The sequence below is a fragment of the Pogona vitticeps genome, chromosome 12 (genome assembly GCF_051106095.1).
Source record: "Pogona vitticeps strain Pit_001003342236 chromosome 12, PviZW2.1, whole genome shotgun sequence".
Lineage (NCBI taxonomy): Eukaryota > Metazoa > Chordata > Lepidosauria > Squamata > Agamidae > Pogona > Pogona vitticeps.
Window position 1 is genome coordinate 13,452,995 of NC_135794.1, and position 288,358 is coordinate 13,741,352.

The following is a 288,358-nucleotide window of genomic DNA, read 5'->3' on the forward strand; positions in this document are numbered from 1 at the left end:
TGGTCGGATTCCAAAGGATCTCCTATATGGAGAATTAGTGCAGGGAAATCGCCCCAGAGGGAGACCACAGCTGCGATACAAGGACATCTGCAAGCGGGATCTGAAGGCCTTAGGAATAGACCTCAACAGATGGGAAACTCTGACATCTGATCGTTCAGCCTGGAGGCAGGCAGTACATCACGGCCTCTCCCAATTTGAAGAGACCCTTGTCCAGCAGGCTGAGGCAAAGAGGAAGTCACAAAGGAAGCAAAACCAGGGAGCTGGACAGGGGACAGATTGGATTTGTCTCCAGTGTGGAAGGGATTGTCACTCTCGAATTGGCCTCCTCAGCCACACTAGACGCTGTTCCAAGTCCTCCATACAGAGCACGATACCATAGTCTTTCGAGACTGAAGGATGCCTACTGGGCCCAGAAGAAAACAGGAGTGTAGGCCAAAGTTTACGATATATGTATATTTAGTCAGTATACATCGGAAATCAAACCAGGGAGAGTAGAGGGGTTAACGAGGCTGGAGTCTCTGACTCCAAAGGGGGGAGGGTTTAGCTTAGTAGAGGGTTTAGCTAGTTTTTTCTTTTCTTTTTGTATTTTTCTTTTGTTTATTACTCTCTTTTTTGTCTTTTTTATTGCTGTTTTTTTGAATGATGGAATTTTAAATTAAAAAAATGAAAAAACGGGCACAAGCTACGTGTCGTGTTGCTGCCACCAGTTGATTACATCAACATTATGTATTATTAATAATAGAGGTCCAGGGCATGTGTCATTTTAAATAGAACCAAATAGAAGTTGTTTATTATTACAAGTGATGAAGGTACAATCAATGTCTTTAACTCTTAACAAAACATCCTACTTCACCCACTCTCAACCGCCAACCCTCTCTCTATCCACCCCAAACTCCAAAACCACCAATCCTCCAAAAATAAAGCTCCCAATCTAAACTCCTCCTGCAGAGACTCTTATATCTTTTGACTCCGCCTCTCCAGCACTCTCATTGGTCCATGCAGATAGCACATTAATATTCATGACCTGGGCAGATGCCACACCAAGGAACCAACAAAAATTGTTAGGGGCCTCCCCCTTGGCCTCCCATGGTGAACTCCCATGGCAAACTCCCTGTTTGCTCTCCTGTTTGTGAGCTCAGGTCACAAGCTCCCTGGGTCTGCCTTTACCTTTATTTGTCAACTCTGCTCTGTCCAGAGTCAAGAATCAAAATTATTGCATTGCTCTTTTAAAAAGGAATCAAATTGCCCATTGTCCATTGAAATATCCCTCCATCCCTCTTTCTTTCTGGCTGTCTTAGAAATATAATTTGGCGACTGGTGGAATGAGCCAATCAGAGAGCCTAGATCAGGCTGGACCTCCAGTCTGTCTGTCTTTATTTGTACATGGACCAGATTGGGAGGAAAATGCACATCCCTGTCTCACACTGCCTTACATCCCATTTCTGGATCGAAGGAAAGAGGAACCAAAATTGTGTTTTATATGCCAAACAGAGGAAGAGGTTAGGTTCTGTGCATCCATTGAAGCATGTGAACAGTCAATGCCATTTTTATATTTCATTTATTTTTCCATCCAGCTTCAAATAAAGTGAAATGTGGAAGTGGCTTGTAACCTCCGAAAATGATCTTGGGGCTGAGATGGAATGTTATTTTTCCCTCAAAACATGTTTAGCCTTCAACAAAATTCCCCCTTTACCCTGCGTGACTTTATGAGCACCACCAGCCTGACACATTTGCACAGGGAGCAGGCATCAAGATTTCAGGGCTTTGCCTCTAGCTTCCCTTTAGGATTTTGCCATATGGGGAGCTTTCAGAGGATTAAACTGGCAAACAGCATGAATCTTTGTTTATAAAGGCAAGTCCCTTTATAAAAGGATGAATTCCTTCATATGGGCAAATGGGGGTAGTCAAAGCACAACAAGGCAGGAAGCTTCCACAAGAGACAAAACTATTGCCATAGTTACAATCATATGTAGGATGTCTCCTCCCCACCTTGGAGGAACTGTACAGGTCCTGCTGTCTTTAAAAAGCACTAAATATTATAAAGGACACCTCCCACCCTGGACACTCTTTGCTTGAACTACTGCCATCAGGAAGATGATATAGATCTATAAAAACAAGGACAAATAGATTTCAAAACAGTTTTTATCCAAGGGCAATGACTTTGCTAAATTCAGTTAAGATTTAATCTGACTTTATTGTAGGGTTGCATGTGAATGCATTTTGTTACTGTTGTATTATGTTGGGATTTTGTAAGGAGTTTACACAGAGTTTTATCTGAATGAGTGATGCACAGTCTAGAGAGCACTCTGGTGATTTCGTTGGACATGCAATGACAATAAAGTGTTATTCTATTATTCTATTCTATAATGTACAGCACAGAGGATTTTATGGGAACTTTCCCTAAGAGAGAGCAATTCTATTTTATTAATGGAATACTCAACTCAATATATTTGCGAAGGCTTTCACGGCCGGGATCTAATGGCTGTTCTGGGTTTTTCGGGCTCTTTGGCCGTGTTCTGAAGGTTGTTCTTCCTAACGGTTCACCAGTCTCTGTGGCCGGCATCTTCAGAGGACAGCAACATCTGAAGGCTGTTCATTGTTCTGAGACTGTGACCAACCCTCAGTATCGAGGTAGCCAGTCCAGCCAGCCCTCCACTCTATCCCTGCTGGTGTTGAATGCCAGGTCTGTATCTAATAAGACCCAGGTGATTTACGACCTTATCCTGGAGGAAGATGCAGACCTGGCATGCATAACCGAAACTTGGATTGGCGGAGAGGGGGGTCCTCCCCTAGCATATGTCTGCCCCCCCAGTTATGCCGTCCAGCACCAGGGTAGACTAGAGGGGTGGGGGGAGTAGCCATTATATATAAAAACCACCTAGAGGTTGCTAGGCACTCTGTGGTGGTAAAGCCGGGTCTGGAGGCCTCCACATGTCAGTTGGGGCCAGGGATGGTATTGGGATCTTGCTGGGTTACCGTGCTTTTTTGTCTCCGCACTTTTTTGTCTCCGCGGCACTGTTGAGATCCCTGAAGCTACTGGTTTTGGGTGATTTCAACGTGCACGCGGTGGTAGAGACTTCTGGGCCAGCTCTTGAGTTCCTGGAAACCATGGCTTCCTTGAACATGTCCCAGCATGTCAACAGTCCCACCCACATGGGTCACACGCTTGACCTCGTTTTTTCCACCACTTGGAGTGTGGTCCGATGGTGACTGACCTCGAGTCGGTCCCCTTGTCATGGTCGGATCACCACCTAATAAAATGCACCCTCATAATGGCTCTCCCCCCTTGCAGGGAGCAGGGACCTATTTCTGTGGTCCGCCCTCGGAGGCTATTGGATCCTGTTGGATTCCAGGATGCCATGAGAGGTGTTACGGCTGACCTGGCTGGCGCTCCTGTCGAGGCTCTGGTTGACGTCTGGTTCACTGCTGCCACCAGGGCTGCAGACACGATTGCACCTAAACGCCCTCTCCACTGCAGAGCTCGGCCAGCGCCTTGGTTCAACCGGGGCCTACGAGCGATGAAGCAGCTTAGGAGAAGGCTAGAGCGCAAGTGGAGGAAGAACCCGACGGATTACATTTGGATCACTGTCAGGGTCGCGACTAACCTCTACCTAACTAAGGTAAAGGCTGCTGCTCGAGCATACTTCACTAACTGGATAAGCGAAGCGTCCAACCAGCAGGCGGAGTTATTCCGTATAGTACGTGACCTATCCGGAATTGGTCTGAGTGATGGGCCTCCCCCTAGTTTTTCACTGGACCAATTTGCAGCATTTTAAAAATCTAAAGTGGAGGCCATCCACCGGGAACTGTCTCGTTTTTTAAACACAGTGAGTTGAGCAGCGCTCCATCTTGCCCGGTGATCCTCAATCACTTTCAGCCTGTGACGCCGGATACTGTGGACAAAGTGCTTGATTGCTGTCGTGCCACCACCTCCTCCCTTGACCCTTGTCCAGCCTGGCTAATCAAAGCAGCCAGGCCCGTAACAACAGAATGGGCCACAGCGATAATTAATGGGTCTTTCCTTGAGGGCAGGGTTCCTCCTGCCCTCAAGGAGACACTCATTAGGCCCATAAGAAAGAAACCTAGTTTGGCGGCGGACGAAATTGGCAATTATAGGCCCATCGCCAATGTTTCTTTCATGAGCAAAGTGGTGGAGAGGGTGGTGGCTGACCAGCTTCAGGCACTTTTGGATGAAACAGATGCTGTGGATCCATTTCAGTCGGGCTTCAGGCCACGCCATGGTACAGAAATGGCATTGGTCGCCCTGTACGATGACCTGTTGAGAGAGGCTGACAGGGGTAAAATATCTCTGTTGGTCCTTCTCGACATCTCGGTGGCCTTTGATACCGTCAACCATGGTATCTTCCTGGGGTGGCTTGGCGCTTGCCTGGCTCCGTTCTTTCTTGGAGGACCGACCCCAGAGAGTACAGCTTGGGGAGAGTATCTCAGCCTTGTGGAGCCTCAATTGTGGGGTCCCACAGGGGTCGATTATCTCCCCAATGCTGTTTAACATCTATATGAGGCCACTGGGTGGGGTCATCAGGGGGTGTGGGGCATCGTGTCATCAGTATGTTGATGACACACAGCTCTACATCTCCTTTCCACCAACTGTAGGTGATGCCATTCTGTCCCTTCAGCGCTGCCTGGGGGCTGTACTGCAATGGATGCAGGAAAATGGGCTGAGACTGAACCCGGACAAGACTGAGAGTGGGTACCCCCACCATCGGAGGTTTGGGGGACTCCCTCTTGTTTGGGGGGTGACCCTTGCCGCAAACGGCGGGGTCCATAGCCAGAGGATCCATCTGGACCCGGGGCTCACCATTGAGTGTCAGGTTGCGTCGGTTGTCCGCACCGCCTTTTTCCACCTCTGGCGTATAGCCAGGCTGTGCCCTATCTCGATGTGGGGGCGCTCACCACCTTGGTCCATGCGCTCGTAATCTCAAGATTAGACCACTGTAACGCACTCTACGTTGGGCTACCTTTGAAGTTGATGCGGAAATTCCAAGTGGTGCAGAATGCGGCGGCCAGACTCCTTGGCAGAGCGAGAAAATTCGATCATATTTCCCCTATTTTAGCCACACTGCATTGGCTGCCCATTCGGTTCCACGTTGACTTTAAAGTTCTGATGCTTATGTATAAAGCCCTAAACAGTTTAGGACCTCGATACCTGGCGGAACGCTTACTCCCACCTAGTTCTACCCATGTCACACAGTGTCAGGAGGACAGGCTGAGGAGCCTGATGCCAAGGGAGGCCCGGAAGGAAAAAACAAGGAACCAGGCCTTCTCAGCGGTGGCTCCTCACCTCTGGAATAATCTGCCTCCAGAGATTCGCACTGCACCCTCGTTGGGTATTTTAAAAAACCAATTAAAAACTTGGATGTATAGGCAGGCCTTCCCCTCCAGTTAATTTCTGACCTCTCTTCCTTTTTCTCTTTATTTGATTTATTTTGTATTTTTCCCATCTTGCAGAATCATTTAATTAATTATTTGTTATAAATCCCTCTTAAATTTGTTATGTTTTTATGTTGTAAGCCACCTAGAGTGGTCAAAATGACTAGATAGGTGGGGTATAAATACAATAAATAAATAAATAAATAAAATGAATAAATTGTGATCTTTTCTTATGTCCCTCCTCCCTCCATTTTTAATCAAAAAAGAAAACACTTCATAACTGCCTGAAGAAAAGGAGTTTTGATGTGTTTTTTTAGATTCCAAACCAAACCCTATTCAAAAGAGAAAAGAAAAAAATGGATCTTGATCACAGCAAGGCATTCTTTGGGAAGCTTCCAGAATTAACATTTGAATTTCTATCTATGGAAACAGAAGGCATTAATGGCCAATAATCGTGAACATAAATCAGATTACTAGATCATTGGTTAAGGGTGCACCAGTCATTGTACAGATCTAAAAATTTCTTTACAAATCTAGATGAAAGATCCATTGGAAATATTCAAATTGTTAATGGTGACTCCACAAAAATTGGAGGGAAAGGGACTTGAATTTTGATATGTGAACTTCCTGTTAAAATGCGAGACTGCTATAAATTATACAAATATTAAGACAAATCCACATGATACAACCAACACAAAGCAGGTGTGTACACTGTATCACAAAAAGGTGTTAGACCCTCATTCCTGCCAAGGACCGAGGGGAAAAAAGCACCAGGATGCTGGATCTAATACATAGTGAGGCCACTCAATATTCCTTCACTAGGACATAATACATAATATTTGTGCTGATTTCTTTAGGCACTGTGTCAACTAGCTGCTGAAGGAGAAGAATGAGACACATTATATGCTGAAGACATACAGTATTTGGCCATGGTGAGCAACAAATTTGAAAGAAAACCCAAGGGACTTTAGACAGATAATGATGATGAGTACCTTTCACACCACACACAAGTTTTCCTAGAGGAACAAGACATTTTGTACAAGAGTACTGCTCCACACACTCCTGAGCAGAATGGAATAGCTGAAAGAAAGCTGAGGTCTCTTTTTGAGATGAGGAGATGCAAACATGTCGATGCAAAACTGCCCATCAAATTTTGGGATGATGCAATCATGATAGCAATGTGTCTTCAGAACAGATTGCTCACCGAAGGCATCATGAAAACAATGACAGAGTAACAAACACAGAACAAAGCAGAGTTCTTGGAAGCCTGGCATATGCTGATGTATTAAAAACAGAAAAGGCACAAATGGGGCTCTAGAACTGAAGAGACTGTTTTGCTTGGCTATGCTCTTGGCAGTGAAGGATTACAAAATAATGAACTTAAAAACACATAAAGTCAGTGTAAGACATGTAGTTCATTCTGATGAACAAAAGAAAGCTGATAAAAGAGGAACAGAAGACCAGTATGTTGGACCTCTCCTAGATGAAGCTGTGCTGAGCTAAGTCAGATATGAAGCAGGAAGGCAATGACACTCATACTAAGATTAGTACACCAAGAGAAGGGTACACAAATGAAGATATCAAGGCTGTTGAACTGGGGGAGATAACTCAAGATGCTCATTGAGACCCAAGAAAGGTGTACTGCCTCCTTCTCTGTTATACTTCGCAAGATTATTGCAGACATATTTATTTATTTATTTATTTATTTATTTATTTATTTATTTATTTATTTATTTATTTATTTATTTATTTATTATTGCATTTATACCCTGCCTATCTAGTTGAACGACCACTCTAGGCGGCTTCCAACATATATAACAACATATAAAATATAACTGCAAGATAAACAAGACACTAACTTGGGAGGAGATTGAGCAGATAGGAAGAGTCGGACACAACTTAATGACTAAACAACAAACTATTTTATGTAAAGAACTGAAGCACTAGATTAGCTCTTTGTGTTTTTTTAGCAGTCAGTCAGCATTTCTCTGCGTGTTCGCGTGCACACTCAGACACGTGTGCATGTGCATATGGATGTGGAGAAGTATGATTTGCTTCTCAAGAGGGAAAGACAGGACACTAGAAACATTTTTGCCAGCTACAGAGACCTTGAGCAGGACCTTGGCTGGAAATGAAGACGCTTCTGGGGCTTTAAGATTCTTTTTTGTTGTTCCTTTTCCTACTAGGACAATTGAAATCTGTCCGAATGAGGAATTTAACAAGTGTTCTTCCTGTTTGTAGTATGGGATTGCAAGCTATTGCCAGACTTTTAAATGCTGAAAGAGTTTAATGGTTCTCAGTCCATTAATCCTTACATCTAGTGAATAAATAGAAAGTGGGTATCTATTTTTCCAGAACTGCAATATCAGTTTTCAGCCACTGTTAAAGCAGGTGGGCAAACTGCAGCCCATAGGGGCCACATACAACCCACAAGACAGTTCTCACTCACTCTGGCCAGTCTGATTTATCTGCCCCCCCCAATGGCTTACCCACCCACCCCATCAAAAGAAGTGAATTTGATGCTAATAGAAACCTCCATTAACATTAAAAAAGTTAAAAGAGTACCCTACAGTAGTTATCTTTTGCAAAGAGCCATTTTTCAAAAGCCAAAATGGCCTTCTGATTACATCCTTGTCATTTGGGGGGGGGGGTGTCTGTCTTTCCCTCCTGGATGGAGGACCAGAAAATTGGCCTCTGTCCTGCTGAAGTTGCCTACCCTGATCTAAAGTAATAGGGATAACTTCACAAGGAAGTTCCAAAACCAAAAAATTAAAAGAACCATCCACAAGAAATTGAAGGAGAGGCAACATCAACATGAAATGGGACAATGAGAGCTGGGAACAAGGAACAAGGCAAACCAGATGAAGAGGTTGTTCTCAGTGCTGCACTGGTATTTGGAATTTCTATTAATTTAAAATGTGAGTGATTTCCCTTCCCTAGTGTCATGAGTGCAACTGAAGACCTGGAACCAGAAGGGTTAACTGAGGCTGAGGAGAATGCTGAGCAATCAGAAACACCTGAATCGCCTCCAGATTCTCCTTCCCCAGCAGACAAGCTTTGGGCCAGGCTTCAGGGAAGACTTATGGCAAAAAGGTCAGAGGATCGCTCAAAGGCTGTGCACAGAAACATCCGTTCAACTAGCCCTGAGTATTGACAGGATGGAAAGGTTTCCAGCAGCTCAAGGGGCTGTTTTAATATAAAAACAGCTCCTAGTCAGCTAGAATTCTGTGGAAGCAACAAGTCAAAACCTCTGACTTGCATCCACGCTCCTACAACCTTGAACCATGTTTCCTGACTCTGGACTTGGACTACATTGTGTGTTTGACCTTGGACTCTGACCTTGACTATGTTCTGTGAGTTGGTTTGGTAATTGGACATCAGCTTTGCATTCCTAGTATTCCTGACTTTGGACTGGCTTATCGGACCTCGGCTGTTTTAACCTCTGGGAACATGACAGATTACTTCCACCCCCACACTTTTCCCCAACATTGAGGGAAAAGCAAGCGAAGACTCAGGTCTGCTGAATGCTGTGCTTGCTCAAGTGCAATTTCTCACCCAGACAGTGGCACAGCTTCAGCAGCACCAGCTACAATTCCAAGCCAACGCTACTTCTCAGGCTAAGTGTCCTGTGCTTCCCCCCGAGAAATTTGAAGGAAGTGTGGAGGAGTTTCCAGCATTCTTGGCACAGTGTAAGCTGTATATTGAGCTGCGCACCAGAGACTTTCCCACAGACAAAACCAAGGTATGCTTTATAATCAGTCTACTCAAGGGACAGGCAGCTAAATGGGCTACTCCTCTACTCCTTGCTCCTTCACCCCTGTTAACTAATTACCAGGGTTTTCTGGAACATATCTCAGCTGCGTTTACGAACTCCTTGCAAGCTGCTACTGCTAACAGAAAGATTCGGGCCCTGAAACAGGGAAAGGCTTCAGTCTCCCAGTATTCTACTGAGTTTAGACTCTTGGCTCAAGATTTACGCTGGAATGAGGCAGCTCTTATGGACCAATATATGGAACGGTTAGCTGATGGGATCCTGGATGAGCTGGCACGTGTAGATCGACCCAACACGGTGCAAGAACTAATCACTCTATGCTTACGCATTGATGGCCGCCTGGAGAGCCGACGCTTAGCACAGGGCAGTTCCCGCCTCCTGCAGTCACCCTTGACAGCCCCCAATACCTGACCAGAGGATTCTAAACCTATGTAATTGGGAGCAGTTCGGCCCCGCCTCAGCCCTGAGGAAAAAACATGACGCCGCTCCCAGAATTTCTGTCTGTACTGTAGGGGAGCAGGATACTTTGCTTCTGGCTGTTTAGTTAAGCGGCGTAACCTCGGCTCTGTGAAACCATTGCCAGTAAAAGAATTGCCCCATGTCTGAATGGACCCTCAGATGTGGGGCACTTAGCTGGGTCTCCTGAACCATACCTTAACATCCCGGGACCATTCCTTGTCTCAGTTAAACTCTGCCTGCCGGATGGACGTTGTTTGTTTGTTCATGCCATGGTTGACTCTGGGGCAGATCGCTGTTTCATCGACACAACTTTCGTGAAACAGCACCAGATCCATGTACAAGATAAAGAGACTCCGACCCTAGTGGAATCCATAGACGGGCGTCTCCTCCGCTCCGGTCCTGTGACCCAGGAAACCCAACCATTCATCCTCCAGGTTCAACACCATCAGGAGCAACTACAGTTCAACATCACCCACATGCCCCGTTTTCCACTTATTTTGGGACTTTCCTGGCTCCGAACCCATAACCCCCTAATGGACTGGACCCGAGGAGAGTTAAGTTTAAGGGACCTGTGTCCGCATCTGGGTCCACCAGCTACCTTGGCCGCAGCAGGATCAACAAACAAGTCCGTAATACCCTTGGATTATAAGGACTTTGCTGATGTCTTCGAGGAGGAGGGGGCTGACCAACTACCTCCACACCGACCCTGTGACTGTGCTATTAATTTGGTGCCTGGGGCACCCCTTCCTGGGGCACCCCATGTCGGAACCTGAACTCGAAGCCTTGAGGGCCTTTCTTGATAAAAATCTGAAACGGGGATTCATCTGGCCATCCATGTCGCCTCTGTCTGCACCTGTCATCTTTGTTAAAAAGAAGGGTGGGGAGCTCCACCCCTGCAATGATTACAGAGCCTTGAACAAGATAACTATTAGAGACCGCTACCCTCTACCATTGATCAGCAAACTTCTGGATCACCTTAAAGGGGCATAAATTTACACCAAGTTGGATCTCCGTGGCGCCTATAATTTGGTGCAAATTCGTGCTGGCAATGAGTGGAAGACGGCTTTTGGAACACGTTATGGCCAGCATGAATATCTGGTCATGCCTTTCAAATTAACCAACGCTCCAATGGTGTTCCAGCGGTTCATGAATGTCATCTTTTGGGACTTGCTCGATCGCTTTGTAATCATTTACCTGGACGACATTCTGATTTATTCCCGAGACCCCGCTCGGCATACGGAACATGTTTGCCAGGTTTTACAATGGTTATGAGAATATCGACTCTACGCCAAGCTGGAAAAATGTGAATTTAACCTGCAAGAAGTTGAGTTCCTGGGTCACATTGTATCTCCCCAAGGGATCCAGATGGACCCAAAGAAGATTGAGATGGTATTAAACTGGCAGAAACCTCGGAATCGTAAGAACGTACAACGGTTTTTCGGCTTTGGGAATTATTACCGTCAGTTCATCCCATCTTACGCAGATGTAACCACGCCACTGACCCGCCTCCTCCAGCCCAAAGATCCGTTTCTTTCTACTCCGGAGGCAGACCATGCCTTTACCACACTAAAAACCCACTTTACCACTGGGCCCATCCTACGCTATCCGGATCCCCGGCTAGCGTTTACCGTAGAAACAGATGCCTCCAGTATCACCCTGGGTGCAATACTGTCCCAGCGGGAGGACCTCTCACAACCACTGCAGCCCTGTGCGTTACACTCCCGGCAATTACACCATCTGGGAGTGGGAACTTTTGGCCATCAAAGATGCTTTTGAGGTTTGGAGGCATTACCTCGAAGGGGCCCATCATCCAGTCCATGTTTTAACAGATCGTCGAAACCTGGAACACTTACAAACAGCCCAACGTCTTAACCAACACCAAATCCGATGGAGTCTCTTTTTCTCCCAGTTCGACTTCCGTATCACCTATGTCCCACATACCCATAATCAGAAAGCTGATGCCTTGTCCCGCAAACCAAAATACACTGTTCCAACCTCTGAAGAACCTCCAATCACACCTATCCTGCCTCCTTCAGTCTTTGCAGCCGTAACCACTCACTCCTCCCTGGCTGAAGAGATTCGAGCCAGTCAAGCTTAAGATCCCTGGGCCAAGCAACATCTGCAGGAACTTCAAGAGGGCTCGGACAATGACTTTACCAACCAGCAGGGCCTCCTATTACATCATGGACACTTATATATCCCTTGGGGCCCCTCCAAACCAATGTCCTCCATATGACTCATGATTCCCCTCCTGCAGGACATTTTGGTCAGTACAAAACTCTGCACTTGCTCACACAGGAGTTTTGGTGGCCCCAGGTTCAAGCTGATGTTGCCCGATATGTTGGTTCCTGTGAGGTTTGTCATCGAGCCAAGGACATACCAGCCAAACCTTCACGTCTGCCACAACCATTACCTGTACCAGCCGGCCCTTGGAACACAGTATCTTTGGATTTTATCACAGATCTCCTGCAGTCACAAGGGTATACCTCTGTCTTAGTAATAGTGGACCTGTTTACTAAGATGGCTCATTTTGTCCCATGTTCCAAACCTCCCATAGCCCCTGACACCGCCCAACTCTACCTCCATCATGTTTTCCGTCTACATGGGCTCCCGACACACCTAATTTCTGATCGTTGTTCCCAGTTCACTTCCCGGTTCTGGCAAGCAGTTTGGGTACCCAGGTGCACTTGTCGTCGGCATATCACCCCCAAACAGATGCACAGACTGAGCGTACCAATGCCACTCTAGAACAATATCTCCGCTGCTACACCTGTTACCAGCAAGATAACTGGGCTACCCTGTTACCCCTGGCAGAATTTGTTTACAATAACACTGTACACACATCTATAGAACAGACACCATTTGAAGCCAACTATGGGTACCATCCTCGCTTTTTCCCGACTACTCTACCATCAACCATGGTTGCTGCTGCCGATGCCCATATATGCAAGTTGCAGACCCTCCAAGACTTACTCCGAGAGCACCCTCAGCAGGCTAAAGAAGCTTGTAAGACAGTGGCCAACTGAAAGCGACAATAAGGACCACCTCTGAAACCAGGAGATCAGGTCTGGCTTTCCACCCGTTACCTCCGCCGACCTGGCCAATCCCGTAAGTTGGACCCTCGGTTTGTAGGACCCTATGTAATCCTGGAACAAATCAACCCTGTTGCCTTCCGGCTACAACTTCCAGATACTCTCCGTATCCACCCAGTTTTCCATCGATCTCTCCTTGTTCCTGTCTCAGCACCAGACCCTGCCCGACCTTCGCCCCCAGCTCCACCTCCACCTATTCTGATTGATATTGAGGAAGAATATGAGGTCCGTCAGATCCTAGACTCCCTAATCCACTGAGGAGGTCTTCAGTATTTTGTGGATTGGGAAGGTTACGGTCCTGAGGATCGATCGTGGGAACCCGCCAGTAATCTACACGCCCCTGATTTGATATGGCAGTTCCATGCTACCTATCCCGATCGACCCGGCCCATCTGAAGGGGGGAGCCCTGGGGAGGGGGACAGTGTCATGAGTGCAGCTGAAGACCTGGAACCAGAAGGGTTGGCTGAGGAGAATGCTGAGCAATCAGAAACACCTGAATCGCCTCCAGATTCTCCTTCCCCAGCAGACAAGCTTTGGGCCAGGCTTCGGGGAAGACTTATGGCAAAAAGGTCAGAGGATCGCTCAAAGGCTGTGCACAGAAACATCCGTTCAACTAGCCCTGAGTATTGACAGGATGGAAAGGTTTCCAGCAGCTCAAGGGCCTGTTTTACTATAAAAACAGCTCTTAGTCAGCTAGAATTCCATGGAAGCAACAAGTCAAAACCTCTGACTTGCATCCACACTCCTACAACCTTGAACCGTGTTTCCTGAACTCCTGACTCTGGACTCGGACTTTGGACTATGTTGTGTGTTTGACCTTGGACTCTGACCTTGGACTACGTTGTGTGTTTGACTCTGGACTCTGACCTTGGACTATGTTCTGTGAGTTGGTTTGGTAATTGGATATCGTCTTTGCATTCCAAGTATTCCTGACTTTGGACTGGCTTATTGGACCTCGGCTGTTGTAACTCCCGGGAACGTGACACCTAGCAGCAGTGACCCATGTTGTCTTAGCCATTAGTCTTCTTCTTTGATTAAAATGTGAAAAATTGTATGTATAGCATGTTAAAATAATTAAGGGAGATACAATAAAAATAGCCCTGAAATTAAAGTACTTTTAAAATTGAGGCTTGAACAGCAGTTTGCTGTGGTCATTGTAAAACAATTAGCCAATTTTCCAGCTGAACAAAATCACAGTATCATAACAATCCTAATAGGTGAACACATTTTACAGATAGTAACAATGCATAAACAAAGGAAGCAGGACTTCTAATATAAACTCTTTATAATTTCAATAACTTGGAGCTACAGTGTTCTGGTGTTCCAGGCCCTGGTGCAACAAGGCTTTATTCCTCCAAGCTTTTCAAAAATTTTACTCAAACTATTTATATTATTTATTTATTTATTTATTTATTTATTTATTTGTTATTCCTCCCATTTAGACCAAAGTCTACTCTGGGTGGCTAACAACAATATTAATTTTTTTAAAAAATATATTTAAATAAAATAAAACAATGTCATTATCCTCATAATGACAGATTGCCAGATTCTAAATTACAAACCCATGGAGAACAATAGAATTTCCCATTGAAAATATGTTGTTTGTAGTTGGGGAAGGTGTGAACATCTGAGAGAATATCCCTTCTTCTGGCTTGTTTCCCTTTTTTGAGCCCCCTCTTTCTGATGTATAGATGTCTTCAGAAGAGGACTTGAGTAACACTGATCTTTTGACTACTGAAATAGTATAGAAACCAGCAATTGGGCAAAAAAGGGGGGGGATACTTTGATGTTGTCACAGATCCATTCATGTATATAAAAAGAGCAACCCTAACTTGGTATTAAAAAAAAATTTCAGAGCTGGCTTCCAGCTATTCAGATAGGCTGTTAGCTTTACTGGAGATCACAGTGGTAGGTGCCATTCCCAAAAAGAAGAATCATAGCAACAACTATGTTTTTGAGAAGAAGGAGGAAGAGACTATGGTACTGAGTGAAGTATAGAGGATGTGGAGCAGCATCTAGTGTGGCTGAGAAGGCCAGTTGAAGAGTGACAATCCCTTCCACACGGAAGGCAAATACAATCTGTCCCGTGTCCAGCTCCCTGATTTTGCTTCAACACTGTATGCAAAGCAGGAGTGTCCTCTCCAGAGCATGAAGCCTGGGTAAAATAATATGGAGGATAGGCTGTTACCCAAGCAGCAAATCCCCCCTATCCACATTACTGAAATAGTCCAATGGAAAGGCAAGAGCCAATACAATTGGTTCCAGCAATGTCGCAGGAGTTGGCAGAACAACACATGCTGCCTTCGGGACTCCAGCTCCGGATTTTGCCTCTAGGTTAACTCCTGAAGCCTTCTCTGTGAGTGGATACAGCCACAAGGCAGTGGAGGTTTGGAATTGGAGTTTTCCTTCTCCTATATGGGCTCCCTTCCAAGGCTGACGAGCCACACCTACAAATAATAGCAATCTACATTTCAATAAGCTGTAACCTAGAAAAGGTAAGTGTGGGTCCACCTATTTTTCTATCTGTTTATTGTCTCCTTACCCAATCTGTTTCAGGTTATATGGCGGTACTCAATTTCCAACACCCACAAACCCAGTGCCACTCTACAGTGTCTTGCAATGCTCAACCAAAGCAGCCACAAAATATATTGGTTGAAATCCTAATCCACAGCTCCAGATTAAAGGCAAATCATTTTTACAGTTTGTTTCAGGGTGCCCAGTGTGACTCAGCTAAGTGCATGCTGAAATCACCAAAGAAAGACTTCAATAGTGGCAATTTGCTGCTGCTGCTGTCATTCCCATAGCACATGCTGAGGTACACCACAGGATTTCAGCCATTATTCCCAAAAAGATATTATTTCAGGAGGAGAATCCTTTGTATCCACTACTCCCTTAAGGAAAATGGGGCTCTACCCTACCACAGGCTTAGATTAGTCCTGTGTTGCTCAGTCCTCCTCATCTTCTTACAGAAGATGTAAGATGTTCAGGGCCCTTCTCATTAATTCCCAGCCTCAGATTCAGTGCAAGTGGGTGGGTAGAGAGGGAACAGGAAGATAAACATAATTAAACCATTTGCTTAGCATAAAAGGTAGTGGCAAATGTAGGTGTGTAGCTAGAGTTTGGAGATATATTTTTCTCTTTACCTGAATTGTGGACTGAATAAATGGGGTGGGATGAAGCCTGAGCGAGTGCCTTCATGTCTCTCTCATGCGTAACTGTATATGAGACACAGAATGTCTGTTTGACATGTTTCTGTATGAATACCTTATTTTGTCCCTGACTCTGTTTTGTTACTCCTGGATCCACCCAGCATCCTCTACCCAGTCAGCTGTGCCTTCTGCCAAGTCAGCCACAAGCATCAGCCACCACAACCTGCAGCATCTCAGTCCCTTTCAAGTCTAATATTCCTTGGTGACAGAAATTTACCTTAAAAGTACAGTCTTTACCTGACACATGCTAAAAATACCAAGGGAAACAAAATGTACCAAGGATTAAAAAAAAAGTTACTCCCTTGGGGAAAAGAAAGTCCTTCCAGAGTGGAAGACAGCTTGCCATCATTGTGAGGCTGGAGGCTTTGCAAGAAACCTGGCCAGGAGCAGCGTTGAGATAGTTTGCATCAAGCTTAGTTATGCAGTTAATTTTTCCTCTGCAGCTTCACTAATGAGCACCATGTGGACTCTCAAGTCATTCCATGAATTTCTCTCTCACTTGGAAGCAGAGTCTGTTACCAGTTTGGCAGGCCTTGTACCATTGTCAGACAGATTTTGGCAAAAGAAATGCCATTTGTTCCCTCAAGCCCGTAGTGTCCTTGCCAGACTTCCAGCCTTACTTTGTGATTTGTCTGGATTTATCAATCTCTTAGGAATTCTCCAGTTCATATGAAAGATCCCCCCCCCCAAAAAAAAGACTGGGTGAATTGCTTAGGAATCTTGGCAGACTTCAAATGTTAATACTTGGAAACAATATTATATAGATTATTCTCTTCTTTCCACTGGAACAGGTTCACAGTGAAGATGTTTCAAAGGAAGCCAAGTCTTCAGCTGTGGTTTCTGCAAAAAATGTTTATTATGAATGCACAAGTACAAATGCTAAGCCGAATCCTTTGCAGGTGGCTTGACCAAACTGAAAATGGATCTCATGTCTCAAAAATAGATCTGGTAAAGGTATTTCTAGTATTTGTCATGAAATTTAGCAAGGTATTGATTTCATGGCTGAATATGGAGAGGGCTCTGGAAGGTTTGGTGAAAAAAATCCATTATGGAAAAACATCTCCTGCCAGGGATTTGCTTCAGTTATTGCAAAGGCAGCTGGTGAGTCAGAAACACAGGATAATTTTTTCAGCAACAACTGAAAAATGGTCTTACTCCCTCTTTATTCTCCACTTCATTTTAGAAGTATTGACTGCTGGGCAAATATTAGCCTGGAATCTGGAGCAGAGATCCCTGCCCACATCCGTTTCCTTGAAAGCTTACCAGAGAAAGAAGAATAACAATGGTGGTTGAGCCACAAGTGGCCCTCCAATATGTGAGATGTAAGATTCTCATCTTCTTTTCCTGAGTCAGCTACTGTCATTTTGTTTCTCTATATCTTTCACAATCATCCTTCAAGGTTCTGAGGGTGCAGCTGCTCTATTATATGCTTACAACAGTCCTGCAAGACAGGTGAGAAAGATGATTCTGTGTAGATTGGCATGCATACCTCCCCAAACCAAGTCCACACTGATTGACATTACCTGGAGTGCAGATGTTAATAAGAGAATCATAAAATGCTAGCATTGTGGCACTGGGGACCCCAAGTCCAATAAAGTCCAATCTCAGCCAAAATGGGAAGCCACAACTAAAGCACCCTTGCCAGATTATCCTCCAGCCTTTAAGTGCATCCAATGAAAGAGAGCCCATTACCTCATAAAATAGGCCATTCTATTATTGAACAGCTCTTACAGTCAGAAAAATATTCCTAATGTTTAGCTGAAATATCCATCCTTGTCATTTTAAACCATCTCTCTGGACCCTTCCCTCTTGAGCTGCAGAAAACAAGCTTGCTTTATCCACCTTCAGCCATTTGAAGATGACTATCATAACTCTAGAGATGGGGACAAAGCACCAAAATGGTACTTCATCTTGGTTTGTGGGTCATTGTGAATTGCCCCTAAGTGACCCGATGAACAACTAATTGAATTGTCATTTGTCAGGTCCTTTTTTTCTTTTTCTTTCTTTTTTTTTTGGCTTTCCAAAGGATCAAAATGTACCTGCAGCTGGGGGATTGCTTTGATCCCTTTTCCCCTCCTCTTGCTATGCCCTGCAGGGTATAGCAAGATGAGGGAAAGCAGGGATCAAAGCGATCCTGCAGTGCTTTGATCCAGCCCCTTCCTCTTGCTATTCCCCATGGGGCATAGCAAGAGAAAGGAAAGCAAGGATCAAAGCGATTGTGCAGCCGCAGCTGGGGGATTGCTTTGATCCCTGTAAGGATCACCTTGTTTTGGTTCAGGTAGAAGATTATTGGCATGTACCAGTGAGAGATGTTGGGAGGTGGAGCCAGAGAAACTAGAAGGGAGGGGTGAGTGAGAGTCTAGTGAGTTCAGTCAGAGACAGAGTTTTGGAGGGGAAGGAGTTTGGGAGTTTGAGGCAGAGAGAGTGTTTAAGGAGTGATTAGTCAGAGTGTGATCTGTATTAATTAAGATAGAAGAGGGTAAAGTAAAATACTGAAGCTTTGTGTAACTTTAAGAATGTGCTTAAGAACTATTCCTAAAACAACTTGTAATCAATAAACCTGTTTTTCTTAAAAAGTTCAGTACTGAATGAACATCAGTCTTTCCCAGGAAATATAGTTTGATAAAGAGATCAACTGGTGGCAGCGTGTTAAAGCTCTGTGTTTGGTGAAACAAACAGGGGCCACAGCGTAAACGGGGATCCCTTTGATCCCTTCCCTCTTCTTCTTATGCCGCATGGGCATAGGAGTAGGTGGAAAGGGGAACCAAGCCCATCACCCAGCCCCGGGGGTGGGATTCCCTTCAGAAAGGCTTTAGCAAGCCCCCCCGAAGGGAAAACCCCCTCTCTGCTTATGCCCCTGAGGAACAGCTGATCTGCAAGGGCATAAGCAGATAGGGGACGAATATAAAAGGGTTATTTAACCTATATCCTGATTCATTTTTTGTATTCGTTCCCATGTCTACTTATCTCTTCTCAGTTCTCTCCTCCAAGTTAAATATACTCATTTCTCTCACAGTGCTTGGTTTCCAGATACTTTACCCTATAGAAAAGTTTCAGCTTGCTAATTTCCTTCCTATCCAGGACTAGATTTATCCTTCCAGATGAGGTCTGATCAGGTGAAGCTTTCCGTATCGCTTTACAAAGTAAAGCTTTAGCCAGATTCTATATATCAACCTGCTGCTGTAGTCATGCTACTCTGTAACACATTATTTTGTGGCATGAGGCAGTTTCTTATGTTTATTTGATTGGCCATAGCTCGGTGGTATAGCCCACCTTTTGCCTGCCGAAGATCATGGCCATCTTCAGATACACTGGGGAAAAACACAAAAGTCTGAAACCATTGTGTGTGTGTGGGGGGGAGCTGCCAGATACTGTAGGTAACAGGGAGCTAGATTGACTAATGTTCTGACTAGTTATTTGACAGCTTTCTGAATCATAATGCACAAAAGCAATTAAAAGGAGGCAGAAACAATAGATAAATGTAGAGCAGGAAAAATAATGTGAAAAAAATCAAAATATAATAGTGCAAAAATCACAGGAAGCTCCTGGGGTACAAAACTGAAAAACCTTGACACTGTTCTATAGAAGACAGTATTACCTTAGACACCACAGAAAAAGGCAGGATTTATAGAACAGCTTTCCAGATGATTTTGGAAACTGGGAAGGTTTTATAATGCAAGGAGTGGGGCTTGTGCAGACTCCAAATCTATTTGCAACTACTCTCATATTTGCAACCACTCTTTGCAACTACCCTCATTACTGATGAGGGATATTTTTGGTGAGGAAAAAAAACTGTGGGTCAAAGTGGAAATCTAGGGAAATTCATTTCTAGAAATGGTTCCCTTAAGTGGCAAAAAAATATTTAAAAACCATATTGAAAGGAGAAACGTGTTGTCATCTGCATTATCTCTGGGACATCAATGGTGGCTTCCATTACATGCCCGATTTTGCAGTTACAGAGGGGATCATACTGCTGGGGAAGCAAATGTTGTAAAGTAGGAAACACATTTTTCAGGACATTTGCTTGAGCCCTGTGATCGGCTTTTCAAACAGGGTACCTTGTTCAAAAACAGAAAGAACAAATCCAGGAAATGATCTCTAGTCAGTTCCGGTTTTGTTGTGGGGCAGTGATGTGACTTGCACAGGGTCCAGAACAAAATCAGCCTCCGGGCTCTATCACTTACCCTTGTAAAGGTCAAGGTGTACTTTAAAGATTTTTAAAGAGATTTAGCACTATATTAATATGTGGAGGGATATCCCCACCAAGCCCTTTCCAGAGCCCTTTCTTCAAGGTGGGGAAACCACTGAAAGCCATCCTATTCTGTGGACTTAATCCACTGAAGCTTCAGAGCTGGGGTTATCTCTCTCCAGTAGAAGCTGCCACCATTGCCTGATGAGTCAGAGCACAGAGCGCTCTTAACATGCTCAGAAGCATTTCAGGTAGTCAACGGTCAATATTTGGCCAAACTTACAGGATTTAGTTAACCTGTTGTTCTCTGAAAAAGTCTCCACACCAAAAGGTCTAAGCTAAAAGATTTACTAAAGAAAACAGACATCAAAAGATCAGAGACTCCAGGCTTGTGACTCTGATGTTATATCTGGCAGATCCAGAGGTGGTTTGGCTACAAAACAACAAGACAAGGTACACAAATAGGCTTCAGTCAGTGAACATCAAGCAAGATGATGACACAGAGAAAATAATAAAACTATTACCCTATACGTTACCCTTTGGATCCTTCCTTATAGGCCATGGTTATTTCACTGGGACTAAAAGTATGTCTCCTCCTCTCACATTTCTCCTTCTCTTCCCATCTCATTCTCACTCCTGCTCCTAACTTCAGAGATTAACCTTTTAACTTTCTCTGACATCTTTGTTCTTCATGCATCAGAGATTTTCAAGTGTGAATTCAGGAAGTGCAGGTTTGGGATACAGATCCTTTGAATCATTAAAGTGTTGTTAGCTCCCTCAGGCCATCAAACCAGCCTAACTTCATCCACTGACCCTTTAAGATTACCGTATCACAAAGATGGAAGCATCAGAGTAGCAAACCTGGAGTCTCTTTGGGATTTCCGTTTCTTTCTCACAGGAAAACGAAAGCCAATTCAAGCCACTATCATTTATGCAAGAAACCAAAATTATATCAAAGTGTTCACCTACATCTCATGATATCCTTCTTGTGAAAGAGTAGATGCCAGTGACATGTTTGGGAAAAAGGAAATAGAGGGTAAAGCTGCACTGTTGTCCTATTGGCAGGATCTCTACAGGCAATGGCTGGCCATTGTATAATGAAAATGCTGGCATAGACATACCTTTGGTCTGATCCAGCAACACTTTTCTTATGATTGTATGGAATTAAACCAAGAAAGGTGGCATGTGTTTCAGGAAGTCTGCTCTGTTTAGCAATGTTTTGAAAAAGTTGAATTTTGCTGGATGTGTTTGCAGCCCCAGCTGGATTTGTTTGTAGCAATTTTATACTAATCAATTGTTCCAGCAGTCCAGTATGTAAATAATTAAAATGTGTCATTATGTCTCCCTTCCTAAAGAAGAGTCCAATTCGCACATTAGGATAAGCTGGGCAAATGCTCTCTTCCTCACCACCATTGCCAACTGAACAACTAGTGCAAAGCTAACAGAAGGTTTCTAAATGGTGGGCTTGAATCTTCAAGAAGAGTTTGCAATCCTGTTTTCTGGTCTCCATTTCTATGAGCCAAGAGCACTTTCAATTTCTTGGCCCACATCCAATCTTTCACTGATTTCAAACTCTAGTTCGGAAGCTTCATGGCTTTCCCATCTGTCAAACAGATACAGAAAGAGAGGGAGAGGGAAAGGAAGAGCTGTCATCATTGCAGATGACATTACATTGCAACCCTCTGCATGATCCCTCTAAAGAGTTTTATTCATATGAACACAAGGGAGAAAGAGAAAACCTCACAGGGTGCTCTAAGCCAAAGTCCCTAGTGCTGAGCATGAAGACTGAAGCTTAGCATCAAGCTTCGAAACCTAAACCCTCAGGAACCCTCAGGAATAAGAACCACCATATCCTGATGTCCCCAATTTCCATCCCTGGACACAGCACAGAAGAACCCTGCAAGTGTTGGGTTTTTACTGGATGGCATGCTTAACTTATAGTCGATGGTCCTTTTCTAACAACTAGTGTCTCTTTTTAGTGCTGTCCAACTCTGTGTTGGCAAACTAACTTTCCTGCTTAGTATTTCTACAGCAATAGGAATAATGTGGTTGTGAGATACAAAAGCTTACCTGTAGCTGTTCTGTATTTACTATTATTTGGGAAAGATTCGTTGTTTTCCTTATTTTTCAGGAAATGTTTTTGCATGGGGAGGCATCTTGAAAGCCCAATGGCTCCAGAATCTCAACTATCTTTTGTTTCTGATTTAGTAAATATGACACATCTGCTTCCCCTTCAGTTTTAATGCCCAAATAATTTGTTGCATCCCCTAACTTTCTGATTTCTACCTTTGTTACGATGGTGTACAATCTCTTGGTACTCCTGTTCCCTCTTAGTAGCTATAGCTAAGTCATCTCCATATCTAAGGATACAGGTTAAATGTCTATTCCTGCTCCTGGTACTCAAACACTGATCTGCATCACCTTGCTTGAAGTCTTGTTGCAAGAACATATCCAATTTCACATTCCAGATTTAAGCAGCTTGCTTCAGTCCATACAGGACTTTCTTTAGTTTGCATATAAAATTAGGATACTTCTGGTTGATGAAACCTAGTGGTGCTCCTTATGCAGCTCCTCTGCAATCTCTCCATGTAGAAATACAATCTTGATATCTAGGTGCTTCACTTCTCTCTTCCTAGAGGCTGCCACACTCGGGATCATTCTTATTATGCTGTGCTTGACAACAGGAATAAAGCTTTCATTGAAGTCTTCTCATATTTCTGTAGAAACCCTTTTGCAACTACTCTTGCCTGTGGCATTCCTCTTCTCCATTTGCACCTTGTTCTAGCTTGAATACCCACTTACATCCAATTGCTTTCTTACCTGGTGGTACCTGAGTCAGTATCTATATCTAATTCTTGTGCAGTGCTTCTGTCTCTTCCTTTGCAACTTTTCTCCATCTGCCAACATCAGCTACCAACATCTCCTCAATCTCCCCCCAGGCTATTGGTTAGTTTCTCTGCAATGACCTTGCAATGTAGTACAGGCAAGGATGCAGTACACTTTTGTTGGGTTGCAATAAATATCTGGTGGCTGACACTGGAGCATCTTGCGACGCAGATGCCTCATTCAGAACAATAGCCTTGACATCTTCATCTGTGTCCTGTTCTCTTCGTGCCCCGCTCTCAGCTCATGTATCATTGCCTTCCTCCTTTGTATATGGTTCAGGTTGTGGAGGGATTAGCACAGGTTCATACCTTTTTTGTTTTAGTATAGAAGGATATGTCAGGCTTCCAGAAAAAAAATGGCAACCACTTTGAAAAATTATAGAGCTCGAAAAACATCTAGAAGTTCAGTCATGGCAACTGGTTGACTGTTAATGACCCATTACAATGGGTGGAGAAGGACTGCAGAGGTCCTTTGTCCATCTAACATGCCTATTCAGACCAGGGGGGAGTTAAACCAACATGGAGGATATATCAGGGATCTCCTACAGTACTTGGATGAATAGTGAAACGTTTCAACCTAATAAGAAAGAGGTCCAGTTGCCAGATATAGCCTGAAAAATACGTCTTAGATATCTGCCTGTGGCTGTGGTAACACCAGAAAAATGTTTCTGTGTTTGACCCTTTTGGGGGGTTCATATGATGCATGGCCATTACAATTTCTTTTGTTCCCCTTCTGTGCTACCTCAGCATCAAATCTAGCCTGCTGGGAGGCTACTATTATATTTGTTCCATGTTTCATCACACAGTACAACTGGCATTCCATATAGTGTGTCCTACAAAACCGATTCATTTCCTTTACATCTGATGTGCAGTCCCACCATCACCACTGGCTGTCATTCGATTATATATATTTTTCCAAACAGGAATGATGGCACATTGGTATACTTCCGTCAAAGGGGCTGTGTGTCCTCCACCATTGAGATTACCCATTACAGCACAAAAAGAAGAAAAAATGCACCAGATCAGTACATGGCCACCAAGGCCCATTTGAAAGAAACCTAATTTGGCAGTGGATGAAATTGGTAATTATAGGCCCATTGCCAATGTTTCTTTCTTAAGTAAAGTGGTTGAGAGGGTGGTGGCTGACCAACTCCAGGCACTCCTGGAGGAAACGGATGCCCATGATCCATTCCAGTTGGGCTTCAGGCCACGGCATGGTACGGAAACAGCATTGGTTGCCCTGCAGGATAACCTCCTGAGGGAGGCTGACAGGGGCAATATGTCCTTGTTGGTCGTTCTCATTATCTCAGCGGCCTTTGATACCATCAACCACAGTATCCTCCTGGGGTGGCTCTCCGAGCTGGGGATCGGTGGCCTCACTTTGGCATGGCTCTGTTCCTTCTTTGGGGACTGTTGCCAGAGAGTGCAGCTTGGTGAGATGACTTCTACCCCATGGATCCTCAGTTGTGGGGTTCCACAGGGGTCAATCATCTCGCCAAAGCTATTTAATATCTACATGAGGCCGCTGGGTGAGGTCATCCAGAGTTGTGGGGCTTGGTGTCATCAGTACGCTGATGACACCCAGCTCTACCTCTCCTTTTCTCCAACTGCAGTGGATGCTGTTCCGTCCTTTGCTGCTTGGGGACTGTTCTGGGATGGATGAGGGCAAATGGACTGAGGCTGAATCCGGACAAGACAGAAATCTTGCCTGTGGGCAGCCCTGGCATCAGAGGGTTGGGAAACTCTCTTTCCTTTGGGGGAGTGACTCTTCCCATGAAGAATGAGGTTCACAGCTTGAGCATCTTCTGGAGCCAGATCTCACAATGGAAACTCTGGTGACATCTGTGGTCCAGGCAGCCCATTTCCATCCTCGGAGGGTTACCCAGCTGCATCCCTATATAGACGTGCGGGCACTCACAACTTTGATTCATACACTTGTAATCTCAAGAATAGACTACTGCAGTGGTCTCTATGTGGGGCTACCCTTGAGGTTGATGTGGAGACTACAACTGGTTCGGTGGCCAGATTAATAACTGGGGTGAAGAAATTTTAGCACATTTCCCCCATTCTGGCTGCCCTTCATTGGCTACCAGTTCGTTTCTGCATCGACCTCAAGGTTATGATGTTAACATTCAAAGCCCTAAATGGTTTAGGACCTCAGTACCTAGGCAGAACACCTGCTCCCAGCCAGATCTGTCCGTAACACCCATTCTTCACAGGCAGGGTGGTTAAGGGCCTTGACCCCAAAGGACACCTGGAGGGAAAGAACAAGAAGCTGGGCCTTCTTGGTGGTCGTCCCCGGCCTGTCTGCCCATGGAGATACACCTGGCACCCACATTGGATGGGTTTAAACAAGCATTGAAAACTTGGCTCTTCCATCAGGCTTTCCCTGAGCATTAAGTTCCTGATATCTCTGCTTCCCTTTTATCATCCTTTTTGCCATCCTTTCATCATCCTTTGTTCCATCTTTATAGCCATCTGTTTTAATTTATCCTCCTAGTTATTGTATTCTGTTGAATATATTATTTTATTGTTATTGTGTTTTAGTATTGTGTTGTTTGTCTTGTTGTTGCTAGCTGCCCGGAGTGACCTGGCTGCCAGATGGTGCAAGGTATAAAGCTAATAAATAAAATAAAAATAATAATATACGAGGGCATTTTGCCAATACACCGATGTACCCGCCCCAAAAAAATTATAAAAGGGGGGAAGGGGGGGCAGAGAAACACAGAAAAGAGGAAGGGATATGCCTCGCTGCAAGGGTGTAGATGAACATATAGCATCTAATTTAGCTAAAAAATGCAGAACAGTCAAAAAAGTATCACAGAATATATGTCATGTGACCGCAATGTGCGGAATCAGAAGATGCAAGTAAAGAGGGGGGGGGGAATTTATCTAGTGTGACCATGGCCTCCCTCCATCAGTCTTATGTTCCCTAGAGTAGTCCATCCCTTTACCTCATCACACCAGAAGCAGCATGCAAGGATGCAAAAACTCCAACAGGTTGATAGTACTGAGAGCACTGAAGGCTAAAGTAAAATCCTTTGATGTAGGAAGTGGAGGGTGAAGAAGGGGTCTACATGCCCCATGTGTTTAGACATCAGTGTAAAGGAGTGCAGTGGTTATCTGAGTAGTTGCAGGGACAGATCCATCAACATGAGTTCTGTGTACAACTTTAAAATGACAATCCAGTTGGAGAAGTTTCAAGAGTGTCACAAGAAGCCACTGGTAATGGTGCGGCTAAAAATATTACAAACAAACAAACAAACAAACAAATAAAAATAAGTTGCAACAAGGGCCAATAGGATGGCACCCCTTCTGTCCTCCTCCCAATAGAGGAGGATGGCACTCCTGTCCTCCCTCCCATCAAGCAGTGAAAACACAGGCATTTCACCTCAAAAACAGAGCCAGAACTATGCCTGGGAAAGAGCCATCAGTTTCATCAGAATTCCTTGGTGTTGACACCACTAGGAGAATCTTCACCCCTCTGAGGCACTGACTGCACTAGACACAATGCCAAGAAGATGGTTTTCTTATATGCTTAATTTGGAGATTTAGGATGTAAAGACAATAAAGTGCCTTTGGAGTTGAATGTTTGTCCCAATAACCTTTTTAGAATTCTTTCACCCGAAGAATGACACGGAGCACAAAGAAGCCCTATTTTGAACAGAGATAAATGTAGCTGTCATCCCCTAAAAGACTATTGGGGAGTTGAGGAAATACTGCAGGAGGAGTGTAGGTGTTTTCACAATCTCTGACAATCTCAATCCATTACACTTTCAGAGAATGCATAAGAATGCTTACACTTCTGCACAGAATGAGTTGATCCAATTGTGGGGGGATGCCTACTCTTTCTCTAGGTTCAGAGTAAGTCCGAGAGCTTCCTAGGGCTGGAAGAAATGCCATGCTTTTATGTGATGGGTCTTCTTTTCCCTTTCCTGTGACATTTGAAAGGTGCAGGGGACAGGGGTGGTAAGATTTAACAAGCAACACAAATCTCCCAAATGTAGAACTGTACACTATTTTTCCTAGAAAAACACATCCAGTGAAGCTTAAGGGCTAAACTGGTCATAGCGCGTGCTTCACAATTAAAAGGCAGGAAAACATTTACTTCCAAAGACGCATCCATCAAGTTGCTGTATGGAACAATGAACTTGCTAATGAAGCCCATGTATTGAGGCCAATGATTGACTGAAAATTAAAAGAAAGTTAACTTTGAGTTTGCAGGGCTGAGAAACCTGGTGCTAGGGTAAACAAATTTGAAGTCTTGAAGAAGATAATTCCTAATAATGGGCTCACTATAATGTCTGTTTGATACTTAAACTCAAGAGCATCTAACAATTGTAAATGTTGTGTAATTAGAATGACTTTTATAGAGCTCTAGACAAATTTACTTTGTGAACCTTGGCTTGAGGGTCTTTTTAAAAAAAACTTCTAAATTTGTTGCAAACATCTGCAAGGAGGGGAAGGGTGTTTCACTTTTCAGGACAGTCCCTTCAAGGGTGCTGGTAATTTGCTACTTGCTTGGTCCTCTCTCTCTCCACTCCTTTGCTCTTTCTGCACCTCCTACATTGAATTCCCTCCCACTTCCTTTCAAGGAGCTGCTTCTGTCAGGGAGCTGGGAAAAGCTTGTGGACTAAGTACGAAGCTTTCTCAGAGTTGGGCTACCACTCTGTCTTGGTGCCTTTAGCGGATGGTTTGGATAAAGTACCATCGGAAACCTTCAAGACTCAAATGGACTTCTACATAGGGCTGGTTGTAACCTGGGCTCTCAGCCTCCTCCCAGGTAAGTTTGTGCCTGTCTCTGGAGCATCAGCTGAATATTGCAAAAGCAGAACAAAGCAGCTTGGAGCTGGCTGGGTAGCAGGAGCTGTGGCCAGGGCATGGGCAGGGCTGAAGGAGGGGGAGCAATATAAGGGAGGGAGAAAGTGCTGATATCAGCAATAAAATGTGATTGCTATGTTTTTCATTTATATAGTGAGTGATGTATCTGTAATGTTTATTGTTTTCTAAAAACGGGGAACTTTGCAAACATTTGGAAAAAAAGAAGTAGAGAAGGAATAAAGTTCTGTGTTATCTCAATCCTTGACTCTGAACATGTGGATTCTGTTTTAAACCTTCCAGTTTGTTGTCGTTTATGCTTTTTTTTGACACAAAAGGAGCAAAGTGAAGAATTTCTTAATGGAGCTTTGTTTGATGCCCTCCTCCCATCTTCTGGATCTCTCTCTTTGCTAAAAGGACGAGAAAGTGTACATAGATTTTTTCCCCCTGTCCATCACAACTTTGCAACAGCTGCATTTTTAGGTGCTCATTCTGTTTTTCTAAGATTCAGCCTGGCTCTCACATATGGTTTGATGCGTGGCTGAAGATGGCGTATTGAGTTACAGAGGAAGAGGGGGAAAGAGTGGAATTTCAACTTATTATTGGCCGCATTCCTGCAAATTTAAACTCTGCTGCTGGAAGTAGACCTTTTTCCTACATTTATGTTTGACATCCTTCTGTGCTCAGTTTTAACTCAGAAACAGAGAAACTGCCTCAAAGATTTTAGAACAAAAGGAAAACTTTTCCCGATCTTGAATAGAATACTGACAAACTAAGATGATGTATTAGGAGAATTTCCAATCCAGGAATATGTCTTGCAAAGGTACTAATTTGTCCTTTTCCCAAAATATGAAAACCCAAAGGTAGAAAAAGCAAGGTAAATTATGGTTTGGGAATGGAACTAGTATGTTCCTTACACATGGACAAAATTGCTGTCTTTTGCCTGCAGCTAAACTGAGCACAGCAATGAATTGTTCCTTTTTGTCCTGGGGTGGCACTTCTGTTATGATTTTTCACTGTTTGGAAACATGCAGCAATCATAATTGTATCATGTTGTGCATTCATATATGTGTAACGTGATACAGTTATGATTGCTGTATGCTATGTATCTGTACATCTGTTTGCTCCTTAATGCAAGCTTAAAATCCTGTAAGGATCAACTTACTATATGTACGTGGATTTTTATACAGTATATTCATTTATCATTATTTAGAATGTTGATATCATAGCTGTCCTGGGGACTGAACAAAGAGCTGAATCTGGTGGATAGCAGAAAGTCACATAAGAACAGTGTGGACCAAATGGGAATGTAATGGGAAGCAGATTGTCTTGTCATACAGGATGCTATACAGAATGCATCAACAGAAGTATAGTCTCCAAATCCCATGAGATACTAGTCTCCCTGTATTCAGCACTAGGTAGGTCTAATCTTGAATACTGTGTCCAATTCTGGACACCTCACTTTAAGAAGGATGCCAACAAAGTTTGGACCAAGTTTGGAGGAGGGCAACAAGGATGATCAGGGGGCTGGACACAATCCCTATGAAGAAAGACTGAAATGACTGTGGATGTTTAGCCTTGAGAAAAGAAGACAGAGGGGAGTTATGATAGCACTTTTTAAATATTTGAAAGGTAGTCATCATACAAAGGAGTGGCAGGATCTGTTCTCGATTATCCCAGAGTGTAGGTCATGTAATAATCGGTTCAAGTTACAGGAACGTCTTAACTGTTAGAGCAGTACAAAAATGGAACCAATTACTTCAGGAGGTGGTGAGGGCTCCAGTGCTGGAGACATTCAAGAGAAAATTGGACAACCATCTGTGAGATCTCCTTTGCATTGATCCTGAATTGAGCAGGGGGTTGGACTTGATGGTCTTATAGGCCCCTTCCAACTCAATTATTCTGTGATTCTATATGACCAGACTTTCACCTCTACTATTCTATGATCAGGTCCTGAACATACTGAAATGTCACCTAATCAGATCTCTTGCGATGAAGACAGGCAAGATAACTGAGTCCCAAATACTCTTTTGTACAGGGCTTTTATTCCTGCCATAATCTAGAAGACCCAATTCCAGAATTTCACTGTTTAGGGAAATATATATTAAATGAATAGCATAAATCTCCACCTAGATTTGTGGAACACAGCTATGTAGGAAACTGCAGTGTCTTCCTTTCCCCCAAAAAACACACAATGAAACAACCATGTAAAATGGAGTAAATTTTGCCATGCATACATGCCATCTCTAAGGCTGCACTTGTAGTAATGGTCAGAGAACAATAATTTATATGCATATTTATAACTTTGTGAGTGCATTATCTAGAAATGTCAAACAGAACTGAATGAACTGTTATAGAGTAACCATGCTGCAATGTTTTATTCTTCAAAAGACACTTATCATATACTGAGCTGGATGGTTTGCCTGACAATGAGATACATGGAATGGTACAACCTCTCTACAGCAAAACATGCAGCAGCACTCAGCAGACACCCGTGTTTCCCACATAGCTGCTCTAGGCCAGCCCCCTGTCTACTGATCCCCACCCTCCCAGTGATCTCTTCCTGTATTGCATTTCACCTGCCAAGCATCTCATTTTTAACTGCATCTCTGTGTATATAATCTCCATTACAAGTTTCCTAGTAAACCATGAGAAACTGCTTTCTGTCACCCTTCAATTTTTTAAAAAAAAAAGTGAGTGGGAATCAGTCATGAGAGATAGCAAGAAATTCTACCAGGCACTCTCTAAAAACAAAACAAAAAATGCTTAGAATACAAACTCCAGATACAAATTAATGAAATAAAATCAGCCATTCAAGTCTTGGGATTAAAGTAGTTGGTGGAGTACCTCGATTTTTTTCCTGTCCATTGTTTTGGAATTTTCTGGTAGCCAGAAAAATGGGTAATGCTGAAAAATGTATAAATAACAACAAACTCTCATTTAAAATGTGTTACTTTAGACACATATTGCAGAGATGACAAGAAAGGCTGAATACATTCAAGGGAGGAAAGGAAATCTGGAGGAAAACTGAAAACTGTCATTATATTATATATGAATAGCTGTTCTGCATTTAATCTGAGGTGAAATATAATAAAGTACATTGATAAATTGATGATGGCTTGATGAGTTGAGGTATAGTATTTGCCTTTTAAAGCAGTAGAAGATATTTTATATAATAGCTTGTACCTCTGGCATCCACATTCTTGTATTTCTCATCACCATGTGTGAAAGCTAGACAGTTAAGAAAGTTGAAAGGAAAAAGATTGATTCATTTGAAATATGGTGCTGGATGAGAACTTTGCAGATACCCTGAACTGCCAGAAAGACCCCCCAAAAATAATAATCAAATTGAGCCTGAACTATTTCTGGAGGCAAAAAAATGTTGAAACTGAGGCTGTCCTACTTTAGGCAAATCATGAGAAAGCAGGATTCTCTGGACAAGAATGCTGGGAAAGGTGGAAGGCAGCAAGAAAACAGAAAGACCAAATACAAGATGGACTGACCCTCTAAAACAGTGGTCCCCAACCTTGGGCCTCCGGATGTTCTTGGCCTACAACTCCCAGAAGCCTTCACCACCACCTCTGCTGGCCAGGATTTCTGGGAGTTGAAGTCCAAGAACATCTGGAGGCCCAAGGTTGGGGACCACCACTCTAAAAAATCCCACAGGCTTGAATTCACAAGAACTGAGCAAGGCTGTTGAGGCTAAGATGTTTAGAAATCATTCATTCATGGGGTTGCCCTTAAGTCAGAAGTGACTAGATGGCCCATAATAACCTTTGGCGTTGAACATAGTTCAAACAGACATCACAAGAAACTGGAAGTAAGTGCTTTGCTTATCCTCTCTTTCCAGTGTGGGGTGGCTTGGAACCAATCCCCCATAGATACCGCAGTCCAACTGTATTTCTATATGTTGGGACCATTTTTTATGAAACTGTATCAATACATTAACAATCATTATCATCTGCCATCAAGTCAATTCTGACTTGTGCCCCCCCCCCCAATTTTTCAGAGTGTAGGCAGACAGTACTCAGAAGTGGCTTATATATTTCTCTTAGCAGCTACTTTATATTGGTGATATTTTAAATGTACTTTGTATTTGATTGATCATGTTAATTGTAAACTATGTGTGCTAAAATAACACTGTGGACTCAGGAGACATGGATATGAATTGCACCAGACATGGAAACTAACTAGAGAGTAGCAGTGGTAAAGCACTGCTTGAACATCTTACATACCTTCAAAATGCTATTAGAGGCATCAAAAAAGCAGCTTGAAGGCATATTAACACACCCAAAAAAATTAATAGTGCTTTTTGGGGGTTACACTAATATACTTGCACCCCAGAGGTCTCTTGGTCCTAATATAAGATCATGCAGTATTCACATCTATTTAACTTGAGCATTTTGAGACAGTTAGAAACAAGCTGCTGCAATGACAGCAGAAAACATCTATTTTCAGTATAACCATGACTGTCCAATATGTCAACATAACCCCTACAGAATTTCCATTGGCTTGCCTAACATATAAACTTTGAAACTGCTGATGTCTGTATTCATAGTCTGTAATTTTGTACATCACTTTCTACCATTTAATTAGTTCTTCAACAACAGCCTAACGATTAGGTTGTTCAGGAGTTGCTGCTATGGTGACTTGTATAAATACTTTAAGTTCCAACAATTATGCAGATATTAGCTGAAAGAGACTAGTGACATCCCTTTCATAAGCTTATTAATTTGCTTTTTAATTTTAAGCATTTCATACAGAAGGGAGGCTTCCTCTGGCCTAGAAGACATGCGGGTGGATTAATCTCAGGATACAAATTATGAATGTACACAGTTTGATTTATTTATTTATTTATTTGTCTGTCTGCTGCCTTTCTGTCTGTTTATTTATATCCCACCTAACTAGTAGCTAGGTTACTACACTGGCCAACTAACACAAGGACACATAGTCATAAACAATAACGATAATGATGAAAACAATAAAACAACAGTGAAAAATTAATAATAGGCTGGTGGCAAAAGGAATACATTTTTGTTGTTCTTTGGTCATTAAGTCATGTCCCACTCTTCGTGACCCCATTGACCAGAGCACGCCAGGCCCTCCTGTCTTCCACTGCCTCCCGGAGTTGTATCAAATTCATGTTGGTAGCGTCGATGACATTGTCCAACCACCTCATCCTCTGTCGTCCCCTTCTCCTCCTCTTGCCTTCACACTTTTCCAACACCAGGGGTTTTTCCTGGGAGTCTTCTCTTCTCATGAGATGGCTGAAGTATTGGAGCCTCAGGATCTGTCCTTCCAGTGAGCACTCAAGGAATACATAAGATGACTTAATAAGGGACAAACTATTGAAAGGCTTATAAATATAAGCGCTCATCAGAAATAGGCTTATGTGGTTTCCTGGAATGCAGACAGTCCCCCACTCTTCCTAAACACAAAAACACTACATACTGAATGCTAAGATCACACATCACTCAGTTCAGACAGAGGAAATATAAGAATACTCTTATTTGAACACATTCTTCAGATGCTGCTCTATCTTAAATCAGACTGCTGACCTTACAGCATTGCCTCATCTACATTGGTGGGCAGCTATATCCCTCCAGGGTGCCATGCCAGAGTCTTGCCCAGCCTAGAGAACCTGGGACTGAACCATCAGTCTTCTACAGTGGACCCTCGACTTACAGACGGCTCGACTTACAGACTTTTCGAGTTACAGACTTCTCTGGCTGCAAAATTTAGATTCGACTTGCAGCCAGAGAATCGACTTACAGACCAAAACAACCCAAAATGGAATAAAAATAGAATAAAAACCACTGGTTATGGGATTAATTGGTTTTCAGTGCATTGTAGGTCAATGGAGATTCGACTTACAGACTTTTCGACTTGCAGCCACCATTCCAATACGGATTAATTCCTTAAGTAGAGGGTCCATTGTACCAGTAAAGCATGCATTCATGCTACCACTGAGCTATGGCCTTCCCTTGGAGGGCAGTTGCCTTGCCCTTTAGCTACTTTCATGCTGGTCAAAATGCAGATGATAAGTAGTTTCAGAAAAATAAGTGGTGGGGTGGGGAGCCAGCTTGGGTCCAAGTGGCAGCAGCAAATTCAGTTCAAGCTTTATCCATTCCTGTTTCTCAGCCAAATCCTTTCTGCTTTGACAAAGACCAGGCTCTGCTTTAGACTCCTTTATTTCCACTCTACTGTAAAAACTACAATGAGAAATAGTAGGAACCAACAAATCCAACATTCCTCTGCATCTATTTGTCCAGTGCTTAAGGATAATTGGACAAGATGGGGGAAGGGGAAGAATTATGTTTCTCTTTTCCAAAACCACATCTAAAATACATTTTAAAAATAAAAATAAATCACTACCACAACCATTTGTTTCAAAGTAATAATTAGATAAATTACATTATGCATTACATTTTCAAAATGTGTTTCACAAAAATATCACTATTGTATCCTTCCTGAAAAAGGAAACACATTAAAATTAGAGTCATTATTTTCAAGCTCTGCCTTTTGGAGGGGCCATGGCTCAGTACTAGAGCACATGTTTTGCATCCAGATTAAATTCTCAGAATCTTTCCCAAGGTCCTAGAGAGCTGCTGCTAAATGTTGACAGTACTGAACTTGATGGATCAAGGTTCTGACTGAAAATGAGGGAGCTTCCTGTGTTCATCATTCAGATATCACTAGGGCTTGAGCTGATAAATGAAACTAATGGACTAGCTAACTGAATAAGTTGCTATTTTTCCCTACCAGTACCAGATATCTCAGCTTTATCTCCATATTTGCAAAATGATTATAACAATGGAAGTAAGCTCTCATAAGTGTTCTCATAATGGGTATTAAGGATATATCATACCAGAAGTGCTTTTGTCCAGTTTCAGCAAGTGAACCAGCTTTGCATGTTCATTATAAAATCTGGTAATCTCTAGTAATTAGTCACAACATAGTCAAATCACTACAAAGTGCTGAAAACCACTTGAAACTTTACATGTTTCAGGATGCTATCACTAAAATCTTGGCTAGGGCATTTGAAGCTTTTATTATATTAACTGCTAGTTTGCTTATTAGAGTGCGCATTGTTACCTTGCAAGCCTTTTTAAACAAACCTACTTATTTGTTTTTGTTTATTTTATTAGATTTATACCTCCACCCATCTAGACAGGCCTGTCTCCTCATGTAAATCTGCCTGTGCTTTAAGATCCAGTTTAAATGCTCCACTTGTGTGAGCTGTGCTTTGTCAGGGATTATGTGGCACTGCTTGAGAAGGTTTTACCTGCCCTATATGTGGACTCTTTTCCCGAAGATATTTAATTTCTTGAGCAAGCTTTTGATTCTCTTGTTTGATCTAATCCAGGCTTGTCCAACCTGCGGCCCAAGGGACGAATGCGGCCCAGGTCAGCTCATAATGCGGCCCAGTGCAATTTTTTATTTTAAAAGAAATTCCAACGTTTCAAATTACACTGCCGGCACTTGCAGCTGGAATGGGGCTGGGGCACGTCACAATGGTAGGGGGGGAGAGAGGGAAGGAAGGAAGGAGCGGGAGGGGAGGGGAGGGGGTGACTGCATTGTGCCATCCCTGTCAATAGGTGAACGCCCTCCCGGCCCCATAAAGCCACCGGAGTCAAAGCTGGCAGCCTCTGCTGTCTGAGATCGCAGCTGCCGGTAAGCGCGATTGGAGCGGGGCTACGGAGGACGGCTAGAGCTGCCCCCCCCATGAGGCCCAAACCAAATTTATGTGTGGCCCAAACCAAAATTTCATCTTCTAATGTGGCCCAGGGAAGATGAAAGTTTGGACACCCCTGATCTAATTTAATGGAAGCCAGCTTAATGTCTTTACATTCTTGCAGTTTGATACTACTTTATGCTGGCAACTATGTTTTAAGAAGTGTATTATTTTTACACTTTAATGTGAACAGCTCTGAGCAATTTCTTTCTGGAAAGAAACGATATATTATAAATTTCATGTGAAATTTAAAAAGCTAGGCTATTTTGAATATTGCATAACATTAAATATGTCATCGTCCTTTAGTCGTTCAGTCGTGTCCGACTCTTCGTGAACCCATGGACCAGAGCACACCGGGCCCTCCTGTCTTCCACTGCCTCCCGGAGTTCTGTCAAATTCATGTTGGTAGCTTCGATGACACTGTCCAACCACCTCATCATCTGTCGTCCCCTTCTCCTCTTGCCGTCACACTTTCCCAACATCAAGGTCTTTTCCAAGGAGTCTTCTCTTCTCATGAGATGGCCAAAGTATTGGAGCCTCAGCTTCAGGATCTGTCCTTCCAGGGAGCACTCAGGGTTGATTTCCTTTAGAATTGATAGGTTTGTTCTCCTTGCAGTCCAGGGGACTCTCAAGTGTCTTCTCCAGCACTACAATTCAAAAGCATCAATTCTTCAGCGGTCAGGTTTCTTTATGATCCAGCTCTCACTTCCATACATCACTACAGGGAAAACCATAGCTTTGACTATGCGGACTTTTATTGGCAAGGTGATGTCTCTGTTTTTTAGGATGCTGTCAAGATTTGTCATCGCTTTCCTCCCAAGAAGCAGGCATCTTTTAATTTCGGGGCTGCTGTCTCCATCTGCAGTGATCATGGAACCCAAGAAAGTAAAATCTGTCACTGCCTCCATATCTTCCCCTTCTATTTGCCAGGAGGTGATGGGAAGAGTGGCCATGATCTTAGTTTTTTTGATGCTCAGCTTCAGACCGTTTTTTTTTTTTTTTGCACTCTCCTCTTTCACCCTCATTACAAGGTTCCTTAATTCCTCCTCACTTTCTGCAATCAGAGTGGTATCATCTGCATATCGGAGGTTGTTGATATTTCTTCCAACAATCTTAATTCCGGTTTGGGATTCCTCCAGTCCAGCCTTTCGCATGATGTATTCTGCATATAAGTTGAATAAGCAGGGGAACAATATACAGCTTTTTCGTACTCCTTTCCCAATTTTGAACCAATCAGTTGTTCCATATCCAATTCTAACTGTTGCTTCCTGTCCCACGTATAGGTTTCTCAGGAGATAGATAAGGTGGTGAGGCACTCCCGTTTCTTTAAGGACTTGCCATAGTTTGTTGTGGTCCACACAGTCAAAGGCTTTTGCATAGTCAATGAAGCAGAAGTAAGATACTTTTCTGGAACTCTCTGGCTTTCTCTATAATCCAGCGCATGTTAGCAATTTGATCTCTAGATCCTCTGGCCCTTTGGAATCCAGCTTGTACTTCTGGGAGTTCACGGTCCACATACTGCTGAAGCCTACCTTGTAGGATTTTGAGCATAACCTTACTAGCATGGGAAATGAGTGCAATTGTACGGTAGTTGGAGCATTCTTTGGCACTGCCGTTCTTTGGGATTGGGATGTAGACTGATCTTTTCCAATCCTCTGGCCACTGCTGAGTTTTCCAAACTTGCTGGCATATTGAGTGTAGCACCTTAACAGCATCATCTTTTAAGATTTTAAATGCAGTGGTACCTCGACTTACGAACATCCCTACTTGCGAACGATTCGAGTTACGAGCAGCTTCATTCGCAAAAAGTTACTTTGACCTGCGAACGGAGCCTCAACTTACAAACCAAAAAGAAAAAGAAAAAGAAAAAGAACCTTTCCTGCCCCTTTTTTAACCTAAGTTTACCTTAGGTCAAAAGAAGAGGAAAAATAAAAAAATTCAACCCCTAGTGGTAGAGTACAGATTAACTGACTTTGCATTAGTTCCTATGGGAACTAATGCCTCTACCTACGAACAGCATATGGTTTCCAACATGCGAACGAAAACCAGCAGATACAGATTAAATGGCTTTCAATGCATTCCTATGGAAAAATTTGCCTCCACTTATGGACTTTTCAACATACGAATGCCATTCCAATATGGATTAAGTTCGTAAGTCAAGGTACCATTGTAGTTCCACAGGAATGCCATCACCTCCACTGGCCTTGTTGTTAGCCATGCTTTCTAAGGCCCACTTGGCTTTACTCTCCAGGACGTCTGGATCAAGGTTAGCAACCACACTCTCTGGGTTGCCCAGGACATCCAGATCTTTCTAGTATAATTCCTCTGTGTATTCTTGCCATCTCTTCTTGATGTCTTCTGCTTCTGATAAGTCCCTACAATTTTTGTGCTTTATAATGTCCATCTTTGCACAAAATGTTCCTTTAATATCTCCAGTTTTCTTGAACAGATTTCTGGTTTTTTTCCCCTTTCTATTCTTTTCCTCTGTTTCTTTGCACTGTTCATTTAAGAAGGCTCTCTTGTCTCTCCTTGCTATTCTTTGGAAACCTGCATTCAATTTTCTGTAACTTTCCCTATCTCCCTTGTATTTTGTTTCCCTTCTCTTCTCTGCCATTTGTAAGGGCTCGTTGGACAGCCATTTTGCTTTCTTGCATTCTTGCACCATCCTTGATGGTGCTTCCCCCCATTTTGCTTCCAATTCAACCAAAAATCTGTGCTGTGATTCTCAAATATGCTTCTTTTTTAACATTGTGCGAAATCCAACATCCACATTAAATAGAAAAAACCAATGAATGTTTCCTCTTAGTGACAACCTTCTACAATCAATTGTAACTCACGCTGGGTTATTCTATCTCCTCTCCTGATCAGACAAAACTCAGGTAACATTGTAGAAAATAGTGAGCCAGTATTCCATCAGAGAAGATGACTGGGTGAAAACTAATTGCATGGTACCAGTTCCCTCAGGTTCAAGTTGTAACAACACTACATCATGATTCTGCTTTTCCATCACTTTGATTTGACCAATAACTCCTGTAGCCACTGAAGCAGCAAGCCAGATCTATGTACTTCAGGTTTGATAACTGAGTACTTACCAACCCCCCCAATCCTGTACATAGAAAGTGAATATATTGGAGGAATTGTGCTGACATAGACTTGCTCATGATATGCTTGTTTTCCCTTGGTAGGGATTTTGATATTGAATGAGTTATATTCCATCATAGAAAGCTCCCACTGCATCTTGAACAGTCACAGCCGAAGTACAAGAAATTAAGGGTTTGTGGGTAAAACCATTGTCCATTTCATCTGTCTCAGATCGGCTGGAAACTGTCTCAAGGGTTCTTTAGGCTTCTAGTTTGAATCTGCAAGTTGCAGAGTTTTCAGGGCAAAAAAGAAAACAGCTTGTCACACAGCAAAAAGGGTAGAAAATTGGAAGCGGTGTCTCACAATATTCCATTATTCTGTTACTTATGTCCTGAATATATTTCTATAACCATATAATGCAATGGCAATTTTTGGTAGGTTGTTGTTTAGTTGTTGTTTAGTCATTAAGTCGTGTCCGACTCTTCATGACCCCATGGACCACAGCTCACCAGGCCCTCCCTGTCTTCCACTGCCTCCCAGAGTTGGCTCAAATTCATGATGGTTGCTTCAATGACACCATCCAACCATCTCGCCCTCTGTCGTCCCCTTCTCCTTTTGTAGGAGAAAGAGTTATTCTGTTTCATTCTCTTGTTCATGTTTCTGCCTTCAAAAGAAGGTGGGGAGGAGAATCTAGGCAACTACAGTCACAGCAGATGAAGAGAAATGAAAAAGATATGCCTCTTTGAAAATTAATCTGTCAGTTAAAAAAGAAAGAGCTAGTATCTAGACTGCAGGACCTAGCAAGGGGAAATCTACTATGAAGCTATTTCATGTGTCAGGGAACCAAGAGTAGCAGACTGCACCACCATAGCAACTAGCAGCACCAGCATCATGGAAAGGCCCTTGTTCCCTCTCTTCCTCAGCATTTTGCATCAAAAAAGTAATGAAACAAACAAACAAACAAAAAAGGAATGTTAACACATTATTTCTACACTCCAGTTCTACAAGCTAAATATGAATACATCAGATATAATGATAAATACCATGCTTTTGTCAGACTACAACTGGCATTAGTATTGTATCTAATTCTGGGTGCCACCATTTCAGAAGTACATCAACAAAACTAGGATGTCTGAGCACTTTTTTTGTAAGATATTGGAGTATAAATTAAATTAAATTAATTTTTTAAAAAAATGTATGCAGGCATAGCTGTAGATAACAAAATATTTGGTATCCAGCTGGTTCAGTTTGTAAAATGGGAGAATTTGACTACACATCTGGAAGATTAGTATGGGCTGCTTGGTTTACTAGTCATTACCTAGTCATTTACTAGTCATTACCTTCTTTTGTGAACAGAGAAAAAAGGGTGATTGCTTTCCTGTAATTTATGCTCTTCAGGCGGCCATACATGCACTCACCCAAACTGTTCTGTTTCTCCACTGTTGCAGTTTTTCAAATGATATTTTGGTGCTTTCATGGTTGAGCAGAGGGAACTGGTATTTCCCCTTCCTTGCAGATGTCCTCTCTCTCCCCCCACCATTTAATTTACCCTTCATATTATCATGAAGGCTCCTGGCCAACTTTATTTATTTATTTATTTATTTATTTATTTATTTATTTATTTGTTTGTTTGTTTGTTTGTTTGTTTGTTTGTTTGTTTGTTTGTTTGTTTGTTTGTTTGTTTGTTTATTTATTTATTTATTTATTTATTTATTTATTTATTTATTTATTTATTTATTTATTTATTTATTTATTTATTTATTTATTTATTTGATTTATATCCTGCCCATCTGGTATATTCTACCACTCTGGGCGGCTCAACTGATCAAATCCATGAATTTTATATGACTAAAAGTTGCATATAAATGAATTTGCATGCAAAGTTGCATATAAAAGTTACATAGAAAGAAAGCAAAACAGCAGACTTCCTCCTATTATAATCATATAGTGAATCTGCAAATTATATAGAATTTGCAGATTCACGTTAATCATCATCATCATGCATTGTCAAGGCAATTCTGACTTATGGTGACACCTTTTCAGGGTTTTCTAGATAGAGAGTACTCAGAAGTGGTTGACCCTTCCCTTCTTCTGAGGCCACCCTGGGACTCTGGAGATTGTCCAAGGCCACACAGGCTGGCTTTACTCACATGAGGCACAGGAGGAAATGAACTCCTTCTCCCTACAAGAATGGAAATGCCTCTTTGCAAATGGTAATCTCTGTTCACATATTTCACAAGTACTTTTTATTAATGATTACAATTTTAACTGTCAAAGAAAAAAACTTATCCTTCTGGCAGGGAAAACCATTGAATGAGATCATGGAACATGGTGTTGGCTATGCAAAACGCATTGGCAAAGCAGCTACCATGTTCTCTAGACTCACAAAGAGAGTATGGCTTAATAAAAAGCTGATGGCATATACCAAGATCCAGGTCTATAGAGCCTGTGTCCTGAGCATACTCCTGTACTGCAGTGAGTCCTGCACCCTTTGTGCACGGCAGGAGAGGAAGCTGACCAGTTTCCATATGCATTGCCTCCAACGTATTTTTGGTATCACCTGGCAGGACAAAGTTCCAAATAGAGTAGTCCTAGAATGAGCTGGAATTTTCAGCATGTATACATTACTGAAATAGCGATGTCTACGTTAGCTTGGGTACACCGTGAGAATGGCTGATGGTCGGATTCCAAAGGATCTCCTGTATAGAGAATTAGTGCAGAGAAATCGCCACAGAGGGAGACCACAGCTGCAATACAAGGATATCTGTAAGCGGGATCTGAAGGCCTTAGGAATGGACCTCAACAGATTGGAAACCTTGACACCTGAGCATTCAGCCTGGAGGCAGGCGGTGCATCATGGCCTCTCCCCTTTTGAAGAGATACTTGTACAGCAGGCTGGGGCAAAGAGGAAGTCCCGAAAGCAGCAAAAGCAGGGAGCTGGATAGGGGACAGATTGTATTTGTCTTCAATGCGGAAGGGATTGTCACTCTCGAATTGGCCTTCTCAGCCACACTAGACGCTGTTCCAAGTCCTCTATTCAGAGCACATTACCATACTCTCGAGACTGAAGGATGTCTAATCTAACAATTTCAAGATGTCTGTTCTCAGATTAATCATGGGACCTTTTTAATCAACTGCAAGCCTTCAGATTATTAATCTAATCAATCTGTCAATTAAGCACTGCACTTCTACCTCCCCAAATCTTTTGGCCACAAATACGTAAGGCTCCAAACAGACATCAAAGATTGCCTTTAGTTTGAGCTGAAAGCCATTTAGTCTTACAGAGGAGTGATTAAGCCAATCTTCGGAGGCTTCAAAGGAATCCCATGCTTAAATATTAAGGAAAAGAAAGCTAATTTCTACACTCCCAGGTGTGAGAGGAGCTCCTACTATGACACTAGATACGGTCTCTAGTTAAGGACTTTCCCCTTCAAATAACTGCCTGCCACTAACCTCTTTTTCAGGCCTGAGATGGACTTTAAAAAAAGAAAAAAAACCCAACTCCCATGGAAGTAAAATTTGAAACTGGAGTCAGAAAATGTATAATTAAATATATTTATTGTATTAATTGTATTTGTACTTATTTGCCAGATCAGAAAGGATGCCCTGGTCATTTCCCCACACAGCTGAATTCTGTTTATATGTTTTTCTTAGGATTTTGTGACACCTTCAACATTGACACAAAGAAACCACGAATTATACCAGGGTCTAAGGAAGCATATTTTGGCTATACAGTTCAACAGCATGAAATCAATGGGAAGAAATGGTAAATTTATACCTCTTTGTTCCTGTACTGAATGTACAAATTATGATGTTATTTCCTATGTTCATGGTAAAAACATATGTTTAATTATGTCATACTGTTCCAGAGCAGAACCTAATATATGTTCTGTTTCGTTATGAGATAATATGAAATGAACAACTGAAATGTGAAATGCTAAAATAGCAATCTTGTACCTGCTCGCATGAGAATAAGTCCCACTAACCTGTAGTGTATTTACTTTTGAGTAGACATTTACAGGACTGAATATAAATGTTGCTCACAGGATGTAAGATTCCTAAAGATGAAAAAGAAAAAAAACCTGTTCAGTTTGTAATGAGTTAAAAATAGGTTGCCTTTAAAGGAATTGTGTGGAATGGCAGGAGGAAGGGACTCTTGCCCCACATGACTAGGTTTGATCAAAACTGGACCAAAATGATCAAGCAAAATTGGACAACTCTCATATAGTCGAGCACAGACACAGCAATAAACAGTTGGAAGTGTGCTAAATAATCAAGCACTCTCCCACAAATAACTAAATATAATAATAAAATTATGTTAGTTTTATTCTTATCAATTTTGTAATATTTCATTCAATATTTTGTAAGTGTATTCATAGTAATCGCATTGTAAGCAAGAGCCAGCTAAAGTTACTTTGGCATCCCACCAACATTTGACCCTTTTCTAGGCAGTGAAAATACAGTACAGCAATATAACTAATAAGTAGCTAGCCATTTTTGCTATTTCCAGACACGGAAATGTTAACATTATAAATGTCCCAGTCTTATATTAAGAATGTTAACGTTACTGTTACTCCTACTATTACCCAGTACTATTATTAATATGATTTCTGAGCATTGATGGTGCATGGGAACATACCAAAAGGTCAAGCCTAAACATTAGCAATCAAGTCCTAAAAATTTGTGGGACTTGATTGCTAATGACTTGATTGAAATGACATGTTTGCAACATCACTGATTTTTGCATTTCATGAAGCAAATTAGCAGCTATTGGCAATTGTTTTAAATTGGTAACTAAAGATTTTGGAACTGCAGTTATTGAAATTAGTATAGGGAAGAGGATGACCTGATTTTCCTTCCATATTCTTTTAATTTCTTACTTTGCAAGTTTCGTACTTTATGTACTTTTGAGGTTGCTTGTTGATGAAACTTCAGTTTCTATAAGGTATGTTTTTCTTTATATTTTGTCCAAAAATATAATATCTAGCTTATCAAAAACAGCTGTTTTATCCATGATAACTTCCTTATCCCTCTACAATATTTTCTAAACTTGGAGATAGCTGGAATTTATAATAAGCAGGAACAAATATGAGTAATCCATAAGATTTAGCCAACTTCTAAAATGTGATTTTTGGAACTTGGCTATGTCTGCACATATAATCCATTGATGCTAGTTTAGTACATTTAGCTATGATATCATAAATTATTTCTTTGGATTCATCGGAGAGCCTACACAGATCAGTTGCACCTTGCTTTATAATTATTTTCTATAAAGGTCTAGTGTAAAAAACTTGATATTGGATTGTGCATGAAAATTCCTCAATTTGAGCATGAAGCTGGCCTAATCTTAACCACAAGTTTATGATTCAGACAGTAGCAGGGGTGATGCCCATATAATTGTTTCTCAAGTGATGCATTCCTGCGCTGTGGATCTATCATTAGTTCAGGTTCATTCTAATTTGCAAGTTGTAGTAATGTTAGTCCTTCATCATTTTCAGTAACTATTTGGTGAAGTGGAGCTACACTCCCATGGAAGTAGTTTCAAAGTCTTACTAATTGACCCATACAGAGATTCTAGAGATTGGTAAACCTTCACACACGCATGATCTGTGGCAAATATGGCACTCTTTACATGCCTTTGGATGATGGCACCAGTATTTTGACAGGAGGACTCAGGTTTTCCTATTTAAATCATGAAGATCACACTGTATAGTCAATCCACCATCCAAAAGAATGTGTTAATACCAGGGCTGCCGAGGTATTCACAGAAAATATTTTTCCTTCTTGGATAACAACTTAGTTCCTTGTGGTATATATTAACATTTTCGCAGATGCCTAGATATTTATAGGTTTTCTGCTCCTGTAAATATTGAATAAACTGCCCACTAGTGAACTGATATTTCTGCTCCCTGAAAATTTGCCCCGTTTCATTTATCAACACCAAAGTTCATTTTGAAAGCTGTTCTGTAAGAATTACATGTAAGATACTGTTTAATTTATTGGGAGAGCTTGTAACAATTTAATATTATCCATATACATTAAAGGTGAAACATTAAGCTCATTTCTCTGGTAATTAGGTTTGTAGCCTTTAGTGTTTTCACTGAGTTGTCTAGACAAGGGATTTAAGGCCAGGCAGAACCACAAAAGGCGTAAAGAATCACCCTGAAAAATATATCTCTAATAAGTATACAGTGGTGCCTCAACTTACGACCGTCCCTACTTATGACCATTTCAAGTTACGACCAGCTCTGGCCGCAAAATTTTGCTTCAACTTGCGGCTGGAGCTTCCACTTAGAACCAGGAAAAGGTAGGGAAAGTGGTGGGAAATTCAAATGTACTAACCATTGGTGGCGAAGAGGCTGCTTCTTTGTAGCTCTTTTGTCCCAATGGTTAGGGAAAGGGATGCAGCGGCGAGGGGAGGGCCTGGCAAGCAGCTCCTGGAGCTGTGCCGGAACAGGAGGTGGTGTCGGGCACCCGTGGCGGGTGAGGCACCTGCTGTTCAGGGACCCAGCAGCAGCGGCGGCATTGGCCCCATGGAGGGCGTCGAAGAACACCACTGCCACTGCTACTGCTGGGTCCCTGAGCAGCAGGTGGCTCGCCTGCCATGGGTGCCTGACGCCACCTCCTACTCTGGCACCGGCTCCAGTGGCTGCTCGCCGGGGCAGCCGCGTCGGGCCTCGGTGCTCCTTGCCTCTTCTCGGTGCGAGGGCGGAGGGGGTCTCAATCCCAACTCCTGGAGACGCCGCCGAAGAAAGCCTGCTAAGGTAAGATGCTGCTTTTTGCTTTTTAAAAACTGTTCTGGGTGGGTTTTGCAGGGTTGTCTTGGGCTGGGGGGGTTATGTTTCTGTGCTGTGTTGTTTGTTTTTAGGTGATTTTTTAATTTTTTTTCAAGTTCCAGCGTGGGACTTGCTCTGTTTATTTTTTGGTTGTGTGGTTTTTTGTGTTTTTTTGTTTGTTTGATTTTTGCAGCTCCAGCGCATTCCTATGGGCCTTGCAGTGTTTTATTTTAATTTTAATTTTGGGTTGTTGTGTTTTTTTTGGCCAGAACCGATTAATCACGTTCCCATGCATTCCTATGGGAATGCATGCTTTGACCTACGACCATTTTGAGTTAAGTCCATCTTCTGCAATGGATTATGGTCATAAATTGAGGCACCACTGTATTATTAAAGCGATTTCTGCACCTTAATTTTGTCACCAATTTTGTCATGAGTTTATACAGAAAAGCAATAATTCTACTATCAGATTTGTAGAGCCTCAGAATTTCAAGAAGCCATGAATGGGGCACACAATCAAATGCCTTTTGGTACTCAATATAAGTAACTGATACATTTCTGGAGTTTCTTTGTTCCTAATTCAGTATGAAAGGATCAATAGTGAGCAGTTCCTTGCAACCATATGATACCTTAATACAGCTCTTCTGGTGGTCTAGTAGGATATGGTTGCATTTAAGAAATAATAAATATTTTGAGAAATAATTGATGTAAATTTCTCCTGCTTTGGAAAAAATGCTTCTGGCTCATTCAGAATATAACTCTCTGCAAATTCCATTTGGTGTTCTTCACATATTGTACATCAATAACCAGGTGCTTTTGTATTATGCTTTGTTTCAGTTGGTTGAGATAGTCAGTTGAGCATACTGTAAAATTCTAAGCTTTATTTAGCTGTAGTGCTTCAAACTTGATGTCAAGCTTTTAAAAACAGATTCTAGGCACACCCTTCCTAAGACTACACCCTCCCTCTTCTACCATGGTGAAAAGCAATGGTTTCTCCAGTTTGGCCTTGAGGATCTTTTACATTTCAATCCAGTCTTAATTGGCAGGCACTTTTCCTTTCCTTCTTCACTTGTGTGTTACATGATCTTAATGGATTCAGAGGTGGTGGCCACCAAGCAGTAAACTGCTAAGTGAATCTAATAAATATAATTCTTTTCATATAAGCAATTATGTAAATTCTAATCTAGATTTGAAATTCTGTTATAAACATATCTGTTAGTTATTTTAGGGAGAAAATCTGTGGCTTGTGATGATTTCACATCAGATTTCACAAGGTAGAAATTTCTTTCATTTCCTTCTCCTTTAAGCATAGGTTGCACCAACTCCAACTGGCCTCCACCTTACCCCTCAGGTGCAGCTCATCAGCCTCCTCCTCTTTCCTCCAACCTCAATACTCACTCCTTCTCTCCACAGACTACCTGGTTACTGGATTCTCCATGAAGTCTGCTGGAGGGTGTAGGTCTCAGGTAGAAACCCACCAGGGACAGCCAGAGTACTCCCCTCACAAAGCTGCATTTAGCTTTTGCCTCTGTCGTGGCCCTTCTAGGTCTCGACAGTCATTAACACTATAGAACAGGTGTACAATCTCATTACTGTATCTTCTTTCATCATGTATTACACTTAGCTGTTTTCTATTCCTTGTGCTTAAATGATCTTCTTCAGAACTCCTGGCTCTAACGGCAAACGTTGGCTTGGATCGTGGTATCCTCAGTAGGCAGTCCTCCCCCAGGACACAAAAGATTATAGTGAGCTCTTCTACAGCTTTCCCACATGTCTTTCTCTCATTTGGTAAAGTGCAACAAACTGCCCCATTCTTCCCTTTCTTCCTCCTTTAAGAATTCCTTATTTCAGAGGGAAGGCACCACAGCAGAGAAAGCTTGGTTCCTAGTGTTGGCTTTTTTGGCCTCCTTGGATATTACAATTCTTAACATCAAGGACTGCAAGGAGCATGTGGGATGGGCAACTATTTTGTGTGTGAGAGATTTCCCCAGATAATAAGGTCCTAAACCATTAAAGGCTTTGTAAGTTAAAATCGGCACCTTTAATTGAGCATGGAAATTAACAGGAGCCAATGAAGATGTGCCAAGACTGAGGATATTAACCAGAGATAATACACTTACAACCTCCCTGGACAAAGGCTCTGAAACAGTATTGCTTGTTACTTATCTTCTTATCTACTGGTACCTGTAATCAGTTTGTCTGCTACGTTTTAGACTTGGTGAAGTTTCAGTACTGACTTCAAGGCCAGCCTTATGTAGAAAGAATTACAGTAGTCTATTTTTGAAGCTGGGCTGAGGGTGAAGGCCAGGTATGTTTGCTGAGGTTTTTTTTTCTGGGCTTTCTTTTCGTCTCCTCACCACATGGCCTGGGGGTGGGGCCTATGGGGTGGGACTTTCTGCTTTAAAAGAGCGTGTCTCAAATTCTATCTCTGGCCTTAATATGGTAAATAGGAAAGCCAATTAGATTTGCATAAGCCTGGGAGGCAGGAAAGTTTAAAGGGTCTGATCATACTTTCGCACTATTGAAGAGCAGGCCGGGTAGGTGGGGCTCATCAGCCTGGGAAGGCAGCCCATCTAGGAGAAGGGAAACTCCGATTTCAAACCTCCACTGCCTTGTGGCTATATCCACTCATGGAAAAGGCTGCAGGAGTTAACCTAGAGGCAAAATCTGGAGCTGGAGTCCCGAAGGCAGCTCATGTCATTCTGCCAACTCCTGCGACGTTGCTGGAACCAGTTGTATTGGCTCTTGCCTTTCCATTGGACCATTTCAGCAATGTGGAGAGGGGGGATCTGCTGCTTGGGTAACAGCTTATCCTCCATATTACTTTACCCAGGCTTCATGCTCTGGAGAGGACACTCCTCAATTCAGAGCATGTTACCATAGTCTCTTGAGACTGAAGGATGCCTATATATTTTTGAAATTACTAATGCATAAACCACTGTTGCTAGGCATTTCCTATCCAGGTAGGGATAAAGCTGGGCAATCAGACAAAGTTAATAAAATGTACTCTTGGCCACAGCAGGTATTTGGGCCTTCACAGAAAAAGCTGGTTCCAATAGTACCTCCAAAACTGTGAATTCTTCAAGGGAGTATAATTCCATTGAGGTCTGGTAAATCTTCCTCTAACTGTTCCAATTATCTTCTCAACAGTAGGATATCTGTCTTATCTGGATTCAGTTTTAGTTTATTGGCCCTCTTTCAGTCCATTCAATAATATGTCAGGCAACACTCAAGGATCCACACAATATCTCCTGAGATGAAGAGAAGGAGAGGCAGAGCTGTGCATCATCTGCATACTGATGACAACAAACTCCAAATCTCCATATGACTTCTCCCAGCAGCTTTATATAGATATCAAAACATCTATATTTTTGAGGAGAAGGCAGATCCTTTAGGACCAAGTACTAGAAGTCCCAAGAGGTGGACAACACCTTCCCAAGTACAGTGGGGTCTTGACTTAAGAACGGCTTGAGTTAAGAACATTTTGACTTAAGAACCACTCTCATAGGAAAATATTGACTTGACTTACATACTTAGATTTGAGTTAAGAACTGAAAAAAACCATGTGGGAGGCAGGGAAAGTGCAAAATGTGAACTTTCAGTTAACTGTTGGCCAGTGAAAAGGGTGCCTGTCTGCTTCCTCACTCCTCCCAGCATTTAGAGAGTGGATTGGGAGACAGTCTTCAGACTGCCTGGTACTGGACTGCCTGGACTGTATTTTCCCTGCCTTCCCTGAACCTTTCTTGACCTAAGAAAAAAAGAAACAAAATATCCCCCTCTAGTGGTCGAAGGCGGAATAGCAGCTTCCCATTAGTTTCTATGGACGGAAAAGCGCAGATACGGATCAAATGGTTTTCAATGCATTCCTATGGGAAATGCAGATTTGACCTGAGAACTTTTTGACTTGAGAACTGCCTTCCAATACGGATTAAGTTCTCAAGTCAAGACCCCACTGTAGTGTTGTCTAGGATCACACCTCAAGGAAAAGCTAGAACCACTGAAGAACTAAGCCCTCAAGTCCCAAAATCATTAGGCACCCCAGAAAGATACTCTGGTCAATGGTATCAAAGGCCACAGAAAGATCCAGGAGGACCAGCATATCGACAGTCCCTCAGGAGATCATCTTGCAAGGCAGCCAATGCCATTTCAATTCCATGGTGCAATCTGAACCTTGACTGAAGGATCTGTTTTCTCCAAGAACACCTGCAGCTGGTCAGCCACCACCCTCTCAATCAATTTTACAGGAATGGAATATTGGCAGCACGCCTATAGTTGTTAAGATAATCCATTGCTAATTTGGATTTCTTCAGAATGGGTTTCCTTCAAATGAGCAGGTAAGTAACCCTCCTTGCACTGCAATGCATTAACGAGGAGAGTATCCCATTCTATAATCATTTCCACCCTGATTTTAAGTGCCATAATGGGCAAGGACCTATCCTTCTTCATAACTGCTTCATCTCCCTTAACTTCTTTGTAAACCATGGAGAAGGCTGGGCTCTGTGTTGAAGATGGGTTTAGGGATCATTATGTCTACAGCTCAAACCACCTTTGAGTACTAGTGAGTTTCACGTGTATCTGTGGTTTGCTGCAGCTCTGTACACAATGTACAAGGGTGCCTCCTTGAGGCCTTTGTCCCACCCCCTTGTATGTTGCATATAGGGTTTCCTCATAGCCCCAGTTTCAGGCATGGAACCTATCTCCCATGGATACAGAGGTCCTAAATTTTTATCTGGAACATAGTAAGAGGTAGCTACGGACGAGGCAGCTTTTAAACATATTTTCTTTCATTCGAACATCTAAAAACAAATATAGCAAAATAAAATAAGAAGCTAACCATTTTTTCTTTACCTCAAACCAGAGAAGAAAAGAGAAAAGGAAAATGGTATTGTGAAGCCACTATGACTCACGCTGGTTAAAATATGAATCACTAGACAAACAAGTCTGCTATACTACAAAACCAACAGACGTATGTTGTGCCACCAAAAATGCAAGAGCATGATGATTGTGGTGCCCAACATCAGTCCGGACTGCTAGATGCGAAATTGGCGGAAGGCAGACACAGTGGGGAGGGGGAAGCAAAGAGGAAAACCACACTTGGTGCTGGGAGGGAAAGCAGATGCCTTGCCACTGAATGGCAACCTGCAAAGAGTCCAGAGCGCCAGCAAGAGAGGCAAGGGAAGGAAAAACAAATAGAGGAGAGAAGCGGAGTAGCTGCTGGGAGAAATGCTGCCGAGCTGTACAGGAAAGATTGGGGCGAAAATAGCTTTTCCTCTTCCTGGCATCCTGCCACATATCCAAAGAGGAATTTAAGTTGCATTGTTTCAGGTTTCTGTTTTTTCTCAAAATATACTTTTTCAGACCTGATATATGTGTATCAAATAAAAGGATTTGCTGTCTTTGTGAACCCCATGAAAAGACCCAGACCACACTCATAACAGCTGTCCTCCACTAGGTTTGAGAAACTAGCAAATACAGACTTGCACATCACTCTTTTAAAAGTCGTGGAGCCTAGAAGGTTGTCTCCCCTTTGGATGCACTGGAGCTTTGATTACATTTGCCTTCCTCATAACTACAGAACCCAGGAATCCACAGGAATTATCAGAGTTTAAGTGATATCAAACTGCTATACCTGGGTACATTTGCAAGTGCCTTACTATCAGCATTTGGGGAAGGAGGATCCTTCTCTTATTCAAGACTCTCAAAATCTGTTTTAGGAGGCATTCTTAGAATTTACAGTGCCACTTCAGTAAACTGAATTTCCAGCAACCATTAATGCTTTTGTTCAGCCAGGGTACCACCTGCCCCACCACATGGCCATCTCTAGAATGTGCCATTTTGTTTAAAGACTTTTAACTCGTCTCTTGTACATATTTAAGGACATATTAATACTGACCAAATGTAGAGATAATGTGTGAGTACAGTGATACTTTCTCTGTTTCTCTTATTTGAAGAAAGAAGCTGCAGGGGCATCCTGTTTTGGATGGGGCCTGCATTATGGTGGTGGAAAGTAAGCTTAATTGTGGGGATTCCCTAATAGAAATAATCCCTTCCTCTGAAGCTGCTGTTATACAGTAACAAAAGTTATGCAATTAATGCAGAGAAATATTGTGGCAGAGTAAATCTGCATTCTATAGGGCAATTCTAAAAATGGGGGCAAAATTGTAACCTTTAAGCAGGGCTTCAGAGTAGCGGATAGTCTGATTTTGCTCTGTGCCAAATTTGGGGAAGTTTGAGTTAAGGGTTTTAAAGTTATAATTTTTTTAAGTAAAACTGTTCCCCATCCCCTTCAGAAACAGGTGACCCTAAAATAGATCATATACATTGAAAAGTCCAATCTTGCTTATTTTTTGGGGGGGAGCAGTTGGTTGAGTCCACCCACTTTTTTAATTTGGAAAGAATCCAGCCTGTAGAGCATGAAACCCTGGTCCTCAAAATAAAATAAAATAAAAACTTTCAAAAGGGAAAAATGGTGATTTCTTACCATGCATGTAAGAGGCTTGACAACAAGAGTGCTGCAAAACAGATACATTGTCAGCTTTGTAGATGGGAAAGGAGATATTTGGAGAGCTTAGGGCAATCAAAGATAGCAGAAATAGAGTCAACAGATTTCCTTTAAAGAATAGTATTTAAAAAAAACAACAGACATGCTTTTAAAAAAGTAATGGAATGACAGTCCTCCAGAAAGGGGACATTTTGCCATGTATCTCAAGGGAAATAGCATACAATTTTGTAAGGCATATTCAAAGCATTTCTGCATTACCAAAGCACAGAACAGTTGTGTTTTGTCCCAGCCCTGACTACTTTCGGTAAATATTCTCTCAGGATTTTTGAGATCAGGCTCCCGACACAAGTTTTCAAAGAGGAAATCAGCTCCAGGTCCAGGGGCAATCTCAACTTCTGAGCCTTATCAATTAGGATGCTATCAAAAATTTAACACCTTCTTGACCAAAAAGGAATTCATGCTTCAGAGAAACTCCATATCTGGTTGCAAAAATATTTTAAATTATTTTTAAAAAAAGAATAGAGAACAACTATTCGAAAGTTCACTTATGTAAGCATTGAAATTACTGGTTTTTACTTTGTAGCTGGGGAGTCTTCGAATCACAGAATAATTGAATTGAGATGATCAAGGACAGATACATTCCCTCCTCTGTATGACTAGTTTTCAAGTACTGTATTTGAAATGTGTTACCATAACCATATCTCCCCTCAGTCTTCCTTTCTCAAGGCTAAACATGCCTAATTCTTTCACTCTTTCCTCATAGGGTTTGGTTTTCAGTCCTCTGATTATCCTTGTTGCCTTCCTCAGAACTTGCTCCTGTTTGTTTGCATCCTTCTTAAAGTGTGTTGTCGAAAACTGGACACAGTACTCAAGATGAGGCCTAACCAGTGCTGAATGGAGGGGAAATAGCACCTCACAGAATTTAGACACTAGACTTCTATTAATGCATCCTAAAATAGCATTTGTATTTTTTGCAGCCACATCACACTGTTGGCTCATGTTCAGCTTGTGATCTACAACAATTCCATGATCCTTTTCGCTAATAGCTTTACTGGGCCAAGTTTTCCCCATCTTGTAACTTTACATTTGGGTTTTCCCCCATATGTGTAGAACTTTGCACTTTTCTCTGTTAAATTTCATCCTGCTGTTTTTAGCCCTATGCTCACGCCTATTGAGATATTTTAAAATTTTGTTCCTGTCTTCCAGGGCATTACCTACTGCACCGTGTCATCCATAAATTTGATAAGTATTCCATGCACTCCCTCATTTAAGTCATTAATAAAAATCTTGAAGAGCACCAGGTCTAAAACTGAACCATTTGTTACTTCCTCCCAATTTGAGAATGAGCCACTGATAAGAACTCTCCGAGTATGACTCTGTAACTAACTATCATTTGTACCATTCAGCCCACTCCTAATTAGCTAGTTAATCAGAATATCATTGGACACTTTCTCAAAAGCTTTGCTGAAATTAAGTTATATCTGCAACATTCCTGTAATCTACCAGGAAGGATACCCAATCAAAATATAAGATAAAATTAGTTTGGCAGGATTTGTTCTTGAGAAATTCATGTTGGCTTCCAGTTATTACTGCATTGTTTTCAAGTCAATGTTTGCAGAATTTTGGTGTCTATATCCTGTCATAGTCTCAACCATTCCATCCATCCTGTCATTATACTGTTGGTTGGTAATTTTTAAAATATCTCTAAAGATGTTGTCCCCTTCATGGATTGCTGTCTTGTCATGGTGAAGGGGCTTGAGTAACTCAGAGAAGCTATGGGCTATGCCGTGCAGGGACACCCAAGACATAGTGGAGAGTGCCCACTAAACGCAATCCACCTGGAATAGGAAATGGCAATGCCACTTCAGTATCTTTGCCAAGAACGCCCCATGATCAGAAACAAAAGGCTAAAAGATGGGCCCCTCAGGTTGAAAGGCGTCCAACTGAGGAAGAGCGGAGGACAAGTACAATTAGCTCCAGAGCTAATGAAGTGGTTATGCCAAAGCCAAAAGGACGCTCAGCTGTGGACGTGCCTGGAAGTGAAAGGAAAGTCCAATGCTGCAAAGAAAAATACTGCATAGGAACCTGGAATGTAAGATCTATGAACCTTGGGAAGCTGGAGGTGGTCAAACAGGAAATGGCAAGAATAAACATTGACATCCTGGGCATCAGTGAACTAAAATGGACAGGAATGGGTGAATTCAGCTCAGATGATTATCATATCTACTATTGTGGGCAAGAATCCCATAGGAGGAATGGAGTGGCCCTCATAGTCAACAAAAGAGTGGGAAAAGCTGTAATGGGATGCAATCTCAAAAATGATAGAATGATGTCAATACGAATCCAAGGCAGACCTTTCAACATCACAATAATCCAAGTTTATGCACCAACCACCCTTGCTGAGGAGACTGAAATTGAACAATTTTATGAAGATTTACAACACCTTCTAGAACTGACACCAAAGAAAGATGTTCTTTTCATTCTAGGGGACTGAAATGCTAAAGTAGGGAGCCAAGAGATAAAAGGAACAACAGGGAAGTTTGGCCTTAGAGTTCAGAACGAAGCAGGGCAAAGAGAACAAGCTGGTCATCACAAACACTCTTTTCCAACAACACAAGAGGTGACTCTATACATGGAAATCACCAGATGGGCAATATCGAAATCAGATTGATTATATTCTCTGCAGCCAAAGATGGAGAAGCTCTATACAGTCAGCAAAAACAAGACCTGGAGCTGACTGCAGCTCTGATCATCAGCTTCTCATAGCAAAATTCAAGCTTAAAGTGAAGAGAGTAGGAAAAACCACTGGACTACTCAGGTATAATCTAAACCAAATCCCTTATGAATACACAGAGGAAGTAAAGAACAGATTTAAGGAACTCGATTTGGTGGACAGAGTGCATGAAGAACTTTGGATAGAGGCTCATAACATTGTACAGGAGGCAGCAACAAAAACCATCCCAAAGAAAAGGAAAGGCAAGAAAGCAAAGTGGCTGTCCAACGAGGCCTTACAAATAGCAGAGAGGAGAAGGGAAACAAAATGCAAGGGAGATAGGGAAAGCTACAGAGAATTGAATGCAGACTTCCAAAGAATAGCAGGGAGAGACGAGGGCCTTCTTCAATGAACAATGCAAGGAAATAGAGGAAAATAACAGAAAAGCAAAAACCAGAGATCTGTTCAGGAAAATTGGAGATATTAGAGGAACATTTTGTGCAAAGATGAACATGATAAAGGACAAAAATGGGAGGGACCTAACAGAAGCAGAAGACATCAAGAATAGGTGGCAAGAATACACACAGGAATTACATCAGAAAGATTTGGATATCCTGGACAACCCAGACAATATAGTTGCTGACCTTGAGCCAGGCATCCTGGAGAGTGAAGTCAAGTGGGCCTTAGAAAGCCTGGCTAACAACAAGGCCAGTGGAGGTGATGACATTCCAGTTGAACTATTTAAAATCTTAAAAGACGATGCTGCTAAGATGCTACATTCAATATGCCAGCAAGTTTGGAAAACTCAGCAGTGGCCAGAGGATTGGAAAAGATCAGTCTACATCCCAATCCCAAAGAAAGGCAGTGCCAAAGAATGCTCCAACTACTGTACAATTGCACTCATTTCCCACGCTAGCAAGGTTATGCTCAAAATCCTACAAGGTAGGCTTCAGCAGTATGTGGACCGAGAACTCCCAGAAGTACAAGCTGGATTCTGAAGGGGCAGAGGATCTAGAGATCAAATTGCTAACATGTGCTGGATTAGGGAAAAAGCCAGAGAGTTCCAGAAAAATATCTACTTCTTCTTCATTGACTATGCAAAAGTCTTTGACTGTGTGGACCACAACAAACTATGGCAAGTCCTTAAAGAAATGGGAGTGCCTCACCACCTTGTCTATCTCCTGAGAAACCTATATGTGGGACAGGAAGCAACAGTTAGAACTGGATATGGAACAACTGATTGGTTCAAAATTGGGAAAGGAGTACTACAAGGCTGTATATTGTCAACTTATATGCAGAATACATCATGTGAAAGGCTGGACTGGAGGAATCCCAAGCCGGAATCAAGACTGCCGGAAGAAATATCAACAACCTCCGATATGCAGATGACACCATTCTGATGGCAGAAAGTGAGGAGGAATTAAAGAACCTTGTAATGAGGGTGAAAGAGGAGAGTGCAAAAAACGGCCTGAAACTCAACATCAAAAAAACTAAGATCATGGCCACTGGTTCCATCACCTCCTGGGAAATTGAAGGGGAAGATATGGAGGCAGTGACAGATTTCACTTTCGTGGGCTCCATGATCACTGCAGATGGAGACAGCAGCCATGAAATTAAAAGACGCCTGCTTCTTGGGAGGAAAGTGATGGCAAACCTTGACAGCATCTTAAAGAGCAGAGATATCACCTTGCCAACAAAAGTCCGCATAGTCAAAGCTATGGTTTTTCCTGTCGTGACATATGGAAGTGAGAGCTGGACCATAAAGAAAGCAGACCGCCGAAGAATTGATGCCTTTGAGTTGTGATGCTGGAGGAGGCTTTTGAGAGTCCCCTGGACTGCAAGGAGAACAAACCTATCCATTCTAAAGGAAATCAAGCCTGAGTGCTCACTGGAAGGACAGATCCTGAAGCTGAGGCTGAAGTACTTTGGCCATCTCATGAGAAGAGAAGACTCCTTGGAAAAGACCTTGATGTTAGGAATGTGTGATGGCAAGAGGAGAAGGGGATGACAGAGGATGAGACGGCTGGACAGTGTTTGCGAAGCAGCCAACATGAAATTGACACAACTCCGGGAGGCAGTGGAAGACAGGAGGGCCTGGCGTGCTCTGGTCCATGGGGTCACGAAGAGTCGGACATGACTAAACGACTAAACAAACGAAAGATGTTGTGCGCCATCAAGTCACTTCTGATGTGTGGTGACTATATGAGTTAATGACCTCCAAAATGTCATATTATTAACATCTCTGGTCAGATCTTGCAAATCTATAGCATCTTATGTTAGACTGTTCTCTCTTCCTACTCTCCTAGCTGTATTGTCTTTTCCATTAAGTTTTGCTCATGTCTTGCAAACTATGGATTTCTTTATTAAGACAATCTGTCTCATGTAAGGTCTTCCACTTTTCCTACTGCCTCCCCTCACTTTTCCTAAAAATATTGTCTTTTCCAGTCAGTTCTGTATTCTCATTATATGTGCATGATTGAGTAGCTCCAGATTATTCATTTTTGCTCTAGTGAGAGTTCAGACTTGACTTGGTGGACTTATCTGCCTTTCTGGTTGTCTGTGGCATCATTTTTAAAGTGTGGCTCTCCTCCAATACCACATTTCAAATGAGTCAAACATTTCCCCTGCCTTTCTTGGTTGTCTTTCTTTTACTTGGTATGGACGATTTTGACCTCAGTTTCTAGTGATAGCCTTTGCTAATACCACACCTACCCTTTTTGAATATAAAAAAGCAGAGGGATATCTTTTGGAAAGCATGTACACAACATGTTTGTAGAGCTTTTGGTTTCAATATCACTTTTCTTCCTCAGATTGCCCATCCCAAGAAAAGGGTTTGCTTCAATTAATTTCAAAGCTAAAATAGAAAGTTTATATCAGAAATGGTATAATGGAAATGGTTTATACCAGAAAAAGACAGGGAGGTGGCAGCACTGTGAGTTAAACCCCAGAAGCCTCTGTGCTGCAAGGTTGGAAGACCAGCAGTCGTATGATCAAATCCACGTGATGGAGTGAGCTCCCGCCAACCTAGCAGCTCAAAAGTATGTAAAAATGTGAGTAGGAAAATAAGTACCATCACAGTGGGAAGGTAACAGTGTTCCTTGTTTAGTCACGCTGACCATGTAACCATGGAAACTGTCTAAGGACAAACGCTGGCTCTACGGCTTAGAAACGGGGATGAGCACCGCCCCCTAGAGTTGGACACAAGTGGACTAAATGTCAAGGGGAACCTTTACCTTACAGAAATAGTAATAGAAATAGTGTACATCTACTTTAGTTATATATATTATTGCAGTAATAATGTGCTTTCCATAACATCAAATCCACAAACAACCTTCCAAGATCACCATGTTCAATGAAAAAAAGGGGGGGAAAGGGAAACAAGTGTTTTTGCACCTTCAAAACTAACATTTATTTATGTCAACATAAACTTTGGTAGATTATAATCCACTTCCTCCAACCCATGCGCATGTGCTTGCATGTGCAGGAAGATCTGATTGAGCTGGGTTTTTCTTCCATTTTGAACTTCCAGAGCAGACAGCCAAATGTCTAAGGACAAACGCTGGCTCTACGGCTTAGAAACGGGGATGGAGGAGGGGGTATCAAGTGTAATGGTGGCAGTGGAAAGCCTGAAAGGAATTAATTCAGATTATCAGTTACCACGTTCCAAGAAAGACGGAAAACGATTTATGTCCTTCTAAAATGCAGCCAGCATATGAGATCATCTTTTGCCTTCATTGTCTTTCCAGCTCAGCAATTTAACCTCATTCTTTCCTAATGTAGAAAAAACGTCTCCTTTCTTCCTTTAAAATAAGCACATGTTTTGGCTTCCTTTTCCTTTCATGATGAGCAGTCACTGACTATCAGTATAACAAAGTTGCATCAGACAATGTAGCTTGGCTATTCTTTTAATATTTTTTAAGCTTAACCACTGAAATATTCTGAAATTTATTAGCAGATGGATTGACTATTGAAACATGAGTATTGAATTCAAGTTGCATGCATATTGGGAACTTAAATTATTTCTGTACATTTTGCAAGTTTCTGTACAGATCTCTTGACAGAGATCCTAAACCAGGTCTGTACTGGGTTTAATCTAATCTAAGGCACAGAGAAAGGAAAAGGAATGTCCAGGTCTACTCTGAGATTCCTACCTTCTGCCCTGTGGTTGAAGTGAGTGCATGAAAGAATCCAGAAGTTTACCATAGTTCTAACAGGGCAGTAGCATATTGTGCCCTTGTCAGAATCCAAAATGTAAGAGGAAGCAGAGATCCTGACTTGTAGGATTCCTAGGCTGGTTCTCCGAGATTCCAGAGACAAAACCTAGCAGGCCTTTGCAATGTCATTGGCAGACCTTGGAATGTTAGACTTGAAGTTTTATTTCTCAGTGTTAAATGTTAGAAATTGAATAATTAATGTGTTTATGCTAATTACTATTACACTGGTGCCTCAACTTACGACCATCCTGACTTACGACCAATTCGAGTTACGACCAGCATTAGCCGCAAAATTTTGCTTTGACTTGCAACCGGAGCTTTGAGTTACGACCAGAAAAAGGTGGGGGAAAGGGAGGGAAATTTAAATTGCTAACCGTTGGTTGGCAAAGAGGCTGCTTCTTTGTAGCTCTTTTGCCTCAATGGTTAGAGTGTGTGCATTTGCAGAGAGGCTTTGGATTGCCTGGTGCTGCTTTCTGCTTCTGAGGGAGTACATACAGGGTTTTGCAGCGTGGGTTTGGACTGGGGGGGGTATGTTTCTATCCTGTGATTTTTTTTATTTTTGGTTTTTGGTGATACTTCTTTCAGCCCCAGCGCAGTGTTGCTTTCTTTTTTGGTCTGGTTTTTTTTTTTCCCAGCCCAAACACGTTCTGATGGGGCTTGCAGTGTTGTTGGTTTTTTTTGGGGGGGGGGTTTGTTTTGTTTTGTTGGTGATTTTTTCCCCCGCCGAAACGGATTAATGGGGTTTCAATGCATTCCTATGGGAAATGTGCTTCGACTTACAACCAATTCGAGTTACAACCATCTTCTGGAATGGATTACGTTTATAAGTCGAGGCACCACTGTAATTCACAGCTTTGATCATTAGTTCTAAAAGGAACAGTGCTATTTTCAATGTTCCTTCCATCATTGTTGTCCCTAATGGTAGACTTACATCCTCTAGAAGTGTTCCTTTGTTGTTTCTAGATTGTTTCCCCCAATTTATAATATTTTTTCCATTTTTTCCAACAATCCACAAATCCTATAGTGTAAGCCATCAACAATAGCTAATAGGATCTAACATGTGAAAAGACTGCTTTTCATAGAACTACATCAGTCCACTCTCAGAGAAACACCAATGTACAATCAACAGTGCTGGCTGTACAGAAAGCAAAGAGCCAATAAGCCTTTATTACTTTCACACCGTCTTCCACAATCAAATCTAAAAGACATTACGAAAAGTAGAGTGAATGAGCATTGCTGAAAATCCCAGTTTGCTCTCGTCCATGGCTGTTTTATTTATTTTTGTTCATTTGTTTAATTTCTATGCTACCATTAAAAAGAACATACGTCTGGCATCCAGGTGGAACTGAACCTTGCCTAGCTTAGTTAAAAACCTGCCTAACTGTTGCTGAAAGGATAAAAGGCAGAAGGCCAGCTTAACCTCCTGAGGAAGAGCATCCCACACCTTGGGAGCCACCACAGAGAAGGCCCTGCCTTGGGTCCCCATCAAACTCTCTTGTGATGGCAATGGAACCGAGCAGGGACTCCTCTGAAGATCTTTAAAAAAACTTCAAACAATACTTGATAACAAAAATAAAAAAATACATCTTTGGGAATATATATTTATGTATATCTTCATCAATACATTTTATCTTAATTTATATAATGTGCCCCGTCTCTTTCCAAAAATAAAATGATTTTTATGTTGGGGTATAAATAAACACTTGTTTAGTAAATATGTGTTAAGCATTCCAGATCCCATTAAAACTGTTTTCTCTCTATAATCCTTTTCTGATTTGCAAGTTAATTTATCATTAATAGCTAGATTCTACATCTCATTATACCATTATTCCAAACTCAATTATTATTTTTCCAATTCCTCGCAAATATCAGTTTTGCTACTGTTAACATAATAATAGTTCCATTTTTCCTCTGCCTAATTGACTGCTTCAAAATATGTTTAACAGTGCTATAATTAGACTTCTTCTGTCCCTAGGCATCTTTCAGTCTCAAGAGACTATGGTAACGTGCTCTGAATAGAGGTCTTGGAACAGCATTTAGTGTGGCTGACAAGGCCAGTTCGAGAGTGACCATCCCTTTCACACTGAAGACAAATACAATCTGTACCCTGTCCAGAATTCTTTAATCTAATTGAAAACAACAATCAACTCCTTCTGTCTGTCTTCACATGTCCACTACATACATGTGTCTCTTTATTTCTTACATTTCCAGCAGATGGTATCTCTCTATTCATTATATTTAATTTTGTTGATGTTAAATACCATCTCCATATTACTTTATGACAATTTTTTGTTTGCCCTGATATCTTTTTCATTACTGTTTTGTCACATCTTTTTCCATACATTCTCATTGATTTCTTTATTTAGGTATATCTCTTTGCCATATCTCTTTTAAAGCTATTGTTTTATATCCATCCTCTGCTACTATCTGATATGTTATACATTATCCCTTTTCTTTTGATTATTATCTTCCATCTCTTCCCTCTTTTCAATAATTTATTCAAATGTAGTCATCTCCCTACATTCTCCTCCCTTCCCCCCATTCCTTAGTCCAATTATCTGTCTGACATTCAACCAAGTAATTCCTTCTTCTCCTACTGTTTTTTTAATTAGCTCTATATTATACATCTTCTTAATCCAACCATTCACTTTTATAGTTTTCTGTTCTGACAAAACATTATTTAATTTTTTTTCTTAAGGTTATTTGGGAAACTGCATAATTCTACCATGTGTCAATGGGGAAATCTTTCAACTCAATATTCTCCTGTACTTCTCCCAACATTGGAACATGCTTCTTAAAAATTGGTTATCTACATTTTTAATAATTTCTTTTAAATTTTGGTTGTTGCGGGTTTTTCGGGCTCTTTGGCCGTGTTCTGAAGGTTGTTCTTCCTAACGTTTTGCCAGTCTCTGTGGCCGGCATCTTCAGAGGACAGCATCTTTCAAATTTTCTTTAATAAACAGATTTTCCATATTTTCCTTAATCCTGTAAAACTCTGAATCATTCCACAGCTATATAATATAATTTAATATCAGGTATACCCCGTCAGGAGAAGGGGACGACAGAGGATGAGATGGTTGGACAGTGTCATCGAAGCAACCAACATAAATTTGACACAACTCCGGGAGGCAGTGGAAGATAGCCTGGCGTGCTCTGGTCCATGGCGTCACAAAGAGTCGGACATGACTAAACAACAACGACGATACCTAAATCTCCATTCTTTTGAGGAAGATACTACAATTTTTTTTATCTTTGCTCTTTCATTTTCATTACAATACATATTAATCAAATTCTACAGTTCTTTTAATTTCTTATCACCTATCTGTATAGGTAACACCCAAAATTTTTAAAAAGAGTATGTTATAGAAATCAAAACGGATGAAACTAAGGCATGTGTCACTGTAGCCAAATTGGGCAACATAAGGGATGAGTGTAAATGATGCACCACCTTTGACAGTGGAAAGTCACTCTTCGCCACAGTTGAAATCTGGACACCCAGACTCAGGGATGAGTCCAGGAGCACACTCAAGCTGTGATCCTACGCTTTCAGGGGCTCCATCTAGCACATGTTGCATCCCTGTTCCCTCATCTGCCTTTTGAGTGTCCAGGATTTCAATTGCCTTTCAATTTACTTTTGTCTTGTTTGTATTAAGCTTCAATTTTCTCATCCAGCCAGGCACCAGGCTTAAACAAAGATAGCTTCCTTAGATTTAAGTGGAAAAGAAGAGAAAGTGTTGGATTCCATCGGTGCATTGATGACACCCAATAAAGCAATTCCAAGGATAATCTCTCCCAGTGGTTTCATGTGTATATAAAATAGCCTGGTGAACATAACTGAACCTTGAAGGACACCATAGATCAATAGCCAGGGCATTATAGAGAAGTTCCACAGCACCAACGTCTGGGCTCGCACATTCAAGGAGTACAAATACTGTAAAACAGTACATTTAAGTCCCATTCTAGAGAGATCATCCAGAAGGATAACATGGTTGATGCTATCAAAGGCCACTGAGAAGTCCAGCAACCAAAAGGGACACACTCCCCCTGCCTATTTTCCAGTGTATGTCATCCACCAAGACAATCAAAGCTGTCTCTGTCCCATAACTGAGCCTGAAGACAGACTGAAAATAGACCTAGTTATGTCACTTCATCCAGGATTTCTTAGAGCTGAGAAGCCACCACACACTCCAGCAGCTTGCCTGAGTATGGAATATTAAAGAATGGCTGATAGTTGTTCAATATGGTGGAATACAAGGAGGACCTCTTTGCTAATGGTCTTATGACTTACCTTGAAGCAAGGACACATTCACCATTTTTCTTACCCATTTGGCCAGTCCTCTTCTAGCTGCTTTTATAAGCCAGGAAGGTCAAGGATCCATCAGACATGTGGTAGCATTTCCAAGGATCCTGCCCACATGAGGCTGCACCAATTGAAACATATCCATTATTACTGGACAAGAAGGGGCTAAAGTTGCATCCATAGAACCGGCATCAACTACAGCATCCAAATAAGGATGGATCAAAGTAATGTTGCTTGTAAGGTGCTACAGAAATTTCTCACAGTGGGTCACTTAGCGGTCAACATCTTGTTCTTGTTAGACCTCTGACTGCTCAAAATAACTGCTGAATGACTCTGTGCAGATGCAGTTGAAGCAGAGAAGGTTATTTTCTACAGTCATTGACATGGAATAGGCCTTTAAATGAGCTCTAGCCTGTTGGATTCACTCTGAGTTCTCTGCCATCGTCACTCTAAGCTCTGTCCCACTTTTTTTTATTGTCACCAGTTCTTTGGGTAAATGGGGGTATCATTTGCTCTATTTTATGGGAAGAGTGGTCATGCCCTGACCATCTCTTCAGCCAGAACTTTGATAGGGCCATCTTCCAAAACAACAGGCAACACTCCAAGTCATTAGGCAGCCATTTGGATCTATTCACATCCTGGTGTGGACTATCCTAATAATTCCCCCCCAACTGCAGATGTTGTGAGCTCCAGTAAATCTAAAACTGCTAGGTAACAAAGCAAGACGGATATCCAGAAGTAACCTACTATAAGACAGACCCAGAAGAGAAAATTACTTAACACTACGAGATGCTTTCAGTACAGCTAATAACCTGGAAGACAGCACTAGGAGCACTAAGCTGAAATCAACAGAATGAAATTTAAAAGGGATAAGTGCAAAGTACTGCACATCAGAAAAAGAAACAGATAGTTACAAGACAGGGGATACTGGCTCAGCAATACTACAAGTGACAAAGATCTTGGAATTGGCATAGATCACAAGCTGTATATGAACCAACAGTGTGATGTGGCTACAAAAAAGGCAAATGCTATTTTAGGCTGCATTAACAGTGTCAGGGTTCAGTAGAAAAGGCACCAGGACCCAGTCCAGAGCGAGACCACAGAAACAAGTTAGAAACAACCCCATGTTAACCAGGTAATTCCCATGATTAGTGGGAAGTGGGGTGCACTGATCAGATTGAATGAAGTCCATTTCTGGTGAGTAGAGCTCACAAGCATCCCCAAGGTTCTGTTTCTTGCATCACCAGACCTGATGCAAGGAGGGTACTGTTCAGACCCTCCACTGGACAGGGACCAGCTTGGGCTGGCAGGGGATCTGAAACATTTTTGCAAACTCAATGTCCATGAAGTTAGATGAAGCCCTTCAAGGATAGCCCCCTGTTGTAGCAATAATTGTACTGGTATCACAAAGTGTGGGGGTGAAGGCTCAGCTCCCAGTAGGCTACCCCTAAAACCACTGGGAGGAGACGTTTCCCACTGGTCAAACCTGGGCAAGTGGCAGCGTAGTGGCCTTGAATACCACAGTAAAGGCAAAGCCCCTGGTCGTGATGGTGCTGCTTCTCAGCAGGGGTTAAACAATGATGAGATCCATCCACCTGGATAGGCTCTGGGGGTGAGGAAGTCCCGACCACAGCATGATGGCAGCTGTTCTCAAACCGAGAGTCGCAGTGCTCATGTTCTCACTCAACCAATGGAGTATCTATGTTAATACAGAGGGAAATGAATCCATTCAAGGTGGTAGGCTCAGCAAAATGGGTTAGCTCATCCTTAAGAGCAGCATTCAAGCCAGCCTGGAAATGGAAACACTGTGCCGCTTCATTCCAGGTAGTATTAGCTGCAAGGCAACAAAGTCAGCTGCATAGTCATCTGCAGCCCTGTCTTAGTGACTGCATTGCCAACTCTACTGACTGCTGCCAGTTAGTGTCCGCAAACATCTGCTCAAGAGCCTGTAAAAACACAGTCAGACCTCCAAATGAGGTGTGGTCTGATTCCAGCAGAGGAGACACACAGGCTAATGCTGGGCCTGACAGTAAACTGACCATCAAAGGTGTTGCTTTGTTCACTAGGGTAGGCTTCAGGATACATACAAAAAAGAAGCCAGCATTGGTTAATGAACCCCCTTAACTCCTTACAATCCCCTGAAAAATGGGTTGGCAAAGGGGATGCTGGAGCCCAGACTGGCGGTGAAGGTGCTGACACATTCTGAAATGTAGCAACCTGGGAACACAGGACCAGGAGCTCAGCTTATAGAGCCTGGATGACATGGCTTACATCTGTGGACATGATGACCAAGTCAGGGTGCAAGAGGCCTCAGCAAACTGTCAGGGTTCAGTAGAAAAAGCACCAGGACCCAGTCCAGAAACAAGTTAGAAATAACCCCACAGTCCAAGCAGAGACCAACCAGCTAGGGTTTTGAGTCCAGTAGAAGGATTATGCAAATCATGGTCAGACAGTCCAGGAGTTGAAGCCAGGAGGAACAGTATCAAGGCAGCAGGGTCCAGGGATGCAAGGAGAGGCAAGGCAGGAACAAGGTAAACAGACAAGGCAGGAACAACCAGGCAAGGTAGACAAGTGAGGGAGGAATAACAACACAGCACAGCTAGAGACCTTTGTTGCTGAGGCAAAAGTCTCTAGGGAAAGCTTGTTCTCATAAAGCCCAGGCCTGATATTGCACAGGTGGCACTCCTGAGGAGCTGGACAACAGCTGCAGGGAAACAACCCAGTCCTGCAATCTGTAAAGCAGTTCTCTCTAGAGAGATACAGCCAATCCTGCATGCACTAAGATTGCATGGTTCCGGCATGGCCCCAGTCCTGACAAACGGCACTTTAGTTCAAATCCCATGAGGTGCTAGCTCCTCTCTATTCAGCATTGGTTAGGCCTCATCTTGAGTATTGTGTTTAGTTCTGAACACCTCACTTCAAGAAGGATGCTGATAAACTGGAGCAAGCTCAGAGGAGGGCAACAAGGATGATCAGGGGACTGGATGCCAAGCCCTATGATGAAAGACTGAAAGAACAGGGCATGTTTAGCCTTGAAAAAAGAAGACTCATGGGTGATATGATAGCACTTTTCAAATATTTGAAAGACTGTCATACAAAGGAGGGGAAGGATCTGTTCTCAGTTATCCCAGAGTGCAGGACACGCAACAATGGGCTCAAGTTAAAGGAAGCCAGATTTCAGTTGAATATCAGGAAAAACGTCCTAGCTATTAGAGCAGTATGATAGTGGAACCAGTTACCACGAGAGTTGGTGAGTGTTCCAATGCAGGAGGCATTCAAGAGAAACTTCGGCAATCACCTGGCAGATATCCTTTGATTTGTATTTCTGCATCAAGCTGGGGTTTCGATTTCGACCTTATAGGCCCCTTCCAACATCACTATTCTATCATTCCATTATCTCAATGGACTCAATATTAGCAAAGCATTTTAGAGCACTACCAAATGTAAATACTACAATAATTGTATAATATGGTATTATGTATCTCCGAGCTATGTTTCCATCCTTACTAAATCCATCTTAAAAGCTTCAAAGAGTTACTTTTATTCATTAAAATGTTCTTGCTGTCATCTATTGTCTGGGGTAATTCACCCACCATTTTGTTGCTGTTTACAAAATGTCATAGAAAGGAACTGAATATCAAACAGGGGGTTTAAAAGTCATTTTGTTGTTTAGTCGTTCAGTCGTGTCCGACTCTTCTTGACCCCATGGACCAGAGCACGCCAGGCCCTCCTGTCTTCCACTGCCTCCCGGAGTTGGATCAAATTCATGTTGGTAGCTTCAATGACCCTGTCCAACCATCTCATCCTCTGTCGTCCCCTTCTCCTCTTGCCTTCACACTTTCCTAACATCAGGGTCTTTTCCAGGGAGTCTTCTCATGAGATGGCCAAAGTATTGGAGTCTCAGCTTCAGGATCTGTCCTTCCAGGGAGCACTCAGGGTTGATTTCCTTTAGAATGGATAAGTTTGTTCTCTTTGCAGTCCAGAGGACTCTCAAGAGCCTCCTCCAGCACCACAATTCAAAAGCATCAGTTCTTTGGCAGTCAGCTTTCTTTATGATCCAGCTCTCACTTCCATATATAACTAAAGGAAAAACCATAGCTTTGACTATTTGAACTTTTGTGACAAGGTGATGTCTCTGCTTTTTAAGATGCTGTCAAGGTTTGTCATCGCTTGCCTCCCAAGAAGCAGGTGTCTTTTAATTTTGGGGCTGCTGTCACCATCTGCAGTGATCATGGAGCCCAAGAAAGTGAAATCTGTCACTACCTCCATATCTTCCCCTTCTATTTCCCAGGAGGTGATGGGACCAGTGGCCATGATCCTAGTTTTTTTGATATTGACCTTCGGACCATTTTTTTACACTCTCCTCTTTCACCCTCATTACAAGGTTCCTTAATTCCTCCTCACTTTCTGCCATCAGAGTGGTATTATCTGCATATCGGAGGTTGTTGATATTTCTTCCGGCAATCTTAATTCCGGTTTGGGATTCTTCCAATCCAGCCTTTCGCATTATATATTCTGCATATAAGTTAAATAAGCAGGGGGACAATATATAACCTTGTCATACTCCTTTCCCAATTTTGAACCAATCAGTGTTTCCATATCCAGTTCTAACTGTTGCTTCCTGTCCCACATATAGGTTTCTCAGGCGATAGATAAGGTGGTCAGGCACTCCCATTTATTTAAGAACTTGCCATAGTTTGCTGTGGTCCACACAGTCAAAGGCTTTTGTGTAGTCAATGAAGCAGATGCTTTTCTGGAACTCTCTGGCTTTCTCCATAATCCAGCGCATGTTAGCAATTTGGTCTCTAGTTCCTCTGCCCCTTTGGAATCCCGCTTGTACTTTTGGGAGTTCACGGTCCACATACTGCTGAAGCCTACCTTTGAGGATTTTGAGCATAACCTTCCTAGCGTGGGAAATGAGTGCAATTCTACAGTAGTTGGAGCATTCTTTGGCACTGCCCTTCTTTGGGATTGGGATGTAGACTGATCTTTTCCAATCCTCTGGCCACTGCTGAGTTTTCCAAACTTGCTGGCATATTGAGTCTAGCACCCTAACAGTGTCATCTTTTAAGATTTTAAATAATTCAACTAGAATGCCATCACCACCACTGGCTTTGTTGTTAGCCAGGCTTTTTAAGGCCCACTTGACTTCACTTTCCAGGATTTCTGGCTCAAGGTGAGCAACAACACTATCTGAATTGTCCGGGATATCCAAATTTTTCTGGTATATTTTCTCTGTGTATTCTTGCCACCTCTTCTTGATGTCTTTTGCTTCTGTGAGGTCTCTCCCATTTTTGCCCTTTATCATGTTCATCTTTGCACAAAATGTTTCTTTAACATGTCCAATTTTCTTGAACAGATCTCTGGTTTTTCCTTTTCTATTCTTTTCCTCTATTTCTTTGCATTGTTCATTTAAGAAGGCCCTCTTGTCTCTCCTTGCTATTCTTTGGAAGTCTGCATTCAATTTTCTGTAACTTTCCCTATCTCCCTCACATTTTGTTTCCCTTCTCTGCTATTTGTAAGTCCTCGTTGGACAGCCACTTTGCTTTCTTGCCTTTCCTTTTCTTTGGGATGGTTTTTGTTGCTGCCTCCTGTACAATGTTACGAGCCTCTATCCAAAGTTCTTCAGGCATTCTGTCCACCAAATTGAGTTCCTTAAATCTGTTCTTCACTTCCACTGTGTATTCATAAGGCACTTGGTTTAGATTATACCTGACTAGCGCAGTGGTTTTTCCTACTCTCTTCACTTTAAGATTGAATTTTTCTATGAGAAGCTGATGATCAGAGCCACAATCAGCTCCAGGTCTTGTTTTTGCTGACTGTATAGAGCTTCTCCATCTTTGGCTGCAGAGAATATAATCAATCTGATTATGGTATTGACCATCTGATGATTTCCTTGTGTAGAGTCTCCTCTTGTGTTGTTGGAAAAGAGTGTTTGTGATGACCAGCTTGTTCTCTTGACAAAACTCTATTAGCCTTTGCCCTGCTTCATTTTGAACTCCAAGGGCAAACTTTCCTGTTGTTCCTTTTATCTCTTGACTCCCTACTTTAGCATTCCAACCCCCTAGAATGAGAAGAACATCTTTCTTTGGTGTCAGTTCTAGAAGGTGTTGTAAGTCTTCATAGAATTGGTCAGTTTCAGTCTCCTTAGCATTGGTGGTTGGTGCATAAACCTGGATTATTATGATGTTGAAAGGTCTGCCTTGGATTCGTATTGACATCATTCTATCATTTTTGAGATTATATCCCATTACAGCTTTTCCCACTCTTTTGTTGACTATGAGGGCTACTCCATTCTACGGGCTTCTTGCCCACAATAGTAGATATGGTAATCATCTGAATTGAATTCGTCCATTCCTGTCCATTTTAGTTCACTGACGCCCAGGATGTCAATCTTTATTCTTGCCATCTCCTCTTTGACCACATCCAGCTTCCCAAGGTTCATAGATCTTACATTCCAGGTTCCTATGCAGTATTTTTCTTTGCAGCATCGGACTTTTCTTTCACTTCCAGGCACGTCCACAGCTAAGCATCCTTTCGGCTTTGGCCCAACCACTTCATTAGCTCTGGAGCTACTTGTACTTGTCCTCCACTCTTCCTCAGTAGCATGTTGGATTCCTTCCAACCTGAGGGGCTCATCTGCCATTGTCATATCTTTTAGCCTTTTGTTTCTGTTCATGGGGTATTCTTGGCAAAGATACTGGAGTGGCATTGCCAATTCCTACCCCAGGTGGATTGCGTTTAGTCGGAACTCTCCAGTATGACCTGTCCGTCTTGGGTGATCCTGCACGGCATAGCCCATAGCTTCTCTGAATTACTCAAGCCCCTTCGCCATGACAAGGCAGCAATCCATGAAGGAGTTAAAAGTCATTACCAGATGTAATGGCCAGTCTCCAGAGTATAATTAGCAATCATGTTGTTTCTGTTATTATAATTCTATCCCAGGGATTCCCACATCCTTTTACAATACAATGTTTTATTGGAAACAATCTGTTTATCAAACAGAAGTTATTATCAAGTTGTGAAATAATACACTGAGTCACACAATTTACAACTTACTAATTAACCAGCCACTGTCTCTGTATCTTGACGCTATGTATAAATGTATATTAAAAAAATTTTATCTCTTATGTCTGATGAAGCAGATTTTGATGTATTTGCGAAGAGCACAGAGTGCTGTCCTCTGAAGATGCCTGTCACAGAGACCGGTGAAATGTTAGGAATAACAACCTTCAGAACACGGCCAAAGAGCCCGAAAAACCCTCAACAACCAGAAGCAGATTTTATCCACAAAAGCTCACAATACAATATAACAATCTTTTAAGGTGCCAAAGTGTTTTTTTCCTGATATTCAATCAGATTTTGACTTATTGTAACCTAAGCCCACTAATATACATCTTGCCTTCGGAAATTATTAAGACTAAATTCTGTTTTTCCTCTGTGTGACAAGTGTTTAAAGAGTGCTATCATATCTTCCCTCAGTCTTCTTTTCTCACAACTAAAAATGCCCAGTTATTTCAGCCTTTCCTCATAGGGCTTGGATTCCAGTCCCCTGACCATCCTTGTTTCAATGGCTTCCCTGTGTAGTCTAACATAATGATTGCTGGTGTTGTCCAGTACTTCTGTGTTTTGAAATAGGATTTCATGTCCAGCTTGTTTCAGGGCATGTTCAACCCTGAATATGCAGTTGTGGCCAGGTATATTTTTGGACCACAAAATGCAGCATCCACACCAGAATCAAAGAACCTGAGAGACACTGCAGACTAAAACAACCAGAAGAATCAGCTGTAGCTAAACTTGCCCTGAAACAAGCTGGACATGAAATCCTATTTCGAAACACAGAAGTACTGGACAACACCAGCAACCATTATGTTAGACTGAACAGGGAAGCCATTGAAATCCACAAACACCAGCAGAGCTTCAACAAAAAGAAGAAAGACTAAAACTCAACAGAGCCTGAGTCCCAGCACTGAAAAATACAGCCTGCAAAAGGTCAACGAACTCTACCCAGCCACAAGGACCAGTGATCACTACACAGAAAAGACTAGCTAATGACACCCATCAACCACAGTGACAGAGTTTCTCTCCCCCCCTTATCACAACAATAATTAGGCATCCTTCAGTCTCGAAAGACTATGGTAACGTGCTCTGTATGGAGGACTTGGAACAGCATCTAGAGTGGCTGAGGAGGCCGATTCGAGAGCGACAATCCCTTCCACACTGAAGACAAATACAATCTGTCCCCTGTCTAGCTCCCTGATTTTGCTGCTTTTGTGACTTCTTCTTTGCCTCAGCCTGCTGAGCAAGGGTCTCTTCAAATTGGGAGAGGCCATGATGCAACGCCTGCCTCCAGGCTGAATGCTCAGATGTCAGGGCTTCCAATCTGTTGAGGTCCATTCATAAGGCCTTCAGATCCCGCTTGCAGATGTCCTTGTATTACAGCTGTGGTCTCCCTCTGGGGCGATTTCCCTGCACTAATTCTCCATACAAGAGATCCTTTGGAATCCAACCATCAGCCATTCTCATGACGTGCCCAAGCCAACGTAGACGTCTCTGTTTCAGTAATGTATACATGCTAAAAATTCCAGCTCATTCTAGGACTACTCTATTTGGAACTTTGTCCTGCCAGGTGATACCAAAAATCTGTCAGAGGCAACTCATATGGAAGGTGTTCAGCTTCCTCTCCTGCACAAAGGGTGCAGGACTCACTGCAGTACAGGAGTGTGCTCAGGACACAGGCTCTATAGACCTGGATCTTGGTATCTGTCTGTCAGCTTCTTATTGAGCCATACTCTTTGTGAGTCTAGAGAACATGGTAGCCAATGCATTTATCCAGCTCAACATCTAGAGAGAGTGTCAGAGATTGTTGAGCCAAGGTACACAAAGTCATGAACAACTTCCAATTCTTGTGTGGAGATGTTAATAGAGGGAGGTGAGTCCATGCCCTGGCCCATGACTTGTGTTTTCTTCAGGCTGATTGTTAGTCCAAAGTCTTTGCAGGCCTTGCTAAAACGATTCATGAGTTGTTGGAGGTCTTCAGCAGAGTGGGCAACAATGACTGCATCATCTGCAAAAAGGAAGTCCAGTATGCACTTCAGTTGTACTTTGGTCCTCGCTCTCAATATAGATAGATTAAAGAGCTTTCCGTCTGATCTAGTCCGGAGAGTGACACCTTCTGTTGCAGTTCCAAAGGCATGCTTCAGCATGACAGCAAAAAAGATCCCAAAAAGGGTTGGTGCGAGAACACAGCTTCGGATGTCAAAGGGGTCTGATGTTGAGCCATCAAAAACTACAGTGCCTTTCATTCCCTCATGGAAGGACCTGATGATCTTAAGGAGATGAGGTGGACATCCAATCTTGGGAAGTACTTTTTAAAAGGCCATCCCTGCTAACCAAATCAAAGGCCTTTGTGGGATCTATGAAGGCCACAAAGAGTGGCTGTTGTTATTCCCTGCATTTCTCCTGCAACTGTCTGAGGGAGAATACCATGTCAGTGGTGGATCTATTAGCTCGAAATCCACAGTGATTCTGGATAGACTCTGTCTGCAAGCACCTGGAGCCTCTTCAGCACAACACGGGCAAGCAGCTTCCCTACAATGCTAAGAAGCCACTGTACTTCTTGCAGTCACCCCTGTCTCCTTTGTTCTTGTAAAATATGACGATGTTTGCATCCTTCATGTCCTGTGGTACTCCACCTTCCCTCCAGCAGAGACAAAAGACTTCATACAGTTCAGTGGTGATGATCTCTTTACAGCACTTCAGCACTTCAACAGGGATGTTATCCGTTCCAGGTGCCTTGCCAGAGGTGAGAGAATCCAAGACCGCTTTTATTTCTGCTAAGGTTGGTTTGCTGTCCAGCTCTTCCAAGACAGGCAGGCACTCAATGTTATTTAATGCTTCTTCAGTTACTACATTCTCTCTGGAATATAGCTCAGAGTAATGCTGTACCCAGCGTGCCATCTGCTGTGCTTGGTCCTGGATGATCACACCTGTAGCAGACTTCAAGGGAGTGGATTTCTTCTGTATTGGACCTAAAGCCTGCTTGATACTGTCATACATTCCTTTGATGTTATCTGTGTCTGCTGCTATCTGTATCTGAGAGCAGAACTGAAGCCAATAATCGTTGGAGCATCTCCTGGCAGCCTTTTGGACTTGGCTACGAGCAGCTCGAAGAGTTTGCAAGTTGTACTTGCTAGGACAGGCTTTTTATGCTGCTAGAGCTCTCCTCTTATCCTCAATGGCTGGCATCAGCTCCTCCAAATGGGCTTTGAACCAGTCATCCATCTTTTTGGTCTTCTTGCCAAATGTGGACAAGGCGGTGTTATACACAGTGTTCTTGAAATGTTCCCATCATTCAGGTGCATTTACATTAGCCAGACCTGGAAGGGTTTCCTCAAGCGCTTGAGCAAATTCCTTCACTTTTCTTTGATCGCGAGTCTTGCTGATGTCAATACGTGGTCTTCCTTCCTTTTTCATGTGATACAATCTCTTTGTTTGCGGTTTTACTCTACTATACACCAGGGAGTGATCAGTATCGCAATCAGCACTATGGTAACTGTGTGTGATCTACTACTAGGAAGGTTAGAACATCTAGTGAGAATCAAATTGAGCTGATGCCAATGCTTGGATCTTGGACGTCTCCAGGAAACTTTGTGTTGAAGCTTCATATTAAAGAATGTGTTGCTGACACAAAGACCATCGTAATAGCAAAACTCCAGCAAGCATTGGCCATTTTCATTCATCTTTCCAATGCCAAAACAGCCTAGACAAGTGGGCCAAGAATTGTGATCAGCACCAACTCTAGCGTTAAAGTCTCTGAGAATAATCAGTGCCTCTCTTTCAGGGACTTTTTTGATAGTAGCTGCCAGATCGTCATAAAATTTGTCTTTCACTTCTGCAGTGGATGACAGTGTTGGTGCATATGCACTAATCAGGGTTACTGGTCCTGCTGATGAGTGGAGCTGCAGAGACAGGATTCTTTCACTCCCCACAGTAGGTGGAACAATGCATCTCACAAGAGTATTTCTGACTGCAAAGCCAACACCATATTCCCTGGTCTCATTCAATGGTTTTCCCTGCCAGAAGAATGAGAAGTTTTTTTCTTTGACAAATCCCAAGTCTGGCAATCTCATCTCTTGCAGGGCAAAAATGTCCATCTGCAGTCTACTCAGTTCCATGTCTTGCGCACATCGTCTATTTCTTGCAGGTCGTCAGGAAAGCCGTAGTCAGAAAAGCCAGGGGTCATTGACCGTATATTCCAGGTGCCCAGCTTTAGGGCAGAAGTTTTCTTACGATTGTTGCATGGTGCATGGTTATTGATCTGCTTGTCAGGTTTCACCCTAAACCTCACGCACCCCGTGAAGTTAACAGACTGTGGCAAGGTAGCACCTTACTGGCTGGGGGCTGCCCAGCTTAAGGCAGACGGTAACTACCTGGTGAGGTGCAATGACCTCTCCCACCATCAGAAGTAGCCCCTGGCGTCATGCTCTACGCCAATCGAGCAAAGACTTATAACCGGTAACTGCTACTTCCCATGTTGTTTCGACGCTGTTTGCGAAGCTGGAGTGTCCTCTCCAGAGCACAAAGCCTGGGTAAAATAACATGGAGGATAGGCTGTTACCCAAGCAGCAAATCCCCCCTATCCACATCGCTGAAATAGTCCAGTTGTATTGGCAAGAGCCAATACAACTGGTTCCAGCGACATCGCAGGAGTTGCCAGAATGACACGAACTGCCTCCGGGACTCTGGCTCCGGATTTTGCCTCGAGGTTAACTCCTGAAGCCTTTTCAATAAGTGAATATAGCCACAAGGAGTGGAGGTTTGAAATTGGAGTTTTCCTTCTCCTAAATGGGCTGCCTTCCAGGGCTGATGAGCCCCACCTACCCGGCCTGCTCTCTAATAGTGTGAAATTTATTTTATTTATTTATTTATTGGATTTTTACCCCGCCCCTCTAGACCATGTCAACTCGGGGCAGCTTACAAAATAAAACGGATCAGTATAACAAATATATATTATCATAAAAATTACAATTGCAGTTTCAATTAGAACAATTAATTTAAGGAAGGATTACCAGGATGGAATAACATAAGAAAGGAAAAATAAGAGAGACTTAGTTGACTGGAGGGAAGGCCTGCTTGAATAACCAAGTTTTTAACTGGCTTTTAAAAACACCCAGCAAGGGTGCCAGCCATATTTCTGTTGGAAGGGTATTCCACAGCCAAGGGGCCACCGCCGAGAAGGCCCGGTTTCTTGTTTTTTTCTTCTGGGCCTCTCTCGGCGTCAGACCCCTCAGCCGCCCCTGCTGGCTATGTCGGGTGATTCGGGTAGATCTGGGTGGGAGAAGACGGTCTGCCAAATATTGAGGTCCCAAACTGTTTAGGGCTTTATAAGTGATCACTGGCACTTTGAACGTGGAAACGGATGGGCAACCAGTGCAAAGCAGCCAGAGTGGGGAAGATATGCTGGTGTTTTCTCACCCCACTAAAGAGCCTGGCTGCTGCATTCTGGACCATCTGGAGTTTCCGCATGAGCATCAAAGGCAGCCCCACGTAGAGTGCATTACAATGGTCTAATCTCGAGATTACGAGCGCATGGACTAGAGTAGTGAGGGCCCCCCGATCAAGATATGGTCGCAGCTGGGCAATCTACCATAGATGAAAATAGGCGGAGCGGACCACAGACGCCACCTGGGTTTCCATGGTAAGCGCCGGGTCCAGATGTATCCCCAAGCTGCGGACCTCACTCTTTGTGGCAAGGGTTGTCCCTCCAAAGGAGAGGGAGTCACCTATGCTGCTGACGGAAGGGCCACCCACCCTCAAGACCTCCGTCTTGTCCGGGTTCAGCCTCAATCCATTTGACTGCATCCATTCCAGTACAGTTTCCAGGCAGCGCTGGAAGGACCGGATGGCATCCACTGGAGTTGGTGTAAAGGAGATGTAGAGCTGTGTGTCATCAGCGTACTGATGACACAATGCCCCACACCCCCGATGTCCCTGCCCAGCGGCCTCATATAGATGTTAAACAGCATTGGGGAGATGATCAACCCCTTTTGGACCCCGCAATTGAGGCTCCATGGGGCCGAGACATTCTCCCCAAGCTGTACTCTCTGGGGGCGGTCCTCCAGGAAGGAGCGGAGCCAGGCAACTGCCAGGCCACCAACTCCCAACTTGGAGAGCCTCCTCAGGATGATACCGTGGTCAACGGTATGAAAGGCGGCTGAGATGTCGAGGAGGACCAATAAGGACATATTGCCCCCATCGGCCTCCCTAAACAGGTCATCCAATAGTGCGACCAGTGCCTATAATTGCCAATTTCGTCCGCCGCCAAATTTGGTTTCTTCCTAATGGGCCTAATGAGTGTCTCCTTGAGGGCGAGGGGGACCTTGCCCTCCTGGAGAGACCCATTAATTATTGCAGTCGCCCATTCAGTTATTACGGGCCTGGCTGCTTTGATTAGCCAGGCCGGGCAAGGGTCGAGAGAAGAGTGGTAGCCCGATGTATGATCTGACCTTTAAAAGTATACTCCCCCCAGGTGTATGCAATGCTGATTGGCTTTCCTATTTGCCAAATTAGGGTAAAAATAAGATTAGAGAATTTCACACACCATTAGACACGCTCTCCTGCTCATCCCCCTTTAAAGCTGAAATTCTGCCCTCCCTCAGGCGGTTCCTATTTACCATATTAGGATCGGAGATAGAATCAGAGTATTTGAGAAAGGCCCACAAAACAAACACCTCAGCAAAATGCCCGTGTAAACATACCTGGCCTTCTTCCCCAGCCAAAACCTCCTAGGGAAATGGGCCCAGGTTCCCGGCACACCCTAATTCAAAGCAGCCCCCTTGGGCCATGTGAAGAAGGCCCACAAAACAAACTCCTCAGCAAAATCACAACAATGCACCCATAACAAAAAACATCCTGATCACCATAATCACCCAATCTCCTGAAAAGGACAAAAAGCTGATCCCATAGCTACAAATACTCAACTATCCCACACACTACACCAGAACACAGACAGAGTTCTGTCCTCTGAAGATGCCAGCCACAGAGACTGGCAAAATGTTAGGAAGAAAAACCTTTGGAACACAGCCAGACAGCCCAAAAAACCTACAGTAACCATCAGATCCCGGCCGTAAAAGCCTTCATATAATGAGAATACATATAATGAGATGTTCCTTGACTATTTTTATTATAACTTTGTTATACTTGAATTAGATTATTCATATGGTTTTTAGAATGCTCTTTTAAAGTTTGTGGTTGTTGCTGTTTAGTCATTTAGTCGTGTCCGACTCTTCAGGACCCCATGGACCAGAGCACGCCAGGCCCTCCTGTCTTCCTTTTAAAGTTAGTTGGTATAATAGTACATATGTTTCCTCATCTCTTTATCTTGCCTTTTGCATGTTTTGCTTTGTGATTGATTACTAGAAGGTAAACAGGGCTTACTTTGGAAGTGTCATTGTGGAGGCAGGTGTCTCTTGGAATTTCCCATTGTAGGGGAGGGGGGGACAAACAGGCTCAAGAGAAGAAAATACTCATTAACTTGACCCCTAGCTTCCTTTAATTAGAATTATCAAGAAGTTGGAGCCTTCTGCATAAAAGCATATTGGTTTCCCAGAGTGTTGTAAATTATGGATAAAATCCTTGGTACTCACCCAAACTCCTCCCAGCCATACCCTGCAACCTTATTCCAGCTCAAAGATAATTGTTTCACACTGTGCATGACAGGTGTAAATTGGGCAGCACTCCAGCCTTGAGCCTATCCACTCGAGCGTGTTTCTCCTGTTAAAGAGATGGTTTCATTGTCCATTCATTTGGATGAGTTTAACGGATCCATATGATGTTCCTGAAGTCTCAGATAAATCTTTCCTCTATGCCTCCCATTCCAGGATTATTTTTCTTCACTCCCCCCCCACCCCCCCGCCTTGCAGCCTTGATCCTTTCAAAGAAAGAAGGGGGTATATTTCTCTAGTTTGACTGCAGCATTGGTTGTGGGCACCAGCCCAAGGGCTTATCTCATTGCAGTTGCCTCTCCTCTGTCATTTCCACTGAGCCTGAGTTTCCTTTTGACTGGTGAGTCTACACCAGGAAAAGAAACAGGCTCCTTAGTGTTTTTTTTTCCTTTCCTCTCCTTAAGTCCCCAGGTCACATGTATTCACCTAAGTGCTGACTTAGCCACCATGGAGGATCATCTTATTATAAAAGCCAGTCTTATTGCTGATTTTACCCTCAAACAGTTTGCAACTGCCAATTTTTCATCTCTGAAAATGACAGATCTTCACCAGAGCAAAGCAGATGGTGAAAAAATCAATCTATTTTGATCCACACAAGACCAAGAGAACATGGCCTCTGATTAGTTTTTATGCATTGGACTAATTCTGGCGAAATTACCAGTGCTGCTTTACAAAAATGCCAGTATTGTTAAAACAATTATCCTAATTTTAAAAACCTTTATCTCCTGCTTCTACTATTTGGAGCTCTCCCATATACCTCACCTTCTCAGGAAAGAGGAAAGCATTTCTTCAGATGACATGCAGGAGGTCTTCTTAAAAGGGAGTAGAAGAAAGGAGTAGAAAACAAAGGACAAGAGCTTGGGGAGTAACATGCAGATAATCAGAAGTTGTTTTTTTCTGTCCTTCATTTCTGCTATTTATCTATCATCTCAAGGAAAACAGACGTATGATATTAACTGCAGAGAGGAATAGAGGCAGTGTGTGTATATCAAACATACCATATTGGGAGGTGTACTGTATTTTCCTGAAGCATGTATTAAAGAGAGTCTGCCAGCTGATCTTAGTGACTTCTACTGTTTCTACAAGGAAACAAATGCAACAAGCAGTGAAATGTTGATTAGGTCTCTAAAGGATATGAGACTGGCTAGAAAAGTGAAGAAACTGAGGGTATACATGTATTTTCATCAACCTTCCTCATGCCAAAGATCACCACTTTGGTAAGAAAGGCAGGTTATTGAAAAGTAGTAGGTACCTATTTAGTGGATTTTGTTGGTAAACCTTAATTTCATGAATAAAGGCCTAGAATCAACATCACAATATATTAGATAGATACAGTGGTGCCTCGCTTAACGAGCGCTTCATTCAATGATGAATCAGCATAGTGCCGTTTTTGCGATCGCATTGCGATGTTTTTAATGGGAAAATATCGCTTTGCGACAATCGGTAAGCTGTTACACTTACCAATTTTCACATAGCGATGATTTTCCAACAGCTGATCGGTGGTTCCAAAATGGCCACCGGGTAAAAAAAATGGCCACCCGCTGTGTTTTCGCCCAGATTCCTCGCTTACCAGGCAGCGAAAATGGCCACCATATGGAGGATTTTTGCTTAAAGGTGCGTTTTTTGCCCATAGGAACAAATTAAACGGGTTTTAATGCATTCCTATGAGCTTTTTATTTTTGCATAGTGACGAAATCGCTTTGCAGCAATTTTTGCTGCACGGATTATCGTCGCTATGCGGGGCACCACTGCATATATAAATCAAATACACTTTGTAACTGAAAGAAGCAGATAGGGAAGCTGTATTTTCTCTGACAAAATACATTAATTCTTAATATCAGAAATGAACAAGAATTGCTAATATACAAACATCTGGTGTTCAAGCTGGATCTAGAAAAGAAAGAGGCATTAGAGATCACATTGCTAATACACATTAGCTATGGAGTGTACTAAAAAATCAGAAAAAACTTATTATGTTTTATAGGTTACAGCAAAGTCTGTAACTGTGTGGATGAAAAGTAAAAGAAATAGGTGTGTCTGAACATTAGATTATCCTGGTGTATAACCTATACTCTGGTCAGGAGGTGAATGTTAGAACAGAATACAGAGAAACAGAATGGTTCCAGACAGACAAAGGTATCAGACAAGGGTGTATTTTATCTCCTTGTCTGTTCAGTCTGTAGCCAGAATATACCATACAGAAATCTGGATTGGATTCAGATGAAGGAGAAGAGAAAAATAATGGAAGGGATATATGTTGGAATGGGAACCAGTTTTGATGGGAGAGACTTTGGGTGAATGTCAATCACTTTTGGAAAGCAATTGTTTCCTTTCTACCCCAGTGTCTATATCCCACTTTTCTACCTCAGCCAGTATCAGTCAGGGTCTGTCAGTCTACAATGTCAGTTTTAGAAATGAGTCTGTGAGCATGTCACTTTTAGCAATTTGTCTTTTGGTGTTTAGAAATGTTAGAAATAGGTTAGCCATGTTAGTATTTACATAACCAGTATGCTTAGTGAACCACATAATGAAGCCAGCAAGTGTAGACACCATAATAAATAGCCAGTTGACATGTTTTTTTATTATTCTGAAAAAAGTAAACAGAAACATTTTTGCATTCTCGAAGGCTTTCACAGCCAGGATCTGATGGTTGTTGTGGGTCTTTCAAGCTCTTTGATCATGTTCTGAAGGTTGTTCTTCCTAACATTTCGCCAGTCCTCTGAAGATGCCGGCCACAGAGACTGGCGAAATGTCAGGAAGAAAAACCTTCAGAACACGGCCAAAGAACCCGAAAAATCCACAATAACCATCAGAAACATTTTTGTTCTTTCTAAATAGTCTCTGACTATTTACATTGAGACTGTATTCCAGTTAAACTGAAGGAAATCTGAATAAAAACTAACTTTACTATAAGGGAAGATGTGTCAGAGTGAGACTTGTAATCTAAAATACTAATAGGCTATGTGGGTCTCTGTCTGGACTGCTGCATAGCTGTGGAAACCTGTTTTTTATTATTGTTTATTATTAATTTTTATTGTTTTTATTAGTACCAATAATTTAAGACATGGAGGTGACACCAAATTTCTAGCAGAAAGCAGCAATGATTTGAAATGACTCCTGATGAAGGTAAAGGAAGAAAGTGCAAAAGCAGGACTGCAGCTGTGTATAATTATGTAACTTTAATGATGACAATGAATAAATTGAAACCAAAGATTTTCTATATACGAGTTCAGTCCTCCTCTAAATGGAGACTGCAGTCAAAAACATCAGAAGACAACCGAGACAGACCAAAGACCTTGAGCAGATTCCACTGCCCAAATGGCCCCTCCTGACTAATGAATTAAATCAGATACAGGTTAAAAAAGAGGATGTTTTAAATCTAATTGATAAATTGAAGATCAATAAGTTACCAGACCCAGATGGCATCCACCATCTGTTCCAATGTAGTTTAAAGCCCTCCTGATGAAGTTCCTCATGCTGCGGGCAAACACATTCTTCCCAGTCCTTGCTGGGTGCAAGCCATCTCTTGCTAGCAGTCTTTCTTCCAGGAAGCTTAGTCTGTCTGTGGTCCCAAAAACCAAATCCCTCTCATTGACACCACCTTCGTAGCTAGTCATTCACCCAGAGGATCTTCCTTTCTCTTTTGATTCCTCTTCTGAGCACCGATAGGACGGATGAAAAAACTATCTGGGCCCAGATATGAACTGATGCCTTTTATCTGTACATGTAGTGGGTTAGTGTTTTTTTGTTGGTCAGGCTACACCCCTCCCTTTCCTTACCAACACTCTTGTTTAGCTTCTTGGGATATCAAAATAAGCTGGATTCTGCTTTTCAATTTTTTAAAAAGGGGCTTTTTTTACCATAACTCTAAGGTGAAAAAAAAACAACTGGAAAGCATTGCTAGGAAAACTTGAACATCTGAAATCGGTGGATAAATAAAACAAGGAAGGAAGATTGGAGAGACAGACATAGGCAGGGAGAGGGTGGAGAAAATAAGCAAAAGGGGAAACCTCAGGGATCAGTTCCAGATGTGTGTGGACAGGAGGTATCAGAAGGAACCTCTGCATCCAGGGCATCCAGCAACAAATACCTTCCACATATGTTAATGCCAGTATAAGGACAATCTGTTCAAAACTGCAACAAAAACACCAGAACAATCCAAAGCAACTCCAGAATGACAAACAAAAGCATGGCAGGATAGCTGGGCCCAGCCACCTTTTGTGGCAATGTTACGCATAGGATCAGATCTCCAGCAAGAGAGATGGGTATTCTGCCCTATCCTGGGTATGACGCCTCCCCTTTTAGGTGTGTTGGGGGAAGCATTGAGTGAGAAACTGATAACGGACATGGCCAGCTTGGGAGGGCTGCCATAGTTCCCCACAGGTGGAGCAAGCAGTCCCTCTCTATCCTGGTGGATTTGCACCCAGGGAGAGAAGCATCCCCCTTGATGGAACAACTATCTTGGTTACCGAGTAATGGACTGCAGCAGTTCAGATCAGATGACAGGCAGGGCACCTGACCTAGGAATCTGCTGCTTTTGCTGTGCCAATATGCTGCCACAGCCATTCCAAGCAGTGGCCTTTTTTATGTCCACTAATAACCTTTTCAATACATATGTTGATGTTGATAATGTGTGTCTGTGTATTAGTGGAGTACATGGGGCCAAGAGGGCGTCCTGACCGCTCTTGACTGTGCCTGCAAGAAGCAGCAATTTGCTACAGATTGCAGAGGAAAGATATTTTCTTATTTTTATTTCTCTACAATGCTTTTCAGCAACTTCTGACTAGTTTTGACCCATAAAATGCTTCTTTAGATCTTGTGCTACTCCCACCCTTTAAATAACCTAGTTGGGCTTAGTGGCTGCGGTGGAATCTGAAAAGAGGCACAATCCTTCCAGGAGCTGTTAGTCACCACATGAGCTCAGAGAAGCTGGCAGCAAACCAGCATATACTTTATGGGTAATAATAACACTCCAGGAAGAGGCATGACGTTCTCTGTCTTACTGTAATGTAAAAGGAAGAAAAGGACTCGGGAGAGGCAGCATCTCATCTGCTCTGAAAATTTACAGCAATAATAGGGCTGACCTGGAGAAGCCGGCTGTGGCTCTTTGGTGGTCTGGCTAGTAACTGGATACACCAGTGGCGATGGGAATTGGGGAAGAGGGAAGAATGAGGTGGAATGGGATGGGCTTAGCTACACCATTTTCATCTTTCGAATCTTCTTTGATGTTCAGCTCTTAAGTGGAATTTCTACCCTAGCTGTACGTTCAACAAAACCACATTGTAAGAATTCCTTCTGAAACTGTATCACTGCAGTTGGAGTGGGCTGCATAATTATAGTTTTCAGTGTGTCTCCATGATACAATATGCAAAAAGAATGCACACATCAAACAGACACACTAGCCTTGTCAATCCACTTATATTTCCAATATTCTGTGAGTTTATTTTGTAAGCATTCTTTACGGTAATTCAGCATCACACTTACACGACAGAAACATATTGTATAATGTAACTTAAAAATATTTTAATTGTACACTTGAATTCGAAATATTCCTGCATTTTGGCTGTCTTTTCTGGAACTGTAGTCCAAAAAAATAAACTTTTCTCATATCTGGGAAGAAATACTGATATGTATAAATAATGTATTGTGGTGAATTTACATTATGATAGATTTTCCATTGTAATTAATGCAAACAGTTAGGGAAAAGTCCACAGAGAAATTCTTTCACATTTTCCTATATTTGCTTAGAATTGTTGCTTCCCTGAATTAGTAGTCTATTGCGATTCTATCCCTCTCGCCAGGTGCCCTGTCCTACAGTTTGCTGGATTTCAGTGTGTATATCTGAAAATGGGTGCCTGGAATATAATAGGGATCCTGTTGGCGTACTGTCCACCCTGCTGCTCAACAGTCTCCCATCCTGAGCTGAGGGAGTTGGTATTGGAGGTGATGTTGGAGTCCTCTAGGCTTGTACTACTGGAGGACTTCAAGGTCCATGCCGAGACCAACTTATTAGGAGTGGCCCAAGACTTCATGTCCTCCATGACAACCATAGGTCTATCCCAAGTGGTATCTGACCCCACAATTATTGCAGGGCACACCCTGGATCTTCTATTCTATGCTGGGCAGGATGATGGTGATCTGGGTGTGGAGGAGTTCTCTGTAGTTCAGTTGTCATAGTCCTGGAGAAATTTACACTGACTGAAAACTCTTAACCTCTGCCGGGGTCCACCCCAGAAGACTAATGAATCCAATTGGTTTTCTGATGACTCTTGGGGAATTTCCTGTTGCCTTGGTGGGCGATCCTGTCAAAGCACTGGCTGACCTCTGGAATGGTGAAATGGCCAGGGCTGTCGACGCAATCATTCCTCAGTATCCCCTCTCATGAGGTAGAGCCAGGCAACCCCCCTGGTTTATCAGGCAGTAATGAAACAAGTGAGATGGAGAACAGAATGATGATGGCGGAAAAGATGGAGTGAATCCAACTGAACACAAGCTACAGCTCATTCAGCTGGTGCAGCCTGATGATGTGGACAGGATTCCTGGAGAGGTGAATGCCACCACATATGTGCTGGACCCTTGCCCTTCCTGACTCATAAAAGCAGCCAGAGGGAGAATGACTGAGTGGGTACAGGGAGTGGTAAATGCCTCCTTGCAGCAGGGCAGGATCCCAGCATGCTTAAAGGAGGCAGGAAACTGGGCAGAGGGGGTGTGTCCCTGTTGGTTCTGCTGGACTTCTCAGTGGATTTTGATCATGGTATCCTTCTGAGCTGTCTTTCTGGGATGGGACTTGGAGGTACTGTTTTACAATGACTTCAATCCTTCCTGGAAGGGTGAACTCAGAAGATCGTGCTGGAGACTCCTGTTCGATACCCTGACCATTGGTCTGTGTCATCCCCCAGGGCTCTGCTTTTCCCCCCAACTCACTTTTAATCTCTACATAAAACTGCTGGGAGAGGTTGTCTGGAGTTTGGGGGTTCAGTGTCACCAGTATGTGGCTGATATCTCTCCTTTCCATCTAATTCCAAGGAACTGTCTTGATTCTAAGCCAGTGCCTGATACTAGTAACGGGCTGGATAAAAGTACACAAATTGAAACTTAATCCAGTCAAGACAGAGGTGCTCCTGATCAATTAGAAGGCAGATGAAGGAACAGGGAAACCACCTGTGCTTGGTGGGATTACACTCCCCCTGGAAACTTGGGTTCTCAGCTTGAGAGTGCTTCTGGATTCATCTCTGAGCCTGGATGTTCTGGTTTCAGGAATGTTTTTGTACAGCTAAAACTGGTGTGCCAGTTGTGCCCATTCCTTGACAGGTTTTATTTACTGTAGCTACAGGGACACAAGCCTTATTTACATCCCACTTGGATTACTATAATGGGCTCTGTGTAGGTCTGCCTCTGAAGATGGCTCGGAAACTTCAGCTGGTGCAAAATTCAGCAGCCAGACTATTGACTGGGGCCAGTTATAGGGAGCATATATAACACATATAACAACAGTTACACTAGTTACCAGTCTGTTTCTGGGCCCAGTTCAATCTTCTGCTCATTACCTACAAAACCCTATACAACTAGGGTCCAGCTATCTGAAGGACCGTATCTCCCCCTATGAGTCTTCTCAGCATTTAAGATCATCAGGGGAGGTCCTCCTATCGGTCCCATTGCCAGCGCAGGCACACCTGATGGGGACACGCAAGAGAGCCTTCTCTGGGGCAGCTCCCAGGTTACAGAATGTTCTCTCCTTTTATCCTTCCGCCAACAGCTAAAGACCCATCTCTTCAGGCAGGCTTTTAACAGTCATGATTGAATCCCTGAATGCCTTCTTAGAGTCAGACAGTTTTTAATGTTCATGTCCTTTTAATTATTCAATTGTATTTTAATTAGCATATTAATTTATTTATTTTTAATTTATAATTTATTATGTTTTAACTCTATTCTTTTTAATATTGTGAGCCGCCATGGGAGAAAACCAACATATCAAAAAATTAATTTAAAACACTAATATACATTGAAATACTCACTGTGTATTACACATTGAAATACTGTGTATACAAATTGTCATGACCCAGTTTCCTGTGAGGGAGAACTTGGTCAGTCGGACAGAGAGTAATTGGAAATCTGAGTACGCCTCTGAAGCTGGGTGAGTCCTGGTGACCTCAGCCAGGGCGTACAACAAACTCCTTCTTACAAGTCTGCTCTAAAAAGATACTTGCTGACCCTTAAGAAAGCTCAGCAGGAGGTTACACTTCAGCTTTGTAGTCCTAAGATCTATCTGGCTCAATTAGGTAGGTCTTACGTAAGCTTAAGGTGGCCTTGCTTCCCCCTCAGAGTATAGCTAAGACAGCTTCACTGTTCAAGAGACCAAAAAAAATTATAATTGATCTTTTTATTGAAAAAATATAGATTTACAGAATAAAGTCAGTTTGATGCAAAAGCATAGCAAGTATGCATTTTCAAGGCTTGTTACAAATTACAATTAAGGCAAATAATTCCCTTTTAGTTGCAATAGCTCTAAAAATCTCTAAAAGCTTCCTTAGGGTAGGCAAATGGCTTAAAGCCCCCCTTCCCTTCTTCCTTAACTCTACCCAGTCCTTTTCCTACATGGGGCAACAGGCAAAAAGACCTAGAAAAATCTATGGTTCCATCCAAAAAGGAAAAATAGGAACAAGATGGAACACTGCACATGGCAAAATTTCCTTTTTCTGTCTTCTTGGCTCCTCCTGTCTTCTTGATCTCCCACGCTGTTATCCAATCACGGTGTAAGGTGATAGAAGCTGTCCCCTCCTTCTCTTCTCCCGAGAAACAGGTGTTGTTTTTCTCAGTCTATTGTCTTCTCCGCCATTCTTATCTTGTATTGGCTTGTACAGGCCTAGAAGAAAAACATTCCCACAGCCCTCTGGAAATACATTCCCATCATGCAAAATCATGCATACATAGAACCAATATGGAATCCATTTTACATTGTTCACAACTACATATCCCATCTTCAGTACATGATTTAATCCACATATTCTGATCCATGACACAAATTATATGCTTTAAAAAAATAATGAAAATGTTCTGTTTAAAGCCCACTGTGGGTTATATATTTTGTGGGAAGAGGAAAATATTCCCAGATTTTCTGTGCTCTCTTCCTAAAGTCACAGAAAATAGACTGTCACTTTTGAAATAGGAGCTTCAAGACCACTCCTTCTGTTTGGTTCAGAACTTCACAAGGTTCTTGCAAAAACTAAACAGCTGTTTTCAAGTTTGTTTTCATTTGTCAGAGACAAACAGTCTTGACATACCCATAGCTATTCCAGTGTGGAAATTCCAAAGAACTTGGCATTGTCTCCTCATTTTGGGATTTCTAATGATTTCAGCCAATACTTGCTGAAGGCTATAGTTTTCATCATGATCTCACCAAATAGGGAGTGCTTTGTTGGGCTGGCTTCAATAATGAAGACAAAACCAGGTTTTCCATTACTGGGTCTCCAACACCAATCAATCCATGTAGCGTTTTAAATTCTGTAATAGACATGGATGTTGTAATTTTGCAAAAAAAATTGTGAGCAGCTTCCTACTGTTGAACCTCACAAAACAACAACAGAGACTGCCTGTCCTGATGCACCCATTTTATAGATCAGTATTTTTCTTTAAAAATCACATAGAGATATCAAACAAAAAATTACATGCCAAGAAGTGGATTAAGAAATGCTGCTTATAAGATGCTCTATAATTAAAAATATCCCTTCCAATTCCCGAAGACACAAACATAGAGAACATATCTTTAAATTCCACTTGTGTCAAATTTGGATGATATGAAAAAGCCAGAAAATGCTAATCATTACTCAGGAATCAAAACAAGATTACCTCGTGTTAAATGACAAAAAGAATATCTTTGTGTCTCTCCCATTAAGAGACAAACTTTTTAAAAGCTACAGAAAAGGTATGATGTCCCACTGAAATATACCCTACTCTGGAAAAATCTACATGGGGGCCCAGATGTATGTTCTTCTCCTGAAAGGAAGTTCAATTTCTTGCTTTTCAAATTGCAACTGAAATTGCTCATGTGACCACTTGTCATGGGACCCATGACCAGGGCCATATAGAGCATAGAGAAGGAGTGTTCATATTCATATACGAATACCCCTCCCAAAGGTAGAGATAATAAGGATCCTGCCCCTTGGGGCCAGACCGACCACTCACAATTCTGCTGCTGCTGCAGGCTCCATGTTCCCTTCCTATCACTCACGGTGGATTAGCCACTCCTGGCAGGAGGTGAGATGACGGGCTTCTCTGCCAGGTCAAAGAGTGGCTAGTCCACCACAAGCTCCGGAGTGATAGGAAGGGAGCCCGAAGCCCATGGCAGCAGTGGAATGGTGATTGGATGGTTTGGCCCGAGGTGGGTGGACCCTCATTATCTCCACCTATGGGAAGGTATTTGTATTCGTATATGAATACCCCCATCTCTTGAGCTTAATATAGGCCTGGGCCAGATGGGAAACGTAGGCCCCATTTCAAGCTGTACTTTTCAAGAAATTAAACAATTTATTCTTAGAAGTATACAATCCAAGAAACCCGAAGCCTCACTCCTTCTTCTTTTATAGTCATTTGTAGCATGGTTTGCGGCTATATACAACTAAGGATGCCTCACTGTCTTCTTCTTCTCATTATAGTTATTTTCAGCACCATAAGATACACCACTTTATATAGCCTGAGGGTGAATCACATCAATTCAGGGCACATTACCCATAATTCCAGTGACTGGAGTTTCAAACATGTTAAGACAAAGTTCAATTGTGACTAACTTCATTCAGTTTCTTAAGTGAAACTCACACAACTTTCCCAGACCTTTAAACACAACCACAAAACAATTCGCTACAAAAACTACAAAAATAAAGAAAAAGCAACAAATCATGTAGGCGATAATAGGGGAACTGCCATCTGGGATACAGCATCGTTAACACAATTCTTACGATGTTAAAACTAATTGTAAGGGTTTCAGGAATTATCCATGCCAGCTGCAATCCCATATCCAAACCATAAAGAAATAACATGTACTGATACATCATTCCTTAACTAGATCACATTAATTACAAAATGATTTCTACAGAATGATTTATAAAAAGGGGGATGGCAAGCAATTTTATTGAAGATGTATGTAATACTAAGACAATATTAAAGGATGGTACTGTAATGAGAAGCACTAAATATTATTCTGTATTGGGAATTTCAGATCAGAAATTAGCATCACTTCATATTAGAAATGCTTTACATGTTTTTCTTTGGGAAAATTCATGAATAACATAAGAAAAATGAAGTAACATCACTGTTGATGTTCAAAATAGTTATACCATTCCACCATTCTTGCACCATTGTGGTCCAAAGGTATGACTTAATTTGTTTCAGAACACTAAAGCTCTTCTTACTAGATACCATAGTTGCTAGTAATAACAGAAAAATGTACAATGCATCTATGATATTTGGGAAAACATTGCTCAATCTCAACATCTGACCATAATTTTTTTTGTGACACAACATCAAGTTTCAAATTCACATCAAAAATATTTTAAGAACAAGTTCTTAACATTCTGGATGTCAATTGAAATTTGACTCTAGAATCACAGTGGAATGACTAGCTTTTTGTGACAGCTTGTTCTCATCTAACTTTTTAGAGTGCCACAAAAAATCAGTAAGTCCATAAATGTCCCTTAGTGCAGAAAAACAATGTGAAAGGCCATCTGTAATAAAGTCAATTATACTATAGAACACATTGACCCTGAAATAATTTCCAGCATCTTTTTCAGTAGGGTTTCTTGGGTATCCTGGTCCCTTGTGAGCAGCAAAACTATTTGGCACACCAATTTTGACTGACTCATGCCGTGCTTCTTCAAGTACATCATCTCATTTCTCTCTCAGTTTCAGGATATCTGCCCATAGTTGATCAATGTTGTCCCTTTCCACATCTGTTACTAAGCTGACCTCATAGATCATTGTGAGAACATTAATCCAAATGGCTGGCATCAGTGCAAATTCAAAGGTATCCAAGTATTTTTGATACCCCAAAGATCAGACTTGCACTCTATTTTTTAAGTAGTAACTTCTGTCAGCTCTGCCAGAGCATTTCTAACACTATCCAAATACAGTACAGTGCAATTGGTCTAAAACAGTCAATTCTCGCTGACCACCACATCTTTGACATAATGTGCAGTGAGACAGCAAGAAGTTCTTTCAGTATCTCCCATTGCTGGGGACTTCAACTGAAGATATGGAACATTTTCTATATGATTCGAAAGAATGTTATAGCAGTTATAATTGATAAACATAATCAAAGGCAGAAACCCCCAAACAGACATCAATGGCAGCAGTAATAACAGCATGGTGTTCACCACGTGGGAACAATCAATTATTATGGGCTACTGGTTTCCAATATAATTTTACACATTCCAATCATAAAGGAAAATGTGCTGAAACATTCAAATAAACCAAAGCCAAAGGAACATACATTCATTTACTCTTGGTTCAGGTATTGCAAGCACAGATTAACGCACTGTCAATTATTTAGCAACAGGTTTTTTTAACGCTTACATTACTTAACAAAAAGATGACTGGCAAAGGCACATGGCTAACAGATCAATTGCTGGATTGCAGATGCAATTCAAATTTATTTTTTATGTTGCAGTGCTCAGATGTCAAGGTTTCCCACCTGATGGGATTCATTCCTGAGGCCTTCAGATCCCACTTGCAGATGTCCTTGTATCACAGCTGTGGTCTCCCTCTGGGGCACTTTCCCTGCACTAATTCTCCATACAGGAGATCTTTTGGAATCCATCAGCCATTCTCACGACATGCCCAAGCCAATGCAGACGTTGCTGTTTCAATAAAATATGCATGCTAAAAATTCCAGCTCATTCTAGGACTACTCTATTTGGAACTTTCTCCCGCCAGGTGATACCAAAAATGCGTCAGAGACAACTCATATGGAAGGTGTTCAGCTTCCTCTCCTGCCGGGCACAAAGTGTCCAGGACTCACTGCAGTACAGGAGTGTGCTCAGGACACAGGCTCTATAGACCTGGACCTTGGTATATGTCGTCAGCGTCTTACTGAGCCATACTCTCTTTGTGAGTCTAGAGAACATGGTAGCTGCTTTGCCAATGCGTTTATTGAGCTCGACATCTAGGGAGAGAGTGTCAGAGAGCGTTGAGCCAAGGTACACAAAGTCATGAACAACCTCCAATTCTTGTCTGGAGATGGCAATAGAGGGAGGTGAGTCCACACCCTGGCCCATGACTGGCAGACATCCTTTGATTTGTGTTCCTGCATGGAGCTGGGAGTTGGACTTGATGGCCTTATATGCCCCTTCCAACTTCACTATTCTATGATTCTGTGATACTATGCTCATGGCACTGAATGTCTTTTTTTTTTTTTTTTTTTTTAAAGGAGAGCCTGATGAGTAAGTGAGATCAGGGATCACCTTAACTTGCCTTTGCCTAATAGTATAATAGTTGGAATGAGTTACAATTCTATGAGATGTTTATCTGTAAAACCATAGCAGCTGCTGAGGAGAGTCAGCGCTGTTCCTAGCTCCTAGTGGAACAAAGTGTGAGCCCAACATCCCTGTCCCCACTGAGGAGTGTGGTTTTCTAACTCCTCGCAAGCCAATGTGTGCCTACTCACCTGCAGTTCACATGTGGACTGGGGTGGAGAGGCAGGTGATGCCCTATTGCAGGGGTCCCCAACCCCTGGTCCAGGGCCTGCTGCCGGTCTGTGGCCTTTGCAGGACCGGGCCGCAGAGACAGATCTCCCTCCCACCCACCGCATGCACTCCCCCCACGCATGCCCACATGCACGGACGGCCGACCTACTCGCACGCATGAGTGCCCCGCCCACCCACACATACGCACAAGTGTGCCCCGCTCACCCGTGAGCATGTCACACCCACCCACAAGCATGCCCCACCCACCCATGAGTGGGGGGTGCCCCCCACCTGTGCACAGACCCCACCCCAAAAAAACCTGTCTGCAGTTTGGGAAAGGTTGGAGGCCACTGGTCTAGAGGGATTGCAGGTGAGCACAAGAGCAGCAGAATTTAAGGAGGAAACAGAATCCAAACTAGAGGACTGCTGGGTGGATGCTTTTGAGGTACTCAATGTCCAGGAGATGACCATGATAGCAGGACACTCCAAGGAAGCCTGAGAGACAATTTATCACCGTGATCCAGACTCCAGTCATTGGGTGGAGTTTTGTGTTCCTGCCCAGGTACGCCAGAATGAGACAAGGCAACAAGAGGCAAGGCATTGAAGGGATCAACACTGGGCATACACTGCGAAAAGCAACCCAGGGCCACGCTTTCTCAGTGCAAAGGAGTCCGCTGGGCCTACCAGCTACCCCACCTCCTCCTCCTCCGCCACCATTGGCAAGACGAGACCCCCTGGGTCTGGCTCAACTTTGGGCACACCTCAAAGGGAGGTGCACTGAGCTGCAGCTGCACCCCCACCCTCGGAGGATTATCCTGGGTCTGGCTAGGTAGGTGCCGAAGCTATCCCAGTGCAAGGAAGTTTGCAAGCTTGCATTCAGCATCCTTGCTGTAACATCCCGTGCCTGGGCGCACTTGAGGGATGTGTTGGAGATGATGGAGGAGGTTGGATTTCACCCTCCCTGGCCCTAAAAGACTGGGACGTGATCATTCGTGAGAATGTTAAAACTCCATGGCACCCTTAAAGAGACAGTTTCCGTTAAACGCTGAGTAGGCAATATTTTTGTTCCTGCTACAGAGTTTTGTTGGCTCAGAACTGACTGTTTCAATGGAAAAATGTTTCTATACTCCTTTGTTTTCCATGAATCGTTACATAAATTTATCACAGAGTTAGTTTCTATTATCTGCATTTATTTGCTTATATTTTATCTGTATTAATCTTCTTTCAAATATTAATATTTATTGCTAAAGGATGCCCCTTAACTCTCTTGGAGTAGGCCCCTTCAAAATTGTAGGCCCATGTAAGGTATGTCCGAGGTTTGGGCTGTCATAGCTGATGAGAGGGAATCCAGTGGCCCCCTTTCAAGTTCCAACTCCAAGGCTTCCTCATCTCTTAATTCTCTGAGTAGAGCCACTACCCACTTCATCAAAACCTAAAATAATTATTTCAAAAGCAAAACGGGGAAATGATTTCCAGTAGCTTGGGCCAAGAATAGTGAAGCACTTGTACTTAGCTTTTGAACACTCTGCAAGAGACAGAAATCCTCCAACCTACAAGTGGATTGTTTCTCAAGGGTTAACTTTATTAGAGGCAAAACAAGTAAAACATTGTCAGAGGAGCTAAGCAGTAGAGTTACACAGACTGCTTTCACCATCTGCTGCGCAAGGCACAAACTAACAACAGGCAATCTACAGAATGCAGTTATCTTAATCTCACTCGATTCCCTATCTGCCTCTGCCTGACTCAGCCTGGGATCTTCCTGCTTACTTGGGTAGTGCATGTTGATTCTCCAGGCTGAGAATCTTTCTCTGTAGTTGTCACATCTCTTTGACTTCAGGAAGGCAAGAGATGGCCACATTCGCATTCTACTCAACTGCCCAATGCCCTTTGTTTATTCCACTTCAAAAAGCTTTTTGATCTGTGTGTAGGCATCCTTCAGTCTCAAGAGACTATGGTAACATGCAGGTTGTGCCTCTGATTCTGCCTATGCCACTCATTACAGTGGGGGTTTGTACTGTCTTCTGAAAAATGTATACTGTGGGCATCCTTCTGTTGAGGTTCCAAAAGTGTGCTTTTGGTCTAAGCACTCCCATTATTACTATGTCCCTCTAAGGTAGAAGTGAGCTGGTTTTGTGTGTATTTGCGTGTGAAGAGGGAAAAGGCCAACTTGTGAATCATTTCCTTCCCTTTCCTGCACCAAATGGGGTTTCTAACAAGTCCATGGTGCAGCTTCAAACGCAGAAAACACAAAGGTGTTTTGAAATGTGTTCCTGGCCATTTCTCAAAAAACTCTTTCAAAAGGTATGACTTTTTGATAACTTAACTGATGATTTTTATTATGTTTCTGTCATCCTGACCATGGGGTTCCCCCCCTCATATCTTTACAGCTCATGCCACTTCCAGCCTGTCCATGAATACCAGTAGAACATCTGCCATTTTTTATTTCATTCTTAAAGTGTACTGGCGCATAGTTGCTTGCTTAGATGCCCTATCACAGTTTTTCCCAACCAGGGGGGGTCTCAACCCTCAAGAGGGTCCAAAAGTTTTCTGGGGGGGGGTTCACAGTTCACCTTATATGTGTTGTAGCCCTTGTTGAATTATTTCTTCCTTGACCTTTCAGAGCAGATATTAAAGTTAGCATGTTTGTGAATGTATGAGAAACAGGACCTTTGGGGAAGAAAGAAGCCTGTACTTTCTGAGAAGGGATGACTTTACCTTATTGCAGATGCCTTTTTATGCAAGCCTGGATAGGCAGGCTCACAGGTTACTTGGTGGAAAAGGGTTGTGACTTGAAAAAGGCTGGTTTAACTAAATATGAGAGTGAATGGCATAGACTTGGGGGTAGGGAAAACTGTATTTGAATCAAGTTTAGGATGTTTGCAATCAATGTATAAAAAAATTATGCACATGGAAGCACAGATTTTTTACATTTTTGCTTGGGAAGCATTTTTTGTTGTTGTTCTTGGAAAGCGAAGTATTCTACTCAGCTGTGAGCAGGTCATTTATTTTAAATGGCTTGTTAAATTTATTCTTAATCATTTTGGCATATGACTGCCTCTGTTGGTGTAAAATGTGTCTATAGGGTTTGCCACTCACTGGCATGCTGTCCATGCTCCCTCTCCTTCTCCACCCTATGTGTGTGTTTTACAAGCCTAGAAGTGCCAATTTGGTCAAAATGTCGCTCCATTACACCTTCGCCTTCTCCGCCCACTTTTGTATGTGTTTTGTCTGTCTATCTGTCTGTCTCCATGTGTGTGTTGCGCTGCAAGGAAACCTCTATTTTAAAATTTCTGTTCCTATGCCATTCTATGCTAGTGCTATGCCAGATTTCAAGAAATAAAAAATAATAATTAAAAACAAAAACAATACTGCAACAGCAGCTGGTGGCTCTGAGAGGCAGCCAGTGCAAGGTTGGGTGGGCAGGTGCAGGACAAAGCCTACATTTGTTCTAAAACCCCATGTACCCTCCTCAAACAATATACAACACAGTTTGAAAAAGAATTTAAAGTTTTCCCAAGCAGATGCACTCACAGACCCAAAAATCATATGACTACCATGTGACTTTAAATCAGATCCAAAACTCACCCAATTTATTTCATTAGTGCAACTGTGTTCTCAAATCAGCTGTGCTAAAGTCCAGAGTGTCCATTATATTATTCTGAACTTCCTTTTCAATCCCCAGGATATGGTCATTTTGCCCAAATGTTCTCCTGTTTGTATCTCACTGATTAGTTCTTCCCTGTAACTAGATCCAGGACAGCTGGTCTTCTTGCCGATTCTTCCACCTTCTGGAAGAAGAAGTTGTCAGCAAGACACATGAGGGATTTGTTGGACCTTAAAGTCTTAGCAGAGCTGGACTTCATACAGCTATCAAGTCTCTCATTATTACTATGTTCCTCTTCTCTGAATATTTGGTAATTTGATCTAGGGTGGCCTTATCTGGATCTTCAGTTCAGTTAGGAGGCCTGTAACAGTTATGCACTCTTACTTGCTTCCTCCTTTTTAGACAAAGGCTATCCACCAGTACTGCATGCTTCATCTTGTGGATTTTCTCACAACAGTACACATCTTTTACACATAGTACCACTCCTCCTGCTTCATCTATTCCTTATGAATAAGTTTCATAAGTTCCAGAGTGGAAGCATACACCGGAATCACTGCTTTCCACTCCTAAGCCACATCTCATCAAGTTTTGGTAATGACTTTTAAATCATATTTGCCCTTCTTTTGCTAAAAGTTCATTTTCATTTTGTTTGTTCTCCATGCTTTGTGCACTGTTAAAGAGGCACCTGAAGGAAAAGGTCTTTTCTCTGCTGCTTCATTATAGCTCTATTCCCTCTGTTTGTAGGTCACTGTTCCACTATCCCAGTTTCTCATGAATCAGTGACACTCTCATTCCTAGTTTTTATCTCCTTGTACTCTAGAATATCACCCTCACTGTGTTTGATTTAAAGTCCTGACCATGGCTTTGAGCAAATATGTTCTTCCCTACCCCTGTAAGGTACAACCCATTGCTTGCAAGGAGTCTTCTTCACACTCCAGGTAGCCATATCTTCTATACGTAGACACAGCAGTCCTGCTCTCCCCCTCTGAAATTCCCACACTGAATGCCTATATTTAGACTCTGTAGTCTCAAGCTCCTAACTGTGAGTAGAGTTTATACTACTGTATACAGAAGACAAACAGGGTCGTCTAGAATCAGATTTATACCTAGCCAGACAGTAGCAAAGGCAGATAGGAAATGAAACCAGAATGCCTTTTCTCTATAAAGATATACATTTATGTGCCATTGGAGCCCACCCAGTAGGGAAAGAGTTCAGCTGAAAGACTTGGCCTGTTGGAAACTTAATTCTTCTGTAGGATTTTGCTCACTGGTCTTTCTGCCAGAGTTTTCCTCAAGAGTTATCCTCCTATTTTTTGAGAGGTCTCTTCCAATGAGTCTGTTCCTATAGTAAAGTATTTTGTCTGGCGTCTTTTCTTTTCTTTTCTTTTCTTTTCTTTTCTTTTCTTTTTTCTTTTCCTTGTAACCCACTCATCTAGTGACAAGCCACTACTCTGGGTGGCTATAACAAATTAACATAAATGGACAAATAGAATTAAAACAATAAACAAAAACAAGAACCCCTCCTCTCAAAACTTCCTCTCTCAAAGGCATCACTTAATCTCAAAATGGCAAAACTAAAACAACTGAATCTGGCATTAGGCAATTAACCAACACCATAAAGCTGCCACAACATTCCCTCATAAATAACATTAAGGAGGGGTAAGATTTCCAAAGGCTCAGGTAAACAGTCAGGCTTTAATTTGCTTCCCGAAGTTCATTTATTTATTTATTTATTTATTTGCTCAATATATACCCCATCCATCTAGACCAAATTGTCCACTCTGGGTGGCATTACAAAATTTAAAAAAAAACAATAGCACCAATAAACATGCAAGAATCCAAGATGTAAGAAAATGTAAATATTAAGATACAGTAGGAGGGAAAGCCTGCCTAAATAGTCATGTTTTAAGTTTGCTGGAGGGGACCAGATGCACCTCCACTGGAACGGCATTCCAAGGCTCCTCTCTTCACCCTGTGGTGGTGTGTTAACTGGGCAATTGTTTTGCTTCATTCTCTGTTTCAAGTATTCAGATGTCTGTCTTCTTCTGGGGTTTCGCATCCTGGGCTTCCAAGAGTGCAGGAACTGCAGGATTTGGCAATACTTTGCCTGTCAGATTTAAGGGGTTCTTTTGGAGGACTCATCCAGTAGAACCACTACATTATGCCAATGTAGTGGGGGTTCCATCATGTATTGTCTTTCAGTGACATGACTGAAGTATAGACTGTACTGTTTTGCTGCACTCTTATATTCTCACTTATCTGGGAGAAAATCCTATTAAGCACATTGACCCTTATCCTGGAGTAAGATTTGTTTTGTTTTTTATTTTAATTCACTAATAGAGCTGTATCCAATACAATAATTAAGCCAGTAAATAAGAAAATCATGAGAAAATTAAAACAAAATAGGATTGATAACCTTAAGTCAGTCCAGGTGGTAGTTTTAGTTAAATTAATTTTGCACCATGGCAAAATGTTTTCCTTTATCCGTGAGACCATAGTCAAACATTTTCCAGGTGTAAGCTTTCTTCTGCTCTCTGTCCAAATGCTTGACATTCTGCTCTTGTCTAACTGCATCTTCGTCACTGCTCTCAGGGCGGATTCTTTGTTCCTGCAGGTCTTAAACTCCATAAGGCTAAGACACTTGCACAACTGCTATTTGGTTCGGTTTGGGGGCCACCTAGTTCACATTTTGCACCCCAAGAAAGAGTACAATCTAAATATTTATGAACCATCCTTCAGGTTCCCAGATGTGTCTCAAGTGCAAGGATACAGGTCTCTGAAGTATACATATATACATGGCTAAAGGGACATAACAACTCCCAAGGCCTTCTGCCCTTGATTTTCTATGATAATTTCCAGTCCAACTGGGTAAAGGCTGCTCCAGAACCATTTGATGGAAATCAGTCTATCTCCACAAGTGCTTCTGTCGTACCAAATAAATGAGGCAAGGAAATTAGTCAAACAAAGAATTGAGGATATAGAACAACAAGCTGATTTTGCTAGTGTACAGAATCTGATGTTAAGGGCCTACATTAAGAACCCCATGGAACCAGCAGACTATCTATCACTCTTAGAAGTGAGAGGATTTAGAAGAGCTTTCATGCTAGCAAGATGCTCGGCCCTTCCGTCGGCCGTCCTCGAAGAGAAGTAGAGGAACGTGCCTCATGCAGAAAGGTTTTGCTCCTGTTCGCTAGGGGTGGTAGAAACTATGCAACACATGTTTTTTTAACCTGTTCCCACTATGAGATTGCACATAATCAGATTATTTCTCCACTGATTAAAAAAATCCCAGAAGAAAGTAGACTCCAGTTTCTTCTCTCAGATAAAGACCCTAAGATTACCTATCACGTTGCAAGTTTTTGCATGGTGATACTTAGATTCCAGAAATCAAAGTGTAGATAAATTTTAGATGTGTAGATTTTAAATGGATTTAAATTGCCAATTTTAAATGGATTTAAATTGTAAGATTTTAAATGGATTTTAATTCTATTATGTTTTTATGCTGGAAAGGTTGAAACTGTAATTGTTTTTGTTTAATTGGTCTAAGGACTGTAATAAAATATGTATGTATGTAATTGCATCTGGAATAAATTAATTGCTCCAAAGCTATACTGGAGATTAAGTGTTCCATTGAATGCAAAAAAAATGTTCTGATCCTCTGTTGCTCCTTTTCCCATTTTTTCTAAAAAATACAATTTTTTCCTCCTGATGTCTTTCACATTAATCAAAATTATGTTTTTGGAAATAGGATCCCTAAAAAAATATGCAACTGTATCACTGCTTACTTCTGTACTAACTTTCTTATTTAAATAGGCAGCTGATCAAATGTGAAATTGAAAAGCCAACAAATGTGGTAGACTTGAACGATGGGCTGATGACATTCAGGAACCATGTTTTTCCTGGCTTAACTTTTCACACCCTTTCTTGGAACCTTGCAACAATATATATCCTTGTTCCTCTCCTTCTTTCACAAGCAGAGAGATGCACCAGAAAGATCAACAATCACAATACAGTAATGAGCAGACGGGAATATATCATCAGAGAGACCATTCCTCCAGTAGGAAGTCAAAGGGCACAAGACCTCAAAGTTCTGGAAGTTCTAGACACACATTCTGGAAGTTCTAGACACACATACCCAAAGAGAACTTTCCAAAGCTCTGCATAGGACATTAGCATCAGCCAAAAGAGGAAACCAGCAGGTAGTTACGTGCAAGCAAGGAAGATGGATCTGGGCTAAAAAGGTGGATGTGAGGTCTATAAAGACTGATGGTTGCTGACTAGATTCTAACTCTGGCTCTTTGATCTGCTCGTTCACTGAAGCACCAACTTCTGTGGTTTTCCATGCTGACTCTTGGCTTCCGTCTGTTTCCCCATCCATAGACACCAGGCTGAGAGTTGGATCCCATTATCACTAGAGACAGGTCTAGTAAGTTTGAATTCATTTTTTAAAAAAGGCATCTACATAACATATAAGAAAACTCAGTTTATTCCCCCTGGACTTGTGTTTTGTTGTTTAGGAGGGTGTTATTTTAACTCCTGTGCCAGTGACCATTTATTTTAATTCCGATAAAGCTCACAGTTTTATGAATTGACATGCCCAGCGTGCACTCCTCTGCCTCAGGCAACTTTGTTTGCCAGCCTGCTGCAAGTGAGACTTCCCTGTTTCCTCCTGGAAGGAGGTGGTGGCGGCAGCAACATTGATCTCCTGCCACCTCTTTCCCCTTCCCATCCTTTATTTCTCTAGGAGCTTGTTAGAACCCAGGAGCAGAGGGGAGGCATTTTATTTCTTTATTTCTTATCTTCCTCTGCCTCTCGTTTCTATCCTTCCTTGCCTTATTCACCCCCCACGTTTCTTCACCATACAGCCTTTTGTGGAACAAAGTTTAAGATGGGCAGAGAGAATGCAGGAAAAACTAATGGGGCTGCTTGGGAAACCAGGCAGCTGACAGCAACCTCTCTCTCTCTCTCTCTCTCTCTCTCTCTCTCTCTCTCTGTGTGTGTGTGTGTGTGTGTGTGTGTGTGTGTGTGTGAGAGAGAGAGAGAGAGAGAGAGAGAGAGTCCAATCTTGAAGAGGCAAATGGGATTTTTCTGTAGGATCATCTCTAAAACACTCTGAATCATAGGCACCATCTATTCCCACTGTTTTGGACAGTGGCTTGGGAATGATCCCATTTTGCACCACTGCAAAGACATGGACCCTTAATTTCTGTGATATGTTCTGTGGGTACAAATGGGACTTATGATTTGGGGGCAGATCCAGTGTTTGAATCACATGGTTTCATGAGGATCCAGGCTTGGATCAGTGTTTTTGCACCACCGCAAAGCCATGCACCTTCATTTCCATGGTGTATTCTGTCGGCACAAATGGGACTTATGATTTGAAAGTGTTCTCAGGTAGATCCCATGCGAAAGTCATGTGGATTCATGAGGAACTATGCTTGGATCCCATTTTCTCTCCCTCTCCCTTTCCCACTCCTCACCACAGCAACAGAGGTGAGTGGCCAGACGGGGGGCAAGTAGGTGGACACAGGAGAAAGCCTGAAATGTAACGATTCCAAATGTCCATGTAACCCTATCAACCAAGATACAACACACCTTAAAAGTGGATTAAATTTTTTCCAGGAATATGCACACACTGACCTAAATACCATGTGACTACCACATGATTTCTAAATCTATTCCATTTAGAACACAGCTTATCGTGAGGCTGGATGTAAATGTAAACATGCCATGAGAAACACGGAGGCTGGGATTTTGCTATGCGTTTATATGGTTGAATATGAGAAGTAAAAGAGGGGTTACACCATGATCCTTGGAAACAGAAATGTTTCTGCCATAAACCCTAAAACTTAAATAAATATAAAAAATGGCTGCAGCTCTTACAGTGGGGAGAGACTGCTTTAGAATGCCATTGATTCTGAGTGAAATGAACCAGTCTTTCTTCAACTGCAAAACTAGAATGGTTTCTGTTCTAGGCCCATTCAATGTAGTGGCTGGAAAAATAGCTGGACCCAGCACAGCTGGTTCGGTTTAATGCTAGATACAGGTATTTTAAGAAATAATAAATAATGTTCTTGAAAAGCTTTAAACAATAGTGTTTCAATTGTCTTATGCACAATAGAAAATAACTGTATAAAATCAAACACTCTGAGGGCTCTATATAGCAAATGAGTGTTTAAAAGGAAAATCTTTATTGAAAGATTTGTTTAGAAGATAAAGAACAATCAAAAGATATATTTTTTATCAGCAGTTCATACTCCAAGGGAAAATGTGGACATCTTTGGCAGTCTCAAATTTCTAACAAAGCATCCACATCATTTATATATTTTATTTTATTGTTTATTAGAAAATGTATCTGGCTTCTCATGAGTTTAAGGAGCCAATTGTGTGAAACATTGAGCAATGTTACACAGGTGACAAGACTGGACACATTGTACCCACCTTGTCCCCATAGCCATTGGGAACTCCTTAGTGTGCATGGTTTCAAGAGGAGATGCACCTTCAGATACTTTGGCTTTTTGGAACCCATTATGGCTTTTTCGAAGGGGCAGAGGAACTAGAGACCAAATTGCTAACATGTGCTGGATTATGGAGAAAGTCAGAGAGTTCCAGAAAAACATCTACTTCTGCTTCATTGACTATGCAAAAGCCTTTGACTGTGTGGACCACAGCAAACTATGGCAAGTCCTTAAAGAAATGGGAGTGCCTGACCACCTAATCTATCTCCTGAGAAACCTCTACGTGGGACAGGAAGCAACAGTTAGAACTGGATATGGAACAACTGATTGGTTCAAAATTGGGAAAGGAGTACGACAAGGCTGTATATTGTCCCCCTGCTTATTCAACTTATATGCAGTATACATCATGCGAAAGGCCAGAGTGAAGGAATCCCAAGCCGGAATCAAAATTGCCAGAAGAAGTATCAACAACCTCCGATGTGCAGATGATACCACTCTGATGGCAGAAAGTGAGGAGGAATTAAAGAAAGGGTGAAAGAGGAGAGTGCAAAAAATGGTATGAAGTTCAACATTAAAAAAAGTAAGATCATGGCCACTGGTCCCATCACCTCTTGGCAAATAGAAGGGGAAGATATGGAGGCAGTGACAGATTTTACTTTCTTGGGCTCCATGATCACTGCAGATGGTGACAGCAACCACAAAATTAAAAGACTCCTGCTTCTTGGGAGGAAACAATGACAAACCTCAGCAGCATCTTAAAAAGCAGAGACATCACCTTGCCAACAAAAGTCCACATAGTCAAAGCTATGGTTTTTCCTGTAGTGATGTAGGGAAGTGAGAGCTGGTCCATAAAGAAAGCTGACTGCCGAAGAATTGATGCTTTTGAATTGTGGTGCTGGAGGAGGCTTTTGAGAGTCCCCTGGACTGCAAGGAGAACAAACCTATCCATTCTAAAGGAAATCAAGCCTGAGTGCTCACTGGAAGGACAGGTCCTGAAGCTGAGGCTCCAATACTGTGGCCATCTCATGAGAAGAGAAGACTCCCTGGAAAAGACCCTGATGTTGGGAAAGTGTGAAGGAAAGAGGAGAAGGGGATGACGGAGGATGAGATGGTTAGACAGTGTCATCGAAGCTACCAACATGAATTTGACCCAACTCCAGGAGGCATTGGAAGACAGGAGGGCCTGCCGTGCTCTGGTCCATGGGGTTACAAAGAGTTGGACATGACTAAACGACTAAACAACAATGGCTAAAAGTGGCTATCGGTTGTCATGTAAGCCAGCTGGCAGTGGTTCTGGACTGGTATGAAATAATCACGCAATCACACCAACATTGGAAGTAAAAACAGACCACAAGTTAATTGGCAACTGCTGCCAATAGTACTGGCACTAGCATGGAATATGGAAAATATCAGCTGACCCCTCTGCTGAGTGATGGTGCAATAGGGCTAGCCACGTTGGTGTCTGCCTATGTGGCCCCTTCCAGCATCCCTAGAGAGGTGGTGGCCATCACATCATCCCTGCCCACCTTCATCACTGAGTCACAAACAACTGCACATTGAGTGGGGAGGGGCTGTTGCTTATCAGAGCAAACCTGCTGAAGTTCAGTTGCTGTGAGGTTTTCATGAACTGCTTCCAAGACTGTTGCTGAGACCAGTCATAGGACTATGGGAAACAATGCAGCTTCTGAGAAATAAATTAAAGAGCCAGAAAAACCCACAACAGCCAATTAAAGGTCTCCTTGGCTGAAGACAACTACATACAGATAGTTGTGTAACAGGAAGCAGTAGCAGGGAGAGAAAGTTGCTGGGAGATAAGCTAGTTTGTGAGCCAAAGGCAGATGGGAGACACTGAATATCAGATTTTTTTTTATATGAAAGAATTTCTCAAATCTATGTCTAAAGTTATAGCAATTAGTCTTGTCTGGCAGTATTTTGGATTAGCTAGAAATCCTGGAAAAGAAAAAAGCACATGAGAACTTATTCACAGAAGGAACCACAAAGTATTAGGTAAACTGTGGGTGAGTTAATAATTGGCTTGAAAATATCCACACATGTGGTGAGTTAATTGTTCACTCTAGTTCAAAACTGGGGTTCAAAATATGGTGGCAAAAGTCAGAGCACTCACAACTCCAATCAACTGTGCAGAAGTCAATTATAACCAGTTCTACTGTTGAAAAATGGTTGCTTCCATGAACCATACTTGTGGCCTAGCATGAACTGGGTAAACTGTACTACCGGAGTGACTCAGGCCCCAGATGGGGAAACAGGCAGGAGACTGCAGGGGAAACTACTTCAAAGTAGCCCTCTGCGCAAAATATGCTAAGGAAGGAAGGAAGAAAACACATCAAATATGTCTGCTAGGAATCATAGTCCAATAGTCACACATGCGTATTCCACTCCTTCCTGACAGAGACATTCACTCTGGGACATGAGGAGATTGATACACATCAACATTCTGTGGCTACCTCTACCATTTTAATTACCTTTCTAGAGAAGCCAACATTTTGCCTGCCCAATTCCAAAGACATGATTCCAAAGCTATATAAAGCATCCAGCAATGAGTCATGCATGCTCAATGCTATGAACGAAACCAAAACTCACAACAGACCTGACAATGAATGTCAGTAAAATCCTAAAATGAATGGAAGCCACATTTCCTGTCCTTCTTAGACAATGACACATCATTTTCCTTTGGGTTGGACTTTAGATTATAAATGAGATGTGGTGATTGAGCCCTCATGGAAACTTGGCAGTTATGGAAATATTTTCGCAGTTCTTGTAAAGATGGATATAGGAACAATCACTGTTACTTGCTATCAAGTCTCTCACTCTTATCCACCGCACCATACTAGGTTCTAAACAATAGAGTTACTCCCTTCAAAAGAAACTGAAACAAACGAAAACAAAAATAAGAAAAATGTTGCTGTGCACATCCCTAGTTATGAGAATTCACCAGTTCACTAAATTTCTTTTTTCTGTGTTGCCCGAGTAGCAAGTGAGGAGAGGCTGATGAATCTTGTTGCTGTTGTTGTTATGTCTGGTATTCCCTCCCCAAACCGCCAAGTAGAAAACACTCCACTATAAATCTTTTCATAAAATTATGCATTTTTCATGTAGGCTTTCCAGAATGTAGTAGCTATTAATTTCCCAGTATAAGTTTTTTTTAAAGTTTCCTATGCCAATAAAGGTTACCGAATTGAATAAGAGTAGCAAGCAACAGATGGTATGCTCCCTGACTTGTATGTGACTAGGCAAATCCTGTTTCTATTTGGCCACTAAGCCTCATAGTCCTAATGTGTCATAGATTGTTCCTGGGCAGGTTGTTTTGTGGCAGAAAGGAGGGGGGGATCTAATTGGGCTCTCTATATTCCAATCTAACTTGAAATCCTCATCAGAAATGCAGGGGATTTTCCACTCTAATCCACTGTTTGGCAATTTTGCATCCAAGAAATTACAGTAAGTGATATTGTCTCCTGCCCTCCATTGTAATATTTTATTTTCATAACAACAGATATAGTTAGGTCCTGGACTCCTGTTGGGCTTTGATTCAAGTGATTTGAAAATATTATCTCTTCCAAACAGGAAGCAACAAAGACTTCTTTATAATTCTCAAAAACTGTGAGGAGCTACTAGACTCAAACAAACTTTGCTGTCATGCTCCATGTTTGTGTTGGAGTTTTTACAGCCTCACATGATGCCTGTAGTTTGTTTGGCTGGGAAGGTCCTTTCTGGACTGAGGTGACTGTCAGTCTGTCCAGCACTAACCAATCATTCCTCCCCACCTCTGAATTCTGAGAGAGAGAGACCCGCCTCTCTGCTGAGTGTTCTCTTTTCTCTCTCTTTAGTATGTTGGAATCAGAGTTGTTAGTTTGTAGTTAATGTGACCTTAAGTACCAGTTAATGAGAAAGGGGTGAACTATTTGGGTAACTTGAAGCTATTATCCTCTGTGAGTCTGTATTTCTACTGCATAGCAAAAATGGAATTTTTATCTGGAATTCAAAACTCTGCAAGTTTTGTGTTGGAAAAAGAGTCTCCTTTCTGTTTCTGAAGTGATTGCAAATGTTTTTGTAGCATGATGATACCTTAAAAGTGAGTCATCATTAAGAAAATGTTGGAATGAAATATATTGTATTTCTTTATTTAGAAAATTGTACGCTTTGGGTATACTCAGTGTGGTCTAGTGAACAGGGTGATGGACTAAGACTAGGAGGCCTGGGTTCCAATCCCCATTTGACTCTGGAAACTCATTGGGGATGTGGAAGTGGTAAAGCTACTCCTTAAACGTTTCACTTGCCTTGAAAGCCCTATTTTGGTCATTATAAGTTAGTTCCACTTGGCTGCACAAACTAAGAACAATAGATTTCGTCCACAACTGAAATATTCAGCTCGAAGACCCAGGTGCCCCTTCAGTCACCTTTTGTACATGAAATATTTCTGTGCATCTTTTTCTTTGCCTCAGATTTCAAAGTATTTTCCATGAGTCCACACAGTTTACTGGAAAAGTCCATGTGCAATATTTCTTTGACTGTAGCCCTGTCACTCAAAGGGGACTTTAGTAGACTAGACAGAGCAGTGGTTTCATTTGATATAGCATAGCTCCTTATAAGGTGATGCCCTAATATCTCACAGACTGGAAAATTAGCCAGTCATTCTTCTTGCCGGTATTCTTTCCAGAACTTGCATTTTGTGCTTTTCTCCAACGGGAACACTAAATCTTCATCTAGGATGCTACCCCTAACATCCAGATCCTACTTTCACATTCCACAGTTTTCCTATGCAGCTTTGTAGCTCATGCCAACCACATCAACCAACTTTTCCTGCTATGCTTTCTTCCTATCTCCACTTTCACAGGATCCCGCTCCAGCCTTACATTATAGCTTAATTTTACAGCATACTGTTATGATATTTTGGAGGCTAAATTCTATCTACATACTTCAATAATTCCCACCTTCTAAAGAAAGTCTGTTTGTATGTTGACAAGAGTAGCATTCACAAATGGCTATTAAAAGGCACAAGCAGATGGATATGTATAGATGGATATAAATCTATTCCTCCAGGTTGGTGGTAGGAGCTCCTTATGAGACCAGTGGACACCAGAAGACTGGAGATGTCTACAAGTGTTCGGTGAATGGGGAAGCCAACAGCACCTGTTCTAAGCTCAATCTTGGTAAGTCTACTGGATACAAGGCACTGTGAGCTTCTTTGTGTGCCCCCAGGCACTAATTTGTTCATGTGCAAAACTCCCAGTAACATACCTGAGTCTCACATACTGGATTTATGTCTATTTCCTGTTCTTAATGGTATTTATGAGGATGCAACTTTTTTGCTAAAAAGTCTGGCTCATTTTTAAAAATGCTTAGGAGTGACCCATCTACAGAACTTGGAAAGTTACTTTTAAAAACTAGATTGTTACAGTTATAGTTCCCACCCCTCAAAGTAGACATTTATTATTTTGCAGTTTTAAAAGTGACACTTCATTTTTCAAAAATATCCAAAGCCAGTTAATCTGAGTATCCGATTGTTGCACAAATGCTGTACAGTGGGGTCTTGACTTAAGAACTTAATCCGTATTGGAAGGCGGTTCTCAAGTCAAAAAGTTCTCAGGTCAAATCTGCATTTCCCATAGGAATGCAATGAAAACCATTTGATCCGTATCTGCTCTTTTCCATCCATAGAAACTAATGGGAAGCTGCTATTCTGCCTTCGACCACTAGAGGGGGATATTTTGTTTCTTTTTTTCTTAGGTCAAGAAAGGTTCAGGGAAGGCAGGGAAAATACAGTCCAGGCAGTACAGTACCAGGCAGTCCGAAGACTGTCTCCCAATCCACTCTCTAAACGCTGGGAGGAGTGAGGAAGCAGACAGGCACCCTTTTCACTGGCCAACAGTTAACTAAAAGTTCAAATTTTGCATTTTCCCTGCCTCCCACGTGGTTTTTTTTTCAGTTCTTAACTCAAATCTAAGTGTGTAAGTCAAGTCAATATTTTCCTATGAGAGTGGTTCTTAAGTCAAAATGTTCTTAACTTGAGCCGTTCTTAAGTCAAGACCCCACTGTATAGCATAATCTCTACCATATCTGTGGCCTCTTTCTGCAGTATACCTAACTACAATATTCTTTCCTAAGGACGAGTAACTCTATCCAATGTGTCAGAGCGCAAGGATAATATGCGTCTTGGTTTGAGTTTGACGACAAACCCCAAAGACAACAGCTTTCTGGTAAGAAATTATTTACATGTAGATAGCTTCCCTGTTGGCTGGATAGCTCCGTGAGTTAGGCATCTAGATATGGAGCCAAAGTTTGGGAATTCAGTTGCTCACTGAGCATCCCAGAAGAGCTAGCCAGAAGAAGGGAATGGTAAACATCAGTTCTGTATATATATAGAAACCCCCAGTAAGAGTTGCTGTAATTCAGAGTTGACTTGACAGTAAATCGTTATTATTAACTTCTCTTTACATGTAAACTTGTGGATACTTTTTGGGACTGATAGTCTTTGATGGTTTCAGGCCTAGGATCCACTTTTAATTCTTATCTATGCCACAGTGCCCTTTTTTTGCCTTTTATTTCCATTGTCTCTTTTCTTTCTTTCTTTTTCTTTCTTTCTCCTTCTATTTCCCCCCGTGCACTTCTTGCTCTTTTTTCCATAACTTAAATAACTGTAAAATAAAGTTTAAAACGTGTGGACAACATGTGGCTCTTAACCTGGAAAAACCTACCAATACTTCCCTATCACCCCGCTAATCATACTGTACTGATGATTTTGTCGCCCCATGCATCATGGAGGTGGGGGGTTTCTGCCTTCATCTCCTCTAATGCTGCTACCAAATGTCAGTTGCAAAATCATTGGCAGCAACAGGAAACCTGGAGAGATGCAAGTGGAGGGGTGCACTAGATCACTGGTTCTTAATCTTGGGTTACTCAGGAGTTTTGGACTGCAACTCCCAGAAGCCTTCACCACCAACTGTGCTGGCTGGGGTTTCTGGGAGTTGCAGTTCAAAAACATCTGAGTAACAAAGGTTAAGAACCACTGCACTAGATGAACCTTGCTGTGAGAGTGGTTTAAATACGACCAGTACCTTTTCCCTACTGCAATCTGTTTGTTGTTTTGCTCTTGTGAGATGCTACTTTCTTACAGTGTCTTTCCTTGCCTCCCTGTCAAGTGACTGTGCTACAAATGTGACACTTCCTGTGACAGTGATGATCAACCTTTCTATACAGTAGTTCTCTTTTGTACGACTAATCATTTCCCCACTTCTGGACCTGGATGAAACATCTGGAAGAGACTTCTACCATGCAGTGCGGCTGAATGCCCCAGAAAGCAATTACACTGGTACTCCTGGTGTTCCATTCCTTCCCTCCTTCCCATAGGCTTGCAGCCCCCTCTGGTCTCATGAGTGCGGAAGTTCTTACTACACCACAGGAATGTGCTCCAGGGTGAACTCCAACTTCAGATTCTCCAAGACTGTGGCTCCAGCTCTCCAGAGTATGTGAAACAGGCTGTTACGTCTCACCCTCTTCTCTCTTTCTCATTGGAGATTTGCTCAGGAAAACAAACTAGAAAAGAGTGCTTAAAAGGAGGTTTGAAACAGTAGGAAAGGGAATCAGCTGTCCATGTAATGGCAATCCTGTGCAGTTAAAACATCAACAGTAGTGGCAAAAGAAGCACCTTTCCCTTCAGACTGCAAGATATGTCTTTTTTCCTATGTTCTCCTGCCCATAAGGGAGCAATCTCACTGGCAATAAGAACCACAGTTAAATAGATTTGTGCGTTATTTAAATCAATGTATATATTTCCATACCCACAATGCACAGATGAAATTGATTTATATGTGCTACAAGGCAAGTTTTTTTCCAGCTGTCCAACAGGGGCTTTTTAAAATACCTTGCTTCTAAATCAATTCAGTTTTGTAGACGTGAACGCTGCTGTCGTTTTAACTTGTGCCTATGTGGATTACGGATAGCAGAGACACTGCTGATTTTCCTTTAAATTTTTTCCCCTTTATTCTTTCCTAAAATGTTTATTGCTGCATCACTTCATTAATACATTCAGCATTACAACTACCTACCCCATTCTCACCATTTGGCCAATGAAAGATCTGACAGAGCAGCAAAAGACTGGCAGGTACACAGCCGGGACAGAGCTTGGTGCAAACACAACTTGTGGGCTTCTCCCTCCCCCAAGAAGCAGCATCCAGGAGAGTGAAGCAGGAACTGAGGCTCCCCCATCAGCTCCCTTTCTGCTGAACCCCCTGGAAGCCTTCTTTCCTCCAGTTCCCATATTTCTGTCATAACTGACTGGAGTCACCTCTGAAGTGTTTTCCCATTTCTAGTGACTATTGTGAGAACAGATGGCCCCTCCTGAACTGTCAATTCAGCAATGTGTTACTTTTAATAATATATTAAATCAAAATCTTTTAAAACAGTGTGCTTCTAAAAAAGAAAGGAAATGTGTTGATTTAAATGTACCCCCAACCCCCAAAACCAGTTTTAATTACCAGAAGAAGAAAAAAATGGATTTTGTTTCAGTCAATAGTGAACATGGCTACTGATTTTTATACGATGTGACTCGAAGCTGACATAAAAAAGGTGGGAAAGGAACTGATTCAAGCCAGTGGGACCACACCCTTAGGGAGTGAAATGAAATAAAACAAATTTTTCAACGGCCTCTCTCTTTCTGCCCCCTTTCTATTTCATGGGCTTACACATGTTGCAAAGGCCCAGCTGAATGCCCTGAGCAGCTGCATGTGATACCTTGCCCTTAGAGGAGCACATGTCCATATGTTTCTTTGCTAGACCAGAGAGTCTCCTCGGTGTAGGTGTAAGCAAACTATGCAAGCATGCTCTCATTCTGCTCAGAGTCACGTCATGTTGCAACAGTGATCTCAGGAGCCAACTCACATCTCACAACATACCAAATAAGACAGGCCAAGACTTCTCAAATGACTTCACTGTCTCTGCAATTGTAGGAACCCTGCCTTCTAAGAGTCACGGCTACTGTCATTGCTGAGGGAAGTGAATTGTGACTTCTAACCTTTCAAAGCTGTGGCTCATAATTGGGTGGCCTTAAGCCTCTAGCACTATGCAACTTAGTTGTGAATAGCATGGCTTAGCACAGACACTGCACTACAAGCTTATACAGCAGTTCAACTGTCATGACATCTTTCAAAAGATTGTGGGAACTGTACCTTTCCCTCTCAGAAAACCAGAACTCCCGGAGTTACATGTTGATGGAGGAAGCCCCTCTTGAGCTGATTAAATAGATAGTATAGATATTTCCAGACTTTGCAAATAAGAAATACACCAGAACACAGGACAGGGGGAGAGAAAAGGGTTAGCCTAAGAATCAGGATTCTCTTCCTCCTGCTGTATTCCCTGCAGGTACCTGTACAGTAGTTGAAATTTCATAATGATCTACTGTATGATCTGTCATAGGATGCCAGACATACATGGATATAATTATCGTGCTGGATGGATCCAACAGCATTTACCCTTGGGCAGAAGTTCAGGATTTCCTAATAAAAATCTTGAAGAAATTTTATATTGGACCAGGTCAAATACAGGTGAGAAAACACACATGGTGGATTTCTCCTCTATCAGGACTTTATTTAACAAATCTATATCCGTATGCTTTGGCAAGAGAAAAACCTTCCCCTTTCCAACTGTGCTCTTCTTCTGGGATAAATTCTGCTTGCATGCAAAAGCAAGGTTGGCAAAGTTAAGCACATTGAACTGACTGGGGGGTGGGGGCTGCGGAATTGCATACAAGCCAGATATGCTGGCCTTGGTTCATTCTCCTGAAACCTAACACCTACATGGACACCTTCACTTGGTTCTTTAGGTTATAAGAAAGTTTTCAGTCCAACAGCAGACAGAGAAATCATAGAATGGTAGAATAATGGAGTTGGGAGAGGCCTGTAAGACCATTGAGCCCAATGCCTTGCCCAATGCAGGAATCAAAATCAAAGTATATATGACAGATGGTTTTTCAATTTTCCCTTGAATGCCTCCAGCATTCATTCTTTGTCTATTCAAAGCTGCAAGATTAGCTTAACCCAGGGCAAGAAAATGGGATCCATCCTCAATCATTTGCAAAACGCAAGCTACATTCTAGTCACTACTTTAGATCACTCTAGTCCAGTGGTGTCGAACTGTGGCCCTCCAGATGTTCTTGGCCTTCAACTCCCAGAAATCCTGGCCAGCAGAGGTGGTGGGGAAGGGGAAGATATGGAGGCAGTGACAGATTTTACTTTCTTGGGCTCCATAATCACTGCAGATGGAGACAGCAGCCACGAAATTAAAAGACGCCTGCTTCTTGGGAGGAAAGTGATGAAAAACCTTGACAGCATCTTAAAAAGCAGAGACATCACCTTGCCAACAAAAGTCCGAATAGTCAAAGCTATGGTTTTCCCTGTAGTGATGTATGGAAGTGAGAGCTGGACATAAAGAAAGCTGACCGCCGTAGAATTGATGCCTTTGAATTGTGGTCCTGGGGGAGACTCTTGAGAGACCCTTCGACTGCAAGGAGGTCAAAAGTATCAATTTTAAAGGAAATCAACCCCGAGTGCTCACTGGAAGGACAGATCCTGAAGCTGAGGCTCCAATACTTTGGCCATCTCATGAGAAGAGAGGACTCCCTGGAAAAGACCCTGATGTTGGGAAAGTGTGAAGGCAAGAGGAGAAGGGGACGACCGAGGACGAGATGGTTGGACAGTGTCATCGAGGCAACCAACATGAATCTGACACAACTCCGGGAGGCAGTGGAAGATAGAAGGGCCTGGCGTGCTCTGGTCCATGGGGTCACGCAGAGTCAGGCACGACTAAACGACTAAACGAACGAAGAGGTGGTGGTGAAGGCTTCTGGGAGTTGAAGTCCAAGAACATCTGGAGGGCCACAGTTCGACACCACTGCTCTAGTCAGTGGAACTTGCTCCTGCATGATAGGGTGGGGAACTCAGTTAGATCCACTGCAGGCATGGTGCCCCACCACTGCCCTTCCAGCACGGGAGATTGTATCTGTCTGGGAGGGGGGCAGTGTTGGAAGGGATGGTCTTAGCCCTCAATGGCCTCCTGAAAAGTTTACTCTTATGCTGCAAAAAAGCCATTTGCATCATTACAGGTTGTTTAAAAGTTTCATTTAGGTGGACAATGGACCAAAAAAGAAAACCCTTTATCACTAATAACTGTGGATAAGAACAACAACAGTACTGGCAGGCCAGTGTAAGTCAGGCAAGGGTGCAATGAGATATATTTCAAAATAAAGCAAGATTCAAGTAACCTTTCTGGTATAACCAGTAATTTTTTCTAGTTAATTCAGAAGTGATTTTAAAGGGCATTTTAAAGACTTTCTGGAGACATTTTGACAGGAATGACAATAGGTTACTTACCAAACACCGTAATGGATAAGGGAAATGAGTTGTTTTTTTAAAGGTAAATTTCTAGGCTCTGTCTCTTAATGCACTACATATTAAACTACATATTAGAGCAGGCAGCAATTGACAGTTTCTTTCTGAAGTGGTTTTTGGTCTTTATGCATTTCATGTGCTAGTTTCGTGTTTATTAATACATTTCATTTTGTAATTACTTGGCTTTACTGTATATATGTTGTGTTAATGTCACATGGAAAGCATAACATTTTAAAGAATAAACAAGCAGTGTTTTATTCTCAGCACACTCCCTTTTCACCCTAGGTTGGAGTCATCCAGTATGGAGAGGATGCTGTGCATGAGTTTCATTTGAATGACTATCGGTCTGTGAAAGACGTAGTGGAAGCTGCTCGACACATAGAGCAGAGGGGGGGTACGGAAACCAGAACAGCGTTTGGGATAGAATTCGCTCGGTGAGAATACTCTTCAACATTTCACAGCTTGACAGATGGACACCTGTGGACAAGAAGTGCATGAAACTGGGATGAAATTTACCAAGCAGGTGGCAGGTTGGGCAGTAAGAGTCAAATACAATCCAGCTTTACATGTGCCACAGGCAAAAAACAAGAACTGAAAAAGTATGAAAACAAATGATTCTGGAATCCAAAGACAAAAGTTAACCACAGATTGGCAAAGTGTTGATGCATTTTCCACACAGATTAAAGCTTCAACACCTCCATTTAACAAATTAATTGCCTCATTTTACATCTGTTGGAAGGAACTACAACCCTAAAACACAGCCATTCTATTCTTTTTTATTAAATAATAAACTTTTCATAATATACTTTTTAAAAGCACTTTTAAAATTAATATATATGTTTTTAAAAGCGCAGTAACACATAATAGGCAGGTTTTGTGTGTCTCCTTCTCCCTAGACAAAAATACATCATAATTTAACCTTGGGGGTGTCTATTTTTGAATATAGAAAATGTATATTAAGAAATATAGTTCGCACTATTCTTTCTGTAACATCACAAAACTATAAGTTGAGTGAAAATTATAGTTTTTGGTCTCACCATTACACTGGCTATCCACTGTAATCAAACAGGCATCACATCCAAACACAAATACTTTAATAAGGCAATGGCAGTATTCACAGGACCTGTATAATAAAGGAAGTGCCCAAATTAGCCCCACAGCTGATGTGTTTGCCAGCTGTGCCCTCACTCAGTTGAACATATTTGGAACACATAGGAAAGAGTTGGGGCTGATATGATTCAGTGTTTATATGAAGGAAAATTGTGGTAAGGAAGTAATCCTTCTTCAGATGGAGAAGTTCTACATATATACATCAGTAGCTGAAAAACCTTTGGAACCTGGGGGGATAGTGGTGGCTAACATGCATAGCCTGACACTTTGCTATTTGAATGCACAGAAGAGGAGTTGTATGAACCTTTTGGGGGGGAAAAAACAAAATGCACCACATGTTTTTATTCCCTGCCAATGGAAATGAGACATATAATGCCTTTAAAATACTTACATTCTGAAACATGTGATTCGTTGTTCTTGTAGAAATGACATCGAGGTCTTCAGTAATCCCCCTTTTTTTAAAAAAAAAATCATTCCCATTTTGTATTCCAAAGATAAAGAACCACCACCTTTAAAAGGTATTAATTAAAAAAAAATACGCTGGCCATCATGAAGACTAGTATAATGGAACTAACTCTTCAACAAAGGATACTAGCATTTCATCTGCAAGTTAGTCTCTTCATTCCTGCTGTGAATCTCTTGAATTTCAGCTCAGAAGCATTTCAGAAAGGTGGAAGGAAAGGGGCCAAGAAGGTGATGATTGTAATCACAGACGGAGAGTCTCATGACAGCTCAGACCTTGAAAAGGTTATTGAAGTCAGTGAGAAGGACAATGTCACCAGATACGCCGTTGCAGTAAGTCCTTGCCCCCTTTGCTGCGTTTCGACAGTATTGCCTTGAAATGAAAGTGAAATCAAGGTCAAGCTGGCCACTGCTAAAATGATTTAGAGCAACTGAATGGTGGTGGCAACTCAGGAGCACATTGGTGGCAGCGGCAGAGGCAAGGGAGTCTCCCTGGCCATCAAAGATGTTCCAGGCACTGATACCGCCACTGCTTCTACCACTGTGTTCCTTGACCACTGCTGTTGAGATGCCTGTTGGACAAAAAAACCCTGCCAAGGAAGAAGAGTTCTCTCATCCCGGCTTAACCACAATGAAAGCCTACTGTGGTTTAAAATAGTGCATATTGTCAACCATTTTAAACTGCAGTGGGCTTGCATCATGTGAAGCAACGGAAGTCACTTCGCATTTCACTTGGTTTTTACCAGGTATGTAATTTCTGGCCAGGTTGGAATGCCTTGATATACAAGTATATGTGCTCATACAACTGAAAACTGCACCCTTCTGGTCTTTCACAAATTATCTTCTATTGTGTGAGGAAATGGTGAGACACATCTTTCTGCTTTCTGCTCTAGGTTCTTGGCTATTACAATAGAAGAGGAATCAATCCTGAAGCCTTCTTGAAAGAAATCAAGTTTATAGCGAGTGACCCAGATGAGAAGCATTTCTTTAATGTCAGTGATGAAGCTGCTCTTAAAGATATTGTAGATGCTCTTGGAGAAAGGATTTTCAGCTTGGAAGGTGAGCCGTTTCTGGAAAAGCAACATCTCAAGTCCTCCAGGTATTGTGTGCCCTGCTAAAGTATGCCCTGGATTTCACTGAAGATTAATTGTCCATTTAAAGTTGGAGGCGATAAGATTTCTGAATTATTATTATTATCATCATCATCATCATCCTTGGACATAGCAGCATATAGTTTGGAATTAGAGAATTAGATCATATAACAAGAGGAGCCACAAATCCAACCCACTTTAAGGATCTTTAAGCCACGATTCCACAAAGGAAAATATGATTTAGTTAATTTTCTCCAGTTGAATTCAGTAGAATTTCATTTAATTTAGTAGAATTCAACAGAATTTTGTTTCATTCATTTGCCATCTGGCTATTTTTCCTTAGATATGTCTGGTAGTTAACTGCCTTCCTTTTGTTTTTAGGCACCAACAAGAAGGAGATATCCTTTGGCCTCGAAATGTCCCAGACTGGATTTTCATCACATATTGTGGAAGTGCGTGAATAACACACTTGTTTTTGTAGTTTCTTTCCATGAGTCATATGTCTTCGGCATATGGTTGATATTAGTGAGCTTAGAAAGCTTGAGGTTTGTGATGTATGAGACCGTTAGAACAGCCAAATATGGTAGTAGAAGATACCTGGATTATTTACTAAGGTGGAGGCAGTTTCAGATTTTCAGTTCTTTTGTGGCTGAGAGATCTAATTTCGTCCTGCATTTTGAAATAAAAATTGGAAAAAATATCCAGAAATTCTCAAAAATGGTCTCCTTGGCTCTTTGCAGAAAGTTATTCCAAGAAAGGCTCCCTTCATTTATTTTAGTTAAGGTACTGACTGAAAATTGAGATAAAATCCTATTTGATCTTCTCCTTCTAATGCTGCATTCTCGTTTTGCTGTGGTTTCCCCTAGTGTTCCTTTGGGTTCACCAAAAGATTGCAGATTTTTGTCTTATTTTATTTTATTGGTTGGGGAATGAGATTTTTGGTTTTAATTTATTTAAAATATTTTATCCCACCTTTCTGTTAAAAAAGAACCCAAGGTTAGTTCATCATTTAAAAAAAGAACAACATTTAAAGGCCAAAAGCAGTATGCTGTACAAATATTTAAAATAATTAAATAAATATTTTATTTTTGAAATATTAGCCAAAAAAAAAATTCAAAACAAAAATAGATACCAGCCACTCACTAAGGAAAATCTTGCCTGAAGGGAAGTCAGTATCTGTGAAAATAGTGACTTTTGGGGGCATCTCTGCACAAAGGGGGTCAGACCAGAGCCAGATTGTCATAAAAGTGACATGGAGATATTATAACCACTTCTACAGATCACAAGAATAATACAGTACTTAGAGAGAGAGAGAGAGAGAGAGAGAGCAGGGAGAAGAGGAAGAGATAGGTCCTTAGGGCATGGAACTGCAATTTTAGAGTGAGTTAGAGCGGTCATGTTTTGTCATCATGACTGACAGAATTTTAGTTAGGTGGATTTCTTAGTCTCTTTGCCTGTTGCTAGATGCTATGCCTTGCCTTTAAAATCCTAAAATGTAATTGTTATGTGAGTAAATTGGTTTCTTGAGCATGTGCAAAGTGCTGGGTTTTACACCCAAATAATTTAGCCTCTGATTAAGTAAATGGATCACTTTCTCCAAGAGAAGACGGATAGTGGCAATACCGGGAATTAAAGAACATTTAAGATATTGCCCTGGGACAGAAAGAGCCAGCTGGTGCTGTCTTCTCCCGCGCTGAGAGAAAGGCTCAGAGTCCCAGGCAAATATCTTCACATGGTAAGCAGCGGTGCTGGAACGAAACCAAAGGTAGCTTGGTGTACATTTAGACTTTCGGATTTTTGACTTCTGAACTTTTGATGTTTTGTTAAGCTTTTGTTTCATGTTTACATTTTTATTCTGTTGCATTGGGAATGTGCTCTTAGGAGTCCCCCCTCCCCCCCTCTGCAAGCCTCACGACTGTGCACTTCAGGGCACAATCCGGAGTGGTGTTTTATTGCATTGGGAAATTCCTGCTTTTAGCAGGACCCCTTCGCATCCTAGTCTCAGGAGATTTCTTTGTTGGACAAGACCTGAGAGATGGCTTTATTTTTTGTACCATAGGAGAGCAACCTGTGGTGTTCCTCTGCTGTAAGGGAATCTGTGTTTTCTGTGGAGGGGCTCAGGGTGCTCATCCACAGGAAGGGAAACACCTTTTTGAGTTTTCTCAGTCCAAGAGTGGTAGGTTAAGCCACTGTAAGGGAGAGAAGCTTGTTCAGAGTGCTGTGAAAAGCATTCCTGCTGGGATTTTTTTCACACACACCACACACAGTTCTTTTAAGACGTCTGAGCAAAGCACAAGCACTGTGAGCTACATGTGTTGCTGTTTTGGTTTTCTTGTTTTGCCAAGTGCTTAGAGACTTAGGGCGTCATGAGCGGTGGGGCAGACAGTCAGCCCAAGATGGATGCAGGGGAACAGGTGGTGAGATGGAAAACTCCCCAGTTGGAGACCCACCCAGAGTGCGAGATGGAGGGTGAGCTGGCTGTAGGAGACTTTCCTTCCCCCACAAGGGAGAGCAACCATTTCAACGTGTGTGATGGTGAAGGTCTCCCTGCAAGAATCACTACACGGCAGCAGTGGACCAAATAAACCTGTTGCTTGGGGCTAAGGCGGGGCAAGAGAGGGAAAGACAGCAAAGACGGGGCCAGCCTGGCCTCCTGTGGGAGGGATTTCCAGACTCTGGGAGCAGCCACGGAGAATGCCCTCTCCTGTGTTCCTTTTGCATAATTCTTACAGGTAGTGTGCCCTTGATTAAATGTAGGATTTTATCCCCAAGGATCCATTCCACATTAATTTGGACAGTGGTGAGCCTATATTAAGGACATGGTTGATGCTTTCTCCTATAAACTGTGCTACATATTGCTTTCCTTGCATGCTTTTTCTGAAGGCCAAAGGGAAAAGTTCTTTTGGATTTAATGCATGGAGAAAGCTTAATCCCCAGATTACTAGAACATGAGCATAGTTCAGTGCATTCGCAATGTGGAAGAATTTGAAATGTGGCTACAGAAACCAGAGACTATTGATGTGGCTGCCCAGCTTGCACAACAAAAGTCGTTTGAGAAATTGAAGGCAGCCTTAGACAGAATACTTGATTGTGTGCTCTGTCTAGCCAGGCAAACCTTACCCTTACATGGTCACTCAGAAGATCTAAGCACAGAAGCTTGTACGTGTACTTGCTGAGCACACCAAGGAAATAATAGATGCTTTGGAAGTGTTCAGAGATGGGCCAGAAGAAACCTCTGAAACCAAGAGTGATGCAGGAAGGTAGAAGGGATTCAGGGAGTGTTAACAGTCTACAGATTTGGGGGTGCAATACTGGCCTTGCCCCGGGTGCTAACAACCCATGCTAGCTCTGAAGGCAAAGTGGAACAAAAGAGGAGTGCCAAGAACTGATCTGAAAGGATGGGTGTGTTCACAATAGACACCTGAAGTGGGAAAGCAGATTTATCACAACATGCTAAAGTTGTGAAATGCTGTGTTTTCAGAAATTCCTTGGAAAAACAACCGCTAGAACCTTTAATACTGCTGTGCTTGCTTCATTTAGGAAAACATTAAAAAGAAAATGTTAAAAGTGATTCCCTCACCTGCAGTAGTATAGTCCCTTCTACCAATGCTGGTCTCTAGGAATATAAATGCATATTTCTGAAACTGCAAATATTTTTTATTCATCTGTGAGGTGATTAGATAGCATGCATTTATTAATTTAATTTATACCCTGCCCATCTAGACCGAAGTCTACTCTGGGTGGCTAACAACAATCCATAAAATAATAACAATATAAAATAAAACAACAATATTAATATAATTGAAGACGGCAAGAAATAGATTAGATGATGACGGGAAGGAAGTCCTGCCTAAAGAGCCAGGTCTTAAGTTTGCTCTTAAAAGCACCCAGTGAGGGAGCCAGACAGATCTCTGAGGAGAGACTATTCCAGAGGCGAGGGGCCACTGCCGAGAAGGCCCAGGTTCTTGTTCTTTCTCTCTGGGCCTCCCTCGGTTTTTGGCCCCTCAGTCACCCATCCTGGCTAGAACAAGTGATTCGCATAGATCTAGAAGGGAGAAGGCATTCCACTTGATATTGAGATAAATCTGCTTTCCCACTGAGGTGTCTATTGTGAACACACCCACCTCTCTCAAAGGCTTTTTCATATTTGCACAAATTATTACTAAGCAAATTGTGTAAACTGCATAAATCATGTAGCTCGACTATGATAAAAATGCTACTTTGCTCCACAGTTGTTTAAAAACTAGAAGCTTCGGAGAGGTGGCTGTATTTTTGGATTAGTAAGATAAGACTATCTGTGTTCACTGTTTTACAAAGGAAAAAAAAACTGTAGCTTTGTGCAGAGACATTTTGCACAAATTTTAGAAAGCTAGACTGCTGTGGATAAGTGTGCGAATCCTGAAAGTGTAGTTTAGGAAAGTCCAGGGAAAAGTCAGTAGTGAGGTTGTAGCCAAGAAATCTTTTCAGCCAAGATACAGAGAGACAACAGGAAGAGAGCATAGGTGAATGATCTGCACAAGGGGACTGATGTGTTTCTTGTAATCAAGAAACCAGCCAGGCCTCGAGAGTGAGATTTATAGTGCTTCCCCTTTGTCATCTGCAATCAGTACCTTTTCCAAGACAAGTCTGAGCTTGATTCTGTTTTTGCTTCTCCCACGTGGTTAGCCTGCCAACATTGTCTTGGGCTGAGACATACTCAAAGGACAGAACACTCTCTTTGATCTTTAGACATTTTGAGGGAGAGCTGCCAGCACTACCTGGATATATTGATACTTCCTCCAACCTGACTCCCCTTGACACAGGTTAAGGTTCCTGAACTTCCTTTTCTTCCTCCTTCCCTTTAGCAGAGGGCCTAGCTGTGTGGGGTTCCTGTATGTCCTCCTCATTTGCTTCTTCAATTAAAACTCAGTTGCATGAGGCATAAATGAGATAGACAAAAAGGGACTTGTCTTACTCTTATGCTGAAGGCAAGAAGTCTTCTGATAAGTCTTGTAATGCTACACAGTCTTGTGTCTCTTCTTCCCTCTTGCCTTAACGTTGACATGGACAATAAAGCTAACTCTGTACATCATGTTTTTTGTTTTTGCCAGTGCAAATTCCCCTCCTCTTTCCTACTAACATCCAGGGACACGTAGTTTTCTAGACACTGATATAACAGGCTACAGGAGTGACAGGTGCCCCTCCAGATTTTCATCTATGTTACCAAAGTGAGCAGTTTTTTTCTGGTTCAAATTATGACCCAAGCCAGAGAACTCATGGTGGAATAGGAATTATAAGATGCAATCTACAAGCTGGGAAAAATCTGTATTTTGATCTATGAGAAACCAAAGGAACCAGTTAGAATGTGAATTGGAAAGTGTACATTTTATGTGTATTCTGTAGTTTTATGAAGTTTACAGAGTTCAAATACCATACAGTTATTATGAAGAAATGTTATATTTATCTTTGACAACCAAGGGCCAGTTGGGTCTGTGTCCAATTATCAACTTTCCCCCCATGAGTAGGATGGGATTCTGCTTGGTGCTGTGGGCGCCTATGACTGGAATGGAGCAGTTCTCAAAGAGACTAACAGTGGCAAAGTCGTTCCCCATCGAGAATCCTATCTTGAAGAGTTCCCAGAGGAACTGAAGAATCATGGAGCATATCTAGGTGAGGAAAGTAGCCAGAAACTGCTGGGCAAAAGGGTCATGTTTCTGCATACAAAAACCTCCCTTTATCTCATGCTACACAACTGCTTCAGTCCCAAAAGTCTATTGTGTACAATGCAGAAGCCTCTGGAATATAGCATCTGCAAAATATATCTCAAACGCCTGCAGTGAAAAACTGAACCTCTATGCATGGCAGGACAATTTGTTATCCATTTGTTGTAAGAATGTATGTACATACTTGTTATACTGGCAACACTGGTGTCTAACAGCAAAAAAGATGCAATGAAATAATACTTCATTCATATCACAAACAGTAGATGAAATTTTTTTAAATGGAACCTATTATCGCTCGAAGCAGTACTTGCAAGAGATTGAATGGGTAACTGAGACTAAAATCAAAACAAGCCTAAGAACAAATGTTCTTTGTGGTTTGGCAAAAGGCTAGAAAGTAGATGTCTTTCTCTATTTTGATTGTAAAATGTGTGTTATAGAGGCCACCTTTAAAATGGTTTGTATTAGTATTTTCTCACTGTGTCAGAAATAGGAAATTCCTGTGCATAATAAGACATATTGTTATGTGTATGTGCTATAGGTTACACTGTGACCTCAGTGGTTTCAAGAAGACTTGATAGGATTTATGTAGCAGGAGCACCTCGCTTCAATCACACAGGGAAAGTTATCATTTTCACAATGCACATGAACCGGAATCTCACCATTCATCAGTCCCTAAAGGGAGAACAGGTAAATGATGTCACCCTAATTGCTTTTGCAGTGCATGAATCTGATGAATGAGATAAAGGGTCCACAGGTACATTGCACATTGTACGTGGAGGTCCTGAATTGTGCATGTTGCAAGCCTATTCTTTCAGGCTTCAGAGAATAGTCTTAAATGTTCGAATGTTGAGAAACCTGAGAGACCCAAATGGAATTGGAAAACTATATCAGATCTTCCAGTATAGATATAATTTTGTCTGTAAAGGAATTCCATCCTGGAAGTTTGACAAGAAGCTATAGACATGTCGACTGTCTTATTTGAAGCAATTAAGCTTGAATCCCATCATAAACAATCTTTCTTATTATAAGAATTTGTGCCAAACAGAAACCAGTATCATAGAAAGGGAATAATTGTGATTCTTATTCTCTTGGGATCAGCATTTTAATCTGTGTTTCTTTTCCTCCAGGAGAGACGTCTAGACAAGGAGATGATTGATTGTTTCCATTTTGAAATACCTCTCATTCCAACACAATCCAGATGTCTTTACTTCCTTAGAAATATAGGAAAATATAGAAGACCACAACACTCTAGCTCTCATTCCACACATTTTTTCCTGTCTTCCAGATTGGTGCCTATTATGGAAGTGAAATAAGTTCCATAGATGTTAATGGGGATGGGGTTACTGATGTTTTGCTAGTTGGAGCACCAATGTATTTCAGTGAAGGAAGAGAGGAAGGAAAGGTGTATGTCTACATTCTAAAAGAGGTACTTTTTTTAAAAAAATGGACCTGTTAACAGGTCTTCACTTAAAATAAGTTCTTTGTATTTTTTCCACCTCTACAATGTATTTATTTATTATTTATTTACTTATTTAAAATATTTTACTAAGAATATCAAATATATATTACACTAAAAATGATAAACAAAAGCAGCACCAAAAACACATTCAAAGCAGTAAGATGTACGTAACTATCCATTTAAAAATCCCAATGTGTTTGTTTTAATCATTTAACCGTTTAAAGCCCTAGATAACCAAGCCTCAAGCTATCTGAAAGACTGCCTATCTCATTATGAACCTGCCCAGATTAGTTTCCACTCTCACTGCTTTTAGGAAGGGTCCAGAAACACATCTTTTAAAACTCACATAAAATCTGCTTTTAATGAAACTTGTAGCTTTATTGGTTTTATCTGAGGGTGTAACTGCACTAATCCTTTTGGTGTGGGTTGCTGTGATCTAAACAGGGTCACTTGAGTTCTTTCTTTTTTGTTTCTGTGTCTGTTTGTTTTTCTGAAGGAAAAACTTAATTTGAGATCCAGCAAACTTCATTTTCATTAGGCGAATGAAATGTTCTCATTAGGAGAACAGCCTAGCTGTTCAGAGTGTTGAGGTTTTCCTTTGTCTGCGGATACATATTTTTTCTTCTTCATTCTTTTCCTTTCCTGAAGAACCAGTTTGTCTCCAATGGGGCTCTAAAGGTTCTGCCAAGCTACCAGAACTCCAGGTTTGGTTCCTGCATTGCATCCGTCCCTGACTTGAACCAGGACTCTTACAATGATGTTGTTGTGGGTGCTCCCCTGGAAGATGAGCATCAGGGAGCAATCTATATCTTCCATGGCTACAAAGAAAACCTCATACGGAAATATAAGCAGGTAGAGTTTATCTTTAGACTGAAGGGAACAATAAGGTTGTTAGTCGGGTTACATCTCCAGGATACTATCAACAAACACAGATGTCTCATTCAAGCTGTGCATGTGTGCATATACAGAGCTTGAATATATATATCTATATACTGAAGCTGTATATGTAAAACACAATATCATCATCACCTTTATGGGTATAAAAACATATAGCAAACAGCAGTCCTCAGATAGATGGGGGATATACACCCTGTATGAAACAGATCAAAATGCCTCAATGCAAGCAAAATTTAGCAGTACATGGTTAATTCCAAGGTAACACCTAGCCATTGTCCATAATCTGTAATTTATACAGAAAGGAATAATTAATTATAGCCAATTAGATTCGATAGGTGGGTTTGTTTAAAAAGGAGTTCTACACCGCTGAATTAATAAACTAATAAATTTGGCCGTCTGTCTGGTGTAGTTTTATTCACACCAAGCAGAAGATTGTACGGGATTGACTCCTCCACCTGCCCAGTAAAACTAACAAGGATCAATAAGCTTCCTGTGACCACTTATTGAAAATTAATATCTGGGAAGTGCTAAGCCCTTGGAAATGCTCACCACGGAGAGAAGCAGGGCGTATGTTACACTGGAAACAAGCAGCTATTTAATTTGCCATGGCAATGCATTACATGCAGTTTATCAAAAAAAAAGGGAGGTACCTGGCTGCAGGTGGCCCATTCGCCCACTCTAACCCAACACACTCTTGCCCAACCCAACAATATGTTCATCAATACATGCAAAATATATCCTTGGTAGGAGGGGATAGAGAAATTCCCTACTTCAGGCACATACTCTGACCTTTCAAAGTCCCAAATTCAATGGCTAAGATCTCCAAACAAATGAGCCAAGAAACGAATGGGCTCAAGGGCTAGGAAAAAGCAGTCTGTGACCATGGAGAACACATTACAAGAGCAGTGGGCTAGATAAGCCAATGCTTTCCTGTGGAACAAGGAAACGTCATGAATACACATTTTGAATGAATGTAAATGTATTGGTATACTAACACTGCGATGTGCTGGGGCATGCTGAACGTTTTTAACAACAAGCAGAGAAAGTAAAGTAATTTCAGCTGAAGTCGTTTCTTAATGTTTGCTTTGTTTTTATCTACTTTACTTCAGTGGTTCTCAATCTTGGATCCCAGGGAGTTCTTGGACTGAAACTCTCAGAAGCCTTCATCACCAGTTGTGTTCGCCAGGATTTCTGGGAGTTGCAGTTCAAAAACATCTGGGAACACAACGTTGGGAAGCGCTGCTTTATTTGAATGCACGCAAACACAGAGCTATTTTGTAGATGTATTTTGAGTAGAGACCCATGTGAAAACAAACTGTCACTTCTTGAATCAGTTTGTGACAGAATGTTGAACAGCTTTTTCCCCTGTAATTTTTCAGAGAATAGCAGCAGCTAACCTTTCTCCAGGCTTGATGTATTTTGGGTGCAGCATCCATGGCCATTTGGACCTGAACGAAGACGGCCTCGTAGATCTTGCAGTTGGCTCACTTGGAAGTGCCATACTATTATGGTTGGTTCCACTGAATTTGTGATTGGTCAGGCTAGTTTTCAAAATGCCAATTGTTTGCAGAACCTATGTACCCCACCAGTCTTATAAAACATATAGTTTAGAGATACAACACTGCAAAGTTGTTTACAGCAATAAAGAGCTATGTCTTCTGCTTAGATAGACTGTATGGAGTATATTAGCAGGTCTTACATCTCCTATCCTTTAATATAAGTTTAGTAAAGAATATTCATATGTTTTTCCAGGAAAGAATCTACCATAGGAAAGAAATAAGCATATACCCAGTACCTATAGATGATGTCTACATGTCGCAGCATGTGACAATATAAGGAGCTCTTAATATTATAGCTGGAGAAACAATTTCTTAAGAGTTTATTGGGGATGCTGATGGCAATTGTGTTATTGACTTTCATCATGGAATAATAGAATAATGAATTTGGAAGGGAGCTATAAGGCCATTGAGTCCAACCCCCCTGTTCAATGCAGGAATTCAAATCAAAGGGTATCTGCCAAGTGGTTGTCTAAATTTCTCTCAAATGCCTCCAGTGGTGGAGCGCTCACTACCTCTCAAGATAATTGGTTCATTGCCATATTGCTCTAACAGGAGGTTTTTCCTGATTTTCAACCAAAATCTGGCTTTCTGTAACTTGAGCCCATTGTTGCGTGTCCTGCACTCAGGAATGATTGAGAACAGATCTTGCCCATCCTCTGAATGACAGCCTTTCAAGTATTTGAAAAGTACTCTCATATTTCCCCTTGATCTTCTTTTTTCAAGGCTAAACATGCCCAATTCTATCAGTCTTTCCTCGTAAGGATTGGTTTCTAGCCCCCTGATCATCCTTGTTGCCCTTCTCTAAATTTGTTCCAATTTGTCAGAATCCTTCTTGAAGTTCGGTGTCCAGAACTGGACACAGCACTCAAGTTGAGGCCTAACCAGTGCCAAATACAGGGGAACTAGTACCTCATGGGATTTGGAGCATATACTTCTGTTAATGAAGGCTAAAATAACATTTGCCTTTCTCATAGCCAGATCATGCTGTTGGCTTACATCCAACTTGTGATCTACAATGACTCCAAGATCCTTCTCATAGTATTGCCAGGTCTCCCCCACCTTGTGATGGTGTGCTTCTTTTTCTGAGGTGCAGTACTTTCCATTTATCCCTGTTGAGTTTCATTCTGTTGTTTTCAGCCCAGTGCTCAAACCTATCTAGATAATTTCAATTTTTTTCTGTCTTCCAGTGTATTAGCTATTTCACCCAATTTTGTGTCATCTGCAAATTTGATTAGCGTTCCCTGCACCCCATGATCCTGGTCATTAACAAAAATATTGGGGTACCCCACTTGTTACATCCTCTCAGCTGGAGAAGGAGCTATTAATCATCACCATCTAAGTACAATTCTGTAGGGAACTGTCTATCCGCCTGACAGTTGTTCTGGCCAGCCTACAGTTGATAATCAGAATATCACAGGGCACTTTGTCAAAAGCTTTGCTGAAGTCAAGATATACTATGTCTACAACATTCTCTCTGTCTATCAGGGAGGTTACCTGATCCAAAAATGAGATCAGATTGGTGTGACAGGATTTGTTCTTGACATATCCTTGTTGGCTTCTAGTTATAACTGAATTGTTTTCAAGATGTTTGCATAGTGACCCCTTTACACCGTATTTTTCCGTATTAAGATACTCCCCATTTTCCTAACCCAAAATTAAGAAATCAATATTTTAAACAAAACAGAACACATTTTTATTTAGTAATCAGGTAACATTTACATACCAGTAGTCTAATGTTATGCATCACAAATCACTTTGAGCATACCACTTTATGCAGCCTCTGGGCTCAGACATTGCCAGTCCCTGTTGCATCTGAGCACTTCCAACATGCTCCACATCCAAGGAGGTGTGTTCCAATTGGTTTGTTCAGCATCAACTGATGTCAGCTACATAAGGTTCATTATTGGAGGCAGCTAAGCCTCATGATTGAAGGAAGCCTGTTTGTAGAGGCAAGGTATGGGCAGTTTTGCAATCATGCAGTTCTCTCCTTGGCTTACTTAAACAGGTATAAGACGACGCTGAATTTTTAGTCTAAAGATTTTAGACAAAAGTATTGTCTTATACACGGAAAAATACAGTAATCTGTTCCAGAATTTCTCTTGGGATTGATATCAGGCTGACTGGTCTGTAGTTCCTGGGTTCCTCCTTTTGTCTTTTTTAAAGATAAGGACAACATTAGCCCTCCTCCAATCATCTGCCACCTCAACCACTTCTCAAGATTTCAAGAAAATAATGCACAATGTGTTTCTGAAAGTTCTCCAGCTCGTTCCTTCAATACTCTTGGATGCAGTTCATCCAGCCCTGGAAATTTGAACTCTTTCAAAGTAATAAGGTATTCTTTGACTGTATTGTCAAAGGTTTTCACGGCTGGGATCCAATAGTTGTAGTTTTTTTGGGCTCTCTGGCCGTGTTCTGAAGGTCGTTCTTTCTAACGTTTCACCAGTCTCTGTGGCCGGCATCTTCGGAGGACAGGAGTCAGAACTCTGTCTGTGCTCTGGTGCAGTTTTTTGGAATAGTTGAGTGTTTATAGCTGTGTAATCAGCTTTTGTCCTTTTCAAGAAATTGGGTGATTATGGTGATCCACGTATTTTCTGTTGTAAGTGTATTGTTTTGATAAGGGGGAGAGATGATGTGTCACTGTGATTGATGGGTGTCGTTAGCTGGTCTTTTGTGTGCAGTGATTGCCGGTCCTTGTGGCTGGGTAGAGTTCGTTGACCTTTTGCAGGCTGTATTTTTCAGTGCGGGGAACCAGGCTTTGTTGAGTTTTAAACTTTCTTCTTTTTTGTTGAAGCTCTGCTGGTGTTTGTGGATTTCAGTGGCTTCCCTGTGCAGTCTAACATAACAATTGCTGGTGTTGTCCAGTACCTCTGTGTTTTGAAATAGAATTTCATGTCCAGCTTGTTTCAGGGCATGTTCAGCTACTGCCGATTTTTCCAGTTGCTTTAGTCTGCAGTGTCTCTCATGTTCTTTGATTCTGGTGTGGATGCTGCATTTTGTGGTTCCAATATACATCTGGCCACAACTGCAAGCTATCCGATATACTCCTGCAGTGGTGAGGGGGTCTCTTTTGTCCTTTGCTGACCATAACATCTGCTGTATTTTTGTGGTGGGCTTGAATACTGTTTGTAGGTTGTGTTTTTTCAAAAGCTTCCCCATGTAGTCCGTGACCCCTTTGATGGCAGAAATATTTTATTTGTGGGTAGCTGTTTTTCCTTTTCAGTTTCGTGTTTTCTTGGTTTGACGGCTCTTCTGATTTCATTCTTGGAATAGTCATTTGCCTGTAGGGCCCAATTCAGATGTTTCAGTTTGGTGCTGAGAAACTGAGCTTCACAGTTCTGATTTGCACGATCTACCAGTGTTTTGATTATGCCTCTCTTTTGTCATGAGTGGTGGTTGGAGTTTTTGTGTAGATACCGGCCTGTGTGGGTGGGTTTTCTGTAGGCATTTTCACTACCAGCTCTGCATTCATAATCCCCATTTTTTCTTCATTCTTTCTTTCTTTTTATGGATGTTTCTTGTATTTTAGATATTTCTCTTTTATTTTCTATAATTTGGTGTTTGTGACCCTAAACCTTTAATTTGTTCAGATAGCTGAGCCATTCCTCCTTGTATCTGCTGTAATCCTGTGGATAACATATTTTGAATGTTCTTACATTCAAGAGACACTTACCAATTCTTAAGTGTCTCTTGCCCGAATAATTTCAGATTTTGTTCCTTCACAAGTGAACCTCTCGGGGCCTTCTCCTTTCCTCCTCTTGCTGTCATCTTACAAAAAAAATTAATGAGTAATCTTCCAGTTTTTTTTTAAAGATGCTGTCTGGTTTCTTTCCCATCAGGTGTTGCTGCTGCCCCACCTTTCACTCAAACAACACTATTTACCTTGTCTATCCAAAACATAGGTCAGCACCTCTCTCTCTCTCTCTCTCTCTCTCTCTCTCGTCGAGATGTTCTCACAGCTGCCAGTCAAAACAATATCTGTATAAAATAACATACAATGCCTTGAAGCAAGTAACATTAGCAGTTCAATCTTTTTCTCCAGCCTCATTAATTAGGGTTAATTAAGTTTCTTTACAATTGAGGAGAAGTCATTGTCAGACAGAAAAACCATCCAGATATGAAAGTCATGAGAGTGGGGAATCTGACTGTGCTTTAAAAGAGAGAGAGAGGTTCCGATATTAGAGCCTCCTGTCATTTTGCATAGCTCTCTAATGAAAGCCATTTCAAACCATGAAGTAGTTCAAAACTTACTTCTGATAAAGTGAATTATAGCCCATGAAAGTTTTTGTCTTAATACGTTATGTGTTGCTTCTTAACATGCTAGAAGACTCTTTGCGGTTCATAGCATGTTTCATGCCTTGGTTTCCAGCCATGGTTTAAATATGGTCAAGTTTTATACAGTGGTGCCTCACTTAACGACGATAATCCGTTCCAGGAAAATCGCTGTTAAGCGAAAATGTTGTAAAGCTAAATTAAAAAACCAATTGAAATGCATTGAAAACCGTTCAATGCATTCCAATGGGCTAAAAACTCACCGTGCAGCGAAGATCCTCCATACTGCGGCCATTTTCGGTGCCTATATAGCGAGGAATCCATCCCTAAGCACAGCAGGGAGCCATTTTAAGCACCCGGTGGCCACTTTGAAAACCTGAGGATCAACTGTTTTTGATCGTTGTAAAGCAAAAATCAGTTCCCAAGCAGGGAACCGATCATCGCTAAGTGAAATTCCCCCATTTAGACCATCGTTTTGCGATCGCAATTGTGATTGCAAAAACATCGTCGTAAAGCGGATTCATCATAATGCGGGGCAATTGTTAAGTGGGGTACAACTGTATATGTACAGAGTCTTAAGTGACTTGTTCCATGTCCATTTCTGTTCTGCATAACACCTTTGACAATGCTGTTAGAGTGTACAACTTTGCACTTATCTCTGCTAAATTTTAAAACAGCAGAATGAAATTTAACAGGGATAAGTGTGAAGTTCTACACATAAGGAAAAAATCCAAATACACATTTCCAAGATGGGGGATACTTGACTCTGTTAGGCTACAAGTGAGAAGCATCTTGGAATTGTTGGAGATTAAATGCTGAATATTAACCAACAGTGTGATGTGGCTGCAAAAAAAGGCGAATTTGTTTTTAGCATGCTTTAACAGGAATATAGCCTCCAAATCCCATGAGGTGCTAGTGCCCCTCCATTCAGCGTTGGTTAAGCCTCATCTAGAGTGCTGTGCCCAGTTCTGGACACCACGCTTCAAGAAGGATGCCAGCAAACTGGAGCAAGTTCAGAGGAGGGTAACAAGGATGACCAAAGGACTAGAAACCAAGCTCTATGAGGAAAAAATGAAAGAGATGGGCAAGCTTAGCCTTAAGAAAAAAAGACTGATGGGAGATAGGATAGCACTTTTCCATATCCACTGAGGATTGGTTCCAAGACCCCTATTGATACTGAAAACTGTGGATAATAGCAAATGCTACGTATATATATTGGTAACAGAAAAAAACAAAAAATGCACATTAATTACCAGAACTGGCCACTAGAGGGCACAAGAGACCATGCTATGTATTTCACTAACAAGTATTCATAGCACAATCTCTGGCTCCCTCTAGTGGTAATACATGTGAAAATAGTTTTTTTCTGGGTTTTTATTTCTTTTAATATTTTTACTATTTTCAGACCGTAGATAAATGAATCCGTGGATACGGATTCTGTGGATAAGGTGGCCCCACTATATTTCACTGATAGTCATACAGAGGAGGGGCATGATCCATTCTGCAATGGACAGAATTACCCCAGAAATCCGTGAGCACTCCAACACTCCATTTAAGAGTGGATTGGACAACCATCTGTCAGATCTGCTTTGGAATCCTGCACTGACTCTAGTTGGACTCGATGGCCTTATAATGCCCTTCCAATTATTCTATAATTCTGTGCTATCACTCTGTATGTTGCAATGGCATTTCTGGCTGAAGTGCAGCCTTTGTCCATACTGTGTACCAGTGATGAATTTCAGGATACCAGCAGGCTATCTTTCTTTTCCCTAAGGTCCCGCAGTGTTGTTCAGGTCAATGCCAGTATTCAGTTTGAACCTTTACAAATCAACATTTTCAACAAGGACTGCATTAGGAATGGAAAGGATGCTACTTGTCTGTCTGCATTTGTTTGCTTCACTGCCATTTTCCTCTCATCTCATTTTCAGATGGCAAATGTCGGTAAGTAACAATCCTTGCCTTCATCCTGATTTGCTGTTACCACTGATCATATCTCTAGAGATTGGGATTTTACCTTCTAATGCTACTGTGCCCTGGAGATTCAGGGCAACTATGAAGATTTAAAACATATATAATAAGTTAGATCTCAGCTGCATAGCTGTAAGAAGTGGTATAATTAATATTTTGAGGACTGAAATATATTTATCTTGGTTTTGCAGAGGTGAGATGGGTGAGGTATAAATTCAATAAATAAATAAATATATCTATTTGCCATCATGATTTTCTTCACCTATATATCTTGCATTTAAGATGCCTTGAAAACATGCTGAGTTACAGCTAATCAAGAGCAATATATATTCACCTTAATCCTGATCTTAAACTGCAAAATCCCTAGTTCAAATCTTGCACCAGACACTAGATGGTGTTAAATAAGCCACTACCTCTTAGCCTCCCCACATTTTCAGAATTAGAATCCATTACACTGTGCAAGTAGTATGATTTATTTTCATTTACAACTTGGGAACAATGGCAAATTAATAATAACCGCTCTGAGTGTTTCTATTTTAAAAGAATATAAATGATTTAAAAGGAATTTGTAACAGCACTAGATATAGTATCTACAGATGATATAACAAGCAGAATTCTATATGTTCAGCAAACAATGGAACTAGAGATGGAATGATCAACCCTTGTTTTTGCATTTCAAGCACCATACAACCTGAGAAATACAGCATGCTTGTTGAGCATTAAAAATATGGTTTAATCATGAGGTTCTTGTCTTTTTACGGTCCTGTAATTCATGGTGTGATTCCCAGTGTGGTGTAGTAGATAGAGTGACAGACTAGGACTCTGGCAAACAGAGTTCAAATCCCTGCTCCACCATGGAAACTGACTGGTAAAACCACTCCTTAAATATCTCACTTACATTGAAGCCCTATTAAGGTTGTTGTGTTGACTCTGATTTGATGATACAAAATGCATACAACTGACTGTGTGTGAGAGAGAGGGAGGGGAGGGAGAGGGTAGAAGGGAGACTTTATACTTTAAACATCAATTATTTCAGCACTGAATTACAACATCACCATTGATGCACGACGGTACATTCCACGAGCCCACCTGGATGAAAATGGAGAGAGATTCATCCATAAGACAACTGTGTTGTTTGCAGGGCAACAACAATGTGAGAGGCTCGATTTTCATGTCTTGGTAAGTGTAAATAGAGCACTATAAATTGCCAGCAAAAGCAGCTTGGACCTACATCCAGTTGTTAGTCACTAATAAATCAATGGTATTCAAATATATGTTGATATACTGTACATGAAAGGCCAAAACTTTCCTCCTTCCCTTTTTCACCCTTGCCTCCATGTAACCGCCTCCCAACCTGAAGTCCTTGCAGGGCTCCTTATGGGGAGCGAGCATGTGCCCAAAGTCTCAGCCACCCACTCCCATGGCTTTCTTGAAAATATAGCAAAACCAAAGTTCAAAACTAGTTGTAAACAACAATGGACATACGTACAAAAAATAGAGTCTTTGTTGCCCAGTGATATTTCCTCAGAGGTAAAGTCAATCTGACTTCCCATTGAGAGAACTGCACATTCAAGGTATTACTACAATGTATTATGTATTAAAAGTTTTGAGTAGCAATTAGATTTAGGCCTTTGCTTTGAATTTTGCACTTCAGAAGCAACAGCAAATCCCTTCTACAGACATCACAAGAAATATGTGACTAAGAAAATGCATAGCTTAACTTTGCTAGTGTGTAATTATTTATAAGACAATAGCCTTAAAAATGTTTCCAGTACTACCTTTTGGCTGAAATTAGAGATGGGATTAGACGAATACCCCTGCACAGGTGGCGATAATGAGGGTCCAGCCCCATGGGGCCGGACGGTCCACTCAGAATTCTGCCACTGCCGCCAGGTCCGTGATCCTTCCTATCACTCCAGAGCTTGCGACCTGTGAGACACTCTTTGACCTGGCAGAGAGGCTTGTCATCCCAAGCTGATCGCGAGCTCCGGAGCCATTGGAAGAATCCCAGCGCTCGCAGTAGCGGCAGAATTGTGAGTGGACCATCCAGCCCCATGGGGGTTGGACCCTCATTATCGCCGTGTGCGGGATTTGTATAGGAATACGAATACCTCCATCTCTAGTTGAAATCTTATTGCTCAGTCAGTGGGGATTTGCTGAGCCGATTTCTCCATATATCCCATTGATTCAAATGTGTCTACTCATTTGAAGTTGCAGTTATGAGAGTAGAGTAGTCCTGATTGAATCAATGAAAATTGTAGATTATTATAGTCCAGGAGACTGAAAAAAGTCCAGAATCTGCACACCAAGTCCTCTTAAGAGGAATATGCCATGACATAAATAATTAGGACAGGAAGAAAGTGGGGCTTTAAATGTCAGGACACAGGTTTTAAAATATGTCCTTGATCTAACAGTCAGCCAATGCAATGCCCTATGATGATGAGAAATACAGTATGAGATTCATGAAGTAAGTTTAAAAGCACTCATACCACACTATTCTGCACCTTATCATCATCATCATCATCATCATCATCATCATCATCATCATCATCATCATCATCATCATCATCATCATCATCATCATCATGTGGGAAATTGCATACCTTGGCTGTCTCATTCACAAATGAATGGAGAGACAGCCGGTCATCCACTAGAACACTGAGATCTGTGGTCTATGAGACTGGGGTCACCCAAAAACCTTGGAGAGAAAGAGGAGGGATAGTTAATGGGTGGACAAGATGATCTAAACAAAAGACCAGGACTTCAGTCTTACCCATTTTCAGTTTGAGATAATGAGAATACATCCACAATGAGTTGCCTAATAGGCATCCCGTCAAGGAAGTCCAAACTTCATCACTATGCTCACAATAAGATTTGGGGGTCATGAGTATAAATGTGATAATGAAAGCCCAAACTAGAAATTAAATTCAGTGGGCTTTCTCTAGTGTAACTTGTTATGCTAGCAACAGGATTTCAATCAGTGTATTCATACATAGTATTCTTAAATGTTTAGCCATTTGTGATCTGCAGGAAGGAAAGAGTGGTCTTCTCTCTTGTTTTGCCATAGATAATCAGTATTTTTTTGTTTTCAAGCCGGATTTGCCCAACAGAGTGAAGAAGAGATTTCTCTGTCTTTTTCTCTCCAGTCTAGCGTTGCTGTGAGTAGTCTTATATGAAAAGAAATAACTGTGAAATAAACCATAATAATGGTTATTCCTTGCTCCTTCTCCAGGATACAGCAGACTATGTGAAGCCAGTGACCTTTTCTGTTCATTATGAGCTGGAGAGTTCTGACAGTGGTCCAGTGATGGATGACGGGTGGCCAACCTCACTAAAAGTTGCTGTGCGTAAGAGTTGCTGTGCTGCGTTACACTGGCCAGAAAATAGATGTGTAGTCTTTAAAATGTGCTGAATACTCTTCACCAAGCACTTTAAGAACATTTTCCCATAGTCTAGGTCCACAAAAGCTCTTTCAATTGAAGATTTTGGGTCTCAGGGGCCAGGAACTGGACATGAAGAGGCAGTAAGAGTGGAGGGAGGCCTGGAGGTCAGGGTGATATAGGAATATGGGGAAGCAGAAAGGAAGCCAAGAAATGGAGTTTATATAGTGTAGCATACAAGAATATCAATAGATGGTTTATATAGTGTATATAGGTAATAGTCTGAAAGATTGTATTTGAACATCTGAAAGCAAAGCAAGCCTATTGTTTAAAGGTCTTCTAGTTCTCATTTTTCAATCCAAGGATTGAAAGATGTGAATTGACTAAATTGTCTCTTGACAACACAGATCAGTTTGAACAATCACAAAACAAGCAATATGTGCGATTAGGACCATTTTTCTGCTCAGCACATTAACTGTTAGATCCCAAACCCTTCATACTATTTTAAATAGTATGAGTTTCACATTGCAATTTGGATTGCCCCCAAATGTTAAGGATACCTAGTTTCCAAAATTCCTTCTTATATTGCCATGTAAAAAGCCAAAAAAATCAAACATTTTTTCTCTATGCTCTGTCTCACAGGTACCTTTCTGGAATGGCTGTAATGAGGATGAACACTGCATTCCAAATTTGGTACTTGATGCTAAAACTGATATTCCAACTGCCATGTGAGTAAATAAACCACTATGAAAATCCCTCCTGAGCCAGAAATCAGGGAAACAAATCAGAGGATTTCAGAGAACCCTTGTAGATTTCCTGGTCCTTAGACAATATTATGGGAAGTCACCCTGCCTTGATGGATTTATTTTCTTTTTGCTTTGCCTAAACAGGTATAATGCAGTACATTTATCTATAATAAACAGCAATTCCATATAAAGGAAATTACTGCTTATTATAGATAATAAAATAAGGGGATTTTATGTAAGAACTTGGATTGGAGCATTCAATCAGTCTCCAGGGGTACTTTTCTTTTTTAACATAACATTGGCAGCTAATTTATTTATTTAAAATATTTTAAAACACTTTAAGGTACAGTAAGGTCCTCAAAGCAATGTACAATAAAATAGATTTTGAAACTCTTTTCCTAGGGAATACTGCAGACGTATCCTGAGAAAGTCACATTCAGATTGCTCCGACTACACACTCTCTTTTGATACCTCCATTTTTGTCATAGAGAGCTCCAGGAGAAGGGTGGCAGTAGACGTTACACTGGAGAACAGAGGAGAAAATGCATATAACACTTTTCTCAATATTTCCTTCTCAAGAAACCTACAGTTTGCAAGCTTGATCCAAAAGGTGAGGAACCTCTTTATATTCTCACAAAGTGTAAGTTTTACAGCAGAAGACCTTAGAACAAAACTAGATGTGGTGATAAGTGCATCCTTGCTTTTAATGTGTACCTTAAAAATCCAAGTATAGTCACTGTAGGAGGCTGATGACCAGGCAGGATCACAGCAAGTAGAGGGGCATTTAAACCAAGATTGCCAGAGGGAATATCTTCCAGAATTTCAATCTGCTTCATTCTTGCTGATTATTTACATTTTAAACAACATGAATGCTAAATGCAAAGATGCATTTTATGTTGCATTAAGTTTGTCCCTGAAAATTGGAGAGTAGGATTTGTATTGGATATCAATATACAGAACTAAAGCCCAGAGGTCATATTTTTTTAGGCACAGTGGCTTTTGGAGAAAGTGATTTTGACCAGAGGAATGGAGGGGATGTGCTCAATCCTTCCCCCTCTCCCCAGCATCAAAAAAATGTTGGTAAAGAAAATATATTTATGGGAATCTGGAGGGAAAGATGCAGTTTGGGGGCCAGGGAAAAAATGGAGTCAATCATCTTCACTGCAATGCTTGTGTGCATCTGGTCATTTGCACAACAGAAGCAGTTAGGGTACTTATTTTCCCCTCTTCTGGAGCTGTTTTTGTAGAAGAAGGTTGGGGAACATGTGGCATTCCCAGTGTTTTGGGGGGTGTACCTCCCATCTCCCCTAGCCAGTGTAACCAATGATGAGGTTTGGGGCTGGCATGGTCCCCTTTCATCAGGCAGGGTAGACTGTCCACCTCAGTGAGCCTGGCATTGACCTTTCCAACATGTAGCTCCCCAATAGATTGGGAAAGAGATGGCTACAGGATATACCCTTGAAGAGGCAGATGTAGCTCTGGAGGGGCCAGCTTCTTAAGTAGGGGCTAGCAGGCGCAGATGGGCAGACGCTGCTGACTGGGATACATGCGAGGCCAAAGAGGTGAGACCAATTGAGGTGCCCTCAAGGGAGGGCTGGAAAGTGGTTCATCAAGGGGACCCTGGCACAGGATCAACTTGCTGGTACCACCAGAGGAAGCAGCCCAGGTGTGCCAAGGGAAGGCCCAACGCCAAGCCAAGAACCAGAGCCAAGCATGCTGTCACCACTGACGAGCCCAAGAGCTAGCCAGCCCCTCGAGAGGTGAAGCCTCTCCCCGATTTGCATGCCCACTCTCACTGCCCCAAACCTGAGATGGAACCAGTTGGGTTGGCCTATTCTTCAACCATGCCATGGCTAAGACCTACCAGGATTACAGATGAGGAGGAGAGGCCAGGAGTCCCTACAACCACACAGCTTGCTACCCACTTGCAGGGGCAACTAACTGATTCCACCCAGCACTATTGTTGTGTCCTACCCGCCTGCGTGGGGTCCTGAAATTGATAGAGGAGAAAGTTCTACACAGTAGAGACGCCCACCAGAAGGTTATGGGAGTTGACCAGGACTGAGTCATAAAATTTGTGGTACCTTTTATCAACCATTAAGAATATAAAACAAAAAGAAAAGAAAAGAAAAGAAATTCAATGATAAATCATCTTCAAGGCTTCGCCTTTTGTTTTATCATTGAAAGCTCGCTGTTTGTTTTTTGTTTTACATTCTTAATGGTTGATTAAAGATATCGCCTGCTCCTGCATTTGTGTTGTTTCCATGACCATGAAGACTTTTCCTGATTTTCACAAAACCAGTGAGTGTCCAGTTGACTCAGTGTTGAGCCAGGTCTTGTTGGCCGAGTTCATTTAAGTTGCCTTTGTGTTAATAAGACATTTTAGTTTGAAGCAACCTTTGGTGTCATGGAGGGATGGTTGGCGCTCCAGTCCAGCAACATCTCCAGGACCACATATTGTGCATCCATTCTCTAGAAAAAACAAATTTTGCGATTTCCACTAAATACATTCCACTATAAAATGCCTTTCTGCTTTCAAAATCTAAACCATATGTAAAGTAACCAGCGATTCTATATCGTAGTTCTGCATGGGGGACTGATCTCCCAACAGAATTAACAGGGTAGAAAACAAACAAACAACATCTTCAGTGTACTGCTGGCTTAGAGCCAAAATCTACAGTATCTGTCTGACCACAGCTGTGAGAATCCTATGAGCATGAGGTCAATAGCAATTATATGACCTGCATTATTTCCATATGTGCCCAACTAATCTTTAACTGAGAACATTATTTTTTATTAAATGTAATGCTGGGTTCCTTCTAAGTTTTGTCAACTTCCTGTAGGACATGCAAGGGTAATTCATGAGGACAGATTGATAGAACTGCCTTGTTCAGAGGCAGGCACTTATAGTACTGGGGAATAACAAAGAGAATCTCCATGTGGCACTTCTGGGTGTCCAAAGTCAAAAGGACTCTTGATTTTACCCAGGAGGGGCAGCTTAATGTTCACACCTAGTGGGAAATGAATGGACATTACAAAATAAGAATTGCACTATGGACAGTGTATTTATTTGATTTATATCCCGTTTTCTCCCAGAGCTGGGGTTCAAGATGCCTTACAAGATAAAGCAGATGCAGGTTAACTATGGGGTAATTATAATTACTAAAATACAATAAACTAAGTATAACATTAAAACAGTAAATAGTTTGAATCACGTCAATTTAAAAAATGATAACAAATGAAAGCAGTAAGAGGTCTATTATAATTCTTTCCCTTAAAACAGCCAGTCAGTTGTTGAAAGTTTGCCAGAATAAAAAAGGGGTTGCCAGCCAGAAAAATGACAACAGGAAGATGACCAGTCTAGCCTTTTTTTTAAAGAAGGGATCACCAAGGAGTTCAGTGTCATATAGATTGGACCAGGACTGATTCAAACTGTATTTCCATTGAGCTCTCTCACAACTCAGGAGGAAAGTGACAACACAGTATGGAAACCGAGACACTTCAAGCAGAATCAAGAAGCACTTTGTGGCTGTGCTAATTATAGCATTTTCAAGCCCATGGCATCATCTGATCCTTTACATTTCTTCCCCATCCATTGCTAGTACTTTTGTTTTTAGGAGGCAAAAGGCACTGTAGATAGTATTCCCTTCATCTTTTGAATTCCCAGAGCCAGTGAAACCCAAACTTTGGCTCCACAACCTTACTCACTTACCCCAAAAGATTTTAAACAATGAAGTATTATATTGGACCGCTGCCCATCAAGAGACCAGAAATACCATATAATTCTTTACACCATTGGCAATAAGACATGTAACTTGCCTATTTCATAATTTACACATCAGAAGTACATCTTTGTGTGTGAAGAACCCCATCATGCTCCATGCATTTATTCCTCCACATATTTGTTAGATGGCTGCCCACATAAATATGTTGTGCCTGGCTTTCTCTGCATTTTCTACATACCTAATTAAGGACGTTTTGTAGAAAGAACATTTTTCCTTCCTATTTCCAAACTCTACAAGTTTTGCAAAGCCACAAAGCAGCTTGAGCACAAGATTACCTACCAATTGCCACTTCTCCAGATTGACTCAAATATACTCAAATTATTAACTCCTTTCTCCTTTCTCCTTGTGGTTTTCAAAAGCATCTCTTTCCTCTTTTCCCCCTGCCCAATCTGCGTCTACTTTTACGGCCAAGTTTCAGTCAGGAGTGATTTTTGTCTCCTTAGTTACTGTGTCTTTGTAAATAAAAGGCTTAGACTGGAGAGTGAGCTATATTTTTGAACTGGGCCAGCTGATGCCACAGCTAACTGCCGATATATAGTGAATGGAAAATGGAAGAAAATGCGGGTTTGCCAAGCATCTGTTCACCACTTGGAGGACATGTAAGGTTTTGCTGACAGCCAGCCAGTGTCTGGGAATGCTTTTATTTCTTAAAATGCCTCTGATTTATAATTTTCATATGGGAACATCCACGTCAGCCCCTTTGTCATCATGGGTCTTGCATACCTGAGCTTCAATTAAAACAGCATTCTATACTTGTGCCAGCCCACAAATGTTTGTAATTCTAATACTGGTAGAGATAGTGAGCAAAGAAGAGAAACAACAATTGCTAATTTTATTCCAAAGATTATGACAAATGCTATGATAAATGTCTTTTAGCACTCATATCTGACAATGTGTTATCTTAGTTATGTAGTTTAAATAACAAGTTTAGGGACAAAAAATAGGTATGTCCACTGCCTTTGATCCCTGTAAGCTTTCCAAAATCGCCTAGAGGCCAACTACACAGGCTTTTAAATCTGCTGTTTGATCCCCTTCTAAATACAGTGATCAAATGACCTTTGTTGAAGCAAACAAGTCCCCCCCCCCAGAGCAATCCTATCCTTTCTGAGTCACTGTGATGGGCTTCTACTTTTTTGGTGCAGGAAGGATTGCTGTGGTTTGGATAGGTTCTAGTGCATGTGATTTCTGGAACCAATCCAAAGCAAGTCTTCTGATTTGAATTTACCAATATTTTGAAGTGGCTTAATAAGCAGACCACTTCAGGATACTGGCAAATTTATCACTTCATTTGCTCCTTGGCAGAAGGGCAGAGGAAGCGAATTTTTTTTCACTGAACATGGACCATTGCTGATGCAATGCATCATCATATTAATTTTTTAAATAAATCTTTCATTTGCCTTATCTTAAAGCCCTGATAAACTGCCCACAGTCAAATCCCTAGCAGTGGCCTTGGCTGCAGGCAGCTTCTCAACCAGTCCTTTAAGAGAAGGCAAAGAAAAGATTTCTAGTTTTTTTCTATAACTGATGCAACACATCAGCAATAATCCATATACAGTCAACAAAGTTTCACTTCCCCTGCTCCTCTGCTGAGGAGCAGAGGAAGGGATTAGTTTGCTCATAACTGATGGCTCACATATTGAGCTACTTCATTATATTGGCAGGAGCAAGTTCTATGTGAACTATCATGTTTGATTAGATCACTTTAGTCAACTTTTCCAAATCAGTCCACACTAGCTTGCTCCCTGCCACTTGTGTTCCCACACCCCTACTTAGTTTCTGTAGAAAAGATGCTGCTAACCTGAATGGACCTGCATAGTCTGGTTCACCAGAGCAGTAGCTGAATGCACCCATTTAAAAGATTAAGTCTCATTTGTGATGACTACTAGAGTTCAGGTTTCAGCAAATTTTAAATATCTTCCTCTTTTCATCATTGTAGACAGAACTGTAGTAAATGGCTAAGTGTTGACAGTGCACATAAACACTTTGCTATAATTTTTGGACAAATTGTACTCTCTGTCCCTCTTTATTCATAAATATGCTGAGCTTGCTGCTGAGGCCTCACTGATCCACAGAACATAACAGTACAGCTGCCTTTTGTTGGTTTAAAAAGCTTGCCAGTGGAAAACAGTCAGGAAATTTAGCCACAAACTAAGAAAAGTGCAAAATTCTGATGGATTGATGGAATCTGACCAAAGAAAAACATTAGTAGGTGAAACCAGAGCAAATATGGGGGTAGTGATTAAGGAAGTATTCTGTTTGCTTATATAAATGAATTAGAAATGTGTAGCTATCCTTCTTAAGAAAGACATTTCCTATAAGTATGGGGTAGGGCATCTTGGAGGTTATCACAGGATCTTAGGAGGTGCATCTTACCTGAATGGGATAAAGTGCATTCTTCCTGTTGAGCTAGAACACAAGTAGACAAAATAACTCTTGAAAGCAGACTCTTACTAACTCACATTGGATTTACTGCATGAATTGTGAAGATGGGTGCTTGGAAAGATCTCTACATGGCATTATGAATCTGTAGGACTAGATATGAAAGATTATTTAGGAGGAAGAGGCAATTATCCCTTTCATTCATTTCCTGTGCTGCTGTCCTAGTTCCACTGGGGAGAGGCAAGATTCTCTCTTGTCTGTCTAAGGAGGAGGCATCTTACCTTTGTTTTCTAGAGATGAAAGGGACAACTATGGCTCCTGATATCTCCAGCTTAGGCTCAGATTTCTATAGTCTTTTTTTATCCCAAAGGTATTTTTCTAATAGACACAAGTTTTCTTATGTGGATATAATTCCTTTTCAAAAGGGGAAATGTGCCCAGGGAACCGTTCTCAAAGGGTTGAATCCACATGTTATCATTGCTCCTATACTCTCCAACACTAGTATGACTGGTTTTCCAATACAGCCCTTCTGTGTTATAGGAATGGGCTACGACTGCATCCAAGCAGGCAAAGCAACCTGCTTTTATGGAATAATTAAACAGAAGGAGTGACAGGTCAGGAAATAACACTCTATTTAAATGCTCCATCTTAAGCTGCCTGGCATCAGGATTTTCCATAGTCTTTATCTCATGCAAAACTAGCTGCAGTTTGCAATGCACATTCTTATTCCCTCCTCATTTCAGGATGACCTGGACATTAACATAGAATGTATGTCTGAAGAGAAGCATCGAAACTGGAGGATTTGCAACATCAGCTATCCATTCTTCCGGGCCAAAGCAAAGGTAAAAACAGAGACACACAAAAGAATGTGTGAAATAAAGCAAGCAGCAATCCATTTTGAAGTACAGGTTTTACCACACCTTGTACTAGAAACCCAAAAGCCATTGATCAGAGCCAGCAAAAAGACATTGGCTTAGGCACTGACTGAGGGATGCATGATGCTCCTGAGCACAATCTGAGCACAGGAATTTGCAATCAGCACAGGTCACAAGCCATTATTAGTTTTTCTCTATTCTCTCTCTCTCTCTCTCTCTCTCTCACACACACACACACACACACACACACACACACAATTTATTCCTCCAGGGGTTATCTTTCAGCAACCTTCTGTCAGGGGGAGTAAGTGACACTGTGATCAGACAGGTGTTTTTGGGGGGGTCACTTTTGGTATGGCGTAAATCAGGGTTTTTTGTCTTGGAGCCACATGAGTTGTGGTCAATAACAACCCATCTTGACCATTTGGCTTACTGTTCCAGTCCTCTTTGGAGTTGTGCAAGGTTGTTTTTTTTTATTATTTTGGAGCAATGGGGAGCACTCCAACAGTCTGTACAGTTGTCTGTTTTGCTTTATTGCATTTTCCAGGGTGACAAACCTGTGTCATTTGCAGTAAGGTGTGGCAGTGAAAGGTACAATGGAGAAACTGCCTTTGTTTTTTTTTTCTTCTCACAACATTTTAAATGTTTTTCTAGTGCTATTCTAGATACATTGGAAGTAACTTTGCTAGCTTTATCTATTAATGTAGCACTGTGTCACTTACTAAATTAAAAATATATTTGACCCCTGGCAAGGATATTCTCCGGTCCACTATATGCAGGCATAAGGGTTTGGAAAACTAACTATTCCTCAAAATCTAACCCATCACCCCTACTAGCAAAGCAATTTCACAAGTCTGTGGACTGACAGTTGCAATGTTTGTGCCAAGAAAGATTCATTTTAAAATACTCGGATTACACAAGGAGATATACAGATGTGGCCGATACACAAAATGTGGTAACCTATCCTTAAGACAGAGCAATGATTTTATCGAAAGTAATCATACTTTTTGCAGCTGAAAAATAAGAGGATGTCCAAAGCAAGTTCAAGAGTTCCTGGATGATTATCTAGATCCATTTCATTCTGAATTCAGGGGAGGTTATGGAATAAAGAATGCTTTTGTCACCTTGGTGGATGATCTACCTCAGGAACTGGGCAGGGACAATGTGTCTCTGTTGGTTCTGTTTGACTTCCTGGTACTTTTTTATATGGTATCCTTCTGAGATATCTCTATAATGGGACTTGAAGGAATTGTTCTACAGTGACTCCAATCCTTCCTAGAGGGAAGAACTCAGAAGGCCATGCTGAGGGACTTCTGTTTGAGTCCCTGGAGATAGGCTTGTGATATCCCTCGGGGTTCTGTTTTGTCCCCCATGCTATTTGACATCCTCCTCTGGGGGAGAGGTTGTCCAAAGTTTCAAGGCTTGGAGTCATTCAGATGACACCCAACTCTTTCTGTCCTTTCGATCTAATTCCAAGGGAGCTCAGACTGGCCCCCTCTTTGCATTCCTTTCATAAGCAGAAAAATACTTTTTTTTCAGGCTTTTTCTCAGTGACTGGCTGCCAAAGAGTTGGGCTGCTTTTTTTTCTTTGTTTATTGTTTTTCCTCTCCCCTTCCAGTTTTTATATTGTTTGTTTTTAACATTGTAAATTGCTTTTGTGTCATCTTGAGGAGAAAGCAAGATATATTTTTAATAAATATCCACCACAGAATCCCACAAATCTTCGCCTGAACACCCTTCAGAAGGATTGTATTTTAGCTGCATTGTAAGGCTTAGGGCTAAGTTATCACTTTTGTGAAGTGGCTGTGTGTGTATTCTTCCCATGAAGAATGTTCTCTTTTCTTCTTCCCTTTCCTCTCCTCAGAGTGGATATGCCCACATAATGAAGTATTACTCCATGCATCTGATGAAGTTGGCTGTGGTCCCTGAAAGCAATGTTGTAATAAGTGTTCTGAGTTTAAAGGTTTCACAATATTCTTTGCGGCCATGCCCCGCCCCACCCCCACCTTGCATTACCCTCCATGAGCCTTGAGATAGTATATATATATGTCTAAATAAATTATATTCCAAAGTGAACTCAGGAAGGTTTGGGGGCAGATGTATAGGTCTTTTCCTCACTAGTCCTGATGCACATGTGTTTTACAATGCCAGACCACAAAAAAACTGTCTTGCTCGTAGTCATCTGAATGCACAGTTGCACTGGCACAGAACTCAGCTTTGCCCCATCTACCTAATTACGATATCTGTAACCAGTCTAAAAACTATGTTTTAAAATGTGTGGATCTCTTAGTGCCAACACTGACCTTTTGGACAACACCTGGAATACTGTCCACTTGACTGTTCATACTCAAGTGAGGGTCCACCTGCACACCTTTGACATGAATAAGGTCCCTGCTTACAGTTAAATAACATCATCACAGCTGGGAACCTGTTCTCTCTGCTTGACAGCCAAAGAACACAAGGGGATATTTGGAAGAGCAGACTAAGTTCAACATCCGGTTTTCCTCAGCGGCCACCACCCAGGTGCAAAAGGAAAGCAGCAGATAAAAATGAATACCCAGTCTTGCTGTTGTTCCTCAGCAACTAGCATTCAGGGGAATGGTGCCTCCGATCCTGTAGCACGGTATAGCCAACATGATGACCTCATGATCACAGAGACAGTGGGAGAGAGTCTATGTGGATAATATTGGACTAGACTTAAAAGGGAGTTCCTTCATAATTCTATTTTCACAATTGTCTTATATATATTCTCCAGTGGACACTGAGATGTCTCATCTCCTTTTCATTTCCCTCACTTGACTCTTAAAAAAATCCATTTCACGAAGCTGTCATATATGATATACATGGAAAGCAAATTATTTTCCATTGTGCAATAGATGAGAGGAGAGAATACTGGAAGATTTATAAGCAGACTTTTAAAAAATAAATTTAAAAATGAAGAAGACTGGAGGCTTCTCAGACTCAATACCAAGTCTTACCATTGAAACATTTTCTTGACAAGGAATTAACAGTGATTGATTTCATTTAGTCAATGTAGTAGGATTTAGTCCTTGCGATGAAACAGACCTGTGTGCCTTTGGGCCATAAAATGTTACTGTAATATCTCTGCATGGAATACTTATTCGTCTGCCAAAACAAGGAGAAACTGGAATGGAAATTGCAGCCTTGGGAATCCAAGGAGAATTTTATTATTAAAATCAGCAGTGCACAAGTCTTGAGTAAATTTTAAAATAATACTCCTCCAGTCAAAAAAAAATATGGTTTGAATGTAATTTTGGCATCTACGCTCCCCATCAGCACGGTGAGGAGAGTAGGTTTAGATTATAGTTATGTATTTTCTACAGACTCTGCTGCAACCGAAAATACAAAATAACTTCTTCTTCATATATCAAGCTCCCTTTGGTTAAGAGCTTATTTCAAACTAGGTCAACAGAAGCTTCCATCTGCATGGTACCTCTACCATGAGCAGTTACAACATATTATGGGATATGCAGCCGACCTATTCTCACAATGAGTCGCCATCTGTCCATTGAAACCAAACTGATACTTTAGAAATTAGTCATCTAAATCTGAGGTAGCTTCTTATAAGGGTGTGTGAGTTCACCCTTGGTATCATCTAGAAATGGGCATGAAGGGGGGAAAACCAGTGGTTCATAATGGTTTGTGATTCATGGCTAGCCATGAACCACAAACTATCACAACCCCCCCCACACACACACACAACCTCCCAGAGTAGACACATTCTAGATGGGCGGTATATAAATCTAAATAAATAAATAAAATAAACAAAATGAACTTGTTTATTTTTCAGGTACCTGCCAGGGGGAGCCTCCTGCCTGCCCCGCTCCCTGCCCCCATCGCCTCCTTACTTTGTCTTGAAGCCCCTGCTGTCTCGTCTGCCATGGTGACCACCACCATCCTGAGAGGCAGCAGGGCTGGCTTCTTGCGCAGAAGCCAGCTCTGTGGCTTTTGCATCTGCCCACTGCTCAGCTGACAGGTGGGCGCATGCCCTTCTGTGCAAGGAGCCAGGCCTGTTGCCTCTCAGGATGGTGGTGAATGTGGCTTCAAGACAAGGCATGGAGGAGAAGAGGAACAGGGGAGGGAAGGGGCAAACATCCCATTTTGCTGAAGCAAAACAAAGTGCAGAGGGGGGAAAAGTTTGATGCTTTATTCCATTTCAGCAAACCAGGATCCCTGAACCAAGCCACAAACCAGCCCAGTTTGTAGTTTTTTTTCTGGTTTGTGGTTCAGATCATGCCCATCTCTAGTATCATCCTCTCAAAAAAGATAGAACTTCCTTCTCAATGTTTTGTGAATTATTTTTTCCAGGCCCACTTCTCCCACAATCATATGACCACATGTTCCACTTACAATTGGGTTTAGAAGGTCCTGGGTATGTCCAAATCTGTAATATAAATGTATCCTTTGACAAAACTATGTGCGTTTTCTTATTTTTCCAAAGCTGTGCCCATTGTCAAACAGGGGGGTTCTGTTTCAGTACAATGTGCAACCCCAAGGCCAGGGTTTTGGGAGGCTGCACAGGAATGTTCCAGGCAGAGGAAAAATTTGTTCCTGACAATCTACTGTTCACTCCAAAGAAGTATTGGAAATGTTGCTGGTATTTGTTTTAATGGCTCGACCTGTTTTTAATTTCTGCAGGTGACTTTTCGGTTGGATTTTGAGTTCAGCAAGTCTATTTTCCTCCAAGACGTAGAGATCTTTTTGACCGCCAAGAGGTTGGCAATGATATTGTTTTCTCCTTCTTCACTCATTCATCTTCCCCAACCCAGCCAGCTTTTTTCTTCTTTTCATAATGCAACTTGGTTCTCTGTTTACTTTTTATCATGCCTTTCCTGCCTGCTAGAATGCTGCTGCTGACAGCGCCTGCTTCCCCAGGCTATTCCCTACCCTAATTATGATGTACCATTAAGTGGTTACCCTCCCAGTACTCAGAAGTAGTTTACCAGTTCCTCTGGACTGTGCAGCTAGCCCAAGGCCACATAGATGTTACAGCACATAATCCCATCAGCTAGACGAGCTCCAAGCGATCTCAGCTGACCCCTCTCTCAGTGAGGATTCAAAGTCTCAGCCCCTGGTCCCAAAGCCAGATGCAGCAACACAGTGAGCTATACAAGATCAAGGTGGGCACATGGCTGCTAAACATTTATTGAAGTAAATGATCCATGGTATGCTAAAGGCTCAAGATTCCACTCAACATGAAACATTATTTATTTATTTTACTCATGATCCAACCTTTCTCTTCAAAAAAAGAGCGAAAAGGTTGCCAACAACTGTAAAACTCAGATTAAAACAAACCCAGTTAGATCATAGAAACAGATGAAAATTGAAAGTGTCAGTAAACAAACTCCTTCAACCCAGTTCAAAATCCAATGCCAAAAACCTATCTAGAAAAAAAAATGCTATTCGATGCAGGGTGATAGAGAGGCAGCCCATGTACTCTCTTTTGACAAAGAGTTTCTGAGTCTGAGAGGAGCTACCAAGAAAAGGCCCTTGGGATTCTCCACCAAAGGGAGTAGTACCAAGTGAAGGTGTTTCCTGAAGATCTTCAAACCTAGGTAGATTCATAGGGGAGAATTCAGTATTTATAATGGCCTGGTTTGAAGGCTTTACAGAATTGTGCCCCTCCCCAAACAGGACTGGTAGCCAGGAAAGCTTTTGTAACAAAGGGATCAAATCAGGCCTGATGAACATTCTGACCATGGCATTTTGGATGAGCTGAGGCTTCCAAACACTTTTTTTAGTGGCAATCACGTGTATAGCGCATTACAGTAGTCCAAACAAGATACAAATAAGGCATGTGTCGCTTAGAGGTGGGCACGAATCAGAAAAATGGTGATTCATTTTTATTCATGATTCAACAAGGTCAACGAATCACAAATTACAAATTTATTCTGATGAATCAATGCATCAATTTGTTTTTTTAATTTAAAACCCTTTAAAATGCCCCCCAGCACCTTGCAGAGAAGCCTCCCCTGACTTTAGAGGAAAGTCAGGGGTGAAGTTGTGGTTTCGGAGGTCCAAGTTATACACTCAAGGAGGACCCTCCAGAAAAGTTTTCCCCAGGCACCTAGAGACACCAAAATTACAGGGAAGTTTCCCCCGGCTCTCCTCTACAAGCCTTCCAAGTTTGGTGAAAATTGGGTTTTATACATCATTCATAGACCCACAAAGTGCCCCCTCAGGAAAATGCTATTTAGCAACTGGCTTGGGGAAACCCATTCTTCACCAAACTTGGATGAATTGGCATCTCTAGGTCCCTTGGGAGCCATTTTATAGCCAAATAGATCAATGAATCAAAAATTGCTAAAAATGCATTGATTTGTATTCATTGGGGGCATTGATTCATACAAATACGAATCAACAAATTAGTGATTTTTGACTGAATTTGGTGATTCATTTTTTAATTCATGCCCATCTCTAGTCACTGTCATTAGACGTTAGGCCCATTAGTATTAGCATGCAAATAAACTCTTGACTACTGTTAAAACTTGGTTCAGGGTTAAAATTTTGTCCACTGAGCTATCTTTCACCTAATCAGGAAGGTCTCTGCCTTATGTAGAGGAAGTTTAAGTTTGTTCACTGAATTAGAACCACAACAGCTGCTTTGGATTTAAATGGAAAGGAAACATAGAATTGAAGTTCTTCATCATATTATTGGCAATGATGTGCAAAGCTCAGTACAGCTTCTCCCAGTAGTTTCAAACATATGTTAGATGGGATGGGAGACAAGACAGAATCTCAAAGTCCACTATAAGCCAATGGCCATGCTATGACAATAAAAGAACATAACTATCTTTACAAACTGTAAAACTACAAAGCATTACCCAGTCAGGTTTTTGAAACAGGTGAAGAAAGGCATTTGCTTGTTACAAGTGCTTTTCTTCAGCTCTGTATTTTGCATTTAGCTTAATTTCAGTGTGATCAGATGGTGATAGACCTCACATTTTGATTACGTGGAGTATAGTTCAGTTTCAGCCATTTCCCAACAATACACAACCTACAGGAAAGTGCAAGCCAGCCCAACCCTGCTCTCTGCCCATCTAAATCTTTCTGCTCCAGTGGCAGAGCTATTATTTCTTTGGAAATGGGCTGGAGTGATCAGGACTGGATCATGTGTGCATAGAAAGGTTGCTTTAAAGAAGATTTCACCCAGAAAAGTGACTTTCTAGTGCAATCCATGATGCTACATTGCCATCTGATTAAACCCTTTGTCTTGAAACCAGTCACTGGAAGCTGAAAAAAAACTTCATCTGCAGCTCTGATGGCGGAGGGAATTCCATTGTGGAAGAAGACATCAGTGAATGGGAACACTTCAAGTTCTGAGACTAGGGTTCCCTTTTGCCCTTGGAAAGCCTTTAGGAGCCTCTGGACAGGGGAGAGAGAAGCCCTTCATATCAGAGAATTTATACTGGATTGCCAGGAGCAGTCTTGATCCAGCAACAGAACCGCCAGCAGCAATTTTCTGATATGAAAGGATCCTCCTCTCATCCCAAGGCTTCCAAAGTCTTCACACAGTTCATAAATCATCCAGTGTTAGCCAGAAATCCAGTTTATAAGGCCAATATAATGTTGGTAAGTGGCAAGTGAAAAGTTCTGTCTTCTGCCAAAGTCACCAAGTGGGAGAAATTGCTACTTAATGTTGGCATTAATTCCACAAAGGAAAAACTGAGCTCTCTTTCTGCATGTTATGTACAATTGCCAATAGTTCAAAATCCAGTTCAGTAGGGTCTTATAAGCAGCCAGCAGTCACAGTACTTCTAACATCCTGTAGAGGTTCAGTAGTTACCTTCTCTTTACTTTAACATTAGTTCTCACTGTCATTATATTACTCCGCATCATGTACTCAGTACACTGTACTGCAACTTGTCAAGTCCTTTAAATGGCTTCTGGTTTAACTGTGTTCTAGTGACAGCGAGGAACAAGAAAGCACCAAAGAGGACAATTCTGTTCGGCTAAATTTTCCACTGAAATATGAAACTGACCTCCTTTTCACCAGGTATTTTGGATTACGATTTGTTACAGTAAATTTCTAGAATGCACATATGTGAACAGTTTCCTTATAACCTAATTTCTTCCTCTTACTATTTTTGAGGAGTTCCAGTCAGAGCTACTATGAAATAAAATCAAATAAGTCTTTAGAGAGCTACAACAGCATTGGCCCTCCCTTCAACTGCACCTTTAGGGTGAGTCAAGCTCTTGATGTTAAATAACTTGATGGGGGTAAATAAGTCTTGCAGAATGGGAGTGTGATCTGGTTTGTTTTGCTCATTCATTTAGTTACAGAATCTGGGCCTTTTTCCTGTTGATGGGATTGCAATCAAAATCACTGTTCCGGTGGCCACACGAGGAGGGAATCGCCTTCTGCAGCTAACAAATTTTGCCGTGCAAGAGGTAGCCTGACTTTATTTTTTTTCCATCTAAGTAGATTTTTTTAAAAAAAAACCTCAAAGTACCCTTTAAAATGTGAACAAAAAATCAAAATGCCTTCAGAAGAAAACATAAGCAAAAAAGAATTGTGAAAATCACAATGAGTTTGGAAAATAGGGTGGTCCATTTTGAAGAAAGGCCATAAATGGCGGGGATGGATATATGCACATGACCTCTGCTTCTTTGTCTGGAGAACTGGGTTGTTGCACTCAATCCACAAATGCCTAAGTTGTAACCATAAAACAGTAACCAGTCTCCAGACTGACAGCCAAGAGAGACATCTAAGGGAGAGACATGGCTGGCAATTTCCAACCTGCCAAGAACTTTTTGGATTTTACATCCAAGAGCAAAGGCCAGGCCAGATGTGAAACGTAGGCCCCATTTTGAAGGAAATAAACAATTTATTCTTGGAACTATACAATGCAAGAAACCCACATACCAATACAAGGTCAAAAATACAAAGATTAACTCAGAAGTAAATTATTTCACCAAAATGCTAGTCCAAAAATGCTTCCAATATCTCCCTCTTAAACCTTGAGATCAGTTTCCAGCAAACTTAGTGCAAATTCAGCCTTCTGTGCAGCTAAGTGAGTCTTCCTCTGATTTCTGCTCCAAGCAGTGTTGTCGCGTTGAGCTCCCAAGAGGGCAGTGGATGCCTCACTCCTTCTTCTTCTTTTATAGTCGTTTTTAGCATGGTTTGCAGCTATATATGACACTAAGGATACCTCACTGTGTTTTTCTCATTATAGCTGTAATGGCTATATACAACGATGCCTCGGTGGTAGAATATGTTGCTTTATATAGTTTGATGGAGAATTGCATTGATTTGGGTCATATTACCCATAATTCCAGTGACTGGATTTTCAAACATGCTAAGAAAAAGTTAAATTGTGACTACCATCACACAAATTCACAAACATAATCAAAGGCAGAAACATCCAAATAGTCACCAAACAGACATCAGGGTCGGCAGTAATAATGGTGTAGTGTTCACTACATGGCAACAGGCAATTATCATGAACTCCTGGCACTCCAGAATGGAAAGTTTAGCTGGAAAAAAATTATGCACAGACGTTAACAACTTAAAATACTTGAAGATTCAAAACTTTAAAATGAAAAAGTAAAAGCCAAGCTATGCAAAGTATAGAAACCTAGAAAGGAAAACAATTATTGAAATCATGGAAGAGTTAAAACAATGGATAACAACTACAGCAAAGAAAATGGAAAAGTTTGATTTAGTCAATCCCAAACTTACATTTAATAGCACAAAACCCTGTAGGGATTCAAATTGTTCTTCCTCTTTAGGTATTTGTCATACTATGCCCTTAATTTCCTTACCACAATCTAGCCCCAGCCCACCCCAGATAACTTCCCCTCGCCTCCAATCTGCTTGTTCCCCCCCCTTTCCCATTCCATCCACCCCTAATCCTAGATTTCCAGCCTCTTCATGACTGGATGATACTTCTCAGTTGCCCCCTAATTCCCCTTTTCATATTAAATTCCTCTCCTGGAATATTTCTGGGTGGCAGAGAAAAGCCTTAGATAAGGATTTAACCAGTTTTCTATCCGGCTATGATATTATTATGCTTCAAGAAACCTGGTCATTAACACCTCCGTTTATTCCGGGTTTCTCTACGTTTCATATACCCGCTATTAAACTTAACCCTAAGGGTCGCCCTGCAGCTGGACTATGTTGTCTTTTTCAATCCTCTTCCTTGTTTACACTATCTTCTATCCCTTCCCATTCCAATTATATTCAGATTCTGTTATTGCAGTGTAACAAATTTACTATTTTACTTTTCAATTTATACATACCACCTTCTGCTCCTTCCCCGAATAATTACTGGACCGAGATTGAGAATCTTGCAATTCTCCATTTAAGGACTCACTCCACAGCTTCTGTTCTTCTTATGGGTGATCTAAATACCAGAATAGGACCTAATAACATCAAACTGGCTAGCCATTTGAAGTGGGATCTTGAAACATCAACCCCTCCTTGGTTCAACCTTGCAAGATCCTCTAAAGACCATTCTATCAATGCTTATGCTGCTTTGTTAGCCAACCTTAGTCTCAGTCTCCAAGTTGTTATATTAAATGGAACTGTGGGGAGAGACATTCCTGGGGGTTATACTCATTTTTCTGTCAAGGGCCCCAGTGTAATCGATTATGCCCTTGCCTCCCCTATTCTCCTTCCATTTATATCTGATTTCTTTGTTGAAACACGAACTGACAGTGACCACCTGCCTCTTCGACTATCCTTAAATCTCCCAGTCCGTCCCCCTCCTATTACTCCCCCCCCTCTCAGCCCCACACCACGCCTTAAATGGTCCCCTCAAACTGACACTGACTTTTTATCATGGTCACAATTGCCAGAGACTATTGACCTTATTAATACTATAGGTTCAACCAACTCTACCCCCCAGGCTATAGACACTTACGACTGTCTCTTGGCCTCCTTGGTTCAAGCTCTTAGTAGGCCTTATCGGTCTTCTTCCCACAATCGAGCTAATTCTTGGTTCGACTCCGATTGTTGGCTGGCAAAGAAACAGGTCAGATCCCTTTTTCATTCTATTCGAGCCTACCCTTCCCCTAATGCTCTTAAAATTTACTTCGAAGCCAGAAGGTCTTGTACCACCCTTCTGGATATGAAACAACATCTACACGCCCAACGCAAATGGACCAATCTGCTGCAAGCCATTCTTTCTCGGAATTTTAAGGCTTTTTGGTCCCTTGTTTCCCGTACAAACTTATCTTATGCTCTCTCTCCGTACTCTCCAATACCCTCTGATTCTTGGGTTACCCATTTTTCAAAAATCTTCTCCTCCTCGTGCTCTCCCCATTATTCTATCAATCCCTCTCAAAACTTCCCAGATTGGCCCCCGGTTACCTCCGATGAGGTACTAGAGTTAATTTCCACCCTTAAACCTGGCAAATCCCCAGGGCCTGATCATGTTATCTCAGAGATTCTGTCTAACAATCCTCTTTGGTGGTCCCATCTGCTTGCCAAATTATTTACCATAGTAAATCACTCCGGTGTATTTCCGGACTCTTGGCTATCTTCTATTCTGATACCAATCTTCAAAAAGGGCGACCCTTCTCTTCCTAGTAACTATCGCCCAATCAGCCTATTGTCTCATATAGGCAAACTTTATTCTAAATTTCTCTTATCAAAACTATCAGCTTGGGCCTCTTCTAAAAACCTCCCTGGGAAGGAACAGATAGGCTTCCGCTCTGAAGCCTCGACTCTGGATCATGTTCTGCTTTTGTATCACCTTGCCGAAAAATACTCAATTTATCACAAAGCTAGACTTTTTGCCGCCTTCGTCGATCTACGAGGAGCCTTTGATTCAGTTAATAGGAATTTACTGTGGGATAAACTTAACAACTGGGGTATTGAACCCCGACTGCTTTTTTTGCTTAGGCGTCTCCACTCCTCCAATATATGTCAGATTCGGCTGCCAAATTCCTATGAGCTCTCTGACAAATTATTAGTTGACAAAGGTGTTCGGCAGGGATGTGTCTTAGCCCCACTACTTCTTAATTTATTTTTAGCGGACCTGCCTTCCTCTCTTTCTGCTTCTACTAATGCTGCACCCTCTCTTAATGGTTCCCCAATTTCTGTGCTTTTGTACGCGGACGACGCAGTCCTATTATCTCTAACAAAAGCTGGTCTCCGTCGTACCCTATCCAAATTTCAAACTTTTTGTTCAGCTAACGACCTGGTTATAAATGCTGACAAGACTAAAATAATTAACTTTTCCAACTCTGTATCACTATCTCCCTGGACAATCGGAGCACAAACCTTTCAGCAGGTTTTATCCTTTAAATATCTAGGTATCACTCTGCATCATAAACTCAGTTGGCGTCCCCACAAAAAATTGGTTCTACCTTCCTCTAGCCTCCATCTTAATGCCATCTCAAAATTTCACTACTCATCTGGCAATCAATTTGTGCCTGCAGCGTTGCTTATTTTTCGGACTAAATTGCTTTCCCACTTACTATATGGAGCTCCTATTTGGATTGAGGCCATAGATCACGATGTTGACACTTTGGCAGCCGCCTTCTTCAGGAAAATCTTAGGAGTCCCCAACATGATTCGTCTTTCAACTTTAGTTTTGGAATTGGGTACCCATCTCCCTTCTACCCTTGCTTGGTCCACCACATTTAAATATTGGCTTCGTTTACATTTAAACTCTAAGCCCAATTCCTTACTATACGATCTACTCAGAGACAATTTCCTTTCCAAGTGGCTGAAGTTGATTGAGATTAAACTTCAATCCCTTGATTTGAATCTAGAATCCCTAAATGATTTAGGAATTCAACAGGCCCATGCTCTTATTAAATCTAAACTCTGGCAGCATGAGTTTGAGGTTCTTGCAGCCAAACTGAATCCTACCTGTTCCCCGCTTTCTTTTGGTCTTTTCCCTTCACTTGGTTATCATCCAAATTATTTTTCCTCACTTATCAACCCCAGGTTAAGAAGAGCATTTATGTTAGCCCGATTTAACATTTTTCCCTCAGCGAACCATACCGGTCGATTTGCAAATATTCCTAAAGAGGATCGATTATGCCTGTTCTGCCATTTGGTTCCGGATACACTTGACCATATATTGTTTTTCTGCTCAGTTCATTTTTCCATTCGTAAGGCACTACTAGAACCCTGGTTATCTTCCCTGCCGAACACCCCTGAGATTTTTCTGAATGATTCTTCCTCCCGTATCACTGAAGCTGTCGCTATTTTTCTGCTTGAGATTCTTAAATTAACTTCCAAATTATAACCCGTTGTGTTTATTGTTAGTAATCCCAGCTGTATTTATGCCAATAAAGGTTTGGAGAAAGAAAAAAAGAAAAGTATGATGAACACCTGAAACAATATAAAGAAAGCACACAACGTTGAAGTAACCAACGATTATTCTATAAATCACTAGGAGCTAATGCAGAGCAAAAGAAATCAGGCCCATGTAAAGATGATGCTCTAAAATTTTGGAAGAAATTTTAGGAAGTCCAACCAATAACTTTAGGAAGTCCAATAACAAAAATGCCTCATGGATTAAAGACATTTGTAAAGAAAGTCAAGGAAAACATATGGAGGTGCTCCTTGACCCGGGTCTGATCTTGGAAGCCCAGGTGAACTCAGTGTTCAGGAGTTCCTTGTTACAGCTGCAGAGAATATATCAACTTTGCCCTTACTTAGATGAGCGGAGCCTGGTAAGAGTCACTCATGCACTGGTAACAACCAGATGGGACTACTGCAATGCGCTATACATGGGACAGCCTTTGAAGACAGTCCAGTGACTGCAACTGGCACAGAACTCGGCTGCGCGGCTGGTAAGTGGTGCCGCCGCACGGACTCGTATCATGCCGGTTCTGAAAAATGTACACTGGCTGCCGGTTGCTGCTCGGGCCCAATTCAGAGTGCTTACTTTGACATATAAAGCCCTAAACAGCTTAGGGCCTGGTTACCTAAAGGACTGCCTTCTTCCATATGAGCCTGCCTGTCCTATAAGATCAGGCCAAGAGGCCCTTCAGAAGGTGCCATCCCTGAAATAGGTGAGGGGGATGGCATGCCGAAATAGGGCCTTCTCGGCTGTTGCTCCCCAACTTTGGAACGCTCTCCTTATAGAGATCCGCCTGGCTCCAACACTTTTGGCTTTTCGACACCAGGCAAAGACCTTTCTGTTTAGCCAGCATTTTAATTAAATAGTGTCCTTTAGCTGGCCATATGAGCAGCAGGATTTATTAATATTAATGTTTTAATGATTGTTTTTAACATAGGATATTATTACAATATTGCCTATTTTAATGGTTTTAATGTTTTTAAAGTTTTAATATTGTTGTATGCCTCTCAGAGACCACTGGTAATGGCACCGCTAAAAAATCTTGTAAATAAATAAATAAATATGGCTGATATTGTAATAACTGAAATTATTAAGACGCCATTAAAGGCTGTGAAAAACTGGAGTGCACCTGGTCGAGATGAGCTGCACGGATTTTGGTTAAAGCATTTAACAAGTCTCTATCAATGTACGCAGTGAAATTTAATCACTTCAAAATTCTACAGCTGAAGATTGGATGACAACAGGCAGCACATTTCAGATAATAAAAGATCATCGAAAGGGCAATGAACCCAGTAATTATCAACCAATTACACGCCTTCCAACAACGCTCAAGCTCCACACAGGCTTAGTTGCAAGATCAATATATAATTATTTATTTGAAAACTCCCAACTGAACAGAAAGGGAACTTCTAAAAGTCAAGGGGCACAAAAGATTAATAGCTAACTGGATCCCAATCTTTCTTTCTGACCTTTTGATGAGAAATAAGCCATCTCCAGGTCTTATGTGAGTTTGCAATCTGAGCAGAATCAGCACTGAATTTATTTATTCGTTTGTTTGTGGCTGAAGCTACTATAAATAAAATTACTGCATTCTTATGGGCAAGAAAAAGAAAAGACAGCGTCCCTCCAGTGGTTCTCCTAGCAAGGCTCCAAAACAACAGAAGCTGGACCAATGGACCGAACTACTTCCAGTAAGTGATTTTAACAACCACTCTGCTTCTAAAAACTCTGCCTTGATGGTGAATGATAAAGGGGAAGAGAGTGATACTTGCTCAACCTTAGCTAACCTCCCTTCTTCTGAAAACGGCCAGCTCTTCACCAAACACTCCCTCCCAACAATCGCAGCTTCGGTGGGAAACTCTAAACAAACCCATCAAACGCTGTGTAAGAATGCCGAAGTAAACTATGAACAATTCCTGTCTCTCTTAGGAGAACACAGCATTATCTCTGGCAGGACAGTTATGTCTATTTTCCACCGGCTTAAAGAAATATCATCCCAAATTGAAACTCTCCAGAAGAAAATGAAGCAAAGTGTCCCGCAAAATGCTTCTGGAATTCTTCACTGTTTAGATCCATGCATCAGTCGAAACAGAGAGAAGCCTTTTCCAGCTGACTCACCCGACAAAGGGAATGAAGAACATAAATTAAAACTTGAAACTCCGAGCTACTTTTCTGCTTGCTCGCAACGTTTCCAATCCAATCAAATAGTCCTTGAAATTCAAAATGCATTTGTTAACAAGGACAAATGGCTTAACAAACGATGTGCTCTCATTTCCTTAAGCAAACTTCTTCGTACAGAGATCAGCCAAGTAGATCTGGACAAAATAGAATGGCTTCCTGGATCTCCTAACTCAGAAAGAATCCACCTCACCTTCTTTACAAATACACTACCTTTAATGCTCTTGCGCATGGGGAGGTTTCTAGAAAATTTTCAAATAAGAACTAAAAGAGTCTTTGCAACCACAGGGTTAAAACCCCTGCTTACAGGGGAAAAAAAATCCTTGGTAAGCCTCCCTTTTTCCCGAGCTGCTCAAAATATCTCTTGGCCAGTTTCCCAGACTTCCGATAAGCCTTCTGCAATTAACTCACAAACTAAACAGGTGAATCCCCACAGTCACATCCTCACTGAAAAAGAGCAGTCTGCCCTACAGAGTTTGACTCTCAGCCTAGAGAAATCCTTAAACAACATCAGAGGCTCCTCGCTCAAAAGAGGCATGCAAGGAAACTCTGATACGCTACGGAATATTGGCCCAGTAAACCCCCAGGAGTTCCTGATGGAGATCGAGAATTTCCTGGGAACTGAGCAAGATCAAGTGGCTGACCCTAGACACCAAGACGATCGAAGGGCTGCCCCTACAGCTGTTCTACCACCTGGCCACGATGATTTTTTTGACCTCTTAACGAACTCTCATAACAAACCTCAGCCGGAAGCAGAGATCATTTCAGTAATGGATCAAGCTAGGACATCTGATTTTAGCCTGACAAACTCCCTTCAAAACTCTGCAAGTTTTGACCCAAGCTCAGGAAAGGCAAATCTCCCAGCCTCTAAACCTACCTCAAAAGACTCACTCCTGCAGCTTGAGTCTGTTGGGGCTGATGCAGCCATTGTAACGAATACTCAGGCTCCGCCCCAACATATGTGTCTTACAACTTCTAACGCCGATCCCATTGCAGTCCCTCCTAGCGAACCCAGCAGAACTACAGTGAGCCCTCTGACAACGGATTCTAATGTTGCTCTGCATCAAACCAGAGACTCTACTAGTTTTCTCGTGGGTCACAATTCCGACCTTGAGGTGATTGCTAATGGTTGCGCCCCATCCCAGTCCAACAACCTTCTAGACCTACTTACTGAATCTGATTGACTGGTCAACCCCCTTTCATACTCCTCCTCCACTTCACCTATCAAGCTAATCTCTTGGAACCTCTCAGGATGGAGGAGTAAGTCCAAGGACAAAGACTTCCTGAACTACCTTCGATCCTTCGATGTCGTGCTCTTCCAAGAAACCTGGGCGTTAACGCAAATCAACGTCGAAGGGTTCAACTCTTATTGTTCTCCAGCCCTAAAAACTAACAACAGAGGCCGCCCACAAGCCGGTCTAGCAAGTCTGGTGGCCTCGCATTTAATTTCTGAAGCTGTCAATCTACTGTCGGACTTTCCTTGTTCAATTCAAGCCATAAAACTCACCATTGCTAAAACAACGCTAATCATACTTAATATATATATCCCTCCATCTCCCAATTCCGCCTCTCTTCATCACCATTGGTCACACTTAACTTCTCTTATGGAGGACCTGGAAACAAAATTTCCCTCCTCAGAAATTATTCTGGCAGGAGACTTCAATGCAAGGGTTGGTAACGATGCCTTGTTGTTCCACAAGGCTCTTGATGTTGACCACGACACCTTTTTACCATCTCCTTACTCACAAAGCCGACATTCAAAAGACAAACTACTAAACCGTGCTGGTATTTGCTTAACAAAATTCTGTTTTCAGTTTAACAGAATATGGCTTAATGGGTCAACGAACTTCGCCAATTCCGGTGATTTCACTTTCCTGTCACCCAGAGGCTGCAGCGTAATCGACTATATAGTGATCTCTTCTTCTTTTCTGCCATACGTTTATGACTTTGCAGTGGGCGACCGTACAGATAGCGACCACGTCCCTTTAACAATGAAAATTAAGCTTCATTACCAGTCTAGCTCTCTCTTAGCCAAACAATTCCCTGCTGAATCTACCGAGGCCCTATGCAAAATCCATTGGAACGAGGCTTCAATCCAAATATTTTCTAACTTAATCAAATCCCACACCATGCTAGAACTTCGGCTACACTGTACTTCATCTGACGACCCCCCCGAATTTATTAAAAGATACGAGGCTATACTTCTCCACATAGTTGATTCCTTGATCCAGAGTCCAAGATCTCAAAGGAACCTAAGAACGCCTTATAGTTCTCCCTGGACAGACAAGGGGTGCCGTGAATTGAAACGTCTCACCCGTGACACTTACCGCCAATACCGGGACTCCAATGACAGATCTCTACTTCTAAGATACTTTGACCTCAAAAAACAACTCCAACAACTTATCCAGAAAAAGAAAGAAGACCTTTCATTTTCCCAGTGGGAACAGTTATATCAAGCCACAATTTATAATAAACCTAAACTTTTCTGGTCTATAGTATCTGGGTCTTCTCATAAAGCTGATCCAGAGGCTTCCACAGTTTCATCACTGGAGTGGTTTCGACACTTCTCAGCCTTGTTCTTTGAAAGACAAACTGATGTTCCAAACTTTTTAGATCCCCCATTGACCGCCTTACCCAACTGGCCCTTGACCACACCAGACGAAGTCCGTGAGTTAATTTCCCAACTCAAAAATGGAAAAGCCCCTGGCCCCGATGTCATCTCAGCTGAAATGCTAAAGCATGACTCGGACTTCTGGGCCCCCCTTCTTGCTTCCACCTTTTCAATGGCTGACCAAACTGGCTTAATGCCAGAAGCATGGACGAATGCCATTATAACTCCCATCTTCAAGAAGGGAGACCGCTCACTCCCCTCCAACTATAGGCCAATTAGTCTCTTGTCCATCATCGGGAAACTCTATGCAAAGCATCTAATGGCCAAACTTGCCTCCTGGATGGCACAGTCCAAAATCCTTGGGCCTGAACAAATTGGGTTCACTAAAGGGAAGTCAACTACAGACCACTGTCTAGTTCTCTATCATCTGGCCAACAAATATTCACAGAAGCCCAATTGTAAACTCTACACTGCTTTCCTGGATCTGAAGGGAGCTTTTGATTCTATTGACAGAGATCTCCTCTGGTCCAAATTATACAATCTGAACATTGACCAAAGGCTGCTCTTCCTCATCAAAAGATTGCATACTTCTACAACTTGCCAAGTCAAGTGTTCCCCCGCTGGAAAACTAACACTAAAGATCCCGGTTAATAAAGGCGTTAAACAGGGCTGCATCCTAGCGCCCGCTTTATTTAACCTGTTTCTCAACGATATGGCCCCTTTCCTGGCTGAAATAGATGCTCACTCTCCTAAAATCGGCTCCCTACAAGTCCCTCTGCTCCTCTACGCGGATGATGCCGTTCTAATTTCCCGCACCCGTGTGGGTTTGAAACGCCTACTTACTAGGTGCCTCGAATATCTTAACCAAAACAAGCTTCTACTAAACTGCGAAAAATCAAAAATTCTTGTTTTCTCCAAATCCTGGCGACCCTTAAAATGGGTAATCAATGGAAACACAATAGAACAGGTTAAGCATTTCAAATACCTTGGTATCAACTTTCAATATAACTTATTTTGGACACAACACCGTAATTCTGTTACAAATCTAGCCACTTCCAGCACCCTTGCAGTCTCCCGGTTTTTCTACAATACTGGCAACCAATTCATCCCTGCAGCCATAAAGGTTTTTAACGCTAAAGTTCAGGCCCAAATTCTATATGGTTGCCCTATATGGATCAGCTCATTCGACCATTCTATTGAGTGTATCCAGTCAAAATTTCTTCGCAAAATATTAGGGCTGCCTAATTGCGTCCCATACGCTGCTCTTTGCCTGGAAACCGGACAGACTTCAATTGAATCTAGAGCCTGGTTGATTACCTTCAAATACTGGCTGAGACTTCATAACGACCCTGATCCAAATAGTCTCATTTTTCAACTACTTCAAGATTCGTCCTCCTCCAACTGGCTTGCCATCATCGAGAAAAAAATTAGTGCTTTGGGTCTATGCTTGGACTCCTTCTATATGCTGTCTGCCTCTGAAACGTTTCAAATAATTAAACGAAGAGTCCTGGACATTGAGCAACAAAACCTTTACAATGCGGCTAACAAGACTTGTTCACCAGTGAAATTGTCTCTTCCTTGCAAATTTGGACATATAGCTTCATACCTCTCTGCACTAAGTAACCCCCAGCACCGGAGGGCGTTCTCATTGGCCCGGTTTAATGTGATGCCATCTGCAGTCCTGACGGGCAGATTTTTAAGGACCCCCCACGCAGATAGGCTTTGTTCATGCAAACAAAACTGTATCGATTCAATTTCCCATATCCTATTAGGGTGTCCCAAGTATACTGCCCCTCGTATCCAACTTTTAGAACCAATTTTAAAAAACAAATCAGGCCTCTCTGAAGCCGACAAAGTTTATTTTATGTTGAGTGACTCTTTACAGGATGTATCTGCGAGTGTAGCATCCTTTCTACACTATGTTACAATCCTGTGTAACAAAGACCAGTAAACTGTACTCCTCTTTTAACTTTCCTTTTATACGTTGTCTTGTCTATGCCAATAAAGGTCTGATTGATTGATTGAATAGCTAACTGATAACATGATACTAAGAAAATAAATCTTAACATGGCCTATAAAAAGTCATTAGAAATTGGGGAATCAAAAGAGGAATATTTCAAGGGGATTCTTTGTCACCACTGCTGTTTAACGTCTCACTAATCTTCGTCTCCACAATTTTAAATAAAGCTGGTTTGGGATACCATATTTCAGCATTTTTCAGATTTTTGCTGCACAAGAACAAGCACTCCAAACCAACGTGATGAAAGTTAAGATCCAAGGAGTTAGTACTAACAGCAAATGTCGACTCTGCAAAGAAAAAGTTGAAACTGTGTCATACCTCATCTGTGAATGTCAAAAAATTGCACAAACAGATTACAAAATTAGACATGACAGAGTGACAAAATTAGTGCACTGGTCATTATGCAAAAAATAAAACTTGACACCCTCCAAGAACCCACTCAAACATCAGGTAGAAATAATGAAGATTTTGTGTGATTTCCAGATCCAAACTGATAAGACACCTTGAACATTACACATCAAACATCACATTAACAGAATAAAGAACTGTCTGAATCTTTGACTTTGCAATTCCAGGGGATACCAGATTTGAAGTTAAAGAATTGGAAAAACTAACAAAATACAAAGATCTGGCAATCGAAACATCTCACTTGTGGATGAAACACACTTTATTGGTCCCTGTTGTCCAGGGAACAAGATAAAAAATTTTCACACAGTATTATAAGCAGTTACAGATCTCGGAAATAACACCATGAGAGCTGCAAAAAGAGCAATATTAGGAATAGCATACATACTGTGCCAATATTTAACAGATACTTAGATTTTTAGTTAAAACATGTATCTGTTATGTAATACCAGTCAATGACTTTATAATTTTGATTGACTATGCCTGTATTATTCTTATTCTTATTTTTATTCTTATTCTTATTCTTAATATTATAATACTACTACTACTACTACTACTACTACTACTAATACTACTAATACTACTAATACTAGTAATAATAATACTAATACTAATACTAATACTAATACTAATACTAATAATACTAATACTAATACTAATACTAATACTAATACTAATACTAATACTAATACTAATACTAATACTAATACTAATAATAATAATAATAATAATAATAATAATAATAATAATAATAATAATAATAATAATAATAATAATAATAATAATAATAATAATAATAATAATAATAATAATGTGTGTTTGACTCATGGTGACACATTTCAGGGTTTTCCAGTTAGAGAGGACTCAGAAGTGGTTTCCCATTCCCAGCTGCGAGCAAATTAGGTTGGAAAATAGTATAAAAAGATAGAAAGACAGGTTAACAAATTAATATTAATAAATATATAAATATATGTCCTAACAACCACCCTATCAAAGTTATTTCTTAGAATGTTGCAGGATGGCCTTCCAAATTGATAGATAAGGATTTTGCACTCCATTTGAAATCATTTTCCTTCCAGAAACCTGGGTGACCTCCATGGCCCTCCCTTCTCTCTCTGGATATGCTGTCCGTACTCTAACTGCTACCAAGCCAGAAGCCAGGGGCCGGGTGTGGGGAGGCCTGGCAACCTTAATCTCAGTTGATGGTAACCCAGATATTCTAGAGCTTGACATGGTTTTTAGCAGCAACATTCTTATTCTACATGTTACTTGGGCAGCAGGTTTTCAATATTTCTTTCTAAACGTCCTCCACAAAATTTAAGGCATGGAAGTGACTTAACACAATCAGAACTAGACCAGGTCCTCTCAAATATCTTTGAGCAGTATACTGGCCCTCCAGTTCTGTTAGCAGGCAATATGAATGCCAGAATAGGGGGAAATAACTATAAAATGGGAGATGAAATGAGGCTTGCATCTGAAGGCTTAAATTATCGTCCTGATAGAAGTTCCAAGGATTCAGGGGTTAACAAAGCTGGACCCTACTTCAACCTCATTTGCAAATGCCATCTGCATATATGTAATGGGACAGATATAGATCCAGACTACATTTATTGGCCCAAAGGGCAAAAGTGTGATAGACTATATGATTGTCTCACATTCAGTGCTGCCTCACTTCACATATCTTAAAGTCCTTAGTAGGCCTGAGAGTGATCATATGTCAACCAATTATCTATTTCTGTGACAATTCGGAAGGTGTAATTAATGATGCCATTGAAGAAAAATCTGATAGGTCCGGGAGAGAGAAGGTTGGGTTGGACTGGAAATTTACAGGAATGTATACATTCATTTCTAATGTCTCCGAGGTTGCTGTCCTTAAGAGAACAATTTCTTACCTGCTCAGACCATTTGGAAATTTTTGATAAAATTGTCCAAGTAATTAGACCTCTAATTGTCGCCTCAAAGCCTTCATGCACAGGCACACAGTGCTATCAAGGATAGTTTGATACTCAGTGTGCTACCCAGAAACATAGTCTGGCAGGAGCAATAAGGAGACTGAGGCAAGAGGATTCATAAGAAAATTACTCTTCTTATATCCAACAGTGCAAGGACTATAAAAACCTGCTATGGCAGAAAAAAGAAGAACATCTAAGGAAATCTTGGTTAGCGCTAGGGCTGGCAGCCTTGAAAAGAGATACAGCTAGGTTCTAGTCATTAGTTTCAAAGGGAACCAGGACTTATCCTGGTGCTCTAGACAATCAAATTAACCTCATCACAATGGCAAGCCTATTTCTCAGCACTCTTTAGACATACTACTGCTGGGATTGATCCTGAAGCTGAGGCTCCAATACTTTGGCCACCTCATGAGAAGACTCCCTGCAAAAGACCCTGATGTTGGGAAAGTCTGAAGGCAAGAGGAGAAGGGGACGACAGAGGACGAGATGGTTGGACAGTGTCACTGAAGCAACCAACATGAATTTGACCCAACTCCAGGAGGCACTGGAAGACAGAAGGGCCTGGCGTGCTCTGATCCATGGGATCACAAAGAGTCGGACATGACTTAATGACTGAACAACAAATGCTGGGATTAAACCAGAACCACTCTTCAGTCTGAACTCACTTAATCTTTCATTGTGCCCTGACTGGGACCCAGTCACTCCAGATGGAATAAGTACTGTATTTGTCCATGTATAAAATGACCATTTTTCCTTAAATAATTTGAGAAAAATTGAGGGTTGTTTTATACACAGAAGGCAGCTCTTTATGAAGCCCCGTGCCTTCACCTTTTGCGAAGGCACGGGGCTTAGCAAAAAGGAAGGGGAGGCGTTGCTCCCTTCGTTTTTGCTACGCTCAATGACTTCTCAAAAGGCAAGGGCACACGGGACTTTAGCAAAAAGGAAGGGAAAGTGTTGCTCCCTTTTTGCTAAGCTCCGTGCTTTCTCAAAAGGCAAGGGAACACGGGGCTTTAGCAAAAAGGGGAGGAATTGCTCCCTTCATTGCTAAGCTCTGTGCCTTCTCAAAAGGCAAGGAGATGCAGAGCTTCAGCAAAAATAGACACCAATATAGACAGAAGGCTGTTATTTTTAATTCAGGTGCTTCACTCAAATACTAATCTTAGGGTAAGGCTTGGGGCAAATGGGCTAGCTGTGAGAGACAATACCAACAGATAGAGGAGTTTGGCAGAGATGTCTGTTGGCCCCCTTTCTTTTCAATTTCTATATCAATAACATTGTGCAAGAATTCAAAAGTCTCTTTTGAATTCTTCCCACCTTCAATCAGGGATATCAAGCTTTCTATTGTTTTATACACAGATGATATTGCAATGGTTTACACTACATTAGTTGGCATGCTAATACTCTTGGTTAAACTGAGCAAATTCTATGTAAGAGAACATTCTGGTCATCAATCACACGAAACCCAAAGTAGTAGTCTTTGGAAATAAGAGAAAACTCGCACATGAAAGCTTTATGAGAAAGCTGTTATGAGCAGTTACGGAACTTTAGATATCCTGGCCTTTGCTTTAATGCCCAACTTTCATGGAAAGTCATCTGAAAGCAATCAGTCTGAAAGTATCCCATTCCATTAAGTCTCTTTTGCAGTTTACCATAATTAATGGGGGGAATTTAGTTGACCCTGCAGCTGAAGTGTTTGCCAACTAAATAGTATCCCAAATAACATATGGGGCAAATATATGCAGATATATAAAGACCCTCACTCAAGAAGTGATTCAAAACTCTTTCATGCAATCTCTCTTAATGGTCCCCAATGGCACAACTGCTGCATACTTAAAGACTGAAGTAGGATTAATCCCAATTGAAACACATTTCCACATTGCACTGGCCATGTATTGGTTGAAATTGGCCTGCATGAGTGGTTCTCGCTTCTGAAAGAAGTGCTACAAAGAACAGCTCCATCGTCCTTCTCGAAAGTACTGGGTAAATTTAGTTAGACCCATTTTACAGAACTATGGGACTGACACGGATTCCTTGCCCACTCTTGCCTCTAATCAAGCCAAGTATCTGATTAAAGAAAAAAACAGTTTTCATTCTAAGTGGCTAGATTTGTGTGCCATCTCACAAATATCCTATTCTCCTTTTTTATTATTTTTATCATTAGACTTTTACCCCGCCCCCCTAGACAACATCTACTTGGTGCGGCTTACATGGATAAAAACACAACAATATGACAATACAGTGGTGCCTCGCTTAACGAGCGCACCGTTTAACGATGAATCCGCATAGCGATGTCGCAATTGCAATTGCAAAAGTGATCGCATTGTGATGTTTATATAAGGAAAAACTCGCATTGCGATGATCGGTAAGCATTTCACTTACTGATCTTCGCATTGCAATGTTTACAGAACAGCTGATCGGCGGTTCCAAAATGGCCGCCAGACGACCCAAATGGCCACCGCAAGTGTTTATGCACCCTGCCCTTGCTTACCGACGGCGTGAAAATGGCGGCGCTATGGAGGAACATCGCTGAACTGTGAGTTTAGGGCCCCATAGGAACGCATTAAACTAAGTTTAATGCGTTCCTATGGGGTTTTTCGATCCGTTTAGTGATGTTTCTGCATAGTGACGATTAATCTGGAATGGATTAACGTCGCTATGCGGGGCACCACTGTATAAGAATCATCCAATACACAATTTTAACACTCATTGATTCCCCATGCACAAAACATTGGTTTGGAGAACTATTTTGTTTATCTAAGCTCGTCCCCTTTAAGAAAAGCATTCACAGCTTTGCATTTTCAGTGTATGCCATCAGTCATTTTGAAGGGGAGATACAATAATGTCCCATTATATCAAAGACTCTGTATCTGTGGATCAGGAGAGTTTGAAGATGCTTTTCATTATTTATTAAGTTGCCCTTTATATGAGCACCCCAGAAACTTCTTGCTGGCATTCTCAGATTACTGTGCGATAGAACACACACACCCCGACTGAAATTTGTACACTGTTTGTAGTAGGGATGTAAGTGCTACCTATCAAGTAGCAAAATTTGCTTTGGCAGCAAAGAAAATACTTGCCAAACATAAAGTCTTAAGAAAGAAGGGAAGTTATGTCATCTGGAATTCATGTATAGATATACGGAGTCAGTGCAGTTTTGTGTTGCTGTTCATATTGTGGTCACTTGTGGTTTTAAACAATAAAGCTTGTTCTGCATTTAAAATATATAAACAGATCCAAGTGCTTCACTTAGAGGGAAAAGCAGGACTGGAAAATTAAGAATGAATGTTTGACATTTCAGGCACAGACTTTGAGTAATGTCTTCTGTTAAAATTCAGTTATAATTCTGTTTATAAACTTTGGCAAACTTGGCTGTCTCTGATGCTCAGGTGTTGGGTCATCTCTTGACTTCTTCCCATCTGCAAAGTCTACTCTGCTAATAGTCACCTAATTATTACACTTTTTGGCTCAAAGTGTGCCTCACAGCTCCTTTCTCTTCCACATACATCTGGCTGGGAAAGTGGAAAATGTCAGGAGCCAACAGAAGAGATCCAAGAGTTTTGACAACCAACCTACTGGCATCGAATGTTGGTTTGTAAGGTTATGAAATAATTTTCCTTATAGAAGGACCATTGCTGCAATCAGCATAGCCATAAAGCCACCCTAGATTGCATGCTGTTTTGTGATAGATGTATCTGGACCACAAATAGCAACCCAAACCACTGTGGTGCACTAGATCCCCATAAGGGGCAAATTGCACTCGGTCAGAGAGCTCGTGTGCTGGGGCAAGTCCCAGGACCTCAGCAGTGCGTAGCGTAAGCCCTTTGAACAAGTCTGACCTCAAAAGAACACTTTACTTTTACCCAGTACTTTGCACGCACAGACACATGGGCTTTGTGATTCCTTAGAACTCACAACAGCTCAGTTAGGTAGGACTCTTAAAGATAGCTAGTTTGTGGCCCTCTCCACCTTCTGGATTTAGCCAGACCCTGTTGCTCAAGAGGCCAGTCCTTTTGTAGAATTTTTATAATTAATTTTTATTAGAAAAATAGAGTTTCATTAGAATCAGTTTATACTGCACAAGCTTTAGCATAAAGAACATATTCAAAGATCACTGCAATTAAATAAAATAACTATTTCCCATTAAAATAAGAAAAAACTACTAAGCTGAGCTAAGGTGGGCTATAGTAGGCTAGCCCCACCTCCTTCTTTCTCCTTTACTTACATCCTTTCTCAATCAAGTTCTTTTCTCACCCATCATCATGGAATCGAAATACAGAACAGAACAACACATGAACCACTGAACCACTTTCACATAACTCATCGTCCATTTTTCTACCCTCTTTAACACCTCCCTTCTTGACAATTCTGGCTGTTAACCAATTAGCCTCAAGGGGCTGTACCATCTTCCTCCTCCCTTAATTCCCATGAGAGTCCAGGTGTTTTATCTCTTCTCCAATTAGCTCAGAATGTTGAGTCTTCCACGGGCCTCTCAATTTGGCCTTCATGCTATCTCAAACCAGGCTGTAACAGTCCTTAGAAAAACACTCCCACGGCACTTAGAAAAACACATTGCAATGTCTCTCAAATCATCTTCACATAGAACCTGTCTGACTCCATCTTAGATTTCTCTGACTACATTTTCCATCATCATGACAACCACAATATCAGCACTTATGGTTAGAAATCAAGCTGTGCACAGTAAGGGAGATGCTCCATGAAAAGAGCCATATTATCTTTTTAAAAGAGAAAATGGATGCAGATCTCCAGATAAGCCAGCCACCCTTTCTTCTCTTTCATTCAGTTTTTTATATTTAGCTTTTCTTAAAATGCATGTGCTCTAAAAGTTAATAAAGTCTTTCTCTCTATTACAGGAAAATATAAAATGCACCATTGGTGGCAATAATACAGACTACCGGAGAACACCATCTGATGAAGACTTGGGCCGCCATCCTCAACTAGTAAGCAGTGCTTAGCTTCTGCACTCCACTCTACTGGCAAAAAACATGTTAAAGTTTGTGGCTCTGTGTTTACAGAGAGAAATGCAGGCCCTAATTCTGGTTTAGTTTTTTAAAATGTGCAATGTCAATGAAAGATATTCCACATGACATTTTCCACACAATAGATGCTTCATATGACAGAAGCAGAAAGCAGAAAACAAAGTCAGAGAGCAGAGTGACTTCAATTCACTTAGATTGAGAGCTACTTGAAGTCAGTAGCCCCAGAGATTCAGATGGTACTAAAGGAGAAAACTCTAAGGAGACTAATCAATCCAGCAAGTGTGCCCCAATAGGTCAAAGCAAGTCTGGGGATTCATTTGAGCCCAATAACCACATGCTCAGCTTTGTTTACTGTTCTGAGCAAATATTGATAGATTATACTGGATCCCCCCCCCCCCCCGTATCAAAAACAATGCCAGAGGAATGCTTCTGAGTGGAGGCACTGGCTTCCAACCATTTCAGGCAGAATTCAGGCTATATCAATCAACCCTTATTTATTTTTTCAGATAGGAAATGGCATGAATTCATAGCATTCTGTCCCACTGACCTCATTTATCTTTTCTCCTCCCCTTACCAGAACTACAGTAATTCTGATGTAATATCAATAGACTGCAATGTGAATCTGGCTGCCAATGAAGAAGTCCACTTTCTCTTGTATGGATATCTGTGGATGAAGTCGCTGAGTGCTGTACGTTCAAGTCAAGAAACGGTGGTCTTCCCTATGGTCCAACTCAGACAGACAGCAGATTACTCTCACTCCCTAGTTAGCCCCCAACTCCAGGAAATGCATAGATGAGTTAGTTCCTGACTTCTGTTTTCCCCACCAATTTATTTAACCTTTAGTACCATATTTTTCGCTCCATAAGACGCACCGTTCCATAAGACGCACCAATTTTTTAGAAGAAGAAAACAGGAAAATGTAATCTGTTTTCTTCGCTCCATAAGACACACAGACTTTCCACCCCCCTGTTTTGTGGGGGGAAAGTGCGTCTTATGGTGCGAAAAATAAGGTAATTTGTATCTTATCCCAAACCGAGACTTAGATGGAAAACAAGACTTTTAACTAGAGCTAGTGTTGATTTGGGTTTAGCAGAATTAAAATAAGGTAACATACAATAAAGCACAGCTTTTTTGTCTGGGGAGCTTTTTTTTTTGACCGGAAGGTAAGCTAAATACTCCTCTGCAGAGACAGGAGGAGGAGCATCAGGCCCCTCTGCCTGGGTCATCTGCAGTGACCCAGGTTTGCTCTTGCTGCTTCTCTCAATTGGCTCTTCAGTGGCAGCAATGCCTAGTTGCTGCTGCTGAGCAGGTGCTGTGCCACCCAGGTTCCAGGCTGTTTACATGAGGCCATGCTAATATCAATTTATAACCATGTGACTATCATGTAAATCAACCAAAGAACACCAACACACATTGTGTTGTGTATTATTGACATACAGGCCCTATGCTTTAAAGGCAGCATGTAACTGGCTTGTGGAAATGCTAACAACAATAAGACAGTTCAAAGCATGAAGAGCTTACTCTTTGTCTCCCACACAATGTTAATCAAATCACACCCACCCATTCAAAAACAATAATTAAGACAGCCAGTCATGAAAATTAGACAAGGCCTCCTCTTTTCCTCAGTCAGAGAGAACTGGTTTCACAAAGAACTTAGCAACAGAGTTCTAAATCCCTCAAAGACCAATTACAAGTTTTAGAAAGGAAAATGCTTCTTAGATCAGTCTGTACCATATGACTTACTCTGGCGTGTATCTTGCCAGTGGCCTCTCGCTACAGCCTATATACTATTTTAATTCTTCCCAAGAAGCTGTGGCACCTCATGCTTTGGTCACTGTCAAGAGAACGTTGTTTTCTTAAGTCATGGTAAAGGCATCCCTGCATAACCAAATGATGTTCGATCATATTTTCAACAAATTCCAATGTTAAGACACCCCCCCCTCCATTCAGTTAAGACACTTCCCCATACCAGGAGAAAAGCGTAAATAAAGTATGACAAGAAAAATATATACAGTAGACCCTTGACTTACAGACGGCTTGACTTACAGACTTTTTGAGTTACAGACTTCTCTGGCTGCAAAATTTAGGTTTGACTTGCAGACTGAGATTTGACTTACAGACCAGAAAAAAACCAAAATGGAACAAAAATGGCCTGTTACGGGATTAATCGGTTTTCAATGCACTGTAGGTCAATGGAGACTTGACTTACAGACTTTTTGACTTGAGAACCGCCTTCCAATACGGATTAAGTTCTCAAGTCAAGACCCCACTGTAAAGTGAAGATTTTTGTAAACTACATGGAGAGACCACAGACAGTAGAAAGAATGTGCCCTTTCAACAAATGAGCACATGAACCCTCAGTTAGGTCAAGGGCAGTGCTTCTTGCTTGCCCTGATATTGAAGTGGTTGAATAGGCAGTCGCTTTTCTTTTTCTATTACCTAGAATACATTCATTGTTGGTAACTGTGTTGGAATCTGCCATTGACTCTCTCTTGTTCACTCCAGCTGAAATTCAAATCATTGAGATTCATGATTAACGCTTCTCTGCAAAGAGGGTTTCGCAGTGCCTTTGTCTTTAGAGAAGAAGATCCTAGCCGGCAGGTAAGCATCTTGACTATGGCAAACATATACTGACACTGGTGGCTTTCACTTCAGAAAGGTCAGAACCTCCTTGGTACATTGATACTGGGATGTTTGCTTCTAGGAGCATGGTGGGATAGAGGGGTCAGCTGGATTCCTTTAGAAGAAAATTATTTGCTTTAGAAGAAAATTACTTGAATTTGCTTGCTTTTCTTTGTGATGTTTGTGAATCCAACAAAGGTTGGCTTGTACTTAAACAGAACTATGTCTGGAATCCTCTAGAGCTGAGTAGCTCTAGGTGGGAATCTTCCCCTGCCATCCCAGGTATGGCGTGCCCTAGCACCTTTCACTTCAGTTGACTTTTCCACTGCTGTACTGGTAAGACTGAAAGGAATATTCTTTAAAGCACTGTTCATAAATCATAAATAAAAGGCCGACCACCTTTTCTTTGCAGATTTCTTTTCAGATTTCCTAATTTTGTTCCTCCATTTAAAAAAAAAAGGAAAGAGTTTTTTTCTTTCTTTCCATTTTTGTTTATGGCCTTTATGGCCCTTTCAGAAAGTATATGTGAGGAAAACAGCCTTTTCATATAGGACAGGGGTGGGCAATTAATTTCTATAGGAGGGCCACATAAAAAATCTGAACTGTGTTCGGGGGCCAAACCAACTTTACTTTAAAATAAAATGAAATAGTGATGTTACGATTGTTTTTATTTTAAACTTGTCAATCTTCAAAAATACTGAAGAGGTTTTTTGCGGTATGCTAAAGATAAGCAACTGATCAACATTAGACAAAAAGCTATAAATGGTTTTGGTGTTCAAAACTGTCAGCGGGCCGGACAGGAGCGGCTCACGGGCCGTATGTGGCTCGCGGGCCGCACTTTGCCCAGGTCTGATATAGGCCCAACATATGTTTATTTTCTTTGGGTGAAGGACATCTTACCCAACATTACAGACTCTTGGCTTTCCCAATGAAGCAGAAGAAATGTCTGAGTGCTCAGCATCTAAGAAAAGACAGTCCCTGCCTGTCCTACCAGTCAACAGGTTCAGTGCTAGATCTGAGAAGGAAAACATCTCAGAGCACCTACCAAAATCTCCAAGGAAGCCCAAGAACTCCACACAAGGAAGTACTCCAAACCATAAGATTAATACTATAAATAACTGCCCAGAAAGGTCTAGTTCATTACGCCTGAAAGACACCCTAGCAGAGTCGAACAGTATTGGAAGCATCCCAAATGATTCTTAACTCTTTGAACAACTCAATCCCTATTAGCAGCCACTCTGAACAACCAACCCCCCCCCCCAGAAAATAGTGACAGTTGATATAAACTATGAACCCTCCACCAGATCTAGTGTGGCTCAGCAAGCAGCTCTCTCGATCAAATCACTCAAGACACTTTGATGGAGCAAGCTGATCACCGTGGCTGCTTCTGACAACAGAGAGCCCTAGGGAATTAATTGAAATGTGTCTCTTGGAACATTTCTGGTTGGTCCAACAAAAGATGTGACAGCTCATTCAGAATGTATCTTAAATCCTTTGATGTCATATTCCTACAGGAAACATGGTGTACTGGGATATGTCATTCTAAATTACTATAAAACATTTACAGTCCCTGCCAATTCCTCTAGAGGTCTGGGGCGAGCCTAGGAGGGCCATCCTGCTGCATAGCGACCTCACTGAAAAAGAAAAGCCAGTTGATGAGTAACTTACAACCACGGACAATGGCAATACCTTTAAAGTTAAACCTTTCATTCTATGCTATGATTAATGTGTATATTCCACCTTGGAATTCAAACTATTATTGTGAGAACACTTGGGAGAAGCTCTCAGGCTATTTACTTGATTTGAAGATCCCATTCCCCAAAGCACATGCAATTATGATGGGTGACTTTAATGCCCGTATTGGCCCAAATGGGGAATCTTTCTAACAAACCATCCACTTCAGTTTAGAGGAATTCCCATAAATGAAAGACAGACATTCTAGGGGTCATTCATGCTACAAATATTCAAGGGAAGCTCTTTATACAAATGATTTTGCAGGTTGATCTCTATATTTCCCAGAAGGAAAACCAAATGGGGGAGCTCAGTTTCATCAACCAGATGGGTACCACTATAATCAAGTACATTGCAGTCTCCTCATTCATAGTTAATTACCAGCTTCAGAGTAGGAAACTGCTTGACCAGACCAATTCATACCTTGGAATAACATTCAAAAGTTCAGGAACACAAATATTTTATTTGGTAATGACTTAAGAAATGTAAAGAGATGTGGTGGCGCTGTGGGTTAAACCGCAGAAGCCTCTGTGCTGCAAAGTCAGAAGATCAGCAGTCGTAAGATCGAATCCACACGATGGAGTGAGCCCCCGTTGCTTGTCCCAGCTCCCGCCAACCTAGCGGTTCGAAAGCATGCAAAAATGCAAGTAGATAAATAGATACCACCTTGGTGGGAAGGTAAATGGCGTTCCATGTCTAGTCACGCTGGCCACGTGACCACGGAGGATTATCTGTGGACAAAACGCTAGCTCTGTGGGTTGGAAACGGAGATGAGCACCGCCGCCTAGAGTTGGACATGACTGGACAAATTGTCAAGGGGAACCTTTACCTTTTTTTTACCTAAGAAACTTAGACTCATATTCAGTCCATTTATATGGGTGTCCATCATGTGTATAAATTGTATCTCAGCTGTTTCCCTCTGTATTCTTAATCTATAATATTTCTTGGTTGAAATTGTAGGAGACTGGTTTCTGTGTATTGTGGATTCTTATGTCTGATTTGTGACCATTGATCCATTTATGTAGAGATTATCCTGTTTGTCCTACGCAGAGTGCAGTGGGGCACTCTTGGCAAAAGATAGCATAGATCACGTTAGCTGAGGAACAAGTGAAGGTGCTCTTGATGTTATGTGTTGCATTGTTACGTCTTGTGACTGTATTGCCAGAATTGATGTGTGGGCAGAGTTGGCATCTGGGTCTGTGGCAGGGTTGTCTGTGTTGTTTTGTGATCCTTTGTGTCTTAGTAGTTGCTTGAGGTTGGTGGTTTGTCTGTAGGCAAGTATAGGTCTGCCATCAAGAGCTTTGGAGAGTGAAATATTATTGTCAAGAATGGGCTGAAGATCACTTAAGCTGTGTGTGAGTGGTCTCAGTTGTAGACTGTGACAACTAGTAGTGTTCTGTTATTTTGTCTTCTGGGTCCGTCTTGCAATAAGTTACATCTGAGCATCCATCTCGCTTTGTTGATTTGTTCCTTAATCATATGCGGTTTGTATTGTAGCCTGAGAAATGCGTTGTGTAGATCCTTGAGTTTGGAGTCTCTATCTTATGGGCCCGAGCAGAAGCAAGTGTATCTGAGGGCTTGGCTATACAATCCATGTTTTCTCTCTCTTCGAAAACATCTCAATTTTTAATGACCATGATATGTAGTTGTTTTCATTTAGCTTCATTAGAGGAAATCCTCCCAATAGCTGCCAAGTTAGACTATAGCTTGGAACTTTAAATTAGTTTCCTCCTGTCTCTAGCTGTCCTCTTACCCCTCAGGCTTAACAAGCAGGATGCTTACCTTCTGTGGACCTCTGAAAGCTCCCAGCACTTTTGTACAGCTCCCTCAGGACCCACAAATCACTCACCAGTGACTCACACGTTCTTTTGCGCAGCGGAAGCGTGCTGGGTCCATAACCTTACTCTAGCAGAATGTCCTCTAGCAATTTTCCAACTCTCCACAATACATGTGTGTCCATCCCTATGTACAATCTATAGTACAAATGGCCAGTCAGGTAACATTATCTCATCCTAGGTGATCTCGTATGATCACCCGATCTAGCCAGGAGGGGCGACTGAGGAGCCTAACGCCGAGGGAGGCCCAGAAAGAAAAAACAAGACACCGGTCCTTGTTGGCAGTGGCTCCCAGGCTCTAGAACATGCTCCCCCCCCCCCCAATATGATTCGTCTGGCCTCCTCGCTAGGCACTTTCAAAAACCAACTCAAGATCTGGTTCTATAGACTGGACTTCCCTCCAGGCACTACGTAACTTTCTCTTTTTCTCTTTGTTTTGTGTAAATGTTGTAAATTGTAATTTCATATTTATAGTTTTTATTCTGTGTTTTGTGAGCCGCCCAGAGTAGACTATGTCTAAATGGGCGGCATATAAGCTCAATAAATAAATATATAAAAATACATCAGCCTTCTGCCTAGTCAGCATGACTCAGCTTTATACACAGCTGTACAACATACCTGATTAACTACTCCCTTTATACATTCAGTCTAAGGTGTCATTTTTTTTCTATTACAAACCTTGTAATTTCCTGACAGTTTTGTTATGTGTGGATGGATGGAAGCTGGACAAGTGCAAGTAGCTATATTGATCAGTGGGTCTCCTGTACAGCGTGGTGCTAAGATATCCATGTTGTAGCTTCACAATGGCATCTAGAAAATACACCTGTTGCATAGATTGTTCCAGGGTGATGTGAAAGTTGGCTGAAAGTTACTGAAATCCAGGTGGATTTTTTTCTAGGAAGAACTGTGTGTCCAGCCGTGCACCAAACCGAAAAGAATGGAGGACTAGTGCCCTCTCCTGGCACCCACCAGTAACTGCGAGAATTATTTGTCTCAAGAGTGCACTTGCCTGGAGTCATTTTGATGTAAAACACGTCCTCTCCGTGCTGCTTGGATGCAAAAGGAGCCAAATGCTGGAACTTCAATGGAAGGAGCTGATTGTTCATGCCTTTACTTTATTTGTGTTGCAGATCACATTTGAAATCTCCAAGGTAGAGGAATCCCAGATCCCCATTTGGATCATTATTGGGAGCACATTAGGTGGCCTACTCCTCTTGGCACTACTTGTGCTCGCATTGTGGAAGGTAAGTTCCTCCCCACCACCACCGCCCACTGGGGTGTGCCAGAGACGATGCGCACAGCTGCTCTAAAGAATGTACAGTCTAACTGGATATATTGTAATCGCTGCAAGGATGCACAGCCATATTATGACCCCTTTTTATCTTTTAAAATCAGCAGTTTGTTGCTAAAATACTTTTCTGGGTAGATTTTATTTTAAATGAAAGATTTATAGTGCTATAATGTAAAACCTCCCTTTCATAGAATCATAGAATAATGGAGTTGGAAGGGGCCTATAAAGCCATCAAGTCCAACCTCTTGCTCAAGGCAGGAATCCAAACCAAAAGCAGATCTGACAGATGGTTGTCTCTTGAAGGCCTGCAGTGTTGCTGTGCTCACCATCTCCTAAAATTACATTGTCATTCTGCTCTAATGGGAAGCTTTTCCTGATATTCAATGAAAATCAGGGTCCTGTAACTTAAGCCCATTATGTGTCCTGCCTTTTCTCTGTACAGTATAACAATATTTCAAGTATTTTTAATTATTGCTGAAATGAGAAATGCACAAATTCTTTCCCTAAAAATAAGCATTCTTACATTATCATGTTATAACATCAAAATACAGAAAGTAATGTTACTCCTATGGTTCTCTTTCATGAAAAACAAAGATACACCAAAGTAAGTCACAATTAGAGTAGGTCTGTTTGAATCAATAGAACTTAAGAGTTAATTCCTGAAATCCCCATTGATTCAGCGGGCTTAGTCTAGAGCAACTTACCACACTAAACAGGATTTCAGCCACTATATGATAGTGGCTTCATCTCCATGGCTGAGTTTTCCTTCTTAGCTATTACAGCTCCATTCAAACCAACAAACCTGACTTTACCATACCCCAACACTGGATAGAGGTTACAAAAGAGAGAGGTTACAACAGAGTCTACTCAATGACAATTTTGCTTTGATGTGGCAAGACAATCCCAAAGACTGCTAATGAAGTTAAGTTTGCTGTACCCTGCTTCAAGAACAGATTGTCAACTCTCTGACGGGCCCACTTTTGTTTGCAACTTCTGTCTTCAAAAGGGGCATTGGTGTTGTCACTGACACCTTTCTCAATCATAGGACCACCAGTCTCTCATTGCTAAGTGCATGTATACAATCACCTATGTGAGAGTCACAAAGACTCCAGAGAAGAACAGTAACTGTGGTTCTTCGAGTGATTTGATTAGGAATCCTTCTGTCTTGAGAGACTATGGTAACGTGCTCTAACTTGGAACAGTGTCTAATGTGGCTCAGAAGGCCAATTCGAAAGTGACAATCCCTTCCACACTGAAGACAAATACAATCTGTCCCCTGTCCAGCTCCCTGATTTTGCTGGTTTGGGGACTGCCTCTTTGCCTCGGCCTGCTGGACAAGGGTCTCTTCAAATTGGGAGAGGCCGTGATACACCGCCTGCCTCCAGGCTGAACACTCAGATGTCAAGGTTTCCATTCCTGTTGAGGTCTGTGACCCTAGGCAATAGCCCAATAATGTCCACGCCAATACATCGAAATGGTGTAGAGATTACGGGTAATGGACATAACTTAGCCCTCATTTTGTCCCGGTTATTACCCTGTCTCTGGCAAATATCGCAGCTCTGGCAGAAACTTTTAATCTGCTTTCCTATCTCTGGCCAATAGAAGTTTTGTGTTATCCTTTGCTTGGTTTTATTGATCCCTAAATGTGCAGCAAATGTATCAGAATGTCCCCTTTCTAATATCATCTGGCGATATTTAACAGGCACCACCAACTGTCTTTGAATCCCATCTCCCCATTTTGAAAGGTTTACCAATGTTTCCCTGTACAGTAATCCCTGCTTAACGTGGAATCTTTCAGGCGTTTGAAGGGTTAACTGTATTCCAGACACTTTATCAAAGCAACTGTTTAAAGTGGGATCTGCTTGCTGTTCTTGAGAAAACCTACTGCATTGTGGTATATCAAGTGCGAATGTCTCAGCTTGTTGTATATTTTCAGTTACTTGTTCACCCTGACTGTCATCATTTCCCTCAGCAGTCTCTGTTTGCTCTTGTTGTGAACGTGTTAGAACTAAAACATTCTTAACATGTTCAGAGAGGTCTGTCCCAATAAGAACGGCCGATGGCAGTTGTGAGGAAATCCCTACACGCCAATATCCCTGCCATCCCCTATAACGAACTGGCACTTCAGCCACAGGCAAGATAATAGTTTCTTGTCCTATCCCTTTCACTGCCATGTTTTCATTTGGTATTATGTACTTGTGTGGCACAATATCCGGATGACACAAGGTCACCTGCAAACAAGAATCTCTCAGCGACAGAAAGTTGTTGTCTAAAATTCCAATATTATCTCCAGCTGTCTCAAATAATTGGTGATCTGTTCTAATCAACAGGCAATGTCTGATCTCAGCCACAGGAAGATCAGCTTCACTATTATCAGCTGCTGCTGAGAGCTCTGCTGGTGTTGCTATGGCAACTCCCTTGGTGGAGTTATTTGTTCCCTCTGGACACAATAAACAGATTTTGGCTTATTTAAATTCACTTTCTGTGGTAAAAATTCTTTATTTTCTCTGCCTTTTCGACATTGGGACGCAATGTGACCCTTTTCATTGCATCTGAAGCAAATTTTAACATTACATGTTTCATTTTCAGCCCCTTTTACTTTTCCCTCCAAATTCTGACTTCTGGCTTGGCTCTGTTCTGAGGGCTTTCCCACATAATGGCTGCCAACCTTCTGCTGGTTTTTAACTTGTCCCCTGGGATATCTATTATTGTCCTCCCAAGTTTTCCTCATACTTCTTCCCTCAGAATAACTAGTTTTTCTTATCTGGGAAATGAAATCAGCAATTTCCCCTGCTTGTTGCAAATTCTCCGGTTTCTTGTCTCTGAGCAAGTATTTTAATTCACCATGTAAAAGGGAATAAAACTGTTCCAATCCTATAATATTCTTCAGATCCTCAATTGTCTGAACTTTCTCCTGTACCAGCCATTTATCCAAATACCTAGCCAAGTTGGCTCCTAACTGTGAGTAAGACTCATCAGGTTTCTTTGTTAGTGATCTGAATTTTTGCCTCAGATGTTCTGCATTGATGCCATACCTGGCAAACACCAACTTTTTAAATTCAGAATAATCCTTTATCAATTCAATTGGCATTTCTGCGTAGATCTCAGCAAGGCTTCCACTAAGTTGGGATCTCAGAATGATCATTGTTTCAGAGTCCCTAACTGAAAAATCTGCACACGCTCTTTCAAATAAAGTTAAGAATGCCTCTGGACAATCTCCCTGGTTAAAAGTTGGGAATTTATTTAGGTCTGCTTTTGATAACTGACTCCCATCAGAGTTGGAATCTCTATTATTGTTATTGTTCTGATTCATCAATTCCAATCTCCGGAGTTCAAAAGACATACGCTCTCTCTCTAGAGCAATCTCCATTTCCCTCTGCCTCAGTCTTTCCTCCCTATCTCTCTCCTCAGCCTCCCTTTCCATTTGTAAAGCCATTTTTTCTTTCTCTGACTGTTTCATTCTGTATTTATGTGCTTGCGCTAACTCCAATCTTCTGAGGTCTGCTAAATCTTCTCTTGAGGACTCTTGAGCTGAGGTAAATCTTTCATCCACCTCCCTAATCTCCTCATCTGAGCCGGCTGCCATTTCAGCTTGCCTTTGTTCAGCCATCTTTCCCCTGGTCAAGGGCATTTCCTTTCTTTCAGGCCACTGAACCACTTTCAGGCCTCAATTAAAAAGTCACTTTTTTCCTGTCAGCAAGTCTGTGATATAAAGTTGCTGCTCCCCCACGCTGTCTAGCTAGCAACTGTAACTAGGCTTTCAGCCCTTCGCTAGGCCTCCCGCCAAAACAGAGTTTTTCCTTTCTCTGCCTCAGGCACAAATCTTAAACACACACAGCTCTACCCTAACCCAGGTTTAGCTGTTTACACAGAGTTCCCTCAGCCTCACTGCCTTTGGCCTCCGCTCTGTCCCCTCAGAGTTTCCCTTAACTCAGGACAAGCTAGCCAAAACACCACAGCCTTTGCTTTGGGCAACTCTCCACTCAGAAATGGTCACCACAGAGCTTCCCTGTCTCAGTTCCCAATCTGAAGTTTCAGTGCCCCTCTACTAGACCTGCTCCCCATGAGCCAGATCCTAGAAGGTTACCCACGCTCTCCACTTCAGATCCCCTAACTAAAGACCCCTGCTCTGGGCACCTTTCCCAGTCAAGGCTTCACTGGATCTTCGAATCCCACGAGCTGGCACCAATTTATTGTGACGGCCTTCCTCACTACTCACAAAGGGAGGTCATCACGTCACTTTAAAACCCTTCACTCTTCTTTACTGCCACCAACCATTCCTTAATGAATAAATCATACAGCAGGCCAGTATAACTTTTAAAAATAAAAACTTGGTTTATTGAATACAAAAAGAAAGGAATGGTAAATCACTGTTAAAGAAATAATCAATTACTGTTTCTCAGGCACTAGCTCTCACAGACTCTTTCACACTGACACTAAGATTACTTTAACTCGCAGCTCAGACACTGATATCTGATATCTGCTATCTCCTATCTGACTCACTCACACCTCACACACACCTTATATATCACAGCTCCTCCCGCCTCTGCACCACCCTCCGCCCTCTCATTGGCTGAGATTTTCCCTCCCAGCTGTGACGGACAGGTAATGCTATGGCTGACCGTAACAAGGTCCATTCCTAAGGCCTCCAGATCCCGCTTGCAGATCTCCTTGTATCACAGCTGTGGGCTCCCTCTGGGGCGCTTTCCCGGCACTAATTCTCCATACAGGAGATGTTTTTGGAATCTGACCATCAGCCATCCTCACAACATGCCCAAGCCAATGTAGACATCGCTGTTTCAGCAAACTCACACAGCTTGCCGTCTTCCTCTCAGCCATTATCAGTGACTAGTACTATGTTTCCTTTGCTTTGCTGCCTGTGCTACAAAGCAAAGGAAGAAGCTGATGGGAAACATGGAAGGCATACCTAGACATGGACATTGAGGGCAGGGGAAGGACCATCATTAAAAGGGTCTAACCTCCACTTTATGAGTTTTGAACTGCTCTGCAGAGGCACTAGTTCTCTACACAGAACTGGTTGTGTATCTGAGTACACAGACAATAATTCAGAGAATCAGTTCCACACCAGCAGCCAGTTATTTTGAAGCATCATATTGCCTACATCAAAACCCACCTTTGAAAAATGTCAGAGAAACAAAGTCCTAACCTCAGAAGAGATTCTTGCTGATAAGTATTTGTTCTTTATATATCTTGAAAACTACAGTTGCTGTCTTGCCTAAGGAAACAGGTTCACTATTTTAAGAGGGGATTAATGAGCAGAAAATCCACGGATGAAGTCTTTGCAGGTCTTTGTCCTCCTTGCTAGTTCATTCATTACTATTTTAAAAACCTGAATATTTCTTTATTCAATCTTAGGTTTCTGTGACATTGTTGGTACGCTGGGAATTAATTCTTATTAAATAAAATGCAGTAACGAATTCTCTACAAAAGGGAGGCAGTGATATCTACTACGTGTGTGTAAAGGAGGGAGGGGGAAAAGCCAAAGTAAAAAAGACAGGGCAGCTCAGACATTGCAGAAGGAAGCTACTTTTATCAAAAGTGTTGTTAATACAAGCTATTGAAGTAACAGTGGGTGTTTTTTTTTTCTTTTTACATTATCTTGTATCTGCAGCTTGGCTTTTTTAAAAGTACCAACCGAAAGAGAGAAACAGCCCAGGACCAGAACAGCAAGGATTTGGATTAAAGTCTCCACTTGCCCCAGTGACTCAGTCATCTGCAGAAGGCCATATTTTGTTTGGTGTGAAGGTCTCTGTCTGCATTGATCAATCTCCTGTCACTAAAAACAACCAAGCCACTAAGTGTTACCTACAAGGATTGAGATGCAGCCAGCTAAATGTACTTCAAACTGGTTTTATTTCCTTCTGCCTTAAGACACGGGAAATACATAAGGAGTGGGAGGGAAAATTTATAGGGACAGGACTCTTCAGTGGTAATGTTATTCTTAAAAAATGACCAACCTTGCAAGAGTTCTGGAAACAGCAATCCCAGGCCTTTCCAAAAGATGCCCCTTGTCTTTTTCTTGAGGGGAAGAGGGTAGGATACAGGAAGAGGAAAGCTTGAATCCATTCATTTACTACAATCAGCAGACACGAGGCAACTCTGCCATTCTTTTTTTACTGCAAATATTCAAGACATCAAGGGAGAAGGAGTCAGATTGGCGCATTCTTCAAAAATAGCCTTCAAGGAAATATGTTTCAGGACAAAGAGTTGCATTTACAATGGGATGCAGCATTCAAAATAATTTAAGGCCATGAGATTCTTTCTAAACAAAAAGACTTTGTGAAAGTTACTAAAATACAACCTGCACCCACCTCATAACGCAACCTGAATAACCAGAATTAAACAGAACTTAACTTGCAGATGGGCACGCATTGGCCTGTTCTCTAGGCATCAGTTGTTGTAAGGCAGGAAGTATGGCAAGGCAAGGATCACACACTGATAAAGTTACCAGACTGTTTTCCTGTGAATCAGTAAAATTACAGTTATAACTTTGACACATTCATCAAACTTCTACGAATGAGCAAACCATGCAGTCCACTGGACACTTCTGTGTCTGAGCTTCCACTCATTTCAAAGGACCTGGTGCAAGAAAAGTGCCCAAAGACACATTGCCTATCACATCCAATATGCCTCTTTACATGGAGCAGTTGAAGATATCTTAATTACCTTCTTATAATGCACTGAACACAAATACAGACAATTGTAAGCACCTTAACACAAGCCTTCAGTCTTAAGCTGTATATACTTATTTTGAAAATGTTTACCTTTCTTATTGTTAAAGGTGATTTTAAGAAAAAAAAAACCCAGTTTGAAGTGTTTTTTCACAAGTCGTGCAATTGTCAAAATCAACAAAACAGGAAAACATGTATTATATGTATATACTTTTGTATGATGGGAAAGTTCCAATCTGAAAAAAAATTCATAATAGAATTATTTATGCTATTATTACTGTTAATAGTAATGACTGAAAATGAGATATCTCTTCAGCTGAATACATTAACATAAATAAAATGCTGTCGCAGTAGTCTTTTGTTTAAAAAAAAGAAAACTAAACTCTTTTTGAAAAATGAAAACATTGAGGTACTGCAATTTGACTATGTCCTTCTACTAAGGAACTAGGTATTTGCCTGTTCCATTTAGAAGAAATCCCAGTCTCTCTCCAATACACACATATGTCAGTGCAAATGATCTTCTCGCTGAAGACTTGTAATGCCTGCTGACAAGTTACGTTCTTTCTAAAAATATTAGTTGTCAAAAAGGAATACTTCTGTGAAGTTGTGGGAATGTGAAATTGCTCTCTTCTGAAAGGAATGCAAAGATCAATGGATCAGAATTTGTTTCAGAAATCTCCCAGAGGACTGGAAAACAGCATGGCTCAATTCTATAGTCTTAACTGAAAGCTAATTATTATTCTGCACAACTGTTGAATCTGAGTTTAGGTATTGCTTTCTAAATTGAAAATCTACAACCATTTGAAACTAAAGTGCCACACAGGATACTGTTGCAGGGTCTCTATGAAATATGCCTACATTCCACCAATCCTTTCCTCTGTGTTCCTAATGGACAGTTGCAATCTGGGTGAAATAGGGAAGGAGGCAGAAGCAGTAATTCAGGCTGCTCTTAGAGAGCTGCATATAAGGCCTTAGAATATAAAGAATAATGCAATCTAGTCACTGTATAAACAAAGAGATGCCTAAGGAAATCCACAAGGTAAACATGAGTGTCAACAGTACCCTTCCACCCACACTGTCCGGTGACTAATATAAAGAGCCAGAGGGCTTGTCCAGATTGGCTGTTCTGGGCTAGAGGTCAATCGGGCTACAAAGAGTCTGTTGATGTATGGAGGTGGAGAGATGTGCCACTCACTTCTCCTGTCCCCACAGCAAACAACCTCTTGTAGCCTGATCAGATAGCAGTTAAGTGGTTCCCCTGATCCTCTACAGAGGGTCCTTTTATCTCCGGCTACAAATCTGTACAAAGGATTACCCATGAGTACATTCACCTGGTTTATTCGCAAGTAAGGAGGCAGCAGCAACAGCAGCCAAGGACAGCTGCAGCGCAAGGGGATAACCTTGGGGGGACGGTTGGGGAAGCCAGAAGGGAGGTAACCCCTCCCCTTTCCCCTGCCTTTCTCCTCAGCCAGAGCTCTGCTGGAGCTGTGCTGCCTTGCTGGGGGCAGAGCCCATGGAATCAACGTAGGCTCCTTCCCTGCCATTTCTTTCAACCAATCATTCAGTGGCTTTCTTTTTTTTTTTTTTTAAAGTAAGTAGCATATTGAAATGGCAATGCATGGAATTGTTTTAGAACATCACTGCATCCGTTAGGGAATTACCTAGGGTGTATGGTTTTTAAGACAGCATCTTAAAAAGCAGAGATATCACCTTGCCAACAAAAGTCCGAATAGTCAAAGCTATGGTTTTTCCTGTTGTGATGTATGGAAGTGAGAGCTGGACCATAAAGAAAGCTGACTGCCGAAGAATTGATGCCTTTGAATTGTGGTGCTGGAGGAGGCTCTTGAGAGTCCCCTGGACTGCAACGAGAACAAACCTATCAATTCTAAAGGAAATCAACCCTGAGTGCTCACTGGAAGGACAGATCCTGAAGCTGAGGCTCCAATACTTTGGCCATCTCATGAGAAGAGAGGACTCCCTGGAAAAGACCTTAATGTTGGGAAAGTGTGAAGGCAAGAGGAGAAGGGGACGACAGAGGATGAGATGGTTGGACAGTGTCATCGAAGCAACCAACATGAAATTGACACAACTACGGGAGGCAGTGGAAGATAGGGCCTGGAGTGCTCTGGTCCATGGGGTCACGAAGAGTCGGACATGACTAAACGACTGAACGAACGAACGAACGTATGGTCCTAATCATTCTGGGGGCGGATGGAAGGGCAGCAAGATAAATAGGGGACAGATTGTATCTAAGGTCTCCAACCCTGTTGAGTGATGGATTTTCTATATGCACATGGATGGCCTCCCTGACCCCTCTCTCAATCCACCTATCCCCTCTGTCTAAAATGAGTACATCCCAATATCAAAATGAGTACATCTCAATATCAAAAACTTTTATTGGCATTAAAAACAAGATTATACTTTCCTATGTAATAAGATAAATATGGTCAAGTTGTAACAGTCAGCCTAGTTTATTACAATAGCAAGATATTCAGCTACACGTTCAGTCAAATCAGGTTGTTTATCTGCTAACCTCATTAGGATTAACCTCTCAGGGGAGCCAGAGAAATTTGAAATAACAGAGCTAAGTAGTAATTGATGGAGATCGCTAAATTTAGGGCAGTAAAAAAGAATATGTAAAATTGAGTCTGGTTCCACTAAGCAGTGCTTACTCCGGTGGTTCTTAAAGGGGATGTTACAATATCTGCCAGAAAGAACAGCTGAGGTAAATATATTAAATCTGGCCAGCATAAATGCCCAGCGCCACAGTGGGTTGATGAGATTGGTGAAATAATTGGCACTGGTTACAGACAAAGGGGACAAACCATAAAAATGAGGAGAGCAAATTAAATTCAAATCAGCTGCCTGAGTATGAAGTTCAATGTCCCAAATTCTTTGGTGAATAATATGGTAAAGTTGTGTTTCTCCACGATTTGTCAGGGAGTTTAGGTTATAAAGGCAATAAAGGCAACAAAGAGCTTGCCATGGAAATGAAGATATTTCTCAGCTAGAAACATGAGAGTGAGTGAGTGAGCGAGCATTGAGGATCCTACTTGGAAGCCCACCTGTTCCTTACCAGGCAGGCTAAGATCAATCATCCATTCCAAGAGACATTTCGCTAGACGTTTAACATATATTTTACCAAATATTGAAAGTAAGCTAATAGGGCGGTAATTAGCTGGTATACTTGGATTGCCCTTTTTAAACACTGGAATAATGATCTCTAAAGGTCATTTTAGGGAGACTTGTGTCTCTGAAGCACAGTGAGCGGGGTGGAATTTGGTGGGTGGGTGGACCCATCACTCCTTTTCCTTCTAAAACTTATTGGGAGGGTGTCTCTGACTGAGACTTAGCTGGGAGGGCTTTCTTTGGACTTTTTTGGCTTCTCTGCCACAGTGGGTTGGGGGGGTTCCTAATTACATTATACTGAGCGGGTGCTTTGTTTAGGCAGGCAAGTCACATTTTATTGAAACAATTACACCACTATCATTCTAAAAATAAAGTTTGCGCACACTCTCTGACCCTCTATTAGTTTCCTTCCTCAATCTCTGTTGCTTTATTTGTTTAGTTGGTTTCTTAGGCAGGCAGTAGAAAATGAAGGGGGCAATCCAAGGGGAAGAAGGCTGTGATGCAATGCAGGCTAGGTAGCAGCACCGTCATCATGGCCACCACGTGCACAACCATGCCTACGATAACCAGTGCTGCCACTGTCCCTCCTCCGGTGGCCTTGCAGGCAGGTATGGAACCAAAGCTTCCAGAGGTGTCAAAAGAACTGCCGCTCCTCTTCCTAAAGGAATCTGGGGAGTTACTGGTTTCCAAAGATTGGAACCAATAACGGCAGGACAGGCTTCACAACCCCCCACCCCACCCTGTCCCCAGAGTCACCTGTTCCCTCCTCCCAGACCAGCAGCACACCAGGACAAAGAGTTCTTCCCAGGCCAGGAGTCAGAAGCAGGCAGTGGGTCCTCATTTGGGCAAACATGGCAGAGGGGCCATGTGGGATCATTTCCTGGTGCTCAGCGATGACCCACAGCTGGCATGTTGCAATGCCTGCCTTGGCGGTGGTCCGGAGGGAGCCGGACCCCAGGCATCTGTCCTCCACCGCCCTCCACCAACAGCTGGAGAGGCCCCACCCAAGGCTCTTGTCCAGGGAAGGCACTTCGTCTGCTCCGTCTGGGAGAGGGAAAAGAGCAGCTCCAAGGGAGGCAGGAGGAGGGGCCTCTTTTCAAAAGGGCAGCCACAGGGGTTTCTGGGGCCAGGAGCATAAGGCAGGCCATGCTCCACGAAGTGGCACCCGCTGGGTCCGCCATGACCCTCAGTTGGCGGTCAAAGGGCAAGGCCCAGCAGACGGCCACTCGTCTTGTCGCCAAGACAATTGCCCTGCTCAGACTTCCACTGTCCATCGTGGAATCCCAAGCCTTCCATCGGTTGCTGCATTTTTTTTTTGCCCCCTGGTACGACCTCCCCTCATGGAGAAGTCTCAGTTCTAGACTGCTGTCCTCGCTCTTTGACTCTGTGAGGGAGGTGGTCTGTGACCACTTTTCATGGCTACAGGGGCGCAAGGTGCACTTCACAGCGGAAGTGTCAGCACGACTACCTCTTGCTCACAGCCCACTGGTGGCAGCCAGAGGACTTGAGTAGTGGCAGGCATCGTTCTCAGGCCCACACAAAGCCTGTCCAAGCGTTGCCCATTGTCCCATCACACGACTTCAGATTGCAGAGCTAATCTGTTTCCGAGAGCCCTGCAGATTTACTGATGTTAATAGCACCTTGGACACTTTTCTCCTGTTGGTGCTACTGATTTTGCCTATGCCTCTTCCTTTCCTTCTGCCCCCCCAAGCCTGTCCAGGCATCTCTGTGCCAAGAAGGCCAGGCTCTGTCTCACTCAATGCCTGCCCGGCTATCCCATGCCAACATGGTGCTCCAAAGTCCACTCGGGCTACTGCCTGAGTAGGTTGGCAGAATTTGCAGCAAGCCACAGGAGTTCATGGATTCAAACTGCTGACCTTCCGATCAACAAGTCCAGTGGCTCAGCAGCAGTTTAACTCAGTAGGCAGGCAGAAGCAGGAACAAGGGACAAGAGCTCAGGTCACCCCATTGCATGGATTCAAACTTCTAATCTACTCAAGAAGCCCAGCGGCCACCTTGATTAACCACCATTAGTACCATTTTGCAGTCGGACCCTATTCTCCTGCTGTCGTTGTTGCTTTGACAACCTCAGTGGCCTCCTGGGGAAAAACCTAAATAACTTTGCAGGCAAATGTCATGTTGCAGAAGAAGAAGACCAGAGTCTCCTGCAGCTACCTTTTGCCTCAGTGCCCTATTGGGCCACCTAATACCTAATTATTCTTTTTTCTGTTATAATATATCCTGTTTCTCGCCATCTTTGGGAAAAAAAATTTATTCTATCTTTTTATTTATTTTTTGTGATGTGGTTTGCTATATGTTTATTTTTAAGTGTATGTTGTAAGCCGCCTAGAGTGGTCACAATTGACTAGATAGGCAGGGTAGAAATGAAATGAAATGAAATGAAATGAAATGAATGAATAAATAAATAAATAAATAAATAAATAAATAAATAAATAAATAAATAAATAAAAGCCTGCTTTCCAGCTGCGAACGTCCTCGGTGCCTGATGGGGCAAAAGGTCAACGGCGTTGCTGGCCATTTGAACAATTTCCTAATCCTGCAGCTCCTTCCTCTTTGGCTACATTCCAAAAGACCTGTTTGATCTGCCCCACCCAAAGGCTGTCTGGGCGGGGCCCCATTGCCCAGCTTCAGACTGCAGAGCTCGTCTGGTATTCAACCCATGCCAAGGGGGCCGGCCTCTCTAAGCCCCCCCCCCAAACCTCTGAGAGCTATCTTTATCATATCTGTCATATCTGGGCAGTCTCAGCAGCCAAGTTGCAAGCAATCCCCAACTTTCTGCAGTGGAACCTCGAGTTGTGAATGTCCCTACCTACGAACATTTTGACTTAGGAATCGCTCCGTTCGCAAAATTTTGCTTCGACTTGCGAACGGAACTTCCACTTACGAACACAAAAAGGCAGGGAGAAAGGGCAGGAAATTTGAATTTACTAACTGTTGGTGGTGAAGATGCTGCTTCTTTGTATCAGAATCTGAGGAAGCCGTTTCAGTTCTAGATCAGTGTCCAGTGTATACTGAATGAGTGCAAATAAACTGAAATTTAACTCAGACAACACAATAGTCCTGGTCAGTCAAAAGGCAAATCAAGAAATAGGGATTCAGCCTGTCCTGGATGAGGTTACACTTCCTCTGAGAACACAGGTGTGCAGCTTGGGGGTGCTCCTGGACTCATTTCTGTGCCTGGATGCCCAGGTTGCAGTAGTGGCCAGAAATACCTTTTACAGTTAAAACTAATGTGCCAGCTGCACCCATTTCTTGAGAGGTTGGATTTGGCCATGGTGGCACATGCCCTAGTTGCATCTTGGCTGGATTACTGTAATGTGCTCTACATGGCACTACCTTTGCAAAGTATTTAGAAACTCCAATAAATCCAAAATGCTGCAGCTGGATTGTTAATTGGGGCTGGTGACAAGGATCACATACCACCACCACCCCATTACAGCAGCTCCATTGGTTGCCAATCTGTTTCTGGACATAATTAAATGTGCTGGTTTTAACCTATAAGGCTTTAAATGTGTTGGGCCCAAGCTATCTGAAAGACCACATCTCCCTCTATGAGCCTGTCTGGGCATAAAGATCACCAGGGAGGCCTTTCTCTGAATCCCAGACACACTTGGTGGGGACTCAGGAGAGGGCCTTCTCTGCTGCTGCTCCCAGACTCTGGAACTCTCTCCTCTGGGAAGCCAGGTGAGCCCCATCTTTGCTGTCATTCTGCAAGCAAGCAAAGACCCTTCTCTTTAGGAATGCTTTCTTTTACTGATTGTCTGAGAGGGGATTTTAAAATGTTGCTTTTAAATGTGTTTGTAGTATTAATTCTGTTTACCATTTTTAATATACTTGTTTAATTCCTTTTTAATATTTGTATGCTTATTGTTTTTATTTTTTAAATCTTGTCTTTTTAATGATGTAAGCCACCTTTGATACTTTTAAGGAGAGGGGCTGGGTAAGATATCTTAAATACATAATAAAAGACAATACAGAAAGACAGGTGACTAAGTAACAGCTGTTACATTTCAAAGATTCAATATTGCTGGTATAAGAGACTGAGATGCAACTCAGAAGTAGCCCCCCAAGGGCCATGATCCACAGTACTAATTTTATGAATTGCACTTCTACAGTTCACAATACAAGATAGTAATGTATTCTTGAAGGCTTTCACAGCCGGGAAAGAGTTCTAACTCCTGTCCTCTGAAGATGCCAGCCACAGAGACTGGCGAAACGTTAGGAAGAAAAACCTTCAGAACACGGCCAAACAGCCCCCAAAACCTACAAAACCATAAAATACCCTGTTTCCCCCCAAAATAAGGGGGAACCTGAAAATAAGGATGCTCGTAATATAAACCCTACCCCAAAAATAAGCCCTGGTTAAGTGAAACCCCGCCCTCCATCATTGTGCACCATGATGACATGACTGTATTTGAATAAATGTAGACTGTTGTACATGAAAAAAATAAAACATCCCTTGAATATAAGCCCTACTGCATTTTTGGAGCAAAAATTAATATAAGACCCTGTCTTGTTTTCAAGGAAACATGGTAGTAACTTGCAACATCTCCTGTTACCATATTAAACGTACAGTGGTGCCTCGCTTAATGATGTTAATTGGTTCCAAAAAAACATCGCTATGGGAAAACATCGTTAAGCAAAATGCGTTTTCCCATAGAGATGCATTGAAAACTGGTTAATCCGTTCCAATAGGCACGGATTGCCGTCCTTAAGCGAAAAAACCCATAGGAAACATCGTTAAGCGATACAATGTTTCCTCCATTGGAATGCATTGAAGCCTATTCAATGCATTTCAATGGTTTTGCGATGTCCATTTTTGCAAATTTAAGTGTGTCTTAAAAGGTTCAAAAACTGTTTTAAATGCTTGGAATCATTAGTGCACCTTCTAAAACGGGTGCAAACTTAATTTGGCTTTGATCTGACTTTTCGTTAATTTTTGCTGATTTTCCCCCCACCAACTTTTGACAGCTGTCAAAATTTGACAGCTCCATGCTTTCCTATGGGGGAGAAAAAAATTCACAAAAAATTAACGAAGACTCAGAACGAAGGCAAACTACGTTTGCACAGGTTTTGCAAGGTGCTCTAACGAATCCAAGCATTTAAAACAGTTTCTGAGTCTTTGTTAATTTATTGTGAATTTCTTTCTCCCCCATAGGAAACAATGGAGCTGTCAAAAGTTTGGCTCCATTGTTTCCAATGGGGGAGAAAAAAATTCACAAAAAATTAACAAAAAGTCAGCAATTGTTTTAAATGCTTGGGTTCGTTAGAGCACCTTCTAAATCGTGTGCAAACCTAGTTTGGCTTTGTTCTGAGTCTTCGTTAATTTTTGTGAATTTTTTCCTCCCCCATTGAAAAGCATTGAGCTCAACTTTTGACAGCTGTCAAAAGTTGGTTTCAAAGCTTTCCTATGGGGGGAAAAAAAATTCACAAAAATTAACGAAGACTCAGAACAAAGCCAAACTAGGTTTGCACACGATTTAGAAGGTGCTCTAACTATTCCAAGCATTTAAAATGTTTTTGAACATTTTAAGACACTTTTAAAATTGAAAAAACAAACATCGTTAAGTGAAACAGGGGACCTAAAAATGCATTCGCTATGTGAAGCATGGTCCCGAAATCGCTAAGCGAAAATCACCCATAGGAAACATCGTTAAATGATGCATAGAATTCTTTAAAAGAACCCATCGTTAAGCGAAAACATCGCTAAACGAGGCAATCGTTAAGCGAGGCACCACTGTATCTAGATTAAGAGACACTTAGCTACAGTAACTTTGCAATCATAGATCGCCTTCCTGAATACAAAAAATAGAACTGGATACTAACATAAATTTGGAAGTTAACTGTGACAACCACATTATACCTGTTAACTTTCCTAAAAATAGAAGCATTCCAAGATTTAGAAAGGAGATCAAGTTTACAATGTAAGAAAGGAAATTCTGGTTTGTTTCAAATCCTTCTCTTGAACTTGCCTACCTCTCTTGAAGAGACTAACACATTTTAGCCATGCTACAAAGCCCCATTCTGCACCAAAAAAGAAAAAAAGGGGGGAGGGATGGGGCTGCATAAATGCAGAATTACTTCAGATTCTAGATGATTTTGAGAGAATGCATAGGAATATCCCAAAGCCTGGCAACCACTTTTGTTCATTTAGGATACAGTAGGAGCAGAAAGAACATCTTGTTTGTTTTTCATTGTACATTTTCAAGCTCAGTTAAACCCATTATATAATGTATTTTTAACAATTTTATTTTAGTCAAACAAATTTAGACATAAAATGTGTTAAATAACTTATCTCTGTCAACTACTAAATAAAACTGTCCCCAACAAATAATTTGCAGGAAAAAAATTAGAATTAAGAGGTAATTTCACATTCAAGACTTTATTTGTAATACACAAGTGTCCAGAATGCATTTTTATTATTTCTTTTTCATTCATGTTTAAAAAATAACTGCAAAACATTCTTTCATGGTTTTAGAAAATGGCATTTGAATTAATGGAAAGTAATTTTAATTGCCTGTCAGAAAACTGACATCCAGCTGTTTCTGCCAAAAAGAGATACTTTCCATAGGTCAACATTCTTTATATAATGAATTTACCAATAATTAAAATAGCAGGCTTTGTAGAAATAGATGGAGGTGCCAGGGAGGAGTTACGCGGGGGGGGGGGGGAATCCCTGAAGAGTGCCACAATAAATGGACTGAAGATTAAAAAGCCTTTTCTCATGGTAGGTTGCTGTCAACACAATTTTGTCTTCATCACTGATCTTTCCCTGCTGAGGTTCAATACTACGTATATTTGATTTAAAAGAAAAAAAAAGAAAAGAATTTCATCCTTTGAAAACATCCTTGCTTGATATCAGTTGAAAAGTATCTGGACAGTATTTCACATATGAAACAAATATCTGGTCTTAACCACAAGGCTTCTACTTATGCAAGACACACAGTGAGATACACACACAAATACGTACGGTATCTGTGCATGTTACTTTAAAACATAAAAATTCCATATAAAGGGCAACAGATTTGCAGAAATATGTTTGGTTTTGTTCATCATTATTAAGAAAGAAAAATTAAAAATTGTGTTGGGTAAGCCCATTCACACACCTGAGTTTCAACCTGCTTTATCCTTCATTTGTAGGGAAATGATTTTCATTTAATCACACAAAAAAATAAAACTAAATGTTATTAATAGCTTCAGGAGGAACTAAAAGGCAGGGTGGATAAAAATTAATGCTTTTTAAATATCGATTTGCTAAAGTTTAAATTATTTATAAAATCAATTTTAAAAAAAATAAAAATAAATTCTGATTTAAATCATATCCACCCTGCTAAAAGGCATTAAAAATAGGCTGGTGATGTATAAATTTCCCTGGATCACTTTGCATGTTTTGGAGAATGCTAAAAATAACATCCTTCAGAATTCTCTGTTCCTTCCTCCTTACCTCCCACCTTCTAAACTGCTGCATAGGTAACAGGCTGGCTCAATTGGTTAAACGCAAATGTCTTTGCAGGTAGCCGCTTTAAGCATTCTCAGCTGTCAATGGGAAAATCTATGTGTATTATAGTATTAAAGTATTTTATGCATTCCAATTTAGAACTTTTCCCCAGTTCATTACAAAATAAAAAGAACCCTGATCATTCTGCCAATTGGCATTTTGGAAACCAGAGCAGAAATCTACAAATTTAATTAAGATAGTTTTGGGGAGAAATAGGGTGCACTTGGTACTAGAAGAAGGAAAGATAAAGAAATGGAAAAACTCTGCCCGATATTTTATTGACTCGATTGTGGCCCTTAATGGAGGGAAGTGAGGAGGAACATCTCCACTTAATGAAATTCAACAAACTCTTCCAGTGTCTTGGGGATCTGGTTGTGATAATTGATATGATAATCCTGCACAGCTCGAGCGGCCAGGCACTTCAGACTCAGTTTCATTTGAGTTTTTAGGAGTATTTCAGACACACCAGTGGTACTTTTATCAAGAGGAGTCTTCTTCTGCTTGTTAGTCATATCTGTATGAGCACCAGCCTCAACCAAGCTGATGATGATAGAATGCAAGGTCAAAAAGTCACTGATGGGCCTGTTGTACTGGACTATGATGTGTAGCGGGGTATTTCCTTCATTGTCCACCACGTTAACATCTGCACCACAATCCAAAAGGAGTTTGGTGACCAGTGCATTGGGGAAGCTGCAGACATCATTTGTATGGAAGTCATCCACCGGTGTGCTAGAATTGACAGCATGGTGCAACAAGCTAGATCCATCTCGTGTCCTGGGATCCAAGTGGATCAAGTTATAAATTTGTTTGTTAATTCGTGACTGTTCTTCTTCTCTACACTGTGTCTTTGTGGAGATGCACACTAAGTACAAGAAGGTGAAGATATTGCATTCATAATTGTCCATGGCTGTGTGGAGCTCAGAATCCTGAGAGTTTTTGACTCTAGCCATCCCTTGCTCTATCTCCAAAACACTACACCTCAAGACACTCTCTATGTCCTTGGCTCTTACTGGCTCATTCAAGTGTATCATCTGAGAGAAGACTTGAGCAAATCGGAGAAGATCTTTGTGGGTATTCCTATTACCTTTCTGCCGTAAATGCAAGGCATGAAGCCAGAGCTTGATGCACTGTTCAAACTGCATGTTGTCTGCATAAACAGCACCACGATAAATAATGGGGTGTGAAACATCAATATTGTCTGAACCCAAAATTCGCTCCCGGACAATGAGGCCTTCCATATGTAGGGCATCACGGTCCTGTCGAATGGATTCTAGTTCCTGAGGAGTCCGGCATTCAGTTCGGTTCCCATAAGCTTCTATCTGAGGCAGGACTTCCTTCGCTATTATGTTGTCACCATCTCTGTATCGTTCTAGCATGGCTAAATATAAATAATGATAGGTCTTCATTATATCATAATTTTCTCGGTCATTTGCAAATGAAGCACCCAGAAGTTCCAGAGCCTCTATCCTGCTTTTACGGTCACAGTCAGCATGTGCCAGCAGCAGTTCAACCACATCCGCTTTACAGCTCTCTGCAGCAACTTTTAAAGGGGTCATTCCATGGCCATTCACCATCATGGCAGACTTCCACTTCACCAGTTCTCTGACAATCTCCAAGTGGCCAGCCTCAGCTGCAAAGTGCAATGCTGTAGCGCCACAGTGTGCTTTGGCATTTGGATCAGCATGCTGCTCTAGAAGATAGCGTACCACATCTATATGACCCTTGTAGGCAGCAATCATAAGACAAGTGTTGTCGTACTTGTTGGCGATGCTGATGTTGGCATTGTTCTCCACCAGGTACTTCACAATGTCAAGCCTTCCGTCAAAACATGCAGCACGCAGTGGTGTTGAGTTAGTCACAGTAGTATGGTTGACATTGGCCCCATGACTGACCAGGAGCTTGACAACTTCAAAATGACCAGCCCCAGCTGCACACCAAAGTGCTGTGGCACCATCAATGACATATCTATAGCAAAAGGGAGAGAGAGAGAACATTAGAACTAGCCACCTTGAGCCCTTTTAAGAAGAAAGGAAGGGTAAAGTATTTTAAATAAATAAAAAATAGAACTAGTGTGTAGTATTAGTAGTAATAAAATTTAGTGTTCCAGCATCAAGCCATACATAAAAGAAAATTGAATGCAGAGCTTCAAGTACATATATTGCAAAAGCCACTAGTGTGTAAAAAATTGCAGTGAAATAAATCCAGACTTGCTCAGCATAAAGAAATACTTAAGAAAAGGCACAGGAGATAGATGCAAAATGGGAGAGTAAAAACGGGCAAAAGAGACACACAAACTATATTTGCAATAGCTGGGCAGGTAGTTCCACTGAAGTTCCTGTGTTGGAAGAGAACATGAGATCTAGAAAAGGCGTGTGTGATTTTCCAAACACTGATGCAATCCACAACATAAAGGAGGCAGGAGGCACCTCATTCATACAATTGCTAGCAGCCACAGTATAAAAGTTCAAGCCTCAACACTCAACACAGTAAGAAATCAGGATGAAGCTGTATTCAAGCAATTATACTAGATAGGACATGTTGGCTGCCATTTTGGAGACTAAACAGGAAGGAGCTGAAAGACTGGCACATACCCACAAGCCCAACTTTTCTAGAAAATACAACTTCTTATCCTCACCACATTTCTCTTAAATATACAGTACATGCCTGGGATTGAGGAGCAAAAGAAATATGGAAAAACATTCACTACTGTTTAAGAACATGGGTCCACAGAAGGTATTGCAAGGAATGAGATTCCTACCCTTCTGAGTGGAAACTCTTAGATATCTGTCTCAGTTATGAGCCTTTGTGTAATATCTCTATGGCAGTCATTTCGTATTGTTAGTTTATCCAAACCAGTATGCATAAACTTCAGGAACATCCCAATGCCAGCTGGATAAAGATGAATTAATCTGTATTAACTTGTGATTTATGACTCTCCATAATTTGTTCTTCAAACATTTAAGGTCACAACAGTTATAGCTTTATGTTTCATACTTAAAGAGAGCTTATTGGAACAACAATGCAACAAACTAACCTAAGATCAAATAGGAGCAAATCAAGCATTTCTTCAGAGGCTTGGGAGGTAGTTTAACCACAGCAAACATGTGGCTTCTCTGATTTAGATTGATTTGGGGATGTTTTTTAAATTGTTGCTTGCTTTTTGCTTTGAATGCAACGTATTACATCTTGATGTATTTGTAACTTTCAGGTTGTTCCCAAATGACAAATAAAAAGCCCCTACCACAATTCTCAAAGGTGCCTGTGTGCATACACCAAGCCAACATGTGTAAACGCCACTAAGAATTTCATCACAGACTCTTCACTTGTGGGCTAGGAATGAACTAAAGATTATGAGTTTTCTTACAATAAGCAACTGGATTTCAGCCTATGCATGATTCCTGTACAAGCAGTTTTGTTTCCCCTCTTCTCCTGCCATAATTACATACTGTTTAATGACTGTTTTAAAAGGGATATGCTAGAGTCATCATGTGTAACTCCAACACCACGTCAGGCCTTATCGAAATTACTAGCCATGACTGTCTAGAATTAACAAGGGAGTAAAATTATGCTTCAGCAATCCTACATTTTAAGATCACTCTGGAGACCTAATAAGCAACTTTAGCAAAGCAAAACAATTTATTCACATAAATCTCATTCTGTCAATGGGATGGAAAAAGAGAAAGTGAACTGGAGACAGGTATTGTCTGCTCCTTCATCCCAATATTCACAGAAATTCAATTGTGACTATCCTGTCTGATGTTCTAAGTACTTTCCATGGCAAATAGTAGGCCTTCTGTCTCAAACTAAAACATTCTCATGAACGTAACTCTCTTCAAATGAAATTGTTCAAGCATTATGTCTAGATCAATTCTGAGATTAAATGATCATTGTTTTCTATCATAATCCAAGAAAAAATTCCTGACTAATTTATCTATGCCTGAAATCCTATTACTATACCTAGTCCATTTCAACAGATGGAGAGAGCCACTGGGGCAGTTTATGCTCCCCTCTTTAATGGTATGTCCCACCCCTCTCAATAACCCAGCTCCTCAACGATGTCACAGAAAGAAATTATCAAGTGTACCTGGCAAAAGCAGATATAACCCTCTTACAGAGGATACAAGAAACACACAGGAAATGGTGAGCCTTATGTGTTAAGCAGTCTGTTTAAGAATCTTAATTTTGTGAAATCGGACTAAAGCAGACCCTTGGTCTGACCGCCTTAAGAAAATTTTAAAAACATTCAAAACGGCTTACAAAACTAAAAACTTCAGCTTTGTTCTTCAGCACTGAGATAAAAAAGGACCTATATGCTGTGATCAATTCAGGGAGAAATAGCAGAGAGAGCGGAAGTGTATCAGAAAAAAATTCAGGTGAGCCCTTTGAGCTATATTTCCAGTTTAAATATTATAATTTGAAATTAAACCTACACCACTTACTAATCAAAAAAAGGAAACCCCCAATGGTAGGTGAAGAGACCCCACATCTCCAAACATCTCTGGTGTCCCCATGTTGAATGCAGACAACTACAAAAGTAAATGCTACATGTAAAGACCTCTCTCTGATTAGGAATACTGCTTGACTGGGGTTCCTTTCTCATAGGCTTTCCTTTCTCATAGCAGAGATGCTACCCAGGGGTGTAGCTCCACTTAACAAGCACAGCACCTTTCAGAGTAACATTTACATAGATAAGTAAAATTCTTATATATGGTAACATTCATCTGCAGCCTTGAACAACCCTGGAAGTTGTGGCTATCTAGCAGGCTGGACAATCTGTGCCATATTAATTTGATATTTTAAGATGTCATGGGAGTCTTGTTTTTCCCTGGGGAAAACGTATTTGCCCATACATCATATGGGAAGAGAAAGTTTCTGGTACACACAGTTTTAATATTGGGGGGGGGGGGCAGGGAACTATGGCAAAATATAATGAATTAGAAATATGCTAGAGACTGAGGTTATAAAACCTTTCATCTGCAGCATACAATTATGACCACTTGGTTAAGTTATCTTAAACATAGTATTAACCGGTACCTTTTGGTATTGGAACTGTTCTTTAGATATGATCCAGCAAGGTTAGGTTAAATAGGTCAGTCCAGGAGGAAAGGCTAGTGTATGGACAATGTTGTCTTGCAGCAGGCAATCTGGATGGCCTTTTGCCTCTTTTGTTTTAAGAGTCTTGGAAAATCATCAACAGAACTAGCACGAATTAATCAAAGTTACGATGTAACCTACTACACTCCAGCAAGTGACATTTCCACAACACTAGCTGTCATGGGTATAGAGCCATTCCATACCCAAGTTCCATTCCTTCTGCCAGGAGAGCCCCTCTCGCCCTTCAGTAACCGGCCACAGGTACCTACCCATCGAAGCGGACTGTGCCAGTCTGTTGGGTCTGGACTCGGTAATGCTCCAGGAGCAGGCGGACAACCTTGGCATGCCCGTTGCGGGCAGCAATGATGAGAGGCGTCGACCGCTGCCCAGCCTGATGGGTGACATAGCCCAAGAGGTAGCGAATGTCGCTCTCGGAGCGGTTGAGGAGCAGGGCGGCCAAGGTGAGGACCCGGCCTTCACTGGCTGCCTTGTACACATAGCCAGCCAGGCTCTCCATGGCTACCTTCTCCTCCGGGGCCCCCCAGCGCCACCCGCCGCCCTCCCCAGCCGGCGCCAGGGCCGAGCCAGGCTCCTCTTCCTCTTCCTCCTCCGTGGCTCTGCAGTGGGAAGGCTCATGGGGGCCGACCCCCGTGGGGCCGGGAGAGAAACCGGGGCTCCTCGTCGTCCTGCCGTCCCTCGCCACCGCCAGAGAGGGTTTCAGGCCAGCCGGCGCCGCGCCCGAGGGATCGATCACCCTCTGGGAGCCCCGGGCCCCATCTCTCCGGGAAGGACAAGGCCCCGCCGCCCGTCCACGAAGCAGCCTCGCTCAGCCCGTGGGTGGGAACGGCCCTCTGGACCACAGGCCAGCGCTTTCGGGCCACTACGGCCGCTCCGAGGGGGGGCTCCTCTCTCAAACCGGGGGCGGCATCCCGGGAAGGGAAGGGAAGGGAAGAGGCTCCCTCCGAGCGCCGGAAGGCTTTTGCGGGGCACCCAGGAAGGAAGAGTCCCGCCTCCTCGGCTCTCTGGGAGGCTCGGAAAGCCGAGGGTCGGAAGGTCGCGAGGGACAAGCAGGAGGGCGAGGCGTGAGCGGCGGCAGAGACGGGCCGCCGGGGAGCTTCTCCCTAGACGCTGGGCAAGCTTTCGGGGCCACTCTCGCTCGCTCTCGCTCTCCCTCCCGCTTGGCACTCGGTTCCGGAAGCGGAAGTGGCCTGGTGTTTGGAAGAGACACATCGTGGGAAACTGCTGCCCGGAGAATTCGTTCCGGTGTCGGGCATTTCCATAGAGAAAGAGGAAGGAGGGCGGGAAGGGCAGGGCTTCTCCTCCTCGGGCTTTGCCCGCGGCTGTTTCAGGAAGGCCCGGTAAAGACGTCGGGAACTGTTTAGTTGCCCCCACAAGTCTCTGTCTTCTGTCTGCGCGCCACCAGCTCCGTCCGTGTCTTTCTGTCCCCATGGAGTGAAGGAAGGGCGGTTAAGAGTACATACAGCCTCCTTCGCCACCCCACCGCCTTGGCCCAGCTTTTATAGCGTCCAGGAAGGCGCTCGGGAGGAGATAAAAGTCCCTGGCCGGCAGAGGCAAGACGGCTCTGTTGTTTCTTCTGCCCCGCTGCAAGGGGAGGGAGCGGTTGCCCATCGCTTGAGGACTTTCTCACTCTTGCCTAGGGAGTTTCATTTGGGAGGTCTGGTATTCCAGTCTTTGGCGTGCCAGCCTTTGAGAAGCCCATCCCAACAGTTCGTGAGGTCGAGGTGGTGGCGAAACAAACAAAACAAAGGGTCTTCATCCTGGCTGTTGTGGGCTTTTCGGGCTCTTTGGCCATCTTCTGACGGTTGTTGTTCTTCGGGTGGCTGTTTTTCCTCTTCAGTTGAGAAACTGAGCTTCACAGTTCGGATTTGCACAGTCTACAGAAACTCCAGCCACCACCCACAGCAAAAAAAAAAAAGGCATAATCAAAACACTGGTAGACCCTGCAAATCGGACTGTGAAGCTCAGTTTCTCAGCACCGAACTGCCCTTCAGGCAAATGGCTACAATTAAAATACAGTATTTAAGATAAGTAACAATGAGTATACAGTGGAAAGATCAATTACTACAATATCAAAAAACATAACACCAAAACACAAAGTCCTGTAAGGTACATCCCATTTTAAAAACCGCACTTGGCAGCCATGGACTCAGGGAAAGCTTTGCCTGACAAACTGAATGCTTTGTATGAAAGGTTGCCAAGGGTTTCAAGGTCCCAATAAAAGCAACAAAATAACTTCTGGCAAAATCAGTCTTGGATTGAAGAAAATGGGAGCGGACTTTTACATCAACTAATTGTGAGTTCAGTTGTGAAAAAGAAAAGAAATTCATGGCCTCTGAATACACTGAGAGGTACATATTTAAACATATTTTGTACTTTGCTTTGATTGGTAGATTTCAAAAGTAGATTTAAAAAACATGAAGTTCACAAGTCTAAATTCTTCTCACTATTGCAACCTAAGATATATCACAGAAACTCCAAGGGCCACAACATATCTGAGGTAGCCTTCTGCGATAATGAATCTTTTCATTTCTTGAGGTTCTTCTGTTGTATCAGACATGGCTGTTGCTGCCTGCCCCCTTGAGCTTTCCTCTCTTGCACTCTTTTCCTCTATCTGAAATATTGGAATATCCATTTAATACATCGGAACTTACTGAAGGAGACCAAATTTCAGTGGCTAAGGTATTAACAGAACTGCAGTGACCCCTCCATCTCAAACCTACTTCTAAACTATTAAGTAAGATTCCATGGAGCTACAACTAGCAGTGATACAGTACCTAAAGAGACGTATGCTGCCCCTCTGCTACCCTGTGAAGGAAGAAGCTGTCCCTTTTATACCATTAGTAGAGGGAGAATTTTTACCATGCCAAACAGTAATTCTCAAACTGGTAAGAATAATCAATGTACTGTGAGAAACAAATGAACAAAATGACAATCATTAATGTTACTTTAAGCACAGTTTCTGTGCAGATATAAATCGATTGCCTCTGCATGACTGCTGATCCAGTAGGACTCTGCTGGGGCTACATGGAATGGAAATTGTCTGTGCAAATGCTCCCAGTGTAGAAACATGGCAGCTGAATTGCCCATCTTCCAGGGAAACAGAAATTTCTGTCTCTGTCATCAGGAAGCTGAAGCAGTGATGGGCAAAGCACATCAGATCCTATTGGGCGACAACTCCCATCAGTAGTAAGGAATGCTGACAATTGCAGCCCATTGACTTCTAGAGGGCCACACTTTGCCCTCCCACAATATAAAATGTTAAACTGTCTCACCGAATTTGAGAGTTAGAGAAGAGCTCCTAAGACAATCTGTGTGGCATTTCTCTGTTTGGAGTTCCAGAATGTAAATTGCTTTTAACATCTCTATCTGTTTTCTTCTGCCTGCAGAAGACAGCAAGCAGTGGCTTTGCCCCTTTCCTCTCCCTTTCTTCTGGTTGCAACTTCTGTTTCTATTTTTTTTACTCTTAATCTTTATTGCATTTTAAAAAGAAATTATAAAAATAAGTAAATAATTATCACAATATTAGGACATAACCCCCCCCTTCAGAGATAGCTGCTTTGTCGTGGTGAGGGGGCTTGAGTAATCCAGAGAAGCTATGGGCTATGCTGTGCAGGGACACCCAAGACAGACAGGTCATAGTGAAGAATTCTGACTAAACGCAATCCACCTGGAGCAGGAACTGGCAAGCCAATCCAGTATCTTTGCCAAGAAAACCCCAAGAACAGAAACAAAAGGCTAAAAGATATGACGCTGGAAGATGAGCCCCTCAGGTTGGAAGGCGTCCAACATGCTGCTGAGGAAGAGCAGAGGACAAGTACAAGTAGCTCCAGAGCTAATGAAGTGGTTGGGCTAAAGCCGAAAGGACGCTCAGCTGCAGACGTGCCTGAAAGTGAAAGCAAAGTCTGATGCTGGAAAGAAAAATACTGCATAGGAATTTGGAATGTAAGATCTATGAACCTTGGTAAGCTGGAAGAGGCCAAACAGGAGATGGCAAGAATAAACATTGACATCCTGGGTGTCAGTGAACTAAAATGGGCGGGAATGGGTCAATTCAATTCAGACAATTATCATATCTACTATTGTGGGCAAGAATCCCATAGAAGAAATGGAGTAGCCTTTAGAGTCAACAAAAGAGTGGGAAAAGCTGTACTCCAAAATGATAGAATGATATCAATACAAATCCAAGCAGACCTTTCAACATCACAATAATCCAGGTTTATGCACCAACCGCCAATGCTGAAGAGGCTGAAATTGACCAGTTCTATGAAGACTTACAACACCTTCTAGAACTGACACCAAAGAAAGATGTTCTTCTCATTATAGGGGATTGGAATGCTAAAGTAGAGAGTCAAGAGATAAAAGAAACAAGTAAGTTTGGTCTTGGACTTCAAAATGAAGCAGGGCAAAGGCTAATAGAGTTTTGTCAAGAGAACAAGCTGGTCGTCACAAACACTCTTTTCCAACAACACAAGAGGCGACTCTACACATTGATATCACCAGATGGGCAATATCGAAATCAGATTGATTATGCAGCCAAAGATGGAGAAGCTCTATACAGTCAGCAAAAACAAGAACTGGAGCTGACTGCAGCTCTGATCATCAGCTTCTCATAGCAAAATTCAAGCTTAAACTGAAGAAAGTAGGAAAAACCACTGAGCTAGTCAGGTATAATCTAATCCAAATCCCTTACGAATACACAGTGGAAGTGAAGAACAGATTTAAGGAACTAGATTTGGTGGACAGAGTGCCTGAAGAACTATGGAGGGAGGCTCATAATATTGTACAGGAGGCAGCAACAAAAACCATCTCAAAGAAAAGGAAATGCAAGAAAGCAAAGTGGCTGTCCAATGAGGCCTTACAAATACCAGAGAAGAGAAGGGAAACAAAATGCAAGGGTGATAGGGAAAGTTACAAAAAATTGAATGCAGACTTCCAAAGAATAGCAAGGAGAGACAAGAGGGCCTTCTTAAATGAACAATGTAAAGAAATAGAGGAAAAGAACAGAAAAGGAAAAACCAGAGATCTGTTCAGGAAAATTGGAGATATTAGAGGAACATTTTGTGCAAAGATGAACATGATAAAGGACAAAAATGGGACAGACCTCACAGAAGCAGAAGGCATCAAGAAAAGGTGGCAAGAATACACAGAGGAACTATACCAGAAAGATTTGGATATCCCGGACAACCCAGATAGTGTGGTTGCTGACCTTGAGCTAGAAATCCTGGAGAGTGAAGTCAAGTGGGCCTTAGAAAGCATGGTTAACAACAAGGCCAGTGGAGATGATGGCATTCCAGTTGAACTGTTTAAAATCTTAAAAGATGTCATTATTAAGGTGCTACACCCAATATGCCATCGAGTTTGGAAAACTCAGCAGTGGCCAGAGGATTGGAAAAAATCAGTCTACATCCCAATCTCAAAGAAGGGCAGTGCGAAAGAATGCTCCAACTACCATACAATTGCACTCATTTCACACACTAGCAAGGTTATGCTCAAAATCCTCCTAGGCAGGCATTAGCAGTATTCAGACCAAGAACTCCCAGAAGTACAAGCTGGACTTCGAAGGGGCAGAGGAACTAGATCCCAAATTGCTAACATGTGATGGATTATGGAGAAACCCAGAGAGTTCCAGAAAAACATCTCTTTCTGCTTCATTGACTACGCAAAAGCCTTCGACTGTGTGGACCACAGCAAACTATGGCTAGTCCTTAAGGAAATGGGAGTGCCTGATCACCTTATCTACCTCCTAAGAAATCTATACGTGGGACAGGAAGCAACATAACTGGATATGGAACAACTGATTGGTTCAAAATTGGGAAAGGAGTACGACAAAGGAGTATATTGTCCCCGGCTTATTTATATGCAGAATACATGATGCAAAAGGCTGGACTGGAGGAATCCCAAGCCGAAATTAAGATTGTCGGAAGAAATATCAACAACCTCAGATATGCAGATGATACCACTCTGATGGCAGAAAGTGAGGAGGAATTAAAGAACCTCTTAATAAGGGTGAAAGAGGAGAGTGCAAAAATGGTCTGAAGCTCAACATAAAAAAAAACTAAGATCATCGCCACTGGTCCCATCACCTCCTGGCAAATAGAAGGGGAAGATATGGAGGCAGTGACAGATTTTATTTTCTTGGGCTCCATGTTCACTGCAGATGGTGACAGCAGCCAAGAAATTAAAGGTTCCATGCTTCTTGAAAAGAAAGTGATGATAAACCTAGATAGATCTTAAAAAGCAGAGACATTACCTTGCCGACAAAGGTCCACAAAGTCAAAGCTGTGGTTTTTCCAGTAGTCTTGAATGGACAATAAAGAAGGCTGACCACCAAAGAATTGATGCTTTTGAATTGTGGTGCTGGAGGAGACCCTTGAGAGTCCCCTGGACTGCAAGGAGAACAAACCTATCCATTCTAAAGGAAATCAACCCTGAGTGCTCACTGGAAAAACAGATCCTGAAGCTGAGGCTCCAATACTTTGGCCATGAAGACTCCCTGGAAAAGTCGCTGATGTTGGGAAAGTGTGAAGGCAGGAGGAGAAGGGGACGACAGAGGACGAGATGGTTGGACAGTGTTATCGACGCTACCGGCATGAATTTGACCTTTCTATTCTCTCTATAACTTTCTATTCTCTCTTTTGCAAAACCGTAGGTCTTTAACATTTGTACTTCCTTATTTTCCACTAGACATTTATTTTCTTCGCAATCTTTATAATACCTTTCATAATTCTTATTTTATATCCATATAAACAATCTGCTTTACTTTGTTTTTACTTCTGTTGAGAGCAGTTCTGCTTCTAATTTAAGCCTAAGTCACTGGGTACATGTTTGGAATTTTTCTTCCATTTCTCTTTAAGATAATTCCCATTGAGATTTGTGCTCCGTTCTACTCTTTCCTTTCAATGACTCTGTTAGTTTGTCCATTAATATTAGTTCCTGTAATTTTATTAAACAATTCACCACCGAAGGTTCCTCCTTGTCTTTCCATTGTTTTGCCACTTGAATTCTGGCTGTGCCTAATATGTATAAACAAAATTTTGTCTCTTGTCTCGAGTTTAGCTTTACCATATTGAACAAATAAGTTTCAGGTTTCATCTCCATTTTTATTTTTAAATCTATGGTGATTATTTTTTCTATTTCTTTCCAAAATGTCCTAATAAATTTACAACCCCGCCACATATGATATAGTGTTCTTTTTATTGTTTCACATCTCCACCATTTATCTTTCTCATTTTTCTTCACTTTTGCCAATTTCTCTGGTGTCATATACCATCTATATAATGTTTTCATATAATTTTCTTTCAAAACTGTACTTATTAATAGTTTTTGGTTATCAGTCCATGCTCTAAACCAGTCATCTGTTTGAATTGTTCTACCTAATTCCTGCATCCATTTTATCATATTTCCTTTAATTACTTCCTGTTCCATATTTCTTTCCAATAATAGTTTATACAACTTTGCGATTTAGTGATTTTCTTTTTCCCATATTGTCTAGTTCCGTAGGTTCTTTACCCAATCCTATTAATTTATTATCCATTTTCATTCTTTCTGATAGCTGTTTGTGTGGAAACCACTTGCATATTATTCCACCTGTCTCTGTTTCTAGAGGCCTTCATGGGACCCTTCGATTTTTTTTTATTAGTCATTTGCTAGAGTCGACTGACATGGTCAATAATGTGACCTTCCTAATGGGACCCAAGGCCTGCATAGTGCAGTTGCTCTGGGGGTTTCAATAACAACAGAATGAATATTTAATCTGGAGCTTGCAAATGGAGCTGTTTCTGCCTGTGGAAACTATATGAACGCGATTCCATCTACTGTATTATGCATTGGCTGGATTCTGCCATGTGGCTCTTTCCAGGGCACGGGCAGAAGAAGAAGCAGGAAAAGAGTGAAATCATGATTTGCCCTTCTCAAGGGGATTTTTGCATATTGCTTCTCATGAGCCTTGCTTGATTTCCCTCCCCTCCCTTGTCCCAATCTCTCAGGATGGATTATCTGACTATGCAGCAGTAAACAGATGGATTATTTGACTATGCAGCAGTACACAAGCATCAAATCGACTTCCCAGTGTTCAACTGTACCTACGTACAGAAATGTTTTGTCATCAAGGCACAGCACAGAGTGTTTACCATCCATATTTCTGATAAAGGGAGACAACAGCTTTCCTTTGCTTACATTTTATTGCCTTGGAAGTAAGTTCAACAATAAGGTGGTTGTGAGCAAACAAAATATTATGCCCCCCAGTGCAAACCTTTACATAGTTACTTAAAAGTAAAACTCTCATCTTAAATTAGACCTGTCCTCCCATTGCTGGAATACACACAGGATCCCACAACTGAAGCCTGAAATTATACAGCCTCTCCTATCACATCTACTTTCTGATGCTTCCATCAGCTACTTCCACAGAATGCTAGGCCTGAGGACAGTGGCTCAGATGGTGAGTTCCACATTTCACTCATAATGAAGTAGTGATTTCAGGCCTATTGCCTTAATTGAAATCCAAAATTCATAGACCAGGCTCATTGGAAGTACACCTATTTCAAATACGTGTACACAAGGTTCCAAATTCAATGTTTGGCATCTTTAGGAAAGAGCCCTGTCTGAAAACCTATAAAGTTGCCACCAGCAGAGACCAGGACCAAGCTAGATGAACCAATAGTATGACTCAGTAAAAGGCATTTATATATTGGTATGAGATTGCAGGGAGCTCGTGTTTTGCATGCAGAAGTTTGCACATTCTATCACACTAATCTCATAAGCAGGGTAGATTAAAAAAAACCCTTTCGTCTCTTGTCTCTGGAGAGTTCTTGCTAGTTGCTGTAGACAATGGGCCAAGGCAGCTTCCTTACGGCTATGCCTGTTACCCTGAATGGCTACTGCCATAACCTGGTTCTCCCCTATTTGCTGCTCTGGATTGACACTGCCATGCTTTCATGCATAGCATCAATAGGAAACAAGATGCATCGGACTGGAAGATATGAGATGGCACAGAGAGGTACTGTGCAGCAGTGGGACACAGGTAGAAGACAGAAACATAGGGAAGAGACTTAATTAGTCTGGGTTAAATGTGTAGCCAATCTTATTCTTTGCTCAGGGCCCTTATGTAATAAATAGACAGTTGAAACAAAAATATAAGTAGTAGAACTTTTCCCACCACTAATTTTCAGTCTTAACTAGCTAAAGTTCTATGTCGGGAACATACACAGAACAAAGTGTTTATTAAGCATGTTTGTGATTCACACTGAAGATTTTAAGAAAACAGAAACAAGAAAACAAGAGCCCTCCTGATACAGAGACATCATCATCTCCAGACTACTGTTTCTAACCAAATGTTTTCAGGAAGCCCATCAGTGGGGAAAGCGGTTTGAAACATTACACTCAATGTGTAATATATTGCTGAGTGACTGTTCCCCCTCCTACCAGAGGATTAGTGAACTAAAGCCAGCCAAGGATTTGATACATAAAAAGCCCAGCAATGCTACATAACCATGGATGATCTTACTCTGAACATCTGGCAAGGGAATAATTGCAATTCTAAGCCTTTTTAGGTGGCAGGGCCAAAGATGAATGAATCCCTATGAATCTCAGATTTATTCCTTCTGTGAGGCTGAAGTCAAGGACACTCCGGTCCCTGCTGATGGGTTGGCTCTCCTACAAAAAGCCCTAGAAGATTTTTCCCACTTCTAGCTCTCCCATAAGATGCAGGGGGAGCTATGTCAGACATAGAACAGGGAGAGGAGATGGATAAGGTGGGAAGAGAGAGGACAGGGGAGGAGTAGAAGGAGGGAGAGAAAGCAAAGGAGATAGAAACCGAGGAGGCAGAAGATATTTAGCAAGACACAAAGCAGAAAGTAGAGGTAGAAGCATGCAAGGATGAAGTGAGAACTCTGAAAATGACATATTTCTGCGATGATGTTCTGTAAGGACTATGGGGAGAGTGGAGTGAATATTTGTGGATTGGGGAGCCGGCCTCTCTGAAAGCATCCACTCCACGGCAAATCACAACATTTTCAGTGTAGCTGTGGCCTGGAGCCTTTCGTTTGGAAAGCATGTAACCAACCACTGAGCTACAGCCCTTTTTGAAATGCCACATTAACATCCAGCCAAATATTGGATTTTGGCCTTTTTTAAAATACTTTTTTATACATATAACTAGGAACTTGCCCTACACTTTGGTTCCATGAAATGGGATGAGCTGGTTTAATACCTTACTGCTACTAATGGCAGATGCAGTTAATGCAGGAAACCCCGACGGCAACAGCATCTGGATTTGGACGCCTCGTCACAAATGCAGTTAAGTTTCCTTCATTGTTTCCAACACGACAGCCAAGCAGAGCTGTAGGATTGCCTCTTTTAATATATGCTACCGGTAATTACCAGGACTGCACAGTCTCGTTGAGGAAAGTGAATTAATTGTATGCCATTTAAATAAGTGCTTCATCAGGTATCCGCACAATTTACATGGAAAACCCCAGTACTTTTTTGGGCGGATGGGGGGGGGAGAAACTACATTCGTCTTTAGACTCCGGATCGCCTTCGGAGCGCGTGTCACCCCCGGTCTCCCCGTTCTCTTTCTCACCCCCCCCCCGCCCTGGGGCCGGCCGGGGCGCGGCTTCCCGGTCTGGAGGCAGGAGCCCAGTCCCCTCCCCGCAAGGACGCCAGCGGAGGAGGGCGCTGGATGCACGGCGAGGGGGGGGGCGCGCGCGAGGAAGCCCCGCCTCCAAGCCGAGAGAGCGAGCGAGCGAGCGAGAGAGAGCGAGGCGGGCCCTTCCTGGGGGGCTCCAGCGCGGAAGAGAGGCGCCAGGCGCGGGCAGGGGGGCGGTTGCGAGCGAGCATGGGGAGCGGCGGAGGGCTTGGCCCGGGAGCCCGAGGGCGCCCGCGGGAGCCGCGCTAGGTCCGCCCGCCTGCTCGTCGAGAGACTTCCAGCTGGCCTCATGCAGGGCTCGTCGGTGCGGCGGCGGGCGGCGGCGGCGGCGGCCTCTTTCCCGCCGAGCAGGTGAGCGCCTCCCTGGCTGGGCTCAGGGAAGGGAACGGACCTCGGAGGCGAGGCAGGTTCATCATAGTCGGCGTCGGCTTGTGTGGTTGTCTCCCCCGCGCCCCCCCCGAAGAGCACCTTCGGGCTTCCCCGGCCTCTGTCGGCAGAAGCCCGGGCAGGAGCAGCGGCGGCGGCGGCGGCGGGGTGTGTGTGTCCGCGCTCGCTCGGTAGAAGAGCCGCCCGAGGGAGCCCGTGGGGCCAACGCTCTTCCTTCCAGGCTCCGGGCGTTTGAACCCTTCGCCTCCTTTCTCACCTCTTGGAAGCAGCAGCAGTATTGCTTTTTTAGCGGCTCGGGGACTGCTTGGCGGTGCAAGTTTATCGTGTGGAATCCGTCGAGCCGAGCAGGAACTCATTCACTACATCTTTTTTTCCCCTTTGCATTTGATTCTAGAGCTTGGTTCTTATTATCTGTGGTTGAACCCCTACTTTAGGAAAAACACCCCAATTAAAAGACAAGGCTGGCTTCCTACCTAAACGCATTGTGCCATGCATAGCGGTAGCACAAATTAATAAAATACAGTGTCTACATTTTGTGGACCCTTCCTGTTTGTTTTCAAAATATTCTGCTCTTAGTCCATGTTCAGAGAATGTCACGAGGAATCGTGCTGGAAAGCATTTCATGAAAGAATCTGCATTTGTGCAGCCCAGGTACAAAAGTAGCAGAATTTCAGAACTGTGCGCAACACACGGTCTCGCTTTTAACTGCTTATGGGGGGTATAGATCTCTGTGAATCTTTCTATAGTCTTGACAACAACATTTTAATCTGTATTCCTGGCTTTAGTGGAGAGAGCTGTTTACATTTGGAAATACGTAGTATCAAATTTCTGCTAGAGGTTAGGAGTCAGTCAGTATATTCCCTGTTGAGTCCCATTTTAGAACAGATGGTTGTTATTTTAAAATCGGCTTCTGGAATTCTTCATAGCCAAATCTTCGGTTACTTTGTTAGCAATCCTAGGAAGCTGTCTTACATTGAGCCAAGCCATTGTCAGAGCATCTCTAACTCAGGAGCTCTCCAAGGCAAGGTTTCAGGCAGGATTGTTTTTTCCAGGTTGTGCCTCTCTCCAGCTCCCTGGGATTTCAGGATGGTCTCCTATCTAACCACTGACCAGCCCTGGTCCTTCCTGCCTTCCATAGACAAGAATGGGTGCTCCTCTCACCTGCTTTGCTGTAGGCGTGTTTCTACAGTGAAATGAATGATAAAAGGATAATTAGAGACTAACAAGATGCCTCTAAGCGTAATAACTGTTGGGAATAAAACAGTATTATTGCTTTTGGATAAGGTCACAGAACCTAGCTTGGAGAGGAATGGGGGGAAAACCATAAAGGAAGAAACCAGCAGGGTGATTGGTTCATTTTCAGCACTCAACACCTCGGCATTTTAGAGACAAAGAGCTCACTTTGTCACCTGCACTAAGGCATCCCAAATATTAATTTGAACTTAATCTGATTTTAGGGTCTAAGTCAAGTAACAGAAGACTGTTCTTCTAAATCAGGGCATAAAACTTTCCCTTTCTAGCCACTTTTTATGGGCTGGAGCATTCTTCCACTTTGACATTGTCCTGTTGCCTTAAGTGCCACTGGTTACCATTGTGTGCTGTATAGAAATGTGGCTGCCTTTTGTCTGATGAAAGTGTGTGTGTGTTAACCTTTACGAGCAGTTAAGAGCCTTGTGATGCAGTGGCAAAATTGCTGTACTTCAGCCAAAACTGCTCACGACTCGGATTCAATCCCTGGTAGCCGGCTCGAAGTTCATTCAACTTTCCATCCTTCTGAGATTGATAAATTGAATGCTCAGCTCATGGGGGTGCAGTGTGTAGCCTGCATAATTAAATTGTAAATTGCAAAGAGAGTGCTATAGGATGGTATATAAGCAGCACATGTTTACCACTGATTTAATTTATTTATTGGACTTATATACCGCCCCATAGCGCTACAAGCACTCTCCGGGCGGTTTACAATTTTAATTATACAGGCTACACATTGCCCCCCCAGCAAGCTGGGTACTCATTTTACCGACCTCGGAAGGATGGAAGGCTGAGTCAACCTTGAGCCAGCTACCTGGGATTTGAACCCCAGGTCGTGAGCACAGTTTTAGCTGCAGTACAGCGTTTTAACCACTGCTTTTATTTGCTGTTTCCTTCTCATTCATAGGCATGGAGCAGCCCAAGAGAATGAAGCCTGCAGGAATTCCCGATTTCATTTTGACCTGTGGTTTTATTTCACACTACAGAATTGGGTGCTTGATTTTGGCCGCCCCATTGCTATGGTGAGTATCATGATGGCAGCTTAGAGATGGAGCCCGAATTCAGCTTGATTTATATTATCATGAACTAATTCATGTCATTGAAATTTATAAAGTAGTCACTGGTGCAAGCTTTAAGAATTTCCAGTACCTTAGAAAGAGCATAATCTGATTCAACACATTTATTGTCCGTTTGTTTTCTATAAGTTCCATTGATTCATATGGGTCTACTCTAATGTTACTTATTTAAGCAACAGGAATTTGGCCACATTGTGATATTAAAAATTTGCAAAGCTCAGAATGAGGCACTCCTGTGTTTGCTCACAGTGAAATAAAAATAATTTTTTTTTTGTTTTTGCTTTTACCTTCAGAGTCAGAAAGTGAATTTGCAACTTGAAACTAGGTTGGATTGTTATATCTGCTTGTGGCTTTACCTTGTTTGTGCCCCCAAACAAACCATGAACTGTTTACAAATCAGCAGAAAATATATGTACCCTCTCAAACATTTTGTAGGATAATCACCAGAGAAAACGTTAGTCTCATAAAGTCAAAAGAACAACTTATCTGGATTATATTAAGTCTTACTTTAAAATTTGGCTTTGTTGGCTCAAGCAACTTTGAAATTGTCAGTTTTGCCTCATATTCTATTACCATTCTTTCACTGTTACTAATGAAAAAGTGTTGTCCATCTCTGTCTCTCTTGTAAGAAATGGAAAATTTTACAAAAACAAAAACAAAATCATTGGGAAAGCTTCTGGAGGGGTTTCTAGTTTTTCTTTCTCATGTTATGGGTACTTTTCTCCAATTGGAAGAAGTATATGTTTGGGGAAATATATACAGATAATTGTGTGAAGATTGCACATGAATTCTGAGAGATATTTGTTCCCAAATTGCTTATCTTATTTAACGACACGTGCATATGCTTGTGTGCAGTTTCATTTCATGCAAACCATGGGATTCATGGAATAGAATTAGGAAATCTTTAATTACCAAAAACCCAGTAGGACATATTTATTTATTACATTTCTATACTGCCCTTCTAGTGGTAAGCCACTATTCTGGGTGTTTCACAGTACATATTGTCATCTTGCTGCAGTCTTAACTTATACAAGAGGATTTGGGTTAGTAAATTGCAATTGAGCAGTTTTACACTGAATTCTCATAGTCTGTTGAAAAATTCATAATCAGCTTTTTCTGCATCTTGGTACTCAAGGGATTATAAAATATTCCTGGCAGGAGATACAAGGTTTACTTAGACAGGCAAAGGAGGAGGTTGAGTAGCAAAATGAAAGTTCTAATCTCTGCCTCTGTTGATCCTGCACTCCACTCCAGCAGCCCCTGTAAATTGCCTGCATTATGTTCCCAGACTAGAATTTTTAAAAATCTTTCATCTACATGAAGTAGGGTCCAAGTCTAGTCACTAGTCCCAACTAGGGCAGATCTATTAAATCAATGGAATTTGAATTAATTGATTTGAATTAATTGTTCAGCAATTAATTGATTGGGTCTGCTGTCGTTGAGACATGTAGATCAAGTAATAAGTTTAGCAGTCCACGATTGTATTGAGTCTGCACTTAGAACTACATATTGCATTAGCACAAATTATATATATTGCCTGATAAAGTGCCATTCCACCCTTGGTTTCCTCTAAGCTTTCTTGGAGTTGGTTTTTGATATACAGAAGTTGGGGGAAATAGCTTGACAAAAACAGCATGGCAAAAAATCCACAGTTTATCTTGAAATTTCTGTGGTTAGCTTCATCTCTCGTTTCATTTCTCTTTAAGATTGTGCTTCCACTTGAATGGTTTCCACTGAACAAGCCAAGCGCTGGAGATTATTTTCATATGGCATACAATGTTATCACACCTTTTATTCTTTTAAAGGTAAGTCTAAAGCATTGTCATTATTGTTACTGTTGTTATTTCTCTTTTTGATAAAATAATTTTAATGTATATGGTTCTGTTTTGTTCTGGGGTTTCATTTTTTGAAGGGTTTGATTGTGAGGGCCGAGAGCACATTTACAGGGGACCTCTTCAGCAACTTGCATTCTGACAGATAATCCATTCACTGGAACTTTGCCATCCACAAGATGTTGCTTTTGAATTATAATGAGCATCAATGGCAAAGCATGAGGAATGAGGTGAAGCCCTCTAGGTTTTCTGGGTTTATAAGTCCCATCCACCATAGTCAACATAGTGTGAGGAATGCTGGGAATTGTAGTTTGGGAATGGGGACTTGCCCTTTGTCTGCCCCCCCGGACTAGTGCTGCTAGCTTTCTCTATTGTTTCTTTTTAGAAAAAGGAATAACAACATTAAAATATTCCCTTGAAGCATCTTATTGATGGGAAAATGCCAATAAACTTTCACCTCTCAGGAGGTAAATTGCTTGCAGAGAGACCATGTGTTCATGCATGTATGTGCATGTGCAGACACAAATATCTGGATTGCTGTGTCTAGTGAACTGTGATTAGAGAAGGGCACAAGCCACAAAAACTGTGTGTTCACAAGCCGCAAATTTTCATGAACTTTGGGACTTATGTGAGCCCAGAAGGCCCCTACACAAGTTAGAGACACCAACATGCACTAAGTCTCCAGCTGACCCTCCTCAACCCCTCCAAGCTTAACAAAGAGTTATAGCCCCCACAAAGCAGAAAAGTGCTCTCTAGCGGCTGGTTTTGTTTCATTCTGAGCAAGCGCTTTTCTCCAAAGTGCCCCCAAACAAACCATGAAACAGCCTGTTTTGTGGGGTTTTTGTTTTTTTGTGTTTTTGTTTTTGTTTTTTTGTGGTACATTTCATACCCACCTCTAACTGATTTTGATCTTTCTTGCTAACAAATAAAAAAACAATTGCTTGGCATGCAAAAAGTGGTTTGAGTTAGTCACAGCATACACCTAGGTCGGGAGTGTTGCTTTTTTTTTGTTTTTAAGAGAGAAATAAGCATTTTAGTTTTGTCCTTTAGTAAAAAAAATAAACAAAATTGATTACCCCCAAAACCATTGACTGGGTCTGAGTAGCAACATTCCCAGCTGCTGGTCTCTACTTCAAATGAGGATCTTCTCTCTGCCTCGTGGTGAAAGCAAGATTTCATCAAGCTCTGACCAGCCGTCTCGTTTTCCAAGATGGCCTCTTTAGGAAATGTGAAGTGTGCATTATTTTACTGCCAGTTCACAGTGCTTGACCTTTTGCTGCCCTTGCCTCCTCTTCCACAGCTCCTTTGCCTGAAGGCTTGCAACTAGCAGATCAGCTGGTCTCCCTCTGTGACCTAGTTTGCACTGGAACTTTCAGTTGCTGATTCCAGGGGATAAGCACGCAAAGGGTGTGCAGTTGGTTGTCCATGTTGCTGCCTCCTCCCCAAGCAAAAGGCTTGCCCAGGGCAGAGTCCCCCTCTCTCCCTGCCACAGGCTAATGAATTTAGCCATCCTCGGTGGAAGGGAAGCAATGAACATCAGAGGCGGAATTTATCCCAGAGGCAAATTACGTGTTTGATATTTTGCCTTGCTGGGAGTTGCATTTTGGTTGTGGAAGGGATGGATGATAAAGGAATTTCCTGTTGTCAGGCAGGTGGCATGTTTCTCTTTTCACCCCCCTAAAGCAAGGTTTCCCAGTCTTTTTCAAGCCACAGCTGCTTTTAAAATAGCTAAGTAACCTGTGACCCCTCTGACCACATTTGCATAAAAAGGCATTTTTAATATAGTAAAGAAACACTGGAATAGTTTTTAAATAACATAATTCTAACTTAATATATTAATATTAATGTAATAATACGTAATGGGGTGCTGTAAATCTGCCACTACCAGGTAAAAATTGAGAAGGGAAAAAAAGTCAATACACTTTTGAGTTTAATTTACTTTTTTGGGTGTGGAAGCTACCTTCCTTTCTTGTCTCTTCCCGCCCAAAAAAGCCTCCTGAATAAAGAGCCCCTTTCCCTCAAGCCCAAACAAGCAATTCCCTCACAGCTGCCCTATGCTGCTCCCCCCCCCATTTTCCCTCACCTTTTTGTTCCTCTCGTCTTCCTACTCCATGACTCAGGCAGGGCATGAAGGTATCTCCCAGCCCAGATCCCTTGTCCCTTCGCTGTGCTGCCATTGCTGCACCTGGAAGAGTGGGGGACTGAAGCAGAGCAAAAGGTGCCACTGGCATGGCAGCAACAACTTTTCAGCCCTGCTGCCATCTTGGACTCCAATGTTCCCGCCATGCATCGCACATTCACCTCATTCAGGCTTCTTTGAGCTGGGCTAACACTTGGGTCCAAAGCGCTGACATCAGTCTTCCAAAGATGGATGCAGAGAAGCAGAGAGAAATCAGGGAGAGGTGGTAGAAATGATGGTATGCCTAAAAGGAAAATCCACTCAAAATAAGAATTTTAGGTTGCTTGCTGCAGTTTCTGTTCAGATTAAATGTATCTATCTGTGGGCCATGAAGATTTTTTAAAAAGCAGCATTGTATATTTACTACAACAAATATAAATATAATTGCAACTATAAATAACTGTGGCAATTCCCAACCCCTTCCCCATGTTGAAAACCTGTGCCCTGAAAGCTTGTCTTGCTTTTCTCTTGCAGCTCATCGAGCGGTCCCCCAAGACCCTGCCCCGATCCATGGTGTATATCTGCATCATCATGTTCGTCATGGGGGCCAGCATACACTTGGTAGGAGACTCTGTCAATCACAGGCTGATCTTCAGTGGCTATCAGCTCCACCTGTCCGTCCGAGAGAACCCCATCATCCAAAACCTCAAGCCAGAGACGCTGGTAAAGAGTGGCCAGGCAGCTTGTGGTCCTTCCACTGACTTAGCCACGAGCTGGGGCCTCTTCCCTCTCCTGACTCTCCCTTTTCCATTCCTTTCCAGATTGATTCCTTTGAGCTGCTCTACTATTATGATGAATACCTTGGTCATTCAATGTGGTAAGCAAATGATAGCATTTCAGATAGGGTGTCTTCTTGTCACAGCTTAGAGCTGGGTGGTTTTAACCAAGAACTATAATCATAAGACTCAGGATGCTTTTCACATTATGTTATTAGCGTGTACGTACATCCAAATGTGACACATCTATATTCCAGGGCCACTTCCCTATACAGTAGCAAGTGTACCTTTTTAAAACTCCCCAAAAATAATGAATTTATCTTCTGCTATGTGAAAAGAGTATAGGGAATATTTCGACAGCAGGAGTCCCTGAGTTAGGCAGAAAAGACATGTTTTAGGTCTTTCCTTTTAGTATTCTACAGGCTACTTTGTTGATCCCACTATCAGTTGTATGATTTACTGTATATTTGATTGGTTCCTCAAATAATTTGCAATAATTACAAGTTTGGTTCTTCTCTGTAACAGGAGTTTTATTTTAAGAGAGAGAGAGAGAGAGAGAGATTAAACTGTACACTTCTATTTCTTTTATTCATCAGCTCCTTATAAAGTTGCTTTCACAAAATCTCTTCCGTTACCTTTCCAGGGAAGGGATGATGACAGGCATGGGAAACTTTGCTTTTCTTCTCTGTTAACAACATCAGAAGAAGAGATAGCTGTGTTAGTCTGTGCAAGCATTATAGGCAAAAGCAAAATAGAAATCAAAAATAGAAAAGACAAGCTTGTGCAAGCACAATGAAAGATCTGCATATCAAAGATGCCATCACCTCAGTATTAAATGCCCACTGACTGACTTACCAATCACAATTGCTATATTTTGATGGCATGTATAAATATTTGCCAAGTGAAATTTCTTTCTCTTCTGTCTTCTGTCCATGAAAGCTCACATTAAAAAAATACAAAAGTTAGTCTTTAAGATGCCACCACATTTTTGTCTTTTTTAACTTTATATTTCTATTTTGCTTTTATCTATAACATCAGAAGAATGGCTCTGCCCAACAAGAGGCCATCTGGTGCTTTCCACAGAAAAACCGTTCAGCCCAACTGTTTCATCAGCAGGAAGTGACAGTTTATAAGGCTACGAGGACCCGAAATCAAATAAGCAATGGTGGCCTCAGTGAATAAACATTTATGCCACATTGATAAACTTTACAGCATTGACACATGACTGGAGTTTAGCTTGAAGAATCTCTGCTTTTGGTTCTAGTTATTTGATGTTAATGGTGGTTTGGGCTTCCACAGGGGAGGGGGGGCAGCAACATAGGCTGCTTATCCTGTGCAGAAAAGTAAGAGGCATTTATCAGCAGCTTATAAGAATGGCCCTCATTTAAAACATTCCTCATGTTTCCTTGCCACCTCTGTGGCCTCCCTAGAAGCTCTAAACTCAGTCTCAGAGTAGCCAACTCCCAAACCAATTGTGCTGTGCTTCACTTGGTTGTGGCTGCCGCCAGTTGTAACGAGATAATATCAAAATGGACTCTGTGTGTGTGTAGGTGTACAGATTCATCCCTGATAGAGGAACGTGGCTGCCTTCCGCAATGCACTCAAAACCTTGAAATTAAGAGTGGATTGTGTGGTCTTTTCAGGGTGTTGAGGAGCAGACGGTCCCCTACATGCTGAGCACTGCATCCACAGCTAAGTGTCTGCCTTGTGGCTCCATTGTGTACTCAGACTATAGTTTACTCTGGTTATTGCCTCCTCTGTCCATATGCATTAAGAGTATCTATAGTAGGGGTTGTGCTGGACATGATGCCTGTGACCTGATAGTCGAACAATGCTTTGTTATGCATGAATTGTGTACTTAGTAAACAAACATTTCCATGGACATGGGTCCTGAAGAATAGTGCCAGCAGTTGGTTCCACATCAATTCCACTGTAGACAGGGGAAGCTATGTAGGGTGGAAGTTCACCCTTTCTGAAGTTCATCTGATGTCACCTTAATCATAGCACCCTGAACAGCAGTTTGATACTAATGTTCAACTAAAAATAGTTTTATATTACAAAATCAAACCCTTTAAAAACACAGCTGTGTGACTTTCACTTAATATAAAAGCAGAGAGAGTTCTGAGTTAATTGGGAAGGCAAAATGTTGGAACGTTGCTCTTCCCCAAAATATTTGATTGTCACTCTGGATTGAACTATGACCTACAAAAACATTGTCTAAACACCAAACAGAAAGTTGCCATGAGAAATAACAGACTTAGGAAACTGGCTGTGTCACACTGAGGTTACCCACGAGAGCAGAAACAGAGAGCTTGTATTAAAATCTTGGAGAAGAGAAATCCAAGCCCCACCACACCCAAGAATCTACTTTCAACCCCCACTGCAACTGTGTTCCTTTTTGCAGGTACATCCCCTTCTTTCTCATCCTGTGTATATACTTTTCTGGTTGCTTCATACCCTGTAAAGAAGAACAGCAAAGAATACCCATGGCTGCTTTACTTCTCATTGGTCCTAGCAGTCTATACTACTGGTAAGCAAGCCAAGATGTTTTTGAGAGGAGTGACAATTGGGAAGTCAGTTATGTGTTACATTCTTGAAAATATTTTATTTTGAAGCAATACTGAATAATTAATAATTCAGTGAATAACCTGTCAGTAATTTGAGACAATGACATGATTTTGAATGAGACCTTGGTTACATCATGTAAATGTAGGATTTGTACTGTACTCATCTGCTGCAGGGTTGGGGCCCCATGGATGAGAGATGACACACCACCAAGAAGCTCTGATGCTTGTGTACTGTCCCAACAAAGAAATTCAATGTAGGCAGCCCACGTTAGATACTCAATGTTGTGCAGTACTAAAGCAGCAAATGAAGAACCTTCGAGAAGGTTCTCAGCCAAAGAGCAGTGGGTAAGGTTAGGACACCAACTCTAGAGTAAATTTTAGGCCAAATAGAGTCAGACTAATGTTGAGCAAGCTGTCTTTGGGATTTATAGTGACAATCTGTTCTCGTGGGAGGTTTTTTAAAATTTTTATTTTATTTTTATTTTTTGTAAAGGACAGATAGGTTTCAGCTGATGATGTAAAATATTCTTTGGGAATCAAAAAGATTTTAGCTGTTTGATCCACTGAAGCCTCTTCAAACCCCACATCATAAATGATTTTCCTGCTTGTTCTGAACTTTGAAACTGGCCTCTTAGATGGGGTGTATGGGAAAGTGGCTGCACGCCCTCTGTTTCAGTCGGTTCCCTACATTGGGAATAAAAAGAGTTCCGAAGATGTAGTCAAATAGCTGCCTCCTGCTCCCTTGTTTTATATGGGCCAGTGCTTTTCACTTGAACTGTAGACCTTGAAATGTGTTAGAGCTTTGCTCCACCTGAGGCTCTTGTCTAGCTGTGTACATTGTCAGAAATGAGCAGTCTCCCAAGAGAGGTTTGTTGGCACTATACTCGTTCATAACTCACTTTCTTGTATTATTTCCACATACTGTACATCCTATTTTTAATTTTTTTTAAAAAAAATCCCCAAGGTAGGAGACAACATTGGCACATCCAGCAATAAAGCCACGAATAGGTATGCAAATGCAGCAAACACATGCACAGATACACAATAAAACTTTGTGGGTCAAGTCAATTAATCCTTTTGTAAATAGTTGGGTTGGAGAAGTTGTTATTTTATTGCTAAAATGATGGAAAAGTTGTTGGTGGGTGTAGCTTTTGTTGGACGTGGCAAAATGAGATGGGGGCACAATGGAGAAGCCTCTATTTGAGCCATATCTTGGTGTTCTTCTCTCGTGGTAGAACACCAAGACAGTCTTCTTCCTCAGATTGAAGGGCATGGGCAGACTAACATAGGAATAAAGCATTCCTTGAAATAGCTGGGTCCCTCCCAAGTCGTTTAAGGCTTTGTAGAACAGTACTAAGACTTTGAATTTGCCCTAAAGTGGCAAACTGGCAACAAACACTGCTCTTTCAGGACAGTGTTGTATGATCCACACCTGTCTTTGTCAGTATTCTGGCAGACCCATTTTGCATTAATTGTCAGTACCAGATTCAAGGGAAATCTCGCATGAAATCCACTTGCAGTAGTCCAGAAAAGAGTTTGCCATAGCTAAACTGTCTTTGTTCTGGATTGACTACAGTTGATGTACCAGCTGAAACCAGCCAAGGGCATTCCATGATCTACTTCCCAGCACAAGATCCACCCATCTAGAGGAACTCTTTTCCTGTCTAGATTCAGTCTATGTTTGTTTTATTTATCTATTTCTACTTCTACAGTATAGTGCCCCATTAGTGTTACCACTGTCTGGGCAGTTCACAATATACAGTAAAATCATACACAAAACGCTATGTAATAAATACATAAAATTCAATAAATCCTGTTGTTGGTTAAAACTGTTTTGAAATAAGAGAAATTAGTACCCATTTGAACATCTCAGGACACTATTCACAGTAGAAGGCAGCTTTATATAATTTGGTCTTAATTAGCTTCCAAAAACCAGACAAGGGATGGTGCCTGGTGAACTTCTGTAGGAAGCGTATTCCAGAGGGAAGAGGCCACGGATGAGAAAGCTCAGTTCCAGGGGGTGGCTTTTTTGGCTTCCTTAGGTGTTACAATTCTTAACATCAAGGACTGCAAAGAGCATGTGAGACAGGTAGCTATTTTGTGGGAGAGACATTCTGCCAAATATTGAGGCTGTTAATCATTAAGTGCTTTACAGCACCTTAAATTGAGCATGGAAACTAATAGGGAGCCAATGAAGGCATGCCAAGCCTGCGGATGGGATATATGTTCATATCTGCTACAGACTTCAAGGGCAACCCTACGTAGAGAGAGTTAAAGTAGTCTATTTTAGACACTACCAATACATGTTGGGAGGCATTTCTTATCCAGATAGGTGCAGCTGGGGAATCAACCTTCATCCAGCTCACTTCTGCCTCCAAATAGTTTTCTAGCATAGAACCTTTGGCTTCTCTAATTAGGAGAAATGGAGTCTGCAGTCATCAGCATATTTTGTGAAATACCTATTTTGTAAAATAGCGATGAGAATTTTGTTGCAGGGGTCTTCCTTGTGGCACATTGGTTAAGCTGCAGTATTGCAGCCAAAACTCTGCTCATGGCTTGGGTTCAATCCTAGGTAGCCAGCTCGAGGTTCACTCAACCTTCCATCCTTCTGAGGTCAGTGAATTGTGTGCCCAGCCTGTAGGGAGGGGAAGGAGTGTGTAGCCTGTATAATTAAATGGTGCTTTTAAAGACTTTGCTTTTTGTTTTTCCTCTGATATTGTTTTTCTTAGGATTTGAATACTGTTGTCGCTTTCACCTTTGGTATAAACTGTCCTATATTGTTTTGTTATAAATGATTAAATCCTTTTTTAAAAAAAAAATTGAGGTAGGGTAGAAATGTAATACATTAATTACATAGATTAATGTATCCTGGAGTCTTGTCCAGGCTCAAGATGTTTCTCCAGTGCCCATCGGATACCCTGTGCGCTCTTCCTTAGCCAGTGAGCACTGGCTTCCTTTTCCCTGATGAAGGTGGAAGCCCTTACTTCTCTTCTGACCAAAGCCCTTCTTTCCCTTGCAGGTATCTTGTCACGGAAGGGCAGATCTTCATCCTCTTCATTTTCACTTTCTTTGCCCTAATGGCTTTGGTGATGCACCAGAAGCGGAAAGGACTGCTTATGGACAGCAACGGCCGTTTTCTTTTCTACTCCTTCATTATCACTCTGGTGTTGATTGCTTTGTGGGTTGGCTGGCTCTGGAATGATAAAATCCTCAGGAAGAAATACCCTGGCATCATCTACATTCCAGAACCTTGGGCATTTTATACCTTGCACATGAGTAGTTTGCACTCACCAAAAGGGGAAAGCATTTAACTTCTATAGTTCTTTTGTGGGTGTGCGTGTGAAAATGTGGTCCTTGGGTCATGCCCTCTGAAAACATCTCCCTTCCAGTATCAGTGATTCCTCCTAATTTAGCTCAGATGAAGACTCTGCAACCCAATCATCAAATTCCACTTAAGTTCACTGAAATCTTTGCATTGCAGAGAGAATATTCATAACCTTATAGGCCTCTTTACTTGGTGGTCTTGGATTCCGTTTGCACCTTAACTGCTGTTAAAGAGTAGAGATTCAAACTGAATAGACAGCCTAGCCTGCACTTTTTCTTTACTTAACAATTTGAGACTGTTCCACTATGATAGAGAAAATTCCTGTCTACCAGTCCAGTGGAATGGGGTTATGGATCCTCTTGTCCGCATCAAAAACATATTTTCCAGCAATAAAACCCTTGATTTGTTTTAGTTAAGAAAACAGATCGTAAGTGTGTAACGTTCAACACTGGTTGTCCTTGACTGTCCTGGCCCACTGGGTGGATGGGTGCAAATCGGAACTCTTACTCGCTTCCAGAATAACAAAACCCAGTCTTGAAATCAACAGGTTGAGTTGCTGGAGCACTCAGCTTCTGAATGTTCTCCACAGGCCTCGGTCTCTCGGGCTTGCAGATGTGGCAGCAGCATTTGTTAACATCAGTCTCCAGTCAAAGAAGGATCTGAAAGACCTCTGGAGTTCAGTAGAAATGCAGTGTGTGGTGTACACATCTGCTTACTTTTTAGCATCCTTCTTGTGGTTGGGAACTAAGGAACTCATGCAAAATAACACAGATATGATTCTTCAGTACAGCTCAGCCTAACTATGTAGGGCATGGATGGACATGGTCCATCCTTGGAAGGAGGGGTTAGGAGCCAAAATTAAGCTCCAGCACCCCAGTGCTAGCTGTAAGAGGTCTGGAAACAACCATCAACACCACCTTAGAACTGCAGAGCTGGAAGGGACCCTATGGCTAATCAAGTCCAGCCCCTATCAAGAAGGCACAGTGGTGAATCGCACTGCCAGCCTCTGAGTTCACAACCAGAGACCTAAACCACAGAGCTATCCAGCAGTTTCAAAAAATATAATTATTTAAAAAAAACATACTGGAAAAGTCCAGAAGGGCACTTTTAGTTTCTTTTGAGTGGGGGAGTTTTAAGGGAACCCCTCAAAGCTATTAGAAAAATGATTGCTAAGGCCTTTTTTTGCCAAAATTGGTCCATATTTTTTCTGCTTTCAACATGGGTGGCCCTAAAGTCCACAGAAATGCACCCGAGGAGGTACATGTAGCCCACAAACTGCACTTTCACCATCTGTGGCATAAGGGAAATCCTGCAGAGCCTGGCATTCAGCAACTCTGCTGCTTTTGAGGAGCCTCATGGTGCAGTGGTTAAACTATAGTACTGAAGTTAAGACTGTTCACAACCTGAGTTGGATCCCAACAGATTCAGGTAGCCAACTCAAGGTTGAGTCAATCTTCCATCCTTCCAAGACTGGTAAAATGAGTGCCCAGTTTGCTGGGAAGCAAAATTAAATTGTAAACCCACTCAGAAAGCGCTATGGGGTGGTATATGAGGAGCATGCTTTGCTTTTTTAAAAAACAACCTTCAGTGAAAATTGCTGTTTTAAGATAAAGCTGGTTTCCCAAACATGGAGCCCTTCAGATGTGTGTGAGCTCCAAAACAGCTAAGCCAAACCAGTCAGAGCTAAGCTGATTTAAGTAGGACCAAGGCAAGGGCTAGCAGCCAATTCAATAGTTTTGTGTCAATGGTTCAGTTGCCTCCTAAACAGTGGTTCATGTTTTTAAATCTAGACATGATCAGTGCTTCAAGATAATCTTCCTGAGTTCCTGAACAAAGTGAAAAATATGGTAGTTATCTTGCTGCTTAGTCTTTGTTGCAAGAGAAGGCAATGTATTTTCTTCTAATGGTGATCTCAGGAGGGGAAACTGGCCCATCAAAAATGAAGGTAGTGGTTCCTGTGTACTTGGCAGAACTCCTTACGGTGATGGTCAGAAAGATAGGAGTTTGTAAAGTGAAGGAAATAAATGAAAACCGGTGAATCCAGCCTACCAACCGGTTGGGACCTTCTGGAATGTATTGCTGGGCATGAATGGGAAAAAAGGTGGAGCTGGCCTATCAAATGGCATCCAAGAAGAGATGGTGAGGTTAGGGTTGTGGGTTGGGCAGTTCACACATTCTCTACACCTGTGACTGTTCAGAAGGGAAGAGAACAGAAATCCCTCTTTTTCCCTCCAGAATTACTTCATTAATTTTGCTAGTCTGTATGTAGTGAAGTATAGAAGGAGAACCCAGATACAGCGTGTTTACTTAATCTGAGGTTGTGATAGGTTCACAAATGACATGGAAGAGTGGATTCTACTTGACCCCCAAAAAAGAAGAGAGACGCAATCTGAAGGGCATCCTAAGAATTCCAACAGACCTGGCTACAGGAAACATGGCATCATCTGTGCTTGGATCTGTTTCCAGAAGCAGCCTTTAGAGAACTGCAAGCGAAGGGGTCGTTTACTCTGTGACCGGGAAAGGCATGTTAATGCCCTCTGGAGAAACCACCACTCTCTATTTGCCTCATGCTAGGCTCATTCCCACCTTTCAGTGCTTGTCCTCTCCTTCGTCTTAAGCACTCAGAAAGTTTTCATTCTAAGCCCCTTAGAATTCTATGTGTAAATTCTTAATGCTAAGAAGGGTGCGGGGTCATTTCTTAACCTTAATTATCTGTTGAGTACATTTTTTTTAGATCATGGAATTCTTTACCTTTGGTGACTTCATTTCCTACATAATCTGAGTGTGTACATGAGGAGTTTGTTGACAGATAAAATAAATAATTTGCTTTCTAGACAGAGATTTGGGTGTTAAAAAAACTTCATAAATACAAACAAGTCTCCATTTTAAAACTGTATGATTACATACTGCCTTATCTCCACAGAGCTGGGACAATGTGTGGTTCTTGTTTTAAGTCTGTAGTAAGCCTCTAAGATAGCTGATAGAGATATGCACAATATAAAGTGACTTTAAGATGGATAGCTTACTGAAAATGTGTATAAAGGCTATGCAGAAAATAGACTGGGGAGCGATTTTCTCAGTTACTACAACTGTGGGTCATCCACTGAAGCTGAATGACAAGAGGAAGTCCTTTCCACAGAGTACAATTACACTTTGGAATGTTTTACATGTGAGTGGCAAATAAGTCTTATCAACCACTGTTAACCATATGTTATTTCTTGCACTACAAAGAGTTTCCTTTTGAATCCCAGTTGCTTTGGGATACTGTCTGGAATGGGCTGTTGCATTCATGTCCTGTTTATGGAGTTCACATTAGCATTTGATAGGCAACTGTGAGTACAGGATGGGAGACTAGGTGTTTGTTTGATTGATCAATTGATTGATTGATATACTGCCTCAGTGTAAAGTACTATTCTGGGCGGTTTACAGCAATAAAATATACAGTACTAAACAATAAATGCACAAGAATTAAAACAATAAATAAAATAAGAATAAAATAAGAACAATTATCTGAATGATGACAGGAAAGGGAGCATAATCAAACATCAGTGTGGAAAGAGTCCCTGAATAGCAATCTTTTAAATTGTCTTCTGAAATTTAGCAGGGAGGAGGCCAGGTAAACATTTGGTCTGATCCAGCATGGTGTTTACACCCTTAGAATTACCCAGCAAAATTTTGTTGATAAGAATTTATGCTCGGAGAGTGACACAACCCTATTCTAGCACGTGAACTACTCTACCACACTGGTATCAAGGTTCATGGATGAGGCAAACACTGACATTTTATAAGCATGTCTGGAGTGGTTAAGAAACATGTCAGCTAGAAGAGGTACGTGAGAGGTATCTGGCATTAGTGTCATTTAATGGCTTACAAGAGGGATTGAATCCAATTATATCTATTTATCTAATTACCGGGGGCATTACCTTATAGTCCCAATTAAGAATAAATCCATGGTCTTGGAATGGTTCCAATCAGTAACATATGGCCAGATTTGGGTCCATCAGCACCTGTATAGGTCGGGTCCCAAACACAGAAAGATGTTCCTGAGGGATATTATTGTGAGATTTGCAATTTTTTATAAAAAGAAACTATTTGTGAAGGCAGCCAAAGAAAAGACTGGACAAAAGTGTCTCAGTTTAGGTGTATCAAGATTTGTTCCCTCAAACAGTTGCTTGGAGATGAAGTATGAAAATAGTTACTGTGATCTTAATGTAGAACATAAAATGCAACTGGGGGATATCTAGTTTACATGAAAGTGATTTAATGGAAAACTATAAGGTAACATCAGGGACTACAGCTGCTACAAGATTGGGGACTAGCAAAAGAACAACTGCTGCATGAGCTGGAAAAACTGGGCAAGGAGGAAGAAAAGGGAGCAGCTGGCTACTACAATGGAAGGAGAAGCTCAAGAGGCGCAACGTGCGGTGGGAGGCTTGTTGATGTAAGACCTCCTTGGATTATTGGAATACTTAATTGATGAGGAAGCGGAGGTGCTCCAAGCAAGCATATAACACCTTTTCTTCTGTCTTCTTCTCTTTTTTATACATATATATTTAATACTTTTTAAAAAATCTTCCTAGAGAACAAAATAAGGGAAAAAAATGATAATCTTTTAAAAAAAATTTGCATACATTTTGACATTTAAAAATGAATCTTTTATTTTTTTAAAATTTATTTATTTATTTATTTATTTTATTTATTTTATTTCTATCCCGCCTATCTGGACATATTAGCCCACTCTAGGCGGCTTACAATAAAATAAACAATATAATTTTAAAACATTGCACCTAGACTAAGATAGAAATCAAAGAAAGATATAAGAAAAGAAAAATCGTCAGGAGTTTTCTGTTGGGAAAGCCTGCCTATACATCAATGTTTTTAGTTGTTTCTTAAAAATGTCCAGCGACTAGTATCATCTTACCTCTCCCTCTGTTTTTTATACATATACTCTTTAGGTATTAATAAGTTGATTTGATCAAATTTATAGAGTAAGACTAGGTACTAACAGAGGAGCTATGGCAGTGGTTCTTAACGTGGGTGATAATGCCCCCTAGGGGGCGATTTCATTTTTCAGGGGGGCGGTAGAATGAAAAGGGGCGGCGTGGGGGCGCTGGAGCAGAAGGGGGCGGTAGGGGGCCGCTGGAGCAAGCCAAACCTGTGAAGATGGCTGCAGCCTTTTTACAATGTGCATGAATATATATTTTCCTCCAATCTTAATTTAGTTTCAGAGTTTTCATCTTGAAATTTTTAGTTCCTGAATTGTGGTTTGTTTTTATGCCCTTTTTATATTTCTTTTTGAGTCTTAAAATTCGCTTGCAACTAAATCATTAAATGTTACTTTTGGGGGGCATTTCATTTTCTTGGAATTGAATTTTGTTTTCAGGGGTCATTGGATTTAAGTGTTTTAAATAAATAAATAAATAAATAAATAAATAAATAAATAAATAAATAAATAAATAAATAAATAAATAAATAAATAAATAAGATATCATCACCGCGGGGAGGGGGGGCGATGATAACTTCCTCAATGGCTCAAGGGGGCGTTTCTTTCAAAAAGGTTAAGAACCACTGAGCTATGGGGTATAAGGCTAGAATACAAGATGCATAAGAAAGTATAGTAAGTTTAAGAAGACTTAGCATTGTATAAATAAAGATAAGAAAGTTAAAGAATTCTAGAGATAAGGTTAGGGGAAATTACGAATAATTAGAGGAAGAAGTTTTAGTATTAAAATAATTAGCCTATTATATTTTGCAAATACAAGTATTTTAAGTAAGGATAGCTTTACCAGTAGAATAGTTTAAAAGAGAATTTTCAAAGCATGATATGGTTGTAGCTAAAAGGGACATGGTGGAGCTGCAGGCTAAACCGCAGAAGCCTTTGTGTGCTGCAGGGTCAGAAGACCAGCAGTCGTAAGATCGAATCCATGCGACAGAGTGAGCTCCCGTCGCTTTGTCCCAGCTCCTCGCCAACCTAGCAGTTCGAAAGCATGTAAATGCAAGTAGATGAATAGGTACCACCTCGGTGGGAAGGTAAACAGCATTCTGTGTATAGCCGCGCTGGCCACATGACAACGGAAACTGTCTTCGGACAAACGCTGGCTCTACAGCTTAGAAACGGGGATGAGCACCGTCCCCTAGAGTCGAACACAACTGACTAAAATGTCAAGGGGAACCTTTACCTAAAAGAGATAGACATATGATAAAGTAACAGTATTAGGTATATACAACAAATAAGTTTAAAAGTAAAGTAGGGTTATTGGGTTTAAGGTCACTGAATGGGGACAATGGAATGGTGGTGATTTTGAGGATGAAAGAGGAACCCTACCCCCCCCAATGGTTTGGAAACAAGCCACGATTGGAACATTAGAGCTTCGATGCACCAAGGGGAGAAGAAGATTTTACATGTTGGGGTAGAATATAGTGGATTGAGAAAAGCTGGGTTGTAGGTTTGGATGTTTCACTTTAAGGGGCCAAAAAAGGAGAACTTGAGACATTTAAATATGGCTGAAACTGTTAGAATTTCAACACTGAAAAGAACAGAGGGGCTGCTGAAGAAAGATAAAGCAGATACAATATTTTTAAAAGAGACTCATCAATCAAAGAAGGAGTAAATGGACTCAAATTAGGATGATCGGGGACTTCATGGGTTGAGGGGTTGCAATTATTATTAATAAGAATTGTGAATTTAAGGTTGAAAAATTTAAAAGACAATAATGGTAGATATCTAATGATACAAGATACAATGGGAGAAGATTCTACTTCAATTAATCTGTATTCTCCAAATTATAATCAAGTCAGTTTTTACAAAGAAGTGCTTAAAGAAATGGGAAATATAAGAAAGGAATACCGTATTTTTCGCACCACAAGACACACTTTTTCCCCACAAAACAGGGGGGTGGAAAGTCTGTGCGTCTTATGGAGCGAAGAAAACAGATTATATTTTCCTGTTTTCTTCTCCTAAAAAATTGGTGCGTCTTATGGAAAGGTGCGTCTTATGGAGCGAAAAATACGGTAAGTAATATTGGGGTGGGGTTCAATATGGAAAAGATAAAGGAAAACACAAATCAAACACCACTAGATAAAAGATAAAGAACAATATTACTATTTTAAATAGAATAATAGTGAAAACTGACTTGAGAGAGAAATGAAGAGAGATTAAGAGAGAGGGGAAAATTACTTTTTACTCCTTAGTTCATAAAAATGACTTGGATTGATTACATATTTGTATCTAAAGATTTGATTTCAAGAGTGGTCATTCCTGAAGTAGGGGTCATAAAGGTACTGATCACGCCCTGATGAATATGGATATTAACATTAGAAAAGATTATAAGGAAGATAGAAGATGGATATAAATATTTTTCCATTCTGAAGGAAATCAACCCTGGAAGGACAGATCCTGAAGCTGAGGCTCCAATATTTTGGCCATCTCATGAGAAGAGAAGACTCCCTGGGAAAAAAACCCTGGTGTTGGGAAAGTGTGAAGGCAAGAGGAGAAGGGGACGACAGAGGACAAGATGGCTGGACAGGGTCATCGAAGCTACCCGCATGAATTTGACCAAACTCCGGGAGGCAATGGAAGACAGAAGGGCCTGGCATGCTCTGGTCCATTGGGTCATGAAGCGTCGGACATGACTAAATGACAACAAATAAATATTTTCCAACAAAATATATTGCAGATAAAATAATGAAAGAAATGATGAAGATGTGGGCAAGAAATTAACAAGATAATTGTAGTGAAGGTACTATATGGAATTCTATGTAGTTTTTTATGAGGAACAATAAGCATTATAGAATCATGTACCATGAAAATGAAACAAACATGAAGGAGATTGGGGAAGAAATAAGGGAGATGGGATCAAGATACATAAGGAACAGAGATTTAAAAAAACTTTTAGCAACTCTGCTAGCAAAGAAAAAAGAATGAGAGAATATCGAGATGGAGAAAATTCAGAGCAATTTTATATAATTAAAGAAGGATATTTTGAATTTAGTAATAAAAATTCAAAAATGCTGTCCAGGTTCACACAAGTCAAGAAGTCGAAGGGTATAACAGATGTAATTTAGAATGGGGAAAATCTACAACTCGATGAAAGCAAAATTGTTAGCCTTCCAAGACTTTTATCAAAGATTATACTGTATACAGAGGGCAAACCCACAAAGGATAAAATAATTAATAATGCTAAGAAAAACATAGGGTTTAGTCTTCAAGATGGAGTTAGAGATTTAATTGTTGTTGTTGTTTAGTCGTGTCTGACTCTTCGTGACCCCATGGACCAGAGCACGGCAGGCCCTCCTGTCTTCCACAGGCGTTGGGTCAGAGCTGGATCATAAAGAAGGCTGACTGCCGAAGAATTGATGCTTTTGAATTGTGGTGCTGGAGGAGGCTCTTGAGAGTCCCCTGGACTGCAAATCGAACAAATCAATCCATTTTTGAAAGAAATCAACCCTAGAAGGACAGATCCTGAAGCTGAGGCTCCAATACTTTGGCCATCTCATGAGAAGAGAGGACTCCCTGGGAAAGACCCTGATGTTAGGAAAGTGTGAAGGCAAGAGGAGAAGGGGACGACCGAGGACGAGATGGTTGGACAGTGTCATCGAAGCTACCAACATAGAGCAACCTATAAGAAAGGAGGAAATAGGAGAAATGATTAATCAGTTGAAATGGAGTAAGACACCAGGAATGAATAGGTTAGGAGCAGAATACTATAATACGTTTCGAACGATGTTCTTACCTACACTAGAATCTATAATAATATAATGAAGGGAGATAGCATACAGAAGCATTCATTAATTATATTAATACCTGTCAGGAATGGGTACTGTTCCACTAGGGAAAGGTGCCAACTCTAGTTCCCAAATTCCACCACTCTTTGAACCCTAGGCTGGGTGAAACCTAATCCTAACCCTAGATTTCCACGTATTCCCTTATGTTGGTACAAAATACTGTTGGCTGTGTACTTTAAGCCTCGCACACCAGCCTGATCACGTAGGACACCCCAAAATAGCCAAAATAGCCCTGTGGCTAAGGCACTTTCTTTAGACACTCAGGCTTTGCTTCCTCCAAGGATGACACTTGAGAACAATATAAAATAAGGTTTATTTTAAAAATATTAAAAAGTTGGGAAAAAGATATTTAAGAGTTACAAATTGTACTGTTAAAATGCCAAGCCTCTAAGGTTTAGATGAGCTTCCCAAAGCAATTCCCCAAAAAACTTCAGCTAACTAGATATAATGGATTTACTACTTAATCACCATTTTATTCTACGTTAGCATTGCTAAGTCTCCTAATCAAGGCTATAAAACTTGTCATTCCCTCCAACCCTTCTTCTCCTCCATGTCACAAACTTAGCCTCCTTTCTGTAACTTATATCAAAGTCTCTGCATCGTGCTGGTATATAATCAGTGTAAGGTCCTTTGTTTGCAAGTCCACACTCAACTTGTAACTTTCCAAAGTCCAGTCCTACTCCCAGGCTGGTAAGCAATTAAGATGAAATCCAGTAACCTTGAAGCAGTCTTCAGGCAGACAAAACAATAGGTTGCTTCTCAGGCCGGGCCATGACACCTGTAAAACTCTGGAAAAAAATACTACAAAACCCATCTCCTCACAACACCAAAGAAGAACAAAGACTTAACAGATGTGGAAGCATATAGACTTATTTCTTTTATTAATCAAGAGGCTAAGATATTTTCTGCAATACTGGCCAATACGATGACCAAGTGTATTGATAAGTATACTAAAGAGGATCAATGTGGTTTTATAGTAGGGAGAAATGGCAAATTTGATAAGAAGAGTTCTAAACATTATACATGAAACAGAAAACCAAAAGCTGAAACTGGGCATAATGTCATTAGACATTTTTAAGGCTGTTGACTGCAGGTAATGGTCAGCATTAAAAATGATAATAGAAACACTAAGATGTGGGGAATAGTTATACTCAGAAAACACATAGTAAATAATTGTATAACACCACAAATATCCCTAGGCTGATGTATTAGACAGGGATGTTCCCTTCCCCCAATACTATTTGCTATAGTTATAGAAATGTTAGCAAATTTCATTAGAGAAGATAAATTGATTTGTGGTATAGGGATGAAAGATAAGATTAAATCAGTTTATTCACAGATTAATCATTATTAACAATAAAAACCCCTTAAGGATGGTGGATAGGGTAAAACTACATTTGAAGTAGTTTGGAGAGATAACAGGTTTACAGGTAAATTGGCAGAAATCAGAGATAGTGGTGTTTAATCATAATAAGGAAGAAAAAGAATTAGGAAACATTATAATATTCAGATTAATTAAGTATTTACGTGTATATATACCAGGGGTCTCAAACATGCGGCCCGGGGGCCATTTGCAGCCCCCCAGATGATAGTTTGTGGCCCTCGCCTTGCCTGCCCCCCCAAAGCGCCCACACATCCTCTGCTCTCAAGAGTAAACAAAAAGCCTTGCCTCGCTCACCAGCTCTCTCCCAAGACAGCACCTCTTGCACCCTCCATCCAGAACTGCAGCCTGCCAGCCAGCCCACCTGTCTGTCGGCTAAGCAAACTCCTGGGCGGCTCCCTTGGGCTCTTGCTCCGCTTGGCGGAAAATCTGATGCGGCCCAGCCTCACCCAGACTCTGCCTCTAGCGGCCCCCAGGTAAATTGAGTTTAAAACCCCTGATATATACCTAAGGACTTAAAGAGATTAGGAGAAGAAAATTTTAAGAAACTGAAATATGAAATTAAGAATAGATGATTACAGGAAAATCAGGTTATCATGGTTCAGCCGAATAGCTGTGGTTAAAATGAAGATTTAACCCAATATAATTTTTAAATTTAAGATGCTACCAATTGAACAACCTGAGGAGGAGATAAAAGATTGGCCAATTATGATTAATAAGTTTTGTAATAGAGTTAAAAGTTAAGAATTAATAAGAAGGGATGGTGTATATATATATATATATACCATCCCTTCTTATTAATTCTTAACTTTTAACTCTATTACAAAACTTATTATCCCAGAGCTATAATTGCAATTAATAATGAGCTTAAAGACCACCAGTAGTGAATAATTAGTTGGACTGTGTTACTTGGCCTGCGGTGTAGATGTTTGTATTTTTAGTGGGGGATTTTTTTAGTGGGTGGGGAGTGTTTGGCGAATTTTATGTGTGTGCATGTGTCTGGTCTCTGGGTGTCTGTGAATTTCGTTGTATGGGTATACTGTGTATATACTTACAATGACAATAAATATTATTATTATTATTATTATTATTATTATTATTATTATTATTATTATTATTATTATTATTATTATTATTATTATTATTATTATTATTATAAGGCTCAGAAGTAGGAGGACTGGGACTTGTTATCTTGTTATATAGGGGACGTTATCGTGCATCCTAATAAAGTAATGTGGTGGGGTTTGGAATCATTGGATATACATTTAAATGTTCAGAATATAATTTTTAAACTATATAATAAAGGTAGAAGTAAAGAAACAGGAAAATGTATTTGCGAAGGCTTTCACGGCCGGGATCTAATGGTTGTTGTGGGTTTTTGGGCTTCTTGGCCGTGTTCTGAAAGTGGTTCTTCCTAACGTTTTGCCAGTCTCTGTGGCCGGCATCTTCAGTTTGCTGTCCTCTGAAGATGCCGGCCACAGAGACTGGCGAAACGTTAGGAAGAACCACTTTCAGAACACGGCCAAGAAGCCCGAAAAACCCACAACAACCAAACAGGAAAATCTTTCCTTAAATATATGTTGACAATTTGGAATAAACATAAGAATATGCTTAGTCTGCTAGTATCACCATTATATCCAGTGATTGAGCTGGATACTTTTCCAATTAATTTGAAAATTCATTGGAAAGAAACCAAGAAGAAAACAAGTTATTCAATTAAAGAATTGGGTAGAGAAGATTGGGAAGAGAGAACAAATGAAAGATATTTAGGGAGGGATAAAGTGTCTTGGTTCAATGTATTCTCGAAGACTTGGTTCAGCTTAATGCTCAAGCCCGACTGGAACGGATCCAGGGCATTGGTTTCATCCAAAAGAGCATGAAGCTGATCAGCCACCACCCTCTCCACCACTTTACTGAGGAAGGAAACATTGGCGATGGGCTTATAATTGCCGATATCTTCCGTTGCCAACTTTGGTTTCTTCCTAAGGGGCCTAATGAGTGTCTCCTTGAGGGCAAGGGGGACCCATTAATTATTGCTATGGCCAATTCCGTTGTTATAGGCCTGGCTGCTTTGATTAGCCAGGCTGGACAAGGGTCAAGAGAGGAAGTGGTGGCCCAGTAGCGATCAAGTGCTTTGTCCACCATATCTGGTGTCACAAGCTGAAAGAATTCAAGTTTCACTGGGCAAGGCAGAGCATGGGACATCTCTGCTCAATCCACTGTATTTTAAAAAGGAGAGAGGTCCCAGTGGGTGGCCTCCACTTTAGATTGGAAAAATGCTGCAAATTGGTCAGATATTAGTAGGAGGCGCATCACCTAGACCAATTCCGGATAGATCGCGAACTATACGGAAGAGTTCCACCTACTGATTTGAAGCTTTACCGAAGTGTGATAGTCTAGCAGCCCTCTCCTTAGCAAGGTAGTGGTTAGTCACAATCCTGACAGCTTTCTTATTATATTTCATCGGTTCCTGTCTCCAATTGCACTCTAGCCGGCTCCTATTTTGCTTCATAGTTCACAGCTCCTGGTTAAACCAAGACCCTGACTGAGCTTTGTGCCAGAGAGGGCATTTAGGAGCGATCATGTCTACAGACCTAGTGGCAGCAGCAAACCAGCCATCAACCAGAGCCTCGACAGGAGCACCAGACAGATCAGCTGGAATCCGTCTCATGGTATCCTGGAATCGTGATGGATCCAGTAACTTTCGAGGGTGGCCCATTAAGAGAGAGAGCCACTGAGAGGTTACATTTTATTAGGTGGTGATCTGACCATGACAAAGGACCTGACACAAGGTCAGTCACCATCAGACCACACCCGCTCCACTCAGTGGAGAACACCAGGTCTAGTGTGTGACCGCCCACGTGTGTGGGGCTGTTGACATGTTGGGACATGTCCAAGGAAGCCATGGTTTCCAAGAACTCAAGAGCTGGACCGGAAATCTCTGCCTCCGCATGGATGTTGAAGTCACCCAGGACCAAAAGCCTTGGGGACTCCAACAGTGCTGTGGAAACAAAGTCCGCCAGCTCTGGTAAGGAGGTGGCTCGGTCGCGGGAAGCACGGTTACCCAGCAAGAGCCCAATACCATCCCTGGCCCCAATCAACATGTGGAGGGCCTCCAGACCCGGCTTCACTACTGTAGAGCGCCTAGTAACCTCCAGAGTATTTATATAAACAATGGCTACTCCCCCCTCCCCTCCAGTGTACCCTGGTGCTGGACTGCATAACCAGGAGGACAGGCAAGGGTCAAGGGAACTCCCCCTTCTCCACCCATCCAAGTTTCGGTTTTGCATGCCAGGTCTGCCTCCTCTTCCAGAATAAGATCTTGAATAATCTGGGATTTATTGGACACAGACCTGGCATTCAACAGCACCAGTTTTAGAGTGGAGGGCCAGCTGATCTGACTACCTCAAGACTGGCAGGTGGTCACAGTGCCAGAACAGTGAACAGCCTTCAAACATCTGTTCACTGTTCTTCTAAAATGAGTGGGAACTGTGCCATCGCCATATCTCCCTCAACCCATAATCACTCGGATGTTAGAACCCCCGCTTGGGGGGGGGGGGAAGCCTTACACTCCATGTCAAAAGAAAAGAAAGAACAATGTATACACTAAATTAATACAGTTAGACAATAATAACAGAATTAACAAAATTGATCCAACATTAAATAATAATACAAACTGAAACAATTATCCATTATCAAATTAAGCAAATTATCAAACTGGGCAATTTATCAATTTAAATATAATTTAAATTAAGCAGTTCAAATAAATGTGAACTACAAGTGGAGGGACAAATTACAGCTTGGGGCTTGTAAATAAATAATCAAAGAAGTACTTGTGAAATATCCTGAGGTGAAATATATCTGCTGTGTGGCCCATAGCCATTGTTCTTTTTTATGAAAAGTCCATTACAGTGGTGCCCCGTATAGCGACGTTAATCCGTTCCAGGATTAACATCGCTATACGGAAACATCGTAAAGCGAAATTAAAAAGCCCATTGAAACGCATTAAAACCTGGTTAATGCGTTCCAATGGACTAAAACCTGGCAGGGACAGGGTGGGTGGGGGATCCCGAAGGCTTCCAGGCAAAAGCCTGGAAGCCTTCAGGACCCCTCCTCCCTGTCCCCGCCGCCCTGCGCTGCCTTCCCTAGCCGAGATCGGACTCCCAGGAGCCCGATCCAGGCTGGGGAAAGCAGCGAGGGGTGGCTGCCAGCTAAGGGGACAGGGTGGAGGGGGATCCCGAAGGCTTCAGGACCCCTCCTCCCTGTCCCCGCCGCCCCGCGCTGCCTTCCCTAGCTGAGATCGGACTCCCAGGAGCCCGATCCAGGCTGGGAAAAGCAGCGAGGGGTGGCTGCCAGCTAAGGGGACAGGGTGGAGGGGGATCCTGAAGGCTTCGGGACCCCTCCTCCCTGTCCCCACTGCCCCGCGCTGCCTTCCCTAGCCGAGATCGGACTCCCAGGAGCCCGATCCAGGCTGGGAAAAGCAGCGAGGGGTGGCTGCCAGCTAAGGGGACAGGGTGGAGGGGGATCCCGAAGGCTTCGGGACCCCTCCTCCCTGTCCCCACCGCCCCGCGCTGCCTTTCCTAGCCGAGATCGGACTCCCAGGAGCCCGATCCAGGCTGGGAAAAGCAGCGAGGGGTGGCTGCCAGCGAAGGGGACAGGGTGGGGGAGGGATCCCGAAGGCTTCCAGGCAAAAGCCTGGAAACCTTTGGGATCCCTCCACCCTGTCCCTGCCGCCCCACGCTGCCGAGCCCAGGATGCCTGACAGGCATCGGGTCTCCCCACCTTCCCCCCGCGGCTTGAATCCGGCTTGGATCGGACCCGCGGGGGCTACCCCGGGCATGGCTGGACTCTTGGGAGTCCAGCCATGGCAGGGCTAGCCCCCGCGGGTCCGATCCAAGCCGCGGGGTGAGGGTGGGAGAGCGGGGGCGATCCGGATGCCTTTCAGGCATCCTGGGCTCGGATCCCACCCACCGCCAAGGCTGGGTAACCGGCGGCGGGTGGGATCCGAGCCCAGGATGCCTGACAGGCATCCGATCTCCCTACCTTCCCCCCGCGGCTTGGATCAGACCCGCGGGGGGCTAGCCCTGCCATGGCTGGACTCTTGGGAGTCCAGCCATGGCAGGGCTAGCCCCCGCGGGTCCGATCCAAGCCGCGGGGGGAGAGTGGGAGAGCGGGGGGATCCGGATGCCTTTCAGGCATCCCGGGCTTGTATCCCACCCACCGCTGGTTACCCAAGGCTGGGTAACCGGCGGCGGGTGGGATCCGAGCCCAGGATGCCTGACAGGCATCAGATCCCCCCACCCTCCCCCCGCAGTGGCCTCAAAAGGACCCTTTGGAAGGGTCCTTCGAAGGCCACCGCAGGCATTTTCCCCCAGCTGAGTGGCGGGAGCGCTCCTTTGGAGGCTCCCGCCGCTCAGCTGGGGGAAAATGGTGCCTATGGGGAAAACATCGCAAAGCGATTTTTCCCCATAGGCACCTTCGTTATACGATCGCAAAAGTGATGGCATTTTTGCCATCGCTATGCGAATTCGTCATTAAACGGGGCACTCGTTATACGAGGCACCACTGTATACAAAATAGTATTGGAATTGTCAAATCAGTTATCTGGTTTTTGTGCCAGTCTTCTCAAAGAGATACTACAAAAATGTAGTAAAAAAAAGTCCAGATGTGACCCACCATTGGTGTACTCTGATTGTGTGAGACAAATGGACAGAATATCAATCTTGTTCAATGTTGTAAAAACCTTAAAATTATAATTCAACTAATACAAGGCATGAGAGACAATCTTAAACACTGATGTAATTTATTCTTTAGCAGAGGAAGTAGCTGGTGACCTTGGAAAAGAAATAAAGAAAACAAGCAGTCTTCAAATACAGTGGTGCCCTGCAAGACTATGTTAATTCATTCCGCAAAAATCGCTGTTTTGTGAAAACATCATCTTGCAAAATGCGGTTCCCCATGGGAATGCACTGAAATCCATTTAATGTGTTCCAATGGGGAAAAATCGTCGTCGTTTTGCGAAAATCGCCCACAGGAAAACCGTTTTGTGAAGCGCAGATTAGCTATCAAAATCGCCGTCTTCCGAAAAACGGTCCTGAAAAAAAAGTCTTGCGAAGCATGGACCAAAACATCATCCTGCAAAAATTGCCATAGGAAACACTGTTTTGCGAAGCGCTATAGCGATCGCAAAAACTCATCGACTAGTGAATAAACTGTTTTGCGAGGAAATTGTCTAGCGGGGCACCACTGTAGAACAGAAGAACACATCTCCTGAGAGCTCAAAAGAATACTGTAAAATCAGTTTTTTATCTCCCATTCTTGGACCACTTCATATCAGAACTGAACTTTCAGTTTTCTGATCTCTATATATACACTGCAAAATGACAACTTCTGTTTCCAAGGAAATTGTAAAAGTCTGAGTACATAGAATGGTGTTTTAAAAATGAATGATGGATTGGGGAAACATTTATTTGAAGGTGAATCAGAAATGTGGAAAAATACAATTTCTAAAGACAAGAGGCCAGGGGCTGTATGAGAAGCAATAGAAAACTGCAACCAACTTTTTAATCCCAGTATCTGCAAATTGTTGGTGATCCTAGCTACTCTGCCAGTTTCAACCAGCATGGTCTCCATTTTCAGGACACTTGACTGACAGGGTTTGGTCTCTTAAGCATGCACTGCATTGTTAAAATAAAACTGATGATGTGATTTCCTGCTTTGCAGCAAGTGGGGGTGGGGAGCCCAGTCTATTTTGTGATTTTTTTAAAAAAAAAGTATTAACTGGAATTAATTTAATATTTTTAAATAATACTGTAATAAATATAAATTAAAAATAGGTTTGTAGATGATAGACTAAAGGCATATTTTCCTACATAATGACTATTTAAATCATGGTAACCTCAGTGTACTGAAAGCTCAACCTTCCCTATAATATAAGGGGCCACAGAGATCGCCGCACAGGTTGCCTCAGGGTCTCTGGAGTGCCCAAAATGTCTCCCTAGCCAAGCCCCCCGCTCCAACTCTCTTGAGTCCTAGCAATGCTCCCAGGCCCACAAACCTTCACAATTCAGCCTCCCTCATGAAGCTCCTCTAATGAATAAACACAGGGTTCACGTCTGGTTAGGTGAAGCCTGCCTGCCCTCTTGAAATGACGGCATTAGGCCTCAGTGAATGGGCACCACTTGTTGGCATTTAAACACAGCACGGGGCGTCTCACAATCTATTTGGGATTATGAAGCATTTGGGACTCCAACAAGGGCCCTGCTATTTGGGGCATTACAGGACAGTAGTTGCTGCTTTTAATGATATTTCTGCAATGCCCCTCACACACTACATTATTTCAGGGGGGGAAAACAGTTCATCACAGAGCAGAGAGAGAGGAAAAACAATTTCTGTTAAAATGAAATTTCCCTGGCTACCTTGCTGCTTGCCTAGCAGCTGTTCCCTGCTGAAATCCAATATGCACCATGACTCCGGTCCTGTATCCATGACAGCTTACACAAGAGTCTCTGTTACACCTGCAGCTCCGTGCGGTTCTTTGCGATTGGTGGACTTTAGACCTTGATCCAACAGAGAACCACAAGAGCTGCACCATTGTCAAAAGACGGAAGAGAGAGAGTTTAAAAAATGGTGAATGTGTTTGTCTGTCTTTCCACATAGGGTGGAGGGAAGAATATTTCTCATATTACAGAGCAAAGCTTCCTTTAACATTTCCTTATTTTATTTTTGTGTATTTCAGGCAAAATTTCTCTCCCAGGATCAAATCAATGGTATGTAACTTTTCAATATTTTAAATAAGCAAACTGACCATTAACTGCTCTTATTCACTCATCTTCTCAGTACGTCTGCCCTTCTTTTTATTGGGAGAAGTTCTCAAGTGCTTCTGAGATAGTAGTTACTGTCCCAGTCAGGTCTATTCCTGCTCCAGTTTTCCAAATATTTAACAGGTACGTGCTTTCTACCCTTCCACGCATATTGCAAAACCAAGGGCTTTCTAATACCTCTGAATTGATGTTAACACCACAGAGAGTTATAGATATGCAATTGCTTCATTCCTGTTGTTTTTTCCTCATAATTCCTTCAGTTTGCTGGTTCATGTAATGTATGTAAGCAAATAACAAGTTAAAAATCAATTTATTAAAAATGTTTTGTACAACTTCAACTTCAAAGACCTGCTTCAGTCTGAGAATTGTAATCAATGTGACAAACCCAGACCTACTGGGATATGTCACACCGTTACACTAAGCTGCCACCAACCATTCCCTGTAAGAAGTCACACAGACCAGGGATGGATTTTTAAACAATAAAAGGAATAAGGTTTATTTAAATACACACAGGGAAAAATAAAACAATCAGGTGTATAAAATATAGTAACGTGGCTTATTCTCACTCATACAAGCATACAGTTTGGTTCACCCAGAACCCTTAACTTGAAGCACAGACCCTGAACCTATCAGTTCTGGCTAACCAACAGACACCTGAACCTATCAGGTTGGTACTCTGACACACAGAAGTACCCTGTCTGACACACAGACTCCCACAACAGCTTCTTCTTCCCAGCTGCTGCTTCGTCACAACCCAGTGTCTCTCAGCATCTCTCCTCACCACACAGGCATCACATATTTATACAGTACAGCCCCTCCTCCTGATGTCCCGCCTTCCACTCCCCATAGGATGGAACTTTCCCTCCAAACCCATGACAGACAGGTAACATCAGTGCTGTATGTAACACCTCCCCTCTTTATAAGTTGTTTTGTAGGGGGAAAGCTAACGTGCTTTTCACCAAAAAACAACCTGAATAAAATACACAACAACAGTTATACATACCATATTATACTTACTTATACTTACATTCTAAGTTAAACCATAGCAAATAGGCATTTAAACATTTACCATATACATTACATCCATTTACCTTTATTCATACAAACCAATTCAAAAACAGGTACATTTTACTTCTTGTCATCATTATATACACATAGTCCATGTTCTTTCGCCGTCTTCATTCTTCAGGTCTTCTTGATAAGGCGTCAGCAACACAGTTCACTGACCCTCTGACCACCTTCACTTCAAAGTCATAGTCCTGTAGATTTAAAGCCCACCTCATAAGTTTGCTATTGTGGGTTTTCATTGTCTTTAACCATTGCAATGGTGAATGGTCAGTACACAGAATAAAATGTCTTCCCCAGATGTAAGGCTTGGCCTTCTGGATCGCGTAGACTATGGCCAAACACTCCTTCTCCACGGTTGCCAAATGTCTCTCACCTTTTTGAAGTTTCCTACTCAGGTAGGACACTGGATGCTGGTCACCATTTTCATCCTCCTGGCAAAGAACTGCTCCTACCCCGCTGTTAGATGCATCTGTGTAGATGATGAACTCCCGGTCGAAGTCTGGAGCACGCAGGACAGGATAGTTGATTAACGCCTCCTTCAACCTCTGGAACGCCGCCTCACAGTCGCTGGTCCACGGGATGCGGTCATCAGCCTTCTTCCTCGTCAGATCGGTCAGCGGAGCCGCCATCTCGCTAAACCTCGGGATGAACTTTCTGTAGTAGCCCACCAACCCAAGAAATGATTTGACTTTTTTCTTGGTGTTGGGTCTAGGCCAATCACGAACAGCTTCTATTTTGGCCTCCAGGGGTTTTATCATTCCTCCCCCTACCATATGACCCAAGTATTTTATTTCTGGGCTACCCAGCTGACACTTGCTGGCCTTTACTGTTAGCCCTGCTGCACTTAACCTCTGCAGCACTAACTCCAGGTGTATCAGGTGATCTTCCCAGGTATTACTGAAGATCCCTATGTAGGCCACTGTAAAGTCACTGAGCCCTGCCAAGGTCTGGTCCATCAGCCTTTGGAATGTGGCTGGTGCATTTCTGAGACCAAAGCTCAGGACTCGAAACTCATAGAGACCAAAAGGGCTGCAAAAGGCAGTCTTTTCTTGATCCCTGGGATCAATTCTTAATTGCCAATATCCCTTTACCAGGTCCAATGATGAGATGAACCGACAACCCCCTATGGTTTCAATCAGGTTGTCTAGCCTGGGCATTGGGTAGGCATCAGGAGTGGTTACACGGTTTAATTTCCTGTAATCGACACAAAACCTAATGCTCCCATCAGGCTTGTCCACAAGGACTATCGGAGAGGACCAAGGACTAGAAGAGGGGACGATTATGTTCTCCCTCAGCATTTCGTCCAGCTCCTTCCGCACCTTGTCCCTATAGGGTCCCGTTACTCGGTATGGGGATACTGCCTGCGGGGGTGCATCCCCTGTGTGGATCCGATGCATCACTCCCTTCACTATCCCCGGCTTGTTGGAAAACACCTGTTGATATTTACTAAGCAGCATTTTTAGTTCGTGCTGCTGGTCTTGGGTGAGTGCAGGACTGATCTTTACCTCCTCTGGGTTGTATTTTACTTCCCCTCTACCCTCCCAGAAGGGTAATTCCGCTTCCTCACTCTCAGCTGCTTTTATCGCGAATAAAACCCTCTGTTCCCCTCTGTAGTAGGGTTTTAGGGCATTCACATGAACCACCCTCCTTGCTTGGTTCTCCTCCTGCTCTATTAGGTAGTTCAGGTCTGACATCTTGGAAATGACCCTATATGGTCCTGCCCATTTGAGCTGCAGTTTATTCTCTCTGCAGGGCCTAAGCCAAAGCACTTCCTCCCCTGGGTCAAAGTGCCTCTCTCTAGCTTTGTGGTCATACCATGTTTTCTGTCTGACCTTCTGAGCTTGCAGGTTTTCTGCTGCCAGCTCTAGATTTCTCCTTAGGTCATTCATCAAGGTGTCTATGTAAGTCACAACGTCTTGTGGGTCATCCTGGGTGATCTGCTCCCAATTTTGTTTGATCAAATCAAGGGGCCCTTTCACCCTTCTCTGCTGTGTTTTGTTCACTCCTAAGTGCGCAGCAAACATGTCAGAGTGACCCCTTTGTAAGATCATGGGGCGATACTTTTCAGGCACCACCAGCTGACTTCTGATCCCATCTCCCCCTTTTGAGATATTCCTCAGGGTTTCTCTATATAAAATCCCCTTTTTCTCCAGAAATCTCACTGGGGTTTCAGGTGTTAGCTGGGCGTCAGTCACCTGTTCAAAACACTTTTGGAGAGTGGCGTCTGCCTTTTGCTCCTGTCCAAATCTGCTGTCTGTGGTTAAGGTTTCCACCACAGCTTCTGAACTCCCCTCTGCTTCCGCCTCTGGCTCATCATTACCCCCCTGAACTGTCCCTGTGGTGGCTTGTGAGCGTGTAATCACTAGCACCCGTTTCACATGTTCAGCCAGGTCATTTCCCACGAGCACGGCTGCTGGCAGAGTCGATGAAATCGCTAGCCGCCAATCTCCCCTCCAGCCTTGAAAGTGGACAGGTACCTCTGCTACTGGCAGAGAGATTACCTGCCCCTCAATTCCTGCCACCTTCATGCTCTCATTTGGGATTATAAACTCCCTAGGGATAATATCTGGATGGCACAGGGTTACCTGGGAACAAGTGTCCCGCAGCCCCCTATACTGACGGTCAAGTATTCCTACGTCCACCCCGGCTGTCTCAAACAACTGAGAATCTGTTTTCACCAGCAAGCAGCGTTTTACCTCTATAAGAGGACCATTTTCCTCAGCCTGATCAGCAGAGGTAGCTGTTCCAGACTGAGTAGCCATGGCAACAGGCTCCCTCAGTGACACTGAGCTTTGCTCTTTCTGGACACAGAACACAGCTTTTGGCTTGGTCCCACTAGCATTCTGAGGCACCATTCCTTTTAGCTGCTTTAATTTCTCACACTCTGAGATTAGATGACCCTTTCCCTGACAGAAATAGCATTTTCTGGTGTATTTTGATTCTCTCTCATCTTGTTTTGGTTTTCCCTCCAAAATCTGAGGTCTTAGTTTCATGTCTGAGGGCTTCCCTTCACCATGGGCCCCTCCCCCTTGCTGGCTTTTCCCTGGTCCCTGAGAGTACTTGCTGTAGGTTTCTTTGGGTTTACCTACAGATTTCCCCTCACCCAAGGGCTTTCTTATTTGGGAGATAAAATCTGCGATCTCTGCGGCTGCTGCCACAGATTTCGGTTTCCTTTCCCTCACCTGGAATTTCAATTCCCCCTGCAGGACTGAATAGAACTGTTCCAGTGCTATCAAGTCTTTAAGCTGCTCATAGGTCTCTGTCCCCTCCTGCGATAGCCATTTCTCAAGCAGCCTCACCAATTGGGCCCCCACTTGGGTAAAAGTCTGTTCTGGCTTTTTGGTGAGGGACCTGAATCTTTGTCTCAGCTGCTCTGCATTTATCCCATGTCTGGCAAAGACCAGTTTTTTAAACTCTGCAAAATCTTTCATCAGTTCCTCAGGCATCTCGGCATAAACCTCAGCCAGGCTACCACTGATTAAAGACCGCATGATGGTCATCTTCTCAGTTTCCCTCACTGAGAAGTCCACAAACGCTCTTTCCACTAAGGAAAAGAACACCTCGGGACAATCTCCCTTGTGGTACACAGGGAATTTCTTCAGGTCAGCTTTAGACAGTTGGCCTCCCTCAGAATCCCTATTGTTATTATTGTTCTGGTTCATTATTTCCAATTTTCTTAATTCAAACGCCATTCTTTCTTTTTCCAGAGCAATTTTCTCTCTCTCCATTCTTTCTTCCCTCTCCATTCTCTCTCTCTCTCTCTCTAATTCAAATTGCCGCTGTTTCTCTCTTTCCCTTTCTTCTCTTTCCCTTTCCTCCATTTCAAATTGCCTCATCCTCAGTTCATGCTGTTGGGCTATGAGCAATTTTCTAAGTTCTGGGTTCTGCTCTCCTGTGCTGTCACCCTGCACTGAGCCAAATTCATCCTCAGAACCTTGGTCAATCTGGGGGTCTTTCACTTCACTCATTTCGGCCATCTGGCTTCGAGTCAAGGGCATAATCCCCCCTCAGAACAGGCTGCTTTAAAAGTCAAGCCTCAAAATAAAACGACCACTTTTTTCCTTCTTGCCTCAGAACCAGCTCTCCCTAGAGATTGCTGCTGTTCTTCAGCACTAACTTGCAACAGTATCAAGTCAGAGCCTACCCCCCTCTGCTGGGCCTCTCAGCTGGCAAGCTAGATCACTGTTACTACGCAGTTTTGCCTCAGCTTTTTTCCCGCCAAAACTAGGCTGCCTCAGAGCACCTTAATCTAAGTCTCCCCAGTTGGCACGTTCTTCTACTAGCGCACCTCCCCGTGAGGTACACCTAGAAGATTACCTACGCGCCTCAGACTGTCCCTGACTAGACCCCCCTTGCTCTGGGCACACTTGCCAAAGCTTTGCTGGACCGCTGGACAACTGGACCAGTCGTATCCCACACGCTGGACACCAATCAATGTGACAAACCCAGACCTACTGGGATATGTCACACCGTTACACTAAGCTGCCACCAACCATTCCCTGTAAGAAGTCACACAGACCAGGGATGGATTTTTAAACAATAAAAGGAATAAGGTTTATTTAAATACACACAGGGAAAAATAAAACAATCAGGTGTATAAAATATAGTAACGTGGCTTATTCTCACTCATACAAGCATACAGTTTGGTTCACCCAGAACCCTTAACTTGAAGCACAGACCCTGAACCTATCAGTTCTGGCTAACCAACAGACACCTGAACCTATCAGGTTGGTACTCTGACACACAGAAGTACCCTGTCTGACACACAGACTCCCACAACAGCTTCTTCTTCCCAGCTGCTGCTTCGTCACAACCCAGTGTCTCTCAGCATCTCTCCTCACCACACAGGCATCACATATTTATACAGTACAGCCCCTCCTCCTGATGTCCCGCCTTCCACTCCCCATAGGATGGAACTTTCCCTCCAAACCCATGACAGACAGGTAACATCAGTGCTGTATGTAACAGTCCCTTTGAAAAGGTAACAGAGAAAAATCTACATAGGATTTTGTAGTTTTAGAAGAGGTAGCTGTGGTAGTCTGTGCAAGCATATCAGACAAAATCCAAAGACACAAAACAAAAGAAGAAAATGACAAAAACATATGGTACCTTAAAGGCTAACTATTATATTTTAATGTGAGCTTTTGTGGATCACATCCAATTCTTCAGTCTTATGGGGGAAATGAAATACAGAAATCACAAGGTAAAAAAAAATTCAAAACATTCATTGTCAAGAATCTTGGGCATGTGGTTATATTTCACATGCAATAATTAAGTTCCATTGTAAACATTCTCACAGCAGACCTGTGGGAATGTTTCTTAATCCAATGTCGGTTCTGAATGTTTCACTTGTGATTTCTGTATTTAATTCCCCCCATATGTCTGAAGAAGTGGATGTGACCCATAAAATCTCACATTAAAATATAATAGTCTATAAGGTGCCACATTTTTTATCCTTTGTTTTGTTTTATTTCTTTGGATTTTGTCTGAAAGGATTTTGTGACACCTTCATTACTGACCAGTTTTATTGTACCAAATGAAACTTGATTAGTGGGTTGCAGTCCATTTTGCTGCTATTAATGAATACAGCTTCCACTCTGGAAATAGTTGTTCCAAAGGTTTTGGTTTTTTGCTATGTAATTGCTGTCATAACTCTTGCTTTGATTTTTAGTTTCATTTAAGTAGTGTTATGCTATTCATTTACTTATTTTGAAACTGGAAGGCTAGTATAGTGAAGAATATGAGACTGAAGACAATTGTTAGTCCCAGCCATTCAGCAGAACATCTATTCAATGAATGGGACTGTGTATTATTATTATTATTATTATTATTATTATTATTATTATTATTATTATTATTATTATTATTATTATTATTATTATTGATTTATTGATTTATTGATTTATTTGATTTATATCCCGCTCATCTGGTCTGGTTGACTACTCTGGGCTTCCAATAAGGTGTATACAATAAAACATAAGGATTTTACAAACAGTCCATAACACATATGATAATAAAACAAATAATACATGAAAGAAAAAATAAAGAAAGAATTAAATATTGAGGGAAGGCCTGAACATACAACCATGTTTTTAGTTGACTCTTAAAAGTGCCCAGCATAGGGGCCGTACGAATCACCGGAGGAAGGTTATTCTAGAGGCGAGGAGCCACTGTCAAGAAGGCCCGGTTTTGTGTCCTTTCCTTCTGGGCCTCCCTTGGCATTAGGCTCCTCAACCTCACCTCTTGGCTTGTGCGGGTGATCCAAGTAGATCTAGGTGGGAGCAGGCGTTCCGCCAAGTATCGGGGTCCTAAACCGTTTAGGGCCTTGTATGTAAGCATTAACACTTTGAAGTCAATGCGGAAATGGATGGGCAGCCAGTGCAGCATGGCCGGAGTAGGAGAGGTATGTTGGTATTTTCTCACTCCAGTAAGGAGTCTGGCCGCCACATTCTGTACCACTTGAAGTTTCTGCATCAGCTTCAAAGGGGGCCCCACATAGAGCGTGTTACAGTAGTCTAATCTAGAGATTACGAGCGCATGTACTAAGGTAGTGAGCGCCCCCGTGTCTAGGTAAGGTCGCAGCCGGGCAATCCGCCAAAGGTGGAAAAAGGCGGTGCGGACTACCGATGCCACCTGCATTTCCATGGTGAGCGTCAGGTCCAGGTGTAATAATAATAATAATAATAATAATAATAATAATAATAATAATAATAATAATAATAATAATAATAATAATAATAATAATAATAATAATAATAATAATAATAATAATAATAATAATACACAGTGCTACAGTATAAGCAATTGCAGATATCAGAAATCACACCATCAGAGCTACAAAACCCATCAATATTAGGAACAGTATACATACTATGTTGATATTTAACAGATACATAGGTTTTGGTTAAAACTTGTATGTGTTATATAATACTTGTCAATGTTTTTATAATGTTGACTGTCCCTGGAGTTAATAATAATAATAATAATAATAATAATAATAATAATAATAATAATAATAATAATAATAATAATAATAATAATAATAATAATAATAATAATAATAATAATAATAATAATGGCAATGGACCCAGTAATTATCAACCAATTACATGCCTTCCAAGTAATTATCGACCAATTACATGCCTTCCAACAAAGCTCAAGCTCCTCACAGGACTATTGGCAAACGCAATATATAATTACTTTACTGGAAACTCCCTATAACCAACTAAACAGAAAGGAAACTTTAAAAACTCAAGAGGCATGAAAGATCAGCTGCTTATTGATACAATTATACTGAAGTATGCAAAAAGATGAAAAACAAAACTTAACATGGCCTGGATAGAATATAAAAAGGCATTTGACTCATTGCCATACAGTTGGATTAACAACTCCGGGGGGTACTCTACAGAGTGTACTGTCCGTCTCTCTCCGCAGAAAGATGAGGTGGCAACCATTGTAAAAGAGTTAAAACAATTGAGGATAGAGATAGAAACACCAGAGGGCACTAACTGGGCGGGAAAGGAGAAAGGGATAAAAGAAGATGACAGGAAGAGAGAGGGCAGTTCAGAGGGAAAGAAGGAAGAGGCCTGTTGGGCTCAAGAGGAGAGAGAACAAGAGGAAGATTTAGTAGATATAGTTCAAGAAGACCCCTGGACAGGGGCGTGGGTAGAGTTCAGAGTTCCTAGGGAGTATGTTGAAAAGGAGTGGAAGAGACAAGTATATAGAAAGCCACCTTATTGGGGGAAGACAGAAGAAAGGAAGCAAGGTAAAGAATACAAAGCTTGGCAGCAAAGAGGAGCACAGATAAGAGAGCAGAGGAGATGTACGGAGAGCCCTGGGAGATCCCGTGGGGCTAGTCCCTTCCGACCACAATGGAGGCAGAAAATGGGCAAGAAGGTTTGGGAGCTGCAGGTGGGCTGGCTTTACTACCCTCAGCAATGATACTAATGGAACATGCACCTGAAATGCATACCTAAGTGGAACCAAGGAGTTGTGAGTTCTTCACCCATATTGTTCAAAATTGATTTGTCACATTTATCAAAAGTTAAGACTTATGACTTATTGTTGAAACCAGAAACAGAAAGAGTGAACATAAACAAGGCAGAAGATTTGTTAAACAATAAACCCGTTTTATTAGATGACTTTGGTGTACAGCATTCTTCCTCAAGGAAAAACTTATCTAAGGAGGTAAAGGATATGGGACAGGATCACAGTGGTGACCAATGTGGAGGCAAGTCCTTACGTCCTGACATGACAGAAAGATGGATGCAGTGGGCGACAGAACAACAGAATGCCATTTTGAAACAACTAGTAAACCAACAGAAAGAGATGATGGAACAGATGATGAAAATGCCGGGACTATCAGAAAAGAAACTCATAGAGCCACCAATACAAGTGGACAAATTAATAGTGGTGCCCAGCTTCAAACATATAAAGCTACAAAGACCAGGTGATGATCCAGAAGCGTTCTTACACATGTTTGAAAGGATAGCAATGGCAGCAAAATGGCCTCTAGACCAATGGACACTAATCCTGATGCCATACTTAATGGGATTGGTGCAAGAAGTAGTAGATACACTGGAACCAGAAGAAATACAAGATTATCCCAAAATAAAAACAGCAATACTGGGCACCCTAGATCTCTTGGAGGAGTTAGTGGTGACCAAACAACTAATAACAACACTCCCAACAAATATTAAGAGCTGGGTGCTACGCAATTAACCAATCATGTTGGAAGAGACAGTCACGTTGCTAGAAGCCTAGGCCCGAGCAGAGGAATGAAACAGCTACTTCATTAATTTGACGCAAGAGGAAACAAGGAATAGAGAAAATATGGTGTATTCAGCAACAGTAGTCGTAAGACCAAAAATGAAGAACCCGATGACCACAGGAAACCAAATTTCGACACCAGCGAATCCAACAGGCTCAAAATTCATCAGACCCTTTGTTACAACTGGGCTAGATGCAGAACTCCAGTGACCAGAACCACCAAACATGAGGAGAGAAGGGAAGAACATCTGCTATGGCTGTGGGCAAGAAGGACACTTCAGGAGAGAGTGCTCAGTCAAGGACTTTGCGTGGGCCTCAGCCCTCATGACCGCAGGCGAGGTGGGTGGCAAAGAACACCCTGGATGGGAGGTGATGGCACAAGTGGAGACAGAACAGTATAAGCCCTGGTAGATACAGGGTGTAGACGAACTTTGATCAGAGAATATCTGGGCTTGAAGCGAGGAGGACAGATGATAGTACGCTATATTCACAGAGAAGTGAAACCATGCCCGTAGATAGAAACAGAAATAAATATAGGAAGAGAAAAACAAAGATTGAAGATAGGAGTAGTAACAAATTTGGCTCATGAAATGTTATTGGGAAGGGATTGGGAAGGAGTCGAATGACTTACAGAGGCTAGAGTGCTGATAAATGCGGAAGGGTTGGCAGTAATCGAAAGTATTCAAGGGGTGTCCAAGAGGCAAATTATAATGTGGCAACAAGATGATCCAGACTTACAGAAGTGGTTGCAAGCTGTGGGACCAGAAAAGGGGGAAGATAGACAAGAAGAACAATTTATACTGAAAGAGGGGTGTTATATTACAAGGGGAAAGAGGTGACTAGAAAAGAGGTACTAGTAATTCCGACAAAATTAAGAGGCACTGTGATGAAGTTAGCACATGATATCCCAATGACAGGGCATTTAGCTGTGGACAAAACACTGGCCAGAATTTGGCAAATATTTTTCTGGCCCAATTTGAGAAAAGAAGTGGAAAAATATTGCCAATCATGTGAACAATGTCAGAAAACACAAATGAAGGCCCCCCCCCCAGCTGCACAGCCAATTCCACTTCCATTAGTGGATAAGCCCTTGATATGATTGAGATAGATATTGTGGGCCCCTTAACTAAATCATCTGTGGGACACATTTACATTAGGGTGATAAATGGTTATGCATCAAGATTTTTAGAGGCATCCTCCTAAGCTCCACACATGTGAAGACACTAGCCAAAGAATTGATAGGGGTCTTTGCTAGAGTTGGCTTCCCTCAAGAAATACTGACAGATCAAGGGTCTAATTTCATGAGCGCTACATTAAAACACTTGTGGCAGATGTTGAAGGTACACCCGTTGAGAACATCAGTGTATCATCCCCAAACAAATGGGCTAGTAGAACATTTCAACAAAACTTTAAAGGGCATATTGAGGAAGTTAGTGACAGAGAAGCCTAGACAATGGCATATGTTGCTAGGGCCCCTTATGTTCACAGTTAGGGAAGTGCCACAAGTATCGACATGATTCTCCCCATTTGAACTACTATATAGGTGCAATCCTCTGGGAATTTTAGATTTACTGAAAGAGCAATGGGAGAGAGAGTGAAACACAGACAGTAATACAACCGGTATTGGAGATGAGGGAACACTTAGAACAGACCCACGTGATGGCTTAACAAGCTCTGGGACAGGCACAGCGGAAACAAAAAGAAAGTTGTGACATAGAAATAAGACCTAGAACTCTGGAACAAGGGCAGCAAGTCTTATTACTCCTCCCTTCAGATGCAGCCAAGTTGTTTGCTCAGTGGCAAGGGCCATATGAAGTAATCACGTGTTTATATTGCCCTCGCTATTCTGAATCCCATGCTCAATATCTGGGCTCAATATTGCTTAAGGTAAGAGGGTGGGTGGTCAGGTATAGACAGGATGTGCTTTCTGTTAAATGACAGGGTGGAGAAAGTAGCATGCTTCTTAGTACACATAGTGAACATGCCAAAAATAGCACAATTTGAACCAGCACTCCCTCCTTGAGCCAGGTTTAAAGAGCTTCTGATGTAATCACTGGGCTAATTACGACAATGAGATTTTAAATTATTATTATTATAAGGTACATAGGATAGGGTGAAGAGTGTGTCTTGTAGCATAAATAGTAAAACTACAATGAATCTGAACAAACTTTGATATTGTTCCAGAAAGTTGCAAACACGTTTTACTGAATGTAGTTTTTGACTACGTGTTTTGTATATGCCAATAAAGGTGTGTTGTTGTTTTTTGATTAGAGCCTGAAAGAGAAAGGCAAGGGGTGGGGTGGGGCTGGAGGGTAAGATGGGAGCAAAAATTGTATGATATTGCATATAATTATTCTTGATTACTTCATGTGTCTCTTACTAAATTAGCCTTAACTTTTAATTTCCTGGTCTACTGACATTTGAGTCACCACAGACTAAGCCCTGTTCTTAAAGTGACAGTTTTTTTGTTTTTGTTTTTGTTTTTTGCTATTGTATTTCTACAATAAGGAAACTTGTGACAAGTTGTCTCACCTAATCTTACTCAGTGGCCACTGTGCTTGAATTGCTTCCTTAGGCAGTCTTTACAAGGGATTATAAATAGATTCAAATCTTCAAAATTGCTGCCAGTGGTGGTGTCAACATTCAGATTGCACTTTGCTATGTAAAGCTTGGCATCCCTTTCCCAGCTGGCAATGAAGGCAGCAATATCTGGCCATTTCCTGGCTTTTTGAATCATGGGAAAGAAGCAGAATTTCCCACATTCATAAACTGGAGGTTTTAGAGTTGAATTTCCTGTTGTTCTTTTTAAACAGGACTTTAAATATACATAAGTTGCACACAAATTCAATCAGAAATTCTCCTCTTATAGAATTACCCAATGGTAGAGGATTCCAGAAGATGAGCATACGGTCTGTACTATGGTTACTGGGTGAAGACAAAAATGAGAACAGCTTGGATGTGGCTATAGTCCCTCTGTGCTAAAATATTTTGAAGAACTGCTTTGGAGTTAAAGAAATGATGAAGCAAAGGTGTGAGTAGGCACATACAGTGGAGAAACATACACATCTTGTAATCATTTGGGCAAACTAATATTTCCGTCCCCATTCCACAGATGCAGACTAGAAAGCTATGTTCCAATTTCCAAAGTCTTTCCATGAGTTAGGCAAGCTGAGGAAGAAAAGTCACATTGGAGCAAAAGTGCTAGGGACATATCTGACCAGAGCACAAAGTGCTGACCTCTGAAGATGCCGGCCACAGAGACTGGTGAAACGTTAGGAAGAACAACCTTCAGAACACGTCCAAAGAGCCTGAAAAACCGACAACAACCATTATACTTCTGTTAATGCAGCCTAAAACAGCATTTGCCTTTTTTGTAGCCACATCACATTGCTCATTCATATTCAGCTTATAACGTACAATGACTACAAGATTCTTCTCACTTGTAGTATTGCTGAGCCAGGTACCCCTACCTTGTAATTTTGTGTTTGGTTTCTTTTTCCTAGATGCAATACTTTGCACTTATCTCTGTTAAATTTCATTCTGCTGTTTTCAGCTCAGTGCTCAAGCCTATCCAGATAATTTGAATTTTTCTTCTGTCTTCCAGGGTATTTGCTATTTCATCCAATGTTGTGTCATCTGAAAATTTGATTAGAATTCCCTGTACCCCCTGATTCAGATCATTAATAAAAATGCTGAAGAGCACCAGACCGAGGACTAAGCCCTGGGGTACTGTCGTTGTTACCTCCTCCCAGTTTGAGAGGGAGCCATTAATCATCACACTCTAAGTATAAGAGTGGTCTTATAGGCCAGATGGGCGGGGTATAAATCAAATCAAATCAAATCAAATCAATCAATCAATCAATCAATAAAGTACAGTGGTGCCCCGTATAGCGAGGTTAATCCGTTCCGGATTAACCCTCGCTATACGGAATCATCGCTAAACGGGTAGGGGAAAGGTATTGGAACGCATTAAACTTCGTTTAATGCGTTCCAATACCTTCGTTACTTACCCGTTCAGCGAGGATTCCAGGTGCCGGCAGCCATTTTCATGCCTTCGCTAAGCGAGGGCAGGGCGCGAAAACGGCTGCCGGCAGCCATTTCCGGGCTTCCGGTGGCCATTTTGGAACCGCCGATCAGCTGTTCAGCGGCTCCAAAATGGCCACCGCAATACCCGATCTTCGCAATGCGGGTTTTCCCCATTGCGAAGATCGGGTATGTTTCCGTATAGCGATCCCGAAAAAGGGATCGCTATACGGAAACATCGCTATACGGTGCACTCGTTAAGCGAGGCACCACTGTACCGTATTTTTCACCCCATAAGATGCAGCAAATTTTTAGAACAGGAAAAAATAATCTGGGAATTTCGGCCTGTTGGACCAGCGGGGATGAGAGTGGGGGAAGCCTCCAAAGGGTCCGAGAGTGCCTTACAGGACCCTTCAGAGAGGTCCTTTCTGAAGGGTCCTGGAAGGCACTCTCAGACCCTTTGGAGGCTTCCCCCACTCTCACCCCCAACAGGCCGAAATTCTCAGATTGTTTTTTTCCTGTTTTCTTCTCCTAAAAATTTGGTGTGTCTTATGGAGAGGTCCGTGTTATGGAACACACCCTAGGACCCTTTGGAGGCTCACCCAGCCCCCTCGGGGGCCAAATCACCACCTTGAGGGACTCTTCTGAAGCTCCCCAAGCCTCAAAAGAGTCCCAGAAGGTGGCAATTCTGCCCGCTCTGGCCCCATGGGGGGCAGGGTGAGCCTCCAAAGGGTCCTGGAACACACCCTAGGACCCTTTGGAGGCTCACCCTGCCCCCCCCCGCAGAGCCAGAGGGGGCAAAATTGCCACCTTCAGGGACTCTTCTGAAGCTTCCCAAGCCTCAAGAGTCCCAGATGGTGGCGATTCTGCCCCCTCTGGCCCTGGGGGAGGGGGGCAGAGTGAGCCTCCAAAGGGTCCTGGAATACACTCTAGGACCCTTTGGAGGCTCACCCAGGCCCCCTGCGGGGCCAGAGGGGGCAAAATCGCCACCTTCAGGGACTCTTCTGAAGCTTCCCAAGCCTAAAGAGTTCCTGAAGGTGGCAATTTCGCTCCATAAGACGCATACACTTTTCCCCAACTTTTTTTTTGGAAAAGTGCGTCATATGGAACGAAAAATACGGTATGTTTCTGTAGCCAACTGTGTATCCACCTGACACTTGTTCTATCCAGCCCACACTTAGTTAGTTTGCTAAACTGAATATAATGGGGCACTTTGTCAAAAGCTTTGCTGAAGTCAAGATATACCGCATTCCCTCTGTCTACCAGGCAGGTGACCTGATCAAAAAACAAGATCAGTTATTGACAAATCCATCTTGGCTTCTACTTATTACTCCATTTTTTTCTGAGTGCTTGCACAGTGACTGCTCAATAATCTATTTCAGAATTTTCCCTGGGATTAATGTTGTTGAGGGAAAGATTTCTCATCTTCATATAAAAAGCAGGTTTCAGATTTTCTCCCCCAACTCTGACCACACTTGAAGGTACTGGCTTCTGTCGTAAAAGCGAGCTTCCTAAGAAACTGCTTTTACACAGAACAGAGAGGGGTCCAGGATGATCAGTTCCTACTCAGGTAAAACCGCGTCCTTTAATTTTACCCTAGGCAACTTTTCCAGCCTTTCTCCCAAGTCTGCTCCGATTTTTAAATAAAAAACTTCCAGTCATTCTAGAATATTTACTCCTCTTTATCTTATATGTTGGACCCTAAATTGGTAGCATGCGCGTGGCCTGATTAAATAAATCAATTTTAAATTAGCCAATTAACTAGAGTAGCTTGACGGTCTATTCAAGAAGCCAACGTACAGACAAACAGCCTTTTTATATTTTATTAAAAAGATACGAGATTAATTTGAAACACATTTAGATAAGCCAATCTTTACACAAATAATCATTTCCAAATTACCCCAGCTGATACCAACAAACATTTCCTCTATAAAAACGAAAATAACAACCAATCTAACTACATTTCTAAATAGGATTTTATCTTACGGTTAATTAGAAAAATAAGAGTCCTTTAGTAGCTTTTTCTCTGCTGAAATTCATGCTGCGTTCCGGCAGTCGTCCGGGCTGTGTCTCCATCCATCTCCTCCTTCTTTGTTTTCACCCATCTTTCTTAAATTAACAAGTTATGTCCTTGTCCGATGGAGTTTAGATAAGATAAAGGTCATCTTGCCCTTCTTGACTTTTTTTTTCTTCTGCTGAAGAACTGACCTTGTACATTTTTCCTCTCTAATTAGCACCTGGACACAAGCAGATTTCTAGCTTTTTCGTTGCTGCTCTGAAATAAATCCTATGATATACAACTCTATTCTATTTTCATAATCAAATTCATGACAGCTTCCCTCTTACACCCAGGATTGCAGCTACAGACTCCTTGCCATATCTTGGGGCACTTATTAAACCAACAGCAATGTTAACATACAGAAAATAAATTGAAGTGATTTAAGGATTGAGTTATTTTGAAAAGCCCCTGCCAGTTCGGTGAAATTCATTTTTATAGCTAAAATCCGTTTTAGACATGTATCATGAGCCCGACAATTTTACATCAATTTGAATAGTGCTAAAATGCAATTGTTATGGCCAGTGTGACAGCAGTCTTAAGTCTCATGTATGTGATTGTTGGAATTAGCCTTTTCCCCTCTTTCCTTTTTTCTAAACAGAGTTCAAGGAATGTTTCTCTCTCTATGATAAGAAACAAAATGGGAAGATCAAGGCCAGTGATCTTATCATGGTGATGCGCTGCTTGGGGACAAGTCCCACCCCTGCAGAGGTGGGAAGGCATCTTCAGCTACACAAAGTTGGTTAGTAGAGAAAAAAAATGTAGAATATCAGTATTTTTACAGACATATATTTTAGAGCTATATGAGCCTGATTCCACCATTACAATACATAGCCATGTGTTTTTCTCTATAGGTTAAAGATCAGGTATGTTGGTGTTAGAGTTTTGTCAAGAGAACAAGCTGGTCATCACAAACACTCTTTTCCAACAACACAAGAGGCGACTCTATACATGGAAATCACCAGATGGGCAATATCGAAATCAGATTGATTATGCAGCCAAAGATGGAGAAGCTCTATACAGTCAGCAAAAACAAGACCTGGAGCTGACTGCAGCTCTGATCATCAGCTTCTCATAGCAAAATTCAAGCTTAAACTGAAGAGAGTAGGAAAAACCACTGGGCTACTCAGGTATAATCTAAACCAAACCACTTATGAATACACAGTGGAAGTAAAGAACAGATTTAAGGAACTTGATTTGGTGGACAGAGTGCCTGAAGAACTTTGGATAGAGGCTCGTAACAATGTACAGGAGGCAGTAACAAAAACCATCCCAAAGAAAAGGAAACACAAGAAAGTAAAGTGGCTGAGAAGAGGAGAGAGGGGAAACAAAATGCAAGGGTGATAGGAAAAGTTACAGAAAATTTAATGCAGGTTTCCAAAGAATAGCAAGGAGATACAAGATGGCCTTCTTAAATGAACAGTGCAAAGAAATAGAGGAAAATAACAGAAAAGGAAAAACCAGAGATCTGTTCAGGAAAATTGGAGATATTAGAGGAACATTTTGTGCAAAGATGGCCATGATAAAGGACAAAAATGGGAGGGACCTAACAGAAGCAGAAGACATCAAGAAGAGGTGGCAAGAATACACAGAGGAATTATATCAGAAAGATTTGGATATCCTGGCCAACCCAGACAATGTAGTTGCTGACCTTGAGCCAGACATCCTGGAGAGTGAAGTCAAGTGGGCCTTAGAAAGCCTGGCTAACAACAAGGCCAGTGGAGGTGATGGCATTCCAGTTAAACTATTTAAAATCTTGAAAGATGATGCTGTTAAGGTGCTACATTCAATATGCCAGCATGTTTGGAAAACTCAGCAGTGGCCAGAGGATTGAAAAAGATCAGTCTACATCCCAATCCCAAAGAAAGGCAGTGCCAAAGAATGCTCCAACTACCATACAATTGCACTCATTTCACATGCTAGCAAGGTTATGCTTAAAATCCTACAAGGTAGGCTTCAGCAGTATGTGGACCGAGAACTCCCAGAAGTACAAGCTGGATTCCAAAGGGGCAGAGGAACTCGAGACCAAATTGCTAACATGCCCTGGATTATGGAGAAAGCCAGAGAGTTCCAGAAAAATATCTACTTCTGCTTCATTGACTATGCAAAAGCCTTCGACTGCGTGGACCACAGCAAACTATGGCAGGTCCTTAAAGAAATGGGAGTGCCTGACCACCTTATCTATCTCCTGAGAAACCTATATGTGGGAAGGAAGCAACAGTTAGAACTGGATATGGAACAACTGATTGGTTCAAAATTGGGAAAGGAGTACAACAAGGCTGTATATTTTCCCCTGGCTTATTTAACTTATATGCAGAATACATCATGCGGAAGGCTGGACTGGACGAATCCCAAGCCAGAATTAAGATTGTCGGAAGAAATATCAACAACGTCTGATATGCAGATGATACCACTCTGATGGCACAAAGTGAGGAGGAATTAAAGAACCTCATAATAAGGGTGAAAGAAGAGAGTGCAAAAAACGGCTTGAAACTCAACATCAGAAAAACTAAGATCATGGTCACTGGTCCCATCACCTCCTGGGAAATTGAAGGGGAAGATATGGAGGCAGTGACAGATTTTACTTTCTTGGGCTCCATGATCACTGCAGATGGAGACAGCAGCCATGAAATTAAAAGACGCCTGCTTCTTAGGAGGAAAGCGATGACAAACCTTGACAGCATCTTAAAAAGCAGAGACATCGCCTTGCCAACAAAAGTCCGAACAGTCAAAGCTACGGTTTTCCCTGTCGTGATGTATGGAAGTGAGAGCTGGATCATAAAGAAAGCTGACCACCGAAGGATTGATGCCTTTGAACTGTGGTGCTGGAGGAGACTCTTGAGAGTCCCCTGGACTGCAAGGAGAACAAACCTATCTATTCTAAAGGAAATCAACCCTGAGTGCTCAATGGAAGGACATCCTGAAGCTGAGGCTCCAGTACTTTGGCCATCTCATGAGAAGACTCCTTGGAAAAGACCTTGATGTTGGGAAAGTGTGAGGGCAAGAGGAGAAGGGGATGACCGAGGATGAGATGGCTGGACAGTGCCTGCAAAGCAACCAATATGAATTTGACACAACTCTGGGAGGCAGTGGAAGACAGGAGGGCCTGGCGTGCTCTGGTTCATGGGGTCACGAAGAGTCGGACACAACTAAACGACGACAACGATGTTGTTGTTATCTTTCATATATTTTGAACCACTGCTTCCATAACCATGTGGACAAAATATGAGAATGTATGTCAGTGGTCCCCAACTTTTTTAACACTGCGGATCAGTTGGGAAAGGCAGGGCATCCCCCCATGCTCGTGCACATGCACGAAGGGGCAGGTGTGTCCTCACGCTGAGGCATGTACACCTGCACGCATGCGCAAAGGAACAGGAGGCACTCGTGCATGCGCAAAGGGGTGGGGGCACTCGGGCAGGGGCACACACACTTGCACGTTTCCATGAAGGGGCTGAGCGGTGGGGAGTGCATGCAGGGGTGGGTGGGAGATCTGTCTCCACAGCCTGGTCCAGCCCAGGCCACGGACTGGTACTGGGCCATGGACAGGGGGGTTCGGGACCCCTGCTTTATGCAATACAAATGTAGGAGGCAATAGCTTTATTTAGACCACTAGCACAAGTTTTCATAATTAAAAATCACATATTCAGTCATAAACAATATCTTGTGGAGTGAGAAAAAATTACACATGAATATCTCAACATTTTCATGGCAGACATTTGCCAAGTATACTTTTAGCTCATAGCTGCTTTCAACCAGTTAGTGTGTGTATTTAAATACTTGTATCATGTGGTTGGAATCACCCTCATCTAAATAAATATTTCGTATACTAAAAATATATAGGAAAAGGGGAAATAAAATTGTCAGAGGTGGAATAGAGGAAAGGCTATTAAAATGTTTAAAAAAGTGGGTTTGCTTTGGGGAAAATGGGGGGAAGGTTAATATAGATTCTTAAAATTGTTAAAGACAGGTATTTCTCTAAAAAAGTTAATTCAAATGTTCACACAACAAATAAACCATTTAAAGTCTGGGGTGTGAGTTAGTTCTACTGTAGTTTATATAAGATTTAAAAAGAGATTACAGAAGTCTGTCAACAATGTTGAGGTAACAGTCTGTGCATCACTAATACTAACATCTGGGGAGTAAACACAGCAGTTACTGTCACATCCAGCTTGTTGGCTTGCCGAATGCATCTTCTTGTGGCCACAGTGGGGAAAGATATTTGGAATAAGGTGGCTGCTCTTTAATCCAACATAGCAGCAGGAACATGTGTCCAATGTGACCCAGGTGGAGGGAGGTGATAATTCTGCCACATGTTGTAAGCCATTCATTTCTTTTGTTTTCAGACACTAATGCAGAACTGGACTTTTCAACTTTTCTTACCATCATGTACAAGCAAATGCAGCAAGAAGATCCTAAGAATGAAATCCTCCTAGCCATGTTAATGGCTGACAAACAGAAGACTGGATTCATCACAGTGGCAGAACTAAGGGCAAAACTGATGAACCTAGGAGAAAAGATGTCCAGGGAAGAGGGTAAGTCTTCTGCCAATGGCTCTTTGATGGGATCCTTGGATAAATTTTTCAGGTGAGGGAGGAGACTAATCTAGACTTTGGCTGTGGGTATGGCCTGCCTTCCCGTTTTGAACATATTTCTCTGCACTTGGGCAGGAAGAATTTAGTATTAGATATTTTGGATTACAACTCCCATTAGAGGCGGCAACAGGATTGCTGTGAGTTGGACCAAAACATCTAAAATGCTACAACTGCTCTAAGGGAAGAATTATTCCTCTTACAAGTGGCACCATCTTTATTGGTTTCCCTGAGCATGGGCAACATCAGTATCAAAGTGTGGGGCACCTGAAATACACAGTGTGGGTATATGAAACAGAGGCTGAGGGAATCCCTTCTGGGCTCCAGTTAGATGAAAAGTAGAGAGACCAGACAATGTGTTTTGTGCAAAGAGTGTGTTTATTAACCAAGCTCATCCCTCTTCCTGAAGTCATTTTATCTGACTGCTGTACCATAAACATTTTTAAAAAGTACAGGTCATGGACCATGTGAGGTCTCCTAGAGGCCCCTAGCCACCAAATATTTCAAAAATATTTTATAAATTATGTTTTTGTTTAAAAATTTCCCTTGTGATTTGTACTGTGTCTTGGGGCACTTTTGCCAAGCTTCAGGGCTCCACCAACCCTGCTACCCGTCATTTTGTAATTTTTTAAAATGACCATTAAGAAGGTTTGTCCATATTTTTTTTAGTCTTTTTCAAGAAAAAATGATTGGGAGGCGGACATATGCAGAACAGAGACCTCAGGAGGCTGTCTACCTCTGCTCTAACAGGGCCACTTAGCTCAGTCAGACTCTCCTGTTAAGAAAGGGATCTTTCCAAGCCTGACCTCGTAAAACCAAAATTGAGCTCTAGCCCTTTTGCATGCAAAGGATACACCTCTGCCACAATCCTCTCCAAGAGTTCCTGCTTTGAACAGAAAGGCTTCTATCATCTTAAAAAAATATTGTTACCATTACTCCTTTCTACTGTAACATGGATTTAAAATCCCACATAAAAGACATACAAAATATCTCAAACTCAGGTAAACTGCAGAGGCTGAACTACTCTTAATTGTTTACAGTGGATAACCTTTTAAAGGATGCCAACGTGGGACACAATGGAATAGTAAAGTATGAAGACCTAGTTCGATCAATCACTCTTCCTGTTCCTGACTACTGAATTAGGAAAGAACTGAGATGATGGAAACTACTCACCATTGTTACTTCAAATATTGTATTTTAATGAAGGGTCCCTTTAAAGGAGGAAGGTGGGGTAAAAATACTTCAAATAAATGCATAAATAAACTACAGTGGCTTGCAGCATTCCTTTGGGCACTTTTGAAACTTGCTCATATACTGTTTACTTGCATTAAAAAAACCAAATGTTTTGCCTTCTGAGACTCTTAATTATTTGAAACTGTACAACAGGTAATCCTTCCAAAGGTGATGCCAGGGCTGATTAACCATTTCAAAACTCTTCTGTTTCAGCAAGTTGGAGATGTTTGGTTAACAAAAATCAATGCAACTGCATGTGTACTGTTATATGGACATTTGGCCAAGAAAATGTAGGGAGTATATACGGCATGCTGTCTGTCACCGGGTCAGAGGCAGCCATTTAAAAAACCCAGTCCATCAGCTTATTACCGAGTAAGTTGCTAAGGCTATATATGCAAAAACATTAGAGCAATGCAAAGAACATATGTAAGAACACTGGCAGCATCAGCAAAAACAGATTCACATATCCATGCGTGCAATGACATTTGGTTGGTGACAAGCCAAAGTACACCCTACAAATTGGATAGGCAACCACAAATGAGTTGGAGAGCAAAGGCCTCTTTGTGAGCATCCCTTTTAAATGCTGCAAAAGTAGTTTTTCTTACACAGTGCGTACTTGGCAACATGTATCCAGAAGAGACAATGTAATAATGCTTTTTATTACACCTATATTTTACATAAACAAGTAACATTCAATAGGGTAAACCAAATTTTCCCAATGCATGTAATAAATATTTTCACTGCTTACTTTTATACAAACTGACATTGGTCTACTATACATTTTTTTTAAAAGCCACTTTTTAAAATTTGTTTGGCATGCTGTATGGAAAATTAAGAGAAAGTTTTAAGGCAATGAATTACAGATTTGAGTTTATGGAATAATTTCTTTAGTTGTTTTTCTGTATACACACACACACACACATATATATAAATATATGTACACACATTGCTTTCCCTTTTGTTAATTAGAACAATTAACAGCAGCACATACTAGGGGCCCTGGCAGTTCTCTCTCAACAAAAATTTAAACTTTCATTGAAAGGAATACAGTGGTGCCTCGCTTGACGGGGATAATCCGTTCCAACAAAATAGCTGTAGAACGAAATTGTCAAGCGAAAGTAAAAAAAAAACCCCCATTGAAATGCATTGAAAACCGGTTCAATGCATTCCAATGGGTGAAATACCTCAGTGTCCAGGAAAGATCCTCCATAGGACAGCCATTTTCTGGTGCCTGTATAGCGAAAAAGCCTTCCTAAACACAGCGGGGAGCCATTTTTAAACAGCGGGCAGCCATTTTGAAACCCGACGATCAGCTGTTTTGATCGTCATAAAGCGAAAAATCAGTTCCCGAAGCAGGGAACAAATCATTGTCAAGCGATTTTTTCCTATTAAAACATCGTTTTGCGATCGCAAAATACTCGTTAAGCGATTTCCTTATCTAACGAGGTAATCGTCAAGCGGGGCATCACTGTATAAAAATATGATAAAACGATCCTTCCTTTCAACATGTATTCATGAAAAAAACTTGAAAAGCTTAATGTAATTAAAAGATGAACTACATTAAGAGCAATGGGCTAGCCTGTTCTACTGGAAGATCTACTAATAATAACAACACTTTCCAAAGGGTTTATGGTATCAATGTTTGACATACTGAAGAATAAACCTTGGAATGCCATCATTAAAATAATACGAGACTTTGCAACTGGCAACCAGTTAAGTTTTACTAAGGATTAATTTTGGTTTTGCATTTAGGTTTGCTATTTTAAAAAGTCCACACATTCGGTAATGCCCACAAAAGTTGTTTTGATCACTTTATCCCTGCTATTACACACAACTCTCTTGTGTCTATGCGTGCACCCACTCCCCACACATACATTCTATGCAAAGGGGCCACACATGCAAACAGTACACGCACAGATCCTTCTGCAGGAAAATAAGGATCCCAAAAGAGAGCCAACAAGTTGTGAAATATATAATCCAATTTAACAGAATGCTAAAGTAGTCAACTTTATAAGAAAAACTCTAAATCTCAAAAAATAGTTTGCTTTTGAAGAAAATGTAATGGACTTCAGATGAAGCCAAAGAAGTGTTTGCCAAGTAAGATGAATTGTTATTGTTTTTATATTTCCCTGTCCCCTTGGCCCAAATACACATATACTTTGGTGACAAAAATAACTTTTCAAAAGAAGTTAAATATATCTTATCCCCCAATAAAAAAAATTACAGAAGTCCAGGGAACTCTGTCTTGAAGCAGGAAGATCCCCATTCTTGTTTATTATGGATTTGAGGAGGTGAAGGAGAAATATTAGAATAATAGTGATCCTAAATTTTCAGAATCCTCAAACAGGCGGTCAATATGTTTTGAAAATACTTCTGACCTAGGCTGCTAGTAACTGAGCAATATTTTTTGCAAATGCTGTCCTCCCCCACCGCCCAGTGCAATAAGAAATACTTACCTTGTGGAGGAAAAGCAAAAGAACCAGAAAGAGGTGATTTTATTTCACTATCCACTGACTTAATTTAAAATTCAACCAGCAAATTTCTAGTCCCACAGAGATTTTCATCAGAAAAACTGAGGAAAAAGGAAAAACTAAGAGGATGGTGCAATACATTTCTCATCACCAATTCTGGAATGCCTCATAACTACATTGAACAATACTGTTGTGTTCTTGTATAACCCCCTTCTCTTCCAAGGTAGTTGCTGCTGTCCAGCATTTAAAATAGAATGGCCAGTGATCCGTTAGGGTAACAGGCAGTGTAAAGGTCCACAGGTGTCCAGTTTGCAGGCACATGAGCTGATGCAGGCAGATCTTGGAAATAATGTGTTCATTTAATGTATTCACATTACTACTTTACAATACTGTAAAGTATTATACTTTACAAAATGTAATGTTTTAACATTATTTTCAAAATGTTATTTTTGTAACATTAAATACGTTCCTCTTGTCCAATGCAAAAGCAACAATTCAAACATTAACATATTAAATCTGTTCTGCTAGAGAATATCTCATTGTGCAAATGCAAGGGAAGAACACACATGCACAACAAACTAATGGATGCATGGTAAAAACAAAAAGGATTCTGGCCAATATTCTCAGCCAAACAGCATCTGAAGCAATTAGATGTTTCTAGTAGCTTGCTAAGAAGGTGCTGGAAATTTGTTTGAATAATTTGTTCTAAATTATGGAGATTAAAAAATAGTTTCAATAACAAAAGAATTCATAAAAGAAAAATATGAAGAAAAAAGTAATTAATGGGGGGGTGGAAATATTTAAAACAACTCATAGCCCAATACAATTTCACAGGCATTGCAATTACACATTCCAGCAAATGGGTCTCAGATACAATGGATGATCTTTATATAGGTCATGTGGACACTGTGCAAATATAGGTACTACAATACTTGAATCTGGCAGTACATTTAGTGGTCAGGAAGATACTGGGCATTCATAACTTAACACATTTAAGTTACCAGATACCTAACATTTATGGGAATAAAAATGTTAAGTACTTAGTTAATGCATTCTCAAGCTGAGGAGAAACAGCAGACATACTGTGACAAGGCTTCATGCCAATCTTGACTCCAACAGTCACACTGTTGACTTTGGAAAGTCTAGTCTTAATTTGCTTTTCAATGCTTGGAACAATCTGTCTGTCTGGAACACAAGGAGGTCATTTTTCCAGTTTAATTATGAGTCAGTTTTGTTGTTAAACAAAAACAATAACAATAAACAGAAACAATAAAACCATTGATGCTTCCAAGCTAGATTGAACTTTAAAAGGATTCCTGTTTTCTGTTCTTTTATTTAGATTTTACTGACATTTAATAAATTATAAGCCAGACAATGGAGCACGCATGCATGGAACAGGTACGGACACACACACAAACCTATAAATACGCACACATACATACACAGACACACACACATATTGAACAAACAATTTCAAAATTCAGGTCAACTTTTAAATGGCAAAGAGCACACATTTTAAGAAAATCCACTGGAACCTCTATGTGGCTTCTCAATTAAACAAAAAAGAGGTTACTTACCTGTAACCATGGTTCTTCTAGTGGTCTTCTGTGAATTCACACAATTGGGTTGTTCTGCGCCTGCGCAGGACCTCTTGGAAGTTTCTAGAGGTTAAAGACATGTGATTAGTGGGATGTTCCCTCGTGGAGTGCATGCTCCACCCACCAAAGTCCCCTCAGTTCCCAAAAGAGTCCACCGCTGTCAAAGAGCTATATAAGAGGACAACGTGATGGACAGAGGTGAGGCAAGGCGGGATGTGTGAATTCACAGAGGACCACTAGAAGAACCATGGTTACAGGTAAGTAACCTCTCTTTCTTCTTTGTGGCCTCTGTGAATGCACACAATTGGGTGACTGGTAAGCTCACTTACCGGATGGTGGGACGTCACGATAGAAAGGAAGTCAATACAACTCTGCCGAAAGCAGCATCTTTCTTTGCCTTGACATCCAAATGGTAATGTGTGACAAACATTGATGGATTGGACCATGTAGCTGCACAGCGGATGTGAGGGATGTCTATTCCTCATTGGAAGGCAGTGGAGGTAGACAGTGCTCTAGTCGAGTGAGCCTTCAAGGGTTCAGGTGGTGTTTTGCCTGCCAGTTCATATGCCCGTGAAATTGTTTGAACAATCCACCTAGCCAACGTTTGAGGCAAAGCCATGAACATAGGAAGAGCCTTGATACTTTCCGAAACAATTTGGTTCTGTCAATGTAAACAGGGTAGACAGTATTATAGGTTGATTAAGATGAAAATCAGATGTGACCTTAGGTAAGAATGAAACATCTGGGTATAGATGACCTTGTCCAGATGGAACTGCAGAAATGGTGGATCTGATCTAAGAGCTGCCAGTTCATTAGCACATTTAGCCGACGTTATGGCTACTAAGAATGATGTTTTCAAGAAAAGCAGTTTGAGGTTAGTAGTAGACATCGGTTCAAAGGGAGGTCGGGTTAATGAGTTAAGGACAAGCTGTAACGAACATTGGGGAAGAGAAGGGTGATGTGGAGGATGGATATTGCGAAGTCCCTTAAGGATTTTTTTCAAAGTCGGATGAAAGTTTAGCTGCTTCTGAATGAGATGGTTGGTACGCGACCACTGCTGCAATATAAACTTTCAAAGTAGAATGGGCCAATCCAAGGTAGAAAAGATGGAGTATAAAGGTCAGTAGAGTCTTCAGTGAAAGTGGTACCGCAGGTAAGTTTTTAGAATTGACAAAGGATAGGAATACTCTCCATTTATGTAGGTAAAGGATCTTTGTTGATGGTTTTCAAGCCCTGTCAAGTATATCCCTTATTAAGGGAGAATCCTCCACACCAGGGGTGGGCAATTAATTTCTATAGGGGGCCACATGAAAAATCTGAACTGTGTTACTTAAAAATAAAATTAAAAAGTGATGTTTGCTGGGACTGCAAAAAAAAAAAAACACAACAAAAAATACCACAAATCCAAAAGCAAAACAACACAGGTGTGTCTCACGCGTCAGTACTTCTCTTCCCTCAGCCCCCCCCCCCACATATACATCGCCTCGGGCGGCAGAGTAATTTTGACCCCCACCCTCCCACCTCCCACCCTGCCCGGCGCCTCAGGAAATGGTTTCCCTTCTTTCTTTCTCCTTCCCCTTTTATTTTTTAATTTATATATTTTATTAACCTCCTCCACAACCCCAAGAAGAACCGCTGCAGTCGCGGGCCGCATTTTGCCCAGGTCTGCTCCACACCGTCAGTTTCAGAGATTCAAGATCGGGATGGTAAATGAGCCCATTGTCCCGCGTGAGGCTGGGGATGGATGGAAGATGGAGGAGGTCGCTCGACATCAACCTCAGGTGGGTGAGCCACAGTTGTCATGGCCACCATGGGACAAGAAGGATCGCATCCGATTGAAACTGTCAAAGCTGAATGATGGTGCATTGTATCAGTGGGATTGGTGGGAATAGGTAGAGGAGTCCGCTGTCCCATCTTATCATGAAAGCGTCTCCGAGAGAGTCTCTGCCGATATTTGTGCAGGAACAATATAGTGGGCACTTGCTATTGTTCTTGGTAGCAAAAACATTGACGGAAGGAGTCCCCATCGATGGCAAAGAAGGGTGAAGACTTTGCTGTCTAGAGACCACTCGTGCGTCCTTGTAGTAAGGCGACTGAGATGGGCTGTAAGCAGATTATCGTCTGTAGCAATATGGACTGCTACTGGGAAGATGTGGTGAAGATAGCACCATTCCCAGAGCTTGACAGCTTGGTACAGTAAGGAAAGGGAATATATACCGCCCTGCTTGTTGACATAATAAAGAGCTGTTGTATTGTCCATTGCAAGTTGGACTGCGTGTTCTGTAATGATGGGTAGGAATGCGTGGAAAGTTTTGATAATAGTTAAGAGCGCTAGGTGGTTGATGTGTAATTACTGCTCGTTTTGTCCAGAGTCAATGGATCCTGTGATACCGACAGTGGGCGCCCCATCCCAACAGGCTGGCATCTGTGGTAAACTGTATCGTGAGCTGGACAGGGGAGAAGGGTCTTCTGACAAGAAGATGTGGGAGAAATGTCCACCATGTAAATTGCTGGGCTAGTTTGCTTGTGACCTTGAGGTGTCTGGATGGGTGATGTGTCATGGGGTCGAATAGGGAGAGGTACCATGACTGAAGAGACCTCATCTTTAACCTGGCATGCTAAATAATGGCGGTAGTGGAAGCCATGAGCCTGAGGAGGTGTTGGGCTTGATGAGCTGATACTGAATCATGAAGTCAGAATGATTGTATAGCCTGTTTGAGTTTGATTATTCTCTCGTAAGGGAGAAAGGTTCTGGCTTGTAGGGAATCGAAGTACTATGCCCCTATATAGGTGGCTGTCTGTGATGGTTCAAGATGGGATTTGGCATGGTTCACCTTGAGACTGAGGTCTTGAAGAGTGTTGAGAGTAATTTGGGTAGCTCTGATGGCATCATAGTAGGAAGCAGAGACTATCAGCCAGTCATTTATATAAGGGAATATATTGATTCCCTGAAGGCGGAGGTAGGCAGGAACTGGTGCCATACACTTGGTGAAGGTCCTTGGTGCTGTGGAGAATCCGAACGGAAGAGAACAGAACTGGTATGAGATGCCTTCGAATTGGAATTGAAGAAATTTATGATGACTCAGATGGATAGAGATGTGAAAATACGCATATTGGGAGATGGATGACAACAAACCAGTCTCCCTGTGAAAGGAGAGGAATGATAGTGTCGAGTGTCAGCATTCCGAAACGTCTAGGCCTAATGAATTTATTGAGGTTTCTAAGGTCAAGGATGGGAAGAGTCCTCCGTCCTTTTTCGGTACAGTGAAGTATCTAGAGTAGAAACCATCATGCAGGGCAGAGGAAGGGACAAAGTGTATGGCTTGTTTTTGGAGAAGGGAAATTTCTTCTGAAGTGCCAATGAGTGGGGAATTGTTTTAATGACAGTGAAAGGTGAAGTATGCTGAAATTTGATGAAATAGCCCTTTACGATAATCGAAAGGATCCATTGATTCTTGGTAATTCAACGCCATGCACTGAGGAAAGGGTAGAACCTGGTTTGAAACGGAGTGGAAATAGTGGTAGAAGATGGAAGGGGTTTATTGAAACTGCTTACCCTTCTTCTGTTGGTGTTGAAAGGGTTGTTGACGTGGTTGCTGTTGCTGGGATCGAAAAGATGGTGCGGTAGACATTGATGGGCCAAAATAAGGTCTATCCTGCATTTGTGGGTTGTATGTATGGTATGGTTGGTGGAATGGCTGAAATGGCTGTTGATGGGCCAAAATAAGGTCTATCCTGCATTTGTGGGTTGTATGTATGGTATGGTTGGTGGAATGGCTGAAATGGCTGTTGGGCAAAGGACTGTCTGCAGTATTGGGGACGCTGGTATTGAAAAGTTTGCTGGGTGGAATATGATTGAGTTGTTTTCTGAATTTTATGAAGGTTGTTCATTACTTTTTTCGTTGTAAAGGCCAGCACCGTCGATGGGAGGTCTTCAATTCTCAATCTGGTGTCATCAGATATGCCAGCAGACCTAAGCCAGGCATGGCATCTAAAGGCAATAGATGTAGCCATCGCCTTAGACAAAGCATCAGTAGTGTGGCGGGAAGCAATTCTTTGCTGTTTGGCCACTGTAGAAGCCTCAGCATGAATATTTAGGGCTTCAGTCTTAGAAGACTCAGGAGCTGCTTGAATAACAGGGAGGATCTTATTCCATTGTTGCCTATGGTAAGCTCCCATGATGGCTTCATAGTTGACGACTTGCATAAAAATGAAGTGAGGGAGTAAAGATGTCTGCCCAGAATATCTAACTTTGTTCCCTCCCTTTCTTGGTAGGCGCAACTGATGATTTATTGCGAGCTCTCGATTGATAGGATTCCACAATAATTGAATTCGGTGTCGGATGTTTGGATAAAAAGGCAGTGTCCGGACCATGGGTTTTATACAATAATTGGTTTCCCAAATGTCTTGAAATCTGTAATAATGAAGGGAGTTTGTCCCATGATTCTTTAATCAAATCTAGCATAGCAGATATGAAGGTAAGGCTAAGCATAGGTGTCTTCCCTTGAAAGTCTTGTTTAGGGGGTACTTGGGTTATAGAGTACCCTTCCGTATCAGGAGGTCGTAACATGTAGAGATGTGTTTTGAGGGGGTCGATGTTTACAAGAATGCTTGGAACGCTTTGACTGTGGTTGTTCCAATGATGAAGTAGTGCGCATGAGGGCCAGCTTGAGTCAATGTCGAGTGTGATGAGTGATGTGATGGTGGTGGTGATGGAGACACACAAGGTGAGTATCGAGGCGGATACAGCAAAGCATATTGGACTCTCTTCGGTTTGGTGCAATAAATCTGTTCTGGTAAATCTTCGTGGAAATACGGATCATATTGTTGTTAGTATCGATCTTTGCGATCTTCTCGTGGTTGATACCGAGAAGATCCTGGGTAGTAATAGTAATCTCAGTGTGTAGGGTCATACTGAATTGGTGACAAGTGTTGTCTCTTTGCCCGGTGTTTTCGAGGGGAGTGATGAGAGAAGTCTGAGCCCGAGATTTGAATCAGAATTGCCCGCCCTGATGATGCAGGGGTCGAATGGGCCGAGGCCTGGCTGGAGTGAACGTCAGCCGGAGAGAGGCCAATATTTGGCAACAAGCTACCAGTGGAAGCTGGAGCCTGGGTCAGAAGCAGAGGTGGTTCATCTCTGTCTGACATTGATCCCGAGGCCTCTCTAGACCGTTTCTCCAAAATTGGGGATGGAAGCGTCGATTGGGGTGGTTGAATCTGAGTAGATTTCGATGATTTCTTTTCTTAGGCTTTTTTGAAGTAATCTTTTTTCTTTTTAGCTGATTCAGTTGACAGAGCTGAGGTCCTCAATGTCGATTTCCTCTCGAGGTAGACTTCGACTTCTCTGCTTTGTGAGTTGTCGTCACTGGACTAGAGACCGGTCTAGGAGGCTCTTGGTGATCAGGTCGACAATATGGGGACAGTGCAGAGTCCATGGCGACCAAAGTTGGATTGAGGGATTTCTTCCAAAGATAAAATTGCAGCCTCTGAAGTCGCAGTTTAAGTGCAGGCTTCGTGAGCCTTTTACACTCGGGACAAGAAAGTGTTTGGTGCTGTTCCCCAAGACAGAAAAGGCAACAGTCATGGCCATCAGTGAGCGGGATCTTGTTATTACAAAGTATGCACCACTTGAAAGGCCCGGGGGGGGGGGCATAAAAGACAAGGGAAAATCGGAGGGAAAATGAAGGGGAAGGGGGGAAATTGGCAAAAATGGGGGAAAGAGAAAAAAACTGAATCGAATCAAAGGTAGAACAAATCCATTTAGAAGGGAAACGTCCAACAAAAAAGTGATTGAAATATTAGAAGAAGCAACTACCGATCACAGTAAATGCTCAGTTGCTCTAGCTCTCTCCGAAATAGGTCTAACCTAAGCGGCGGCTAAAAGGAACTGGGGGTACTTCTGGCGGTCAGAGCACGTGCTCCATGGGGGAACGTCCCACTAATCACATGTCTTTAAACTCTAGAAACCTCCGAGAGGTCCTACACAGGCGCAGAACAACCCAATTGTGTGCATTCAGAGGCCACAAAGAAAAAATATAATTTATGATTAAAGGTTGATAGTTATCAATATGTCAGGGGAAAAGTAGCTTTCAAAACAAAACTTTGTTTTAAAAAATACCAATTTGTGCATACATGATTGAAACTAAGTTTTTCATTAAATGAAGGACAAACTTGCTTGGTTTCACTTCTTCCCTTCCCATCTGTTCCTGAGTCTTTCACAATGGCAGATATTAAAAGCTAGCTACAAAACACTTCCTATGGATAAGCAAACATACAATCCAATGCAGGCTTTGAGATTAATAAAAAGTGCTACCCAGCCTCTCCTACTTTTCCATATTTGTTATTAAAAAATGCTCCACTGTCTCTACTTACATACTTTCTTGTTTAATAACAAACCACTTAAGTAATCTGCCAATTTTGGAATGACAATTTTCTAACAAGGAATGCTTGTTTTAAGGTAGGAAAACCTGCAAAGTTAAACAAGAATCAAACATAGCTTCGGAAGCCTTAGACAGCTGGAGGATGAGTGGGTGGCAGAGGGGAGAATGATAAAGTCATTCACTAATCATTCAGCTGCTAAGAGTGAGAAAATTACACTCATCTACACTATTTTTACATTCTGCTCCAGTTGAAGCAAGAAAGGGAAGTACTTTTATAGTCATAATTTAAAGAGAATTGTGTTGGACTACTTATGTAGCCCAACCCTATTAATGCTTACTTAGAAACCAATCCAACTGAATGCAGTGGGATTTATTCCCAAGAAAAATGCATAGAATGTGACCATATGGTTCAAATATGCTTGCAGAAAATAACATATTTTACTGTCATTGTTAGCTCCAAAATATGATTTCAAATTACATTATGTATTTTAAGTACTGATAGGACTATTTGGATTGCACTGTAAACCATAGAAATTCAACAAACCAAATGATTTTCAGTAAATCTAGGAGGAATTTAAAATATATACTTAAGTATCAGGTCAAAGCTGAATTACCACAGTACAGTGAATCTTTACTTGAATATTAAAAACTAGATTCTAGGGGCATAATCCTCTTGATTTCAGCCACACACAACAGCCCTATGTGCAATTGGTTGTGTTTTCTCAGCACTCTCCCACTGCACATAAGGAAATCTCATTTTAAACAAGGCAAATTCTACCCCAGACAATTTCAAACCAGATTTTGTACAAAGTTACCATACCAACAGAGGGTTAGGCTTCATGGCAAAGAAACTTTTTTGTCTTATGTAAAACAGCAGAGACCTCAACTGGCAAAGCTTTTCAGTGGAATTTGTTCAAGATATATGCTAATAAAACAGTACCATGTCTGATGATGAAACCAGGAAGTTTAGAACTGATTTTCAGAAAAAAAATAAATTAGAAATGAAAGTACATTCCAAAAAGCTACAGCCAGGTGTCACACAGAGAATGCTATGGAATTTATGCAAACTGAAGATTATACTTTCAGTATAAATAAAAAAGATAAAAAACTTAGGAAGACCCAGCCTACTGTCACATGATTTTTTTCAACAGAACCTGTGTAGGAAACCAGCAGATTCTGCCCCAAAGAAGTAAAAGCTCCCTCCCCATGTTGTTATCTGTTTTCTCCAGAAGCAGCAGTCCCTTGAACCCATAACCTCAAAAACTCAAAACCTTTGCCATTAGTATCACTGTGAACAAACAAAATGTTAAGCAGTTAAAAGTTGAAGTGTTTTTAAAAAAGCACTCAAGGACAAAAAGGAAGGTGTAAAATCTTCCGCATCCAAAACAATAAACAACAAAACAAAACAAAATACTCCACCTAGGGGTGGAGGGTTGAGTGTGTTGTTGTTGTTTTTTTGTAATTTTTTTGTTTGTTTTACCAGTTAAACCATCTTCTGTTTATATACAAAAGTAGAACTGAAAATATAGTTTTGTTCTCTGTACACATCTTAATAGTTTTCCCTACAAAAAGGAAAAACTCTTCTGCGCTTCTAAACAAAATAAGATAAAACAAAACCCCAAATCTCTCATCCAGGAAGTTCGGAAACATAGCAGAACAACTCAGTCCAAGGAAATGATGTCTGGGATCACACCGAAGAGAGAAGCTGTATCTGTACTACTTCTGTTGGCAACAGGGTGGCCATGGGTCTCTCGCAGACTGTTGGATGACACAAGGCTGCTGTTGCTGCCACTGTTGCTGCCATTTGTGGTTGGAAGCGGGGTGTTCCCTCCTGCATTTAACTGATCCAGGAACATCTGTGATGAAGCATATGGGAAAAACCGGGAGTGCAAGAGTTCTTGATCATCTGAAGCAGATACGGCTGCAGCTGCAGCAGCCAGAAGGGAAGTGCTGTAATGCTGGGAGAAGGGAAAAGGCAGCTGTGAGGCACTAGAGAACTACGTTTACAAGTGGTGCTAGGGCATGTTTCTCCTACTGCTCTACAAGAAGACCCAATCTGGAAGGGCATTAAATGTGATTGCAGAATTTGAGCACACATAAAGCAGATTCCAGGGCAGTACAAGGGAGGAAGGACCATGTGTATATGAAAGGGCCCTGCAAGACCACAGCCAATGGGTAACACCATCCTGGCACACTGAAACATCTGTACCACCAAGAAAAAAGAAGTGATTTATTAGTAGACTGACACTTCTCAGACCCAAATCTGGGCACCCTGAGAAAATCAGTATTGATTTTACTGGAAAGGGATGGAGACTTAGCTTTTCTCTAAGAATACTGCTGAGTAAGAAGAATGGGGAGGAACGAGGACTTGGGTTGGATAGAACAGCTGAACTTCACTGACAATAAACATCTCCAGTCCTTTTCTACAAAAGAAAATTGACACAGTATTTTGTAATCTAATCTCCACTATGCACAGTTAGATGCCCTCAATGCTGGAACTCCACATACACAAAAGTGTCTGTCTGTGTTGGGGGGGACGACCCTATTAGATGTAAAGCAAAATAAATTGTGGCTACAGTTGTGCCCTGCAAAGCAAGTAAATTCTGGGTACAGATCTAAGTTCATTCCCTTGCCATCCTTATTCAAAACATGGGCACATTAATGAACCTTAATCTTGTACCTAAAGTGGCCCCCAACCTTTTCTGAACCATGGACTGGTTGGGAGGGTTGGGTCCTTGCTCGCAGGTGGGCAAGGCGCACTCGCACGTATGCACAGGTGAGCAGGGGCGCGTGTGCATGGGTGTGGCATGCTTGTGGGTAAGCCAGCACACTTGCTGGTGGGCGTGATGTGTTTGCGGATGAGTGGGATGTGCTTGTGTGCATGTGTGGGTACGTAGGGGGCCCGTTTGTGTGGGTGGGCGAGCTGTGCATGCATGTGGGCATGTGTGGGGGGAGTGCGTGGGGGGTGAGAGATCTGTCTCTGTGGCCCGGTCCTGTAAAGGCCATGGATCGATTGCCAGCAGGGGACCCCTGCCTTAATCTCTACTCCAAAATAAACACTACAGCACAATTGCACTAGCCATCCCATTTCCTCTCTAATGGTGTGGAAAAGCTGAAATGAAAACACCATTCCTTAAATAATTGTCTTGTAATTCAAGTTGCTATGAATTGTTTCCAACTTTATGGTACATAAATAACTATGGTGTGCAAAATAAATAGGAAACATAAATAAAATGCAATTTAAGATAAAGCAGTAACTTAGATTCTTTACTGGAGCATCTCTTTTTTGTTTTCTTGAGATGCAAAAATTTGTTATATTCCGTCAAGTCTGAACTGATTTACAGTAACCTTAATAGAGTTTTCAAGGTAAGTAAGAGATTTAAGGTGTGGTTTTACTAGTTCCACACACCCTATGGGTTTTCATGGTAGAACCTGGGAATCAAACCCAGGTCTCGTGACTTCTAGTCCATTACTCTATCTATTCCTACTACTTCTACTGGATACCCATATAAAGACTGCATCAATGTTTTAAGTGAGGAAGGTGGTAGTTGATTATGTGCTCTGAATTTCCTTGACTTGGAGGATATGCCTTCAAACATACTTTTCCACTTTAACCCAATAGTTTTTCTGTTTGCAACATTTATCTGTATGAACACATAAAATACCAATGTTAAGGAAAAAAGCCTGACTTTACTGAACAAATTATGGTAAAAGGGGAAAAATCCACTGTATAAAACAAAAAAAAATCTAACAGTGATACAAATAATATAATAATGCAAAATCTTTGATTTATTGTACAAAGCAGAACTTCTCTGCTTTGTACAACACACAGCCACAAAGCAGAAATAACTGTCTCTTAAAAGAGATAGGTCTTGAATCTTACAATGGCTGAAATTCTTTTCAAATTGACATAACATAAAGTGTGCCAGGAGACAGGGTCAAACAGTGCTTCTTTGGTTCACGTTGCAGTTACGCAATCGATTGCACTATCTGTGTTGCAACGGTTATGCTACATGTGAGCAGAAATGCTTTGTGAATAGTACTTCTGCCTTGTCAGATTTTTTTCTACCACTTCCACAGCTTTGCATTATGCATACACAGCTAAGCAACTGGATTTCAGATATGTGTTATTATACATCTGACCTCTTTAGGGCGTTTGTATGCTGTCCAGTTTCCCTCTGAGAAACACATTCTGGGATTAGATGTGTTCCACCAAAAATGTATGTAGAAAATCACCATATTAATCCCATAACTGCCATTCTGCATTGTCCATTTAAACCAAAGATATAAAGAGAGATTTCAAGCTATCAGAACATGATACTACAGCATCAGTGAACAGTAACTGTAATGAAGAGATTCCCATAAAAAGGAGGGGAAAGTGCAGTCTCCATCATTCATTCTATCTATGAGGAATAAAGAAACATCATCTATCCAATGGCTACTGTATACTTCCAACATGTAAAAAATAATGTATAATCATTTTAATTGATTTTAGAATGTCTGGCATTTGCAAAACAGCAGTTATGCTGGATCATATCAAAAACTGATCTAGTCCAGCAGTCAGTCCCCATAGTGCCAGTCAAATGCTCATAAGGAGTTCACAAACAGAAAATGAATGTATTAGTGCACTCCTACAGAGGATTTGAAAATGTTCTTTATATAGGAGTTTATTGCTTATTTACTTTAAAACTGTCCTTGCATTATTTGTTCCCTTCCACTGAGAGCTTACCTGATTGTCTCCTGGTAAGAAAGAGAAGAAGTCCAACCCTGTAGAAAGCAGAATGAAAAGACTGTTATTTTCACAAAGGAAACACCCACAAATAACAAAGAACTACATCCAGAGTATAGCACAAACAATCATAGCATTTTAAGACTTGAATAACCGCAGGTAAGAAATTATTCACTACACACACGTCAATCAACTGGAGCCAATACTACATAAAAGATGGACTTCATGATTTATTTATGATCCTGAAGTACGATAAGTGTATTTTGAGTGGTGGCTCCTTTCTCTCGTGGGATCAACACAGACAAATTGATCAATCCAGCCCTAAGCATTCAGAAAGGCTGCAGGTATCTCCTTATGTGGATGAAGATCTCAGTACATGTCCAGAAGAACAATGATGGTATCTCCAAATAATTACAACCACAGCATTGTCTTTTAAGTGGCAACAATACATTCTGCCAAATAGTTGTTTCAATTTTATTTGTTTGTCTGTTTTAGTTATATGCCATCTTTCTCTTGATAAGGAGACTCAAGGCTGCTCACAATATTTAAAATAAATAGAATTAAAAACATAATAAGATAAAGATTAAATAATTTATATGGAAAGATGGGCACAAATCAGAAAAATGGTGTTCATTTTGATTTGTGATTCATCAAGGTTGACAAATCACAAATTACAAGTTTAATTTTTTTTCTGATGAATCAATGAATCATCAGTTTTTTGCTGACTTAAAAACCCTATAAAATGCCCCCCGCACCTAGACACACCAAATTTTCAGAGACGCTCATCTCCTCCACAAGCCCTGCAAGTTTGGTAAAGTTTGGGTTTCGGAGGTCCAAGTTATAAACCCACAAGGACAGCCCCCCCCCCCAGCACCTAGACACACCAAAAGCACAGAGAAGCTTCCCCTTGCTCTCCTCTACAATATCTCCACGTTTGGTGAAGATTAGGGTTTGGATGTCTCAGTTATACACCCACAAAGATGGCCTCCCAGTCCATTAGCATCTGGTTTGGGGAAAACAAATCTTGAACGTCACCAAACTTGAAGCAACTGTAGATGAGAGTCAGTAGAAGCTTCTCTGTGATTTGGTATGTCTAGCTGCTGGGGGGAAGCTTTCTGGGGGCTCTTTGTGGGTGTATAACGTAGACATCTGAAAACCAATCTTCACCAAACTTTCAGGAATTGTAGAGGAGAATCAGAGGAAGCTTCCCTGCAATGTTGGTGTCTCCAGGTGCCTTAGGGGCCATTTTATATCAAAATTAATCAATAATTCAGTCAACTTCTTTATTTTGTTCAGCCAGAATCAAGAATGTACCTTGAAGGTCATAAGGCATGGGCGTCATATGAAACGGGTGCCTGTAGTCTTGCATAAGTGACGTGTTGATGTAGCTTGTGTCAACAGGTGGAAGGCTTGGGGTTCTTGAAACAGGAGAGACTTGGTGTGGCAGACCTAAAACACTAAGCAGAAGAAGAAGAAAATGTCTTCAGTTTAGTAGTCCCAGAACAGTTGGTTTCATCTGTCTCCCAAATAGTGAGAAGCCATAAACATATAGAACTAGATATTTAGTACTAGTGTTTTTCCAAATGATTTCCCCCCCCCCCCCACATCACTTCCTGGCAACTGTCCACATATAGCTAGACTTTTTAAAAAAAAACATACAGGTGTCATGCACAACCCTTCTGAGTACCTTTCAAGGCCTCATGCTCTGCACCTCTTGCTCTCCCCATACTTTCTCTGGGGGTAGAACCAAAGAGGGAACCAATTCTGATTTGTGCAAATCCAAAGTTGACAGCTAAACATCCACAGGTGCATCTCTCTTTCAACCCTAGATCAACCACTAGTTGATCAACCTCTAGTTGATCTAGGGTTGAAAGTAAATTTTTGAAGTAAATACTCATTACCTCGTATTTAATTACTGTGACACAGACCTGTGTCAAAACTTGAAGATGGCTGTTTAAGATTAAAAGGGAAAATGAGTGGCCTTTTTCCCAGAACTGCAAGTAGCATATGATACAGTAATCTAGGATGCCAGTTTTATTCATGTGGTGAAACAGCAAATTGAAAGAACTTTTTGTGGCATTCAGAAATATCCTTAATGGTGAAATAACAAAGATAAAATATCGTTGCTATCTTTAATATATTCATGAAAGCTGTGAATTCAAATCTTTCTTGCTTTCATTTTCCCAGTCTGGTGTCTCAGTTTCCCCCAGCTATAAATGGGAGCTATAAATTGTTGGCAGGGAGCTGACTGCTTCAGGATTCCTCTTCACAGAATCCGAGACTAAAGGATACTGTATATTCCAAACTGCCCTCTTGTGCCATCTAGTCAGAAGAGATTCTTAAGGCTGAATTTTTGAAGTAAATACTCATTACCTGAAAAACTCACATCTACTCATATTTCTTGCACTCTGATGAGCTTGGTATGATCAGATGTGTAACCTAGTTTCCACAAAACACCCCAAGCTTAGAAGTCCATAAAAGCCAAAATTAATTCCAGGAAACTGTCTTTTAAAATATAGTACATAAACACCAGAGATGGGCATGCATTTAAAAAAAGCCACCAAATTTGTTCAAAAATCGCTGTCATCAATTCTATTCATACTAATCAATGCCTCCAAGAATATGAATCAATGAATTTTTAGCAATTTTTGAATTATTGATTAATTTTGACATAAAATGGCCCCTAAGGCACCTGGAGACACCAACATTGCAGGGAAGCTTCCTCTGATTCTCCTCTACAATTCCTGAAAGTTTGGTGAAGATTGGTTTTCAGATGTCTACGTTATACACCCACAAAGAGGATCCACCAGGAAAATCTCCCCCCCCCCAGGACCTAGAGACACCAAAATGACAGAGAAGCTTTTACTGACTTTCCTTTACAATCCCTCCAAAGGCAAACAGACAGGGAGAAAGGGCTGGAAATTCGAATTTCCCGCCCTTTCTCCCTGCCTTTTTGCCTTCGGAGCTCCCAAAGGGCTTCCTCCAATGTCGGGGGCGGGGGGGGGGGGAGCCCTTTGAGACCTCAGAAGGCAGGGGACCTCCGGATGCCTTCCAGGCAGAGAAGCAATGGAAGGCATTCGGAGACCTCCCACACTGCTGCCACCGCCGCTGCTGCTGGGAGCCAAGCCGCGCCAGCCAACTCCAGCCATGCTCGGACTCCCGGGAGTCCAAGCATAGCTGTGGTTGCCCAGCATGGCTCAGCTCCCAGCAGCGGCGGTGGACCTCCGGATGCCTTCCAGGCAGAGAAGAAACGGAAGGCATCCAGAGGCCCCTACCCACCCTGCTGCCGCCGCCGCCACCGCTGGGAGCTGAGCTGCGCCGGGCAACCCCCAGCCATGCTTGGACTCCCGGGAGTCTGAGCATGGCTGGGGTTGCCCGGCATGGCTCGGCTCCCAGCAGCGGCGGGGGGACCTCCGGATGCCTTGCAGGGCTTCTCCGCCATCTCGGAGGTCCCTCCCGCCACCGATAGTGGCTCTGAAGCACTATCATCGGCAGTGGGGGACCTCCGAGATGCCTCCTATGGTGGCAGAGAAGCCCTGCAAGGCATCCCGAGGCACGACCTACGGCCTAAGGACTGGATTTGGCACTTTCCCTGCCTCCCCCTTCTGGTCCGTAGGTCGATTCTCCAGCCATAAGTCGAAGTTAAATTTTGCGGTCGGAGAAGTCCGTAGGTTGAAAAGTACATAAGTGGAACCGACCGTAAGTCGAGACTCCACTGTATAACTCAAGACTTCCTAAATCAAAACTTCACCTAACCTGCAGGGATTGCAGAGGAGACTGAGGGGAAGCTTCTCTGTGAATCTGGAGTCTCTAGGTGCTGGGGGTGCTGGTGGTGGTGGATTTTATAAGGTTTAAAGGCAAAAACAAATATCAATTTGTCAATTCATCAGGAAAAAATTGTAAATCTGTAATTCGTGATTCATCAACCTTGACAAATAATGAATCAAAATGAATCACATTTTTTTCTGATTTGTGCCCATCTTTAATAAACACCACATTTTCTGGGAAAAGATCAGTAGGGTCTATAATAATGATCTGTGAGAAAAATACAGTTATTTAGACCAGAAAGGGCTTGTGATCTAAAGTTTCAGAAAATGAAACAGCAAATCTAGATGCATGTTGCATTTTAGAACCTGGACTACAACATGTCTTTTCAAACATACCCAGTCACTATTATGCCTGCTCACCTCTTGTTGTTAATGGGGGATGCAGGAGACAGGGAAGGACAGCTTCTCTTGATAGAGGGTTCCTCTTCATCTTCATCTGATGAGCTGTCAATTGTTAAGTCAATCACCTCAACCTTCTTATTTTTGTTTGACTGATGGGAAGATACCTGATGATCCACAGCAGAATTTATGCAGCCTAGAAATATATCAACAAAATGCTGTAGTTCACTTCTCAAGTATAGTCTTCATTACGATGAAGGCAAGCATCACAGGTGCACTTATGAACCATGAATTTTCAAGGCACTGAAGTTGCTAAGGTAAAGGAAAAATGAAAAAGCTTAGATGGCTGGAACAGCAGTTCAGGAAGTTAGTAGTAAGCTCACCTTCTACACCATTGAAAGACGCAGACACCTCTTGTGCCTCTTTTTTTGATCTCATAGGAGCCCATGACCCATCTTCTTTAAACTGAATTTCATCACAGTCTGTACAATACTTCAAGATTTCCATGAACAACCTATGAAAAAAGATCCTGCTTAACTATCACTTAGAAATGCAAAGAAACTTAAGTCAAACAAGAAATGTTTAGAATATGAAACTGGTCATGTAAAAGTGGAACATGCATGTCAGCAATTTCATAATTTTAGGGGTAGAAAAACACCTTCAAAACAGTGCTATGCCTAGTTTGTACTTGGCTTCCAAAAGGTACTCACCCGTCAATTATTAAATGTTCGTAGGGTGCTTTCTTGTCACAGACAGGACAAACCCAGGTAGGTTTCTTCTCATTCATTTGAATATACAAAGTGGCATCAAAACACTGCAAGTGTGAACATGTCAGAGACCTGCAGGGTATTGCCAGCCGCATTTTACCAAGCTTTTAAAGGAAAAACAACCACATGTCAGAAAAAGCATTTTCATGTTGTTTTACAGAAAAATTATTGGTTCAGAGAAGCATTTCCAAAATATATAAATTCTAGATAAAGTTAGCAAGTGTAAACAAGAGTAGATGTCACAGCTTCTTTCCACTATCTTAATGAATGTAGTCACTCTGCATCTCTAAAGGTAGATGAATTCCATATTCACAGTGGAGTTTTCTTATAAGGTGAAGTAATCAAGATCTCTATTCTAAATAACACCCAACATCTGACTGCTAAGGCAAACCATACGAACTACAGCATTGTTTTAAGAGCCTGTATGGTTCACAAATTTCATTTCCTAGCCAATACTACTTGTCAATTGGAAAATAATAACTCAATCTCTCTGATTATGCACAAATATCACTGAGACATTGGAACAAATTAGCCTTTAAGATATACTTGTTCCTGCCCCACATACAATGTCAACTTCTGGCTATGATGCCTAACCAACAACTGATAGGACGGATCAAGGTTTTTAAAACAAATCAGTCATCAATCTTTCACAACACTAATTCTCATATTCTCTATGGAAAAGGTTCTGCCTCCTAAAGCCCAGCTTAGAGCATGATGCCACCCACCCTGGGCCCATTATTTTCTATTCTGAATTTAAATCTGACAGGCTTGTTATTTCATTTGCCCTTTGAGCATAAGAGTCTGAGTGGGAAAGAGCATGGGAAGGAAGTGGCATGGTGGGCGAAGACCTATTGCTGTAAAGATGCAAAGAAATGCTGCCACAAACCATTTTTTCACTGGTGGAAAGCAATATAAGGTTTTTATGTGGCAAGTGACCTTTCTACTATTTCTACAATAATAGTTTTGTTAAATATTGTCAAAGAGGCAAAAACAAAGTAATATGATGTATAATATTTAAGATTTTTACCAAAACACATAAAAGTCCAGATCACCCAATATACCCACATAATGGTGATGCTCATAAGGAACCAAAGAGTGGATGAACCAGCAAGAAACTATTTCAGAAGCTCTTTGTAAAAGCACAGTTTCATATTTTTCCAGCAGTCTTCTCTGAGGACATTTCGCTTTGCAAATGCTTTCTCTGTGATTATCTCAATACATTGTTAGTTACAAGATTCCACAAGCAACAGACCAATTCCACTGACTTGATTTGTTCCCACTCTCAGCAATTCAAGCAACTTTCCTCCAAATCAGAAGACAGCTCAAAGAAATCTGGTCCACCTGTAACCTGGCATGGAATTCTGAACATTCCTATTTCTGTATTCTCCCTTCCCGATCGTCTTCTATCATTGTTACAGTATTCCTCCTTGCTAGAGGCATACCATGCTGAACATGCAAAATAGTGGTCTCCAAACTTGGGCCTCCAGATGTTCTTGGACTTCAACTCCCAGAAATCCTGGGCAGCAGAGATGGTGGTGAAGGCTTCTGGGAGTTGTAGACCAAGAACATCTGGAGGCCCAAGGTTGGGGACCACGGATGTAAAGGGCCTGCCTGCCTGAAGGTTTTTAAGCCTATCCTTCACAAAAACACAAATCTCAAAAGTCCTAGACCCAAAGAGATCAAAACCAAGAGATCTACTCACTAAATTTTGAGGGCCCAAATGTGTCTCATTTTACACAAAGAACAAATAATTCCACTGGAATTTTCTATGTGCTACAACAGAACAGTTTTCAACACAAAGAAGCTTTCTTTTGTACAATTGATACCAAGGGCCGGCAACCTCTAAAGCTCTGGAAGCTGTAACCCCAACAACCTCCCCTTTTTAACTACAAAGTCTCCTCCCTCTAGAGGGCATGGGGATATCTTTCATGCTATCTAAGAGGCATGATAGGAACCTTTTCTCATTTCAATTGTCTCCTGGCACAAAACTGGAAATTAATAGCTGTCTTAGCTTTAAAAGATGATGGAGAAGGCACAAACATAAAATGCTCTCATACCCAGAAAGTGCAAGGGGCATTTAACAATAACCATTGTTATTATTACTATTACTACTACTATTATTACTATAATAATCATTATTATTACTATAATAATCATTATCATCACCATCACCACCACCACCACCATTACTTAAAGGTTTTGGGGACAAGGGATAAGTCCCTTGGGAGATGGTGCATGAAACTCACAGGTTACACCTTGTCTATTTCTGGTTTATACCAAGTAACTCCAGGTCTTTAACTTCTGTTAAAGCTCTCAATGAGTAGTAAATATATTCCATTACAGAGAAGTCATCTGAAGGAAGGAAGGAAGGAAGTCATTTTAAGGAAGTTAACACTTACTGGACACAGAAGAGAAACTCGTAAACTGGTTGTTGCTATTTCACTGTCAGGATCTGCTGTTAATTTCTCTTTGACTGTCAAAGAAACAAAACAAAACAAAACAAAAGGAAAGCTGAAATCCCTTAAAGATATGTATTATGACAAAAAGGGAACTGGCATAAATGTGGCAAGGTCAACAGAAGGAGAATCCTAATTGTGGAAAACTACACTTCTTGAGATATCTAGAAACATGGCTAAAATTGTAAGAACAATAAGATACTATATATGTACAATTGACAATCCTGCAGGAGTTTTATGAAGTAAGTAAAAGACGCTACGGATGCAGGGAACGTAGTCTTAGAATCAAACTCTCTTAAGGCAAGGGGAATAAATGGTTTGAAAGGATCCCAAATGCAACACATAAATCTCATACTGTTCCTCCCAAACTGAAGGGGTTCCTCAATGAGCTTCAAACTCAGGCCCCTTCAATTCAGAAGCGTTCACATCTTAGATGCCTTTAAACTCTACTGAGAAAATTAGAGTTGTCTTCCACAGAAAGTGAAGTCTCTGCCTGGAGTGCGGTCATCTAGGAGTGGGATGCAGCCATCATCTGCCCTTTGTTCCAGGAATCTTGAACATTTAAACCTTTATCAAATAAGAGAGCAGTAGCCAAGCTTCCAAATGAGGAAAAAAGGTATCAGCTATAGTTACACAGCCCTGGTAGTACCTATCCAGTCAACATTGTAACCTTCAACTGACTTAATACTAGAAAGCTGCATGTAAGTACACAGACATACTTAGTGCTCTAGAATGGTCAGGATTCCTTATGCCTTTTGCCCGTAACCTCTGCAGCAATACAGAAGACGACAGCTGCTTGACAAGGTAGACTGCCATAGAGTAAGTCTGTGAGGAAACAAAACACGAAAAATAGGATCAGCTTTGCCAGCTAGGATACCAGTCTATTTAAAATTTCAAAATTCCCACACAATGTTTTTCAGGCTTTATAAATTGCAGCAAAAATTAAATAAGCAGTCTGAGAAGGAAACAAAAAAGTAGAGTTGAAGAAGAGCAGTGTTTCTTTTATTGATCTGGGACTTAATGTGACTCACACTTTGGATTAAAAGCCTTATCCTCCTAAATTTGGATCATGCCAGTAGAACAGAATTACGAACTGAAAAAAATGAACTGTTTTGGTTTGTGGTTCAGTCTGTGCAAGCCATTTTGCTGAAACAAAATGCCAAGCTTTTTTCCAAATCAGTGCTTTGCTTTGACAAAACGAATGCCCCACTGTCCACGTCACCTCCCCACCTTGTCCTGCTTTCTCCTCCTCTTGTTCCTCCTCCTCCGCTATCTCCAGATACAGCAGCCTGGCTTCCCTTCCAGGAGCCAGGGCTGCCATCTCTGCACATGAGCAATGCCTATCAGCGGGTAGGAATGCAGAGAGACAGAGCTGGCCTAGATCGCAGAAAAGAAGCTGGGCTGCTGTCTCTGAAGATAGCAGCAGTGGAGGAGGAAGAAGAGCAGGCAGCAGGAACAGGTGAGGAGGCATTAGACACGGGCAGTGAGAAGTGCATGGGCTGGCAGCAGAGATGGTGGAGGCATTAGGTTCCCTGTTCCCCCCCCCCCAGGCATGAACTGGAAAAGCAAACTGATAACTGATTTGTTTTTCTGGGGCTTGGGGAGTGGTTTGTGGGTAGCCATAAACCACCCCAATTCATCATTTTTCTGGTTTGTGCCCATCTCTACTCTCTAGACCAGGGATCCCCAACCCCTGGGCCATGGACCGGTTCCAGTCTGTGGCCTTGCCAGGACAGGGACACGGAAACAAATTTCCTGCCCCCTCCGCATGCACAGATGCACGCATGGCCCCTCCCACAAACACACAGCCCCCGCCCTCCCCGCACACTAAACCAGTCCATGGAGGCAAAAAAGTTGGGGACCACTGCTCTAGAAAAGTCTCTTAAGCAGAGTGAAAAAGCATGCTGAACCTGATTCTGAATCCAAGTCTAAATAATACAGCATCACTTGGAAAGTTAGTAGAAATACTTTCCTCATTACACACGTAGACAACTGTAGTGTATTTATTTAATACAGTGGTGCCTCG

The 288,358-nt window shown here is 41.8% G+C and overlaps 5 protein-coding genes across 8 annotated transcripts in view; 3 read left to right on the plus strand and 2 right to left on the minus strand.

The window, feature by feature from the left end:
* Positions 1–27,562: 27,562 nt before the first annotated feature.
* ITGA11 (integrin subunit alpha 11) lies at positions 27,563–184,638 on the plus strand. Its single transcript, XM_072982185.2, has 30 exons — positions 27,563–27,780; positions 42,286–42,397; positions 106,656–106,765; positions 107,721–107,812; positions 108,963–109,077; positions 111,027–111,154; positions 113,282–113,430; positions 114,757–114,901; positions 115,462–115,627; positions 116,041–116,111; positions 121,164–121,308; positions 121,900–122,048; positions 122,647–122,787; positions 123,469–123,672; positions 125,097–125,227; positions 131,320–131,486; positions 132,550–132,692; positions 134,746–134,856; positions 135,536–135,621; positions 136,042–136,249; positions 142,547–142,645; positions 147,338–147,414; positions 150,606–150,695; positions 150,792–150,882; positions 150,977–151,090; positions 170,002–170,088; positions 170,705–170,815; positions 172,633–172,728; positions 177,446–177,559; positions 183,239–184,638. The coding sequence occupies exons 1-30, from the start codon at positions 27,729–27,731 to the stop codon at positions 183,308–183,310; spliced, it is 3,576 nt and encodes a 1,191-aa protein (XP_072838286.2). The 5' UTR covers positions 27,563–27,728; the 3' UTR covers positions 183,311–184,638.
* A 9,176-nt stretch (positions 184,639–193,814) lies between these two features.
* On the minus strand, positions 193,815–200,865 carry FEM1B (fem-1 homolog B). The gene is made up of 2 exons (XM_020808147.3): positions 200,310–200,865; positions 193,815–196,911 (listed from the first exon to the last, which is right to left on the minus strand). The coding sequence occupies exons 1-2, from the start codon at positions 200,555–200,557 to the stop codon at positions 195,276–195,278; spliced, it is 1,884 nt and encodes a 627-aa protein (XP_020663806.1). The 5' UTR covers positions 200,558–200,865; the 3' UTR covers positions 193,815–195,275.
* A 9,912-nt stretch (positions 200,866–210,777) lies between these two features.
* CLN6 (CLN6 transmembrane ER protein) lies at positions 210,778–226,869 on the plus strand. 2 transcript variants are annotated; one of them, XM_072982247.2, is made up of 7 exons: positions 210,778–211,057; positions 213,249–213,363; positions 215,124–215,222; positions 217,903–218,091; positions 218,190–218,245; positions 220,549–220,674; positions 223,731–226,869. In XM_072982247.2, the coding sequence occupies exons 1-7, from the start codon at positions 210,996–210,998 to the stop codon at positions 224,020–224,022; spliced, it is 939 nt and encodes a 312-aa protein (XP_072838348.2). In that variant the 5' UTR covers positions 210,778–210,995; the 3' UTR covers positions 224,023–226,869. The 2 variants fall into 2 exon arrangements, with proteins under 2 accessions (XP_072838348.2, XP_020663807.1); XM_020808148.3 differs by lacking the exon at positions 210,778–211,057 and adding an exon at positions 211,272–211,744.
* A 12,684-nt stretch (positions 226,870–239,553) lies between these two features.
* CALML4 (calmodulin like 4) lies at positions 239,554–275,209 on the plus strand. Of its 2 annotated transcripts, XM_020808141.3 has the most exons (5): positions 239,554–241,830; positions 241,940–241,970; positions 258,542–258,682; positions 262,287–262,475; positions 263,573–275,209. In XM_020808141.3, exons 1-5 carry the CDS (start codon positions 241,828–241,830, stop codon positions 263,668–263,670), a joined length of 462 nt encoding a protein of 153 aa, XP_020663800.2. In that variant the 5' UTR covers positions 239,554–241,827; the 3' UTR covers positions 263,671–275,209. The 2 variants fall into 2 exon arrangements, with proteins under 2 accessions (XP_020663800.2, XP_020663801.2); XM_020808142.3 differs by lacking the exon at positions 258,542–258,682.
* Positions 264,404–288,358, minus strand: part of PIAS1 (protein inhibitor of activated STAT 1) — a 106,085-nt gene continuing 82,130 nt past the window's right edge. For both annotated transcript variants that reach the window (XM_020808145.3, XM_020808146.3), the window contains exons 7-14: positions 287,052–287,157; positions 286,276–286,349; positions 283,820–283,980; positions 283,493–283,623; positions 283,131–283,305; positions 280,258–280,400; positions 278,944–278,981; positions 264,404–276,172 (exon numbers count right to left, since the gene is read on the minus strand). In XM_020808145.3, coding sequence (XP_020663804.2) covers positions 275,876–276,172; positions 278,944–278,981; positions 280,258–280,400; positions 283,131–283,305; positions 283,493–283,623; positions 283,820–283,980; positions 286,276–286,349; positions 287,052–287,157 — 1,125 coding nt within the window. In that variant the 3' untranslated portion in view covers positions 264,404–275,875. The remainder of the gene's footprint in view (positions 276,173–278,943; positions 278,982–280,257; positions 280,401–283,130; positions 283,306–283,492; positions 283,624–283,819; positions 283,981–286,275; positions 286,350–287,051; positions 287,158–288,358) is intronic.

Coding starts and splice junctions, on each gene's coding strand:
- ITGA11 (XM_072982185.2), top strand. CDS start 27,729: ATGGACTTCTACATAGGGCTGGTTGTAACCTGGGCTCTCAGCCTCCTC. Junction 27,781..42,285: donor GGCTCTCAGCCTCCTCCCAG/GTAAGTTTGTGC, acceptor TGTTTTTCTTAG/GATTTTGTGACACCTTCAAC. Junction 107,813..108,962: donor CCAAAGACAACAGCTTTCTG/GTAAGAAATTAT, acceptor TCCTTCCCATAG/GCTTGCAGCCCCCTCTGGTC.
- FEM1B (XM_020808147.3), bottom strand. CDS start 200,557: ATGGAGAGCCTGGCTGGCTATGTGTACAAGGCAGCCAGTGAAGGCCGG. Junction 196,912..200,309: donor GGCACAGTCCGCTTCGATGG/GTAGGTACCTGT, acceptor CTTTTGCTATAG/ATATGTCATTGATGGTGCCA.
- CLN6 (XM_072982247.2), top strand. CDS start 210,996: ATGCAGGGCTCGTCGGTGCGGCGGCGGGCGGCGGCGGCGGCGGCCTCT. Junction 213,364..215,123: donor TTGGCCGCCCCATTGCTATG/GTGAGTATCATG, acceptor TTTCTCTTTAAG/ATTGTGCTTCCACTTGAATG. Junction 218,092..218,189: donor ACCTCAAGCCAGAGACGCTG/GTAAAGAGTGGC, acceptor ATTCCTTTCCAG/ATTGATTCCTTTGAGCTGCT.
- CALML4 (XM_020808141.3), top strand. Junction 258,683..262,286: donor TCTTCAGCTACACAAAGTTG/GTTAGTAGAGAA, acceptor TTTTGTTTTCAG/ACACTAATGCAGAACTGGAC. Junction 262,476..263,572: donor AAAGATGTCCAGGGAAGAGG/GTAAGTCTTCTG, acceptor AATTGTTTACAG/TGGATAACCTTTTAAAGGAT.